The sequence below is a fragment of the Salmo salar genome, chromosome ssa11 (genome assembly GCF_905237065.1).
Source record: "Salmo salar chromosome ssa11, Ssal_v3.1, whole genome shotgun sequence".
Classification (NCBI taxonomy): Eukaryota; Metazoa; Chordata; class Actinopteri; order Salmoniformes; family Salmonidae; genus Salmo; species Salmo salar.
The window spans coordinates 19,887,214-20,120,156 of record NC_059452.1 but is presented as its reverse complement, the minus strand read 5'-3'; the positions used below and the strand labels follow the sequence as shown (position 1 = coordinate 20,120,156).

Here is a 232,943-nt window from a genome sequence, read left to right as displayed (position 1 = left end):
CCTTCTAAATTGAGCAGAAAAAGTTTCATGTTCCTTTGATATTGCCATTCTGTTTATTTTTTATCCTGAAAAACTCCCCATTCTTTAACGATTAAAAGCATACTCATAACATCATGTAGCCACCACTATGCTTGAAAATGTGGAGAGTGGTACAATTGAGGACAAAAAGTTATTTGCTTGGCCAAATTTTTTGCAGTATTACTTTAGAGCCTTGTTGCAAACAGGATGCATGTTTTGGAATATAACAAGCTTCCTTCTTTTCACTCTGTCTATTAGGTTAGTATTGTGAAGTAACTACAATGTTGTTGATCCATCCTCAGTTTTCTCCTATCACAGCCATTAAACTCTGTAACTGTTTTAAAGTCACCATTGGCCTCATGGTGAAATGCCTGAGCGGCTTCCTTTCTCTCCAGCAACTGAGTTATGAAGGACGCTTGTATCTTTGTAGTGACTGTGTGTATTGTTACACCATCCAAAGTGTAATTAATAACTTCACCATGCTCAATGGGATATTCAGTTACTTTTTTTGTACCCATTTACCAATAGGTTCCCTTCTTTGTGATGGAATTGGAAAACCTCCCTGGTCTTTGGTGGTTGAATCTGTGTTTGAAATTCCCTGCATGACTGAGGGACCTTACAGGTAAGAAATGAGGTAGTCATAAAAAAACATGTTAAACACTATTATTGCACACAGAGTGAGTCCATGCAACTTATTGTGTGATTTGTTAAGCACATTTCTACTCCTGAACTTCTTTAGGTTTGCCATAACAAAGGGGTTGAATACTTATTGACTCAAGATTTGTAATTCATTTGTAAAAATGTCAAAAAACATAATTCCACTTTGACATTATGGGGTATTGAGTTTAGGTCAGTGACCAAAAAATCTCAATTTTATCCATTTTAAATCCAGGCAGTAACACGACAAAATGTGGAAAAAGTCAAGGGGTCTGAAGGCACTGTAAGTAACATAACCCAAATAATAATCATGTGAATGAACGTTAGAATGACATTTAATGAGTTTCATGTGACAGATAAAACAACTGTGTGAACACAAATAACTGGAGCAGTGGGATGAAGACAAAGCACACATTTTTCACTGTGTCAAATATAGAAAGAGTTCACCAAATGAATTTATTCCATTGTAAGTATTGAATATAAACCATTATATAGGGTGCGTTTACACAGGCATCTCAATTCTGATATTTTTCCACTAATTGTTCTTTTAACCAATCACATCAGACCTTTTCACATCAGCACCAATTCAGAGCTAATCTCAAAATATCAGAATTGGGCTTCCTGGGTAAATGCAGTCTAACATGGTGGACCTGTTGAGTTGGTGAACATAGCCTTTTGCCTTGTCAGTGCCAGGTGTGGGAGATTAACTGTAATTAAGGGAATGGCCTTCAGTATATAACCTGGCTGTTATCTGTGGCAGATTCCCATTACCATGAGAAGGTTGGAGTGCACAGGGAAGATGGGATTGTCCAAATTCAGAAGGGGTGCTGCTCATTTCGAATCCCACCGTACCTTCTCCACTATGCAATCTGGTTTCTGAGCTGGTCATGTGTGCACCTCAGCCACGCTCAAGGTCCTAAATGACATCATAACTGCCATCGATAAGAGACATTACTGTGCAGCCGTATTCATCGACCTGGCCAAGGCTTTCGACTCTGTCAATCACCGCATTCTTATCGTCAGACTCAATAGCCTTGGTTTCTGAAATGACTGCCTCGCCTGGTTCACCAACTACTTCTCAGACAGAGTTCAGTCTGTCAAATCGGAGGGCCTGTTGTCCGGACCTCTGGCAGTCTCTATGGGGGTGCCACAGGGTTCAATTCTCAGGGCGACTCTTTTCTCTGTATACATCAATGATGTCGCTCTTGCTGCTGGTGATTCTCTGATCCACCTCTATGCAGACGACACCATTCTGTATACATCTGGCACTTCTTTGGACACTGTGTTAAGTAACCTCCAAATGAGCTTCAATGCCATACAACACTCCTTCCGTGGCCTCCAACTGCTCTTAAATGCAAGTAAAACTAAATGCATGCTCTTCAACCGATCGCTGCCCACCCATCTAGCATCACTACTCTGGAGGGTTCTGACTTAGAATATGTGGACAACTACAAATATCTAGGTATCTGGTTAGACTGTAAACACTCCTTCCAGACTCACATTAAGCATCTCCAATCCAAAATTAAATCTAGAATCGACTTCCTATTTCGCAACAAAGCATCCTTCACTCATGCTGCCAAACATACCCTCGTAAAACTGACTATCCTACCGATCCTGGACTTCAGCGATGTCATTTACAAAATAGCCTCCAACACTCTACTCAGCAAATTGGTTGTAGTCTATCACAGTGCCATCCGTTTTGTCACCAAAGCTCCATATACTACCCACCACTGCGACTTCTATGCTCTCGTTGACTGGCCCTCGCTTCATAATCGTCGCCAAACCTACTGGCTCCAGGTCATCTATAAGTCTTTGCTAGGTAAAGCCCCGCCTTATCTCAGCTCAATGGTCACCATAGCAGCACCCACCTGTAGCACGTGCTCCAGAAGGTATATTTCACTGTTCACCCCCAAAGCCAATTCCTCCTTTGGCCGCCTTTCCTTCCAGTTCTCTGCTGCCAATGACTGGAACGAACTGCAAAAATCCCTGAAGCTGGAGACTCATATCTCCCTCGCTAACTTTAAGCATCAGCTGTCAGAGCAGCTTACAGATCATTGCACCTGTACATAGCCCATCTGTAAATCAGCCCACCCAACTACCTCATCCCCATATTGTTATTTCTTTTTTTGCTCCTTTGCACCCCAGTATCTCTACTTACTTGCACATTCATCTTCTGCACATCTATCACTCCAGTGTTTAATTTCTAAATTGTAATTATTTCGCCACTACGGCCAATTTATTGCCTTACCTCCCTAATCTTACTTCATTTGCACACACTGTATATAGACTTCTCTATTGTGTTATTGACTGCATGTTTGTTTATTCCATGTGTAACTCTGTGTTGTTGTTTGTGTCGCACTGCTTTGCTTTGTCTTGGCCAGGTCGCAGTTGTAAATGAGAACTTGTTCTCAACTAGCCTACCTGGTTAATTAAAGGTGAAATAAAATACATAATTAAGTGTGGTTATGGCAAGGTTGCCTGCATGCTAGTTGGACCTGCTCTCCTTCTCCCTGGGCATGCCCCTCTGAGGTGTTATTTTGCCAGGTAAATTGACTGAGAACACATTCTCATTTACAGCAACAACCTGGGGAACAGTTACGGGGAGAGGAGGGGGGGATGAAGGAACCAATTGTAAGCTTGGGATGACTAGGTGACCGGGATGGTATGAGGGCCAGATTGAGAATTTAGCCAGGACACCGGGGTTAACACCACTACTCTTACGATAAGTGCCATGGGATTTTTAGTTACCACAGAATCAGGACACCCGCTTAACCTTTAACGTCCCATCCGAAAGACGGCACCCTACATAGGGCATTGTCCCAAATCACTGCTCTGGGGCATTGGGATATTTATTAATAAAAACATATAGACTAGAGGAAAGGGTGTTTCCTACTGGCCCTCCAACACCACTTCCAGCAGCATCTGGTCTCCCATCCAGGACCAACTCTGTTTAGCAGCAGAAGCAAGCCAGCAGTGGGATGCAGGATGGTATGCTGCTGGCGTAATATTGATCAGATCTGTGGGTGTCATGGTTCAGGCCTTTATTGAATTGTGGATTTAAAATGTTGTCTTGTTTTTCTTGTCCCTGGTCATATGATTGCACACAGTTTCTCACAGCCACATTTCTAATGTAATTTGGTTGATGGATATTTGTAAAGCTTTTGCAAGTCCACTCCGTGTCTGCTCATCTACGGTCAGCAATGTGGGAAGTGAGGTGAGGCGGCAGGTAGCCTAACAATTAAAAGCATCAGATTTGACTCCCTGAGCCGACTGTGAACAATCTGTTGATGGGCCCTTATTGGTCCTGTGAACAATCTGTTGATGTGCCCTTATTGGTCCTGTGAACAATCTGTTGATGGGCCCTTATTGGTCCTGTAAGTCGCTCTGGATAAGGGTGTCTGCTAAATTTCTAAAATGTAAATGAGGGTGCAGGGAGGGGTGTGGTCAGACTGCTCGCTCTGTAACCTGTCCGACAGGCTTAACAATGGAATGCAGGCTGCCCATGACATTAGCTGTTTTTGAGAGGATCAAAACTGCAGTGTATTATGGGTAAATTGTAACTGACTGATATATAAATAAGTAGTTATTTATAATGCACAGTGATTTATAGATCAGGCAGTTGCCTGCAGTCGTTTTGATTCTCTCAAACATGGCCAATCTGTAACAGGTCATACTGCATTTCCAACATCCTTGTCAGACACGTGTGCGTGTCAAAAACCTGTAGAACCTCATTGGTGAAAGACAACAATCGCTGATGAAGAGCAAAGATTATGGATATACTAACAAGAAACATGTCTCTTCGCCCCAACTATGGGAGTCAATGTCCACAAAGCAGCTCGGTGGGCTGTTTAGCTCCCGCCTATCCTTTCTTTGGATTGGTGGATACATCTCATTATGTAATATATTTTTTTTAAATATTCGATGAGTGTTGTTGACGTCAACCACCTGTATTTCAATAGGGACACTGCTGGCCTCATACCACTTCTGTGGGACATCAAAGATATTGTTGTTAAAAACAAGTCTGTTCTTTCCTAAGTGGTTTGAAAGAAACAGTATATTTGTGTTTGATTTATTTGATAAAGAAGGAAATATACTCTCTTATAGAAAGTTCTTAAACATATAACTTTCCAATACATTATAAAGAATGTAATTCTATATGCAAAGCAATACCTTCAGGACTTACTCAATTATTGAAATCTAATTTGTGTTTTGGAGAACGTGTCAAGACAGAGGCACAATTTATGTTAGAAGGTTGCCCCCTGCTGGATAAGAAATGTAATAATACATTAATAAAATAACTTTTTAACTCAAAGAACAATATCTCTCTTAGAGGGAAATTCTTCTGGAATGCATATATTACTGAAATTTAATGGAAGAAAGCTTTGTTGCTCCGTCACAAATTTTGTATATCAAATAAAGTAAAAGAAATTCACTTTAAAATCTTGCACAAAATATACCCTTGCAATAACTTGTCTAAATTCATGGACTTAGAGGTCATTTGCCTTTTCTGTGATAAAGAAGGGGAATCTATAATACACATGTTTTATGAGCGTGACTCTGTGAAGTTATTTTGGAGCGAGTGAGTTAATTATTTACATTTTTCATTTCATCAATAGACCAATGTATTTACAATGAAAGATGTAATATGTTATTATTTAAATGAAAACAAAACTACTGAATTAGTCGCTAATTTCCTCATTCTCTCTGTTAAATTTTATATACACAGAAACAAATATTTTAAATCTGTCCCAAAATGCTAATATTTTTTACTTGAAATCCAATATTTAATAACATTTTATTTTAGGTACTTTTGAAAGTGAATTCTTGTGATTTTAATTTTTTTACTTTTAATGTTATTTTATGTTTAATCAGAGAAAATATACGTGTAGTGATGTCCTATGTTTGTATTATATTGTAATTTAAAATGTAATAATAATAAATATATATATATATATATATATATATATATTATACAACAAAAAAACATACTAGCCTCATACCGACAACTGATATTGTTTTTTCTCAAAGTTGCCGGGATGTTACGTCCTACTCAAAAGTACACTCGTAACAACATTACGAAACTTCCATTCGATCGAAAAAACCGCACGTAGCAAATAAGCCATACATTTTTTGTTGTCAATTCGACACATTGACCTCCACAAAAACGCATTGCTTGGTGGACGAAACAACAAAAAGCGTCACCCGTTGGTGGGAGACTGATTTTCCGTAGTTGGGTCCTTCTGAAGAGCTAGGTGCATGGCAATGACAGGGAAAAAAGGTAAGTAGCGCCATCTGCAGGGGAAAAGTTTGAAGCACAAACTTTGGCCAGAGAAATTTGAGGCTGCAAAATGATCGGGGAACGGAGGATTTAGAGATATCCTTATTGTTACATATTTACTTTGAGAATATTTGGAATCAGGACTGTCGTATCCAAAGACACATGTTTTAGTCTTATCTACAGTACATTGTCTTATCTACAGTACATTGCATGGAATAGTATATATTTACATAATGGGAATTGTCCTATGCTGATCATTAATGGACAGAATGTCGAGACTTACATGATTAACTCTTAACTCTTAAAATAAGATTACATTTTTTTACTAAATGTATAGTACAACTAATCAGCGAAATAGTTTACTTCTTTTAACTATACCAGTCACATGACCTACTCACACCACACACCTCTGGTCATTCTGTCTTCCTGTCACAGGCAGCTCTATTTCCTCATTCTGTAAATCAAGAACTTGTAAGTGCAACAGCCATGGATGTGTTAAGTTGTGTTAAGTATCATCATGCTGATGATTATCTTGGGGAAATGTCAAGATAGGCAATTATTTTCACAAGCTAGTCAAACTTCAATGATTGGGTTTGTGGATACAATCAAGGAGCCTGATTCTACTGTAACTTTGGAAACCTTATTTTCTCAAAGAGAAAACGTATCTAATGTATCAAGAAGACAAAGAAGTAGAGATACCACTGCAATGTGAAGAGGGTCTTGGGCAAATTGAACTGAGTCAAGACAACACAGTCGATTAACTACACTTCTGATGTCAATGAGAAGGAATGTGATGGCTTTAAGGGCAAAACACCAAGTACCAAATCATATATCACATTTAAAAAAGTGCATTATTTGCATGTGTTCGCAATTTTACCTCAACATTTCTATTTCCTTTTAATTTGTGAAGAGATCCTTTATTGTGGGGCATTTTCTAAATCAATGAGTGAGTTCACATGTCCATTTCCACAAATTCACATTTCCTAAATGATCCTGTATGAGGAAACCAACTCATGTAAAAGCTGATAAATATACACATGTATTCAATAAAACTTATTTGCTTGATATTTTATTCAGATCAATAGTTTAATCATTCTCTATTTCTGTTTAGGAAGATATGGTTAATATGAAAATGAATTCTTTCTCCATAGTAGTGAAAGATGTGCCTGATCTGGAAACTCAGGTCACCAAACAGGAACGAGAATCAATCAACCTTACATGCCATTTCACAGCTGCAAAATATTATTCTGACAAGCCATTCTCCGTGTACTGGATCAAGACCATCAGCGAAGAAAGCACTTGTCTTTATTCCTTTTCTCATGAAATCCATGACGCACAAACCTATAACCAACACTGTCTCACTGATAAGGACTTGCTTAAAAGAGTGACACATACTTCATACCCCTCCCAAAATGGACGCAACTATCATCACCTTAAGATGAACAATGTCACACATTCGGACAGTGGACAGTATGTGTGTGCCTTAAACGTACAAGTATAAGGTGAAAAATGGTACTGTGAGGTAATCACTAATATGACAGTCACTGTGAAAGAGAATGACGAATTCAACAACCACACCTCCAAGAATGAAATGGCTCTGTTAAATAGTGAGTTACAGTACATTGTTAACACTAAACAATCTTATGCTCATGAATGAATAATACCTAATTGATATTCATTCTAAATGCTTTGTGTTTTAGATCCTATCATACCACTGTATGTGGTGGGAGCCCTTTTCTTCTGCTTATTTGTTACTAGCATTGTCATTGTCATGAGGAAAAAGACCAACCTCTTATCATTACATGACAATCTAGACCCAAACTGTTACAGACCTATATCCATCCTGCCCTGCTTTTCTAAAGTCTTCAAAAGCCAAGTTAACAAACATATCACCGACCATTTCGAATCCCACCGCACCTTCTCCACTATGCAATCTGGTTTCCGAGCTGGTCATGGGTGCACCTCAGCCACGCTCAAGGTCCTATACGACATCATAACCGCCATAGATAAAAGACAGCACTGTGCAGCCGTTTTCATTGACTTGGCCAAGGCTTTCGACTCTGTCAATCACCGCGTTCTTATTGTCAGACTCAATAGCCTTGGTTTCTCAAATGACTGCCTCGCCTGGTTCACCAACTACTTCTCAGATAGAGTTCAGTATGTCAAATTGGAGGGCCTGTTGTCCGGACCTCTGGCAGTCTCTATGGGGGTGCCACAGGGTTCAGTTCTCGGGCCGACTCTTTTCTCTGTATATATCAATGATGTCGCTTTTGCTGCTGGTGATTCTCTGATCCACCTCTATGCAGACGACACCATTCTGTATACATCTGGCCCGTCCTTGGACACAGTGTTAACAAACCTCCAAACGAGCTTCAATGCCAAAAAACACTCCTTCCGTGGCCTCCAACTGCTCTTAAATGCAAGTAAAACTAAATGCATGCTCTTCAACCGATTGCTGTCCGCATTTGCCTGCCCGTCCAGCATCACTACTCTGGACGGTTCTGACTTAGAATATGTGGACAACTACAAATACCTAGGTGTCTGGTTAGACTGTAAACTCTCCTTCCAGACTCACATTAAGCATCTCCAAGCCAAAATTAAATTGAGAATCGGCTTCCTATTTCACAAAAAAGGCTCCTTTACTCATGCTGCCGAACATGCCCTCGTAAAACTGACTATCCTACCGATCCTTGTGTCATGACGTTGGCCTGTGGGTAAGGTTTATGACCCCCCCCCCATAAATACCTTTCTCTCTTCCTCTCTTACTGACCCTACTGAAGGACTGCTGTCCTGTTAAATATAGAGAGTCTGGGAACATCAAACAAATGTGGAAAGGTACCACATATTTGGTTAATAATACCAGTTGGAAATATGCTTGGGAACGTAATGAGTATGTATGTCAGTTCGGTTGTCATCTGAGACATTATGACTGATAACAGGACGACATAAATTGTATCTGAGAAAGTATACACCCTCTAGTTATCAGAGTCACATGGAATTGTTATGCAATTGAAATGTTTGATATTGAAAATGTTTGTTAGGAGATGAAATGTAATTTTAGCTTCCGAATGAGAGATTTGGGTTTTCATAAGGAAAGTGCCCTGCTCGATCAGTGGCCAACCCTGTGAAGAGACAGGGGTTATAAACGATGAAACACCTCCCTCCCCCTCTCCACTATATAATCCTTTGACGAAAAGATAACCAGGTAGTTCCAGTACGGGAGGGCTGCAGCCTCCACGTTAGAAGGAGACACACATATCAAGGACAGAACTATGCCAACCTCGGCGTGAGCTTTGATGGCGAATGGTATGAACTTTGAGCTTATTCACTACAGAAGTGATACTTCCTAGCCGTTGAGTTAGCAGCTGCCGCTGTCGACGTGGGCTAGGAAAGGACGGACGACGGATCCAGTCTAACAGACGGACGAAGATACCACCACGTATCCAATTTACCACCAGAGACATTGTTCCGAGTACAGGAAGATCTGTTGGCCAACCCGGCCAGCATCTACGACCAATCTACCGAAGCGCAGCTCAGAGTAAATATTTATTCCATTTTCCTTTTCCAAATGGGCGGTAATTTAGAATGCATAAGATAATGTATTTACGATAGCATAGCTGCTGTTTCTTTGTTCCTAAATCTTCCCGCTCTTTCATTCAAGCCCAACCCCCTTTCCTTTGTGTAACCAGCCATGATACAGGTTCCATCCACCAGGACGTTTTCTGTATGACGTCATTGTATTCTGTGTATTTGTAATTCTGTGTGATTAGTTAGGTATTTAGTAGATAAATAATTAAACCCAATTTTGTATTGCTGATTCAACTTGTTAGCCAGGGTTCGTGAAGATAGCCAAGAATTTACAACTTTCATTATGAGACTGAAAATAAGGTGAGGATTGAGATGACGGCTATCGATGTAAAATATTACTAAGTATTTTAAGAGTTTATTCGGAAGATAACAGCTCTATAAACGTTCTTCCGTGGTGCCCCGACTTTCTAGTTAATTACATTTACATGATTAGCTTAATCAGGTAATATTAATTACAGAGAAATCATTTTATAAATTAGCCTGTCATATCACTTAATCCGGCATAGCCAAAGACACGACATAATGGTGCCCCGTGTGAGGCATCTAAAATAGGATGAAGCTTTCATTTTTTTTCAGCCTATATAGAATTGAAAAGCAGATTACATAATATACCAAGTTTATTATATACATTATGGGAAGTGTAGATCGGAATTATTGGTGCGTGTGTGCTCTGGAGAATCGCCTCCGTGTTGTGCTCTGACGTAGTCAGTAGGTAGCATAAGCTATACAGTTCTGTAGGAGGACTGATAAAGCTATCTGATAAATAGCGCGTTTGGCCAACGCTGGGCTATTTCTGCCTCTCGCGTTTCAGACGCGTGTTGGCTAGGACATTATTAATTTCTCGAGCGAGGACAAAGAGCCAGCCGATTGAAATTTAGGAGAGATTAGCTTGACCAGCGATAAGTATCTCTCTGTCTCTCGCGTTTCGATGCGAGTAGACCACGGTGCAGTTCGTTGTTTCCCGCGAGTTCCGGTTAAAACATCGTCAAATATCGCCGAAAAGGGTTTGAACATAATACGTTATAAGTAAAACCTTTCCCTTGCCAAGGGAATCCTATGTTGAGCATTGTTCAGGCATCAAGTAGCATTAGCTTGCTCGAGATGCTAAGCTAACAAAATGGAAAACAGCCATTTTGTTTGTGCCACATTGTAATTCATCCGACTTGAGTTGGATTTCAGCGTGTGCCAGCAGGGACCTTCCTTCAAATAATTAGTCAGGTGACACTCAAGTCGTTACTCGTGATATCCAGACGGATATCGATGTCTTATTCAATTGAACTAATAAGTGAAATTGCCAGATTTAAATTCTCAAGTTTAAATAATATCCAAATTGATGAGTTTTCTAAATGAGACATTGTAATCTTTTTTCCACATTAACCTAGATGATAAACCTCTCAGGTTAATTAAAGTTTAAATCCCATATAGCCTATACAGGTTTGATTTATCATTAAAATGGATCAATCAGTAAAATTTGTTTTTGCAAAACCCATTCAGTAATCCAGTACTGACAGAAGTCCCGCCCCAGCGGGAATCCCATGTGGCTTCGGCCCAAGGAAGAAGTGTACCATAGTGGGGAGTGTTCCCAACATTTGATCTACTGTTTACACTTATGATATCCAATCAATGGAGATTGTATGGATTATCATCTCATTCAATTTAATAAATTAAATTGTTGAACATACCTTAATGTTCTTGCAATCAAATGAGACACTTTTAAACTTCCCATATTAACCAACACCTCAGGTTAATTCAAGTTTAATACCCAGATAGCCTACCCAGGTAGGATTAATCATTGGCATTGATTAATTAATTCAATTTGCTTTTGCAAATTCTTTCACGTCCAACTTCCACATTACTGGTACAGTACTGATGGTTTGTCAACATCTATAAATAGATTAAACTTGTCTTTGCAGCTTCCAATGAATTCCAAACCCAAACATTGAAAAAAAAATAGGAACATTTTTCCTCTAAATTTTTCTAATAATGTGCAAGCTACCAAAGGAGGTGGTCACCGATCCTCCGCTAATTAGTGAACCTCCACCCATAAAAGGATTGATCTCTGACCTCAGCAGTGATACCAACCCTAATTATGCCATTAGAAAAACAACAGCCGAAATTGCGAACGCTCTCCAAAATCAACCATCAAATACAGGCTTTGTGACTGTTCTCTCCACTTTAGCACTTATGTATCGCCATCAAAGGTTGGCATCGGTCCAATACCACAGTGCACAGCTGAAGCACGTGCAAGACATGGCTAACATGAGGGCACAGGTGGAGAGAACTGAGCAACTATTGACAAAAGCAGGAAATGAAAACATTCTGCTAGTCAAGGAACTGCGTTTGAAATCGGAACAATTAAAAGTAATTGCAAATACTTATGACGATGAACGAGCACAAACTCTCCAACAAAATCGTCATCTGCAGGAACAACTCGATTTAGCCAAAACTAAATGCGATGTAGTCCACGCCAAACTAGATAAATCTGTCGAGTTATCTACAAACAGGAACGCGCAATTTGATAACATGCAGGCAGTTTTGTTTAACGTTACTCAAGGTAACAATGTTCTACTCCAAATTCTGCAGACCAAAGACGATCAGTTGATGAACACAATGACAAAGTTGGATGACAAATCAGCAGAACTTATTGAAGTCGCTGACCAAATGAATGATGAGAGAACTCAGGTGATGAGGATGGAAATATTGATTTCTAAGCAAGCAAAGGAAATCTCATCACTGAATCTCTCACTCCGTACTCGAGACCTCTATCTGCAAACCATGACAGATAAGTTTGAGACCGAAAGGAGCAGGTGTGACACTCACGTGTCCAAAATTGGTACTCTACGCGCTCAAGTGGACTCTGCAATGCAGCAGAAGACCACCCTTAGGTACCATCTGGAGGAAGTCCAGAATGGTCACGCTCTACAGCATGACTACCCATCCAAGCAACCGGAGTCCGGTACTCAAAGGAGTGAAGACGATAGGTTTCAGACATTGCCTCCATCATGTGTCCCTCAGTCTTCTCCTCTTGGCCATTCGGCACTGAGTAATATGGAGCCTCTTGGCCAACAAAGCCAAAGCTTGGCTTCTCCTCTTGGCCTGTCGGCCCCAATTTCTCCACAGGATGAAGCCAACCCTCTCCACCCGCTTGGCGCGGAATACCTTGACAAACTCGTCAAGAATTTCCCCACCTTTGACCCCGTTCCAGGTCAGCCAAACGATACTGAGACGTTCCTAGCTGACATAGAGGACGCGTTGGGTGGCTACCCGAATGCTACGGGTTCTGACAGGGTTTACCTGTTGAAGCGAACGTCGAATAGACACGTGACGAGGTTCATTCGCCTACAACAGCAACACGTGCTAAATGACTACGCTAAACTTGCCACAGCTTTGATATTAGAATTCAGTGGTTCTGCGACTCGCAAACACGATAGCTCACTGGCTAACACGGTCAAACAAGCTCGGAACGAACACCCACAAGCTTTCTATCATAGGCTTCGTTCAGCTTACTTTGGCCTACTCACGGAAACAGGAATGGAAGAGCTGTTACCATTCAAACAAATGTTTCTGTCGAACATGTATCCCACCTTCATTACCTACTTGGGCCCTGCAGCCCACGTTGGCTTGCCTATCTTACAACTCAGAGAGCTTGCAAGCACAGCTTTTGAGGCATCAAAAGTTCACAACGCTAAGAGCCCTGACCACTCGGTTTTGAAGTTTAACCAGGAGCACTCACTCCAGTTAGAGGGTGCATTATCAGATATTGGAGCGTCGAGAGATGACGCACAACAACAGTTTCTACCACGAAACCATGATTCCAATAACCTCCGCGGTCGAAATAACTGTAAAGTACGTAGCCATCAACATGACTACCGCTACAAACGACCCGTTCGCTACGTTCCTGCACCCAACCCACAAAAAGTGTCAGAGCACAAGGGTAACAAAGGGTTGAAGGACGATCAAAACGTAGACCAATGTTCTCCAGAAGTCCCACTACGGGAAGAACTTAAGCGAGAACAATTTGAGAAAAGGGTAAAAGATAAGTCACAAGGACTAGACAGGGAATTACCGGACACCAGGTCCGCAGGAATTAACACCCATAGCAAGGACGTTAAAGTTCAAATTTCTCCCGCTCTCATTCAAGACCCTATCCAGGGCCCGCTTGATCAAGAAACAAGCCCCCGGGCTCTGTCTATAGACTCTGATACAAAAGTTGCGAAGAAAAAGGTCAAACGCTTCGTTAAAGCCAAGCTCACTCAAAATCGGAAAAGTCAATCTGCTTCCATCTTGAACAGACATGGCACATCACGTCGTTGCGAACGACCACTCCACTTTGTGGGGAATATGTCCACTAACCACGAATCTAAACGGCCATAACTGGAAACAGTCCTGGAGGACTGCTTAGCTTGTCATGCGCTAATTGATTCGGGTGCGACAATATCACTCATCTCTCAAACATTGTTTGATGATCTAAAAAGGGCTTTGAAGCCAACTAAACGTTGGTTAAAAGTGGAACGATGCGACACTACACTTCGAGGGGTCACTCAGACTACCTCGCCTCTCACATTGAGAGTCATGCTGAAACTACACTTCCAGGACGTATCGCTCGTTCACCCTGTGTATGTTACCAGCCTCGAAACTGTAACCCTGCTACTTGGAGCAGACTTGATGGATCGGTTACTCCCATTGATGGATTGGAAAACCAACCAGGTATGATCACAGGCCACAGTGCCTTCTCCACTGACCACACTGTCTTCCCCTAACGCTAGCTGCAATGCAGTCATTCACGAGGGGTATCTGTCGAAAGCACCCCTTTGGGAAAAGACGTTTAGAAACCTCTTGGTGCAGAATCCGATCCAAGGAGATATTACGATATCTCGACACATTCCATCAGCCAATCTGATTGACCATTCTTTTCATGATTTCGAGCCAGCTGTCTCTGTGAATGAGCAACTTCCCTCCTCCTTGCAGTTGTGCAATACGGTAGTTGAGATGAACTTCTCTTGCTCTTCGGACACTTCCGCAAGCACTGCGGCCGTCTCAGCAAGAAAAACATTGATGCGCAGAGTACACTCTGCTTCCGATGATACACCTTCTGCTTTGTTGGGGACTGTCACCCCTTACAATGACACTAATGGCGTCAGTCCAGCAACTGACCCGATGACTCCCACTGGTGAAACACTTTGCGATATCACAGACCGCTATCCTCGTCTCAGTTTGCAGGTACTGAAGAGGTTGCCACACGCGGACGCGGTGGTGACTGACAGACCTCGACAGCCACTGAGGGTGTTGAAGCACAAACACCAGGAGATTTGGTTGAAAGGTTACAGCCATTCTCATAATAACGCGGCCACGGACAACTCGTACATAGGGTCCGACCTTTTCGTTTGCGCCTCGGACACCAACACCACCCGCTGGTGGGGGGGTCCCGAGACACAAAGGGGGGGAATAGTAGCCCAGACCCATGATGAGCCTCATCGAGGCCGGTGGGGGGGTCGAGACTACGGACAACACCGTACGAGGCCGCCAGAGCATAAATCAAATCTAGTTGTAAACTCCCCTATGAGAACATTGAGGAGCAGACAGGCCCCTAGATGGGGATTATCTTAGAAGACATCTAAGATAGTACTGAGGTGTACCACACTGGTCGTAAAGGAAGTCCAATGGACTTGGCCACCTCCAAAACAAATGGCAACAATAATCATTCCTTGCCATGTGTAGGTTCAACTACAATACAACTAGTAATATGCTCCAATCATGTGTTCCGGTAGATAATATTTCAGAATAAATCGGTAGGACAACTGGACCCCTTGAATACCAGTACCAATACCGCAGTCAGTCCAGCAACACTCAGTAAGAGGATTAGTAACCTCACAAGTTAAATTGCTATTGATAATAGCGACATAGGAGTCACTCAGAGTGCAACACGGGGAAGGGAATCTCCATTGCACTCTTCCAATGGTTAACACATGCCACTAATAAATAGAGCCCTCCGTCCAGGAGAAAATTATTAGAAGTCATGAACCATGATCACACCACGTACGACTGGTCTAATACTTAGAGTACTTCCGTCGTGAGGTTAGCTCCTCCGGGGATAACATAGCTATGAAATTGACTTCATACCTACTGCCACTACAATAGTGGAAGACACAGTGACTTGTAGAAAACTACTACAGACTCCCTTGACACCAATTCTGACTGACCTCCAGGCATTGACCTGAAAATTACCTGACTACGTCAGACTCATTCTGAACAAGTTGTAATCTGCCAGGATACTTGGTTTTCTTCCCTTGACATGCGCGATTGTGTAAGCATAAACGCACATGCACAACGGAACATCCAGTTAGGATTTATGCTAGGATCACTTAAGGGTCCAAGCAAAATACCAGCCTTAGTAAAGTTGAACATTTACTTCTAGGCCTTTGACTCTACAGCACTCACCAGTTTTCTAACCAGAAGTCCATAGGTCATCCTGTAGACTGCCCAAAACTAGTGCCTTACAGCTGTAGACTTATCATATAGTTGTCAACTTAGGATAGTACCCTAAGCGCCACCCCGCAAATTAGGAAAGCCCTAAATATGTCATTAGACAATGCCATGATAGGGTCATTTTGCAAAGACCATGGACGTAGATAGAATACAGTCCAATTAGATGATTAAGGTGGCATAACTATATTTTGTTTTGTTTATGCTTTCATTCATTTTGTTTCATTTTCTTCGGCACATAGAAAGTGATAGAGCCATAAACAACTCCCCCATACAACCATCAGTTAGTGCCACAACGCCGCTCATTTGGGAGGAAATGTAATGATATATTTCATGAGTGTGTGTGTGTTGTTAACATCTGCCTAAGTTACTGCCCAGATATTCTAGTCTGGACGACCAGACGACGGGTCCGGAACGGCGATCCCAATCCGGACATCCGCTGCCGAGTCATGGAACGGACATCTTCATTTGCAGAGACCCTACCCGGGTCGACCACCAGAGGGGGGACTGCAATAGCAACCATCAACTGGACATCTACTGCCCAGCCTTGGAGCAGACTTCTTCATTTGCAGACACCCTACCCAGGTCGACCGCCAGATGGGGACCACAACGATGATCCACAACTAGGACAACCCACGTTCATTTTTATGTTGGGTTATAACATGCAGGTTAATCGCAAGATTGAACCCAACATGGGGGGACTGTCATGACGTTGGCCTGTGGGTAAGGTTTATGACCTCCCCCCCCCCATAAATACCTTTCTCTCTTCCTCTCTTACTGACCCTACTGAAGGACTGCTGTCCTGTTAAATATAGAGAGTCTGGGAACATCAAACAAATGTGGAAAGGTACCACATATTTGGTTAATAAAACCAGTTGGAAATATGCTTGGGAACGTAATGAGTATGTATGTCAGTTCGGTTGTCATCTGAGACATTATGACTGATGACAGGACGACATAAATTGTATCTGAGAAAGTATACACCCTCTAGTTATCAGAGTCACATGGAATTGTTATGCAATTGAAATGTTTGATATTGAAAATGTTTGTTAGGAGATGAAATGTAATTTTAGCTTCCGAATGAGAGATTTGGGTTTTCATAAGGAAAGTGCCCTGCTCGATCAGTGGCCAACCCTGTGAAGAGACAGGGGTTATAAACGATGAAACACCTCCCTCCCCCTCTCCACTATATAATCCTTTGACGAAAAGATAACCAGGTAGTTCCAGTACGGGAGGGCTGCAGCCTCCACGTTAGAAGGAGACACACATATCAAGGACAGAACTATGCCAACCTCGGCGTGAGCTTTGATGGCGAATGGTATGAACTTTGAGCTTATTCACTACAGAAGTGATACTTCCTAGCCGTTGAGTTAGCAGCTGCCGCTGTCGACGTGGGCTAGGAAAGGACGGACGACGGATCCAGTCTAACAGACGGACGAAGATACCACCACGTATCCAATTTACCACCAGAGACATTGTTCCGAGTACAGGAAGATCTGTTGGCCAACCCGGCCAGCATCTACGACCAATCTACCGAAGCGCAGCTCAGAGTAAATATTTATTCCATTTTCCTTTTCCAAATGGGCGGTAATTTAGAATGCATAAGATAATGTATTTACGATAGCATAGCTGCTGTTTCTTTGTTCCTAAATCTTCCCGCTCTTTCATTCAAGCCCAACCCCCTTTCCTTTGTGTAACCAGCCATGATACAGGTTCCATCCACCAGGACGTTTTCTGTATGACGTCATTGTATTCTGTGTATTTGTAATTCTGTGTGATTAGTTAGGTATTTAGTAGATAAATAATTAAACCCAATTTTGTATTGCTGATTCAACTTGTTAGCCAGGGTTCGTGAAGATAGCCAAGAATTTACAACTTTCATTATGAGACTGAAAATAAGGTGAGGATTGAGATGATGGCTATCGATGTAAAATATTACTAAGTATTTTAAGAGTTTATTCGGAAGATAACAGCTCTATAAACGTTCTTCCGTGGTGCCCCGACTTTCTAGTTAATTACATTTACATGATTAGCTTAATCAGGTAATATTAATTACAGAGAAATCATTTTATAAATTAGCCTGTCATATCACTTAATCCGGCATAGCCAAAGACACGACACTTGACTTCGGCGATGTCATTTACAAAATAGCCCCCAACACTCTACTAAGCAAATTGGATGTAGTCTATCACAGTGCCATCCATTTTGTCACCAAAGCCCCATATACTATCCACCACTGTGACCTGTATGCTCTCGTTGGCTGGCCCTCGCTACATATTTGTCGCCAAATCCACTGGCTCCAGGTCATCTACAGTTGAAGTTGGAAGTTTACATACACCTTAGCCAAATACATTTAGTCCGTTTTTCACAATTCCTGACATTTAATCCTAGTAAAAATTCCCTGTTTTAGGTCGGTTAGGATCACCACATTATTTTAAGAACGTGAAATGTCAGAATAATAGTAGAGAGAATGATTTCAGCTTTTATTTCTTTCATCAAATTCCCAGTAGGTCAGAAGTTACATACACTCAATTAGTATTTGGTAGCATTGCCTTTAAATTGTGGGTCAAACGTTTCGGATAGCCTTCCAGAAGCTTCCCACAATAAGTTCGGTGAATTTTGGCCCATTCCTCTTGACAGAGCTGGTGTAACTGAGTCAGGTTTGTAGGCCTCCTTGCTCACACACGCTTTTTCAGTTCTGTCCAGTAATGTTCTATAGGATTGAGGTCAGGGCTTTGTGATGGCCACTCCAATACCTTGACTTTGTTGTCCTTAAGCCATTTTGCCACAACTTTGGAAGTATGCTTGGGGTCATTGTCCATTTGGAAGACCCATTTGCGACCAAGCTTTAACTTCCTGACTGATGTCTTGAGATGTCGCTCTCCAAAAAGTACGATCTTTGTCCCCATGTGCAGTTGCAAACCGTAGTCTGTCTTTTTTATGCCGGTTTTGGGTCAGTGGTTTCTTCTTTGCTGAGTGGCCTTTCAGGTTATGTCGATATCGGACTCGTTTTACTATGGATATAGATACTTTTGTACCTGTTTCCTCCAGCATCTTCACAAGATCCTTTGCTGTTGTTCTGGGATTGATTTGCACTTTTCGCACCAAAGTACATTCATCTCCAGGAGACAGAACGCATCTCCTTCCTGAGCGGTATGATGGCTGTGTGGTCCCATGGCGTTTATATTTGCGTACTATTGTTTGTACAGATGAACGTGGTACCTTCAGGCGTTTGGAAATTGCTCCCAAGTGTAACAGTGTAGGTTCCGTCCCTCTCTTCGCCCCAACCTGGGCTCGAACCAGGGACCCTTGCACACATCAACAACTGACACCCACGAAGCATCGTTACCCATCGCGCCACAAAAGCCTCGGCCCTTGCAACGCAAGGGGAAACCCTACTTCAAGTCTCAGAGCGAGTGACGTCACTGATTGAAACGCTATTAGCACGCACCACCGCTAACTAACTAGCCATTTCACATCGGTTACACAAGGATGACCCAGACTTGTGGAGGTCTACCATTTTTTTCTGAGGTCTTGGCTGATTTCTTTTGATTTTTCCATGATGTCAAGCAAAGAGACACTGAGTTTGAAGGTAGGCCTTGAAATACATCCACAGGTACACCTCCACTTGACTCAAATGATGTCAATTAGAAGCTTCGAAAGCCACGACATTTTCTGGAATTTTCCAAGCTGTTTAAAGGTACAGTCAATTTAGTGTATGTAAACTTCTGACCCACTGGAATTGTGACACAGTGAATTATAAGTGAAATAATCTGTTTGTAAACAATTGATGGAAAAATTACTTGTGTCATGCACAAAGTAGATCCTAACCGACTTGCCAAAACTATAGTTTGTTAACAACAACTTTGTGGAGTGGTTGAAAAACTAGTTTTAATGACTCCAACCTAAGTGTATGTAAACTTCTGACTTCAACTGTAGATGGAAACAGAAAAGTCTGAGACTTCTGGGTAAAACACTGGGGTAAATCCTGTATGGAAATGCACCACTTGTCAGGTCAGGGAGTCTGGAAAAACTCCTGGTCGTCCCCAAAGCCAACACCTCCTTTGACAGCCTTTCCTTCCAGTTCTCTGCTGCCAATGACTGGAACGAATTGCAAATATCACTGAAGCTGGAGACATATCTTCCTCACTAACTTTCAGAATCAGCTGTCAGAGCAGCTTAACGATCACTGTACCTGTACACAGCCCATCTGTAAATAGCACACCCAACTACCTCAACCCCATAATTTTTTTTTTTTTTTGCTCTTTTGCACCCCAGTATCTCTACTTGCACATCATCATCTGCACATCTATCACTCCAGTGTTAATGCTAAATTGTAATTATTTTGCCGCTATGGCCTATTTATTGCCTTACCTCCCTAACCTTACTACATTTGCACCCACTGTACATAGATTTTTTCTATTGTGTTATTGACTGTACATTTGTTTATCCCATGTGTAACTCTGTGTTGTTGTTTTTGTCACACTCCTTTGCTTTATCTTGGCCAGGTTGCAGTTGTAAATGAGAATTTGTTTTCAACTGGCCTACCTGGTTAAATAAAGGTTAAATAAAAAAATAAAAACATGCTGCTAATGATTTAATACAATACATATTTATTCTAGAATGATAATACTTATTATTGATCTATTACAGAGATCAAGATGGAGAGGAGATGCATGACTCAGACTGTGAGTGTGCATTGTGCATGTTTATTCCATAATAGGAATGTGTGAATTTGTTCATAGAAATACAGTGCTGCTGACTGCAGCTCAAACCCATCTAATCCCACTACTTCCTCTTTCTGGGTGTAGGCTCCCATTATGCTGTGAGCAGAAGAGAGGAGGAGGGGCCCTAATCACTTCTGAAGCTGACTGAAGGGAGAGATCCTGTTACTGCACAGAACAGGGCCGAGGAACACTGCACAGAACAGGGCTGAGGAACATGCTGATGTTGCTGCCGAGCCCTATTCTGTGGTCATGCTCAATACTGAATATGAGGCCTTTGACCCCCAGGCCTCACAGACGTCATGCACCTGACCACCTCAGGATTGGAACGAAAGTATGAATTACTAACAACCAATAGTTACTCATATCATGTAGATATTGTGTTTAGACCGGGGTTGGGGTGGGGCCACCAGGGGTTTGTTTGGGATGGGGGTCAAATCAAATCAATGTTATTTGTCACATGCACCGAATACAACAGGTATAGACTTTACAGTGAAATGCTTACTAAAATACCTAAAAAAAATAAAGAAATAAAAGTAACATAATTAAAGAGCAGCAGTAAAATTACAATAGCGAGGCTATATACAGGGGGTACTGGTAAAGAGTCAATATGCGGGGGCACCGGTTAGTCTAAGTAATTGAGGTAATATGTACATTTAGGTAGAGTTATTAAAGTGACTATGCATAGATAATATGCTGCAATTGTTTATGTGTCGGGGGGCTAGGATCAGTCTGCTATATCTGGAGTATTTATCCTGTCTTATCCGGTGTCCTGTGTGAATTTAAGTATGCTCCCTTTAACTCTCTCTCTTTCTCTCTTTTCTCTCGGAGGACTTGAGCCCTAGGACCATGCCTTAGGACTACCTGGCCTGATGACTCCTTGCTGTCCCCAGTCCACCTGGTCGTGCTGCTGCTCCAGTTTCAACTGTTCTGCCTGGAACCCTGACCTGTTCACCGGATGTGCTATCTTGTCCCGGACCTGCTGTTTTCGACTCTCTCTCTCTACTCAAATCAAATCAAAATCAAATTTTATTTTTTATATAGCCCTTCATACATCAGCTGATATTCTCAAAGTGCTGTACAGAAACCCAGCCTAAAACCCCAAACAGCAAGCAAAGCATGTGAAAGAAGCACGGTGGCTAGGAAAAACTCCCTAGGAAAAACTCCCTAGAAAGGCCAAAAACCTAGGAAGAAACCTAGAGAGGAACCAGGCTATGAGGGGTGGCCAGTCCTCTTCTGGCTGTGCAGGGTGGATATTATAACAGAACATGGTCAAGATGTTAAAATGTTAAAATGTTCATAAATGACCAGCATGGTCAAATAATAATAATCATAGTAGTTGTCGAGGGTGCAACAAGCACGTCCGGTGAACAGGTCAGGGTTCCATAGCCGCAGGCAGAACAGTTGAAACTGGAGCAGCAGCACGGCCAGGTGGACTGGGGACAGCAAGGAGTCATCATACCAGGTAGTCCTGAGGCATGGTCCTAGGGCTCAGGTCCTCCGAGAGAAAGACAGAAAGAGAGAAAGAGAGATTTAGAGAGAGCATATTTAAATACACACAGGACACCGGATAAGACAAGAGAAATACTCCAGATGTAACAGACTGACCCTAGCCCCCGACACATAAACTACTGCAGCATAAATACTGTAGGCTGAGACAGGAGGGATCAGAAGACACTGTGGCCCCATCCGATGATACCCCCGGACAGGGCCAAACAGGCAGGATATAACCCCACCCACTTTGCCAAAGCACAGCCCCCACACCACTAGAGGGATGTCTCCAACAACCAACTTACCGTCCTAAGACAAGGCCGAGTATAGCCCACAACGATCTCCGCCATGGCACAACCCAAGGGGGGGGGGCGCCTAACCCAGACAGGAAGACCACGTCAGTGACTCAACCCACTCAAGTGACGCACCCCTCCCATGGACGGCATGGAAGAACACCAGTAGGCCAGTGACTCAGCCCCTGTAAAAGGGTTAGAGGCAGAGAATCCCAGTGGAAAGAGGGGAACCGGCAAGGCAGAGACATCAAGGGCGGTTCGTTGCTCCAGCCTTTCCGTTCACCTTCACACTCCTGGGCCAGACTATACTTAATCATAGGACCTACTGAAGAGATAAGTCTTCAGTAAAGACTTAAAGGTTGAGACTGAGTCTGCGTCTCTCACATTGGTAGGCAGACCATTCCATAAAAATGGAGCTCTATAGGAGAAAGCCCTACCTCCAGCCGTTTGCTTAGAAATTCTAAGGGACAATTAGGAGGCCTGCGTCTTGTGACCGTAGCGTACGTGTAGGTATGTACGGCAGGACCAAATCGGAAAGATAGGTAGGAGCAAGCCCATGTAATGCTTTGTAGGTTAGCAGTAAAACCTTGAAATCAGCCCTTGCCTTAACAGGAAGCCAGTGTAGGGAGGCTAGCACTGGAGTAATATGATCAAATTTTTTGGTTCAAGTCAGGATTCTAGCAGCCGTATTTAGCACTAACTGAAGTTTATTTAGTGCTTTATCCGGGTAGCCGGAAAGTAGAGCATTGCAGTAGTCCAGCCTAGAAGTAACAAAAGCATGGATTAATTTTTCTGCGTCATTTTTGGACAGAAAATTTCTGATTTTTGCAATGTTACGTAGATGGAAAAAAAGCTGTCCTTGAAACAGTCTTGATATGTTCTTCAAAAGAGAGATCAGGGTCCAGAGTAACGCCGAGGTCCTTCACAGTTTTATTTGAGACGACTGTACAACCATCCAGATTAATTGTCAGATTCAACAGAAGATCTCTTTGTTTCTTGGGACCTAGAACAAGCATCTCTGTTTTGTCCGAGTTTAAAAGTAGAAAGTTTGCAGCCATCCACTTCTTTATGTCTGAAACACAGGCTTCTAGCGAGGGCAATTTTGGGGCTTCACCATGTTTCATTGAAATGTACAGCTGTGTGTCGTCCGCATAGCAGTGAAATTTAACATTATGTTTTCGAATGACATCCCCAAGAGGTAAAATATATAGTGAAAACAATAGTGGTCCTAAAACGGAACCTTGAGGAACACCGAAATTTACAATTGATTTGTCAGAGGACAAACCATTCACAGAGACAAACTGATATCTTTCCGATAGATAAGATCTAAACCAGGCCAGAACTTGTCCATTTAGACCAATTTGGGTTTCCAATCTCTCCAAAAGAATGTGGTGATCGATGGTATCAAAAGCGGCACTAAGATCTAGGAGCACGAGGACAGATGAAGAGCCTCGGTCTGACGTCATTAAAAGGTCATTTACCACCTTCACAAGTGCAGTCTCAGTGCTATGATGGGGTCTAAAACCAGACTGAAGCGTTTCGTATACATTGTTTGTCTTCAGGAAGGCAGTGAGTTGCTGTGCAACAGCTTTTTCTAAAATTTTGGAGAGGAATGGAAGATTCGATATAGGCCGATAGTTTTTTATAATTTCTGGATCAAGATTTGGCTTTTTCAAGAGAGGCTTTATTACTGCCACTTTTAGTGAGCTTGGTACACATCCGGTGGATAGAGAGCCGTTTATTATGTTCAACATAGGAGGGCCAAGCACAGGAAGCAGCTCTTTCAGTAGTTTAGTTGGAATAGGGTCCAGTATGCAGCTTGAGGGTTTGGAGGCCATGATTATTTTCATCATTGCGTCAAGAGATATAGTACTAAAACACTTTAGTATCTCCCTTGATCCTAGGTCCTGGCAGAGTTGTCTAGACTCAGGACAATGGAGCTTTGGAGGAATACCCAGATTTAAAGAGGAGTCTGTAATTTGCTTTCTAATGATCATGATCTTTTCCTCAAAGAAGTTTATAAATTTATTACTGCTGAAGTGAAAGCCATCCTCCATTTGCGAAGGCTGCTTTTTAGTTAGCTTTGCGACAGTATCAAAAAGACATTTCGGATTGTTCTTATTTTCCTCAATTAAGTTGGAAAAATAGGATGATCGAGCAGCAGTAAGGGCTCTTCGATACTGCACGGTACTGTCTTTCCAAGCTAGTCGGAAGACTTCCAGTTTGGTGTGGCGCCATTTCCGTTCCAATTTTCTGGAAGCTTTCTTCAGAGCTCGTGTATTTTCTGTTTACCAGGGAGCTAGTTTCTTATGACAGATGTTTTTAGTTTTTAGGGGTGCAACTGCATCTAGGGTATTGCGCAAGGTTAAATTGAGTTCCTCGGTTAGGTGGTTAACTGATTTTTGTCCTCTGACGTCCTTGGGTAGGCAGAGGCAGTCTGGAAGGGCATCAAGGAATCTTTGGGTTGTCTGAGAATTTATAGCACGACTTTTAATGCTCCTTGGTTGGGGTCTGAGCAGATTATTTGTTGCAATTGCAAACGTAATAAAATGGTGGTCCGATAGTCCAGGATTATGAGGAAAAACATTTAGATCCACAACATTTATTCCATGGGACAAAACTAGGTCCAGAGTATGACTGTGGCAGTGAGTAGGTCCAGAGACATGTTGGACAAAACCCACTGAGTCGATAATGGCTCCGAAAGCCTTTTGGAGTGGGTCTGTGGACTTTTCCATGTGAATGTTAAAGTCACCAAAAATTAGAATATTATCTGCTATGACTACAAGATCCGATAGGAATTCAGGGAACTCAGTGAGGAACACTGCATATGGCCCAGGAGGCCTGTAAACAGTAGCTATAAAAAGTGATTGAGTAGGCTGCATAGATTTCATGACTAGAAGCTCAAAAGACAAAAACGTCATTGTTTTTTTTTTTGTAAATTGAAATTTGCTATCGTAAATGTTAGCAACACCTCCGCCTTTGCCGGATGCACGGGGGTATGGTCACTAGTGTAACCAGGGGGTGAGGCCTCATTTAACACAGTAAATTCATCAGGCTTAAGCCATGTTTCAGTCAGGCCAATCACATCAAGATTATTATCAGTGATTAGTTCATTGACTATAACTGCCTTGGAAGTGAGGGATCTAACATTAAGTAACCCAATTTTGAGATGTGAGGTATCACAATCTCTTTCAATAATGGCAGGAATGGAGGAGGTCTTTATACTAGTGAGATTGCTAAAGCGAACACCGCCATTTTTAATTTTGCCCAACCTAGATCGAGGCACAGACACGGTCTCAATGGGGAAAGCTGAGCTGACTACGCTGACTGTGCTAGTGGCAGACTCCACTAAGCTGGCAGGCTGGCTAACAGCCTGCTGCCTGGCCTGCACCCTATTTCATTGTGGAGCTAGAGGAGTTAGAGCCCTGTCTATGTTCGTAGATAAGATGAGAGCACCCCTCCAGCTAGGATGGAGTCCGTCACTCCTCAACAGGCCAGGCTTGGTCCTGTTTGTGGGTGAGTCCCAGAAAGAGGGCCAATTATCTACAAATTCTATCTTTTGGGAGGGGCAGAAAACAGTTTTCAACCAGCGATTGAGTTGTGAGACTCTGCTGTAGAGCTCATCACTCCCCCTAACTGGGAGGGGGCCAGAGACAATTAATCGATGCCGACACATCTTTCTAGCTGATTTTCACGCTGAAGCTATGTTGCGCTTGGTGACCTCTGACTGTTTCATCCTAACATCGTTGGTGCCGACGTGGATAACAATATCTCTATACTCTCTACACTCGCCAGTTTTAGCTTTAGCCAGCACCGTCTTTAGATTAGCCTTAACGTCGGTAGCCCTGCCCCCTGGTAAACAGTGTATGATCGCTGGATGATTAGTTTTAAGTCTAATACTGCGGGTAATGGAGTCGCCAATGACTAGGGTTTTCAATTTGTCAGAGCTAATGGTGGGAGCCGTCGGCGTCTCAGACCCCACAACGGGAGGAGTAGAGACCAGAGAAGTCTCGGCCTCCGACTCCGACTCGCTTAATGGGGAGAACCGGTTGAAAGTTTCTGTCGGCTGAATAAGCGACACCGGTTGAGCATTCCTACAGCGTTTCCCTCCAGAAGCCATGAGAAAGATGTCCGGCTGCGGGGACCGTGCGAGGGGGTTTATACTAACGTTACTACCTGTACTTACTGGTGGCACAGACGCTGTTTCATCCTTTCCTACACTGAAATTACCCTTGCCTAACGATCGCGTCTGAAGCTGGGCTTGCAGCACAGCTATCCTTGCCGTAAGGCGATCGTTCTCCTGTATATTATAAGTACAACGACTGCAATTAGAAGGCATCATGTTAATGTTACTTAGCTTCGGCTGTTTGAAGTCCTGACGAACCATGTCCAGATAAAACCTCCGGGGTGAAAAAGTTGAATGAAAAAAGTTGAGTGAGGGAAAAAGTAAAAATATACGGTAATGAAAAAGTAAAAAACCGTCAGGTAGCAAAGTAAGATAGGCAACAAAACGCACAGCAGCGTAAACAAGTCTGCAAGTTGTGACCGGAAAACTGCACCTGCTGTCTCTAACTCTGAAGGATCGGCTATGAAAACCAACTGACATCTACTCCTGAGGTGCTGACCTGTTGCACCCTCTACAACCACTGTGATTATTATTATTTGACCCTGCTGGTTATATGTGAACGTTTGAACATCTTGGCCATGTACTGTTATAATCTCAACCCGGCACAGCCAGAAGAGGACTGGCCACCCCTCAGAGCCTGGTTCCTCTCTAGGTTTCTTCCTAGGTTCCTGCCTTTCTAGGGAATTTTTCCTAGCCACCGTGCTTCTACATCTACATTGCTTGCTGTTTGGGGTTTTAGGCTGGGTTTCTGTATAGCACTTTGTAACATCGGCTGATGTAAAAAGGGCTTTATAAATACATTTCATTGGGGGGAGGGGGGCAATGCAAATAGTCCGGGTAGCCATTTGATTAGATGTTCTGGAGTCTTATGGCTTGGGGGTAGAATCTGTTTAGAATCCTCTTGGACCTAGACTTGGCACTCCGGTACCGCTTGCCGTGCGGTAGCAGAGAGAACAGTCTATGACTAGGGTGGCTGGAGTCTTTGACAATTTTTAGGTCCTTCCTCTGACACCGCCTTGTATAGAGGTCCTGGATGTCAGGAAGCTTAGCCTGAGTGATGTACTGGGCCGTACGCACTACCCTCTGTAGTGCCTTGTGGTCGGGGGCCGAGCAGTTGCCATACCAGGCAGTGATGCAACCAGTCAGGATGCTCTCGATGGTGCAGCTGTAGAACCATTTGAGGATCTGAGGACCCATTCCAAATCTTTTCAGTCTCCTGAGGGGGAATAGGTTTTGTCATGCCCTCTTCGTGCTCTCTTGTCTTGGTGTGCTTGGACCATGTTAGTTTGTTGGTGATGTGGACACCAAGGAACTTGAAGCTCTCAACCTGCTCCACTACAGCCCCGTCGATGAGAATGGGAGGTGTGATCGGTACTCCTTTTCCTGTAGTCCTTTTCTGTCGTTGTCGGCGTTCAGGCCTACCACTGTTGTGTCATCGGCAAACGTAATGATGGTGTTAGATCCACTCATGCTGGATTTAACATTTTCATTAAATGGTGGTAGTGCTCAGTCCTACAGTTCTGCTTAATGTTTCTCTGATATTGTGTGATACTGTATGTTTGATAGCCTAATTATTATGCAACATTGAATAAACATTGCATAAATAAAATTAATGGGATTTTTTATTTTGATGTGCAATCTTTGCAATATCAATTTGATTGTCAATTGGGAATAGTGTATAATGAGCCCCAAGTCGACATATGAATCGATCAGACGATGCTTGTGGAATCAAGAGCGTGAGAGAAATCACTTTATGGGGCTCTCCCATGCCCTCAGTTGTGGGTCAAAAGGCCCCTACATTTATATTTTCACATTTGTATATAGCCTGGATAGCAGTCAGTTAAAACTGGTCCCAGGTCTGTTCTTGGGGGTTCAACATAGCCCGTCCCGAAACTCCTCCCCTATCTGTCTCTGTCTCCTCCCGAAGGTAAACATGGCCGCTGTGTCTATAAAGCGAAAGGATAGCGAAGCTTTGGATATAATGCTGCTAGCTAGCTAAATTCGAAAGTTATCACTGCTGTATGCCATCAGGGTTTACGTTGTGGAGTTCTACTTCAGCAAGCTAATGAATGGACCAACGTTCTGCGGCAAGGCGTTTGAAAGTTCTGCAAATGGAATGCTTGCTAGATAGCTAGCTCTACCAAGTTGTTTCACGAACTAAAACTTGCTTGCTAGCAGCGAACTGCAATGTTAGCTTACTAGCTCGCTAGGAGGACAACCATAGCTCGCCAGCACAGCGCAACAGCTGTGTGTTGACACGAAAGGGGATAGTCAGCCAGCTGTCTCAGCCTAATCCAAATGGAGAAATCTATCTCGAAAGATGGATTGTATTTGACTACTTGACATATTAAGCAGTTTATTTTTGAGCTGTTGTGCTATCCAGCTTACACGTTAGCTAAGTTTTGACATTATTTTCTCACTGAAGCCTTGGAAGTATCCATTAATCAACTTTAGTTGTTGGACTCAAGCTGTTAATAATGTTTTCTGTGAAGCCCATGAAACCAACCTTTAAATCCTACCTTCCGCCTTTACAGGTGAGTAACCTTACTTTACTAGCTACGTTACTTTGTCCTCAGTAAACTTTAACTTGCTACTACTGAGTAGTTAGCTAGGTAGGATTACTTGTTAATTCACTAGCTACTGTATATGTTGTGCATTTAGTTAGCTTATTATAGACTAACAAACTGTCTCCGTTTTACCTTTCATGCAGACTGATCTGAAAAAAATTCCACAGCCACCTATCAAGAAGTTAGAGGCCAGGTTACTTCCAGGTGAGTTTACAGTTCCCTCTGCCACAGCTAACTTGTTGCCTCAGCCTGTCCTATTTAACTAACAACTATGTTATGAGTATGTAGAGGTTACATAAATTAAACCACCCATCAAAATATCCCACTCCTGAAAAATAACCTGTAAAGGCTGATCTCATCCAGTTAGTTTTTCTTCTCATGCTAATGTAAAGATGACTGATATTTAAATGACCTGCCAGTGCAATCTCCTGTATCTCTTCAGCTAAATGTAATTGGTTGTTTTGAATGTGTACTCAGTCAGTGTACCTCACTTGTGGTTTTGCCCACGGGTCATTTGCATCCCTAATTGTCGCATCATTAGGCTGTGGTAATCTAATCCAACTGAGTCTGTTTTCTCTGGGCTGTCTCAAGTCACCATGGCAATGCAGTGCCTGTCCGGCATCCTTTTCATCACTGCAACTAACGGTGCATAATTTAGCCTTAGTTAACAATGGGCTGGTTCATATATTCCTTCCTGCCTTTGCAGTCAAATCCCAGCTCAGAGAGGATGCGTGTTGGTTAATGACTGTCTTAAGGAGAATACAATAAGAGATTCACAAGGGTATTTCCTGTTCACAGGCCATCAGTCACTAAAAGCTATTTACCACATTTTAGTGTGTTTTTCTCCACCAATGAGTTTTTAATGTGTGGCAGGGCCCCAGGTTTGTTGACTTCTTTTTCCATTAAGTTGGCAGTGTTTGTGTGAGCTAAACTGACACCGAACCTCTCCATATTACATTTTGCTCCAGCATATGAAGATATACAAGGAGACATTAGAAAGAAAATGAAAATTCAGTGTATGTGTCTAACCATCACTCATCAAACTGTGTACAGGGAGGGGCCATGACCCTCCCACTCAATTAATGTTGCCCCCCCCCCCTAAACTATTGTTCCAAAAAATCCAGGATGTGTAACAACATTCGTTGGCATTTCAGTTCATTCATGGCTGTTATGGAGGCAGAAGCTCACTGATATAATGGAACAAGATTGAGAAACACTTGACCATATAACCTTGAAGTATCATTAGGCCTATATCTGAGTCTAAGGACAAGTAATGAACCAGAGGTTGTGCTGTGGGACCAATTTCCCTTTGAGGCGTTCACTCCTTTTAATTAAGCAACAGAGGATAGACCTTCCCTCATTCTAGAAGCAATTAGCATGGTTTTTTTTAAGCTGCTGAAATAAAACCAAAACGTTGTACTTTATTGCTTTTTTCTCTGCTTTGCAGGGCTCTACACTGACCTTTTTTTTTTACAAGGAGCACATGTGCGCCTAAGTTGTAAAATGCTTGCGTACACAAAGAAATTTAGGAGCGCAATGAAAAATATTTGATGTAATAATGCTAGAATCCTTCATTTTTAGGATCGGACAGTAAAATATTTGGCCGCATATGTGAGTAAAACAGGCACACTGTATAGCCCTGCTTTGGTTGTATACTTCTACTCTTCTCTATTTCAGCTGATCATTTTTAAGATGCTGGTATGTTTTATAGAGGGATAGCCTCTGTTCTTTGACTGGAGGTTTAGCTAGTGTTATTGCTGGGTTCTGCCAGTGTCTTTAAATGAATGCTGGCAGTGAAAGTAAACTTGATGCCCTCACGCAGTGCCACCTGGCCTTGCTTTACAAAATAAGGTAGTCACCTCCTCTCCCTCAACTGGACTACAAACAGTTTAGCCTACATTGAATCTCAGGTTTGATTTTACACCATGGTCTATGTTCTGATCTCTCCTTGAATGGAGAGACTTTGGCTTTGTTTATGGGCTTCTCAGCTCCTCGGCAGTGTTGCTATGCAACTTGAATGTGACCCATTCAAAGGGGTCTCTGATTGAATGATCTATTCAAGTCCACACCAAACTGACCAGACAGAGGACCACAGTGGGGCTAACTCATCTCAACAAATCATCTCAACTGTCCTCTCTCTTCTATCTTCCTCTCTCTCTCTCTGTTCATCTGTCCTACCCCTTTAATTTCTGTAGCTCTCTGTTTATCTCTCTGTCCTCCTCAGATTCTCTCTTCATCCCTGGCTGGTCCTTTGCTGGCTTCCTACCTCTAATTAGTGAACTGTCTGGTTGGGATTCTCCCTCTTCTCTCTGAATGTTTTTCTCTCCTCCTCTAGGCCTAGTTCTCTCTCTCTCCTACTCTCTCTCTTTGTATGTGACTTGTGTTTCTGGAGTGTGTGTGTGGGCGTCCAAACATAGACGACCAACATTGACTGTCTTGTTTAGGCTCCTCGCTGACACACTGCCACCTTTATGACACACTGTGACGGCCCTGAATTTTTCTGAACCGTCTCAGTGCTTCTCCTTCCAATAGGGTGCTTTCCCTTTAATTCTCAATGAAATAGTGTTTCTCCTTCCAATAGGGTGCTTCCCCTTTAATTCCCAATTAAATAGTCAGCATCAGCTGCGCAAAAGTATGGTTGTGATGGAAACATGAATGAGGATGTGTTCAACCCTCAGTTCTGAAGCTTCTCTCTTCCGTTTGTTGTGTTGCTTTAAAAGTGTGCTTTGTGTAGCCTAATAGCAAATCTACCCAGGATCGGATCCACTCTTTGCATCCGTGGACTACACCTCTCCGTTGTTCTTCGTGGCCTTTCTCCGCTGGAGATCTATCGGCGGATTGGCTTGTCTGACTGACCAACTGACTACAACCTTTTTTGTATACGGTATTTCATTTGTTTTGGTGTGATATATACCGTGATGATTTCTGTAGTTGTAGTTGAGGATTTATTAAGATGTGATACGCTTTATAGTTGTGTGGTAAAATATTAGTAATTTTGATTGTATGATTGACACTGGGTTTACGCTACACTGTATGAACGGACAAACATTGCGTGACTAAGGTCACTTGAGTTCCCTGAACTTGTTTACCGGGCTGGACTCTTTTTAGGCCGAGGTACAGGACATTTCTGGAGGAACCAGAGCTGTTTAGAGCTCATTATTTGTTATATTGTTGTGTGTGATCATTTATGTTAGTAATACAACCACGCAAAAGAATAGTTGTTTTGTAAGTTCTTTCCAATGTTTTAAGGGTTTATGAAAAGTGTATTTCCATCCTGACTTTTACATGAGTTCTTTGTATTGGTGTAGACTTGACGGACCAGATGGGACTATTCCCTCCCAAACTAAAAGGAGAAACCAATATTTTCTCTGGTAGGCACAACCTACCTGGCACCCCTATAAATGATAACCTCAAGTCAAAACCGTTACAACACGTTCATCTGAACTGTAGGCATCTGTAATGATAGTTAGACAGGTACTGTAATAGATGTCCCACTGTTGTTTTCTCAGGAGAATGTGAGCTGAGGCGGTGGAAAAATGTGCCTGGCAGTGGTGTTTGCATGAGGCAAAGCGCACTCTCTGTACTCCCAAACACATTCTCACCTCTCTGGCCACATACTAATGCTGTCCTCAGTCTCTCTTCACCACTTAGTTTGTCAGCACATGAGTTCTGCTCTGTTAATCACACAACCTAGGCTAATATGGGCACAGTCATGAGTTTTCTCAAAAGGACATGTCTTATCGCAATCCATCAACAATGTGATGGTGTTACTGGTGCACTGTACTCTACTATTGTACAGGTGGAATGCTGATGCATATCTGTCCCTTTAACTGCCGTCTTTGTGTTGTGACTGAGGCATTTCTCCCTAGTCTCGTGTGACTGAGGGGATTGTGATAATCACTGTATACAGAGACCATGTTGGGTCTCTGAGTCTGTGTCCCTCGCCACCAGCTGTCCAAACTGTGATCTGGTCTGCTAGATACTGTACACAAACACAGGCGGCCTGCTTTGAAAGCTACAAAACCCCAGGAAGCAAAGCCAGGTTGTGGTTAGTTGGGTCAGTTGGCAGGTCTGATCATATGAATAGCCCTATTCGATTTAGGGGTTTTGTGGACTTAGTCAAAAAGGAGAACCTCATCCTAGGAAGTGTTTGTTTCCTCCAGTATGGTTACATGATATACATGTTTTTGACATGCCAATCATACACAGGATAGGCCTTGTGATTCTTCTGGATCTGTGTTACCACTGGTCACATGATAGACCACGACCTTGGCCAACTGACATTTATCTGAATAGGCACTAAAAGTAGCCAACTCTGTGATAAACAGAGAGTGCTATGATGTAAGCGGTTGATGACATGACCACAGTACTGTTTGTTAGATGTTGTGGTAACCCAGGTTACTTACTGGCAGAGTTGCTGTCCAGTGGGGGTTAAAGGCTGCAGTCCAGGCTGTTTGTGGCTGTACTGTACTCTTGTGTCAGACCCGTCAGCATTCTGCCTCCACAAAAGAGTTGTTAACTCATCAAGCCTGCAGATTATTAGACCCAGCTTTGGAAGTGAACACGGTAGTGATGGATGGGGGTGATGGTGGGCGCTTGCTGACTTGTCCCACAATTACAAGAGCGGCAACCTATTTCTTCAGTCTCTCTCTCTGTTCCTTGTCTGATCTTAATCCATGCTGAGAAACATGATAGTAGAACTCCACCTTACTATCCCCACTCCATGTCTTCAATATGACTCACAGGCCATAATGTTTTATTGTTACATTCTTGTGCATACATTAAATAACTTGTAATGCAGTGACATGGGTCATATAATGTAGCTTGTAAACAATGTTTTACATGGATTACAGGCAAGAACAAATAAGCCTAGCCTTGGGCGAAATTCATAAGTAACATGTTCACATTTGTTTATTCGTCCTATACAAGGAGTAGCCTACACAGTGCAAGATTCACCAGGAAGTCAGCATTTCATTCCACTCCATCTTTATATCGATGTACGGTCAGGCTCTAATTTGGATGTACGGTCAGGCTCTAATTTGGATGTACGGTCAGGCTCTAATTTGGATGTACGGTCAGGCTCTAATTTGCTCATAGACAATGCAGTGTGTATAACAAATGCATCAAAGAAACCAGCTAAATAGAAAGTGACAGATTACAGTTGGGCTGAATGGGTTAAGCTCACGCTGACTGAGGAAAAACTGTCATTTTGACATGTGAGGATCCTGTTTACAGTTCTGGGCCTGGTTCTCTTTGGCTGTTCCCTGCCTGTCCTACGGTAACCCTCTGCAAAGCAGCTCCAGCTGTTATGGATGGGCTGGCCTATAGTCTAGCGATGCTGCAGTGTCACTCACAACCATACTGCCACAATATAAAACGAGAGGGAATCACAACTGCACTGCATTCATGAACTAGTCTATCATACAGTCTTCTACTTTAGGTCTTCACTTCATACATTGGTCAATTCATGCTTAATCTACACTGCTCCAAAAAATAAAGGGAACACTTAAACAACACAATGTAACTCCAAGTCAATCACACTTCTGTGAAATCAAACTGTCCACTTAGGAAGCAACACTGATTGACAAATTTCACATGCTGTTGTGCAAATGGAATAGACAACAGGTGGAAATTATAGGCAATTAGCAAGACACCCCCAATAAAGGAGTGGTTCTGCAGGTGGGGACCACAGACCACTTCTCAGTTCCTATGCTTCCTGGCTGATGTTTTGGTCACTTTTGAATGCTGGCGGTGCTTTCACTCTAGTGGTAGCATGAGACGGAGTCTACAATCCACACAAGTGGCTCAGGTAGTGCAGCTCATCCAGGATGGCACATCAATGCGAGCTGTGGCGAGAAGGTTTGTTGTCTGTCAGCGTAGTGTCCAGAGCATGGAGGCGCTACCAGGAGACAGGCCAGTACATCAGGAGACGTGGAGGAGGCCGTAGGAGGGCAACAACCCAGCAGCAGGACCGCTACCTCTGCCTTTGTGCAAGGAGGAGCAGGAGGAGCACTGCCAGAGCCCTGCAAAATGGCCTCCAGCAGGCCACAAATGTGCATGTGTCTGCTCAAACGGTCAGAAACAGACTCCATGAGGGCCCGAGGTCCACAGGTGGGGGTTGTGCTTACAGCCCAACACCGTGCAGGACGTTTGGCATTTGCCAGAGAATACCAAGATTGGCAAATTTGCCACTGGCTCCCTGTGCTCTTCACAGATGAAAGCAGGTTCACACTGTGCACGTGACAGACGTGACAGAGAATGGAGACGCCGTGGAGAATGTTCTGCTGCCTGCAACATCCTCCAGCATGACCGGTTTGGCGGTGGGTCAGTCATGGTGTGGGGTGGCATTCCTCCATGTGCTCGCCAGAGGTAGCCTGACTGCCATTAGGTACCGAGATGAGATCCTCAGACCCCTTGTGAGACCATATGCTGGTGCGGTTGGCCCTGGGTTCCTCCTAATGCAAGACAATGCTAGACCTCATGTGGCTGGAGTGTCAGCAGTTCCTGCAAGAGGAAGGCATTGATGCTATGGACTGGCCCGCCGGTTCCCCAGACCTGAATCCAATTGAGCACATCTGGGACATCATGTCTCGCTCCATCCACCAACGCCACGTTGCACCACAGACTGTCCAGGAGTTGGCGGATGCTTTAGTCCAGGTCTGGGAGGAGATCCCTCAGGAGACCATCCACCACCTCATCAGGAGCATGCCCAGGCGTTGTAGGGAGATCATACAGGCACGTGGAGGCCACACACACTACTGAGCCTCATTTTGACTTGTTTTAAGGACATTACATCAAAGTTGGATCAGCCTGTAGTGTGGTTTTCCACTTTAATTTTGAGTGTGACTCCAAATCCAGACCTCCATGGGTTGATAAATTGGATTTCCATTGATTTATTTGTGTGTGTTTGTTGTCAGCACATTCAACTATGTAAAGAAAAAAGTATTTAAGATTATTTCATTCATTCAGATCTAGGATGTGTTATTTTAGTGTTCCCTTTATTTTTTTGAGCAGTATATTATGAAATGCCAAGAATTTTGCACTATGCAAAGGAAGCAGCTGCATTCATTGAACTGGTCATTGTTTAGATTTCAAATGTTTAAGAGGGAGACAACGGTTTGTCATAAACATTCATGTCCATCAAAGTTGCCAGCAAGGTTGTGAGCTCATTACTGTCAGACATCTTCGGTTCAGTGACACAGGAAATGGCAACATCAATAAAAACAACATTCATGGTTTAGTCTAGAAAGTTACGGCCTAGTTTAGGACTGGGAATACCAGTCTTTGAAGAGGGGCTTTGATCTGGATGTAAAACTTGAGAGGACCTCGATCCATCAAGCAGCCTTAATAACCAAAGCGGTCTCTGTCCGTTTGAGGCTGTACTCAATTAAAGGTTTATGGTGGGTTCTCAGCTCTCCTAATGGCAGATCATTTTCCCAGGAGGAGGACAGCTAGGCCCGCCTCATCACCATTCTCTGGCTCATGGGGTTTCCCTGGCAAGCCTGTAGTGCATGGGCTGAGCCTGAAATCCTACTGAATGACCAGAGAGAGAGAGAAGGATCCTGGAGTAGAAACAGTCAGCAGTGTATGTGACTCATCATGAGCTCTTTTTTTTTTTTTTTTTTTATATTGAAAAATAAATACCTCTTGGAGCCGTGTGCATCTGGGCTATGGAGGTAATTAAAAACATCTGTTTGTGAGGAGGAGAGAAGTCCTGTAACTGGAGGGAATCCTCTTTAGTTCAGACACCAGGTTATTGTCAGCTGTGGGTGTTTGTGTTGTGTCCTGAGATGCTACTGGAACCAAAGAGGGGTTAAAGAGTAGAGGTCACAACGGGCTACTAGGCCTATAAGTTAGGTAACAGAGTGCTGTGTTGACCTCCTCTGTCATGAAGCGGTCTAGCTATTCTATGACAGGAATTTCCATCACCCTGACCCAATGCCTCAGACTGGAATGTGAGGATCATTAGAGCCAATTCGAGGGCCTGAGAGGAGAAATGCACAGATCACTCTCCAGCAGCGTAACAGGGTGCCTCTGGCTGGATGGCAGAAGCCTGAATGAGACTAGGAGAGACATTTTAGTACGTGATCATTCCACATCCATAGCACATTTCCCCCAGCTTCATTCGTGTTATATTACTCGGCCATCAGTCCCAGTTTTGTTTCATCGCTATAAGACTGAAAATAACTGTGTGGTTAACACTCACACCTTCTATTTATGTCCCTTTTAGGTCTATGTTTTCTACCTCTTTTCTTTGAAACCTAAATGTCATGGTTCATGTTACTTCCTGTTTGTCATCCTCAGGGGAGATTGTGGTGAACGAAGTGAGCTTTGTGAGGAAGTGCATTGGAGCAGATAGCAGCCATGGTGACCTGTGGGGGAAGCTGATATGCACCAACTTCAAGGTTTCCTTCATCACCCATGATGCCCTCCCCATGCAGGTATGTTTTCAATTGAGTGTGCACTCCAGTGAAGGCTGCTGAGGGGAGGACGGCAAATGATAATAACTGGAACTGCGTGAATGGAATGGCATCAGACACATGGAAACCGTGTTTGAGATGTATTTGATACCATTCCACTGAATCCGCTCCAGCCATTACCACGAGCCCGTCCTCCCTAATTAAGGTGCCACCAACCTCCTGTGGTGCACTCTGTGTGCCTCTCTCCCAAAAATGACCGTAGCTCTATGGGCTGGTTACCCAGACACGGATTAAGCCAAGACAATCTCCATTAAAATGTATTTTTAGTCCACGACTAGTCTTAATCTGTGTCCCGGGAGACTGACCCTACATGATCACACCTATTGGAGAAAGTGTGGTCAAGGTTGTCACACGATAAGCAGCATGTGGGATTGGCCTGTTGTCTGTTGTAAAATACCCATCAACAAAAAGGTTTCTAGGACACTGTTTTTCTTCCAGTGTCAGATGTTTTATGTAACTTCCCACCCTGTGCTTTTAGAGCACCTGTTTTGTGTTAAGATTATTTTGATGCCTTCACCTCTTAAACAACTTAAGTGAGTCATCCCAGATCTGTTTTACTTGAAAAACAAAAGTTTATAGGACTCATGGAAGGATTGCACTACCCTTGGAAATACATTGATTGCAAAGTTGTGGATTTGCCTTTCAGTTGAAATGGGGTAACTTTTAGATTCACACATTTGCTCAAAAGTTGTCAATGATCTCCATTCATCAGCTGATTCCATGTTAATCATTACATTTCACTGAAATACAAAAATGACAGTATCATCATCAGTGTTCCTGGCAGAGCAATTCCAGATGGTTGAAATGTTCTCCTCTCAGCTGTTGATAACATGTGGTGCAGTCCCACTCCGCTCCAGTTAAAACCTCTGGTCCCCCTGGAACTATTGTGTGCTTTTTTTCCCCAGGTACCTCCACTCCTCACCATGTTGATCTCTGTGTTGTGTTCTGTTCTCTCAGAGGTTCCAGGTTGCCAACCGGCTGCTTGGAGAGCACGATGTTCCCCTGGCGTGTGTGGAGCAAGTGGTGACAGGTAAGACCATGTGCCATTATGCTAACCATGGTGACGAGATGGCAAACAAACTCAAACAGCAATCTCCACCAAAATATAACTTGGAGTGGAAAGTAGCTTACTCATATGACACTGGCAGTCCCTTTAGTCCAGAAATAAAGAGCAGTTTAGGTTCCTGACAGGTGATTTTTTTTTTTTATTACCTACGAAACAGATAGCCCCTCACGATTCTGTCTCTGACCAATATAGTGGATTTTGTCAGATACCCCACACTTCGACCGCCGCTACAGCTGTAATGCTTCATCTACACCCAGCTGTTAAATTATGAATGCACAATGGGCAGGTTGTGCTCTCCTCCTTTGAAATCCCTTTGAATGTTTTTTCTGATGGCTGAGGGACCAGTCGGATCTCTCAGATCCAATCACGTCCCATCTGGCTGACCTCAGTCTCTGTGTTTAGGTTTTATTTGACTGTCTTCTACCGGGCTGATTTTAGACACACACCATTGACTTAAACCAGTTTTGGTGACTGCCTGCCTGCTCCGCCTGGTCACCGATCTGTTTTTAGTATCTCCATAGATGAGGTCATAGCCCATACAGAGGGCCCTGGCTGAAAAGCCTATTCCGGATTAACCTTGTTTGTGTAACTCATAGCCTCACTCTCTGCTAACATGGCTGGGAGCGTGGGGCTCTTGTGCTGAGCTGATAGAGCATGAAGCAATGTGTTTTACTCAGTACGCCCTCAACAAAGGTCCTTTATGAGAGCCTTGGCTTGGCAAAAACACTGACCCAACGCTCCACCCACCACAAACCAGAGACGAGGCATAGGTCTTATCCTTGTCTTTTAAGGTTGTGAAAGTGTGTGCAGGTGGTGGTACACAGGCCAAGACTGGATTCCTGGTGTCCCATGGAAACATGCACAGCATCCCCTACTTGTTGTAAGATCATTAAATACTGAACAACAATTACAGTTCATATAAAGAAATCAATGAATTGAAATAAATTCATTGGGCCCAATTGTCATACTTGAAGGAAAAGTAAAGATGCCTTAATAGAAAATTACTCAAGTAAAAGAGAAAGTCACCCAGTAAATTCCTACTTTAGTAAAAGTCTAAAAGTATTTGGTTTTCAACATACTTAAGTATCGAAAGTAAATGTAATTCCTTATATTAAGCAAACCAGATGGCACCACCTTCTTGTTTTTATTTATTTACGGATAGCCAGGGGCAAGCTCCAACTCTTAGACATAATTTACAAACAAAGCATGTGTTTAGTGAGTCCTCCAGCTCAGGGGCAGTAGGGATGACCAGGGATGTTGTCTCGATAAGCGTGTGAATTAGACCATTTTCCTCTACTTTTGTTTAGGAATGTAGTGAAGTAAAAGTTGTCAAAAATGTTTAGTAAAGTACAGATATCCCAAAAAACTACTTAAGTAGTATTTTTACTTACTTTTTAAAACTTTTTTAAACTTATTTCTACTTCCCGCAGGTGAAGAAGCCGGATGTGGAGGGGCTGGTGTGGTTACACGTGGTCTGTTGTATTTAGTCTGGTTGGACATACTGCATTATTCTTTAAATGACATTGGTGGACATTGTCAGAGAATGGTAGAGAAATGAACATTCAATTCTCTGGCAACAACGCTGGTGGACATTGAGTTCCTTCATTTTATGCCAATAACAAATCCACATACTATATCAACACAGAACCCTCAAATTTACACCCTTTAGGGATTGTTTAAATGCGGCGTGATACAAAGTTGGACTATTTGTAAACATAATTCGTGCTCTCGTCCATACATACTGCCAAATTTAATGTTGCCTAATAGCCACAGTTTGTTTTTTATTCTTGCAAGGGTTATCAACCCCAAAATCAGCTTTCGATTCTTCCCGTTACCCCACTAAATATAATACTTTTCTTGTGTAATTTTTGCCAATTTCAAGCTCTATTTCCCCTACACTCGCTTTTCCAATGACCAACGGCCCCACACACTACGCTTCGAGATTTTTCCGCTACCCCCGCAATATCCATTTGGTAACAGGTTTCAAACCGGCCATCAAAATGTGTACACATTTGATCAATATACTCACATATCCAAGCTGTGTTCAAATACTCATAATAATATACTACATACTTGATTTTGATATACTTCATACTATATGCTATTAGTTCATTTTAGTACATTGTAAACAAACCGTAACCTTTCAGTTGAGCTTCGCATGTCTACCGGAAGTTGATGCTGTTGCTATGCAGCCTCTTGTTAGCTTGTTAGCATAACAAATTACTAGTTTGGTGATTTTACGACTTCAGGTGTTTGGATTCAGACTGTTCAGAGCACACGCTACCCGCTCTCGACTAGGAGCAGGGTTGGTCTGAGCGTTTTGACCTCACAACCGTAGCCAAGAACCCAAGCTAACTGGCTAAAGTTGGCTAGCTATTTCCAGACACAAATAAGAGGACACCTCACTCTAACCATTTTACTCACCCTAGCAGAGCTGGTTATCCAAAGTGTTGGTGACTGTAACTGTGCTGCTGGCAACAATAGCCAGAATTAAATGTCCATTGAGAACGCACAATGACTATACCACTTAGCTAAGAATGACGTGAATAATCAAGTTAATAAACGTTGGGTAGTTAGTTAGATTATAGTTAATATACTGCCTGGCAAGTTCGACGTATACGTTGCCAACTAACGTTAGGTAATGTTAACTAGCTAACATACCGGTACATACTGCTGTAATGCTGTGCGGTTCATAAGGATGGCATAACTAACAAATTGTCAGCCAACAGAACGTAACTTATTTGAAAAGTCATTACTTTAACATTGCTCAACATTTTCTTAACATTTGTCATAATTAATGAATTCGTATCTTGAGACCAATAAGCATGCTACATACTCAATTGAATACACAAATAGTATAGTTAGTGCGGTTATGCTGAGTAAATATACTAATCTTGATTAGTGAACTGCTGATGTATTGAGTTTGTGATTTTTCTGGCATGTCATTGTTAGCCAGTTTAGGGGTGGCAGGTAGCCTAGTGGTTAGAGTGTTGGGTCAGTAATCGAAAGGTTGCGAGATCGAATCCCCGAGCTGACAAGGTAAAAATCTGGCATTCTGCCCCTGAGTAACCCAGTTTCTAACATAGCGGTACATACTGCTTTAATGCTAGGCCGTCATTATACATAAGAATTTGTTCTTAACTGACTTGCCTAGTAAAATAAAGGTTAAATAAAAAATTTGTGCCAGTTCACAATAACATCTCTGAATTCTTTATTAGATTGGAATTTTTCCGTCAGCAGGGAAATGCTACCCAGTTTTATGTATGATTTAGATTTTTTTCCCCAGCCGAATTGGTAGAATGCTCTTGCGCTTCTTTTAGTGCCTCTATTGCTTTGCTATAGTTTACCTTTTCTATGATGGTTATTTCTGCGCCTCTCTCAATGGTGTCAAGAGTTTAGATTTTCTCACTCACGGTTTTAATATATGCCAATTAAAAAACAAAATCCAAGGTAGTGATACCCACTTCCCCAGAGAGTAGTTATGGTATTTGTGCCTTTCAGTTGGTCACGGCACTTGATTCCTTTGTATTAGAACTAATACTGAAGCATCTGCCAATGTTCTACTGGAGAATATGGAAGACCTAATGTCTTATACCAGTGTCACGCTTCAAATATAACTGTTGTTGACAACACATATTACCAAAATTAGGGTCCATCATATAAAACTCTCGTCAATACACACACTCAGGAAACATAAACAGTATTTGGTTATGAACGTCTTCCTTTGATATAATTAAAAAAATGTTAATTACTATATGTAATTTTACATTTTGTCGCAACATGGTAGTTTCTCCTATGCAAATTTCAGTGTAAGGTTTAAAGTTATAGCTGGTATGACATTTTATTTATTTATTTAAAAAAAATACCTCCGGTCCCTGTCCTGGAATCACATAGCTCATGCATTTATATCTTAAGATCGTAACCCGTGGCATATTTCTTCAGGACTTTGTCCTGGTATCGCTATAGTACCTCAGGATCTTATTCTGGAATCACGTTCATCGGGACTCTGTCCTGGCATCCAACACGTGACCTATTCAAAGAACAGGATTTTCCAAAAGTTCTTAGAGCAGGTTTTTATAAGTTCCCAGAACTTCCCCCAATTGGAGGTTGCGTTTAAGAAGATCAGTCTCACCCTTCATTTATTTTGTCTGTTTGGAATGGCGAATCCACTCACTGATGCTCCCTGCCGGTCCGAGAGGGTCCCTTTTCTACTCCGCTTAGTCGGAGTGTGGGGCTCCCTGCCACGTCTGACGCAACCTCGGTCTCCTTGGGAGCAATCAGCAAGTGGAGTTAGCCATCCCATCCTTGTCGCCAAATTGTCAGAAATTCTACAGGAAGAGCGACTGCAGATTCTTTCAAACAGCAATTTTATTCTTAGATTTGCAATAATGAAGCAATCAACCATCACTAAGAATAGTCAGAGTTGAAAGCTCTACAAACAGAGTTGGCTCTCAGCTTTTATAGAAAAGTCCAACCTCTTTGTCTATGTGGCAGTTAGCAGATGTGTGCAAACGGGTGAGGAACATAGTGTATAAAAGGCGTTTAGTTTGTCTCTGTAGATTAAGATAGCTGACGTTGCCACTATTGTCTGTTCCTTCCTGCATGTTTCCATACAGAGGAGTTCCTACAGAAAGTACAAACGGGATGTCACATACTGCGGTCGCACCCAGCTGTTATCTGTACGCCCAGACTTATAACTATCCCACAAGACAACAAGCCTGCATCAGGGGAAAAAACACTATCATATAATAATGGACAATTATCTAAGTTAAAAACGGGATAGTATGTCTAATTTAGTAATTTTCCATGACAACATTACTACAATCCGCATGCCAATTGCACACACTGTCAACTTTAAACATCTATGGCATTGTGTTGTGTGACACAACTGCACATTTTAGAGTCGCCTTTTATTGTCCCCAGCACAAGGTGCACCTGTGTATTGATCATGCTGTTTAATCAGCTTCTTGATATGCCACACCTACAAAGTGGATGGATTATCTTGGCAAAGGAGAAATACTCACTAACAGGGATGTAAACAAATTTGTGTACAAAATTTGAGAGAAATAAGCTTTTTGTGTGTATGACAATTTTCTAGGATCTTTTATTTAATCTCATGAAAAATGGGACCAACACTTTACATGTTGCGTTTTTTATAATTTTGTTCAGTATATTTTAGAGGGTGAAATAAACAGTTGAGTCTTGTGGAAGATGTTTTATCATATGTAATACTCGAGGAACCTCTGAAAAAGATTATTCTGTATTCAGAATAACATAAGTATATTTAGAGTATTATCCAATAAAGGGTCATCCGAACATGAAGAATGAAGTTCCTCATTTGTTTTTAGACAGCTGTGGTCTGGTAGATCAATTTCAGTTCCTACTTGGTTGAATTTCTCTGAAGCTCTGTGGTGACATAGATAATCAGTTTTTCTGTGAAATCTTTGGTCACTCAGCTTCCCACTTCCCACATGTACATTACCCCACACTATACTAGCGTTGTCCTAGATCTTTACTGTATGTGCTTTAGCCCAACTCATCTATAAAAAAACATTAGGCCTACAGACCTGGGACCAGACTACTACTGTTACTATTTGACTATCCATTATCCCTAATAAGCACCGTCTTTGTTTTATGTTTGTTCCTCTCAGTGAATGATGCTAAGGGGAAGCAGAAGGTTCTGTGTTCCAACCAGAAGCTGAAGTTTAATCCCACCGAGCTCATCCTTTACTGCAAGGATTTCCGAATCATCAGGTTCCGCTTCGACGAGGCTGGGCCCCAGAGCGCCAAGAAGGTTTGTGATATAAGCTTTCTGAACAACATGGACACTGTTTTGATGTATGAACACTATATAAATTGACATGGTGTTGACCCTTGTATTTAACCTGAGGCGAGATTCTGGCATGGTAATCCTCCAACTCAACTCTGCCTCACCACTACAGTGGATTAGTTTCTAAGAGGATTTCACTGGTAATTCACTGTGGAATGGAATGTCGCTGCTGTCAGTATAGCTGTTCCTAAAAGACTGCCGCTGTTAGATGAGAAATATTTCTTAATCATCTCTTGTTAGTCTACATGATTATCAGAGTTAAATCCCATTATGTGAGTATGAGAGCAAACATGCTGCCAATGACACTAGTTAATCCTTTATTTTGGATGAGTAAAAATGCCATGTGTAGTATGTCCTCTACCAGAAAACCAAAACAGCTGTATGTGTATGGTAACCCCATTGACAAACACACTGAGGAGGCTTTTGGAGAGCATCTCCTTGGAGCCTTCTGGGGCCATGTAGGCTGCCCTGTATCCTCCTCTCTGTCTTCCCTCCCTTCTCCACCCCTCTTCTTCCCTTCTCCACTTCTCGCCTCCCCTCTCCACCCCTCTTCTCTTCTCTCCACCCTGTTGAGCTGCTCTCTGATGAGGGGATTAGTCTGTCTCCCTGGTCGGTGTTTCTTTCATCCTCCCTTCCATCTGGCTGACTGAGAGCCTGAGATTGGCCAGAATTAGCTCAGCCTGACTCAGGAGGAGTCAGGGTGGCATTGTCAGCATGTCGTTATTATCAGCATGTATTGCCTTTTTTATGGTACTTTTCTTATTTTTTCCAAGTAAGAAAACTAAGTCAATGAGATTATGCTTAGATATGTGTACAGGATGACTTGATACGCATGTCTCGGAGTGCTACACAACCGCTGTTGTTGCTAGGCAACCTATGTAGAAACAAGTGTCAAATGAACATTCCACATTGACTCTGACTCATCTCTCTGAGCGAGTGGTGGATTATAGTCACAGATGTATCATGTCTCTAGAGTGGAACCAAAGCATTGCTCAAAGGGCCCCAGGACCCACCTGTGAAGAGTTGTGTTGGTGGTTTGTTTTACTCATTGCTTGTTTTTGTTTGGTGTGAAACAATGACTTCCCTAATTTCTGACAGCAAAGCCAACAAACTAACAGGCCTGGTAAGAGCATTCACCGGGAGTTACTGAGCCCTGTGGGCCTGTTGAGCTCATGCTGGACAATGTGAGGCTGTGTGCAGGGAGGAGGAGGGAGCCGGGTAGGAGGGAGCCGGGTAGGAGGGAGCCGGGCCCCCCTGTGTATAACCTGCAAGCCCCTTGGAACATGTGAAGCCTGGATAGAGGTGTTTTTAAAGTCACCACAAAAACCAACCAGGGAACAAAACATCCATTCAGCCCTCTAGTTTCTGATCACTCTGCCAACACAGATGCTTTTGCCCTCCGGGTTCTGGTCCAAGGTCTCAGAAGCCAGGGGGCTGTAAGTTAATTCTAATGTGTTATGTGGAGGAAGGCCTCCAAGAGCTCTTAGCAGCAGCCCTGAGTCCTCTGCATGGCCATCGCAGGGAGACCGCAGACCTCAGTATATCTTCCTGACAGCCTGCTTCTATGTACACACGTGACCTTAGATCTCCAGCCAGAGCGCATGGTGCATGCCACATGGGAGCAGTTTGTCAGAGGGGGAGCTAGCGCTTGAAGCGCCTCAACACACACCTGAAAGATATTGAACTAAGAAGTAACTATCAACATTACCTGGCTACTACCTTCCAGGGAGGGGAACCCATGACAATTTGATTTGTTGTGTCTTGGGCACTGTTATGACCGCTGTTTTGAAGTCCAATGGTAACTCCTGGTTGTTTCTGATTACACATGGTGTTTTTTATGAATGGGTGTTTCTGCTGTAAGTATTGGAATGGTACAGAGTGGGATTTACTGCACTTCCTGTGCCTATTTCTATATGGGGACACACAGTGTAATTACTGTGGGGAGCTAAACCAGGGCTTGGTCCTTGTTTTTCTTTGTGACATATGGAATGAAGCCATTCTATAATAGCTTATTATACCGAAGGAAGTTAGAGTTGGGAGCAGTCTCTCTCAAATACACACGGAGACGCACACACACACACACACATACATGAACACAAAAGTTCCTTCCTTGCGTCCTGTGTTTTTTGGTTGCAGCTCCTCCAATGAATGGACACCATGCCACTGATGGAAAGCTCCAAAAGCCAGACTCAGCCCTCTATCCCAATAGAAATAGGCGTTCTGCTGAGGTTTGCTTTCCTCGGTTTCACTTAAATGAGATCCTGGCTGCCACGCTTAAGTCTGAATTCTTGGAGCAACTTAGCTACCCAGATGGTCCCAAGGCACACTTACAAATACATGAGTATGGTTCAATGGTTGAAGTCTTTCAAGTGTTTGCCCTTGCTTTTCAACGTTTGCCTTTCATTAGAAATAGTGAGACATAAATTTAATGTCTTCGTCACTCACTTAAAATGAAATGCATCACGTGGTGAAATGACTTGTATTTTTATTAATGTGCAAATTCAAGATTGACAATCTATTTTACTCTTCATAGTATTCCTGTGTGAGTTCAATCTACCCTTCAAGGTGCAGAAAACATGACTTAGTGCCTCAGCTGTTGAGAATGTCTGGGCTAAATAATACGTTCAGCTGTTTAAATGGTGGAATTTTGTAGTAAAGGTAGAGGCCCCTTGTAGCCAAGGCACAGCTTGAAGTGTTATTGAAAGTTCCCAAGCAGGTTCCTGAGTCTTTAGCCAATAAAATCATCACCTCCAAATGAATAACAACAACTCCTGTAAAAGGTGAACAGAAAAACACTCTGGCCGTGGTCAGCAGACTCCGAGGCAGCCAGAACGTGCCTCAAAGTAAGTGCATTTCAAAGACACAACTCATTGAAAAGGGACAGCATATCCTATGGAGTCACTGAAACCTGTCTCCATTCACAGTACAAAATAATCTGGTGTCACATCTCAAAGATTTTAGCAGACCATCTCCCTTAGATTGGATTGTTGGGGCCAGGAGTTTTTCCAGACTCCCTGACAAGTGGTGCATTTCCATACAGGATTTACCAGTGTTTTACCCAGAAGTCTCAGACTTTTCTGTTTCCATCTACAGTTGAAGTCGGAAGTTTACATACACTTAGGTTGGAGTCATTAAAACTAGTTTTTCAACCACTCCACACGTTTCTTGTTAACAAACTATAGTTTTGGCAAGTCGGTTAGGACATGTACTTTGTGCATGACACAAGTAATTTTTCCAACAATTGTTTACAAAACAGATTATTTCACTTATAATTCACTGTCACAATTCCAGTGGGACAGAAGTTTACATACACTAAATTGACTGTACAGCTTGGAAAATTCCAGAAAATGTTGTGGCTTTCGAAGCTTCTGATAGGCTAATTGACATCATTTGAGTCAGTTGGAGGTGTACCTGTGGATGTATTTCAAGGCCTACCATCAAACTCAGTGTCTCTTTGCTTGACATCATGGGAAAATCAAAAGAAATCAGCCAAGACCTCAGAAAAATTGTAGCCCTCCAAGTCTGGTTCATCCTTGGGAGCAATTTCCAAACGCCTGAAGGTACCACGTTCATCTGTACAAACAATAGTACGCAAGTATAAACATCATGGGACCACCCAGCCGTCATACCGCTCAGGAAGGAGATGCGTTCTGTCTCCTAGAGATGAATGTACTTTGGTGCGAAAAGTGCAAATCAATCCCAGAACAACAGCAAAGGATCTTGTGAAGATGCTGGAGGAAACAGGTACAAAAGTATCTATATCCACAGTAAAACGAGTCCGATATCGACATAACCTGAAAGGCCAATCAGCAAAGAAGAAACCACTGCTCCAAAACCGCCATAAAAAAGCCAGACTACGGTTTGCAACTGCACATGGGGACAAAGATCGTACTTTTTGGAGAAATGTCCTCTGGTTTGACGAAACAAAAATAGAACTGTTTGGCCATAATGACCATCGTTATGTTTGGAGGAAAAAGAGGGGGCTTGCAAGCCGAAGAACACCATCCCAACCGTGAAGCACGGGGGTGGCAGCATCATGTTGTGGGGGTGCTTTGCTGGAGGAGGGACTGGTGCACTTCACAAAATAGATGGCATCATGAGGCAGGAAAATGATGTGTATTTATTGAAGCGACATCTCAAGACATTAGTCAGGAAGTTAAAGCTTGGTTGCAAATGGGTCTTCCAAATGGACAATGACCCCAAGCATACTTCCAAAGTTGTGGCAAAATGGCTTAAGGACAACAAAGTCAAGGTATTGGAGTGGCCATCACAAACCCTGACCTCAATCCTATAGAACATTTCTGGGCAGAACTGAAGTGTGTGTGAGCAAGGAGGCCTTACAAACCTGACTCAGTTACACCAGCTCTGTCAAGAGGAATGGGCCAAAATTCACCCAACTTATTGTGGGAAGCTTGTGGAAGGTTACCCAAAACATTTGACCCAAGTTTAACAATTTTAAAGGCGCTGTTGCGCCTTCTTCACCACACTGTCTGTATGGGTAGACCATTTCAGTTTGTCCGTGATGTGTATGCAGAGGACCTTAAAACGTTCCACCTTCTCCACTGCTGTCACTTCGATGTGGATAGGGCGGGTGCTCCCTCTGCTGCTTCCTGAAGTCCACGATCATCTTGTTTATTTTGTTTACGTTGAGTGAGGTTGTTTTCCTGACGCCACACTCCGAGTGCCCTCACCTCCCCTGTAGGCTGTCTCGTCATTGGTATTCAAGCCTACTTCTGTTGTCGTCTGCAAACTTGACGATTGAGTTGGAGGTGTGCATGGCCATGCAGTCATGGGTGAACAGGGAGTACAGGAGGGAGCTGAGCACGTGCGGCCCAAGTGTTGAGGGTCAGCGAAGTGGAGATGTTTCCTACCTTCACCACCTGGTGGCGGCCCGTCAAAGTCATGGACACAATTGCACAGGGCGGGGTTGAGACCCAGGGCCTCTAGCTTGATGAGTTTGGAGGGTATTATGGTGTTGAATGCTGAGCTGTAGGCAATGAACAGCATTCTTATGTAGGTATTCCTTTTGTCCAGGTGGGATAGGGCAGTGTGATGGCGATTGTGTCGTCTGTGGACCTGTTGGTGCGATATGCAAACTGAAGTGGGTCTAGGGTGGCCGGTAAGGTGGATATGATCCTTGACTAGTCTCTCAAAGCACTTCATGATGACAGAAGTGAGTGATACGTGGAGGTAGTCATTTAGTTCAGTTATCTTTGCCGCCTTGGGTAGAGGAACAATGGTAGCCTTCTTAAAGCATGTGGGGACAATAGACTGGGATAGGGGGTGATTGAATATGTCCGTAAACACACCAGCCAGCTGGTCTGCGCATGCTCTGAGGACACGGCTAGGGATGTCGTCTGGGCCAGCAGCCTTGCGAGGGTTACACGTTTTAAATGTTTTACTCACATCGTCCACAGAGAAGGAAGGAAGGAGGGGGGGGGGCAGTCCTTGTTAGCAGGCCACGACGGTGGCACTGTATTATCCTCAAACCGGGCACAGAAGGTGTTTAGTCTGTCTGGAAGTGTGACGTCTGTGATTTCCTGTAGACTCTGCCACATTAATTTGAATCAAATGGCTCATTCATCACAAAGCCCACTGATATTGCCAACTACTTTAATGACTTTTTCATTGGCAAGATAAGCAAACTTGGATGACATGTCAGGAACAAACGCTGACACTACACACCCAAGTATATCAGACCAAATTATGAAAGACAAGATTTGTACTTGTAAAGTCAGTGTGGAAGAGGTGAAAAAATGTGTCTATCAACAATGACAAGCCACCGGGGTCTGACAATCTGGATGGACAATTACTGAGGATAATAGCTGACTATATTGCCACTCCTATTTGCCACATCTTCAAGTTAAGCCTACTAGAAAGTGTGTGCCCTCAGGCCTGGAGGGAAGCTAAAGTCATTCCGCTGCCCAAGAATAGTAAAGCGTCCTTTTTACTGGCTCAAATAGCAGACCAGTCAGCCAGTTACCAACCCTTAGTAAACTTTTGTGTTTGATCAGATACAATGCTATTTCACAGTAAACAAATTGACAACGGAATTTCAGGACGCTTATAGGGAAGGAGCACAGCACTTACACAAATTACTGATGATTGGCTGAGGGAAACTGATGACAAAATCATTGGGGGGGGGCTGTCTTGTTAGACTTAAGTGCAGCTTTTGACATTATCAATCATAGTCTGCTACTGTTATGGCTTTACACCCTTTGCTATAATGTGGATAAAGACTTACTTGTCTAACAGAACACAGAGGGTGTTCTTTAATGGAAGCCTCTCAAACATAATCCAGTTAGAATCAGGAATTCCCCAGGGTAGCTGTTTAGGCCCCTTGCTTTTTTCAATTTTTACTAACGACATGCCACTGACTTTGAGTAAAGCCAGTGTCTATGTATGCGGATGACTCAACACTATACACATCAGCTACTACAGCATCTGAAATGACTGTAACACTTAACAAAGAGCTGCAGTTAGTTTGAGTGGGTGGAAAGGAATAAGTTAGCCTAAAAGCATTGTATTTGGAACAAAACACTCACTAAACCCTAAACCTCAACTAAATCTTGTAATAAATAATGTGGAAATTGAGCAAATTGAGATGACTAAACTGCTTGGAGTAACCCTAGATTGTAAACTATCATGGTCAAAACATATTGATGCAGTAGTAGCTAAGATGGGGAGAAGTCTGTCCAAAATAAAGCGACGCTCTGCCTTCTTAACAACACTATCAACAAGGCAGGTCCTACAGGCCCTAGTTTTGTCGCACCTTGAGTCGTGTGGTCAGGTGCCACAAAAAAGGCCTGAGGAAAATTGCAATTGGCTCAAAACAGGGCAGCACGGCTGGACCTTGGAGACAGAGTGACAGAGAGCTAATATTAATAATTATGCATGTCAATCTCTCCTGGCTCAAAGTGGAGGAGAGATTGACTTCATCACTACTTTTATTTATGAGAGGTGTTGACATGTTGAATGCACTGAGCTGTCTGTCTAAACTACTGGCACACAGCTTGGACACCCATGCATACCCCACAAGACATGCCACAAGAGGTCTCTTTACAGTCCCCAAGTCCAGAACAGACTATGGGACGGTACACAGTACTACATAGTGCCATGACAACATGGAACTCTTCCACATCAAGTAACTGAGGCAAGCAGTAAAATTTGATTTAAAAAAACAGATAAAAAAAAAACACTTATGTAACAGCAGGGACTGTGAAGCAACACAAACATTGGCACAGACGCATGCATACACACTCACGATAACATACTCACTATACATACACATTGATTTAGTACTGTAGATATGTGGTATTGATGGAGTAGGGGCCTGAGGGCACACAGTGTGTTGTGAATGTATTGTAATGTTTTTTTAAATTCCAGAAACTGCCTTAATTTTGCTGGACCCCAGGAAGAGTAGCTGCTGCCGAAGCAGCAGCTAATGGGGATCCATAATTAATACAAATACATACGTATCGTGTCTGAGCCGTTGAATTGCGACTCCAACTTGCCCCTGTACTTGCGTTTCGCTTGTTTGATTGTTTTGATTCTTCAGAGGTTGTTGATTCTGCTCTTCACAAGTCCTCACTGCCAGCCCTAGCTATGGAAACAATTGTTTTAGTATAATATAAAGGCGTATACAATGGTGTTACAGTCAAAAAGCAGCAAAGGAAAACTTCCAGGCTCATATAACTAGGCCCTACAGTGCATTCGGAAAGTGTTCAGACCCCTTGACTTTTTCCACATTTTGTTACATTACAGCCTTATTCTAAAATTGATTAAATTGTTTTTTTTTCTTCTCCTCATTAATCTACACACAATACCCCATAATGACAAAGCAAAAACAGGTTTTTACAAATCTTTACAAATGTATTAAAAATAAATCTTTATGTTTTATTTTTAATTTGCAAAGAAATCGAAACCTGTTTTCGCTTTGTCATTGAGGTTTGTGTGTAGATTGCTGAGGAAAAAATGAATGTTATCCATTTTAGAATAAGGCTGTAGCGTAACAAAATGTGGAAAAAGTCAAGGGGTCTGAAGACTTTCCGAAGACACTGTATGTACTGTACATCTGCCTGGACCTGTTCAGTTTCTTCCTTTTGAAGTCATGTGTTTGCCCCACCCTGTGATTTTAAGGTTTGCCTGGCCATCGCTCACTACTCCCAGCCCGCTGATCCCCAGCTGCTGTTTGGCTTTGAGTACGTAGGGAAGCAATACTACGGCTCCTTGGGTAGGTATACAGTACACTGCTTAATCATCTGGTTCTGAGTGAAAAGGCTTTGACACACCCTTATTCCCTGTTGCCTGCCAAACTGTTCTAGCTATCAATAGCATCCCCACTGTACATGTCTTGACATGTGAGGAATCTAAAGGAAAACATGCTGAATACACTGTTAACAGAACAATGATCAATTTACTTTTGTTGGAACATTCATTGTATCAAATGTGGCTCTTCAATGAAGAACATATATTTACAGTTGTTGCAATGTTTGAGTTGAAGGAAACACCGCAAGCAGGTGTGTGTCTTTAATTAGCAAGCGCTCACTGCTACATGTTCAGGGGAGCGGGTTAATGGCGTCGATCCCGGAGGAGGACTGCAGATGCCCCTGTTTGACCGGCCCTCTGAATGGGACAGGGAGATCAAGAGAACGGGTGCAGCGGAGTGGAGGGTGTGCTCCATCAACGAGGGCTACATCGTCTCATCCAGGTGGGGCCCACATAGTTTAGGGGAGTGGGGAGGGAGGGTTACTGCAGGCCTGAGCTCATTTTCTAAATGACAGCATGGATTATTACCTGATTTGGATTATGATTAACATAGCTCATTAGTGTCATAATCCTCATCAGGCAGAATGGTAATAATTTATGTAACACACTTAGGTAATGGCTTACATTGACACTTTATGTAATAGAATCTTTGTTGAGATGGAAATGTAGTAATTGCTTCACTTGCTGCCACAGATTTTCAGTTATTTCTTTTCATATTGTGGTGAACCATTCAGAATCTGCTGTGGCTAATATGGCGCCTGACTCAGTGGCATCAAATGTTAACCTCTTGCCGTTTGGAGCATCTCTGTAATGCATATTGCCCTCTTATCTTTCTCTTTCCAGTCTCCCAGAGTACTTTGTGGTCCCAGTGTCCCTGGCGGATCAAGACCTGAAGCAGTACTTATGTTTTTTCACTGCTCACCGCATCCCTGTGAGTGGCCAGCCTCTCATCTCAAAAAACAACAGCTTTTGCTTAATAAAAGCCTTTCTCGCTGTTTTAGACAGAATTCCCTAGACTGTTTCTATCAAGCATTAATGACGCTGATTTGTTAAGTGCTTTGAGAGGAGTGACTGTATTTGAGCGCATGTGAGTGTTTGTAAGTGAGAGAACGAGGGAGACTGTTTGTGTGTGACTGCTGAAACATAAGGTGGTGTGTTTTTGTGTGTTTCCCTTAGTTGTGGTGCTGGAATCACCCCAACGGGAGTGCCCTGGTGCGCATGGCCAGCATCAGTGACCCACTGCAGCAGAGGAAGCTGGACCAGAGGTACAATAAGACTGAATAGAATATCAATGAATACATTTTATTTGTTTTTATTTTGTTTACTACAATCATCTGTTTTCAATTTCCTTTCAAATAGTGTGACTATCATGTCAGCACTGTGATTTGTTATTTTGGCATAAATGACAAGTGAGATTGCCAAACTATTCTGTCCAGACTCGCAGTACCAAAGAAATAAATAAACTGCTTGTCAAATAAGCAGTGCTATTAAGACCATTTCCAACAGTCTTTTCCTGCCTTGTGGTAGGATCTGTAGTGCCATAACAAAGAGCCACCCACAGCGCAGTGATGTCCTCAAGTCCGACCTGGACAAGAACCTGCCCAACATCCAGGACATCCAGGCTGCCTTTGTCAAAGTGCGGCAGATCTGTGTCATCGGTAAGTCGGAGGAAATTTAATTGATTTCAATAATGTTGTGATCTATTTGTTTTTTTATGAAGGCACTTTGTTGTTCTTAGGCTTTTATTGCTGCTCTTAGGCATTCTGAAAGCACTTGGGATATTTAACTGTTTGTTTGTGTGCAGAGCCCTTTGAGGAGTCCGAGGAGAAGTGGCTGTCGTCCATGGAAAGCTCTCGATGGCTGGAGTATGTCAGGTATGTTCAAATATTTAGACGCCGCTGGCTCAGCAGGTTGGCTCACCATGCTGTTTGCAGTGGCAGTGCTGCTGTCTTGTCCTGTATGAATTTTCATTTAGAAAAGTACTAGCATTGACAAACGCTCCAGCTGGTTCTCTCTCTACCATCTGGTAGATCTATTAGTCCTTTTGATTTCCACTTTTTAATGGTGTTAATATTTACGGAGCAAGTACAGGATAATTTTGGTTGGACTCAACTTTTGGTCAGAGTTAATGAATGTCGTACTTAAGATTTATGTGTAAATGTTACATATTTGTACCTAGAGTAAAGTAAACTGTATCCTTTCATATTCCTGGCTCCAGGGCCTTCCTGAAACATTCAGCCGAGGTAGTCTACTTGCTGGAGGGAAAACATGTGTCTGTCATTCTGCAAGGTAAAGAAATACATGGTTTTGTCCTTTAGTTGTCTGTCTCTCTGTATGTTTCCTGTGTGTGTGTCTTGTCTTACTACCGGTCTTTCTATCTCTTCTGTCTCTTCTCTCTCCAGAGGAAGAAGACAGGGACCTGAGCTGTGTGGTGTCCTCTCTGGTACAACTGATGCTGGACCCTCACTTCCGTAGCCTCACTGGTTTCCAGAGCCTGGTGCAGAAGGAGTGGGTGATGGCTGGCCATCGCTTCCTCGACCGGTGCAACCATTTGAAGAAGAATGACAAAGAGGAGGTGGGCTCTGTCTATTTGTATACTTGAAATGGAGCTTGACATGGAGATGTACTTTGAAATGTTGTCATTATTTTGTGCCCAGTGATTTTAATCATTTAGCATTTTAGTCATTTAGCAAACACTCTTATCCAGTGCGACTTACAGGAGCAATTAAGGTTAAGTGCCTTGCTCAAGGGCACATCAACAGATTGTTCACCTAGTCGGCTCAGGGAGTCAAACCAGCAACCTTTCGATTACTGGCCGACCGCTTTTAATCGCTAGACTACCTGCCGCCCTTAATCACAATATTCTTTACCTTTCCTGCTCTTCCTCTCCTCCCATCCCCTCAGTCTCCTCTGTTCCAGCTGTTCCTGGACTGTGTGTGGCAGATTATAAATCAGTACCCAGCAGCCTTTGAGTTCACTGAGACCTACCTGACTGTGCTCAGTGACAGCATGTGGATCCCTGTCTTCAGCACCTTCCTCTTCAACTGTCCCCAGCAGCGCACTGAGAACAGCATGGTGAGGAGCTCACTCACACACACACAAAAAGCCACAAACACAGGAAGTTCCCCCCTCAACCCTCAAAACATAGTTGCGGTTGTATTCAACTCTGTCAACACACCTCTGATATGATACAGCTCAGAACTGTGTGCAGCTGTGTGCAGTATTAGTAACCTTACCTGTCCTCCTCTACAGGACTTTGCTAAGAGTAAGTGCATCCCTGTGGGGGAGGAGAAGGCCCTGCGTTTCCCCCCTGTCTGGGACTGGTCACAGCAGTTCACCCCCAAAGACCAGGCCCTCTTCAACAACCCCATGTATGTTGGAAAAGGTGCCACGTGTGTTCAGAACGGAGCAGTGAAGTCCTTCAGACGCACCAAGGTCAGTTTGCTCTCTTTGTTTGAGAATGCAAATGAATACAATGAAAGAGTTCTCAACCACCCCTTAACAGGATAAGTACATTTCAATTCTAGACAGGTAAATTAGGGAGCTTTGCAAGAAAGCTATGCAAGACTATCCAGGGAGTCCTAGATGCCTGGAAATAACCTGAATTCATGAAGATCAAAATGTCATGTTCCTCAAAGTAAAATCAACACCATCTGCATGCATGTACATTCTAAATTAAATAACTTAAATAACTGTGTGTGTTCCTTTCGCTTCCAGAAAAACTACAGTTCTACACTCCGAGGGATGCCCTCTTCCCTGAGGAACATCCTGATGGACGGCCATGACAGCTTCACCCTGACCAGACGGAACTCCCTGGTGTCGCGTCTCAAACCAGACTTCTCCCAGATCAGAGAAGTGGTGGAGAGCCCAACAGAGCGCTTCTTCAGGGACTGGGTCTCCCGGCCCGCAGACCTACAGGGGATGCTCATCCCCCAGCTCCTGCCTTCACACCTGGCCCTGTGGAGGCTCTACTTCCTGCGCTGGGTCCCTGAAGCCAGCATCCCCAAGGGCGGCCCTGTTACCGCATACCACAAGCTCTCCCAGCTGGCTGATGAGGTAGAGAAGCTGCAGAGCCAGCTACGCCAGTACAAGGGGGCCACTCCGGCCAGCACCCCGACCTCCACCCCCAGCGCCCCCCCATCAGACCACAGCAGGATGTACTTTAAGGCCTGTTCCACCCTCGAGCCCTCTTCAACTCCAGAGTACCTCAGCTCCTCCTTCCCCTTCTCTCCCGTGGGGAACATGTGCCGCCGCAGCATCCTGGGCACTCCTCTCAGCAAGTTCCTGAACGGGGCAAAGATATGGCTCTCCACTGAAACTCTGGCCAATGAGGCACTCTGAGGTCCTGTGGCTAAAGTTCTCACTCAAATCAGTGGTTTTAGTCCAGAAGGGATGTCCTATCATGCTAGAGGCTGGAGGCTAGCTCAGTTGAATGTGATGTGGCTGTTTGTTTTTGCTTAAATCACACATTTCTTCAGGGTTTTGCCAGGGTTGCTCTCTGTAGGAAGTCAATTTTGATTTCCATTTTCTAGTTTTAGATTCAGTTGAGTATGTAGAAGAATGTTAGTGGAATATGATTTTGTAGTGACATGGATGTAGCGCTGATGACACTTTGCGAAGGAAAAAAGGAGTTATGAGGAGGAGTTAAATCTGTGGTAGACACTTATCGCTTTATTTGTATCACTTAATATAGTTGAGTTGTATTTCTAGAGACCTTCTGGTAAGGTACTGCATTAATTCTAAAATGAATATTAACCAAATCATGAATAGTGAAATGAGAAGGACACACGGGGATATTTACTATTAGGCCTTCTTGCAGGAAATGATCATCAATCACGTAACACACCAATAAAATGCCAGGGAACTGGCACTGGAAAATGCCTTCACCGTTTGAGATAAGAAAGGTGTTGTCATTCATCAATCAACCTTTCCCTTGATGGCTTTGGCATTGAAATGCATCAGTATCTGGACATGTATGATTTGGCGCTGTGGGCAGAAAAGAACCGCTGGGCATGCTGGATACCTGTCCTATCATTACTGTACACCCACACAGCCTGAACTGATGCTGCTAATGGCTGGATGCTGCCTGAACTGATGCTCAGACAATCGGCGTGTCTATTCACCATAGTCAGGTGATGTTTTTCAGAGTGGGTTTGAAGTGGAGACATGTAAACAGTTGGAATCTGTTTTCTCTAATGAGCACTCATTGCTCTTTCACCTGATATTAACAAGAAAAATCCCAAATAAGAAGTGAAGCTGTATGAAATAAGAAGTGAAGCTGTATGAAATAATTACTGGTGATGGTGGTTTGAATTATGAGAAGGTGAAAATAATATTGACAAATAATATGCTGTTTTTATTGCTTGAAATTACTTATTTTACTATTCTAATTATGGTACTTTCTGTTTTTTAGCCCCTACTTCTAGTTTATATTCCATGAATGCACAGCCCTTGTTTTAGTTTAATTCACACCATTGGTGCACTCAGCACTGTTATTGTATGACAATTGTGCTCTTCATTTGACACAATTTGATATTGATCAACAGTGCACATATTTATTCAGTTATGCAAATGTTCTAAAACAGGGATGTAGGAAATTCTCAGTGCCTTTTTAGATGGAAATTTGGGTTACTTACTGTGTTCAATGTACCGGTTCACTTCTATCACTTATTCTACTATGCATGTTGTTACACCCAGAGTAATGACATTAGGAGAGACTGAGTACTTCAAAAGCTGCACCTGGAAGCCAATTTGAAGTGCTTGATCGGAAGTAACACCATGTTGGGATTAATGTTTTGTTTTACATTTGCTCTGTGGAGTGTCACTGTGTTAGATCAAGTTTGGAGATGCACATTTATGGCATTGCAGAGCACTTGCTGGACAATTGAGTGGTCTGTAGTGCAATGTTGACCCTCTTCCCCCCTTCAAAAGCACTGTCAACACTCTGACCACAGGGGATCACAGCTGTAAAGGAAAATGTCAATGTGTAAGAATTTAGAGCAAATTAAAATGTCAAATGTCTGAAGTTGTTTTTTTGTTATTGGGGGGGTAGATATGTGTGAATATTCTTCTACTCGGTATTTCACAGACACCCAATAAGGTGGCTGCAATGCTTGTGACTGGTCTGGATTGGAAAGCTGTCAGAAATGAGACAATTAGCAATGTCTGCAACACAGATTTATGAGGGAAACTGAATATATTTCACATGATATTCAAATTAATATATTAACCATGCTATATGCAGGTCTGATATTAGTCAAATCAGGTCATACTACAGTCAATGTATGTATAATAAAATGCAAAGCTACTGTACACACTAACTCAAATCATTAAGAATGCCACCAGCACCCCCTGCTGTAATACCGGAGCATCAACCGGGAAAATTGCAAAAACAACACGTCACAATAACATGCCGGTACTGTAAATCTGAGAAAGTACTGCATTCGTAATTCAAGAACCTCCTAAAGTATCCCAAGGAGAGACCCATAATGGGCTAAAATACCACTTGTTTTCATTGCTTGAGGATTGCCATTTAGAGAGGAACAAGGCAATGTGTGTTCCGAAGGGAAATAGATAATTCCCTAATTTGGGCATACAGCCATTCGGGGAAAAATGGCAATTCAAGTATTCCTAGCAGAAGGTAAACGTGTGTTTGTTTTTTATTGGCCATGAAGCTCAAATTTATGAAAATGATCGGATTTATATGCCTCAAAATCATCCAGGAAATTGAATTTACTATGTGTGACGTCATCTAGGAGCGCCACTGGGTTTTCGTCTGCTGGCCTCCGAAATGGGCTCGACTAATCAGCCCTGATTTCTTCCACTTTTCCTTATCATATTAACTGTTCCGAAAGCGTAAGGCAGTCGAGGCATATCCACAATGATATTTGGAGGTAAGTGCACGAGAAGACGGGAAGTAGTAGCGTTTGGAGATACTATATTTGACCGATAATAACAGGTGATAAATGGCTATCCAGCTAACTAGCTAGCCATTACTAGTGTTCGCAGATGTCCAGCCATACATTCTGACGTTGCCTGGCCTTCTCACTTTACTATTATTTTCATCCCACGAAAGTTAACTTTTCTAACTATGCCCACAACAGTAGGCAATTGTCATCCAATGATTTGATTATGTTTTGTAGCCAGTATGAGTATTCTCAATCTTGTTTGAATGACATGAGGAAACACCCAACTAGAGTGCTACTTTTGACTCCCATCCCAACTCAAATTTCAGTTTTTGCCAGAGTACTAGCAAGAGAGCTTAATCAATTTGATATCAGATGTGAAAATGTTTCTAAGATATAGTGCAATTTGTCCAGTGTTCTACGTTGCGAATAACAAAAACATGATCTATGCCTTGAGATCATTGCTCCTATTCAAAGATGAAAACAGCATCCTTCACCAAATAGGCCTACTGTAGCGAATAACGCTAATTTCTTCATGGACATGCCAAAAATAGGCTATATTCAGGGAAATGTTAGGACTAGATTTATGAAAATATGAAGCACCCTCCTGTCTTTCGCTCCTCTGCACGTAGAAAGTGAGGCATGTGATGTGAATGTGGGTCATTTAAGACGTTTATATAAGATTTTATAAAGAATGGGAGGATATGTGTGGGTGGAAGAGGGTTTGTTGTGTAGGTGTTTGTGCATGCCTGGATATTTTAACAGTCTCAAATCTGTCTTCACCCTTAGGTTTCCCTCCCATGGCTTCCCACTAATAATCCAATTGACTGTGGAGAAAATACACAGCAGTGTCATGGGACGAGACAGTATAATTAGGCAAGCTGAAAAAAAGGGTTTTGAATAATCTGAAAGCATTTCTGGTTGCAGCAGCTGAGGTGTAGAGAAGTCTCTCCATTACTCACTCTCCCTATCTCTCGTGTGCTGTGATTCACTATGCCATACAGTTCAGCAAGTAACAACTTGTTGCCATGGGGTGAAAGCAATATGGCACAGACCATAAAATGAGCTGAAGTGTGTGCCTAATCTTTATGGTGCTGTTGGTTTTCTCACCTCCTGTCATCACATGGAGGCCTAATTATTCAAGGAAATAATATCCAGAGTTAAAAGCTGCAATATGTAACTTTTTGGGCGACCTGACCAAATTCACATAGAAGTGTGATTATAGATCTGTCATTCTCATTGAAAGCAAGTCTAAGAAGCGGTAGATGTGTTCTATGTGCGCTATTTCTAGTCAAATCAAATTTTATTGGTCACGTACACATGGTTAGCAGATGTTATTGCGAGTATAGAGAAATGCTTGTAATGCTTATTCGTCCCTAAAGTTTTGTTTTTGCATCTTTTACTTTTGGTTATAGAAACTATACTTCAAAGCGGTTAGAAGATACAGTGATTCTCTAAACTATACTTGCTTGTTATGTCACCAAACTGAAATCAGGCGAACTATTAGAATTTTAGCAACCAGAAAGTGGCGGCGCGATTTCTGCATAGTGCATCTTTAACTGAAATTCTGTTTCTTTGGTTTGTTTGTGCCCATCATTTTGTGGATCTCCTGTGCCTAGGTCTGGAAACACAAGTTTCCTTTCATCTACTATCTCTCTCAAACATCTTGGCACTCTAAGCCTGGCATGTGACGTAGGTCCAGTATGTGTTGATGTAGTATGTTAAGGTGAATCCCTGGGGTCGTCTGACAGCTGGTCACACAGTCTCTCTCTGTGTTTCTAGGTGAGGCGGTGGACGAGGTCAGCTTCAGGTTCTCAGAGCTGGTTCCTGTGGTGCTGATTGCCTGGCTGACAGGCTCCACTCCCCGTGCTGCACAATAAAGAGTCTTTCACGCCCAGACAAGACTACACGGCACCGCTATGAAGCCAGGTCACGAGCGCAATCAGGAGTGCCTGCCTCCCAAGAAGAGGGATCTCAACAACAGCACCAGTAGTAGTAGTGCGGGAGGAGGGGCAGGAAGTGGGGTGGGGGGAGGAGGTGGTGGGGGAGGGGGGGAGGAAGTGGCCTCCACTCAGAGCTCAGGGGTCAGTAGTGACACTCAGGGAGGAGGCACAGCAGAGGAGTGGCTGCGTGCTCAGCCTGGTCTACGCTATGGCGTAGAGAGTGCTGAGGGCCTCCAAGGGCTGCCCGTTGACCAGTACAGCATGCTCTATAGGGTGGCTCTCCCCTCTGTCTCCTACTCCCAGACCAGTCTACACCCAGTGTTAAGCCATATCTCTCCAGCTTACACTGTCCCCTCATCTCTCCTACAGCATCATCCAGGGATCTCCTATCCCCCTCTAGGCTATGCCCAGATCCCCCACTCCTCTTTCCAGTTTGTCTCCCCATACGGTGCAGTCCCTTATGCAGTCCCCCCTGGCTTTGTCCCCAGCTCCCTGATCTCTCCCTCGGGCACCCTCTCCCAGCCCCACCTGGTCCCCTACCAGTCAGTCATCCAGGAGGGTGTGGTCTCCCCTTCTACCCAGACCCATGTATCTGCCCATGCCTTTGCCAAAGTGGGGTCGTCCGGAGGGGTCCCGCTGATGCTGACCTCGGAGCAGACTGTCCAGCACCTGGGCTCGCTGCCCGCCGCAGAGCTCAGTCCTCGGGGAGTGCCAGTCTTTTACCACTCTCAGGGCACCAGGGCTGCGCCTGCCCCCTGGGACCCCTACAGCGGGGAGCAGGAGACAGACAGGGATAGAGAGGTGAATGGAGGGGAGAGGGAGCAGGCAGCCAGGGAGATGCTCCAGGACTCAGTCTACATTGCCAGGAATGCACGGCTGCTGCAGGTAGCATCCGCCTCTGTTGCACTGGAGCAAGCACAGGACAGAAGCCTGAAGAGCCGCAGGCTGGACGAGAGGGCTTCGCCTGGGCAGCGCAGCACCCCAGACACTGACCTGGAGGTAAGACTTGAAGTTTTGGTGTAATTACTTACACGGATGTATTTACTTATTTAAGTTATTTCAAATCTACTCCATAAGTCAAATAAATGTTTTATTTTCGAATAAGGAGAGATTTGATTATGAATTGTCCAAAATTCTGACTTTATTTAGTGCACTTGACTTTTTATAGTGTCTGCTGTGACACAATATCCATGTTCCCTTCCACTTCCTTCCTTTATTACTTTGTTGAGGGTGTGCTGATCATTGGGCAACCAGTCACATCCACACACTGCCTGCTGCTTCTAGGAAAGACTAAAAATGTTCTGGTTTGTGGTCTCGACTAGAGTTGATAGGAAACCACTGCTTTCTGAGGCTTAATAATGGTGGTTGAGAGGAGGTACAGGAGGACAAAACTTCAGTCTTTTTTCCTTTTTCTCAGACACAACAATTTTATTACATTTAAAGATAAAAAGGTTGATTGATTGAAATGTGTTAATAAGATTTATCTTTTGTCATCCTCAAGGTTCAGCAGGTCGTTGGTCGCCTAGCCTCTCCTGTCCAAGGTGTGAGTGGAGGCCGCAAAGAGGTGTCCTTTGGTCCCCTGAACCTATCCCAGGGCTCTCAGAGAGGCAGAGAGGCTCATGGGGAGGCAGGGGAGAGTGCTGGCCGGACAGCATACGCGATCCACCCTGCGGTGTATGGAGACCCCCGAGTGACGGCCCATCAACAGCAGGCAGGGCAGCCAGGCCACGCGGTCATCTTGGCCAATGGACAGACAGTCCTGGTCCCTTTAGACTATCACCACCTCCCCCACCAACATCAACAGCCACCCCAGCACTACCCCAGCCAGACCAATGATGACACCTCTGCTGTCACCATGGCCTCCCCCACCCCTTACTCTAAAGCCTCTGAGTCTCCAGCCAGAGTGTGCCTCCCAGACAGGGCTGTGGTGGAGCTGGCCACCGTGGAGCAGCACCCCCAGCAGCCTTTTTCTGTCCCAGTCACGGCAGCCCTCACGCAGGCCCCGGTGCCCACCCCTGCCCCCTCCAATCCCTCCCATTTCATGAAGGGGGCCATCATCCAGCTGGCCACGGGGGAGCTGAAGCGTGTGGAGGACCTGCAGACTCAGGACTTTGTGCGGAGTGCTGAGGTGAGCGGGGGGCTGAAGATCGACTCCAGCATGGTGGTGGACATCAGGACCAGCCAGCAGAGACCCGGCCTGGTGGCGCTGCACTTCACAGTGGGCGAGCAGCAGAGCAAGGTGACCATCGACGTGCCCCCGGAGCACCCCTTCTTTGTGTTTGGCCAGGGCTGGTCCTCCTGCAGCCCAGAGCGCACGGCCCAGCTCTATGGCCTGGCCTGCCACCACCTGCAGGTAGGAGACGTGTGTGTGTCCATCACTCTGCAGCAGCCGCCCCAGCAACAGAAACAGCCCCTGCAGCAACAACAACAACAACAACAACAACAGCAGCAGACCCAAGCCAGGACTTCCACCAAAGCCAACTCCACATCAGGGGCCATCGGCCAGCCCATGGGGCCCCCTGCCCCCCAGCAGCCCAGGCCACAGCCTCACTTCAGGATGGAACGCGTCCACAGAGAGAGGGAGAGGGGGGATAAAGAGGAGCCCATGCAACTAGGGGGTGTTGGGCAGAGTGAGATGCCTACCAGACCAAATAGGACTTCAGCAGAGCACACTAGGAGCCAGAGCAGTTACTATTTGCACACGGGGGGTTCTGCTCATCCAGGGGCGGGGGTGGGAGTAGTGTCGACAGTGTCGAGCGCGTCTCAGAGGCGCTGGTCCGCCCCCGGCCTTCAGAGATGCATGAAGGTGGAGGAAGGGGCGCACCCTCAGCTGGGCTCCTCTCGACCCTCCTTCATCCCACAGGAGGTCAAACTGTCCATTGAGGGGCGCTCTAACGCTGGGAAGTAGCACCAACCACAGCAGTCCACACCACAGAAGAGACTGTCAGAGGAGCGATAGCATCAGAGAGGGGGAAAGGGGAAAAAGAGTGGGAATGTAGCCTCAGAATGTTTGATATTTTGCACACCTAATAAGATTACAAGCTCTTTGTTTTCAGAGGAACTACCTGGTCTCGTGGCTGGTCAGGTCTGCTCTATTTGACAGTCAGTCTGTCAGTCAGTCAGGACAGCTCCTGGTCCAGTGATCAGGAGATTGGGTCTCTGCTCTCCCAGGCTGACAGGGAGCGGATCCAGAAGCAGGGAGTGTATGTAGCTGGTGAATCACCTACCAAAGGCCTCAGACCACATCTTCCTTCCTCCCTACCAACCCCTCAGAACCATCCTTATCACAGGTGAACCAACCCCTCAGAACCATCCTTATCACAGGTGAACCAACCCCTCAGAACCATCCTTATCACAGGTGAACCAACCCTCAGAACCATCCTTATCACAGGTGAACCAACCCTCAGAACCATCCTTATCACAGGTGAACCAACCCCTCAGAACCATCCTTATCACAGGTGAACCAACCCCTCAGAACCATCCTTATCACAGGTGAACCAACCCCTCAGAACCATCCTTATCACAGGTGAACCAACCCTCAGAACCATCCTTATCACAGGTGAACCAACCCCCAGAACCATCCTTATCACAGGTGAACCAACCCCCAGAACCATCCTTATCACAGGTGAACCAACCCCCAGAACCATCCTTATCACAGGTGAACCAACCCCCAGAACCATCCTTATCACAGGTGAACCAACCCCTCAGAACCATCCTTATCACAGGTGAACCAACCCCCAGAACCATCCTTATCACAGGTGAACCAACCCCCAGAACCATCCTTATCACAGGTGAACCAACCCCCAGAACCATCCTTATCACAGGTGATCGCATTCACTGGACTTTCTCTCTTCTTTGACCAAACCATCTCCTCTGGAAACCCAAGACTGGGGAGAATATATAGCCCATGTCTGGTAGACAGACAGGGTCTGACCGTGACAAGAACATAGCCATCCTATTATGCTCTGTCTCCCCCCACATTTCTATTTTGGTCTGTTACCTTCAAAAGCGTTCTCCCAAAAAGAAACAAAGACTAAAGGCGTACTTGCGGTGCTGAATTGCTGCTTTTCCCTCTGATGATGTTGGTTCTCTTGATGCAGACTTGATGCAGACTCTTGACGTGCTTCTCTAGTAGGAGCAGAGGACTTCTACCAAGGCGCAGACACTCCCTCGCCTCCCTGCCTCTCCTCGTTGGGCCCAGTCTGCTGAGAGAGGGTCTGAGAGGAGGGCAGGCAGCCTTAGAGGTCTTTCAATCAGCTCCTTCAATCAACCAATCAGAACCTAGGAAACCGCTCACTCCTTTCGTAATGCACAAACCACACTTCCCCGTTTTTCATTTTACACCCCAACCCCACTTTGTGCCACGGTTACATGTTAGTTTTCCTTTTGAAAGAAACCAAAAGAGATCATGCATTCCAGTATCATAGTGATTATCAGAGTGACCACAAGACAACACTCATCTTCCCGAATGCAGCCCTCCCTGCCTGCTATACCTCTCAGCATTCCTCTGCCTGGCTGGTGACTGTTCACTGTCATTGTATTAGTAGGCACCACTACTGGAGGCATGGGCTGGTCTCCACCAAAGTCACCTGTGAGAATGAAGCCTGTATGGAGCAGTACTGGCTGCAGCCCCTGGGCCTATGAGGGGGAACCCTGTGTGTGTTGGAGGGGATGGAGTTGGCCCTGCTTCATACCTTTTTCACACTATTGTCCCAACACAAACTGGGGGGATCTTTTGGCCTGCTTTCCAGTGAATATATTTAGTTTAAGGTTAGCCTGCCATTTTCCAGCCTGGTTTAGGTTGTTCATGGCTAGCTAACTATGTGCCTCTGCTCATTTAAAAGCAGGATGGCACTAGATATGTTATCTGGCCAGCTCAGCTTACACGATTGTGTGAAATGGGTATATGAGTCCAGCCAATCCTTGCTCAGTTACCAAAATCAAAGCAATAGTGGGTTTTCTGTGTATTTTATTGTTTTTATATAAATATACAGCTTCCGTATCAGACCTAATACTATCTTTAACCCTGACCTGAAACGTTCCTGCTTTTCAAAGGTGATGCACAATTTGGCTCTGAAATGTTTTGTTCTTTGTATGGTTATTACAGATTCACAATCAAAGCATGCCTTTTGAAAACCAGGCATTTCTTCTGGAGAGAATAGTCTCATTTTTGATGGACTGGCGGTTCGGGCTCTGATCCTCACTGATAGTATTCGTTATGGTTTTATATGGCTACCCTATATGGTTTTATATGGTTACCCTATATAGTTTAAATAGTTACTCTATATGGTTACTCTATATAGTTTAAATAGTTACTCTATATGGTTACCCTATATAGTTTAAATAGTTACTCTATATGGTTACCCTATATAGTTTAAATAGTTACTCTATATGGTTACCCTATATAGTTTAAATAGTTACTCTATATGGTTACTCTATATAGTTTAAATAGTTACTCTATATGCTTACCCTATATAGTTTAAATAGTTACTCTATATGGTTACCCTATATAGTTTAAATAGTTACTCTATATGGTTACTCTATATAGTTTAAATAGTTACTCTATATGGTTACTCTATATAGTTTAAATAGTTACTCTATATGGTTACCCTATATAGTTTAAATAGTTACTCTATATGGTTACCCTATATAGTTTAAATAGTTACTCTATATGGTTACTCTATATAGTTTAAATAGTTACTCTATATGGTTACCCTATATAGTTTAAATAGTTACTCTATATGGTTTTATTCAAGTGCATCTCCCAGAGATGCTTGACTCCAAATCAGTGGTGAGCATCTTAACTGTCCTCTGTTTTGTCCTCTCCTTTGTCTTTTAATCTACTTGTGTACATAGAGAAATGTTTTATTTTGTCCATGGCAATATTATTTCCAGTGGACCTTAAGATTGTCTTGTATTGCACATAGAAAACTTCACCTGTTGATTCACACTGACCTTGTAATGGGAATCACAAATAGTTTCTTTTTTTATGAAGGGAAAATGTTTTTGTAGCTATTACATTTTTTGAAGTGTTCTTAAGGTAGTTTTGGCAATAGAGAAACTGACTTGCATGGTTGACACTGTTTACAAATTAGCCAAGACAAAATGCTGCAGTTTCCTTTTTTGGACACAGATTTTAGTCACAGAAACTTCAAGTGGATGAAATCAAGATGAAGTGCAATTAGAGCAGATGTAAAAATCCTCAGACATTTAGTTTGACATGTCATTCCATAAAGCAGCCAGACATTTAGTTTGACATGTCATTCCATAAAGCAGCCAGACATTTAGTTTGACATGTCATTCCACAAAGCAGCCAGACATTTAGTTTGACATGTCATTCCACAAAGCAGCCAGACATTTAGTTTGACCTGTCATTCCACAAAGCAGCCAGACATTTAGTTTGACATGTCATTCCACAAAGCAGCCAGACATTCCCATTAGCTTATGGTAATTCCAGTTTTCTTTTTTCTTCTAAAATGTCTTGACTGTTAATCCTCTTGTCAGAAAGACATTTCACCTCAGTTTTGTCTAGTTTTAATGTCTCTGGTCACTTCTGAACCGGTAGTCCTTGTCTGTAAATGATGTGTATTTGTTTTGATATCACCTGTGTCATAAGATGTGCTCCAACACAGATCCAAGCATTAATATCCCAGGCTCACCGATACTGTGTGAGATGGTAACTGTGTGTTAGAGCATCTATCTGCTGGCCTGTTTGTACCTGTATCCTGGGCTTTGAGCTCTGAGGTGAAGACTGGCGATTGTGTGTGGTGACATCCATCCAATGCCTTCTAACGGACTTGAGTCCCTCATCCACGCTATTTATAGACAAATCTAGTTCATACACCCCTTCCAACCCCACCACCCTACTGCCTCCAGAACATTTCTGTTGAGTGGAGCCTCCAAGGACTCACGGTTCACTGAGGATAAAACCTCAGACAGTCTTTGACAACAAGCCATGAGAGAATGTTCCTGAAGGAGAGGGGTGGTCCGTTAGGCCTGATCAGGGCAGAGTCACATGCCATTTGACACCGTCATAACAACCAATCTGTAATTCTGTTGAAATATAAATGTTTTTAAATACGGTAGTGGTGAAATGCCATACAGAGATGAGCTGGATGATTTTCCACAGTGGAGCAGTAGACATTTAGCCATAAACCGCTCAATACTTATTAATTTATTTTTTACAGTGATTACATTTGTTACATTTTTTTTATGCTATAAGCAATAGTTACACAGAATACCTGAAAAAATGTCATGCAGTATAAGCATGTGCTATGCAGTAAACTCTGAAGTATTCTGCTCTCCAGTGTCCAAGTGTACCTAGTACGGGGTAGGACAGGTTTGTAATGTATATAAGAAGGTGGCTGATGCAGTCATTGTACACTGATCTCTGAGTACTATTGCTTATCAGTGCCCAACCATGGGTGTCTGAATATAGTGGATTTATTTAGTTTTTGTTCAGACCTTTAGTTGTCACTAACCTAAGTTCAGCACAGTGTTTTGTTCCAGTCAACTCAGCCTATTACCTCCACCGTATGCTGCCAGGCAGTACAGGCCAAATCATGACCAGAGATGGGTATGCATGTGTAACTCCAAATTTTTATGTAAATCTGTTATTGACGTCTATGGATTTGTGCTGAAATTCAAATTATGTGCATGGATATCCAGTTAGATTTTGGCCTTACGATCTCTCTTGGTCACGTGTAGCAATACCTTGTTTAGATATGGTATGAATGTTAAGGTGTGTATTCAGCCCTGTAGGGTCAGAGTCTTCTCTTTGGTGAACTTTTACTCTCCAAAATGTACTGCCTTACCAAGGCCTCTCAGCTGGGCCTGTCTCACATTTTATAGGAGATGGTGTGGAGAGTACAGATGTTCTGAAAAAGGACGCTGTCAACAGCCTGCCTGTGTCTGTGCACTGTTGTCAAATGTTTTGTGAATGGGTTGCATCTCATGTCCCACCTCCCTGGGGGCTCTTCCAGAAAGCAGGATCAATGAGTTAGCCAGCTAACGGTCCCCCCAAAAAACAGGAAGTACTGCATTTTTTCTAGAAATATGAACTTTGAAATTTGTAATGGTATAATTGACTTGACAACCAACAATCCATATTCAGGTTTAGTTTTCTAAATAAAAATCAAGATGTATTTGACTGCTTATCAAAGTTACCTGGCTAAGGTAATGATCCTGCTTGCTGGAACACCCCACTGCACTCATCAACACACTCTTTCCTAGTTATTCCTCCAGATATTCTTACTTCAGTAAAATATCATTAACAGAACTCCTCACATGCACAAACAGCACTTCTGTGGACCCCTGTCTTACCACCACCTCTCCTCTCCTTGCCATGCCACACGTGTATCAAACTCAGTATTCTGGTCTGGGACAACCATTCTAGGTGCAAGCAGTGCCTCCTGTTTCTTTACCTCTTCCTCTCTGTCTTGAACACGGTATGAGGCAGTGGCTGTATGACCACTCTGACTCTCAGCAGACAGTCAAGTGGACAGGCACATTAGCAGCACGCCCTCTGTTACATTCAGACTAGCATTGTTCTCAGACTTCTGCTCAGAGCGTGAAAGTGCTACTTCAGTAGTTTTCTGGGTTCTTCTCTTGACTCTAACCAATGTAAGAAAGGGGAAACATTTGACCTGTACGTTTTTGACCTCACTCTTCTTATTACAATTTTAGTCAAAGAAAATTGCACTAATTTGCCATCCTTTATAGTATTATAAAATTAACGGATAGTTAATTGAAGTTTTTAATTATTAGCGCTAAACACAAAACCCAATGAAACAATCACTTGACAGTTGTGCATGTTTGTAGAGATAATGTTTTGTATGGCTATTATCAAGCTTGTCAATAACGCCTTAAGATCTGCTTTGTACAATGTGTTAATGGAATGATGCTTACAAGTGACCCAGTTTCCCTGTTTTTCTGTAGCTGCAAAGGTGGATTAGTTCACTCTTGTACTGACCCCCTCTTGGCACACTCCTGGTGTTTTATTCATAAGCAGAAAGGCATTTGGAGATGGACTGTATCTCTGGATAGGGATAGGTTACAGTGAGGGATCATGTTAGGGTGAGTCCCTAGCACTGCTTGAAAGCTGGACCACTAACTGACTCACTGTTGTTTTTTTTACACACACACCACCCTCTGTTGTTCATGTGAGTGGACGTTGGGAGTAGGTCCCTGAAGGTGAGAGGTTGTGCTCAATGTATTTTAGTTCTGGTCCCGTCTGATCTACTTGGGAGAGAATGTGAGGCTTTTCAAACCAGTGACAACTTTTCCTTTTGGTAACTGTATGGTCTGTTTTTGTTTTGTGATTATGGAAAAAGGCTTTATGACCCCTGTATAAAGTAGCCCTGTTGGTCTGATCTTGTATGACTGAGGTAAATAGACTGGATGGGATGGTGTTGTTGCCAGGCACTAGAGATGCAGAATTAAATCAGGAAGATGAGATTGGTTAAAAGTTAATGGAGTCGTTGGGTATTTTCAGATTTTACATTTGTATTTTGGCACTAAAGTTACTGCTTTTTATGTGACATTTGACTAGTTTTAAAAGAAAAAGCATCTTTTTTAAAGTATAAAATCTGCAAAATATATGCAATGATGTATGTAATATTCAATCCTCAAATATAATCCAGGTTGTATAAACTTTTGTAGTGAGTTTTAATATCGTATGGCCGTACCAATATGTATTGATTCTTATCAAAAGCCTTAGTTGTCTACCCAAAGTGCTCCCTTAGAATACAGTACCCTACACCTACCTGAACTTTACAAAGCATTAATAACTATATTTTGTTGCGTTTTTTTATTTGTACCCTTTCTGAATAAAATAGATTTGTACTGTATATTTGTACCGCTGTGAACAACTTAAGGCTGTTTGGTTTTTGTTTTGCTGTTTTAATTCTATGTACTTAAGGACACAAAGATATTGTATTTTTATTGTTACAGCTAACTTCTTGGAGACATTGCATTTATCATGTTTGTTAAGTAAACACAATAATATATATATATATATACTTACTATTACCCTATGTCCAGAGTTGTGTTTTATTTGGTCTCTTCTTTGACTGGTCCACATGGAGAGGTGATATGTGGGTCCTGGAGCTAGTTCCAGGGTCATAAACCATCTCATCTGCAGCTTTGGGTTATCAATGATTTAATTACCACAGAGGTCAAACTTGACTTTCAGGATCATGTCTGAATTACCTATAGAGTTGTTTAACTACAGTACAATACACCAGTGATATTTTCATTCCATGTTCCTGCTCTGTTCTCACCCCAGAGTTGGCATTGGACAGCACTACTCTGTCTAGGTGTTATAGAGGTTTATGACACTGTCTGTGTCTGCCATGAATAGAGAGGCCATTGTGGCCTGGAAAGAGCCAGTCCGTTTCAGTGGCATGCTTTATTTGCTAACTGGTGCATAGGGTGAACTGAAAGAGAAGAGATTGACTTTACTACACAGTGCGGGTGTCAATGTTTATTTCCACATTCTATTCCTGCTTTTAATATGATCTGTACGTCTGTTAATCCAGTAGCAGAACGGCTGCCGTAAAAGTACCGTTCTGAGAATTGTGACAAAACTAGCATAGTGTTCTCCTTTTCACTTTTGTTTACCCTCATTGATTTTGGCCTTCTTAAAAGGATTTCCTTTGTAAACATGGACATCAAGAGAATATCCTGATAGACTAGTAAAAAGGCCAAAGTTCAAAGAACAGTCTTGATTAAATTGAACAAAAACAGGCAGGCATAGAATAACAGTAGAATACAAATGCAGTTTCACGACATGGTGCTAATCCAGACTGTCACGCTAGGCAGAGCTTTAGACAGTGCTGTTCAAAAGCACAAACAGAACCTGGGAAACTGTCAGTACCATTTCCTTTGTAGTATTTTAATGTCGAAGAGTGTACTCCACATTTTCCATAGCATTATTCCACTGTATGAGGATGATGACACTGATATCAGCTGCCAGTTCAAATCAGTCAGAATACCCAGTATTCATTATTGAAAAGGTGTCCATACGTTCAGTACTTGGCAGAAATGAGATTTTGTAGCAAAGACACGCCATGTGTGACAACACTGTCTGCAGCATGGCTCTGCTCTCTGGGCATCTTAAATTAGGATAGTGATATGACCCTGCTGAAAATAAGTTAATGGACCAGGGCGCTGAATCTATGGCCAAAGAGGCCTCACTGAGTTGCATTGCCTGAGTTGCACAATTCTATACATTTGAGTCCATTTGTTTTTTCCTGCACTCTGCATAGTTTTAAGAGTCAAATTTCCCTTGGAATAAACAGCACTGTTGCATAGAGGTTTGAACCGCTCCTAGACTGTTAAGGACAATTAGAATATAATAGCTTTTTCCCCTGTTGAGCGGGATACTATTCTGTTGTGGGCTTTAGCCTGGTAGTGGCTCAAACTGAGAACCTGTCTTGAGGAATACTCCAGAAAACTAATCATGTAATGTTGTCAATGTGTCTGCAGAGCTCAGTTGTGAAACATTGTGTATCGGAGGTAACCTTTGAGGAAAGAAATTGAGAACAAATTACCAAAGAAGGAAAAAACAAATACATACAGTACAGAACCAAACATGGCAAAATGTGTACTTTCATCTATTATATACACCAACAAACAAAATATCCCCAAATTTTTTTTTTTTTACAAAATATATATATATATTCACATCATGTTGCATAAATATCAATTGGAATGAGGTCAATGAAACCGAAGACCAGAGATCTCTCCCAACTGGTCGAGGGTCAACAGGTTTAATAACGAGTCTAGAACATGCTCATTGGAGAGTGGAACTCTGCAAAGTGAGATCACTTGAAAAATGCAGAGATTAGTCATTTAAAATATAGCATTTACCCTGACACATGAGCATTTTTAAATACGTTGGCTGGGTGAGGAAGGAAATATGACCATTTGGGGCATTTAGAAAAATGCTAGTAAATTAGCATTCTCAGTTCACATGTTGAGTCCTAAATGTCCTAGAGGTAACTAACATGTACAGAACAGTAACAGCAGCAAAGATTGGGGTTTGATGAGCCAAAAATGTCAATGCAACAGAAGATGCATAAAGTAAAAAGGAAATTATTACCAACTACTTGGCAAAGGTTATGGAGTGTTGCGAAGGTACGAGGGAAAAACACAGATTGAGGAAGGTCAATGTGACTAATAAAAGGCAAAGAGACCAACTGTATACTGCCACTACTGTCGAAGTCGGAAGTTTACATACACCTTAGCCAAATACTTTTAAACTCAGTTTTTCACAATTCCTGACATTTAATCCTAGTAAAAATTCCCTGTCTTATGTCAGTTAGGATCACCACTTTATTTTAAGAATGTGAAATGTCAGAATAATAGAGAATGATTTATTTCAGCTTTTATTTCTTTCATCACATTTCCAGTGGATCAGAAGTTTACATACACTCAATTAGTATTGCCTTTAACTTGGGTCAAATGTTTTGGGTAGCCTTCCACAAGCTTCCCACAATAACTTGGGTGAATTTTGGTCCATTCCTCCTGACAGAGCTGGTGTAACTGAGTCAGGTTTGTAGGCCTCCTTACTCGCACACGCTTTTTCAGTTCTGCCTGCAAATTTTCTATAGGATTGAGGTCAGGGCTTTGATGGCCACTCCAATACCTTGACTTTGTTGTCCTTAAGCCATTTTGCCACAACTTTGGAAATATGCTTGGGGTCATTGTCCATTTGGAAGACCCATTTGCGACCAAGCTTTAACTTCTTGACTGATGTCTTGAGATGCTGCTTCAATATATCCACATAATTTTCCTTCCTCATGATGCCATCTATTTTGTGAAGTGCACCAGTCCCTCCTGCAGCAAAGCACCCTCACAACATGATGCTGCCAGCCCTGTACTTCACGGTTGGGATGGTGTTCTTCGGCGTGCAAGCCTCCCCCTTTTTTCTTCATACATAATGATGGTCATTATGGCCAAACAGTTCCATTTTTGTTTCATCAGACCAGAGGACATTTCTCCAAAAAGTACGATCTTTGTCCCCATGTGCAGTTGCAAACCGTAGTCTGGCTTTTTTTATGGCAGTTTTGGAGCAGTGGCTTCTTCATTGCTGAGCGGCCTTTCAGGTTATGTCGATATAGGACTCGTTTACTGTGGATATAGATACTTTTGTACCCGTTTCCTCCAGCATCTTCACAAGGTCCTTTGCTATTGTTCTGGGATTGATTTGCGCATTTCGCAACAAAGTACGTTCATCTCTAGGAGACAAAGTGTCTCCTTCCTGAGCTGTTTGACGGCTGCGTGGTCCCATGGTGTTTAAACTTGCGTACAATTTTTTTGTACAGATGAACGTGGTACCTTCAGGTGTTTGGAAATTGCTCCCAAGGATGACCCAAACTTGTGGAGGTCTACAATTTTTTTTCTTGTGGAGGTCTTGGCTGATTTCTTTTGATTTTCCCATGATGTCAAGCAAAGAGGCACTGAGTTTGAAGGTAGGCCTTGAAATACATCCACAGGTACACCTCCAATTGACTCAAATGATGTCAATTACCCTATCAGAAGCTTCTAAAGCCATGACATAATTTTCTGGAATTTTCAAAGCTGTTTAAAGACAGTCAACTTAGTGTCTGTAAACTTCTGACCCACTGGAATTGTGATACAGTGAATTATAAGTGAAATAATCTTTCTGTAAACAACTGTTGGAAAAATTACTTGTCATGCACAAAGCAGATGTCCTAACCGACTTGCCAAAACTATAGGTTTGACTCCAACCTAAGTCTATGTAAACTTCCGACTTCAACTGTATATTGAGTTGAAGAGAACATGCTGGAATGAAGGAGAATGTTGCTCAAAACAGGGCTCATTAAATAGTACAGAATATTCTGAGCATAGCGGATAGAATTGTGATGTATAGAACAGGCCCGTTTTCTATCGTTCCCGTTTTATACCGTACATTTCTGACTGTCTTTCTGAACGTTCTGTCCTGTTGAATATTCCCCCAGTGAGCTGTGAATACATCCTAAAGATATAAACAAACCCTCAAACTAAGGAAACATTCTCTTCTGTAGTGTACGTGTAAAGAAGCTTGGAGTCAGAACGTAGACCACAGAGGGCTCAGCCTCGGCCCTTACTGAGGTAGTTGATTGGGTGGATATGAGCTAGCCAGAGCAGAGACCCATGTTGGCAGCGTGAGACAGAGAGAGTTGTAGCTACTGGTAAACTCCAGCGACTGGGCTAGCAGAAGGGACCAGAGGTGAGGGAAAGAGCTATGGGCTACGTGACTCACTTCCACCACTGAAGGTCCATGTGCAAAAGATGGAAGGGTGTAACTGCTCCCGTCACAATGGGCTGCTAAGTCAAAGTCTGCTAGCCCGCAGAACAGAAAATCTCTTGACAACATGCTTTATCAATATCATTAAGTGAAACATTCTTGACCCTGCTCTTATTTCCTGCTAGTCTGTAATAAATTAATGTTATTTGTTGACACAGGAGTTTGGGTATCAAGTCGTTGGACACAGAAGCTGCTGGAATTTCAACCAGCATGGAATGGTTCCATCTGTGACCATGGCAACCCATAGGCGTAGTGGAGTAAGTCATTGTAACTGTTAGTGGTCCAGTGTGCTGCCCCCAGTGACCTGGTCCTGCTAGGGCAGCTTCATGAAGAGGCCGTTGTCTAGAGAGGGGACAGGCATGGGGCAGGGGAACTGGAACAGGCTCATGTCTGCCGTCAGGGCGGCCATAGCAGCTGGGTCATGCTCTATCTGACCTCTCAGGGAGGGGTCGATCTTCTCCAGCCGCCGTTTCAGTCTCTTGGCCTCTCTCTCACGGATCAGCCTGGCCTGCCTCTTATCTGGCGTCTCGTTGGCCCTCTTCATCCGCATGGCCTCCCTGTCGCGCAGAAGCCTCCGTGTCCGTTGCTCCTCTGTCTCCTGCAGCCTCTGCATCCGCTTGGCTTCGCGGTCCCGCAGCCTTCGCAGCTCCCGCTCCTCGGGCGACTCGTGCTCCCGCTTGGTCTTCTTGGCGGAGCGCTCGCGCTCTAGACGGTGCATGCGTGCCTCCACCGGCTCGTTCTTCCTGCGCATGGCCCACTTCCTCATGGGAGACTGGGCGTCCACCAGCTGCTGGTAGGCCACACAGCTGTTGCACACCAGCAGCACTCCGGCCGGGTGCACAGGCATGGGGCTCAGGATGTCTGGCAGCAGGGGTAGGCCTGGTGAGGGGCTGAGGGTGTCAGGGAAGGAGGGGGGCGAAGAGAGGAGGCTGTGGTGCAGCGAGGGGAGTGGGTGGCTTGGGAGGAGTCCGGGACCTTGGCCATGGTTGTGTCCTTGGTTGTGGCCGGGGTTGTATCCCGGGCCGTGGTTGTGTCCCGGGATGTGGCCTGTGCCTTGGTTTGGGCCGTGTCCTTGGTTGTGGCCGGGCCCGTGGCCGTGTCCCAGGCCATGACCAGGGTTGCCCATGGGGCTGCCAGAGAGAGACCGGGACATGGAACAGTTCTCATCGCCGCTGCTGCATTCCATACTGCTGCCTGTGTTCAGGACCTCTCTGAGCTTCTCCCTGTGTAGGGGGGCAGAGACGTGAGTAGTTACAGGACACAGCTGTTACAGGCTAGCTCAGACAGACAGCCTAACTCTCTAAACTCTGTAGATAACCCATGTCATTGTGTCTGTGAAAGGCTGAAGCACTAAACTAGGGTATAGGGCTGAAATGAGGTAGTAGTGGTGCAGGTCCCGTGTGGCTCAGTTGGTAGAGCATGGTGTTTGCAACACCAGGGTTGTGGGTTTGATTCCCACGGGGGACCAGTACGGGGGGGGGAAAAAAATTATGAAATGTATGCACTCACTGTAAGTCGCTCTGGATAAGAGCGTCTGCTAAAATGACAAAAAAAATAAAAAAACTAAAATGAGGAGGCACAGACCTATTGAAGTTGTTGGTGTCGGTGAAGCGTGTCCCACACACAGCACAGTTGGAGAGGCGGTCCTCAGAGTGGATGAGAAGGTGGCGCCCCAGGGAGCCTGGCGAGCTGAGCGCGCGCCCACACACTGGGCACACGTAGTTCTTACTGCTGCCCATCAACGATGTGTGCTGCTCCACAGAGAGACACAGGGGGGGAGAGAGATGGGGATTTATAGTCATTTAATTAGGTAGACCACAATCGTTTTCTTTGTCAGTGTGTTCTATAAGCAACATAAAAAAAGTGAGGGCAAACCCCAACAGTGCATATCTAAAAATACACATATCTACAATTGTGGCATAAACATATGTGGTTAACACTACACCATCATGTGAGAAAGTACACAATTGGAAGGAGAAGGAAGTGGTTGCTGGTAAATGTTTCATTCTAGCTCAGTTACAAGATACTGGCATAACGTAAAACAGGATGAAACATCCAAACCTTAGGTTTGACACATAACCCAGCAACTGATCACATGACTGGATCATAATTATCCTTCCCTCTTTAGTGTAGTGATGACAGTATCTCCTAGGAGGTTTAAATGTGATTATCTACCCCAGCACATTATCCCCCTGATCCAACCTCTGAAGCTAAGGAGGCTTTGGCCCCGTCTGAATACTCGGTGCCATGGTGGGCTGTCTGGTACTGTACTGTCCTCACCTGGTAGACGTGTGTGATGAGCTGCTCGGGGCTGCTGAACTCCAGCGTGCACAGAGGACACACACAGCTGTTCATCAGGTCGGCCCCCTCCTCGCCCTCCTGAGAAACAGAGGCATCAGTACTACTGTACACTCAGATACTGTGGATACTATGTAGAGCAACCATACAGATCTGTTTCATCAGTAATATGTATGCTAATGATTGTGTAATAATACAGTAAGTTATGTAATGGTGGTTCTGCCTACACTGAGAATGTAGGGCAAATATTAGAAGAGGATTTCATGTGTACATCTAAAGGGTGGATATGCTCATCCTCTCTACAGTACCTCTATGGCTGGTCCTGGGAGCAAGAATCCTGAATGGTAGGTCATAAGGTTGTGTGTGTGTGGTTGTGGTGTTGGGTGGGTTGAGGGTGAGAGAGAGAATTACCCTCAGGCCCACGGTGACTCATTGACTGTCACTATGACACACTGTATGACTCTGCCATGGTTGTGAATCACACCACACAACCTGAGATGCTTCGGTTTCTGGGGTCTGAAGGTGTGAGGATATTCTGTAATCGCCAGTTTACAATTGACTAACGCAATTTATTCAGACGTATTCTTGTGCTGCATCTCTCTTTTTGTAGGATTATTGAATAACATAATTCTGGAAATGGACAGTGCGGGGTGGGGCAATAACCTTTCTACATAAGTCTAGAGGGCCAGATGACCCTGAGATCTGTAGAACACTATCAAATCAGGAAGGAAATGCATGTGTGAATCAGCAACCAGGCAGGCCCGCACTCAGTGGACACACATGATAACAGTACTAGGAGGAGAGAACACCCCTCCATGGCTAACCCTGACAGGGACACTCACTTCTTTAACTCCCCTGTGGTGTGTTCTTTTGGTGGAGGTCATGTGGTCATCAGCTGAGGTGTTGGAGGATGAGTCGTGGTTGTCCAGGTCGCTATCACTGTCTTCTATGGAGGCAAACACAGCCCTATCAATATAGACAACAGAACACAGAGCTAGTCATATTCTCTCACGACACCCCCTACAGAGAGTATATCACATTACGGTCAGGGAAATGCCTACCTGAAATGCTGTCCTGTTGGGAATTGTTGCTGTGGCATTCACTGTCCTCAATGAAATCGTCCCTGCCATCCATGTTAATAGTGTGGAGGGAGCCTGCAAAGCCGGTGCTGTGGAAGGGCCCTGTGAACAGTCACAGGGAGATGATAAGACCATCAGAGGGAGGGGTGGCCCAATTTAACTCTAGGCAAATCCATCTGATTTTCAAACACTTAAAACACAGAAGCCAAATGCGGAAACTATGGATACAACTTCCTTATAATTCATATGCTCGCCACTAGAAATCCCTGCATTAGCATGTTTCTTTTCGCTGATAAATCCTGAAAAATACACCATATTACTGGCCTGCTAATGTGCCTGGACCTTGTAGACTAACAGCTGAGAAAAAACCCAGAACTGATCCAAATGGTTGCCCAATCAGGCAGGCTACATGCAGTAATTTCTAAATGAACATTTAAAAACACTAGGCTTTTGAGCGTTATTCAAATGACTTAGGCTACTCACTGTAGTTTACACCCAAGACTAGAGTTTTGTACTCAACTGAAAACAATAACATTCTTCATTACATTGGGTTGTAGCCTAGGTAGGATACATTTCTTGTCCCTAAAAAACTGAAAGAATAGGGTAGGTTTTCCAGCTGGTACCAGGGGACTGGGAGGGAGAGGACTCAGCACAGCCTCAGGAGCACACGGTGTAGGCTACCTATGATTTCCTGATCTGATAAACTTATTTTTCCTTTCGTAAAGTGACTGGATATATTCACTGCCGTATTAAGCCTAACATTGAGCTTATGAATTATGAGCTAATATGCATATGTTTCTAATTTAGGAGATCTACATCCCAAACCTGTCTGTCTGTCGCGCAATTACGCACCTAGGGTCTCTTCCTATTAAATATCGTGGAGTCCCAGAAAAAGCCAGACTACAAAAGCTTGCTGGACACTTATTTTCTTTAGCCTACTAAATGAGCCTATTAGAGGAGAGTTACCTGCTGAATGTAAAATAGGCTACAGCATTAAGAACAGGCAGGGAGTTGGAAAGGAGAAGCCCATATGTTCCTATGGTAGGCCCATCTTAACACTGGGCTACATCCTGACAGAACACATGAGTGGCCTGCTTATGTATCTTTCTGGACCTTCTAAACTGTTGAGAATAGTCCCAAACTGATCCAAATGGCTACAAAAATCAGGCCTAGGCTGTAGGCATATGCAGTTTATTTTTTATTTTTTTACAAAATAGGACGAGGTTATTCAAATTAGCCTACATAACAGGGACAATAATTGTGTACTCAATTGATAACAGTAAAACTTTTCTTGCACTGACTGGTAAATATTGAGCTTCTTACTTCGGCTACACATTACTAGCCTCTCTTCCAGCTGTTCTCATTCACAACAGGCTATAGCAGGGGTAGACAACACTGGTCCTGGAGTGCTGCAGGCACTTCATGTTTATTATTTAATCGACCTGGAGGATTAGGTGTGTTGAATTTAGTCAATCATTGAACTGATCAATTAGCTCAGTTGGTCAGGTGTGGTGCCTAGTTGGAACAGAATCCTGCAGTACCTGCGGATTGTTGAGGAGAGAAAGTGCATTGGTGTGATCACTTTTGGCCGGTTATTATGATAACACTGATGCATTGCAAATAGTTGCACAGGACAGAGAGATGAGCAGTGAAAAATAAGACCCAAAGAAATTGACAACCATTAGAAAAATGGAAATCACTTGCAAACCCCTTGAGCAAAGAGGCAATGACATGCTGTAATAGATGTGCAGGCAATTTGTTGTTGAATTGCTACATTTAAATACAGTAGGAGTTACTATATTGTTTTACATTAGGCCTACATTGACGTATTATTTGCAGTCGTCACTGACAATGAACAGACCCTGAAAGTACCGAATGGTCTGAACCAGTATCTCTGTGTTAGAGAACTCATAGTCACCTCATTAGGCAGCGTGCAGTAGGATGCATTGATCTGTTCACTGACCAGGTGTAGGACTTCAGAACAATAAACGTTCCTCTAGTGTGGATGCTCACCATGTGTTATAGTTATGTAGCCTATAGTTTCTCATTATAGTTATGGGCTTGGTGCCTGGCCCTTAACTCTGACAACACAACTAACGTTATTATCACAACAGAACTAGCCTAGTAGGTCTCGCTAACAGAGAACTTGAATGAAATAAATGTAAACTTACGCTTATATACTCGTTTACTTGACTTTTAAACTGAATCCAAATAATTGACTCTGGCTAATTTGCCACCGGCGAGCTGCAGTAGAGAAGTAAAGTCGAATCCATCACTTCCGTTGTTTGGCTGTGCCCATAGCAACGTTTTAAAAATAAGGCTGGATACGATGGGTAAATGTGACCACTACATGTCGACTTTCTTCGTTTTTTTTATGTTCTTGAAACGCAACACACACAGACGCAAACAGGACGCAAATGAACATCTTAAAAGGCATCGGTAGATGTAAATTAATACACAAATAAGAATAGAATTGTATATCTTAAATGACAGCGTTTGGGAATTTGGTCATATAACCTTGAAGCCCATTCAAAAACCAGAAGATCGAGGAACCAAGGCAAAATGGGTGGTCACTTTCCATCATATTCTTGATTGAGGCTATGCTCAATGACATAGAAAAAAATGATTTTTATTAATTTGATATAGAGTCAGGTGTGTATAATATATTGTGTATGATATATTACAAGACAATGCAGGAAAATACAGCCAGTAGACAAAGCCTTGAGGTAAAACGTGCTAGGCATAGGAATGACAGCCCTGGAACAGAAGATTGACAGGTCAGTAGTGCAAGGATGAGCGTGATCATGAAGTCAGGGGAAGACATTTCTAGAGCACAGACCTGTAATATTTAACATGGAGGGCATACCAAACACCAGAGAGCCTGGTGTGTAGCCTGTACTTCAGTTACCTGGTGTAGGTGCTGACTAGCCACAAAAATCCAAGCAATCACACATTGTCTACTGAAGAAAGTGCTTCAGATTAGAATAGCAAGCCTATCCAGCATTAAAGGAGCCGTAGCTACACACATAAACCCAGCATAGCTGCTATAATACACTAGTACAAGACGGTTATAGAAACACAACAGAATACATTAAAGAATTAAACCTTAAAACAATCATTCACCTAGCCTATATGCAGTTGACAAGGATGCTTTCATATTCACTGACATGCCAATATAATGCTGCATCAACACATCGCAGAAGCGCACGTTGACACATGCACACACACAACCAGACCCCCAATTTTCACAGAAGCAGAACGAACACACACACACGCTTATCCAGGCATGCTGCAGTCCCAGGGGGAAGCAGCCTGCACTCCTTTCCAGTAGCAGCCTGCAAGGCAGTGTTTCTCCCTCTCTCAGTACCACCCACACACTGCACAGCCTGGCTCACCCTCTGTCCTCCCTGCTCATACGCAGCTCTGACTGTTCTATATCCATACCAGCAGCTCTGAGGGGGAGGCCAATGCCTCATACCAACGGAGCCCATATGTGTCTGCTTAAACCCCTCACATGGCGCTCAGCATTTTACAGCATCTCTGCTCATTGCATTCGTATCCCATTTCCCCTCCGATCTACACCCAAGCTTGACACGGTTGGGATGGGAGCACAGGACCTCTCCAGTTGTTAGTGACAGTACACTCATTCCTGAGGACCTCTCCTGTCATCAGTATCAAAACAGGATCAGTATAAATTAATGGGAGATTTCATTTATCATTTTTATATATCTCGAAGGTAAAAATATATATTTAAACTGCAACAGTTTAGGTTCCATAGCCCTCCAGTTATCACCCTCTGCTTCTGAATGCAATGAATTCCCCCCCCCCCTCCCTTCCTGTCCAGTCTTTCCATTCAGTGTGATGGAAGGAAAATCTTTCATCCAGTTACCCGAGGCTGGCAGAGGTAATTACAGTAACACACCACTGAGGATCATGGTCTGTGTGTGAGAGGGTTGAGGAATATTCTTCAAGTATCATTTTTTTTTTTACTCCCCTCTAATCTTCACAGGGTTGTCATTCCTGCATTAACTTTTTAGCGGAGTATATAGGATGTGAAAATAGTTTGGAAACAATCTCCATAGTGATCCAGGCACTCATTAGCATTGGTAGAGTGGGTCTGAGTGTTGAACTATGAACTGCTACAACAGACTGGCTCCACGGCACACAGCCAATGATTGATGTGAGAGCTACCCATCCCCCACTGCTAGGGTCTGTCTGTACATCTGTCTCTCTTCTCCCTCCCTCCCCATGTCTCTGCCACTCTGATGTTATCTCTGAGTGCGTGTCTGTAGGCAGGAGGTGACGCAGTGTCTGACCGAATCCAGACAAAGACAAACTCATCAGCCAACAGACACAGAGGGAGAGAGGAGGAAGGGGGGACAAAACAAAACAGACAAAAGAGAGAATGCCAAAACTCTACTCAAACACTAAGCAATGGGGCTCCTGTTGAATTCAAGCTCCCCTCTTTTTTACCCACCCTCTGCTTCAACACACACAGTCACACAATACTGTCTGAGTCTCCAGGAAGTGCTGGGGCCCCTGCCTTCCATCTGTGTTCAGGCACTGTGGTGTTCAGGACCATGGGAATGGTGAAACACAGACATCAGCTAATCCCAGACTCCCAGATCATTTCTCACTTCACCTAATTGACAGCCTGGTATTTAATTAAGGCAAGGAGGACACCGCCATCACCCCTTTCTCCAGAATCCCTCCCTCTCCACTCTGCTCTCAGACAATTAACACAAAATGACCCATCTGTATGGCTTCCTCAAGTATGTGTGTTGTGAAGATGATACATTATAGATCCACAATGAAGACTATTCTGATACAACCTGAACGCATGCTATCAGAACAGACCTGTTTATAGTCACCAACCCTTTCAGGGCTAATGAGACTTCTAACAGAGCTGCTATGCTTTCCCTCTACCCCAGCCATGATTGGCTCAGACAGGCCATCTGATTAGTTTCCCCATGCTGGTAATGTCTGTGCTCTACAGAGGGACATTTCACATCAGTTCACGACACACACACACACACACACACACACACACACACACACACACACACACACACACACACACCACTTTTAAGGATTATAATATTGTTTAATTCGATGGTGGGTTAAGAAAATGGCCGATTATCATTTTATAAACTATGTGGTATGTGGGTGTGAATTTGTCTTGGACCAACTGTATGTGGTCATAGGAAAGTGCTAAGGTCTGGTTCATTCTGAGGGTAATAAAAAAAACAGTTGTTATTTCATAACTATCAGTCAGAAGTAGTATGTGAAGCTTGTAGACATCACTGTAGAAGCCCCCCAAAAAACACTTTAGGATTGATAATGCGTGTTGTTTTACTATACTGTGTTTGAACAGCAGAGTTCTATGGACCAATAAGTCTAGAAACACACAATGCATCCTTACTGTGTTACTGTTTCCTGTGACAGATGATGTTATTAGCATATAGGGATTATTGAGGCCATTAGAGCAATACGTATTTCAACACCATATTTAAACAAACTACACTCGCCTGCCTACCTACAGCACCCGATGTCACAGGAAGGCCAAAAATATCATCAAGGACAACAACCACCCGAGCCACTGCCTGTTCACCCCACTATCATCCAGAAGGCGAGGTCAGTATAGGTGCATCAAAGCTGGGACCGAGAGAATGAAAAACAGCTTCTATCTCAAGACCATCAGACTGTTAAACAGCCACCACTAACATAGAGGCTGCTGCCAACATACTGACTCAAATCTCTGGCCACTTGAATAAATGGACTTAATAAATGTATCACTAGTCACTTTAAATAACACACCTTGAATAATGTTATCCTACATTACTCATATGTATATACTGTATTCTATACCATCTACTGCATCTTGCCTATGCCGCACGGCCATCGCTCAGCCATATATTTATATGTACATATTCGTATTCATACCTTTACATTTGTGCGTATAAGGTAGTTGTGAATTTGTTAGATTACTTGTTAGATGTTACTGCATTGTCGGAACTAGAAGCACAAGCATTTCACTACACTCGCATTAACATCTGCTTACCATGTGTATGTAACCAATAAAATGTTATTTTATTTTGAAAAGGACCCTAAAGGCTACATGGTCACCTCACTGTATCGTTGGGTTCGATCCCCTTGGGTGGACTTATGCGTCCTCAGGCATCCAGTAGCTTACACTGTGAAGGATCATCAGGCCAATACATCATGCTCTCAGTTTGACCTTTTAGCATGCATAAGAAAAGGACATCATCATCATCACCACCATCAGTAGAAATGTTTGTCAGGCAACTACACAGCTACCAAACCTGTGGTACCTAGCCTATACCAGCTCTGGAGTAGTCTCCCATTGGAATTGGAGGAATGTTGCTTGCAGATAGCCAAAGTAGCTAAAGTAGTCAGTGACACTGAAAAAACACCCTCCCCTAAGCTGGTGACTATGACAGAGACAACAGCACTCATGGAACAGAAACTTAAAAATAGAGAAATAAAACGTGTTTTAGTGCAATGCCAGTAGTATGACCGACATTGCTTTTCTCCACTGGTTCTCTATCTGAATCTGAGACTTCAATGTGGAGAGCTTATCCAGAGAAACAGAAAGTACACTCAAAGCAAAAACATGTTGTACCTAGTTTAAAACTGACATACGAGAGACAACATCTTAAATGGATTCTGAGACCAATAAGGGTGAAATCTGTCCTACTCTCAAGACTAACATTGACATTGGTAGGCTATATCATACTCTCAAAACAAGAATTGAAAACAGGGACCAGCATGCCACAGCAGGTTTTCATGCTGTCTCAAACAAAGAATCTTAAAAACCACCAACATAAGCGCCGGTAAACACATGGAAATAACTATCTGAATAGTTTCCCTCAGAGAAAACGACCTGCGCATGCAATTGTGAGGTTGTCATCTCCATACAAATATCATAGTATTAGTTATTAGTAGCCTAATAATGGTTAATGATAATTTGTTTGGTTCAAAGATAGACAGTCGTCAGTGTCACGCGCGTTGATTCAATGGATCATCAAAATTATTAAAATATTGCCGTCGCTCCACATAGGTTGAACTAAAACATTGTATCAGGCGCTTGTATCAACGATGGTGATTGACACATTGTCTTGCGGTTCACAATTGCAACGGTGGCGAAAACAATCGTCTAGTTAGATGGATGGAAATGATCCTCCTCACTACTTTTCAACAAGTAAAAATGGCATTTACAATATCTGAGATACCTACAATTAACTTTGAAGGGGTTGTTCTGTTTTCGCCTGGACATATTATCCCCCACTCCCGGTTGGAAAAAAATCGAATCTCCTCCTAGCCCAGACAGATTTGAAGATTCCCTATGCAATCCAGCTGTATTCCGTAAAGGGACTCCCTTCCGGGAGTACAACAATAACACTTAAATTATTTTAAATAAATAAAATACCCGATGATCAAAATGGTTTGCCAGGCAGAGACGAACACAGCTTACACCATTGGTGAGAGTCGGGGTCATTTAAATGAATACAAAACAAATAGCCTAAATAAATAAAAAATAAATAAAAGCACAAATGGCTTGGTTACAATCTGATTCACTTAAATTTAAAGCACTCTCCAGTCGATCTAGATCTTTTTTTCAAATGATAGAAACTGCGATAGGGTCCTATCCAACTCGGCCTGAGATGTTATTTGCTCAGCAGCCCTGAGCAGCTCCGTTGCTGTCCCTTTGCCAATGCACTGCAGCGATACATAGGCACAGCTTCTTCTTCTTCATCGGTTATAATGAAGTTCGCACATTTTGTTTGCGCATGCCGCCATCTACTGTGCGGTAGTGCGTGGTCGATCATGTACATTTTTGTAATACAAAAAAAAAAATGAACCACCAACTAACCCTACACCCATCTAATTTTTTTTAATTTTTTTTAATTTTTTTTTAATCACCACCCCATTCCACTACTTTGACCCTAACTGATCCAACACCAGGCCAACGGCCTGGGAGGACAGGACTCTCGTTCAACACACCTTTCATAGTAAAACCTTCCACACCCAAGTACTGCCACCACAACGTCTACTTTCTGTGATTTACATTCCATTTCTGCAGTACAATTTAAAACCATGGCAATGAATGCTAAGAAGCCAACCTTACTGAAGCACAAATTCAAATCACTCTGTCTATCCGTTCACCACGCTCATGCCGCAGTACTGCTTGCAGAACACGCACTGATGGCCTTTTTCCAATACCCATCTTCTGTTCCTTTGCCCAATTTAGTAGTCTGGCTATCTCCGGCCTCTCCATGCTCCCAAAATGTGCCACAATCGTCAGCCAGGTCTCCTCGTCATCCATCTTAGCAAACAATCTCGGACTGCCTCCCTGACCTTGGTATGGTCTTGATTTTCATACCACAGGTACAGCTGATATCTATGTTCACAAAATGTGCACCGCATTATGGGATGTTCAAAACATTTAAGGGTAGATAACCTGTGATGACATAGGAGCAGTGGACTACTGTCAACAATACATACAATAAAACATTGAGCCTACTTCTTTCTCTCCTCATTTTGTATATCATATTTTAATATTACATATTTTTTAAGGATTTTAGGCTGCATGTTAGGTGATTTTAAAACACACTGACGATTTTAATATTGTGAATTTGAAATAGGCCTATATTCACAAAGCCCCCCAAAAGTAACACAATTTACACCAACTGATTCAATGACAGGGTTGCAAAATTCAGTCTGCGCCATCTCCAACATTACGTGGCACGTCGTGCACTTCAGCCTCTACCAAGAGGTCTAGACCTTTATGGTACAGGTGGTACTGCACTCGAGTCACCCCATAACCACAGCATTGCTGGTTCAAAACCTGTTCCAGCTGTTTGCTCCGATTTTGGAGAAGGGAAGTCCCAACTGGCCGGGCTTGCAGCTGGGTGGTTTGCGACTGTCAAACACCTTAGCTGTTACACTAAGAGATCAGAATCTTAAGGTCGCTACACCCTACAACCTTCCTCGAATAGTCTGGCTCGCACTTCTCTAGTTGCCGTGCCTGCACCCTTGGGGCACAGGCGCAAATCGGGGCCATCCCATTTCTGACACCAGTGTAGCGAAGTCGGAGTGGTACCTGGGACCTTGCCATTAGGCCAAGAGATCCTAAACTATTTTGATGAGGTTGCTAGGTGTTGGGTTAGAGCACCTACACTACTGGTACCAGCAGTGGGAAACCCATGGTTTTTCTGGCCTTTGATGGAAGTTTTCCCCTGTTCACATTCTGGTTTGTGCATGGGATACTTTTCTGGAGAATATAGTGCCTCCAAGTATGGGAGTGTACTATTGCTTCTACCAAGATGTCTGGACCTCTATGGCACATGTAGTAAGTAGTGTGCTTGTTGGTCCGAACCTGGTGACGCTGGTTCAAACACCCCTCCAGTTGTTCTTATTCAATCTATGTACAGTATATTTTCAGATGGCAGAAAGAAATGTATACTTCCTTTTTTAAAAAGGAGAAAAAAGAAGCTACGATGAAGCCCATGTCCTGATTGAACTTAGTGCGGAATTGTCTGTAAAGTACACTAGATGGAGCCCACAAACCTCACAAATGTCATAACATTACAAGTTTGACGTCATCACTGACTGCCACGAGGTGAGCCGTGCGGACCGCAGCACGACGTTGATAGAAAATATTACTCATCCGCACATTTCGGACACATCTAAATACAACAAAATAAGATACAACAAATAGCTACCTAGCTAGGTAGAACACCAGCCAAGCAACATAATCATATTGTGGCGTGCTATAATACCAATACTCGAAGCGTGCATTAATATCTCTAAACGTCTCACAAGTGCAGCTAGAACGGCAGGCATATGCTACCTAATGGGTTATTTAGCTAGCTACTAGTAGCTATAGCATTATTGCAGTGGTAAAATAAACATGTTCGTATAACCAAAATGCTTACATACATACCAGCAACCCATGTTACTCACTCAAATATCACATAGCAGTGTCGAGGCTGGTGGATTTGCTAGCTAATTGAGAGTTATGCAAATAATTTGCACGCTCGCCTGTTTGAGGTCTTCGTTCCTTTCTCATTCCACAAACGTTGAAGTTTAGTTTTTTTCGGTGTAACCCTCCGCCTGCGGTAGAAGTGCTGAGGCTAGGAGAGCCACCATTTTGAATGTCTGTTCTGTTCCTCCCTCCGTCGCAAATAGAGAAGATTCCAGCTATTTTCTGGTATAAATACGGCTAGTGAGTATAACTTTATACAAATATGTCAGTTAAACATAGTTGTTTATTTGGATAATAGCTGAAATATCAGCGCGACTGTCTTAAACCGTGGTGACAATAATCCATGTTGGCGCTACATGATCGGAAGTGAGGCTGCGCTAACCAGCCAGTGTACCGGGGTTGTCTGTCAGAGAAGCGTTAGCCTGGTGTCGGCTAGCTGGTATGCTTACCTGATATGTACTTGCGCGATCTTTAACCTTAGGAATCTGTTTTTATACATAACTTGTACTTGCTTACACGCCTTCAATGTATGTCAACATTGCATTTGGTTATTTGCTGTGTAACTGAAACGAGATGTACCGGTAGGTATGTAGGGCAAGGTAGTTATCTAGTTGTTAGGTAGCTAATCCTACTAGCTAACTAACTTGCTAGCTAAGTCAGTGCGATGAAGGCCTCTTCGTGATTGCGTAGCTAGCTATGCTCGGGTATGTCCACTTGCTAAAAGGGTTTACTTTAGGTCTGAGAAATTAGAAGGCTGTAATTGTGCCATGCTCGCCCTGAAATGGCCTCTACTCTGACGTTAGATTGCTACCTTGTTAGTGCCAATGCTAACTAGTGGTAACGTGACAATGAATAATATATTTGACAGGTGTGGTTAAATGTTAGTAAAGTATTGTGTTCAAGAGATGACTAGCAATTTAACTCATTTTCCGTGGGCTTGTGATCTACCGTAGCAAGCTAGCCACCCTACCCAGCTAACGCGTTACTAGCTAGCCAGCCAGCTACTTGGTATGCGGAATGTAACTATATACCGACCGTTGGTAAGGACGTGTAAGTTACCTTGCTAACACCTTTAGCTAGCCAATTATCTTAGCTAAGTAGCTAACTAACGTTAACTTAGCTAGCGCAATACCATGATATGTTCAAGTTGAACTGTAAGGTATACCCACTCTTCAAAAAATGTGTGTGTTATACCTAGCTTGGGTGTAACTGTTGTACAGTTAGCTTATGCTGTTTCTACGTGGTTGCAATGAAGTCAAGGTTACTAACGTTACTTTAGCTAGCTAGCTCGCTACTATGGTATTGTTGCCACTTAACGTTAACTAGCTAACGTTACCTACAATACTCACATACTGGTTGTGTGGGGAAGTTACATTGAATGTTAATATGCTATTATGTCAGATGTTTACACACCTCGACAAGTGTCAATTATTAGGTTCTTGTAGCAAACCTCTTTCATTTCTTCAGTTGTGCCATACCCCAGACTTCATTGACCTATATTAAAAAAGGGTTATTATGCCACCTGCTTCACTTGTGATTATTAGGCTATTTATGTGCCATTACAGCCATTGGGTTGTTTATTTGAGCTTGCTGCAAGTTCTTAAAATATTTTTCTCCTTTGAATTGTGATTTCCTATTTCCCTTTTGTCACCTCTTCTGTCAGTCAATTCTCCTGAAGTCAACATCGGTGTCATATACTCAAATCGACTTGCTTTTTTCATTGCATGTTATTTGTATTTGCATTAAACCAGCTGACAAGTGCCCATGTTTCTACCTGCATTTTCAGCCTATTCAATCAAAGCTTTCTGTCTACAGTACACATATATATTGGTAGGTCAATACTTGGCTAAACCATGTAGGTCCAATGTTTTGTATAAATGTTGTCACACTACTTGCAGAATTGTTTTTTGTTGGAATGGAGGTAGCAGCCTGCTGTATCTCAATCTTTTCATTCAAAGACTCAATCATGGACACACTTACTGACAGTTGTGGCTGCTTTGTGTGATGTATTGTTGTCTCTACCTTCTTGCCCTTTGTGCTGTTGTTTGTGCCCAATGTTTGTACCATGTTTTGTGCTGTTGTGTTGCTCCCTTGCTTTGTTGTTTTCGCAGGTCTCTCTTTATGTAGTGTTGTGATGCGTGTTTTGTCCTTATATTGTATTTATTTTTAATCCAAGGCCCCTGTCCCCGCAGGAAACCTTTTGGTAGGCCGTAATTGTAAATAAGAATTTGTTCTTAACTCACTTGCCTAGTTAAATAAAAACACTACCAATTAAATATCTTGGTGAGAGCTTGGCTGAGCAGTGACAGCAAAATGAGTGGCAAAGAGAACAATATGCTGGGATATTGTGATGAAAGGAGCGGTCCCTCTACAATGGTGGCTTCACAATTGTTTCTGTAGCTTAATGAACGTCACCTGCACAACTTTGGTTAAGGAGGAAGTAAATTGTGGCACATACTCCAGTTGCTGTATTATTGAATATTGTCGGTTCTCAATTGGAAAGAGCCTCATTGATGGTGTGTGTTATCTCTGGATTCTGGACATTGGAAATTTAGTAGCTTATGTCCCCAGTGGACTCTTCCGTGTGAGGTTTTCTCTTGCTACTGGTTGCTAGGCTCTTGTGTATCTTCCAGTCTCAGGAGAGGAATGGGCAATTCCATTCACTCAGGAAATCTGCCACAGTTGGTGTCAGATATGATCCCTTCTGTGGCTATATGAGGGTGTTGATAACATTCAATATATCATTATTATGTCTTCCTTTATGCCCATTTTGTTCCCAAAGCAGTCTTAAATAACATGATCAAATGCATCAGTATGCATGTGGAGGACAATAGCCTAATTCAACTGGGACAGGAATAAGTTCAGGGGAGTTTGAGATCCTCCCCTTCTAATTGATCAGGATAATTCCTCACGTCAGTCATTCCATTTGACAGCAATGTTTTTGGCTTGACCAAATGACACTGTGTTAGCTGTTCAAGCTCCTGTGAAATATAGCGGGGCAAAAATCTGTAGCGTGGCCACACAGCCGAACAGTACTGTTTTTGTCCTGGGAGAGTAAGGCTGAGCAAAACTGATGTTGGTGAGTGTGTCTTTGGTGGTTGCTGCCCAACAGTTCAGCAAGTGCAAACTTTCTCCACTTGTGGTCTTCCTAATCCACCTATTGTGCTCAACCCGTCCTCTGTCGAGACCAAACAAATCTTTTGTGCCGTCTTGTCTTTCATGTTGTAATTTATAAAAGAATGTGTGCCTATAAAAGTGATTGCAATGTTTTAGAACAGACATTTCATAAGTCTTTGTTAGTCTAGCAGAGACTGGATTTTCCAAATGTGTTGTGTGCGCACACTTAGGAGCACATAGGCTGATTGGGGTCTTTAGTTACTTGTCAGATGTTAGTCACAGGAAATATAAGCCTTTGTTTTGCTTGAGTAATTAAGCCTAGGTGACAGGCCTTTTTATGACAGGCCTGAATGTGTGTTATGATTCATACATTCAAACGGATTGCTGGACTACAGGGTGTGATTTACTTGTTGCAGTTAATTGTACTTTCTTGTGTTATCTGGGAGTGACGGAGGTTGCTAATACATTGTGCCTAAGAAGATCACCTCTTAGCCATGTACAATTTACCATGGGTTCTCATCTATGTTGGCCAGTTTCCGTTTGAATGGGAGGGAGTCCGAGTCCCCCTGCTCTTCTGGAATGTACACTGGCCTTCCATTGCACTTTGATCACTGTGAATTCTTACATTATCAACATACTGGCTTGTGCAACTATGCTCCTTTCTCTGCACCTTCCTTGATCCATTTAATTTCCTCCAGACTCCACGGTCGGGCTGGACGATATGGCCTAAAAATCTATTTATTTATTTTTCAAACATATGGAGATTCACAATGTGTACATTATATGACAAAGTATGTGGACACCTGCTCGTCAAACATCTCATTTCAAACTCATGGGCATTAATATGGAGTTGGTCCCCCTTTTGCTGCTGTAACATCCTCCTCTCTTTTGGGAAGGCTTTCCACTAGATGTTGGAACATTGCTGCGGGAACTTGCTTCCATTCAGCCACGAGAATTAGTCAGGTCGGCCACTGATGTTGGGCGATTAGGACCGTCTCGCAGTCGGCGGTCCAATTCATTCCAAAGGTGTTCGATGGGGTTGAGGTTAGGCCTCTCTGCAGGCCAGTCAAGTTCGTCCACATTGATCTAGACAATCCTTTGCTGTATGGACCTTGCTTTGTGCATGGGGGCATTGTCATGCTGAAACAGGAAAGGGGCTTCCCCAAACTGTTGCCACAAAATTTGAAGCACAGAATCGTGAATGTCATTGTATGCTGTAGCGTTATGATTTCCCTTCACTGGAACTAAGGGGCCTAGCCCAAACTATGAAAAACAGCCCGAATTTATACACCTGTCAGCAACGGGTGTGGCTGAAATAGCCGAATCCTCCTAATTTGAAAAAAGAAAATGGTTATCTAAATACACTTTTGTTATACAATTAAAGGTCAAACAGTCAGCAATAATCTAATGGATTGAGGACTTGTGAAGTTCTACCTAGGCTAAATTTAAACCTTCCACAACCATAAGACCCACTATTTTATAACAACAATAGTTTAACCTGCTTTTTTGCTATCACTAAACTGTCTTTCAGGTCTATGAAAATGCCCTTTTTTTAATTGAATGTGAACCATGTATAATGTACAGTTGAAGTTTACATACACTTTTAGGTTGGAGTCGTTTAAAACTTGTTTTTCAACCACTCCACAAATTTCTTGTTAACAAACTATAGTTTCGGCAAGTCGGTTAGGGCATCTACTTTGCATGACACAAGTAACTTTTCCAACAATTGTTTAGACAGATTATTTCACTTATAATTCACTGTATCACAATTCCAGTGGGTCAGAAGTTTACATACACTAAGTTGACTGTGCATTTAAACAGCTTGGGAAATTCCAGAAAAGGATGTCATGGCTTTAGAAGCTTCTGATAGGCTAATTGACATCCTTTGAGTCAATTGGAGGTGTACCTGTGGATGTATTTCAAGGCCTACCTTCAAACTCAGTGCCTCTTTGCTTGACATCATGGGGAAATCAGCCAAGACCTCAAAGAAAATGGTAGACCTCCACAAGTCTGGTTCATCCTTGGGAGCAATTTCCAAACGCCTGAAGGTACCACGCTCATCTGTACAAACAATAGTAGGTAAGTATAAACCCCATGGGACCACGCAGCCGTCATACCGCTCAGGAAGGATACGCGTTCTGTCTCCTAGAGAATAACGTAGTTTGGTGCGAAAAGTGCAAATCAATCCCAGAACAGCAGCAAAAGATCTTGTGAAGATGCTGGAGGAAACAGGTACAAAAGTATCTATATCCACAGTAAAACGAGTCCTATATCAACATAACCTGAAAGGCCGCTCAGCAAGGAAGAAGCCACTGCTCCAAAACCGCCATAAAAAAGCCAGTCTACGGTTTGCAACTGCACATGGGGACAAAGATCGTACTTTTTGGAGAAATGTCCTTTGCTCTGATAAAACAAAAATAGAACTGTTTGGCCATAATGACCATCGTTATGTTTGGAAGAAAAAGGGGGAGGCTTGCACGCCGAAGAACACCATCCCAACCGTGAAGCACAGGGGTGGCAGCATCATGTTGTGAGGGTGCTTTGCTGCAGGAGGGACTGGTGCACTTCACAAAATAGATGGCATCATGAGGCAGGACAATTGTGGATATATTGAAGCAACATCTCAAGACAGTCAGGAAGTTAAAGCTTGGTCGCAAATGGGTCTTCCAAATGGACAATAACCCCAAGCATATTTCCAAAGTTGTGGCAAAATGGCTAAAGGACAACAAAGTCAAGGTATTGGAGTGGCCATCACAAAGCTCTGACCTCAATCCCATAGTAAATTTGTGGGCAGAACAGAAAAAGCATGTGCGAGCAAAGACCTACAAACCTGACTCAGTTACACCAGCTCTGTCAGGAGGAATCGTCTGACCCACTGGGAATGTGATGAAAGAAATAAACGCTGAAATAAATCATTCTCTCTATTATTCTGACATTTTACATTCTTAAAATAAAGTGGTGACCCTGACTGACATAAAACAGGGAATCTTTACTTGGATTAAATGTCAGGAATTGTGAAAAACTGAGTTTAAATGTATTTGACTAAGGTGTATGCAAACTTCTGACTTCAACTGTACATGCAAATGAATTTGATCGCCCAGCCTTATGCCACGGTGCGGCTAACTCGACCTGACATTTTTCTCGGGGGCTGCATGGGTGCGTTCAACTATACACTCACCTGCCAGTTTTTATTAGGTACACCACCCTGTTCCCGAAACTGGATCGATCCTACAGACAGTGAGTCACATGGCCGTGGCTTCCTATTTAAAGGAGGCATTCAGTTGTTTGATTGAATGTTAGAATGGGCAAAACAAGTGACTTAACCTTTCTAGGGTAGGTGGGACGAAATCGTCCCGCACTATTCAACAGCCAGTGACCCATCAGAGCGCCAAATTTAAAACCACAAAATGTCATAATTCAAAGTTCTCAAACAGGACTATTTTACACCATTTTATAGATACACTTCTCCTGAATCGAACCACGTTGTCCGATTTCCAAAAGGCTTTACAGCGAAAACAAAACATTAGATTATGTTAGGAGAGTACATAGACACAAAAAACCACACAGCCATTTCCAAGCAACTAGCATGCATCACAAATACCCAAAACACAGCTAAATGCAGCACTAACCTTTGATCTTCATCAGATGACACTCCTAGGACATTATGTTGTACAATACATGCATGTTTTGTTGAATCAAGTTGATATTTATATAAAAAAAACAGCTTTTTACATTAGCATGTGATGTTCAGAACTAGCAACTAGCATACACACCGCAAACTTCCGGTGAATTTACTTAATTACTCAGCATAAAACCTTCACAAAATACATAACAATTATTTTAAGAAATATAGATACAGAACTCCTTTATGCAATCGCGGTGTCAGTTTTTATAAATAGCTTTTCTGCGAAAGCACATTTTGCAATATTCTGAGTAGATATCACGGCTAGCTAATTTGACACTCACCAAACTCAGATTTACTGTAAGAAAAATTGGATTACCTTTGCTGTTCTTCGTCAGAATGCACTCCCAGGACTTCTATTTCAACAACATTTTATTTTTTATTTGTATTTTTTATATTTTTACAGGGACAGTGCACATTAATCAACGTTTCAGTAAAAGTGCCGGTTTTAGCCAGCCGGCTAATTTTTTTGTTCGAAATAATCAATAGTTATATTGAAATAGCTCCGTTTTGTTCGTGCATTCAGGTCACAATCCGAAGGGTGCATTTCGTGCATTTCGTGACCAAAAATGTGAAAATTTTCCATTACCGTACTTCGAAGCATGTCAAACGCTGTTTAAAATCAATTTTTATGCTATTTTTCTCGTAAAATAGCGATAATATTCCAACCGGGCGACGTTGTATTCATTCAAAGACTGAAAGAACAAAATGGAGAATTCACATGAACGCGCATCTCCAGTGTCACTGTCCCCAGTCAGGCCAGTAACAAACAGAGCTGCTGTACTTAGCCCAGAGATTGCAGAGCTCTCATTCCACTTTCTGGCGGCTTCTGAGAGCCAATGGAAGCCTTAGAAAATGTCACGTTACAGCACAGATGCTGTATTTTCGATAGAGGCTAAAGAAGGACAATAAATTGTCAGACAGGGCACTTCCTGTATGGAATCTTCTCAGGTTTTGGCCTGCCATATGAGTTCTGTTATTCTCACAGACACCATTCAAACAGTTTTATAAACTTTGGAGTGTTTTCTATCCAAATCTAGTAATTATATGCATATTCTCGTTTCTGGGCAAGAGTAGTAACCAGTTTAAAATGGGGTACGTTTTTTATCCGGCCGTGCAAATACTGCCCCCTAGCCCCAACAGGTTAAGCAACATTGAGGATTGTGTGATTTGTCGGTGCCAGGCGGGCCCGATCCAGTATCCAGAAACGGTTGCCCTCCTGGGCTTTTCACACACGGCAGTGTCTAGTCGTGACAAACAAATAAACATCCAGTCAGCGGCAGTCCTGTGGGGGAAAACCTCGTTGATGAGAGAAGTCGAAGGGGAATGACAAGAATCATGCAAGCTAACAGGCTGGCCACAAACGGACAAATAGCAGCGCAGTACAACAGTGGTGTTCAGAACAGCATCTCGGAAAGCACAACTGGTTGAGCGTTGTCACGGATGGGCTATTGCAGCAGACGACCACACCGTTCCACTCCTATACGCTAAAACAAGAAGAAGCGGCTCCAGTGGGCTCACGATCATCAACTTTAACAATTGATGAGTGGAAAAAACATCACCTGGAATATGACAGCGTGTTCAGTTTACTTGAGTGTCCTGCACAGTCCCCAGACCTCAACCCAATAGAGTATCTTTGGGAAGATATAGAACTGGCTGTTCGCAGCATGAACGTACGCCTGTCCAATCTGCAGCATCAGCATGGTCCAACATCCCTGTGGAACGTTTGACACCTTTGTAGAATACCCCAAATAATTCAGTCTGTTCTGGAATAAACTGGCCGGTGAGTGTAAATTAATTATCTAAGATGTGCCAAATTTAGGTTATATCCAGCTCAGGGCTCCAGCTATGCATTTGGTTTTCTAAGCGGCTAGATGTCAAGATCAAGCTTCTTGGTTACAGCAGGGACAAACAATCCCCTCCTGGATTAAGATCCATGTTGCCTAAATTATTTTTTTCTAGAAATAGCACCACTTGTGTGCACTTCCAGTAATACCGTATACCCTGGTATTGGAAAAAGACTTTGATGTGATAACATAACTGGTGTTATTATTGGATTGTCTGTTCTGTTGGACCTTTTTGTGTGTACAACAACAGCCTTTATATTTTCCCTAGTTCTAAGAGGGTCTCTGCTCTGTCCATTTAGCAAGTGCATTATTTTTTCAGCATCAGCTCTGAGGTGGCTTGATGCAGAAAATGGCTTTGTTCAGCAACTAATTACTGTCGTCCCTCTTGCTGTAACTGCTCAATCATGCTATCCATGCTAACAGATAAGAGCCATGCTTCTTTTGAGATGGGAAGTCATAAAGCACCTCTTCTCCGCACGCAAGAGCCAACGGTAATAACTTACTCTCTTTGTTCCTGGCATAGTGCGCATGATGGATCCCCTGTTGTGGCGATGGTGCATTAACACACACCCCTCTCACCAGGCCCTTCACTGCAATAAACAAGGCCTCCTCCAGACCCATTGCTGGTGCCAGGCCCTTGACCTTGTTCTGCCCACTCCAGCCTGCCCAGGGTTTCTCTTACATCCTCTGTCACTCTGCTGTGTCTGGCTGTATGTAGTACTGTAAGTGTACACTTCCAGAATGCACTACAATAGAGGGTAGGCTGCGGTGTTCATTGCTTTAACTCAGGTGTTGAAAGTCAAACGTGTCAGTGCTATAGGGGTTTCTAAAAGCAGGAAGTAGAGTTTGTTTAGCACACCCAATGACATTGTGCCTTTGGAATGCCGAGATCTGTTGGTCTCTTGTCGTACGAGTCACTTCCTATGACTTGGCGTCTGTTTCATGTGCAGTTATTACACATTCATAGTTTCCCCTTCCAAGGGAGACCGCATATCCATGTCTCTCATTGTGACAGTTTGTATTACTACTTTCTCTTTATTGAATCTTTAAGGCTAAAAGCCTATTGAGCAATTTTCTCTCGCTCTCTTAACTGCCAAGAGAGCAATCCTTCCTCTGTTTCCGGATTGCTCTCACACCACCGCTGGGCTCATCCTCACTAGCAGACAGTTCATGAAGGATTGTGATGCAGCTCAGTGCTCATGCACCATTTACCCAACTAATTCCTGCAGGGTTTAAATGCGGAGTTTCTAAACCCAGAGACGCAACATCGTGAGACTTCAGGAACGCTTGCGAAACGGACCAAATGGACCAGGCTGTGGTTTTGAAAATTCAATGAGAGAAGTGAAATTCTTCCTTGGTTGTTACTTTTCTCGAAGTCTAAAAGCAACCTAGATTCTAGTAAATGTCTTAAGTAGTTGAACATGTTATTACTCCAACCTCGTGAAAGTTACAAACTGACACTTTTTAATTTTCGTCAAAGTACTTTTATATCGAAGGGGTGACTTTGATTTGACGGCCTGCACATGCGCAGTTCGGCGCGAGATGACCGTTAGACCCGACGACATGTTTCTGCTCATGAGCTTAGCTAGCCAAATTTTCCATGACATCGCCTCCAAGTGTGATCGGGGATTTCTATAGGCTAAAACTGCTTCTCCAATCTTCATTCTGTACTCTTGACTTAGTCAAGGTCTCATTTACCTGTTTGTATATTTGATCCTCTGAAATGGGCATGAGACCAATTTAGCCAACTAGTGCACAGATCCAACATGCAGGCTGCTTCTTCTTGACCAGAGGCCACTGGATTGTGGTAGTGTGCACATACAGACTAGGTGGTCAAAGCGCAGGACAAGTAACCTGCTGTACCTTGCAGGCCTCTGAGACCACAGGCTTTGGGACGACCAATGTGAACTCGATTGATGGTGAATGTTATACCACACAGGAAGTCTACTTATCAAATAGGAAGTAGTACAGTGTATTTGTAATTATCATCTTGCCGCCTACGAATAAAAACAAATCAAATCCCGCAATCTCTGAGTCAGACAGATATCATTAATGGGGTGAGAGATTATATGCTTGTCTAATCATTTAATTCTGAATGCATCCTCTCATGGAGCAGCCTTATTGTTAGAATGGGAGTACATTAGTAACATCTTAGAGGCACGGTACTGTGAGTTCTCTTGTGTTTGCCAGGTCTGTACCTGGCTGATGTTTTAGAAATGGGGCACTGTGCTCCTATTATTATTCCTCTGTCTGGCTGCATGTAAATACTGGAGAATGTAATCTCACCTCCAAGCATGTGCCACTTCAATATTTAATCACCCTCCACTGGTTTGAAACCTTAGTGTTCTCTTCACTAGCTTCTGAGCAAGGAATTCTCCATTTACTTGTCACATTTGAGGCTGTACTCACAGAACAATGCTAATTTGCTATTCAAATATTTATAATCACATAGGCTGCCAAAAATACCATTACAAGAGTATGCATTAATCTTATAGAATGAGCACCCATGGCCTCCTAATGATAACTATGATGAGCTAGACAGAAGTGGTGGTCAGGTGATTTACTAGCCCCCACCCCAGCTACATGCACTTCAACTCAGAAATGCATACAGACAGACACTCTGTGGACCCACATCGGCCCAGGCATTCATGTTAATGGCTTTGTCCTCTTTATTTACATTTTACGTCTGTAGTAACACCGTAGGCAATACAAATGTTGGAGAAACAAAAAAGTTACTGATATTGTCATTTTTTTTCCATACTTTCGTAATGACATAGGTCTATTTCACCTACCGGTTGTCAGATTAGAATATGACTTTGCAGTATGACCCTTGTTTAAAGAAAGTGCAGCTGTTGGCTCTCGCCCAGCCAGTGCCTTCCCTTCACCAAGGCCACCTGTGCCAACATGTTTAGTTTCTTCGTGTTTTCCAGAGGATGCCAGCGCCGATCAGACTGCGGGAGCTGATCCGGACCATCCGGACGGCTCGGACCCAGGCAGAGGAGCGCGAGATGATCCAGAAAGAGTGTGCTGCCATACGCTCATCCTTCAGAGAGGAAGACAACACTTACCGCTGTAGAAATGTGGCTAAGCTACTCTACATGCACATGCTGGGCTACCCAGCGCACTTTGGGCAGGTATGTTTAAAAATGTGTTCTTAATTTGTTAACCAACATCTGTGAGTGTCTTGTTGTTCCTGGCAGTGAATGTGTCTCCCGCTGAAGAGAGCAGTTTTGTGAACAGATGACTACAGCTCAACGTTCAACACCATAGTGCCCTCAAAGCACATCACTAAGCTAAGGACCCTGGTACTAAACACCTCCCTCTGCAACTGGATCCTGGACTTCCTGACGGGCCGCCCCCAGGTGGCAATGGTAGGGAACAAAACACGGAGGCCCTTCAGGGGTGTGTGCTCAGTCCCCTCCCGGGCTCCCTGTTCACCCATGACTGGCCAGGCACGACTCCAACACCATCATCAAGTTTGCCGGTGACACAAAAGTGGTAGGCCTGATCACCGACAACGATGAGACAGCCTATAGGGAGGAGGTCAGAGACCTGGTCGTGTGGTGCCAGGACAACAACCTCTCCCTTACCCCAGAGAGGTTATGTGGGACGCTAGCGTCCCACCCGCGGGACACACTATTCAACAGCCAGTGAAATAGCAGGGCGGCAAATTCAAAACAACAAAAATCTCATAATCCCATTTTAAAGATAATCTTCTCGTTAATCCAACCATACTGTCCAATTTCAAAAAGGCTTTATGGCGAAAGCATAACATTAGATTATGTTAGGACAGCGCTGAGACAAGAAAAACCACACAGCCATTTTCCAAGCAAGGAGAGGCGTCACAAAAACCAGAAATACAGCTAAAATTAATCACTAACCTTTGACGATCTTCATCAGATGACACTCCCAGGACTCAATGTTACACAATACATGTATGTTTTGTTTGATAAAGTTCATATTTATATCCAAAAACCCCATTTTTACATTGGCGCGCGATGTTCAGAAAGTGTTTTGCCTCAAACTTCCGGTGAATGAGCACATCAATTTACAAAAATACTCATCATAAACGTTGATAAAATTTACAACAGTTATTGAAAGAATTATAGATACACTTCTCCTTAATGCAACCGCTGTGTCAGATTTCAAAATAGCTTTACGGCGAAAGCACATTGTTCAATATTCTGAGTACAGAGCTAAGCCATCAAAGCAAGCTATACAGTTACTCGCCAAGTTCTGGAGTCAACAAAACTCAGAAATAGTATTATAAATCTTCACTTACCTTTGCTGATCTTCATCGGAATGCACTCCCACTTCCACAAGAAATGTTCGTTTTGTTTGATAAACTCCATATTTATGTCCAAATACCTCCGTTTTGTTCGTGTTCAGAGCACTATTCCAAATGCGCGAGCGCAAAACCCTAGACGAAAAGTCAAAAAGTTCCATTACCATTCGTAGAAACATGTCAAACGATGTTTACAATCAATCCTTAGGGTCTTTTTATCATAAATATTAGATAATATTCCAACCGGACAATAGCGTATTCATTACAGAGGAAAAAGAAGGAACGGCGGGCCTGTGTGACCGCGCAGTAAACAACTCATTGGTCTCAGGCAGTCCACTTGTTGAGTCAGCTCTTATTTTCTCCCCAGTAACAGTAGAAGCATGAAACAAGGTTCTAAAGACTGTTGACATCTAGTGGAAGCCTTAGGAAGTGCAAAATTAACCCTAGGTCATTGTATACTGTATAGGCAATCACTTGAAAAACTACAAAAAACTGATTTCCACACCTCCTGGTTGGATTTTTCTCAGGTTTTTGCCTGCCATATGAGTTCTGTTATACTCACAGACATCATTCAAACAGTTTTAGAGACTTCAGAGTGTTTTCTATCCAAATCTACTAATAATATGCATATCCTACCTTCTGAGCCTGAGTAGCAGGCAGTTTACTATGGGCACGCCTTTCATCCGGATGTCAAAATACTGCCCCCTACCCTAGAGAAGTTAACGTGATCAAGACAAATTGTGGACTACAGGAAAAGGAGGACCGAGCACGCCCCCATTCTCATCGACAGGGCTGTAGTGGAACAGGTTGAGAGCTTGAAGTTCCTTGGTGTCCACATCGCCAACAAACTATCATGGTCCAAACACACAAAGCCTATTCCCCCTCAGGAGACTGAAAAGATTTGGCATGGATCCTCAGATCCTCAAAAGGTTATACAGCTACAACATCGAGAGCATCCGGACGAGTTGCATCACGGCCTGGTATGGCAACTGCTCGGCCTCCGACCGCAAGGTACTACAGAGGGTAGTGCGTACGGCCCAGTACATCACTGGGGCCAAGCTTCCTGCCATCCAGGACCTCTATACCAGGCGGTGTCAGAGGAAGGCCCTAGAAATTGTCAAAGACTCCAGCCACCCTTGTCATAGACTGTTCTCTCTGCTACCGCATGGCAAGCGATACTGGAGCGCCAAGTCTAGGTCCAAAAGGCTTCTTAACAGCTTCTACCTCCAAGCCTCTTGAGACTCCTGAACAGCTAATCAAAGGGCTACCCAGACCCCTCTTTTACGCTGCTGCTACTCTCTGTTTATAATCTATGCATAGTCACTTTAACTCTACCTACATGTACATATTACCTCGACTAACCGGTGCCCCCGAACATTGACTCTGTACCGGTACCCCCTGTATATAGGCTCGCTTGTGATTTTACTGCTGCTGTTTAATAATTTGTTACGTTTATTTTCTTTAAGCGTTGTTGAACTTGTAAGTAAGTATTTCACTGTTGTATTCGGCGCATGTGACAAATAAAATTTGATTTGATGAGTTTTGTTTTCCAGCTTGAGTGTCTGAAGTTGATTGCGTCCCAGAAGTTCACTGACAAGCGGATAGGGTACCTGGGAGCCATGCTACTGTTGGACGAGAGGCAGGACGTCCATCTACTAATGACAAACTGCATCAAGAAGTAAGGCAGGCCAGAACCGCATTGGCTCAAACAAACTATCCTGACAGGAACAGCTGCTTATTTGTAGTGTAGGAGTAGAGATAAGAGCTGTGCACCAACGGCAGTGTTCTGTTACTGCCAGAATTGTTACTCATGAGTGGTGCTCTCGCCAGCAGCGTGTGCTTATGATGTTGGATATGGAAACAGCCCCATAACCTGCCAGACAAGCTGTTGCGTCTTTTTCTCAATCTCTTGCTCTCATGCACATTTTTCTTCTTTCCTGTATCCCCTGCTCTATCCTTCATCGTCCCTTTTACCCACCTCTCCCTGTCTATCTTATATTTTGTTCTGTCTTTTCTCTTCTACATCTCAGCGCCATCCTATATCTCTGATCTGTTATCTCCCTATGAATGGGGACACAGCTACATTTCAAAGTCTAGGTTGAAAATGAAAGGAGACCGGGCATTTGCCATTAAGACCCTTAGACTTTGGAATGGTCTGCCAGAGAACAGGCTTGCCGATTCAGTGCCTATTTTTAAATCCCTGTTGAAGACTCACTTTTATAAAGATGCTTTTAATGTATGATTTTTAATTTGTTATATTTTTTCATTCTCCTTCCTCCTGTCTTTATTTCTTTGCTAGTACTTTTATGATGTGAAGCACATACTTTATACACTATATAAAGTTATTATTATCTACTATCCACTCATTCTTCCCCCTGTCCTTCCTCAGTGATCTGAATCACAGTACACAGTATGTCCAGGGCCTGGCCTTGTGCACCCTGGGCTGCATGGGCTCCTCGGAGATGTGTCGAGACCTGGCTGGAGAGGTGGAGAAGCTGCTCAAAACATCCAACTCCTACCTGAGGAAAAAGGTACCTCTCATTCTCACCTAGCCCACATTCACTTCACTTTAAAGTTTGTTAGCAGACCTGCCAACCTGCAGTCGTTTTACTTACCATGCACACAATTTGAGGTCAAAGTATGCTGGTACGAAAAACTACCCTAAAATACGCTTCTATTGGTACAACCGTCTGAAGTTGGAGCTGAGCCAATCAGGACTTTGGCGAGCATAAAACATCTCTAGCTCTCCACTCCGGCACGCCCCTGTAGTCGTAGTAGTCTACTAATGTCCTCCCTCGAGCTGAATGGCAGCTCTCCACTTTGTCCGTTGATACCGCTAATGTGTGACGAAAAAGGGTCGGGAAAATGGATGATGAACTAACTGTGTTAATCAAGCACATGACCACTATTATTTCGTAGTTTGCTCCTTTGTCATTAAGACAAATGTAGTTAGCTTATGTTTAGTCAACAGACATGGCAGAGAGAGCTGTTCTGCTAATACTGTCCTTCACAGAAAGTTATATTAGACTGTTTTTAAGATTAGTAGGCCTATGTTGATTTAATCAGTTGTTGATCTGTCTTCTTGATGCAGCTGTATTTCAACAGTAGGTAATGTTGTGATAATAATCAGTTCACCAATGACAAGGCATGTTGATTGATGGTAGCCTAGTAGTCAGACCTTGATGGATTAGGTCAGGGATGGAGATCTGAAACAAACTGATATAGGCCTAGTTCAGTTGTTTCATATTCCAAATAGCCTACAGTAAGCTAGACCACTGCATTACATCCAGTAATTGAATTATACTAAATGTTCTCCCCAAACAAAATAAAGGATCCAGTTTACGTTTTTACTAGACTATCCACACCTATTAATTTGAATAATCAAAAAACCCAAAATGTAACCTAGAAAAATGTGAGTGTCATTGAGACCACCACAATTTCATACATTTCTCTCTCGCTCAAAAGTTTTAGAACACCTACTCATTCATATTTTTACTATTTTCTACATTGTAGAATAATAGTGAAGACATCAAAACTATGAAATAACATATGGAATCATGTAGTAACCAAAACAGTGTTAAATATATTTGATATTCTTCAAATAGCCTTCCTTTGCCTCGATGACAGCTTTGCACACTCCTGGCATTCTCTCAACCAGCTTCATTAGGTAGTCACCTGGAATGCATTTCAATTAGAGGTGTGCCTTAAGTTAATTTGTGGAATTCCTTTCTTTCCTTGATGTGTTTTGAGCCAATCAGTTGTGTTGTGATAAGGTAGGGGTGGTATACAGAAGATAGCCCTATTTGGTAAAGTGCATTTGCCTATGATTTGAGCAGTGTGGGTGTTGCGTGCGCACCGTCGTGGGAGCCAGGGGTGCCGCCGCGCTAAAGCCGTAGTCATAAAAATGATTGAAGGTTGGCAGGTCTGCGCTAGCATGTCATAGTTGAGGACTTTGAAAACATTAGAATTGTCTCCCCAGGCGGCGTTGTGTGCAGTCCATGTCATCAGGAAGGTCCCAGAGCTGATGGAGATGTTCCTCCCAGCCACAAAGAACCTGCTGAGTGAGAAGAACCATGGTGAGACAACCGGGGGCTGGGGGCAACTGTGTCCTGCACAGAGAGCATTGGGTTTGGTCACTCACAGATAAAAGGGGATGCAGTGTCCTTCAAAGGTATAATTGGGCTGGTGCCCTCTACACAGTTGAAATGCCCTTCAGTGAAGAGAGCTGGATTAATGACTGTGGCCTGATGAGCTGTGGGGCTGCTGCGTCCTTCACAGCAGGCAGGGGTGTCATAGTACAATGGCTGATGTTCTGACAGCTTTATAAAGCGGCGCTCTTGTCAGAACCAATGTTGTCACTTCGAATATGTTTCTAAACGAGTTTGATAGATGAAGTTGCCCCTAGAAATTGTAACATCAGTTTTGTGTTTTACCCTCAATGGTCAAGGTAAGGATTTGGGGAGGTTAAGTTGATGCTAGATATATACCTGTAGTGGTTTTTGTAGTGCTAAAATAGGGCTTAATGACGTTAAACTGGAACTTACTAAGAGTGAGAATCCAGACTATAAACCACCACAACGGAACCAGCAAACAGCTTCCCCCATAGACTTTGTTCCTTATTTTAGTAACAATGCTATGACATTGCTAAAACGTTGACTCACAGGGAATTGGCAAGGAAATTTGTGCAAATTTTGTGAACTACTACGGTTCACCAGGGATGCTGTTTGTAGACCTTTTTTCAAACAACTAGTTTCTCTTTGTCTCCTTAAGGTGTTCTCCACACTTCTGTTGTCCTCCTCACTGAAATGTGTGAAAGAAGTCCTGACATGCTCTTACACTTCAGAAAGGTATGGATAGCCACAATCTAATTAGTGAAATTACTGCTATCAAGAGTTTTTGGGTAACAGCGTTACAGCGCAAGTCTTCAGGGAGTTAATTAAGCATTTGTCCTAAGCTTACTCTACATTTCATTCTCCCTTAGTACTCATTTTCCTTTCACTATGACTGTTTTGGATATACTTCAAACATATCTTGCATTTTGAAACCTTGGATTACATTTTCCCATTGGGTTTGCTCTACATTCAAAGTAGATCTATGTCTCAGTCGTATCTCCTTGCTTCGCTTATTTCCTCGCTGTATCTCTAGTGGTTCTGTACCTCTTTCCCTTAGCCATAACAACCTTGAGCTAGTCTCCCACCCCTCATGTTCCAGATCAGAACATGACTTTGAGCTCTCTCTAAAAGTGAATCTTCCCTAACATCTACCTCATATTTTTTCTGTCATTTGTCTTTGTTACAATTCCTGCATTGTGTTAGAATGAGAAGGTAAGAGTACATTCTGGTTTCATAGCTGGTGCATGCTGTAACTGGTAATCACTTCACACGGTCACCGTAGATGTAATCAAATCTATGTTCCGTGAAGTTCCTTTGTCTTTTTGATTTCTTTGACTTTTACAGCAGCCATATGTTGGTGTTCTTTTTTGATATCATGACAGGATTTTTAAAATGTTTCTTAGACATCTCTCACTATTGTCAATGTGTCATCATTAACCTAATGTGTAACTCATTTGATCACCGTATGTTGAAAACAACATGATGGGTCTGTTTTCAATCGATCGCCTCAGGTGTTTTCACTAGACGCTGGTGGTTTTATGTCTGTTAAAAGGGAGGTATGTGTCTGTATGTGTACAAATATATATATTTCAGAAAATTTGCACCAATACGAATATATTTGTCTATGAATACTCTTGCCTAGCATTCCTGGTAAGAATTATGATGAGGGTTCTATTTCATCCAGATGTGATTGAATGTGACATCACAGTTCGATTAGCTTTTCAAAACTCAACATCCTAACCGAATGTTTTCATACGATCAATGTTGTCTTGATTACCATAACCCAGAAATGTAAGTTACATTGATGATTAAATCAAGAGAATGTAAAGAGTAACTGCACATTCTACAAAATACTATGTCAAGTTATTTCAGTAACAAGGTAGGACACCGATTCCTTAGAAATAAAGACCTTGACCCTTGATGGCACCTCTCCTGTTGTTGGTCTTTTGTAGTTGGTTCCACAGCTGGTGAGAATCCTGAAGAACCTGATCATGTCTGGATACTCTCCTGAGCACGATGTGTCTGGCATCAGTGACCCCTTCCTGCAGGTGAGACCTTTGACCTTGTGTTTCGTGCCAATCATTTGATCTTCTGTAACAAACTTGGCTAGGCCAGTCCGTGATGCCCTTTGACTTCATTGCAGGTGCGGATATTGAGACTATTGCGAATTCTGGGCAAGAGTGATGACGACTCAAGTGAAGCAATGAATGACATTCTTGCACAGGTGAGAGAGGTTAATCAGTAGTACTCGAGGCAAACTGCCCTAGAGATATGGCCTTACAATCAGACTGTTTTCTTCGCCCTTGTAGGTGGCAACCAACACCGAGACCAGTAAAAATGTAGGCAATGCAATCCTCTACGAGACAGTACTGACCATAATGGACATCAAATCAGAAAGTGGATTGAGGGTGTTGGCCATCAACATACTGGGACGCTTCCTTCTCAACAATGACAAAAATATTAGGTAACACGCTTGGGGAACTAATTCATTGAATGATCTGAACATAGGTCATCGAAGTCCCAGGTAATATAACACTTAATGTGACTTTATGGTGTCTTTTTGTCCACCCTCAAGATATGTGGCACTGACGTCCCTACTGAAGACTGTACAGACGGACCACAATGCAGTGCAGAGGCATCGGAGCACCATTGTGGACTGTCTAAAAGACCTGGATGTGTCCATCAAGAGGTGAGACCTACACCTAAATGAGAACATGAGTGACATACAGTATAGACATTAGTACATAACACACTAGTACAACACACTGCTAGTCACTGTACATACATTTCTGTACAAGATATGGGTCAGAAGATGTAGAGATTTCCTTGTCTTATCGTTCTCCCATCTCCTCGCTAGGCGTGCGATGGAGCTGAGCTTCGCCCTGGTGAATGGGAACAACATCCGAGGCATGATGAAGGAGCTGCTCTACTTCCTGGACTCCTGTGACCCAGAATTCAAAGCGGACTGTGCATCCGGAGTCTTCCTGGCTGCAGAGAAGTAAGGCTCATGGGTGTGGTCCAGTTAGGAAGATCCGTAGAGATCAGGCTTTGCCAATCTGAAGGCTCTTGCTAGTTCCATAGCAACATTAAGGAGTTGCACCATGTGAAACCGTTCTCAACATTATCCCGTGGCTTGTAGGTCTTTACCACCTCATTTTGTTTGTATTGGCCGTTGCTCAGCAGTTGTAGTAGTGGTTCGAGAGGTAATAGAAGGATTAGTAGTGATTGCATGAGAGGCCATGGCAGCAGCAGTTTTTGCTTGTGGGCTGCTGACACAGATCCTGACTGAATGCCTCAGTTTCCTTGCATTAGGAATGTAGACTTAGAGAATAGATTACAGCCAGTGGCCTCAAGCACCTCCAATGATTAACTATTGTTTCTGCATCCTCCGGTTAATGTGTGTGGCTTACTTACTAAAATGCTGTGTGATGATAAAATGAGTGATCCATCGTCAGAACATGACATTGTTGATACCATATATTTTCTGACAGCATAAACCTCAGTCCAACTTTTTTCAGTTCGTGGTTATATGATCCTCCGCTCAGTGTAATGCAGAGGTGACTGATGCGTGTTCTGTTTCACAGGTATGCGCCTTCAAAAAGATGGCACATTGACACCATCATGCGAGTCCTGACAACGGTATATGTATAATTTCATCAAATACTTTTCTCTGCACAGACAATGGTGAAATAAATAATTATGCTTGACTGTTGAGTGACGAATCCTTGAGTGATCCATCGACTGAACTACAAATGATGATCTCATCATATCTGACAACAGCTGCTTTTTTTACCATCCTAGACACTTGGTGTCTTGTCTTGAAAGTGTTTTTGTGGCTGACCCTATACAAAAATTATCATCTGCCTCATTGTCCATTTTGAGACGGGTTTCTTTTAAAACCTGTTTGTGTCCAGGCGGGGAGCTATGTCCGAGACGACTCTGTCCCCAACCTCATCCAGCTCATCACCAACAGTGTGGAGATGCATGCCTACACGGTGCAGAGACTCTATAAAGCCCTGCTGGATGACATCTCACAGGTCCGAGAGAAAAACACACATTGAAACAGCCCAGTAACCAGACAAATAAGAGGAACCTGACAATGAATATGTTGATTGAAACGTTATTGGATCACTAAAGATCACATTTGGAAGTAGCAAACAGTGTGCGGATGTTTCCGTCCTCTCTGAGGAGGACTGGTTACAGTGAATCTGATCTATAAGTGTTTGTCTCCCATAGCAACCACTGGTCCAGGTGTCATCCTGGTGTATAGGGGAGTATGGAGACCTGCTGGTATCTGGACAGTGTGAGGAGGAGGAGCCCATCCAGGTAGACCTCCTGAAGCACTCAATCACCTCAACTATTTCATCTAGAACTTTACACACAACATGTCTATGTGCACTGCCGACCTCAAGAAGTTGAGATGTGTATATTTTCTCCCCCTTTGTTTGCAACAGGTGACAGAGGATGAAGTCCTGGATGTTTTGGAAGGTCTTCTTGTGTCCAACTTGTCCACCCCTGTAACCCGGGGTTACTCCCTCACTGCCATCATGAAGCTGTCTACTCGCTTCAGCAGTGTCAAGTAAGTCCATCTGTATTGAGCAGAGAGAATATCCAACAGGTTATGATGATTTATATCCCTTAGCTTTGAAATGAATGGATGGCAGGATGCACACTCGAGGTTAACATTTGTCTTAAAATCTCCAGCCGAATCAAGAAGGTGGTGTCAATATACGGCAGCAGCATCGACGTGGAGCTGCAACAGAGAGCTGTGGAGTACAATGCACTTTTCAAGAAATATGATCACATGAGGTGAGTATGCCTCAAAATGTATTCCCATTCATTCCAAGCACTTTTCTGTAGAAATGATTGGTGCTTCCCCTTGTCAAGGAAATTGACCTATTTCCCCCCCATCTCATTATCTTCCTCTCTGAAGGCCTGCCTTACTAGAGCGAATGCCCATCATGGAGAAAACAGCCTCCAATGGCCCTACAGAGATCGTGCAGACCAATGGGGAGACAGAGCCCTCGGTGCCTGACACAAAACACCCGCCCCTAGTCACCCAGCCAGCCAACCAGGTGAGGGCAAGGTCACATGACAAATCTGTATTTACCATTGATGGGAGGTTTTCTGTCACAGACGATGTTGCTGAATCAGTGGATCAACATTTGATTCAGTTCAGTGTTAGACGCAATTGAAATGTAAAAGTAATTTATGATTGAGCTGACAAATGCAGCAGCTTTTACCGTGAATGCAGTCTTTGCTGATGCGTAATTTTTTATATTTTTTTATTGAGCTATAGCGCATATCTTCAGCGATACGGATTGAATCGAGCCCTTAAGCTCTTTAAAACGCACAAATGCACGTACACTCACACACATTCTTTAAGTTTTGATTTCTATTCATGTGGTGAAAGTCCACAAATCAGTGAGTCTGCTAATGCTTTTACACACTGTTCAAACAAGGACCCCTGCTGGTAGGGAAATTAAACTGTGCTGGGCATATCAATCTACAGATTAATATGAAGCAGTCTACATTTTCCTTTGTAGAGTTCTGAGTTGAGTTAAAAAATATTTTACCATCTGTCATGTTTTAAAACAAAGTGTAAATGAGATGTTATTCAGAGCACTGTTTTGTCCAAATCCTACCTGTATTACAGGTTCAATCTACAAATCCTACCTGTATTACAGGTTCAATCTACATGTACTTTATTATTTGGTTTCTCTTCTGTTCCAGGCTAATGACTTGTTAGACCTGCTGGGAGGTAATGATGTGGTGCCTGTGATCCAAACCACCCTGCCCACCAAGCCTGCCTCGGCTGGAGGAGAGCTGCTCGACCTACTGGGGGACCTCTCACTGTCTGGTAGGACCACAGTCTCTCTCTATCTCTCGCTCTTTTTCTCTCTCTCTCTCGCTCTCTCTCCAGCCCAAAGCACAGGTGGACCAACCTTGGTCAGGGCAACTTGATTGGTTTCTTCTTTTCTCTTTCATTGCAGTGTCTCCCTGTTCACCACCTATTCTCTCTGTCACCCTCCCTGCACCTTCCTTCATAAAGTAACCACATTAGTCACGCCACATCCTGCTTGACTTGGTCAGGATCAACTTGTCTTGTGAACTATCACCAGTGGTATCACTGTTATGTCTGCGTGTTGTTCCCTGTACCCTGTTTGAACCCCCAGTGTTGTTGTCCCCCTCCCTAGGTGGTCCAGCTCCTGCCCCCTCTGTGCCCCTCTCCCAGCCCCCCTTCCTCCTGGATGGCCTCTCCTCACAGCCCCTGTTTAATGATATTTCAGCAGGTGAGAGCTAGCGCTCGTAAGTGAAGCTTTGATCCAAAGCCAACCACTCTCCCATGTTGTTTAGCAAGTGGAGTACTGTGTCCTATGTATCCCTTTTAAAACAATGTGACCTTATACAAGTTCCTACAATGTTTTTGGGGGGTTATAATGTTTGGTATTACTTTTTCACTCTGAATGGTATTGACTTGTGCGTTCTTGTCTTTAGCTATTCCCCCCATGACAGCTTATAGCAAGAATGGCCTGAAAATAGAGTTCACCTTTGAGAGGGCCAATCCGAACCCGAACATAGCAGTCATCACTATCCACGCCACCAACACCACCGAGGCTGACATGACAGAGTTTGTTTTCCAGGCTGCAGTACCAAAGGTGAGCCATGACTGGACAGTCACATTTGTATAACTATGTAATATTACGAAATATATGTGTGGTTCTATGATTGACCCCTGTAGCAATGTACAGCTTAGTGAAAGTTGGGAATATGCAGGCGTATGTCCTACGAAGCAGACTTGGCAGGAGCAGTCTTTTACGCTCTCTGTGTCCCTCTCCTTCAGACATTCCAGCTGCAGCTCTTGTCCCCTAGCAGTAATATTGTCCCAGCACTCAACCAGGGAAGTGTCACACAGGTCATCAGAGTTCTCAACCCACAGAAGGTAAGAGATGTTCCTGTTTGTCCTCATCTTCCTCACATTCTTATTCAGTTTCCTGATCTATTGGTGCGATCAGAGGAACTTAGTGCAGAGGGCTTCTATAGAGTTCAGCTCTACATTGAGTAGTTCATATTGCTTTAATAAACATGTCTTTCTCATGATTGATTTACAGCAACAACTCCGCATGAGGGTCAAGCTGACGTACACCCACAAAGGCTCACCTGTCCAAGACCTGGCCGAGGTCAACAACTTCCCTCCTCAGTCCTGGCAATGATGACCGTGCCCTCTCGCTCTTAAAGACCCCGCCAAGGGAACTATGGGAAAGATTCTCCCCCCTTACCCAGACTGATCCCCTGTGACATCACTGCAGACTGCTGCCCTGGGGTTGCATGGGAAGCAGCGGAATGTCAAACACACACAAAAAAAAGATGGTATGAAGACCATAATGACGACAACCACAACAACGACGGCAATGACGATAGACATCACCAGAAATATGTGAAAATGTATTAATTTACTAACCCTTCTTTTCCTTGATTGGTTTCACCTCAATCTGTCTGCTTTGCAGTTGTCACTATTTCCATCTCCTCGCCCTCTCAATGCACGTACGCCCACATGGCACTCTCTGTGGTACGCCCACCCCTCTAAGCCACCATAGAAAAGAGCTGTTGACTATGAGCACTTGTTTAAGCAGTCTGTTTTTTCTTTTGTTACATGTTTTTAATCTTACAGGAATTTAAGATGGGTATTTTTTTTTTTATACCTATTTTCAAGTCTGAATGAGATGCAACTTAATTAACTCTATGAAATTTGCACACTGTCCATTCACCACTTTCCAAATAGGGTTTGGAAACTTGGAGTACTTTGGCTCTCAGTATTTCATCTAGTTTGGTCTCCAAAGTGACTATAGCACATTCTATTATAAAGATATCCAGCTCTATGCTTCAAATGCAAGGTCTTCGGTTGCAATACAAAGGTTAATCTCTCGTGAACAGATTCTGGGTGTAAACCAAAGAATCTGTCAGGATGGAATGCGTAGAATCAGTTTTCGTCACTGACTATTTGGATGCATCAGGATTGGCCGAAGGCGGTGCTTAAACTTCGACTGCTTCGCTTGTGTGGGGAAATTGGTGGAAGTGGGGGGCTTTGGTTAAGAGTTTCCTTTTGCGAGGGTAGAGACTTCGCAAACTGGAACTCCCAATTTCTAACACGTATGGACTCACAACTACAGCTGACCAAATTACGTGAGATTTTAGTCCTGGGTTAACTGAGATCATACATTCACATTATGATTTTTTTCCAGTTGTACTGGGTCTGCTCTTTTATATCCATTAACTTTGGCATCAGAAACGTTTTAACCCCAAAATGAATGAGTGCTCTGGGTCTTTAACTTCATTTGACCCTCCATCTCATGAGTGATTTAAAAGGCAAAAGATGTGTGGAGTCGTTTTGAATTACATCAGTTTTCTCTGAAGTCAGTTTGAGTTGTTTGAATCCCATTCACCTTGGTTTGCCAGAGAGGCCTCTCAGCAGGGTTGAGATACTGTAAATGGCTAAAGTACATATTTCGAAGGCTAGATTGTGTTTGTCATGGGCTGGTAAACACACAGTATGGTACCATTTTCTTTAGTTTGGTCAGGAGTTTGGTAGCCATAGTACGCCGCTATCTTGAAAAAGTTTATTTTCTGAGGTGGAATCTAGAGGATGGACATTTCTACTTTGTTTGACTGCCCTGTATAGCACCGTTTCCCCCACCTAGATGGGCACTATTTACACTTTATTCAAGCCATCTTGTTAAATTCAACGGTTAATTGCTTAGATCAAGCTGAGGTTATTGAAGCAATATGGATATTGTATATCAGTGCGGGTCTGAGACACATCTTAGTTAAAGGCAAATCCTTAAACATAGTTTCATTGAATACATTTACTCTGGAAGTTCTGGATCTTCCATGCATCTGAACAAACAGCCTGAAATGTAAGATTCACAGCTTTGGGACGTCAAAACGTCTCTCTTTTAAGACTATTAACCTGGCTGGACATAGCCAGCCTAGAGACGACACGTACGTACATGTACATTAAGTCTATTTTGAATGTAGTTATATGCACTGAATGCTTTTTCTTTGCAGTCTTTTTCTGTGGCTGTCCTCTTTGAGGGCGCTGGCCATTTTGTTGGCACTATTTTTGTGGTAGAATGATATATATATATTTTTTTTTGCATTGATTTGACTTAAACATTATTGCCTGATATCAAAATGATGTGCCTTTTGACATAACTAGATAGAAAGTCCCTGAACTGGTCTCATCTGATCTGTGTGAAGAGGGTTTGTGTGTCAGGGAGTGCTTATTGTGGGTAATATCCTGACTAGAGAGCAGGCAAGACAGACAGGCTGGATGGAAGGAAGGAGTCCAAGAAGAATGTGCCCTTTTTTATTTTAGAGACATCTAACACTCTGAGTTTCTAGCATTTAGAGTGGAAATGATGTAGTCGGATATCAGTGTAGCTTGGCGTGTGGTGACTGGTGTGATTCCTTGGCTGTCATACTTCTCCAAATCAGAATCCCGACCAAGCTGTCGGAAACATTAACCTGAATACCTCACAATGTTTTCTCTTCCTGTTTAACTATCAACAGTACAGTACCTGGATAGCTGTATTTAGTCTTATGTATGATCTGCAATCAAGTGGGCACCTGTAGGACATCTCATTACTAACACGCTTAGCTGCCCCATGATGCTGTATGTGTTCAGACCTTCAGATGTTCAATCGCACTATATGCTTATTGATATTCACTATGCTACACTATCAAACTTTTGTGACCAAATCGGAGATGCTATTAGCTTTGGAAATAAGCTTTGGAAATATTTTTGAGCAATGATATGTGTATATGGAGAAAATGATTTCATTCTATTAACTTTCTGTTTTTGACTAAATGCTATATTGGCTTTTTCTGTATATATTGAGGGCTTTTAAGATTTGTCAAATATCCTTTCTTTCATCCCTTTTGTTAGATACCAACCATTTTCTAAGACTTCCTTTTACTCACGGTGTATATTGTCTGAGTAGATCTTAATCAACAATATGGCCTAAAGGAAAGACTTCCCTATTTCATCAGTCATCGCAAAAGATATATAATCGTCTGCCTGTACATTGTATATTATTGTAAAACGAAACAACAAAAGATGATCAAATGAAATAAAAACCCATTTGAACACTTATACAGATTAGCTAAGGACTATAATTATATACATATATGTAAAAAAGAATCCTCTTGAAACGATGCAAATGAGCTGCATTCTCTTCATAAGTTTGGATGCATCTTTTTTCCTGCAGATTTTAGTGGGTGAGTAGGCTGCTATTGGTTTTCTATAGATGTCCTCTTAAGGTTTGGTTGGGCAGAACTGGTGTTGTCTGTGAGTGATGTACTGTACTACTGAGAGGTCTGAGCTGAGCACAGTGCTGCACAGTGACCGAGGTGGCACCTTGTTGGTATTCGTGGTCCTCAGAAAGGCCAAATCTGTTTTCATATGTCCCTTAAAAGGAGTAGGCATCTTGCTAAAACGCTGTAACGCCTCCCTTCGCCTGTAATGTGCTTTATCCTTTTTCTCTCCCCAGCAAAAGTAATTGGAGAAAATTAATGTTGTCAGACATGCACGCTAATTAATGGACGGATGACCTACCTACAGTGCACATGGTCCTTCTAAGAGAGCTATTCTCATTGTTGGCCCCCTTTAAGTCTCATTCTGTATTTTTCTCCGGTCCTATAGATTCTCTCCCCATTCATCTGGCATCTCACCTCCCCACATTAATTGTATTGGATTTCAGAGATGTGAGAATGGGCCCAGAGTTTCTCTGAAGTGTTGAGGGAGGTCTTTTTTTTTTACCCTTGTGATGCTGTTGCACATACCTTTATTGTAAGGTGGGGATTGAATATCCTGAGTATTTTCAGGCTTTGAGAAGTTTAATCTGTGTGGTGGATATGGTTCATTAAGTAGTAAGGCCTTGTCCTCTCATGTGGTTGACAGATACAAGGTGCTCTTGGCTGCCTGTCATCATCCACTCTTACTGGGTCTGTTCATCGCTCCTGATGACTGCATTAAGGAACCCGTCTTATGGACCGGTTTGTACGGCTCAAAGAGAGCAGAGAATAGGCCTGGTTCTGTTACAGGGACCGGGGTAGTTGAAATATGATCCTTTCTATTTATTGAAATCCAATTCAAAAATCAGGACTGAAGTGTGAGGCTGATCTCTCTCTCTCTGCTGTGTGTATGGCCTTTTTGTGTCTGCATTTTTTTCAGGAGACCTGTGATCTTAATGCAGTGCTGCTTAATTTGTCCTTGTGATATGACACAACTATAACACTGAGCTGAAGCTGCATGTTAGCTGTGCTGTGAGCTCATTTCCACAAGGGGGAGCTGGTCAAGATAGAAGGCTGTAGGGAAGGTTAAGACATCTCATACTTGTACCTTGTCTTGAATTTTGTTTTTATCGGTTCGATTCCATCTATCATGTTTAACCAGTTAACGCTTTGAAGGATACAGTGCCCCCATATAGTTTTAAATGAGAAATGCATATGAAGGTGAAATCCCATTGGTTTGGACACTGCATCTTAAAAAGGACATTTGTAAAGGAAAGAACCCTTCAGAGGTCTGAGCAGCTTTTGAAGCGTTTTGTTCGTCTAATCAGCCTGTGTGTGTGGGTAAATATCTCAGAGTGTGTTGGCATGTCTTGCTGCAGTCACCTGGTAGGACATGAAATTGGCTGCAAGGATTTCAATTCACAACTTCTGAGCTGCATCTGAGCTGCATGTGAGAACCAATGTAAATAGTGTCATTTCTACTCTATGTAATCCTCTTTTTGAAATGCAAGAAAAGGTCACATTTTTCAACAAATCCAACACACCACCTTGTTGGGTTGTACATTTGAAAATGTTGATGGTTTTTTTTTTTTGGTGGTGGTGGAAGGGGTTAAAAGTGCACACCACTCATTCGGATGTAATTGTTTTTTACTTCTGTATTTGGCCAGGTGAATTCTCTGTGTGTAAAGGGGTTTGAAGGCGCATCTGACTTTAGCCACTATTGTCCCTTTCCCTGTGAAATCATAAAGCGTCCATTGTACTTTTGAAAGAGAATCTGTATATGTAACCCTCAGATTTATCCCGACTATACGACAACATATCTGATTTGAGAAGGGGAGGAAAAAAACATTTTTTGAAATTCCCGTTTCCAGACAGGTTTAACATTTTGAACTGAATCAGAGTCCCATGTCTTCAAGGTGGGTGTGAATGGACTGAAAATATGAATAATGATGTCGATGATTTAAAGCTGAGAGGCTGTAAACTACATGGGATATTTTAGACTTATGCTGTGTATTGTCTTTGGGTTGGAGGAAATGATGATCAAGAGTATAAATAAAAAGTCAAACAAAATTTTGACTGGACTCATTCATTTATCAACTCTTATACGCTGAACAAAAATATAAACGCAACATGTAAAGTGTTGGTTTCATGAGATGAAATCTCATGTTTTGCTGACTGCAGGAATGCCCACCAGAGCTGTTGCCAGAGAATTGAATGTTCATTTCTCTACCATAAGCCAACGCCGTTTTAGAGAATTTGGCAATATGTCCAACCGGCCTCACAACCGCAGACCACGTGTATGGCGTTGTGTGGTTTGCTGATTTCAACGTTGTGAACAGAATGCCCAATGGTGGTGGTGGTGGGGTTATGGTATGGGCAGGCATAAGCTGCACACAACAAAAACAATTGCATTTTATCGATGACAATTTCAATGGACAGAGATACTGTGACACAATCCTGAGGCCTATTGTCATACCATTAATCCACCGCCATCACCTCATGTTTCAGCATGATAATGCACAGCCCCATGTCACAAGGATCTGTACACAATTCCTGGGAGCTGAAAATATCCCAGTTCTTCCATGGCCTGCATACTCACCAGACATGTCACCCATTGAGCATGTTTGGGATGCTCTGGATCAACGTGTGCAACAGCGTGTTCCAATGTCCAGAAACTACACAGCCATTGAAGAGGAGTGGGACAACATTCCACAGGTCACAAGCCTGATCAAATCTATGCGAAGGAGATGCCGCACTGCATGAGGCAAATGGTGGTTACACCAGATACTGACTGGTTTTCTGATCCACACCCCTACTTTTTTCAAAGGTATCTGTGACCAAAGATACATATCTGTATTCCCAGTCATGTGAAATCCATAGATTATGGCCTAATTAATTTTTCAATTGACATTCCTTTTATGAACTGTAACTCTGTACAATCTTTGAAATTGTTGCATGTTGCATTTATATTTTTGTTGAGTATAGTTACAAATGGGGTTCACTTACATAACTGATCTAGAATAGACCTACAGATATTTTCAGCTTAACATAGCCTGACATGTTTCAGTATACATAGGCTACTTGTCCTACTGAACTAGATTGAGTCACAGTGAGGTTGGAGCAGCGTACAAATGAGGAGAATGCAGATCGAAGTTTAACTGTTCCAGTATCTGTTTCCACGGGAGTAGTTTCTTAGGTCAGTGATTCTTGATTAGCTTTTGAGGAACATTATCAAGTCCAAGCTGTTAAAAGTGCCTTAGTGTGGGCTGGTAGTTGAGTTGATTTTCTGTGAGCCTAACAAACTACTTTAGTGGAAGACGCTAAGTCATGGCAGTCAATCAACAGTGGTCCAGATGGAATAGAAGTGACAGGAATTTCTCATGCACCACTAACACACCTGTTTGCTTTTACAGTTGTGGTATATTGATGTCTGCTGATGAACCCATTGGCTGGACATTGCTATAAGTTCAGTACTCAAGAGGACAAATCAAGGGAGAAGTCATGAAGGAACAGGCAAGTGGGAATGGTGCTTTCTTGAAAGATACAGTTGAAGTCGGCAGTTTTTTTTTGTAGACCTCCACAAGTCTGGTTCATCCTTGGGAGTAATTTCCAAATGCCTGAAGGTACCACGTTCATCTCTACAAACAATAATACGCAAGTATATACACCATGGGACCACTCAACCATCATACCGCTCAGGAAGGAGAAGCGTTCTGTCTCCTAGAGATGAATGTACTTTGATGCGAAAAGTGCAAATCAAATCCAGAACAACAGCAAGGAACCTTGTGAAGATGCGGAGGAAACGGGTACTAAAGTATCTATAGCCACAGTAAAACGAGTCCTATATCGACATAACCTGAAAGGCCACTCAGCAAGGAAGAAGCCACTGCTCCAAAACCGCCATAAAAAAAGCCAGACTACAGTTTGCAACTGCATATGGGGACAAAGGTTGTACATTTTGGAGAAATGTCCTCTGGTCTGATAAAACAAAAAGAGAACTGTTTGGCCTTAATGACCATCGTTATGTTTGGAGGAAAAAGGGGGAGGCTTGCAAGCCGAAGAACACCATCCCAACCCTGAAGCACAGGGGTGGCAGCATCATGTTGTGGGGGTGCTTTGCTGCAGGCGGGACTGGTGCACTTCACAAAATAGATGGCATCATGAGGCAGGAAAATGATGTGGATATATTGAAGCAACATCTCATGACATCAGGCAGGAAGTTAAAGCTTGGTCGCAAATGGGTCTTCCAAATGGACAATGACCCTAAGCATACTTCCAAAGTTGTGGCAAAATGGCTTAAGGACAACAAAGTCAAGGTATTGGAGTGGCCATCACAAAGCCCTGACCTCAATCCCATAGAAAATTTGTGGACAGAACTGAAAAAGCGTGTGTGAGCAAGGAGGCCTGCAAACCTGACTCAGTTACACCAGCTCTGTCAGGAGGAATGGGCCAAAATTCACCCAACTTATTGTGGGAAGCTTGTGGAAGGCTACCCAAAACATTTGACCCAAGTTAAACAATTTAAAGACAATGCTACCAAATACTAATTGAGTGTATGTAAACTTCTGACCCACTGGGAATGTGATTAAAGAAATAAAAGCTGAAATAAATAATTCTCTATTATTCTGACATTTCACATTCTTAAAATAAAGTGGTGATCCTAACTGACCTAAGACAGGGAATTTTTACTTGGATTAAATGTCAGGAATTGTGAAAAACTGAGTTTAAATGTATTTGGCTAAGGTGTATGTAAACTTCCGACTTCAACTGTGCCTGGTTGAATCTGCTCTGTTTCAGACCCACCCCCTATACTGCTTTTCCATGACCCTGAAGAGACATGAGTGCCTTGGTTGCCTCTCATTCGTTCCACTTTTAAAAAAATGTTTCATTTATTTAACATACCCCTAGCCCAGGCCTGCCTTATTGAGAGATCCTGACATGCCTTTTTAACAGGGTATTTTGTCATTAACATACTTGTTCCAATTCAGACCATAATGAAATGGGATATTGGCTACTCTGATTCCCTGTGATGAATAATTTGATGAGTGCTTATATGTGTGTGTGTGTGTGTGTGTGTGTGTGTGTGTGTGTGTGTGTGTGTGTGTGTGTGTATATATATATATCTCATTTTTCAAAATGTAAGTATCATAAGACTCTAGGGCAGCAATAAGGAGCAGCCTACATTGAGTGAAATTAAAATGTCATGCATTAAATCAAAATCGCAAGACAGTTAATGCGGCAAAGCACACGTGTAATAGGTGTTTTGGAAACCTAATGAATAATTCAGTACGCCTCTACTCAGAAATGGGCAGTGCCTTATGAATAATATGTTACCCTGCCTCTCTAATGTTTATTGATAGACCCAATCTGACAGCGGTGAGGTTCAGAGTCGTTATGGCGTCGCACCGAAAGAGAATGGGATTTTTCAGCTGCCGCATGTATTGGAATTTACCAGTCATGTTCCACGTTCTTTTGTAGTTAAATATACACATGCAAATGAAGGAAGAAGATAATATACCGGGAACGGTCAATGGCACCGTTATGGAGCGAAAAAAAGGTGCTGTCGAAGATAGCAGGGGTTGTACGGACACACTGGTCTACGAAGCGGGATCTAATCAAGCTGCAGGTCGTGGCGACGGTACAGGAAACCGTGTCGGAACGGGGATACGCGTTCTAAAGGTAACTATCAAGCAGGTCATATTTGAAGGTTTATCAAAATACTGCAATCGCACAGTTCCCGGTTCAAACAGGGCCGAAGTGCGTGTGAAATTATACTCACGCGTCATCCAGTTTGAGCATCATTGATGTTCTCTTCTATAGTGATAATTATGTTGGTTTTGAAAGTATAGCGTTCAGTGCAACAATGTGTCGAACCACATCGCCAGTATCCTTTCACTGTAGCTCTTTCTAGATTGTAACAGAAACATTTGACTGAACTGTTACAGTAGGCAATCGTTCGAGATGTTGCTACATAATGTCGTGCTAAACTGTTAGTTTATCCTATAGATCAGAACATGTCAATCACATGTTTTAACTTGCTGTTTATTGCTGAAAATGAATAGCATAAGCTATTGTGGATAGTGTAACATTTGTCAACTTTTCAATGTGTTTCGCTATTTAGGCTACATGTTTATGGCACTGGATCAAATCCGCTTTGAAATTCCTAAATAGCCTATGCAAAACCGAGTCAATAGCTAACGGACCACGGATAGGCCCCATCGAAATCTTGGACTGAGATTGTTCTGTAGCTTCGAGCCCTCAGTTAGCACGCACGATTGACAAGACGTGTGATTAACTGTTTCCTTACTCATTCGTGTGCTGTTCTTCCGCCATTATGTCACTCATTAACCCATTAGGCGCCATTTACATAAAACATAATGGCTTGTGCCAATTATCTACATGCATAATCATTTAGAAAATACATTTCATAGGCTGACATGAACCTCAGCCATGCTTCTATGGATAGACTGCTTATCTCACCAATCTCTCATGTGATATTGTCATGGAGAATGACACATTCCAGTTACAATTGCACTAATAATAAATATCCAAAAGACAACTTCAGTGGAAGGACCATTACATATTATGTTCATTGAATCATGAATGGCTGCTGCTGCTGAAACTAACGGTAGCCTTGTATTCAACCAACCAAGATTTAAACCTATGCGTGGTGAGTATATACACACATCAGTGGCGGTTGGTGCCAATTTAAGATGATGGAGGATGATCATTTTTTTAATGAGCTTGGCCTTATTTCTATTACAGCATATTGGATGACTGTCATTGATATTCTATTCACCCAGCTCAATGTAACATCAATAGGTTTAGGCTACTCTGTGATACTTTCCCTGTACCTACCCATCATGAGGTTGTTTAAACTAGCCTATGAATGAAAGTTTACAAGGCAGGTGCACGTGTCAAGATACTTTTTAGTAATCAAGGTGACAGTGACACATTCAAAACCGCCTTACAGAATCTTGCATGCATTTAGTTGATCTAGGGTGTAATCATTTGTCCAACAGTTGCAAATGAGAGTTTCTATTGGACAATTTCAGGTACAGTGCATTCTGAAAGTATTCAGACCCTTTGACTTTTTCCACATTTTGTTGCATTACAGCCTTATTCTAATATGGATTAAATAGTTTATTTCCCTCAATCTACACACAATACCCCATAATGACAAAGCAAAAACATTTTTTTTTTGCAAATGTTTCAAAAATAAAAACGAGGTTATTACGTTTTATATAAGTATTCAGACCCTTTATTCTGGTTTAAGTCCGGCCTCTGGCTGGGCCACTCCAGGACATCCAATCTGATGTCTTGAGTGCTCTGGAGCAGGTTTTCATCAACGATCTCTCTGTACTTTGCTCTGTTCATCTTTCCCTCAATCTTGACTAGTCTCACAGTCCCTGCCGCTGAAAAACATCCCCACAGCATGATGCTGCCAACCACCATGCTTCACCGTAAGGATGGTATTGGCCAGGTGATGAGCGGTGCCTGGTTTCCTCCAAACTTGATGCTTGGCATTCAGGCCAAAGAGTTCAATCTTGGTTTCATCAAACCAAAAAAATCTTGTTTCTCATGGTCAGAGTCCTTCAGGTGCCTTTTTGGTAAATTCCAAGTGGGCTGTCATGTGCCTTTACTGAGGAGTTGCTTCTGTCTGGCCACTCTACTGTAAAGGCCTGATTGGTGGAGTGCTGCAGAGATGGTTGGCCTTCTGGAAGGTTCTCCCATCTCCACAGAGGCACTCTGGAGCTCTGTCAGTGACCATTGGGTTCTTGGTCACCTCCCTGACCAAGGCTCTTCTCCCCCGATTGTTCAGTTTGGCCGGGCAGCCAGCTCTAGGACAAGTCTACTCTAGGGGGTTCCAAACTTCTTCCATTTAAGAATGATGGAGGCCACTGTGTCCTTGCTGACCTTCAATGCAGCAGAATTATTTTTGTACCTTTCTCCAGATCTGTGCCTTGACACAATCCTGTCTCTGAGCTCTAAGGACAATTCCTTGGACCACATGGCTTGGTTTTTGCTCTGACATGCATTGTCAACTGTGGGACCTTATATAGACAGGTGTGTGCCTTTCCAAATCACGTCCAATCAATTTAATTTACCACAAGTGGACTCCAATTAAGATGTAGAAACATCTCAAGGATGATCAATGGAAACAGGATGCACCTGAGCTCAATTTCAAGTCTCATAGCAAAGGGTCTGAATGTTATGTAAATATTGTATTTACATTTTTTATTTTCAATAAAATTACAAAAAATTCTGAACCTGTTGTGATTTGTGGTTGTGTGTGTACATTAGTGTGTGTGTAGATTGAGGCTGTATTTTAGAATAAGGCTGTAACATAACAAAATGTGGAAAGTCAAGGGGTCTGAATACTTAATGAATGCACTGTATGTTTATCCCTCTTTGACATCTCAGAACATTGTTTGTTAATTGATTTTCTGATCACTCTGATTTTATTTTATTTAACTTGGCAAGTCAAGAACAAATTCTTATTTACAATGACTGCCTAGGAACAGTGGGTTAACTGCCTTGTTCAGGGCCAGAACGACAGATTTTTACCTTGTCAGCTCAGGGATTCGATCCACCAACCTTTCGGTTACTGGCCCAACACTCTAACCACTAGGCTACCTGCTGCCCAGTTGTTTGAGCTTCATTTGACAGAATTGATCTTTGCCCTCTCTGGCCTTGGACAGTTGTAGTGGTCATGGAGTGAAATGACGGCAATGACTGTCTGGGCAATGGTCACTGCTCAGGGTCGTGGCAGCCTCTCTGTGAATGAGTTTGCCCATCTTGTTGGTTCATACATAGAGACCTATGGTGTGTGCCTTTTTGTTGCCTGTCGCCATTGACGTGTGTGTGTTGTCATTGCACATTGAGGCCTGTTGTGTGCGTCTTTGGTGCTGTTGTGCTGAATAGATGCGGCGACTCTGTTGCCTGTGTGTGTGCTGCAGTGCAGTGTGGATGCCAGCAGCTGCCTCCCTGTGCCGGGCGGCCGTGGGGATGCACGGCATCGTGGGAGGATGACTTCATCAGTGTCTAACTAATGACCTGATGCCTGGCCACCAGTCTCAAAAACCAGGGTCCAGTTCACACAGCACCGTCCTGGCCGTTCTTGCCCTGTGTAAATATTTGTCCGAGCTTCTCCAGATTTGAAAACAAGGCCAGTGATTCTGACACAGGCCACACACGTCATTCTGGGTTGGGCTCTCAAGGATCCCGTTTTAAGGTCACCAACGCCCATGAGCTGTTTGCAGGTAATCTAATCTGAACTTTCAGTTTTGCCAACCTGACAAATTGACTCAATTGAATTTGTCCTCTGGATGTGTTGGGACATGATGCAGCTTGAGATGGCCTTGATTCAGAGCGAGGCTGCTGCAAGACAAGTTATCATTAACTACCGTAGAAAACAACCAAGTTCTCTTTTACACGCCTAATACATTTACAGTGCATCTGTGGTGGCGGTCTTTCCAGCTAATGTTTCTGTTTCTCCAGCGGAACATGAAGAGGAATGGGAGCAGAGGATGTGTTACCAGGAAGACCCGCTTTGGATCGCGGGAGCGGGACTGGCTGAAGGGGGATGCCCAGCGGGGCTGTGTGTGTCTGTACGGGGGAGCAGTTGACCCCCAGCCCCCAGCCTCGGGCCCACAGGCCTCCTCCACCCTCCAGGCAGACCTGCGGCTGGTGCTATGCTCCACCACTACCACGGTGGAGGAGCTGTGTGCCCAGAGAGAAGTAGAGGGACTATACCTGCAGCTCCATGGAGACCTGCTCAGGTAATACTCACCTCCACAACTCTCCTCTCCCACTCACGTCTAGTACCATGGTGTTTTCACAACTCTCCTCTCCCACTGACACTCACGTCTAGTACCATGGTGTTTTCTCAACTCTCCTCTCCCACTCACGTCTAGTACCATGGTGTTTTCACAACTCTCCTCTCCCACTGACACTCACGTCTAGTACCATGGTGTTTAAACAACTCTCCTCTCCCACTGACACTCACGTCTAGTACCATGGTGTTTAAACAACTCTTGAATATGTTAGAAAGATGTTTGCTCATGGTGTCAATGGTTCTATTTATTGCTAGACAGTGTGTTAAAAAAAAAGAAAAAAAAAGAATAATACATTTTTTTATTATTTTTATCATTTTTATGGAATATCTACATAGGCGTACAGAGGCCCATTATCAGCAACCATCACTCCTGTGTTCCAATGGCACGTTGTGTTAGCTAATCCAAGTTTATCATTTTAAAAGGCTAACTGATCATTAGAAAACCCTTTTGCAATTATGTTTGTATTTTATTATTTTGATCAATTATGTTTATTGTATTTCTGATCAATTTGATGTTATTTTAATGGACAAAAAATGAAATTTCGTAGGCCATTCTCTTCCTCAATAGTGCGCAGCAAATTCTACTCGAGGAAAAGACAAAATGAGAATGACATCCTGGCATTTTAAAGCATACAACATTTACAAAAATGCACGTACTATAAAACTTTATTTTTTCGCATACCCAAAACGCCTAATATTTAGAACGCAAGTACAGGTATTCAGACAGTGACTTGACAGCTGTTTATGACAGCACTTTTCCAGAATAACTCGTCATGTCGATGCCTCTGAGACAGGCTATAATCTGGTTACACCCACTTGCTCTCCTCTTGGCTTTTTTGGTCAGGCAAGGGAATGCTTTTTATTCCCCGTAAGACTATTTTTGGTTGAAAGCTGAGCACTGCAGGATGCACTAAATGGGTCACATGGTTCAGTGTTGTGCAGAAGAAAAATAACGGAAAACATGACTGAGATTTGTAGTGAATTACACACCTTGCTGCAGGATGCTCTTTACCTCCTATGATATTGATTTTTACCAGCTGGAGCCCTCTACCACCTGATTTACATTTCTATAATCTATTAATACAGATGGATATGCACTGACAGTTTAGCACTATGCAGCTAAAGTGCTTTTCTGAAAGACTGGATCAGCACGGGCATGTCTCTTTCTTTTTTGAGCCTGAAACTCTCCCAGGTCTGGTTCTGTAACCACCTAGACTTCTCCTCTCTCCCCTTAAGGGAACTCTGATCAAAGTAATTTCACATACAGGTGATACAATGTCAGATTTATCTCTGTAGTGCCATGTTGTCTCCTCCCCCACCCTGAAGGCTGTTGGATAACTGTGCTGCCTGGTGGAAGTGTCAACACTGGGTAATTGTATGTACCCTCTGATTTTATTAGTGTTTGTTGTATTCTTGTTATTACAATTTCAAGGCCCATAGTTAAAGGGATTTTCCTGTACTTTTGTATACTTCTTAGTCAGTAGTTCTGAAAGTAGCGCTCAGAAGCCAAAAATGGTCCCAGAAAATGTGTAGATATGTGCATCACGTTATTGCTCTCACTCTGCTGTGTGTGCATCTTGCTAGCTGTCACTCAAATGGCGAGGGACTTCGGCTCATTGGCTGGAACTCTAATTGTTAGGGGGCTGGCTATACGTGGGGGAAAATGTATGGAAAATGGGGCTGCACAGCTTCCAGTAAAACCCCTTTCAAACTAGGGATTTTTATAGCTAATTGATGTAAAACAGTAGTTCTACTCATAGATTATGCATGTATGAACTACACATTGACACATCTAGCACAAAGCGCTAGGTTTAAAATATATATTTATACTTCACCAAAGTTCTGGAGAATGTCTTAAGAGACATATCCACAACAAATTAAGGGAATGTATCTAGCCACCCAAATGAAGGAAAGGAGCTTTTTGGTATCTTTTGACAGAGATTAAGTGACTAGATTTAGGAGCCTCCTGTACCCGTGGCCACGAGGAGAGTGGATTTGTGAATAAATGTACATGCTCTGAAAGCATGTGTGAATGGTCTACAGGCAGTCCTGTACAGACAGTCATCCCTCCGAGCCTGCCAGGGTTCTGTCTAAATCCTGGGTGAGGTGCTGGGGCCACGACTGTGTGTGATCAGCAGACATGATCCTGATTGTTAGACCCCGCTGGGCTGGCAGAGGGAGTGTGGCCTTGGGCAGAGAAATGCCACAGCAGCCACCAGACGCTGTGTCACCTCACCATCGCACTGGTGTGACAAGGGCTGTGGCTGGAAACTAGTCACTTCTGGCATAGCATCATGGTAGTCCTGAACTACAGTACATAGAGGACCTGCGCTGGGAGTTTGCTATCACAGGCGTACTGACTAGGGTGGGTCTCTTAATGTATGGAGCGAGGTGGGAAGGAGAGAGCCAATGATGACTTCTTCTAGAGTGGTAATGCGTTAGAATAAGCAACACAATCACACACTGTATGCCGCAAAGAGTTGTAAAATCTGAGGCTTATTGATTTACAGCATATTATGAATTTTATTGGGCAAAGCTGGGGCTTCCATAGACAGTGGGTCATTGTGAAAAATACCCTCACAGATTTTGAGTGCATGGAGTCTTCAGTGGTTCTGTAGCAGATATCCTTGGTGTGTTCACGTGCGGATCAGAGGTGTTGTGTTGAAGGCGTGCCAGAGACAGGCTGGGGTTCACAGATTGCAGGCTCAGCAGACCTCCTGTTTGATAGCAGCATGAGAGGTCCTTAACAGGATTAGCCATGGAATGAGCTGATGATTTCATTAGGGTAATAAGGCAGAGGACTCACACAGGGCATTAAAAGAAAGGTGTTCCATCACCATACCATTCAGACGCATTATTTAGATGGGCTATTGTTATTAGAGTGCATGTTGGTCATCAGCAGGTGCTTCATATGATTAATGATGTTCTTCCTCCATATCTGACTATGAACTTAGGACCTGATACCTGTGCGGAGAGAGTTTCTGTCTCTGCTTGATTGACATCCGGCGCAGAGTCGGACTCTGTAAATGTTTTGATAGAGGAGCCTCGTCAATTCCCCGGTCTGAAAGTGAAACACCTGTGTCCAGCTCTGCTGATTGGCGTGACAGCTGTCCTCTGGACCTTACCTGTCATAACACAGGGAAGGATGGATTTGTGTGTGTGTGTGTGTGTGTGTGTGTGTGTGTGTGTGTGTGTGTGTGTGTGTGTGTGTGTGTGTGTGTGTGTGTGTGTGTGTGTGTGTGTGTGTGTGTGTGTGTGTGTGTGTGCAAGCAAATGTGTTAGAAATGGTTGATGAACTATACCCCTTTGGTTGGATTCCAAGCGTGGAGGCAAGAATGCACAAATGAATTATATGTGTAGAGGAGAATCTGTGTGCCTGTTAAGGGTATTGACTGTGATTGGCATATCCTGATGGTTTCTATTTCTGTCCCTATAGGAGGCTGGACCCCTCTGAGCGCCCTCTGCAGATGGTGTATGACTACCTGGCTGCTATAGGCTACCAGGACCCTCCGCGGGTTCAGAGAGAGGCGGCCAACTCGGACCTCAGCTGCATGATCCGCTTCTACAGTGGTGAGTAGTGACCCAGGGGGCCTGTCTACAGCCATCTGCAGGCCATGATAGGCTCTCCTTCACTGGGTTCTGGCTGGGCTCAGCCCGCTTTGCCGGAACTAGGCCTGGAGCCCTGTCAATGGACCTGGCTCTACAGCTGATGGAGCAGTCTAAACTGTCAGCTTCTGGGATGGGTCCTGTCGTTCTGATCCATAGTGTGTGTGTGTCGGAGTGGTTGTGACGGTGTGTGTGTGTGTGTGTCTTTCCACTACTCTCCCGGCTGCAGGGCTGTTAGCACTACCCTGACTTAATGAAGTAGGCTTCACTCACCTGGGTTGGGGTTTATTTTTGCATAACCTTTTTATGCATATAAGTCTTTGTAACGTTGGGGGGAAATGGTACTCTTTCTAGTATTATCATGCTTTGATAGGTAAGAAAACGATGCATATCTGTGTATATTGTATCTCTGTCTGGGTCTCCATACTGTCTGTCTGTTTGCAGAAGCCAAGCAGCCAGGGCTTGTTGTGATTTAGCTTTCATACCGGCAGCAAGACACACCTCTGATCGCGCTGGCGGATCGGTCTGTCAGAGATTGTGGAGCAGCATTTTGTACTTAGAAGAATTCATGTTTTCCACTTAAAAGATTATGCTTTCTCCTTCTGCGCCTCTCTACACTTGAGTGACGACACTGTCCTAGCTTCAGTACTCAGCTAGTCTCAATCATTCTAGCACATTAAGAGGAATCGGACTGGTTTATCAGGGCCAGAGGGGTAAACTACGAAGCAAGCTCGATCTACTCAGGGTTTTCTGAAGGTAGCCAGCTTCAGTTAGCTTTCCATTCCAGCTCAGGCTTCGTCCGTACTACAACGGTGAATATTGCTTGTCCACCTGCCGCTAACTCTAGCACTTATCTAGTTGAAAACTGAACTCTTCATTGAGACAATGCTGAAACATCAATCCATGGGCAAGTCAGTGCTGCTTTTATTTTTGTCTTTATATATTTTTGGTACTTTTTACCCTTTTTTTTTTTTCTCCCCAGTTTCATGATATCCAATTGGTAGTTAGTCTTATCCCAGCGCTGCAACTCCCGGACGAGAGAGGCGAAGGTCGAGAGCCATGCGTCCTCCGAAACACAACCCAGCCAACCCGCACTGCTTCTTGACACACTGCTCGTTTAACCCGGAAGCCAGCCGCACCAATGTCGGAGGGAACGCGTACAGCTGGCAACCGAAGTCAGCGTGCATGCGCCATGCCCGCCACAAGGACTCGCTAGAGCGCAATGGGACAAGGACATCTGGCCGGCCAAGCCCTCTACTAACCTGGACACTGGGCGCTGCCTCATGGGTCTCCCGGGACCGAACCCGGGGCTGTAGTGACGCCTCTAGCTCTGCGACGCAGTTCCTTACACGGAACCCAAACCGGCTGCAAGCGTGCGCCATCGTGCATAAATTTATTTTGGCCCCCCACACCAAATGCAATCACGACACGCAGGTTAAAATATCAAAACAAACTCTGAACCAATGACATTAATTTGGTGACAGGTCGAAATACATTAAACATTTATGGCAATTTGGCTAGTTAGCTTGCACTTGCTAGCTAATTTGTCCTATTTAGCTAGCTTGCTGTTGCTAGCTAATTTGTCCTGGGATATAAACATTAGGTTGTTATTTTACCTGAAATGCACAAGGTCCTCTACTCCGCCAATTAATCCACACATAAAACGGTCAATCGAATCATTTCTAGTCATCTCTCCTCCTTCCAGGCTTTTTCTTCTTTGAACTTATATGGTCATTGGCATATTAACATTCATATTATTACCACGACAACACAGTTCATCTTTCAATCACCCACGTGGGCATAACCAATGAGGAGATGGCACGTGGGTAACTGCTTCTATAAACCAATGAGGAGATGGGAGAGGCAGGACTTGCAGCGCGATCTGCGTCAGAAATAGAAAGGACACTCAGGATCAATGTAGTTAACCCGTAGTTAGCCTGCCCGGTTATTACAAGTTACTCGAGTTGACCAAAGTTACCTTGCTAAGTCCTCAAACTACATTTGTAGTTTTGGTGCTGAGGTGATGTCTGTTTAATAATGTTTCCATTGTTTGAACCAGGTTGTATTGTGGTTTGGGTTACTACTACAACAGTTCAATCCCACATCCTCAAAATGAGGGCCCATGAGTGGCCGCCTTCTCCTCTGGGAAGGGGTTAAGTGACCGCTGCTGGTTCAGGCCTGTGAGGGATTTGTGTCAGACACAACCCTGGGAGTGGGTAACCTTCATTACTCTGAGACCAGGACGCAGCCCAAACAGCCATACATCATGGCTGTGTGGTCCCTGACTGACCATCCTTCTTCCCTGGGCCTGTTGCAGGTTAGCGTTTTTGTAATGAATCTTGTTCTTTAGGCAACTCTGCAGTGGTCACTTGCTGGCACAACCACAAAGTCATAAAATCTGATTTCAAACCAAACTGTAACCACACTGCTAACCACAGCCCCACCAGTAACTAACTACCCCTGAGTCACTGTGATGTATTGCACCAGATACAGGATGGATGTGGCATGCTGGTTCATTTTAACACACTGGTCCCCTTAGTGGGGCGGGGAGATGTATTTACAATGGTGTGATGTGTCCATATCATTCAGTCAGTCTCTCACTCTCACCTCACACTCCTCCCTCTTTGTGATCATGTGTGGTAGTGGCAGGTCTAATTATCTTCTTATCAGTCCTGATAGGCTTTGCTGTAAGGAGAAGAGGAGTGGGGACCTGATTTTCTGTAATGCCTCTCCTATTAATAACCAAGCTGGTGCTGAGACTGGCTGGGCCTAGCACTGTGCAGCACTGTATTGCTGAGTCAGTGTCACTGGCTGGGGCTGTGGCCGCGCCCATGCTGTGGTGAGAGACAGTGAGAATGACAGAGCGAGAAGGGAAGAAAGTATGGCCACCATCTCTGGCCGGCATAGCCTTCTCACACGGTCACACAAGGTGAAGGAGCCCCTCTCTTCCCATCCACTGACTGCACATGCTCAGGCATTTTAGTTTGTATTTTTTTTAAATGAACCTTTATTTAATTAGGCAAGTCAGTTAAGAACAAATTCTTATTTACAATGACGGCCTAGGAACAGTGGGTTAACTGCCTTGTTCAGGGGCAGAACCACAGATTTTTACCTTGTCAGCTCAGGGATTCGTTATAGCAACTGTTGGGCCAATAACCAAACTCTCTAACCACTAGGCTATCTGCCGTCCCATTCACAATACCTCCCAGAGAAAACATACTCAGGCTGTTTCGGTGCATGTACTGTCACTACGTATGTGCCTTTTTGTATTGAGAATAAAGCATGCCCCTCTTGTCTGTCTGGTTGATATTCTCAGTGCTGTAGCTCTGTCTGTCTTGCTGTCAGCTCTCCAGCACATTGCAGGCCTCATTCTCAGTCACGGTGTGTAGGCTACAGTGGGAACAGAACAGCGCTGGTCTCTCCCCTGCTCGGCCCAGTCCTGTGAGAGCTGGCTGTGCTGTGCCATGGTGTTATTGAGCAGAGCAGGCCTGTGGCCCCGAGGTTGGCCAAGCCCTGGGAGAGAGATCCCTCACCTTTATTAGCTGCTTGTGGGAAAACACAGCAAACACTGGCACCCTGGCATCATAACTAGGCTAGCAGGGTGGCTGGATTGGATTAGATGAGGACTCATACAGAATTACGGTAAAATGCCTCCAACTCTCCACCCATACAGTCATGGGGTAACAAGTCTCTCCACCCACACATCTAAGGGGTTGTTAAAGAGCTCTCCACCCACACAGACCATCTATTTCATCACCACTGTGTTAGTTGGAGAACTCCATAACAACATATGTCTTTCTCAGGTGCCTGGCAGCCGTTGTCAGGGGTAACCTAACCTGATTGAGCTGATGAGGGGATCTCTGCCACAGCTGTAAACAGTACAGCCATCATAGGAAGGGTTTGTCAGTATGTTCACACTTAAGTTTTTGTAAACCCTTTCTAAGGCTGCATAAAGGCTTCACAAATCAGTTATAAGCATGTCATTCTATATAAAGGGTGATCAGTTGACACATGACAAAGCACCTCTTATCACCCTTAAATAGTTAAGCTTTATACGTCATAAAGTGTGTTGCTATTAAAGTGTGACCATGAATCCTGCGTTCACTGGGCTTCGCTTTGCACACCTTTGTAAAATGTGTTGGTATTCACACTGCAGGGGTGTTGAAGGGTTTTTGCTAAGCACAGGTTTATGACTTCCTTCTCTCTTTCCATGTCAGAGAGGTGTTGATAAGGGAACATTGTGTGAGTTATTAAAATACACACGGCTCTATTTGTACAGGAAACTAATCTCCGAACCCCCCCGAACCACAGCCCTGTTGCCCACTCACAACAGCCTGCTGTGGCGCTCCAATGAGATGAAAACAAACATGGAGGGGGGAGTAAACATGAATAAATGCTGACTTAATAAAGCACTCTCTATGAAAACAGCGCTCCAGAGACCTGGGGGGGCGTACAGCTGCAGCTCTGAGAGTGCATGTGAGTCCTGGTGCTGGTCCACTGGGTCTGGCTTCACCTCGGCCAGTCCGGACCTGGTTCTGCTGCGGAGCTCTGGAGCTCACATCCAGCCTGGGAGCCTTAGTGTCTCAGCAGAGGGGAGTTAATCATATGAGGGCTGACCAAGTTTGCCAACGAATGAGTTATTGATCTCCCAGGATCTTATCAGAAAATACTAATGAAGGCCCTAAGCTGCGCTAAGGGGGTCCAGCAGCCAGGCCATAGAGGTTACTGGGCTGCTGCTCACACAGGGGTCTTCTGGGCCCCTATTACAGACTCACCCATCTGTAATGGTCAGTGCCTGGAGGAGCAGAAGGAGCGCGATTACAGTACGCTACTTCCTGGTCTCACTAACTGATGAACTGAATAACAGAGGGAGGGAGAGGAGGAGGGGGTAAGAGAGGGATTGCATGACCAGGAGGAGAGGAAGAGTGCTCCTACTCATGAGAGACATTACACCCCACTGAGCAGCATCTCTGCACTTCTCCACCTTCTCTTCTCAATATTATATGCAGATCCTAGATGTGAGTCAGCAATCAACTGCTAGAGATTTGCCAGTGTCAGACACACTCAAGGCACCTCAGCCTTAAGTCACGCGATATCTGGCTTAAAGAGCTGGGTGTCTTGGAGTTGGAGGGGATCCTGCCAGTTTAGATTGGTCTATTTCATTGCAATCTTTATTGGGAAATCACCCCTCATCCTATTGCTGAACCATAGAGGGATGGGGAAGATGTGCATATTGGAAAGATGCTAGCTGGACTTTCCACCTTCCTATTGTTCAGTATCCAGTTAGCACTGACACTGTCCCATAGTTTTGTACTGTCTGACTTGTCTGCATTATTCTGCTGAAGCAGTTTGACATTTTATTTGATTTCCCTAGTATGGAAGCAAGCTTAAGGACTTTATGAATTGCATTTCTCACAGTAAGAATAGGTCACGGAGGGGGCCTGCACGGCTCTGATTTGATGTTATTGCCAAAAATGACCTGCTGTTCTGATCCTGGGCTGCAGTAAGCCTGTGTCTCTGCCTCCACTGGCCCCCCACTGCAAGCTAACCTAATCTATGCAATATTCTTCTAGTTCTCCCTGTTGGAGACAGAACATCAAGGCAGTTGTTCAGTCTGGATGGACAGGGCTGTCTGGAGTCATGTCTGGCTGACAGCTCAAACGTGGTCTGGTTTGGGGGATTCTCAGGTTCTGATACTCCATAGGGAAAGTTGATGTACAAGTGTTGGGTCTCTAGAATGCATTTGGCCCATTGCCACCTCCTTTGACTCTCTCGCTCACTCTGTCTCTCTGTATGGTAGTTTCAATGCCATAGGGACACAGTTTGACCTGCCTCACTCCCCTTCCCATCTGGTGACTGTTGAGGAAAGACTTGACCACTGTTGCCAAGACTACCGTCAACAGGAGACAGGGACATTCGAGCTGAGGGACAGAGGTGAGGGGGGTTCACCCAGGACATACACTGCGATCGGTCACTTGTCACTGTCCCTGTGGCTTGGCAGTGTGTGAACAGCGGAAGTGGGACTAGGTTTAGTGATTAGACATGCCCTCTCTGCCCCTGCTGCCGAGGACTCCCACCCTGCTGCTATTGGAACTGCTGCTGGAGTCTAGCCTGAGAGAGAGAACAGAGTTAAACAACATCTGCCGCTCTGCCAGACATGTACACATTTTATGACCAATGAGATTGGTCCATATAATAAATCACTGGTGTGGGATTGGCTGACTCCTGCTCGGGGGTGAAGGGTAATTATACACTTCCCTACATATTTATTTGGACAGTGAAACTAAAACTTTTAATTTGGCTCTATACTGAATCTAAACTTTTAATTTGGTTCATGCCCCTCAAAAATGCTAACCTCCCCTGTTAATGGTAATGATGAGAGGTTTAGTATGTCTTGGGGGTATGATCTTTGTGCCTTTAACTTTCTCACTCATCATTATTCACAATTCATTCATGATTATCCGTAATCATAGCATCCACATTAATATAGAAGTGTTTTTAAAAACATATTCTTATTTACAATAAAAGAGACTCCAAAATGACAGATTATTTACCATTCATTTCTATTGGGAACAACATTATCTGAAACGCAATCAATACAAACTGACAATGCATCCAACAAGATGGTAGCGTGTCTAGCGTGATGTAGGAATATGGGACCAAAAACTAAGCTTTTGACTACTTTAATACACACAAGTACATTTTTCCAAATACTTATGACACCTTCAAATGAGGGGACTAGACACATGATTGCTTTCATTTCTAAACAGTAAAACAGATCTGTATGAAAATACGCTCAAATAAAAGCTAACATTCTATACTGTTGCCTCATATGAAAAATGTGATCTCACCCAAAATGCTGGAGTACAGAGCCAAACTAAAAGTTATAGCTTCACTATCCAAATAAATATGCAGGGGAGTGTAGATGGTGCAGATGTACTAGGCTGGAGCAGACTTTGATTCCAAGTTACTCATCGTTTCCCTGGCAACTCTGACATGGTGGGAAAGCATGTGTGTTTGTTTTGGGTGCAGCAGTTTGTCGTGAGTGGCTAAGACTTGTTTTCATTGTGATTGAATGAGAGAGTGATTGTCAGAAAGTGTTATCGTTGTGTTAGGAGAGGAAGTTGGAGTGTCAGTGTTCTTGCGATCCGGGGCACACTGCAAACATTAGTGGGGTTGTCTTTCGTTAAAGAATGAATAAAGAATCTTAAATGATCATTTGTATGTTTTGTGAACGTTACAGGTCTGTTGGCTGGGTGTTTGAGCTGTGCTGACTGCTGTAAATTGTTGTACATTAAAGCCTAATGCAACAGGAAAAAGAGTTGTGCCTTTCTCAGATGTGTGGTAATTGCGTACCATTGGTGATGAGGCCATATCTGAGATACTGCGTATGTCATGAGTCTATATTATCAATTATAAACTGGGTAGTTTGAGCCCTGAATTCTGATTGGCTGACAGCCGCATACCACAGGTATGACAAAACATGTATTTTTAATGCTCTAATTAAGTTGGTAACCAGTTTATAATAGTAATAAGGCACCTCGGGGTTTGTGGTATATGGCCAATATACCACGGCTAAGGGCTGTATCCAGGCACTCTGTGTTGCGTGGCACTTAAAAACAGCCCTTAGCTGTGGTATATTGGCCATATGCCACCCCACAGGCCTTATTGCTGAAGTATGATCTTGTATTCCCCGTCATTCTGATAGCATGAGATGATAAAGTATGTACTTGCCAACACCCTGTAGCAATGCAACAGTATAGGCTGTGGGTATTTACACACAACCATGTTACAGTTAATGGGGGTGACATGTTTCCATGGCCAGAGCAGGGAGAGCAGAGCACAGCTCAGTGTCTCTGTGCGTTCAATTATTTCAGCGTGATGCTGCTCTGTGCAGAGGCCCGCTCCTCAGATTTGGAGTCGAGTCCAGGGGATGTCCAATTTCGAAATGCTTGTTGACATCCTGCGTGATAGTCAGAAGATCTCGAAGTAGAATTGATTTGAAGGGCTTTTTAGGGATACGCTTTGTTTAAAATGGCACTGTATTGTCCTTGAGCTACATTCTGCTGCCGCCTCTCAAAATGCAATCAAACCCCCAAATATCGAGTGACTTTCACTTTCCTCTTATTGCTGTAGAAAACGCTAACTCTAGTTAGAAGCGGTGTTTTCAGTCTGGCCCTCTGGCTCCATTGTTCAGAGAGGGCTTACATCTGTAGTGTTTCTGGGGGTTGTTCCAGCTTGGATCATCGCTGTGCGCTAGCTACAAACACAATATCAACCATTCCCTCTCTCACAACCCACTGCACCAGAGTCAACACTATTTCTAATAATGAGGCAGTTTTTTTCCTGTGTGGGATGGTGGAGGTGAGAATGCTCAGTGGGACTCTGAGCCAGTAGTCTGAGATTGTATTGACGTGCCTTATTGGCGTGCTGTGTTCTTGGATCATTTCACAGAGAGGTGGAAAGAACAGGGAGGTGATTATTAGGTGTTTAATTCAGTTGGATGGTGAGATGTGAGGAAGAGATGGGGGGGGGGCCTGGGAAGCAGCAGTTCATTGGGGGATAGAATGGGATGAGTGTGTGGATGAGGGAGGAATGTGGCTGTTTGTAGTGGATTTGCTGTGGGGCCAGTGGGAGAGAGCGTCCTGTCTGCCCGTGTCTTCCTGGCTGTATGTGGATCCCCTACAGGGCTACAAGGCTCTGTCTTTGACAGGTCAGCCTCCTTCACCCTCACTGACACAGACACATAGAGGACAGGGCAGTGATGCAGCTCTCCCCCTCTTTCCCTCTCCTTCTAAGGCTGGCTGCCCTTGCCCCCTAGGGCCTTTGTGCTGGAGCTGAGGTACTCTGGTCCTCTTCTCGCTGACAGAGGGGAAGCCCGGGGATCAGAAACCACTATTGATCCCCAGCCAGCGCCAGCGGCCCAGTTTGCTGTCAGAGGCCATTGTCTTGTTCATTATGGGTTTTCCAGACAGCACAAAGTCAAGCAGCCTGACTTCATTTTGATCCCTGGCTGCCACTGACGTGAAAGAGAAGGAAGAAAAGGGCAGAGAGAGCGAGGACATGTCTGCCTGCCTCTGGGAGGTGGTATTAAGGATAACGCAGATCTTGTTATTTCAAGGGAAATTGAAAAAGAGAAGCTTTGTGCTCATTTGACCAGCCTTTAACCTGAGTGTACTTGAGGCCTGGCAGAGCAGAGGGAGGGAGGCCTGCTGTTTGTGTCCTTCAGAAGCAGCATACGGTACTCAGGCTGCAACACTAGCCTCACCTCCCTGCTACATAATTCGATTGAACGAGGGTTTAATGTGACAAAAGCCTGACTCATTCATCAACCTGACTGATGCATCTGGGTTAGAGCATCTCTGAGAACAATCACAAAGTCGTGTGTGTGTGTGTGTGTGTGTGTGTGTGTGTGTGTGTGTGTGTGTGTGTGTGTGTGTTAATGAAAAGAGGAGACTGATCAAACGCTAGGGACACCTTGAGTTGAGCCAATGAATGCTCACCTGTATCACCTGGTGTTTTGATCAACCTTGTCAGCAGCCTAGACATGCAGAGCTTAGTGATCTCTGATCAGAGTTTGAGGGAGTGACACTCACACCTTTAATATCTACCATGGATGAAGCAATAGATTATAAAGCCTTCAAACTATCTTTAGATTCCATCCAGCGAATAAATGGGTTTTGATACGTTCTTACAGTGTGTCATATCAAATGTTAAGCATGCTCTAGAGATATCAGCTAAGGTCTATGTGGAGGATAATGAGACTATAGGCTGGGCTGATCTGCGGACATAAGAACACTTCCAGGAAGAGATGTCCTATTCATTGACTAATGCATAGGTGACATCATCGTGACCTGTTGATATCAGTGTGACTTCATGTTCTGGCAGCGTCTAGCCCTCTCCTTGTCTTTGTCTCTTGATAACACTACCCCTTTTGAGAACATATGGTATTAATTAACGTAATGTTTGTACAGGGAGTGGGTGGGATGTATGGGCTCTGTGTACGTACAGTATGTGTGTGTGGTAGTGTATTCGGAAAGTATTCAGACCTCGACTTTTTCCACATTTTGTTACGTTACAGCCTTATTCTAAAATTGATTGCCCCAGAATGACAAAGCAAGAACAAGTTTTTAGAAATTTTTTCAAAAGTATTACAAATAAAAAACCGAAATACCACATTTACATAAGTATTCAGACCCTTGACTCAGTACTTTGTTGAAGCACCTTTGGCAGTGATTACAGCCTTGAGTCTTGTTGGGTATGACGCTACAAGCTTGGCACACCTGTATTTGGGGAGATTCTCCCATTCTTCTCTGCAGATCCTCTCAAGCTCTGTCAGGTTGTATGTGGAGCGTCAAATGTTCGATCGGGTTCAAGTCCGGGTTTTGGCTGGGCCACTCACGGACATTCAGAGACTTGTCCAGAAGCCACTCCTGCCTTTTCTTGGCTGTGTGCTTAGGGTCGTTGTCCTGTTGGAAAGTGAACCTTCGCCCCCCAGTCTGAGGTCCTGAGCTCTCTGGAGTAGGTTTTCATCAAGGATCTCTCTGTACTTTGCTCTGTTCATCTTTCCCTCAATCTTGACTAGTCTCCCAGTCCCTGCTGCTGAAAAACATCCCCACAGCATGATGCTGCCACCAACATGCTTCACCGTAGGGATGGTGCCAGGTTTCCTTCAGACGTGATGCTTGGCATTCAGGCCAAAGAGTTCAATCTTGGTTTCATCAGACAAGAGAATTTGGTTTCTCATGGTCAGAGTCCTTTAGGTGCTTTTTGGAAAACTCCAAGTGGGCTGTCATGTGCTTTTGGCCAGACGGAAGCCACTCCTCAGTAAATCTACCATAAAGGCCTGATTGGTGGAGTGCTGCAGAGATGGTTGTCCTTCTGGATGGTTCTCCCATCTCCACAGAGGAACTCTGGAGCTCTGGAACTCAAGTTCTTGGTCACCTCCCTGACCAAGGCCCTTCTCCTCTGGTAGCTCAGTTTGGCCAGGCAGCCAGCTCTAGGAAGAGTCTTTGTGGTTCCAAACTTCTTTCATTTAAGAATGATGGAGGCCGCTCTGTTCTTGGGGACGTTCAATGCAGCAGAAATGTTTTCATACCCTTCCCCCTCAACACAATCCTGTCTCTGAGCTCTACGGACAATTCCTTTCACCTCACAGCTTGGTTTTTGCTCTGACATGCACTGTTAACTGTGGGACCTTATATAGACAGGTGTGTGCCTTTCCAAATCATGTCCAATCAATTGAAGTTACCACAGGTAGACTCCAATACAGTTGTTGAAACATCTCAAGGATGATCAATGGAAACAGGATGCACCTGAGCCCAATTTCGAGTCTCATAGCAAAGGGTCTGAATACTTATGTAAATAAGGTATTTGTTTTCTTTTGAATAAATTTGAAAAAATGTCTAAACCTGTTTTTGCTTTGTCATGGGGTGTTGTGTGTAGATTGATGAGGAAGACAATTAATTTAATCCATTTTAGAACAAAATGTGAGAAAAGTCAAAGGGTCTGAATACTTTCTGAATGCAGTGTATGTGACCATGTTCTTTAACTAACCCCTCTCCTCCCCAGAGTGTCCAGTGAACGCGGACCAGCAGGAGCGAACCCTGCTGACCGGCGTGTTCAGCGTCAGGAAGGGAAAGACCCAGCTGCACAAGTGGGCAGAGCGCCAGGTCCTCCTGTGTGGAACCTGTCTGATTGTGGCCTCCGTCAAAGACAGCCTGACGGGGAAGATGCACATCCTGCCCCTGGTGGGGGGAAAGGTGAAGGGTTAGAGGTCAGGGGTTGGAGAGATGTTTTCCAAGCCCACACATTCCCCAGGGGTCAAAGAGAGACAGAGACAACAGCAGATCACAGATACAACAACACAGCTGGGACGGACAGACGGACATGGGGATGCACTGTACAGCACAATGAGCAGGGAGCAAATACATACACGCTGTGTTTAGACAGGCAGCTCAATTCTGATCTTTTCCCAATTATTGGTCAAAGAGCTGATCTGATTGGTTAAACAACCAATTCGTTTAAAAAAAGATCAGAATTGGGCTGCCTGTGTAAATGCAGCCATAGACATGCACATTCAGGCACACTTAAGCACATGTGTCTCTGCCTTATGGATGGAGCCAGTAGGCACCATAATGCCTTATAATAGTTTCTTGGGAACATCAGTCTGTCCCCTCAACATCTCTGTTCTGTACGTTCAGGTGGAGGAGGTGAAGAGGAGACAGCACTGTCTGATGTTCAGCTCAGCCGGACCTCAGGCCCAGACATACTTTGTTAACTTCGACACACTGGCAGACTATCAGAGGTGGCATCGGCAGGCTTCAAAAGTAAGTGTGTTTACCTGTCCAGAGTTGTTATGTATGACAATCTGTGTGCCAAAGCTTTGTGTATGTTTTCTCTGATCAATTATGCGAGGTCTCTGTCAGGAAACACAGTGAGGGGTGGTCCTGGTTGGTTCCTCTGGGCTGGGAATCAGAGTGTACAGTATGCTGAGAGGGCAGAGTTACAGTGTGCCCACTACCTGGTCTGTCATCCAATCAGAGTCCTGCTGTGGACCACAGGTGACCTCTGTGATTGGCTCTACAGCGACGACAGAGGACCAGCAGTGTCTGGCTTTGATTAAACAACTGGCAAGGAGGGTGCATGGGTCATTAATTGTGTCTGTGTGCTTGCACATGGGACTCAGTACAACTATATGGGGCGGCAGGTAGCCTAGTGGTTAGAGCGTTGGACTAGTAACCGAAAGGTTGCTAGATCGAATCCCCGAGCTGACAAGGTAAAGATCTGTCATTCTGCCCCTGAACAAGGCAGTTAACCTACCTAACCTAGACCGTCATTGTAAAAAAAAAGGATTTGTTCTTAACTGACTTGCCTAGTTTAATAAAGGTTTTTTTTTTTTTTTAAGTTAGTGTCCTCAGCCCCTCTCTCTGTCCCTCTCTGACTGTTCTGCTCCTCTTGCTGTGCCTCTAATTTGTGAATTAATGGTCATTGTGTCCCAGCCCCTTACTGGGCCCTAACGAGCTCTGTGAATGCCTCCATCCAGGCAGAGCAGGCACACAATGAGCCGTGGAGAAAAAAGGCAACTGAAAAATGAAAATCCAATTAGTGGTAGATCCATGCTAAGTCAAGGAGCTCTCTCTCCCTCTCTCTCCCTCTCTCTCCAGCTCTCTCTCCTCACTACCTACCTACCTATCACTGTGGTGCGGATCACTGAGCTGGAGTGGCCCTGTTACTCCGGGAGCAGTTTAGGAGAGTTAGACATCAGAGGTTCCCATGGCGACATGATTGGCTGGAGATGAAGAGAGAGAGATGGAGAGGGGAGGGCAGGCTGAAGAAGAGAGAGGGAGAAATAGAGAGAGATGTAGGGGGAGTGAGAGAGAAGAGAGAGAGATGTAGGGGGAGTGAGAAGAGAGAGAGATGTAGGGGGAGTGAGAAGAGAGGGAGATGGGGGAGTGAGAGAGAAGAAGAGAGGGAGAAAGTGAGAGATTTGGGGGGAGTTAGAGAGAGGTGGGGCTTTTATTTATTTTACCTTCATTTAACTAGGCAAGTCAGTTAAGAACAAATTCTTATTTTCAATGACAGCCTAGGAACAGTGGGTTAACTGCTTTGTTCAGGGGCAGAACGACAGATTCTTTTTACCTTGTCAGCTCGTGGATTCGATCTAGCAACCTTTCGGTTACGAGTCCAACGCTATAACCACTAGGCTACCTGCCGCCCCAGATTAAGAGATGAAGATGGAGGGGAGGATTGAGATGGAGAGAGGACTGGAGGGGCAGAGAGAGATGAGGGGAGAAGAATTAGAGGAAGGGTGGATGAGATGGTGGATTTGGGGCAATACTCATGCCAGGCTGGACACAATCAAGCCCTTGTTTCAGTCTGCATGTGTGTGTTTCTGAATCAGTGAGGGAGAGATGGGGGGGGGTGTTGTGGTGTTTGCTGTGTGATGGGGGCTGTGCTGGCTGGCTAATGGCTCCTTGCTCTGACAGTGGCCTGTATGTGAGTAGCTGGGCCTGGTGAGTGGCCTTGTGGCGTGCCTCGTTCCTCCCAGACAGAAAGGCTTGGAGGCTGTCTGAATGCACACCGGGAGGAGGGGGTCATCTTCCACAGCCACACACACTGGGCATCAAGAGCTCCCACTGCTGCCTAGCTGGCCTCTACCCTACAGGCTGCTCTCCTCTCTCAGGCCAGTCAACATGCAGGTCACTTCCCCAGCCTTTCTTTCTGTCTATTTCAATTTCTATTCTCCAAATCTCATTTCATTTCTCCAAATCTCTCTCTCATTCTCTCTCAACTCTCTTCATCTGTCTCTCTCTGACCAGCGCTCGATTGCCTTTTAACAGCTAGCTGATGAGTACTCTAAGATTTTGTCTTTGTTTATCCCTAAAAGCAATGATGTGACGACATGCTCTACTGAGCAACCAATCTATTTTCTGTGGTGTTGCGCAGTATGTAGTCCTGTGGTGGATTGAAGCGAGCATGTTTTCACACTGAGAAATGTATTAAGCTACAACCCCCAGAAAGACAGACAGTGTCCTCCCTGTGCTGACAACTACACTGTCTATCTTTTCAGAGCTGAAGGAAATGCTGTTCAGCTGCATTCTGCACATGTAGATAAGTGAGCAATGACTGTGTGAGCATAGCCAATGAAACGCGATGGCGGGACTGGGAGTGCAGAACGATGCAAAAAATCTAGACTGAAATCAGATATAGTCAGGGGTGAAAGTAAGCCAGAGTGGTCCAGTATGGAGTCCTGGCAAAATAAATATTAAGGGTACGCTGTACCGGTAAAACATGAGCCTGTCATAATAATTCAAACAGATTCCAAGGAAACTGTAGGCTATTACACTATTTATCATTAGTCATGTGAAAGATTTGCGTATTGACTTGAAGAGGTGTGGAATAGCCTACGCTCAGTGCCGTTTGGTTCAACGATAGCATTGAAATTTTGCCAAGGCAGAGATGAGTGGCCAAGACCGAGATGCGCACGGACAGAGTGTACACATCAGTTCAGGTTACAAGACTTGTAGTCCTAATGAAGGACAGTCACAGAATGCCATTGATAAGACTTTGCTTGGTGTTTTGTAACTCATGTCTCTTTACATTTATCAAGTGGCGGGTGCACAGTGCAGTTGTATGGATGCCAGAATGATAGTTGGAATAGTGTGTGTGTATGTATGTGTGTGATATATATATATATTATTTATTTATTTATTTGTTCTTAACTGACTTGCCTATATATATATATATATATATATATATATATATATATATATATATATATATATATATATATATATATATATATATATATATATATATATATATGCAAGTCAGTTAAGAACAAATTCTAATATATATATATATATATATATATATATATATATATATATATATATATATATATATATATATATATATATATATATATATATATATATATATATATATATATGCAAGTCAGTTAAGAACAAATTCTAATTTACAATGACGGCCTCGGAACAGTGGGTTAACTGCTTTGTTCAGGGGCAGAACCACAGATTTTTACCTTGTCAGCTCGGGGATTCGATCTAGCAACCTTTCGGTTATTGGCCCAACGCTCTAACCACTAGGCTACCTGCCGCCCCAAAACGGAAGTAACTGAAACGGAAGTCTGGACGGGAGTCTGGACACTGAATGTAGGCTTCATATGTAGCGTATTATAATGTTAACTCCTGCAGAATTGTGTTCCTTGCAGTAAAATGATAGACCAAATGTACATATTTGTCTCGGGAACAGGAGTGGAAAAATATGATTCAAATGTGCGTTTAGGGACCGTGCTGTGTAGCCTAAACGTGCAATTTCTTTCAGTGACATAAAAGCTCAAAGTATTCAATTTTCAACCACATAAAATATCCATCAAAGACTAATTGAAATACTATCAGAACTCCTGTTAAATGAATAGGGATTCTATGTAATTCTATGATTAGGACTATAAACAATTTTAAAAGCACTTGCACACACAGGAGGTCCCGTTCTGGGAAGAAATGAAATCTACTTTCACCCCTGGATAGACACAGCACTCACTGTGAGGATCATGATTAAGTACCACACACCTCAGTGGAGGTCATGTTGCCAACTCTACTAGACCACAACACTAGAGCTGTGTGAACATCCTGTTTTGTTATGGACTCACATGACCTTATCAGTATTCCTTTATTTATAATGCTCCATAAATCATTCTATAATGCTGAAGACAGCGTATGATTCCAACTTCCCTTCTGTGAAATAATCATTATTGAACCGACTCAACCTTTTTTAATTAAAGTTGCCCGTTACTGTGTGTGTGTGTGTGTGTGTGTGTGTGTGTGTGTGTGTGTGTGTGTGTGTGTGAACCTCATTTGCTCCATGCAGGTGGTTTCTGGTCAAAACCTGATTTATGACCATGCTGGTCAAAACCTTGTTCTATTATCACTAAACAATTTGGGAGCAGTAAACAGTAAAGGGACATGTCCTGTGTTTGCAGGTGGTTTCTCAGACCATCAGCCTGGTGGATCTGTCATGCTACAGTCTGGAGGAGGTGCCAGAGTACCTGTTCTACAGCCAGGACCTCACCCACCTCAACCTCCGACACAACTTCATGTCCCTGCAGGGCCCCGGAGGACTGCTCAACCTCCCCAGGTAAATACACTCTCTCACCAGGCAGGGCAGCACCCAACCACTGACACACCTTACTCAGGAAAACCCTACCTAATACTAAGTCCAAACATGCCAAGCAAAACCTGTAGCCCAATACCAATCCTGCCAAATCTCCCAACTAAACCTGCCTGGTAACACACTTACCTCGATACTAAATCTTCATCTGTCCACCGATATACTTGTCCTCCCTGTTACAATGCAATGTGTGCTCGTGTTACAACACAGTCTGACCGTTTTACCCAAATGCATTATGTAAGCATGTCATATGATTTTCTGCAAGTACGTACATTGTTTATCACAGATCTTGTTTTATGGTCTAGTCGGTGCTGATACGTTCTCCTGACTGTATATCTCTTGTTTGTGGTCGATGCTCAGAGACAGTGGTTCAGCCTGCATATCATCTTGTGGGAGGGTGGAGGGGCGCGAAGCTGTGTCCACTCCTATGATCCAACTGGAGCATATTTGAACAAGCTGGCATTCTCAAAAGAGATGATGCTATTAGATGTTAATGATCTACTACCCTCTGTAGTATTTCCTGTTGTATGGCAAGCATTACAGGAAGCATTACAGGAAGCATTACAGGAAGCATTACAGGAAGCATTACAGGAAGCATTACAGGAAGGGCTGAGATGGAATAAGTGGTGTACGTGTGGAATGAACACATTCTAGAGGATCTACTGTGCCGGGTAGCTGAGAGGAATAAAATGTACACATCACTGCATCTCTCTCTGTCTCTCTCTCCCTTTCTCTCTCTGTCTCTCTCTCTCTTTTTCTCTCTCTCTTTTTCTCTCTCTGTGTGTGTTTGTCACTCCCTCTTATCTGTATATTTAGACTCCGAGCAGGGCTAGGAGAGTGAGGGAGGCTGATGGAGCCTGAGGGAGGGAGGGGGGGGGGTCTGTGCTCTAACGTGGTGTGACTCACAGCGGGCACCTCCATCCCCCCTCCGCTCTGCATCACTTCATTCACTAAAATGCTTGTATTGCTACTTTGTGTGTGTGAGATGGGGTTTTGGTTTTGATATGGATATGATACCCATCGGTCTGTGAAGAGGACTAGATGCGAAAATGTAAAATGTCAACAGCCCGTAGTAACGAGGACACAAATTCCAATGGAGCGATTTAAGATGAACGAGACTACCTGAACCAACGCAATGAGCCCACAAAATACATCTATTTTTAGAATCAGACTTGTCGCAACAAGCAAAGCGTTGCGTTTGGTCATTCATTGAACATGTCAGAAAAGCCAGCTCCAGTTTTTCAAACCCTCTCTTTCACCCCAGGTTTTCCCAGCTGAAGAGCCTGAACCTTTCCCATAACCGCCTGGGAGTGTTTCCAGAGTCTGTCTGTGAGATCCTCACCCTGACAGAGCTCAACCTCTCCTGTAACGGCATGAACTCTGTCCCCGCACAGATAGGCAACCTCCAGAGGTAAGACAGTCTCACATTTACACCCTATATCAGTCTGCCAAAAAGATATCATCTTTTCAGTTTGGTGTAGAGTACATTCTAACATTTCCACTCTAGCTGTGTTAGGTAGGGTGTAATTCCATGATGGTCAGTATGAGTATCAGTTCCTCTATGTACTGGATGTTGGGTTGGACATTTTGTGCTGCTCAGTGCTGGGTGCAGTACACTCCACTCGCCCCGCTGCTCGCCTCTCCACATTAGCCCCTTTTTGGCCATATGAGCCCACATTCCTCCTCTTAGCAATGAATAATTATCGAGCATGTTATCTCTGTCTGTGTGTGTGTGTGTGTGTGTGTGTGTGTGTGTGTGTGTGTGTGTGTGTGTGTGTGTGTGTGTGTGTGTGTGTGTTTGAATTGAACCAATGCATTAAGTTCAGCTGTTTGTTGTTATGCAATCAGATTAAATCAAGCTTTAAAATCAGGCCAGTTTTCATGCTCTCAGCTCACTTACTGATGCTTAATATAGAATGATTTCAAATATACAAACAGACGTTTTCACTTCTCATTATGGAATGCCAAACAGTTGTGTATCCTCAGAAAACAGAGATGAAAGAAATGTAAACGTCTGTCTCTGTCCCCCAGTCTGCAGACCCTGTCTCTGGATGGGAATCAGTTGAGCTTCCTTCCTGAAGAGCTTGGCGGCCTAGCTCAGCTCAGCAGCCTGGGGCTTTCCTTCAACAACTTCCCCCACATCCCTGGTGTGCTGGATAGGCTGAGTGGCATGGACAAGTTAGCCATGGCTGGGAACAGGGTGGAGACCCTGGAGCTGGGGATCCTTGCCAGGATGAGCCACCTCAAGAACATCGACCTGCGGTGAGGAACTAGACCAGTCTGTACTCTCTGCCCTCGTACGGGCCCCCCCGTCTGTCTTTCTTTCTATTCCTATTTCTCGCTCACTCTCCCTCTCTCATCCCTCAGTGTATACACTCTACTCATCAGTCACAGTATGCATAATGCAGGATCAATACACAATGGTAATAAGAGCTCCCCTGTCAGTAAATCTCATAGAGAGTTGGCAGCAGCGGTTCAATGTATCCCTCCAAATGCCCCCCACCCCGATGCCTGACCCTGCCTCACCCAGCCATTTTCATATAAAATGCCTTTCTCATCTCTCTATCCAGCTCTGATGCAGCAATTGATAGTGAAGTTGATCCCCTAAAAACCTGCAGTATCACTGTTTTAAAGTTGAGTCGTTATTCATCTCTCTCCTCCTGTCTTTCTCCCCCTCTCTCTCTCCCTCTCTCTCGCTCCCTCTCTCTTGCTCCCTCTCTCTTTCTCTGCCTCACCTTGAGAATGAGTTATTGGGTGGAGGGATGGGCTGGATTTATGGGGGCTGGGTGCCTGCAGGATTAGGAGGCCAGTTGGGCTCATAAAAGGGAGAGGAGAGGTACTGCAGAGTGAGATCAGATCAGCGAGACACACAGGGGCAGTCTGGAACTCATCAGCCAGGCAAAGAGGATGGATGGACTACTGCTCTGCTCCACTCCTCACCTGAACTGGCCTCTGGTTTGGAGGAGGAGCACCAATACTTTTTTCGAGTTGCTGACTATATTCTGTCTAGTGTCTATGTCTGCTGTCAGCATTCTAACCCAGTGTTCTGTTTGTCTGAAGCCAGTGCTTTAACATCATGTTGATGTTAATATCTTCATTCTATGTGTATGAGGCCTGTGTGTTAATTAAGCAATAAGGGAGGGGGTGTGGTATATGACCAATATCCCACAAACCCCTGAGGTGCCTTATTGATATTATAAACTGGTTACCAATGTAATTAGAGCATTAAAAATACATGTTTTGTCATTCCCGTGGTATACCACCGCTGTCAACCAATAAGCATTCAGGGCTCGAACCACCCAGTTTATAATGCTGTTTATACCATGGCATTGTTGAATTCTCATTTCTGATTGGCTTGAAGGGCATTCAAGAGCGTGCATTATTTCCCTATAACGCATGGTATATCAGCAGGGTAGAATCCAATGGCTATGGTTCTTACATGTTCCATGTTTGAGCTGCTTTTGAAAGCAAAGTCAAATTGAAAACATTATTGGCATTGTTAAATGAACACATTTCTAGCGGTAAATGTGTTAAATTATAGTATTATTATGGTATAAAAGGGATAATCAACTTGGGGCTGTATGTGTTCTCTGGAAAATGCAACTCCGTGGAAGGTCAGTTCCACTCCTCTAGCGCGTCGTGTTGGAACACACCTTTCACGTCGTGTACACATAGCCCCTTGTTCATTTTCCCTTACGTACTGTATGAGGTCTGGGTGTTAATGCTGTATACTGTATGAGGCCTGGGTGTTAATGCTGTATACTGTATGAGGTCTGGGTGTTAATGCTATGTACTGTATGAGGTCTGGGTTTTAATGCTGTATACTGTATGAGGTCTGGGTGTTAATGCTGTGTACTGTATGAGGTCTGGGTGTTAATGCTATGTACTGTATGAGGTCTGGGTGTTAATGCTGTATACTGTATGAGGTCTGGGTGTTAATGCTGTGTACTGTATGAGGTCTGGGTGTTAATGCTATGTACTGTATGAGGTCTGGGTTTTAATGCTGCATACTGTATGAGGTCTGGGTGTTAATGCTATGTACTGTCTGAGGTCTGGGTGTTAATGCTGTATGAGGTCTGGGTGTTAATGCTGCATACTGTCTGAGGTCTGGGTGTTAATGCTATGTACTGTATGAGGTCTGGGTTTTAATGCTGTATACTGTATGAGGTCTGGGTGTTAATGCTATGTACTGTATGAGGTCTGGGTGTTAATGCTGTATACTGTCTGAGGCCTGGGTGTTAATGCCGTGTACTGTATGAGGCCTGGGTGTTAATGCCATGTACTGTCTGAGGCCTGGGTGTTAATGCTGTATACTGTCTGAGGCCTGGGTGTTAATGCTGTATACTGTATGAGGTCTGGGTGTTAATGCTGTATGAGGCCTGGGTGTTAATGCTGTATACTGTATGAGGTCTGGGTTTTAATGCTGTATACTGTATGAGGTCTGGGTTTTAATGCTATGTACTGTATGAAGTCTGGGTGTTAATGCTGTATACTGTATGAGGTCTGGGTGTTAATGCTGTATGAGGCCTGGGTGTTAATGCTGTATACTGTCTGAGGCCTGGGTGTTAATGCTATGTACTGTATGAGGCCTGGGTGTTAATGCTGTATACTGTATGAGGTCTGGGTGTTAATGCTATGTACTGTATGAGGCCTGGGTGTTAATGCTATGTACTGTCTGAGGCCTGGGTGTTAATGCTGTATACTGTCTGAGGCCTGGGTGTTAATGCTATGTACTGTATGAGGTCTGGGTGTTAATGCTATGTACTGTATGAGGCCTGGGTGTTAATGCTATGTACTGTATGAGGTCTGGGTGTTAATGCTATGTACTGTATGAGGCCTGGGTGTTAATGCTATGTACTGTATTAGGCCTGGGTGTTAATGCTATGTACTGTATGCAGGCTGAATGGTCTGCGCTGGGTGAAGAGTGAGGCCCTGGAGGCAGTGAAGCAGGTGACCCAGCTAGACCTGAGGGACAATCACTTGGCCACCCTGGACCTGAGCTCCATCTGCAGCCTGGAAACCCTGCACTGTCAGAGAAACCAGCTGAGGGCGCTAACGCTGAGTGGCTTCACCCTGCGCACGCTCCACGCCAGCAGCAACCGTGAGTGGAGCAACTCCCTCCCTGGCCCTGTCTCTCCAGGCCCTCTACCACTGTTACTGTTACATAATGCATATAGCCATCACTAGCTTTGCTGCTGATCACTGCTTTTCCTCTACCCACAGGCCTGACCACAGTCAACATCTACCCAGTACCCAACCAGCTGACACAGATGGACCTATCACGGTGAGTGCTGTGTGGCCAGGGCCTCAGTTTCTCAATCAGTAAGGAGGAGGTGTTATTAGTGTTATTAATCCATCAACATTATTCTTCTCATCATGAACTTGGTATATTGGTACCTTTTTTCATATAGGGTGCTTTTGGAAAGTATCCAGACCTCTTCACTTTTCCACATTTTGTTACATTACAGCCTAATTCTAAAATTGACGAGGAACATTTTTTATTTAAGCAATCTACACACAATACCCCATAATGATGAAGCGAAACGGGTTTTTAGAAATGTTAGCAAATGTATTAAAAATATAAAACAGAAATACCTTATTTACATAAGTATTCAGACGCTTTCCTATGAGACTCGGAATTGAGCTCAGGTGCGTCCTGTTTTCATTGATCATCCTTGAGATGTTTCTACAACTTGATTGGAGTCCACCTGTGGTCAATTCAATTGATTGGACATGATTTGGAAAGGCACACAGCTGTCTATTTCAGGTCCCACAGTTGACAGTGAACGTCAGAGCAAAAACCAAGCCATGAGATCAAAATAATTGTCAATAGAGCTCTGAGACAGGATCGTGTCGAGGGGGAAGGGTACCAAAACATTTCTACTGCATTGAAGGTCCCAAGAACACAATGGCCTCCATCATTCTTAAAAGGAAGACGTTTGTAACCATCAAGACTCTTCCTAGAGCTGGCCGCCGGCCAAACTGAGCAATCGGGGGAGAAGGGCCTTGGTCAGGGAGGTGACCAAGAACCTAATGGTCACTCTGAAAGTGCTCTAGAGTTCTTCTGTGGAGATGGGAGAACCTTCCAGAAAGACAAGCATCACTGCAGAACTCCACCCATTAGTCCTTTATGGTAGAGTGGCCAGATGGAAGCCACTCCTCAGTAAAAGGCACATGACAGCCCGCTTGGAGTTTGCCAAAAGGCACCTAAAGGACTCTCAGCCCATGAGATACAAGATTCTCTGGACTGATGACACCAAGATTGAACTCTTTGGCCTGAATGACAAGCGTCATGTCTGGAGGAAACCTGGCACCATCCCTACGTTGAAGCATGGTGGTGGCAGCATCATGTTGTGAGGGTGTTTTTCAGTGGCAGGGACTGGTAGACTAGTCAGGATCGAGGCAAAGATGAACGATCCAAAGTACAGAGAGATCCTTGATGAAAACCTGCTCCAGAGCGCTCAGGACCTCAGACTGGGGCGAAGGTTCACCTTCCAACAGGACAACGACCCTAAGCACACAGCCAAGAAAAGGCAGGAGTGGCTTCGGGGCAAGTCTCTGAATGTCCTTGAGTGGCCCAGCCAGAGCCCCTACTTGAACCCGATCGAACATCTCTGGAGAGACCTTAAAATAGCTGTGCAGCATCACTCCCCATCCAACCTGACAGAGCTTGAGAGGATCTGCAGAGAAGAATGGGAGAAACTCCCCAAATACAGGTGTACCAAACTTGTAGCGTTGAACCTAAGAAGACTTGAGGCTGTAATTTCTGCCAAAAGTGCTTCAGCAAAGTACTGAGTAAAAGGTCTGAAAACTTGTAAATGTGATATTTCAGTTTTTTGCTTTGTCATTATGGGGTATTGTGTGTTGATTGATGAGGGGGAAAAAGCAATTTAATCTATTTTAGAATAAGGGTGTAACGTAACAAAATGTGGAAAAAGTCAAGGGGTCTGAATACGTCCGAATGCCCTGTATATGTACAGTGGGCGGTAAAAAAGTCTTATATCCCCTCTGACCTCTGTGAAAAGGAACCTGCTGGAGTACCTACCTGACTGGGTGTGTGACAGTAGGAAGGTGGAGGTGCTGGACGTTACACACAACTTCCTGTCTGAACTACCAGCCAGGTTAGTCTCCCTACGAGGACTAGTTCGTCCTTCTCAAACTCCTCACTTCCAACTCATCTAGTTATTCATCTAAAGATGTTCTAAACATGCATATTTGTTAAGGTAGATTAAAGGCCATTTCTTACATTGTCCATCATGTTGTGCTATATGTTTAATATGTCTATCTTGAATCATCCGGATTTGGCTTTTAAACATTCTGCGATTATTATTAGAATGAGCACCATATTAATCTGATTAACATTGGGCATCATTTAGCCAATGTCTGGCCAGAAATAACTGTCCCTAAAACATCAGCAGATGTGTTGACAGTCAGCTGATGAGAGGATTTCATTGGCTGTGTGAAGCCAACGCACAGCTTGTCATCTTTCTGTCAGCAGACTGTGATCTCAGTGTGGTGATGCTGGAGCACTCTACTCAAAGCAACCATCATTTAACGTTACCCTTTTACACAGCTATATTTGCATTTGAATAGACCAAAGCCTTCGCAAACAAGATAATATTCGGCTCGACAGCGTAGCTGCAGATGAGACCTCTGTGTTGTTCTTTCTGGAGTAAATTGTGCTGTGTTGGTAACTTTAGGCTGCCAAGTTGAAAAATACGTTGATGGATTTGTTGGGTGTGGAGTTACCTTACCTCAAGATTTCCCCCAGTTTCACAAGTGATCAAATTCACAGCAGGAGATGTTCTCTCTCTTCTCTCTTTCTTTTTTATCTCCCTCGCCACTAGACTGCTCAGCAGCCTGAGTCTGAGGAAGCTGCTGGCTGGGAACAATAGGCTCCAGAGACTGCCTGACCTACTTGACCACGTCCCCCTGGAAGTACTCGACCTCCAGCACAACAAGCTAGGCGAACTCCCAGAGAGCCTCTTCTACAAGGCCTTAAAGTGGGTCAATCCCCCTTACGCTTTCTCTTCTCTCTCTCTCTTCGCACCCACCCTCTCTCCTACCCTTCTCTTTGGTGCTTGTCCTCTCTCTCCCTCTCTCTGCCTCTCCCTCCATTTCTGACAGGTGTTTTGGAGGCTGCAGCTGATGCTCTGTCTCCCCCAGGGCCTGTGACGCTACTGCTGCTGCTTTAACCCCGGAGCAGCAGTGGCACTGTGCCTCTATTCAACCACAACAACCAATTAAAGGACAAAACAGGATCGGGCATATTAAAATGAAACACTGCCCTACAGTACATCCTCCTTACATCATGCAGTAGAAATACACTATAAATATTTGATGGGGTTGATGTATCTAGCTTAAAGTGGTTGGCAGTCTGTAAGAGATGTCTTACTTCACGTAGACATGTGGTGGCCCTGGTTAGCTGCTCCAGTAGCGGTGGACTGACTGGGTACCCTGGGCTGTGTCTGCCAGGCTCTGGAGGGTGTGGCTCTGTGGACCAGTCAGAGAGTTGGACTGTAACGTGAGCCCCCCCCCAGCAGCCTGACGCTCTACTGTTTCCTGTCTGATAAATCACTGGGCACCCATTAGGCCTGGCCTACTCTACTCTGTCTCCCATGCTGAGACATCGAGCGCCAGTGTGACGGCTGTAAAGTGCCTCATTGGTCAACAACGTTTGTTTCTCAGTATTTTAAAAGAGCCACCACTAGAAGATGTATTCTTATTGATTTTCTCCCTGTCATCCTTTATCTGAATCTGTTTTGTTAAAGGAAATTTATGGCCAGAGTGTTGGTAACAAGAGCATTTAACTCTCCTGTCATAACAGTTTTAAGAGGAAGTCTTACATTTTATACTATGTCTAAATCATCTAATGCTGACTTGATATTACACATTTACATCACTTACAGTTGAAGTCGGAAGTTTACATACACTTGGAGTCATTAAAACTCATTTTTCAACCAGTCCACAAATTTCTTGTTAACAAACTATAGTTTTGCAAGTCGGTTAGGACATCTACTTTGTGCATGACCCAAGTAATTTTTCCAACAATTGTTTACAGACAGATTATTTCACTTATAATTCACTGTATCACAATTCCAGTGGGTCAGAAGTTTACATACATTAAGTTGACTGTCTTTAAACAGCTTGGAAAATTCCAGAAAATGATGTCATGGCTTTAGAAGCTTCTGATAGGGTAATTGACATCATTTGAGTCAATTGGAGGTGTACCTGTGGATGTATTTCAAGGCCTACCTTCAAACTCAGTTCCTCTTTGCTTGACATCATGGGAAAATCAAAATAAATCAGCCAAGACCTCAGAAATAAAATTGTAGACCTCCACAAGTCTGGTTCATCCTCGGGAGCAATTTCCAAACGCCTGAAGGTACCATGTTCATCTGTACAAATAATAGTACGCAAGTATAAACACCATGGGACCACGCAGCCGTCATACCGCTCAGGAAGGAGACTCGTTCTGTCTCCTAGAGATTAACGTACTTTGGTGCGAAAAGTGCAAGAACAACAGCAAAGGACCTTGTCCTCTGGTCTGATGAAACCAAAATAAAACTGTTTGGCCATAATGACCATTGTTATGTTTGGAGGAAAAAGGGGGAGGCTTGCAAGCCGGAGAACACCATCTCAACAAGACACCAGTCAGGAAGTTAATGTCTGGTCGCAAATGGATCTTCCAAATGGACAATGACCCCAAGCATACTTCCAAAATTTTGGCAAAATGGCTCAAGGATAACGAAGTCAATATTATTGGAGTGGCCATCACAAAGCCTTGATCTCAATCAAATAGAAAATTTGTGGGCAGAACTGAAAAAGCGTGTGTGAGCAAGGAGGCCTGCAAACCTGACTCAGTTACACCAGCTCTGTCAGGAGGAATGGGCCAAAATTCACCCAACTTATTGTGGGAAGCTTGTGGAAGGCTACCTGAAATGTTTGACCCAAATTAAACAATTTAAAGGCAATGCTACCAAATACTAATTGAGTGTATGTAACTTCTGACCCACTGGGAATGTGATGAAAGAAATGAGAGCTGAGATAAATCATTCTCTCTAGTATTATTCTGACATTTCACATTCTTTAAATAAAGTGGTGATCCTAACTGACCTAAGACAGGGAATTCTTACAAGGATTAAATGTCAGGAATTGTGAAAAACTGAGTTTAAATGTATTTGGCTAAGGTGTATGTGAACTTCCGACTTCAACTGTATATCACTTGCAATTAATCCTGGGTTCTTTCCTATTTACATACATCGCTCTCTGCTCCTCCTAGCCTAAAGTACCTGAACGTGTCAGCTAATGCCCTGGAGACAATTCCCCCCAGTAGCCAATCAGAGGAGAGCCTCAGCACCCTCCAGGAACTGTACCTGACGGGGAACAAACTGAATGAGAACTGCGCTGCTCTGCTGGTGGGACACCAGAACCTCCGAGTCCTGCACATGGCCTACAATCAGTTGCTCTCTTTCCCTGCCAGGTAACCAACTCCACACCCAGTTATACTGCCTTCATATAGTACCTATGAAGAATGGAAATGTCTTCAATCAGTGGATGTATTCTACACTACTTTAGAGATTGCGTCTTTAGACATAAAATGTTTTCTATTGCTCCTAATATACTGTAGCTATTCTCTAGATCTGATATGAGCCATTGTTCTGTGGTGGAGACGTCTCTATACTGCTCTGTGTGTGCAGTAAACTGAGTAAACTGGAGCTGCTGGAGGAGCTGAATCTGAGTGGCAACAAGCTGAAGACCATCCCCTCCACTGTGTCCAGCTGTAAGAGGCTACACACCCTCATAGCACACTCCAACCACATCAGTGTGTTCCCCGAGATCCTCAACCTGCCAGAGATCAAGGTCACTTTCACTCATATCTGTTTATATTAGGGCTGTCCCCGACTAAAATAAATATTGGTTGACTGAGAGTTGTCCTGTTCTTTCGACCAATCGATTGGTTGAAATATTGAAACTTATTCTTCCATATATAGACATACACACCCTAATAAAATCAACCATATGCACTGAGCTTGTCTGATGCTTTAAGCCACTGTTTGATTAAATAATTAAGATGACTCAAGAAAGAGCCCGATGGCCACACTGTGTTAAAATTAAATGACAGCGAGAGCCTGTGTGACTGGTGCACGTTGTCTCTCTCTCCTTCCTGCTGCAGCGAACAGGCACCACGGCAAGTGTTTATTGCGCTGTCCGTGCTTAAGCAGCAACGTCCTTTCAGCCATTACCTGTTTCTTACTGAAGTTAGATTACTGAAATCCGTAATTTGTTTAAGAAAACATTCCCTATTCCCTCAACCTTTGCTCTCTTTACTTGAAACATGTATTCGTCACATGCAGGTGACCAATAGGGCCTGACCTATAACCTATCATAATCACATCAATAAATTGGTTATAACAAATTTCGAACACAGTAACACATGACAGCAAAATGCATGTGGAAGATGTGAAAAATAAACTCAAAACAGGCTAATGTTTACTGGTTTTGTGCCAAACAGTTGCTGTTAGATTATAATATTATAATTTTTTCTGACATGTTTGAAATAGTGTAAAAAAACACTAAATATGTGTATCAGAGTCTGTTCTAACGAAAATAAATAAATAAATAAATATATAAAGCCTTTATTACAGCAGACTAAAAACAGTTGCATGCATTTGTGAATTGCAGTTTATTGATCGTTTAGGCTAATTATTCAAAGCTCCCTTTGTTATTTCATTTTAAAACAGAAATGCTTGATTGCATTTCAGAGTATGAAAGCACAGCAGTGGATGGTGGTTATACAAGGCTACTATACCAAGACCACTAATGATAACGACATGACTTATTATTATAATGATGATTATAATAATAATTGTAATACTAACAGTAAGGAGATCAAGGAAAAGGAGCGAGAGCTGGGTGCATATTATGTGTGACAAACAAGTTCTGTTAGATTACAATATAATTGTTCTGCCTGTTTGGAACAGTGTAAACAACACTAAATACATTATAAGTAATACCAGTCTGTACAAACACCCCCAAAAATGTAAAGCTTAAATTACAGCATAGCAAAGATTAAAACAGCCAAATCTGTGAAAATACTTTCTGACATTTTGCTGTTGCATGAGGCTTGGTGCTCAGGGAATCATTAGGCTATTAAATAATCACTCAAACAGCCAACAGAAGCAGGATCTGTCTTATTTCTGTAGATATATATGGATGATTTAGAAAGCGAGGCACATTTGACAGTTAAGTTGGCGTTTCCTCTCTCCTCAATTGTTTTTAGACAATTAGGCTAAGGCAAGATCTGTTTCTGCTGGCTCCACCGCATTGCTTTAAATCCCAATATGCAGGTTAACTTTGCTATTATGCAACATAGGGAAAGGCGTCAATTCTACGGCGCACTGAAGGTTATGTTTCAGAACCGCGGACAGTGACCGTATCCAAAGCTGGAGAAAGTGCATTTGTTATAAAATAGTATTAGACTTATTAGTGTTGCATAATTTTTTTACATAATATAACCATATACAATTTCAGTATCACATGTCTTAGAGTGATGGACTGTGCCATCCCCGTGGCCTCCGCAATGGATTAGTCCACTGAGACAGGCACAAATCAGACAGGTGTCTTGTGCACTGCTCGACTAAAGAAATCTCGGTCAACCAACAGGCTATCGACCAAACAATCAACCATTCGTCTAAATGGGGTCAGCTCTAGTTTGTGTTTTGTTTATGCATATGTCTTTTAGATGTGTATGTCTTTATTACAATGTTATAACGTATAAGTGTGTGTGTGTGTGTGTGTGTGTGTGTGTGTGTGTGTGTGTTCTCCCTTCACCCTGTGTGTGTGTGTAGCTGGTGGACTTGAGCTGTAATGAGCTGACTGAGATCCTACTGCCAGACTCTCTAACGTCCACCCTGCATGAACTGGACCTGACTGGCAACAGCAGCCTCTTGCTGGAGCACAAAACACTCAACCTGTTCAGGTGACACACAGAGACCACAGTGTCACGCCGCACAACGAAGTATCAGGCCGCTGGTGTACTTGGATAAGCTATGAGATAAATCATATTCTTGTGCTACGCTGTGAATTATGGTTCGGTCCAGTGCGTGGTGAGGTAATGCCCCCATCTCTTTGTCTCTCTCTCCTCAGTCACATCACCACCCTGAAGCTGGACCAGAAGCCAGCCATGACCACCGGGGACTCCCTGGGCTCCTCCACCCTGTGGAACCATGGCTACTCTGAGATGAGTGGACAGAGGAACAAGTGAGCAGAAGGGAGGGAGGGAGAAGGGTTGAGGGAGAGAGAGTTACTTTGAGACAGTGAGTGAGCGTGTATGTGAGAGAGCATCAAAGTGTATTTTTCCTGAGTGAAGCCCTAATTTATGACAAACTTCTGATGAGAGGGTATAAATGGGATTATGAGATCACGTGTGGTTTTAGAGAGCGCCTTTAAGAAGCATTTCCTCTTTCAGGGAATCACTGTGAGCAGCACTACATTAAATGGTCTGAGAAGAGGATGTGCTTCTCATAGTCCATATCAGCCCGTTTCTTTTCTGCTCTGCCTCTTGGCTGGGATCCTATTTTAAACCCTACCCGGGCTATAATATGCATCTATGGAGGAGTTACTTAGTTATCTAACTGTACAGCCCCAGCACATCTTCCACTGCCTGGGTGAATGTCCGTTGGGGCTGGGATCTAGGCCCCTAGGCAGTGGATCTTGTTTATTGTAGGGAAGGCGGTGAAGCCTAATACTTCCTGTGGATACAACGGGTATAAAGCAGTGTCCCCTGCATCATTGATCATTGATCATTGCATCATCCCAGTTTGCCTGGCTCCTGTCCTAACAGGTCCTCACAGGGTCATGACTACCACAGTGTTACAGGGGGCCGTGTTTGGTGTCACACTCAGCCCCTGCTGCCTCCGTAGGAATAGGGCTCTGTCTCACTGTGTTCAAGTATAGATGAGTTATTCCTGTTTGGCTTGTATTTGAGGAAGATTCTATGCTTATGAGCAAGATTGTATAACGGGATTTACACACAAACAATTTAAACACATTTTGTTTCCACTTTTTGTGTTAATCTTATATCTATACTAACGGTATTTTATCTTCCTTGGGGACAGGTTGTGTGTGTCTGTGTTGGCAGTGGACCGCTTTGGGGATAGTGTTGAGGCGGCCTATGGCGTCTTCGACGGAGATCGCAATGAGGAAGTTCCTCGTCTGCTGCAGTGCACCATGGGAGATGTGCTGTCGGAGGAGCTGCTGCATTCCAGTGTGGACAGTGTGTACATGAGCAACACCTTCCTCACCTCACACAGGTATGAGCATCATGCATACACAGACACACACCCATTCTGCTTGTAATACTGTAATACAAGCAAAATGTAGGCACATTTCAGTATCCTATGAATCAGGGGCGTAACTCTGGTTTTGGAAGTGGGGTGGACATCATCATTATTATAATTTTTTTTTAAATCCAGTCAGATAAACAACCTACCCCACCGATCGGAGATGTCCGCATGGTCCTAAAGCACACCGTTGCCTCGTTTTGTGTCACATTCCAATGCTAAAACTGGGGGGGACAAAAATGCAACTTCAGAATGTGGGTGGGACATGTTCCCCCACGCCCCCCCTGACCCCACTGAAAGTTGCGCCCCTGCTATGAATTACTGTTGCCCCTTAGGGAAGACAAACCTACAATTGTACTATTCCGTGTTCATTTACATTTGATTGACTTCATTCACAACTGAATTAGCTAGGAACTAACATATGCAAATAACAACATAATGAATATTCATAATGGTCTACTTTTAATGTTTATTTAACAAAGAAGCTAGCTAATTGCAGGGCATGTTTTGATAGTTGTATTCTGTGATGTATGATGCAGGAAACTGGGCATGGCTGGTCAGAAGCTGGGTGCATCTGCCCTGCTCTGTTACATCCACCACGAGCCGTTGGAGCTGGGCAGCTACTTCAGCCTGACGGTGGCCAACGTGGGCAGCTGCCAGGCGGTGCTGTGTCGAGACGGCCAGCCCTTGCCCCTCTCCAAGGTCTTCAGCCTGGAGCAGAGCACCGAAGAGATGGACAGGGTCAAACTCAGCAAGGCGATCATCACTGAGGTACTGTGGGTAGTCAGGCGTGTGTGAATGCACGTCTTTGTGAGGGCCTTTGTGTTCATTAACATCTACTTGTTAACGTTTGATGTGATGCCTTATGCTCCGAGGTATTCATTTGTATTCAAAGTGCAGAGCTGAGTCCCCTCCTGTGTTATTGTGTTGCAGGATAACAAGGTGAGTGGAGTGACATGCTGCTCTCGCCTGCTGGGATGCTCTTATCTGTCTCCCTGGGTGCTGCCCAAGCCCTGGGTACGCACCGAGCGCCTGTGTTCCCAAGATGAGTTCTTGATCCTGGGGAACCGGGCGCTGTTTGAGAGGGTGTCCTACCAGGAGGCCGTGTGCACCGTGCAGGCCGTGAGGGACCCCCGCGCTGCTGCCAAGAAGCTCTGCACGCTGGCCCAGAGCTATGGCTGCCGGGACAATGTGGAGGCGGTGGTGGTGTCCCTGCACATCGGGGAGGACAGCTGTACCTGTGAGCCCCCTCACGCCAGTACTGGTACTGAACCCCGGGGACCCCCTCCAACACCCCTCCCCGTCACTGCTCCCCCAGGGGACCCGGCCACGCCCTCCTCCAGCAGTGGCATCGCCTCAGAATTCAACAGCGAGACTTCAGCCTCTGAGGTGGGGAGTGAGGCGGGCTCCACGGCCTCTGACGAGCACCCCTCCACTGGCCCCACGGCCCGACCTGAGAGGCGCTGTAGCCTCCACCCTGCAGCCACGCTCTGTGCCCCTGCGGGACCTGGCTCAGCTGGGGTAGGGGGGCCCCACCCAGTCCTGTTCCAGCGCCAGCCCTCCTGTGCCACCTTCTCCAGTAACCAGTCTGACAACGGGCTGGACAGTGATGACGAGGTTCCCCTAGAGGGGGTCATCTCCAACGGGAGCAAGCTGGAGGTGGAGGTGGACATCCACTGCTGTGCTTTCCAGATTCGCTCTGGGCCCCCCGCGAGCCGCAAGGACCACAACCTAGACAAGACACGCTCGGACTACCCCAACGGAAAGATGCGTCGTCAGAACAGCGTGGTGGTGTCAGCCACTAACGGCTGCCTGCTGGCTGTGTGTGGCAGAGAGATCTCTGACCTGAAGAAGTCCCCCTCCACCTCCAGCCTCTTTGGGAAGAAGCTCTCCAATGGCTCCGTGGTGGCCCCGGAAGATAGCCACAACCTCATCGAGGTAGCCCTGGAGGCCCCTAAGAAGAAGTCGGGTTACTTCACTGCCCCTGCCCAGCAGGACCCCGAGGACCAGCTGGTAGTGCCTCCCAGTCTGGAGCAGGATGTTAGGGAACAGCTGAAGGGCCAGAGCCCTATGGTCCCTGGACCTCCACCTCCTTTCACACCCCCCTCCATCAGAGACCCTGTGTGGGACCACCCCCACCCCCCTGCTCCCATGCTGCCCCAGCGGGACCTCGCCCCCAACCCTATCCCTGCCCTACAACAGGAAGTCTATGATACTGTCCTCTAAAGGGGGCCAGAGCACAGCGCCACCCTGTGGTAGTCCTGTGATAGTGCCATACCAGGGGGGCAGAGGAGGTCTCTCTGGCACAGGTGGGATATTCCAGTTCAAGTTTCCATTCAGCTCTGTCATGAAGACCAGATGGACATGTGGGGCCTTGACTGTTCACACATGAATGTGTTATGTCACATTAGACGTAGAGAGGTGCTTAGCTAACTGTCTGATGAACCTGGTGGAACTGTCTGAGTATCAGAGCTGAACAGGTACTGAAGTCACCAACCATGAAAATAGGTTGTGAAAAGAAGGGGGCCACCGGAGGCCAAAATACCCCAGCCTGAACTAGAATACCTCATGTGTTTTAGACTGCAGAACTTGTTTGCAACATTTCCCTTTACTTGGAAGGAAGGTCAAATAGTGAAATGGTAGAATAATCCATTTGAGTGTGTTATCATTCCATTGCTGGGGGCTCCAGGGGCTCCTAGATCCCAGGGACAAGTCCTGTGACCAAAAGGTGAAAAAGTGCCTACTGTAGATGACTCAGCCCCAGATGTCCCTGCCTCCCTGCCTGTCTGTGTATGGAGGGAGGAGGAGGGGGGGCATCACTATTAACCCTGGAATAGGACATCACTGTGTGACAGCGTCCTCCAGGGGCCACCAATGGTACAGCCACTTCTCGCGCTCGCTCTCTCTCTGTCTGTCTGTATATATATCCTACTTTATCTCCCTCTCTAACCTGTTGACTGCACAATGGCAGCCGACATGGCTGGCAGGACTGGAAACTGGGCTGACTGGCCTTACTCTGTGGTACAAGGATTCAGACTGTATGCTAGAGGCAGGTAGGAACATTACAGCAGGCGATTAAAAGAAAACAACAGAATTTTTATTTACAAAAAAAACTAAGATGTGACCCTTTCTATCTACACCATAATCCTCTATATGGGAAATACAGTTAGTATCTATATACACATTTAGTCTGAGCAGTATAGTGCAGAACCACATAGCGGTGTAATCACATGGCCTGCTTGGCCTAGTCCTAGCATCAGGATGCCTATCCATTTGGAAACCATTGAAGCCTTCCTGGGAGGAATAATACAGAAAATAATGTTCAAAAATAGCATCAAGCGCTCAAGAAAAGGCTAACGCAAAATAACATAGTGCATTGCTCACCTGTACAGAACCAATATGACATACTGCTTCAAAAGCGTTATTCTAACACTGTATCCGTGACAGTGCATGGTCAGCAAATTTTAACAGAAAAAGTTGTTATATTAATTATGTTTTATGAGCAACATGAATGGTGACAATGAAGACGAAACAATTGTTCACGGTGTTCATATCTCAGACGCTACAATGCTGTACAGTAATCATTTACAAATGATGGGTGAAAAAACATGTTCTTCAACATGAGTTCTTCACGTTATTAGAGTGCCATCATTTAAGGAGTCCACTGTGAGGTGTGTAGCCCCTTTTTCTTTAGTTGTTCTAGTTTCACGTTTGTTGTACCCAGGGAATTGTGCAAAATCTCTCCAGTGACCCATCATTCCATTAGCTTCTCAGTCAGCTGAACAGAATATACATGAGTAGTGTACTAAAATGAGGATGTTACATGTATATTATTTTACATGTATATGTAAAGTATGTATGTTGTGAAAGTCTATTTTAGCCATGCAGTTTGCATAATTCCTTTGGAGCCTATAGATATAGCTGGTTGATGCTCTTCATTTTAAGTCAGTGAGGGAAAGAGTAAAAATAATTGAAATAATTAGATATTTCATTCTCATAGATCTACTGACAGATTCAATAGGGGTTTGTGGGACATCTGGTGGTGATAACTATGAATTGCCTCAAATGTTAGTTCTATATCAGTGAATATCATCAGTGTACTGTACCACCGCTACCACCTACTGTATAACAGATTCAGAACAAGCACAGTGTGTTTTTGTTGGCAGAAAAGAAAAGCTCATTGGTGTCTTGGCGACAATAAGGACTGGTTTGAGTAAGAGGGGTGGTGTGAAGCTCACATGAGTGCCAACACCAAACCAATCTAACAGGTGGGTGGATGACTGGATGGGGTATTGTGAAGGAACAAACGTTTCAAGAGATATGTAGGACACCTGACCTAATGCTGAGCAGGACGTTATCTTACACCTCTTTCACGGTGTGGAGACAAGCCTTTGTCTGTTCCATATGTTTCTAAGCTGTCAGAGGACCCTTGGTTAATACCATCCAACCAATGAGGAAAACGGGTTTATCAGATTACGTTATTGTGGAATGTTAGCAAAAATATACAATACTCTTATCTACAAATCAACTCACCAGAGCTAATGATCTCATCCATCTCAAATTTGTGTCCTGGGATGATGACATGATGCAGATGTGGGTTAAAGTATCGACTGTATTTTGACACACAAAACAAAAAACACAGGTATTCTTATGTATAGGGCCAATGAGACATTAACTTAGACATTACATATGCAACTCACTTGATAATGAAGTGATGACATCACAATGAGCAAAGCACTTTTGTGTCCTGAGAAGAGTGAAAAAACTAAAGTATTGAGTGTAAGCCATTCGTTTTGCATCCGAATTTGAGTTCAGACTTTATTTGGGGCATTTGCTAATGGTTTTAGTGTTGCTGACGTATGGAGTGGTCCACAGTATGGTCCTGGCTTTTATCTAGCGCAGACATTGTGAAATATGTCCATCATGGAGATTGCTTTGAATAAAGGCATCCACATAATATGGGTCATTTGACTGTGATTATGACATTTCTATAAAGTTGCACTTGTGCTCCAGCAATGTCAGAGGATAGTATATTGCTAATTGACTCATCATTGGTATAACAAAGCTGCAGACCAAAATCTACCCCCCTTCCCCTTTGTGCCAAACTGCCTAACCCTAACCCATTTTAGAGAGGACAACTTTCTGACTTAGTAAGAGAGGGCTTGTGGTCTGACAAGAGAATGACCGGGACGTGTTCCTAGATGCCACTGTGAAAAGGCTAGTGGCATGGTTGTAATACTTACCATAGCTGCTTAGCTAGCTACAACCCTCTCTATGCTTGCTCATAGCCTTAATGCAGCGCTGCCAGTCCTAATGATGACGGTGACTATCTTTTTCTGTTGGTTTTATTTCCTTTAGCGGAGCTGGTTTTGCCCTTTGACCTTACATGGCAAGGTCAGGAGCATATAACACGCCAATACTTTGCATTCTTTTCTCCAAATTGCAGAGGGAGCAAGGCAACGTTTCAAGCCAGTAGAACAAGGATTGGATTCTAAAGGTTTCATATAATTGGCACTATTTTAGATGCTCAAAAACCTCACAGCGGCTTCGAAATGGCTATTTACTACATCCTTAACGTTCTAGACTGGAATGATTGGTGAATTTGCCTTTCTAAAGCCTGCTTGCTTATAATATGAGATGTATTACATACAATTGAAGTCGGAAGTTTACATACACCTTAGCCAAATGCATTTAAATTCAGTTTTTCACAATTCCTGACATTTAATCCTAGTAAGAATTCCCTGTCTTAGGTCAGTTAGGATCCCCACTTTATTTTAAGAATGTGAAATGTCAGAATAATAGTAGAGAGAATGATTTATTTCAGCTTTTATTTCTTTCATCACATTCCCAGTGGGTCAGAAGTTTGCATACACTCAATTAGTATTTGGTAACATTGCCTTTAAATTGTTTAACTCAAACGTTTCAGGTAGCCTTCCCACAATAAGTTGGGTGAATTTTGGCCCATTCCTCCTGACAGAGCTGGTGTAACTGAGTCAGGTTTGTAGGCCTCCTTGCTCCCACACACTTTTTCAGTTCTGCCCACAAATGTTCTATTTGATTGAGGTCAGGGCTTTGTGATGGCCACTCCAATACCTTGACTTTGTTGTCCTTAAGCCATTTTGCCACAACTTTGGAAGTATGCTTGTGGTCATTGTCCATTTGGAAGACACATTTGCGACCAAGCTTTAACTTCTTGACTGATGTCTTGAGATGTTGCTTCAATATATCCACATAATTTTCCTTCCTCATGCGGCCATCTATTTTGTGAAGTGCACCAGTCCCTCCTGCAGCAAAGCACCCCCACAACATGATGCTGCCACCCCTGTGTTTCACGGTTGGGATGGTGTTCTCCGGCTTGCAAGCCTCCCCATTTTTCCTCCTAACATAACGATGGTCATGATGCCCAAACAGTTAAATTTTTGTTTCATCAGACCAGAGGACATTTCTCCAAAAAGTACGATCTTTGTCCCCATGTGCAGTTGCAAACCGTAGTCTGGCTTTTTTATGGCGGTTTTGGAGCAGTGGCTTCTTCCTTGCTGAGCAGCCTTTCAGGTTATGTCGATATAGGACTCGTTTAACTGTGGATATAGATACTTTTGCACCTGTTTCCTCCAGCATCTTCACAAGGTCCTTTGCTGTTGTTCTGGGATTGATTTGCACTTTTTGCACCAAAGTACGTTCATCTCTAGGAGACAGAACGCGTCTCCTTCCTGAGCGGTATGACGGCTGCGTGGTCCCATGGTGTTTATACTTGCGTACTATTGTTTGTACAGATGAACGTGGTACCTTCAGGCATTTGGAAATTGCTCCCAAGGATGAACCAGACTTGTGAAGGTCTACAATTCTATTCATGATGTCTGGGCTGATTTCTTTTGATTTTCCCATGATGTCAAGCAAAGAGGCAATGAGTTTGAAAGTAGGCCTTGAAATACATCCACAGGTACACCTCCAATAGACTCAAATGATGTCAATTAGCCTATCAGAAGCTTCTAAAGCCATGACATCATTTTCTGGAATTTTCCAAGCTGTTTAAAGGCACAGTCAACTTAGTGTATGTAAACTTCTGACCCACTGAAACTGTGATTAAGTGAAATAATCTGTCTGTAAACAATTTTTGGAATAATTACTTGTGTCATGCACAAAGTAGATGTCCTAACTGACTTTCCAAAGCTATAGTTTGTTAACAAGAAATTTGTGGAGTGGTTGAAAAACTAGTTTTAATGACTTCAACGTAAGTGTATGTAAACTTCCGACTTCAGCTGTAAGTTTTATTCACTTATTTTGTTCCTACTTCGGACAAAATCTGCTCTTCAAAGGATCAAACACTGTTTAAAGCACTTTGTACATAGGGAGATGAATATATTCAAAGATTGATATTTGAGTATTATGTGAGATATTTATCAAAAATGCACATTAACTCATAGGGCTTGAGTTGTCGTTGTTGTGGCTTCTGTCAGCCAAACATATCATGTCTTCTCTAAGAGAAAGTATCCAATAGAAGTGCTAATAATTTGAAGTAAAGTGTGAGAGAATTACAAAACTGCTTTTTCTGGTGGATGCAAGTTTGTCTTTTAGCACAAAGATAGGCATTGTTCTTCCTTGTTCAAGTCTTAAGGCTTTTTTTGTAATGAGTCCTTCTGCTTCCATGAGAGGAACAGCAGCTAGTGTTGTGGGGTGAAAGATCCTGGCTCATTCTATGGATGATAAGTGGCAGAAAGCAGGCCATTTTGAATATTGCTTTGTTTGCTAACGGAAGCCACCTGCTGTGCCTCAGGCGGTAACACAGGTGCATGTACGCACCACAGGTGTGGGTTTGCCCTCCACCCTGGGCACAGAGAGAGTATTTCAGGACAGACTAAAGAAACAGATTTGAGCTTGCACACATCTGACATTTTCATATGGCATTTAAGTTGAGAACATAAGAACGGTATGAAGAGGTGATTGTCTGTGATGTGGTTGGTGGAACAAGAGAATTCAAAGTTCTCATAATCCTCTTAATGAACAGGAAGTTGGACTTCAAATACACTACACAATGTAGATGATTATGAACATGAATTCCCTCACATCAAATATGCAAAGTGTCACCTGTATATATTACTAACAGGTTACACACCTGACCTGGAAATAGGAGGATCCTTTTTTCTTAACTATGGAAATGAGTAATAACTGAGCATTCTTGTCTGTGTGTGCGTATTCATGTGTGTGAGAATCGTGAAGTGCAGTGTTCTGCCATCGTGTGCGTTTTGACCTTTTGTCAACTCTTTCTACGCAGTGGTCCATGTAAAAACGTTGATCAAGAGGCTCCATAATTGGGCCCTAGTTTGCCAAGTGGGGACCAGCAATACACTACTAAGCTCTGTGCGTCCCAAATGCACCCATGCTACGTGCTCTAGCAGCCAAAAATGCATTCCGTATCTCAGAACATGCATTTGCAAATCCTTAGCCAATTATTATTTGCTATTTTGTTTACAGTCAACTCTCCCTTGTTTTTGTAAAGAACCAGAAAGTTGACTCCTACTAACAAGAGCTAGAAACAATATTGATTGAGAAGGTCATTAACCTAGATAGAGGAATAAATGTCCCCGTATATATGCATACCGTACGTATGGCTACAGTAAGATGGGGCACAGAGTAACAGATCAAGGTGACATCACAATGATGGCAAAGTATTCCCTTTAATTATTTAGTAGAGGAGATCAACGACTGTTCATGATCTGAGTGCACCATAATCCTATGTAAATACAGCGGAGTGTGTGTGTGTGTGTGTGTGTGTGTGTGTGTGTGTGTGTGTGTGTGTGTATATTTAAGTAGGTTATGGTGTCAATGCTTTTCTGATTCCGTTTAATCCACTCTCTGTAAACACGTTATAGATTTTATTTCTCTTCTCAGAGGGAGAACATGCTGCCTGTTTGTCATTGCGTAGAATGTTTTATTCGTTAATATTGTAAACACGTTATAGATTTTATTTCTCTTCTCAGAGGGAGAACATGCTGCCTGTTTGTCATTGCGGTCTGAGTGAGAAAGTATGTATGTGTGCATGCATGTGTTGCTGTTATATTTAACAGAATGAATTTCCATTCTGTTAAATGATTATGGTGAACTCTGGAAAGAATCTGATATTGAGGATGTTTCAATTGTTTAATATGTGACCAAAGTAAACATTATTTGATCTCACCTTTCTTTCTGTACATTATTTTCTAGAGATGCTTGAATATTTTCTCTCAATGCCAAGAAGCTGAGGTTTATTTTTGTACATTGTTTCATGCAAATGTATAGGTCCTTCTCCACTACAGAATCTAGAATACAGGGATTCTATAGTATATCGCCGCAGATTATGGTATTTTTATTTAAGATTCTAATTCATGTATTTAATGTCTGAAGCATGCCATATATAAATGCATATAAATATAAAATGTATAGCGTGCATATATGTGATTACTTTCTACAAAATGTTAACATTATGTTTGTAAGCCAAGGCATTGTTTTGAATATCTGGAGCATATCTAATATTTTTGTTTATTTTAGCATGCAGAAAACTGCTACAAATATTTTTATTCTGTTAAATATTTGATGTAATTAGTTTTAGAGGATACCTTGTTTTATCATTTAGGAAAGGACTAACCATGAGCACTTTTGCTGTTTGTCAGCCAGAATTGTACTCCTTAAAATTTTCAGTGGGCGATGGTTTATTATTTCATTTGAGATGCTGCTATGACTAGTTTTGAGCAGAAAAGCTGTATTTTTAATTAACTTTCAGCCAAGTAGCAATAAAGATTTATACTGTGAAAAACCTCGGTCTTGGTGCGTTTCTCTCTAATTTCCCTACCTTCTGTTCCCCTCGATTGTCTTTCTGATGATAGCATTGGCCAGACACTATCCACAGATGCAAATCCATGGTGTTTCTGAGCTGCATTACAGAAACTGTTTCAGAACCAAATGGAAGCAAACATAGCAAAACAAGAGTCTTTGCTCTGCTCAGATGTATGTTTTCAGTCCCACAGAGACCACAAACAATAACTATACTTCAACAAGGTAAGATGGAGATATTCATGAGGAAGAGAAATACATCTGTTTAAGATTTTTATTAGAAAAGAACAATGTTTTTGACAGTGTAGATGTCTCACATCTGTAACATTTAGTAAAACAAGTGTGCGGTTTTTGAAGTCACAAATGGACAAAATTGCTCTTTGTACAGTTAAACTTTTTTTTTTATCAATCACAGCTCATATAAAATCCACTAGCATTTATAGCTGTTTGACCGAATTTGATCTCAACCCTACATTTTTATCCACACTCTTCACGGTGGGGGGTGAGCAAACACCGTTAAGTTATCTTCCATCGCTCTCAGTCTCTTCATCTCCCTCACTGCCCTGAAAGCACGGATGGCCAAGACCATTCCGAAGATGAAAATAATGATTCCAAGCACCCCGAAGAGGCCTCCAGCGATGTCTGCTCCATTGAGCGCACATGCAAAGCCCTGATGCCCTTTGCTCTTGTAGAGCGCTTCCCTCTCCGTACAGATGGGGTTGTTGTAGGTCTCCTGCAGCTTGATAAAGTAGAAGGCCAGGGCAGGGATGTAGCCCAGGCCGATCAGGAGGTTCACCAGGGCCTCACCCAGCAGCACAGGGGGCCAGCGGTAAGGGACTCTCAGGACCCCGAAAGCCAGAATGATGCAGGCATAAACCATCAGAGCCCCTCCACAGGCCATGCTGAAGATGTATGGAGGCAGCTTGAGCTGGTGGAACAGTTTGTCCAGCTCCTTGACCCTGTCTGCGTCAGCTCCAGTGAAAGCCTGTGCTCCTCCATAGTAGTACTGGTAGAGACCCCCGAGGCTGGCCAGGTCCCGGTAACCCCCGGAGTTACTGTAGGTCACTCCTGAGCAGATGACTATCAGCAGGTTTACAAAGATCTCCATTATCTGGCATAGACCTGAACAGATCAAGAAAGAGCTAAATACATGACTTATCACACAGTAAGAGTCTCAGGGAGAAAGCGAGCTGAGTTGAAGGTCAAGTTATACGTTTCACAAGAGGGAGGATTATGCAACAATGCAGCTAAATTGAGGTTGATCCGAGTTCAACCAACATGGTTAATTTCAGTGGGAATTCCACCTCAGAGAGAGAGAACATACAGTATGCCATAGTGTGAATTAAACGTATATCATGGATAAACACACAATTTGGAGAAAGAAACCAAATACAAAAACTCCTAAATGTTGAGTAATACAGATATAACTCAAAACTCCAATCCCCTCATAAAGACCATGTACCCTCAGAGAGGCCTGGTCACGTGGTTGGTTAGGTTTTGCAACGGGAACCGTTTATGCCCAACAAAATCGAGTTTCTATTGGACAAATTCAGGTAGGTCGCTCCCCATTTAGTTCTGTTTGGTCCTGGGATTTATTCACTCGGAACCAATCAAACAGAACAATGCCTACTACACCGTACCAACGAGATTCACCCACAAAAACATTTCAGGTGGAAGTTGTTGCTGTTTGTTCTTTCATTTAAACATGACTTGCCTCTGGCTGTTAAGGCATATCTGAGGTTGTACAGAGCCTGTCTGTGTTGTGGCTCATAGTATTTCCCCACAGAGGGAGATGTGGAGTCTTCTGTATACCTGCAAAGACAAAATCAGAAGTTGACGTCTGTCAAATCTTACATTGGAACTACACCACATAAACCCACCACACCACAACCCTCCTCAATGGCAGAGAGCAGGTTTTGTATTCCAGGGGTGTGTATTTACTTTGGACACCCAAAGAGTCAACGTGCCATTCAAACACTAGCAGACAGACATTACAAGGAGTCAATCCCAAACCAGTGAAACCGGAGACCTCGCACGCTGTAGAGTATATGTGGGCAATAATACGGTAACAGAATGATGCAGACTCGATTTTCACTTTAAAATGTATGCCAAACAAAAACCAATGATTGGAAAGTTAAACCATACAACTATATGCCCAAGGATGACTTTTCCTGTGTTTTATATACAGTGTACTAAACATAAGGAACACCTGCTCTTTCCATGACAGACTGACCAGGTGAAAGCTATGATCCCTTATTGATGTCATCTGTTAAATCTACTTCAGTCTGTGTCGATGAAGGTGAGAAGACCGGTTAAAGATGGATTTTTAAGTCTTGAGACAATTGAGATATGGATTATGCATGTATACCATTCAGAGAGAATGGGCAAAAAAAAAATTTAAGTGACTTTGAATGGAGTATGGTAGTAGGTGCCAGGCGCACCGGATTGAGTGTGTCAAGAACTGCAACGCTGTGGGGTTTCTCACGCTCAAACGTTTCCCATGTGTATCAAGAATGATCCACCACCCAAAGGACATCCAGCCAACTTGACCCAACTGTGGGAAGCATTGCAGTCAACATAGGCCAGCCTCCCGGTGGAATGCTTTAGACACCACCTAGAATCCATGCCCTGACGAATTGAGGCTGTTCTGAGGGCAAAAGGGGGTGAAACTCAATATTAGGAAGGTGTTCCTATTATTTTGTACACTGTGTATATTTCCACACTGAGGTTGGAATTATAATGTGAAATTGTGTAAATTATGATAATGCCCTTTTAATGTTTTGGTGGGATGGAGTTTTGGCCTGCCTGGTGACATCACCAGACGGTAAATTAGTTAATAGACCATTAAGAAAGAGCTCCAAACCTCTCTGCCCATAGGGGGTTAGTTGTTTCGCAACAAAACCAACATGTGCTCAACCATGCCCAAGATGGTAACTGTGGAAGCAACTCTGTGACCGTCAGATGATCTCTTACGCTCTCTGTTGTCCTTCTTGACTACCGCCTCTGTGGTCAGGTGGTGCGTCCTTGTGAGAGTGGGGTGTCATATCCCACTGTCTGTCAGAGTAGTCCTTCCCTCTGTCCCTCCTGTCATCTCCAGAGCCCTTCTCATCCCTGTATCTCTCATCCATTTTGTCTCTCTTCCGCTGGTCTCTCTCTCTTTTCCTCTCCCGGTCTCTCTCTTCATGTGAGGAGCTTCCTCGGTCGTGAGTGCGGTCCCTCTCCCAGCTCTTGTCATACTCATCCCTCTCCTGGTATCTGCTTCTCTCTGGCATTGTCTGGTCTCTTGGCCACTTCTCTGAAAAATTATTCGAATGAACATTGCCGTGATCAATTGAGTATTAGTGTAAAGGTGTCATACCAATATCTCAGGGAGATCAGATGACAATCCCAATCTATTATTTGTGCATGTAGCCCTACTAAACATTGGTGGCAATGCTTGTTGGCACTAGTGACAGTTACCACGTGGCATTCCTCCGATTCAGAAATGACTACTGAGTAAAGATGGGGGCAATCTAACAGCAGTAAGGGGTATCTCTCCTTAAGGAGCCCTGGGGAAGGGATGTAACCTGAATCTTCCGTTATGGTCTGACTGTGACCCGCGTCCTGGGCGGTTCTTACCCTACCAGGCAAAAACTGTCCAGGAGAAACCCGCCAAAAACCCACCCCTTCTTTCAATTGGCTCCTGGATGTTTCTCTTTTTATTGTCTCGTGACTATTTCCTCATTCTACGGCCGTAGTACCGCCCGGCGACACTGTGATACAGCTGCCCAGTGGGAAGCATTTACCCATGACTGTGACCCATAGAATGAGGAAGCAGCCTGGAGCCAATAGAAAGAGACGCATCCAGGAGCCACATGAAAGCGGGGCAGGTTTTGGGCGTGTTTTCCCTGGGTGGTTTCAACCTGGTCAGTTAAGAACCGCACAGGATGGGAGTCACAGTCAGACCCAACTTGAATGATATCGTGATGATTCTGCACACAACTGAATACACATTGAAAAACTTTGACAAAGGTTTAAAACATCAAACCAAATGGTGACACTGACTCGCAACCTGGTCTCCGAGCATTTCGTATTATTCTGTAAGTAAATCTGAGGTGCGCCATTTAGTATGACGTTTGGTATGGTTTCATAAAACAGATGGTTACTTAAGGCAAAACCGAAAGTATAACGCGAGAGTCTAGCAACCCAAATGTCACAACATATCATACGAAATGGGCGATGGACACCCACAAATGAATACATACTATACAACACGTAACATATCATACTAAATGGTGTATTTCGGAGTTACGTACAGAATAATACGAAATACTCTGAAACCAGGTTGTGACTGGAGGGTAGTAGGCACTAGGGAATAACGTTTGTTAGTATATTTGATGAAGATAAAAACATACATGTATTTCCATGTTAACGTTACCTGTGACGAATGATAAGGCTCACGGGTATGCTGTTTGTTGAAGCGAACCAAACATTGAGATGATAACGAATTGATGAATGAAGAAAGAACAATTAACAATACCTCTTAATTCTGGTTCTTATCTGGATTAATTTGTGCGAATGATTGAATTCTTTACGTCTACTTTTCCTGTATCTTGATACTTCTTTCGTCTCCAAGCACCTCCCTCTCACCTGTTCACTCTATAGAACTCCACCCCCTACCACCAAAACAGCATTCCGAGGGCATGGGACAAAGGTGTGAAGTGTCGGTGGAAAAACTTTTGGGTGTCAGAGATTTTAGTGCAGAAGAACTACAGGGGGTTTTAAGAGAAGGGATTCCAGACTCCCAGGCAGGACGACTCGGTTGGTGCCAAAGTAGTGGGAAGGGGTGTTGGGGATAGACATATATTAGTTAGATGGTGGTGCAATTTCCTTTCCCCCCCACATTTCCCTTTTTATTTTTACACATGTGCATGGATGGAATGTTGAATTAGCAATACATTTTCGTTATAACACAATCGGTCTGTCCTAAATAATACATAGCTGACAGCTCTTTTAGCTCCTACTCAAGCTGTCAAACGTTCACTACTATATCCTCCTACCCCGACGTAAACGCACGCGTTCCCAGAGCACACTAGCCATCCGCGGCGCGCGCAGGCCAGAAGCAAGGAGGCGAGACAGAAATGGCGGCGACGGCGGGGGAAGCAGCGTGATATGCTGTAGCAATAAAACAACCTAAAAATACAACTGTCAGTCCATTGTCGAGAAAATGAAAAAGACGTCGAATTAGGCCGTCTTTTGTAATAATTATTACAAAAAACTAACACATTCCCTGGAGAACGTCCATCTTCTGATTGGAAAAGAGAATATCACAGGGAGCATGGCTTTTCAGAGTAACGTTAACCAGGTAACGTTACAACTCTTCACGCTGCTGATACGCCTAGAATTGTAACTGTTTCACAATTGACATACGATTAATGGAATAAGTAGTAAATAATGTTAGATTTCTTTGTGTTTCTTGGCCAAAATATAGTGGTAACTCGTGTCATTGAAAAGTGTGATGATAAATGCTTGCTAATGCTGCCCTAAAAAGCCTATTTCCCCATTGAAACACCAGCATGGTACAGGCCCGAGGAGCCTCCATTCAAATTATCCAACAGTACTCGAAGTAGGGTTAGCTGAACATCTAAAAATTGGCAAAAATTGTGGTCACGTTTTGGGTTGAGAAAATAACACGTTCAAAACACTCCAACAGTTGTAATTTTCCTTGGACAATTTGTAGTTGTTGAAAATTGCTGCGTGTATGTGCATGGCCCACCTGCTCTGGCTGATGCGACAGGCCTGCTTATCACAGTGCAGATTTTAATAACTGGTTGTTAGCTAGCTTAGCATTTAGATATGAGTGATGTTAAAAAGTGCCGACGAGTTATAAGCAAGGAATTCATAAAATGATATATGGTCAAACGTAAACGTTAATTGTTTTGTCTGGCCAGCTAGCTACCTAGCTTCATTTAGCTAGCTGGACAACTAGCCAGAGATCGTGCGGACGCAGGTGGTGTGGCTAATGACATAGCTACTAGCTAAAGTGGGCCTGATCAGAGGCGGTTTAGGTAGATTTCCGAATCTGTACCATTCAGGATTCTGCAAACGGTTCGGAACTTGCGCATTGTGCACTCCGAATTTGATGTCCCCTTTAGAGCACGTAGCTAGTTGTGCTGCTTTCAAGAGAAGCTGACTCATGTGGACAGACCTCCATGATCTGTTTAGCTGTAATGACTTGTCACGGCCTGAAGTCATAACTACTAGCTAGGTAGCTAGCTATCTATCCTACATTGAAAGGTAGCTAGCTATATATTCTGCCCATGTATAACATTAGTCAACTAGCTAGACATGGCTGTATACATCCATGTAGCTAGCTTGCCTGTTGGGGACCAGACGAGTGAATTTCTAAATCCACCAACCTATGGAACATCCTGTTTAATTCAGGAAATGGTAATCTATCAACATGCTGGAATGTTGAATAAAATAAAAATGTAACCTACACTACCAGTTGTCTGCGTGGGCAGGAATGAGACTATAATATATCCACAATAAATGATTATTAAACCAACTTTTTAAAGTGCTGGTAGTTAGATTTCTCACATGAAGCATGAACACAATGCATATACATGCACGCAACGCATGTATACTTGCCAAGCTCGTGCACGTGTTTACATGGTTTTGTGCATGTCAGGTGATAGAAATCTGAACACACTACCAGCACTTTGAAAAGTTGGTTTAATAATACTTTCCTGTGGATATATTGTCTAATTCCTGTCCATATAAGGACGAGCCACGCAGATAACCGGTGGAGTAGGTTTAAATTGTATTCACCATTCTAGCTTGTAGAGGACGTTTCCTGAATTTAACACAGATGTTCCAGACCTTGGTGGATCTAGTAGGCAGTCATTGTAAATATGAATTTGTCCTTAACTGATTTGCCTAGTTAAATAACATTTAAAAAATCTAGAAATTCACCTTTCTGCTCCCCAGGCTAGTTAGTGCTGAGCGATTAAAAGAAATGTCGGTTATTTTTTTATTTTTTAAACAACAAATTGACCAATGACTGTTCAATTATTTTAATTCCAATTTTTGAGCTCTGTACAGTTTCTGTAGAGATAAATGCGGTAAAGTCTGAACTGTGTGACATTGTAGGGAGTTGTAGTTTTCAACAGGCTAATATTCTACATACTTTGGTGCTGAAAACATGGTGATTGAGTACAATGATCATAATCTATTGTGCGCCAGTCTACTTTTCCGTTCTGTTTGGACCACTGAGCTATAATAAGAACGATGTGGAGCAGACACGGAGACTAAGCGAAGAGAGAATGTGTAATCGAGAGGGGTAGAAAGCAGTTTCGAGATATCTCTACCTGAAAATACATGATCTAAGGGATCGATGGTTGGCATTCAGCAGTCAGAAGTATGACTTATTTACTTTGAATAACTACTAAAATAGTGATTTTTGTCAGACGGCATAGGCCGCAGATCTATAGAGATGAGATTGATGACTTGAAATGAAATAGTCGTCAGATATTGTATTAAAGTAATGCGAGTAAATGATGTTTGATAAGTAGTAATGGACAATCACTTCCATTAATTGTTTTTTATTTTCTTGTTTTATTCTGTGTTACAGCTATGTTGTAAATATCATAGCTAGCTAACAGCTTAGCTTTGAGCTATTATTCTACCATAGCTATTACTGTTACAACTTCCCGTTGCTTATGTCTGCTTGATAGCTAGTGTTGACTAGCAGCTTGTTAGTTTGCAACAAGGGTTCTCAAAGTGGGGTCATCTAAGATATTAGCTTTAAAGCTGCAACAACACAAACATCTCTGCCACATGACAAAATGTGTAGATTGCAGGAAATTAGATTAAACTGCAAAATTCTCTTCGATGCCAAGAGACGGGCCTTTAAAATGTTCCTGCCTAGGGCCCAAGACTTAGTTCATCTGACCATGCACTACCAAAGTCAAAATAAAACTCCCTGTAAGCAATTTTTTAAATCAAATTCGAGTTGTTCTGATTATGAGGGGGTCCCACATTAATTTTGGGGTGGCAGGTAGCCTAGTGGTTAGAGCGTTGGGACAGTAACCAAAAGGTTGCTGGATCAAATCCCCGAGCTGACATGGTAAAAATCTGTTCTGCCCTGAACAAGGCAGTTAATTGTTCCCCGGAAGGCCGTCATTGTATAGAAGAATTTGTCCTTAACTGACTTGCCTAGTTTAAATAAAGGTGAAATAAATAAAAATCCACTTTCACAAAAGGGGTCGCCGGGTGAATTTTTTTTAGAACCCCTGGTTTACAATACAAGGAATGGCAGACGTTTCAAATTTGAGGGTATAATCTACAGTGCCTTCAGAAAGTATTTATACACCCCTTGACTTGTTCAGCATTTTGTTACAGCCTGAATTTAAAATGTATTAAATTGAGGTTTGTCACTGGCCTACACACAATACCCCATAATGTCAGTGGAATTATGTTTTTATAAATTCATTAAATGAAAAGCTCAATGTCTTGAGTCAAGTATGGTGTAGTTATTAATTACACTTTGGATGTTGTATCAATACACCCAGTCACTACAAAGATACAGGCATCCTTCCTAACTCTGTTGCCGGAGAGGAAGGAAACCGATCAGGGATTTTGCCATGGTGACTTTAAAACAGAGTTTAATGGCTGTGATAGGAGAGAACTGAGGATGGATCAACAACATTGTAGTTATTTCACAATACTAACCTTATTGATAGACTGAAAACAAGGAAGCCTGTACAGAATAAAAATATTCAAAAACATGCATCCTGTTTGCAACAAGGCACTAAAGTAATACTGCAAAAAAATGTGGCAAAGCAATTCACTTTCTGTCCTCAATACAAAGTGTTATGTTTGGGGTCAATCAAATACAATATATTACTGATTACCACTCTATATTTTCAAGCATAGTGGTGACTGTATCATGTTATGGGTAGGCTTGTAATCATTAAGATTCATAGCTAGCTTACTACCTAGCTAGCATGCTTGCTCATCCACAGACATTTAAATCAATACAGAGTTGGCCTAAAGTAGATGTCAAATTCCCATTGTGCCATAGGGTCCACCCCACCAGGGCTGGTGAATGTAAGATGGCTATCTAGCTGGCTGGCTTGGGGTTTAAGTTTAGGTGCATGTGTGAAACCGTGTATATCTCACTGAAGGGGCAAAATATTATACCATTGATCTAAGGGAGGTAGTTTTGTTCTGAGTCATTCTGAGAGGGCTATTTTTGCACCTGAGGTCATGTCCACTGCCCTACCATTTGTTATTCTTAATATAAGGCTCTGGTATCAGGGATTGAGTGAAGTGGCATTGAATGCACATAATGGGACATTCACTTATGATTCACAATAAAATGACATTTTACACTACAGAATGTCTCGGAGCATAGAAGAAAATTGATTGAATGCCCATTGCAGAGAATTTAATGTACCTGCAATGTATGGGTTGAGCACAAGGAGCAGCAGAAGCCACATCTTTGCTTTATGACTCAGGGATTCTAGATTGAAGCAAAGGGCAGAGGAATGGCAGCTGTTGGACACCATTCCACACCACAGCAGTGGGTTGTCTGGGTGTTGCATACCAAAGTATCATCACAATATTTTCCAAGTTAATAAATTAATGCTAGGAATCTTCAGCTGAGTAAATGCTTCCATGTATTGTGGATGACAAACAAATGATTCATGGGCCTGTATAGTTTCTACCTAAGTATATTGTACTGTGCATTTGCCCATATTTTAGTTTTTGACTGTTTTGTCAGTTGGTGAACAGTGTGGATTTGGCAATGGTGGATTGTCTTAATGTCACATGACAAATGTGGGGGTTAGGAGTGGGTAGCTGTGGGTAAACCTAGACCTAATTACGGGTTTGTAACTGAAAAAGATGGCAACCTCTTGTCACAGAGACGATCTGATGTGTTAATTTACTTTTAACTACGAAAAGGGTTATGGTTAATTTCCAAGCATGATCTGATATGCTGGTGGTGGCCTTCATCTTTTGAATGGTGAGCTCCTGATTCAACGTTATGGAAATGGCACATGAGGCTCAGAGTTGCCTGGCTGGTTAGGTATTTTTCTGAACAGCAGGGTGGAGCAGTGTTTAGAGAGCTGGGCTGCCTTCCCATTTGTCTTACTCTTGAAAGGTCCTGCAACACCATGGCCTCAGAGAATCCCATCAGTTGTTGGTAGTGGTTGAATGACATCGCCCTGTATTAAGGTGTCTCTTACGTGAATAAATTATAGTCTTCTCTGTCATGTCTCTGCTCAATGTTTTTTCAGTTCTTGGGCGTCACTCACTGTGCTAGCTCATCATTCTTCATAAGAATGTAATACGCAAGCCCCGACATGCATCATCGGTTTATTCGAAACGTTTTTGACCTTATTTGTAGTGTTACATATTCATGGAATGCCAAGTTTGCTAATAGTGACTCTTTGCATTCCAATTTGTGAGGCCTTGCAGGGCTGGCTGAGTCCCAGTCCAATAGGGAACACTGAGTAGTTGTGATGAGGTAGCCCCAGTCCTTGTAGGTATATGGGGTTGTGGATTGTTATTCTATGCATCAGGTGGGAGTTGGTAATGTCTGCTAACTTGAAATTCTAGTGAAACAACTTGTTTGACTGGCTCTTATCAGCTTGTCTGCTGTTTGACATATTTTCTCTTAATAAACCCCCACCCCTCTAAGCCATCCACCCCATCCACTTCCTTAAACCTGTCTTGCACATTTTGGATGTCTTTGTTAAACAGAAGCCTCATTGAATGCTGTCTGTAATATATGATTATCATTCTACTCTATTGACGTAAAGTATACTAACATTAGAAATTTGCATGTGTTCAGTTTCTCTGGTTTAGCTCCTTTTATCAGAGACAATGTCATCGTGCTTTATATTTCATATGGATCCCACCTTACACTGTAAGTCCCACCCCTGCTCCCTGATCTGTAACCACATTCATTAAAAGTGTGCGTGTGTGTGTGTGTGCGCACCGTCTCACTGGAGCATGTTGAAGTAATACAGATGGCCATTTTGTGGTAATCCTCAATCCAAACCAACAGCGAGGGAAGCTTAGTGTGGTACGTGTGGCACGCCTGTAGAAAGAGGCAAAGGGACATTCTTTCTGTTGTGATTGTATTAGCTGTCCTGAGGCCGTTGGATTATAGCTGGCTGTTTGTCGCTTGTAGTGCCATTTCAGCAATGTTGGGCCCTCATTTGTGAAGAGTTACATATGCTTGAACTGCACTTTCTTTTCTCTGTGCCTCCCTTTTCATGTCCCACAGTTCAATGCGCTGGGAGGATTCTGTGTGGTTGGCGAGCTTGTTTCAACTGTTCTTTACTGCTCCATATTATTGGACACCTTCCCCTCACCATGCACCACCAACACTTGTTTTGTTTAGAAATCATTTTTTATTTGTTGCCTGGTGAAAGAAGGTTCTCTTTTCAGGCTGTAATGTTATGCAGAGATATTTTTGGATCGACACAAGTGCCCCTGCTATTCTGTAATGTGCCAAACCAAGAAAAGTCAACCTTGCGATTGAAGGACCAGTTCACCCCACTGTGCAGGGCTGTCAGTGTGCAGCAAGAGACCTTCAATTACACAGTGCCACTGGGATTAACTCAATTATAGCCAGCATGGGGAAGGCAGGTTATCTTTACAAAGCAATGTATTGCTGTGGCCAGCACGTGGCTGGCTAGAATACTATCCCACTGTTAGTGTCTGGTCTGGAGGGGGATTGCCTTGTCAGGTTCATGCCGACATTTTAACACCTTCCCTAAAGATTCCCATTTAGATGAACACACATTGGCCTTGGTCCAGTTGAGTTTCAAACTGATTGATAATGGCAGAAGGGTGTGGTTGTGTGTGTGTGTGTGAGATTTGGGGATTCCTATATGAATATTTGAAACATTAGATGTGGGTCATTGAAAATGAATTAAATTGAATTCTCATTACTGCATGGATCCTCAAACAATACGAATGACCACCCCACTTCCAATTATTAATATGGGGAGTTTGGTTGTGTGTAGTGTGAAAAGTGTTGCCAGTACTCAACTCAATTTGTTTAATCACATTACAGTGTGGAGCCTTGTGTAAAAGGTGCAGCTAGAAGGAGTAATCCCTGGACAGGCATTCACTTTTTTTGTCAGTTGTCCGAAAGCACATGTCACTTGTCCAAAAATAGAAAAATGTTACAAGGAACCACTTTACAAAATAAAATGCATTACTGTATTGTTTACCATAGAAAAGAGAATCAGACAAAAATGTTGGCTGCTCTCTCCTTATTGATGACTTTGCATATTCAAGCCTGTCTCTATAACACTGCCCCTTTAAGGCTCTCCTGGAGGATGTTTGGCCACCTATTGGTAGCCTATAAAATATTGCAACATTAAAATGACAACCTGGTACTTTTGTATGTCTACGGTTTAAAACACTCTGGGAGAGTTCTGGGATGACCGATTCAAAATTCATAACCACTACACATTAAAAAAAAAAGTTAAACAATGAGGCTGATGAAACTGATCAGACAGTTTTGTGTAAAATGTTGATACATTTTTCTTCCTTCATATTATAAGCTCAATATTTTAAAAAATGACAGTTTATTATGAAATAGTTTCAAAATGTTGGCCACCTCCACAACAGGCACTGTCCTACACTCTCCGGTCTTGTGACCATTTGATCTGAACTAAGTGCTTTGAGTATGTCGACAGAATTAACCTCTCTAGGGGAGGTGGGACGAAATCGTCCCACACTATTCAACAGCCAGTGACAAATCAGAGCGCCAAATTTAAAACCACAAAATGTCATAATTCAAAGTTCTCAAACATAGGACTATTTTACACCATTTTATAGATACACTTCTCCTGAATCGAACCACTAACCTTTGATGATCTTCATCAGATGACACTCCTAGGACATTATGTTATACAATACATGCATGTTTTGTTGAATCAAATTCATATTTATATCAAAAAACAGCTTTTTACATTAGCATGTGATGTTCAGAACTAGCATACCCACCGAAAACTTCCGGTGAATTTACTAAATTACTCACGATAAACGTTGACAAAATACATAATTATTTTAAGAATTATAGATACAGAACTCCTTTATGCAATCGCTATGTCCGAATTTAAAATAGCTTTTCTGCGAAAGCATATTTTGCAATATTCTGAGTACATAGCTCGGCCATCACGGCTAGCTAATTTGACACCCACCAAGTTTGGGACAACCTAAACTCAGATTTACTATTAGAAAAATTGTATTACCATTGCTGTTCTTTGTCAGAATGCACTCCCAGGACTTCTACTTCAACAACAAATGTTGTTTTGGTTCCAAATAATCCATAGATATATCCAAATACTGCCGTTTTGTTCGTGCGTTCAGGTCACTATCCGAAGGGTAATGCGCGAGCGCATTTCGTGACAAAAAAAATCCAAATATTCCATTACCGTACTTAGAAGCATGTCAAGCGCTGTTTAAAATACATAAAAAAAAAAACATCGTAAAATAGCGATAATATTCCAGCCGGCAACGTTGTATTCATTCAGAGAGAGAAAGAAAAACATGGAGAAGTCTCGTGAACGCGCATCTCAGTCTCACTGTCCCCAGGCTGACCACTTACAAATTCTGCTGCTGTTCTTTGCCCAGAGACAGCAGACACCCCATTCCACTTTCTGGCGGCTTTAGAGAGCCAATGGAAGCCTTAGAAAATGTCACGTTACAGCACAGATGCTGTATTTTCGATAGAGATGCAACAGAATGACAACAAATTGTCAGACAGGGCACTTCCTGTATGGAATCTTCTCAGGTTTTGGCCTGCCATATGAGTTCTGTTATACTCACAGACATCATTCAAACAGTTCTAGAAACTTTAGAGTTTTCTATCCAAATCTACTAATTATATGCATATTCTAGTTTCTGGGCAGGAGTAGTAACTAGATTAAATCGGGTACGTTTTTTTATCCGGCCGTGAAAATACTGCCCCCTATACCACAACAGGTTAAGCCTTCAGAGGTTTAATGTTAATTATCCTAAATTATATTTGTCAAACATGACTGGTGTTTACCCTATGTTTATGTAATTAAAATTCTCATTAAAGTTTGGCTATATATTCTGGCTCCTCCAAGTCCAAACCGATGCTGATATGCATATCACATACACTTTGTCATGTAGGCTTTTTATTTGGCCTCTGTTCCAATTCTGATTGGAGTAATTGTTTGATATTGTGATTTTAAAAAATCTACTTGTCAATTCGGGCAATTTAAATCTGTTATTCTTGTTCTGCAAGCATTAATATCAAGCCCAGCTGGATGAACCCATGGGATTTGAGGGTCACAAGTCCAGACCAGCATACCAAATAATGATACTTCACTGCCATTAACATTTTCCTGCCCCAGAACATTGTGTGAACATTTTTGAAGTTGTTACATTGGGAGACATAAGATTGATAAAATAATGCATTGTAGCCAAACGTCAGCTAAGATTTCAAAAGCATTGTTTGACTCCACTTGTGAAGAAACTACAAAAAATGGATTACAATAGTTATTTGTAGTTCATTCCCTTCTTAGAATGTGTTACATATTGGCTGAAGACAGTGAGTCGGGTCTCTCCATTTGGCTCAGTTCTCTGGGAAGTGGGCTGCCGGGAGCCATTTTGCCATTCTAATGCTGCATGACTCGTCACTTTTCCATGTTGTCCCTTACTTTTACCCAAACCCATGGCGCAATCTGGAAAGACTGATGATAGGCAAGCCCTCTCCCAGGAGGCCTAGTTTTACCTCTCCAACGGGTCTGTCACAACTGTGTCAGTTCATCGGTAAGAGGTGTCCTTGTCTGTAATAATTCTCTGTAGACAAATGGAGGGCTATAGCAGCCTTTTTCTAAGTGTGTTTCTCATGGGGTCTTGGATGTTTGAGCAATATTTCACACTTACGTTTCCTACACATGTTAATGACACCATGTAAAAAATATAGTGATTTAATAAATAATATATTGATTTAAAAGGTTGCATATGATTATCCTCAGTATGTTAAATCATGTGTTTTATGTAAATATATATTTTCTCTCTGCAGTACATCTTCGGGGAGTTCAGCCCTGATGAGATCAATCAGTTCTTCGTGACTCCACGATGTTATGTTGAGGTAAGACAAAGAGTTTTGAATGAGGCTTGAATGAAACATTTATTCACATACGTTTCCTCCAGCTTATAGCTGTTTTGACACCGTATAGTCTACGGTGTTAAGTGCCGGTTTCTCTTAATGTTAACCGGGTCGATCTTAAGAATGGTCTTTTGGAAGCTCATTAACTTCTTGGGGCTATGTGGGACGCTAGCGTGCCACCCGTGGTGCACCCTATCAACAGCAGGTGCATTTCAAGAGCGGCAAATTTGAAACCAAATAAATGTCAAAATTCAAATTTTTCAAACATACAACTATCTTACACCCTTTGAAAGATAAACATCTCCTTAATCTAACCACGTTGTCCAATTTCAAAAAGGTTTTACGGCGAAAGCATAAAGTTAGATTATGTTAGGAGAGTACATTGACAATAGCTGTGTGTAATGTTTTGTCAATTCAAAGACAGGGTCACCAAAACCATAAAACCAGCTAAAATGATGCACTAACCTTTTACAATCTCCATCAGATGACACTCCTAGGACATTATGTTAGACAATGCATGCATTTTTAGTTCTATCAAGTTCATATTTATATCCAAAAACAGCGTTTTACTATGGCATTGATGTTGAGGAAATCGTTTCCCTCCAATAACCGGCAGTCAAGTCAGCACCACAAATTAAATAATTAAAATTAGAAAACATTGGTAAAATATTATATTGTCATTTAAAGAATTATAGATTTACATCTCTTGAACGCAATCAACTTGCCAGATTTAAAAATAACCTTACTGGGAAATCACACTTTGCAATAATCTGAGCACTGCGCCCAGAAAAATATGCTTTGCTATACAGACAAACGGCCATGTTGGAGAGATCTAAAATCGAAAATACTATGTAAATAATCCATTACCTTTGATTCTCTTCATCAGATGTCACTTCCCGAAATCCCAGGTCCATAACGAATGTAGTTTTGTTCAAAAAAGCTCATCATTTATATCCAAAAAGATCCGTGTTGTTAGCACATGATCTAAGCCAGCCGGACTTTCGTCATGAACGAGGGGAAAAAATATATTTACGTTCGTTCAAACATGTCAAACGTTGTATAGCATAAATCATTAGTGCCTTTTTTAACCAGAACATGAATAATATTCAAGGTGGACGAATGCATTCTCTTTTATAACGTATTGGAACGAGGGTACCCAACATGAACTCGCGCGCCAGAGTCTAATCGGCCATCACCGTTCCATGGCTCTTGTTCGGTCAGATCTCACAGTAAAAGACTCAAAACACTTTGTAAAGGCTGGTGACATCTAGTGGAAGCAATAGGAAGTGCCAAAACATTAATCAACCCCTGTGTGTTTCAATGGCATAGGCTTAAAGGTAATTCAACACATCAGGTATCCACTTCCTGTCAGAAAATGTCTCAGGGTTTTGCCTGCCAAATGACTTCTGTTATACTCACAGACACCATTCAAACAGTTTTAGAAACTTTAGGGTGTTTTCTATCCATATATAATAAGTATATGCATATTCTAGTTACTGGGTAGGATTAGTAACCAGATTAAATCGGGTACGTTTTTTTATCCAGCCGTGAAAATACTGCCCCCTAGCCCCAACAGGTTAACACCCAAACCGCTGAGTTTATAGATTTAGTCCAGTGTGTATTCTGTAATTGTCTAAAACACAGAGAAGACAATGGTTTGTTGCGCATGTTCTCAGTTTAGTGAGTGTGAACAATATAAGCCAGCACAAAATAACATGTTTTTATCTCCAATACTGTCATCTGCCCCCTCCAACGTGCACATTACACAGATGTGATTCATTGATAAGCAGGAAGGCCCAGACTGACAACAGTCGTGGTCTATGAGGTTAACGCTATGTTTGATTATTTACTTTAACTAGAAGTGTCTTTTTAATTTGTTATCTAATCTCTCTGCTCTTTGACAGCTTCCCCCCTTCAATGACAAAGTCTCCTGCGTCAGTCAGTCTTCAGGTAAGAACGTCTACTGGATTGCTCTGATTTGTTTCAGTTTGTCTTGTAGACATTCCGAACGTCATCCGCATGAGGCCGGCCAGTGCTCTCTGGGTTGACAACACTCTTGCCCCCACATGATGTAATGGTTATGACCAAAATCAAACATACGCCCGTCTGTGCTAGTTGGATCCAGACCTACCTGACTGAACTGCATGTAAGAGAGTGACAGTTTGTCTGAATTGACATTGTTTTAAGATAAGGTTTAACTTGTAAAAATATGTCCAAACATACCTGCAGAGCAGGGATTTTGGAGCCAACAGGTTACAAAAAGTCTGTCAACCCTCCCCTGCTCATAACACTTAATTTTTTACCCTGATTTGTATGAATTATTCAGGAAGTTACTGCACTCCCGCTGTGCCTTACATTACGGAGTCTATGAGACGGCAGGTTTGCGGTGAGTTTTGGGTCCGACACTCTGTGCTTATTACTTGTTGCTGAAGCACTCAATCCCAGGTCTTAAAAACTGGTGGCTTTCTAAACCTTGCCCCTATTTACTCTCATTCTTGCCTGTCCGTACGATCTGTAAGGCTTTGCATGCTTAGATGCCGTTAAATATCTCCTCTCTATTGCATTAAACACATTGGCACTGCAGCAGTGCTTTAAGTTGACTTGTGATTGATTTGTATACCCCCTCCCTCACTTAACTGGATGGATTGAGAAAACCCTTTTATTGGACTTATAAGGGCATAGTAATGGTCTTATACGGAAGCTAACAATTACAATAGGTATTTTGTTTTGCTAGGGTTTTGTCACTCAATGCATCATTATGACTCTCTGGAATGAAGTCCTTTTGGTAAAAACACTAACAGAGGACACTCTAATCCACAGAGAAGAGCGAATCTCGAACGATCTCTCTAACCATACCTTAATTCCCCCTCAGGGTTTCCGGTGGCTGGGTTGTATGGATGACCACTCATGTCTTATAGCCCTGCCGTACCATTTTCAGTGTTGGGATGATCTGAATTTACTAACGTTTTCCTCATGTTCACCTTCAGCTGTTTCTCTCACTGCCTATCATCTTTCAATTTGCAATGTTAGCAACTTGTTAAATCTAATCAATATTTAAGTTACTGTTCATTGCTTGATACTTTTATTTGTGTAGTGCTCAAGGTCAATGTTTGATATATTCCATTGAGTTTGTGACATTTAATGAAGTTGGAAATTGTGTTGTATATTTCATGATGCCGAAATTTGTTTTGGATTTGTAAGTATGAATAATTGGTCACAACAGTATTTTATTGTGTTGTGTGAACCTTTGTCTTCAGTGCAGAACTGTAGTGCCTTATGTTCCCAAGCTGACTGACATATCCTCCTCTGCAGGTGAAGACTACCAGCACATTGAGTTTGGTGTGGACGAGGTGATGGACTTGGAGCCTGTGGGAGTGAAGGATCCTCTCTTCAAGGTGTCCAGCACTCTGAACCCCCAGGCTCCAGAGTTCATCCTGGGATGCCAGCCGTCTCAGAAGGTCCCGCAGACAGCCGCAGCCCTCTCTCCGGCAGCAGACGTCCCAGACGGAGCACACTACAACTCCCTGGATGGACCGGACGGACCCGATGGCCCAGACTCGGAACCCTCCGCCATGGACAGCAACCAGAACTGCCAGGATGGGGACGGGGGCCCGGGCAGCCTGGGCCAGCGGGAGAGGAAGAAAAAGAAAAAGCGCCCGCCAGGATACTACAACTACTTGGAGGGCTCAGGCCCCAATAGTGGTGGCATGGGTGTGGACGGGCCTCCTGGAAAGGGGTTGGTGAATGGACATGCTCTTAGCGGCCCTCACCTCGGGTCGCAGGACATGGTTGGTAAGACGTTGTCAGGGGGCGGACTTTCCACCTCAGCCCCTGTCACTACGGCAGCAGCGTCGGCTGCTGTGAATCAGAGGACTTGTGATAGCCCTGATGAATCGTCTTTGGACTTCACGAGTGGAGCCGCCTCTTTATCAGATGGTAAAGACGCGGCCTCCTCCTCCTCCTCTTCCTCCTCCTCTCAGAGCAGTGGGGTGGCAGAGGGAGGCAGAACTGCAGAGCAGCAGCCTGAGAACATGGCTCTAGAGAGCCCTGAACTGCTGGGCAGCGGCAGGCACAGCCCCTGCCCCACCTCCCCTCCTCCCCCCTCAGTTGCTGTGGCCAGCCCCCCTGCCACCATTACTACTGCTACTACTGAAGAGGAGGAGGAGACTAGGGACAGTGGGGTGGCTAATGGGCTGGCTGAGCCCCATGCTGGCATCAGTGCAGACGGACACAAGGAGGCCTCTGAGGCATTGGAGCAGCCCCAGCAGCAGGCCCCAGCTCCCTCAGTTGAGCCTGCTTTCTCCCCAGACTCTGAGGCCCAGCCGGCGGTGGCAGAGCAGCCTAAGTCGCCTGCCTCTCCGGCTGCGCCCGCTGCCAACCCCCTCAAATCCTGGGCTAGCCTCTTCCACAACTCCAAGCCTCTGCCTGGAAGCCCTCAGGCCTACGTGGAGGTGAAGAACGTGGTGGAGGTAGTGGCTCCCTCCCTGGCCGCCGTGGAGCAGCATGAGAAGGCTGGGGAGGTGAAGGAGAGCCCTGTCCATGTATCAGAGGATCCCATGGCCCCTAAACTTGCAGGTAGTGTACTCACAGATAACCCCACAGTGTGAGGAAGAAGAGCTCACAGGTTAACCCTTATGTCTTTTGGAGTGTGTTAGGACTGTCCCTGATAAAAAAAAAATAATAATCTTGGTTGACCAAAAGTCATCTGTTCTTTCGACCAATCGATTGGTCTAAATTTTGAAATGTGTATTTTTCCATATATAGACACCCTATGTGTTTTAATTAAATTAACTATATATGCATTGAGCTTGTCTGATGCTTTAAGCTCACTGTTCGATTTAAATAAGATTTGAGGGAGCCAGAGATCAAGATAACCTGAAGACAGAAATCTTAACCTGTCCCGACCATCCTCCTCCCGCTCCTACTGGCTTTCCCAGATTCTGCCATTACTCTCCTGAATTTGCCAGCAACAGGCGACGTAAGGAGTCGGCAACCCTTCTCATGTGGAATGCCAATTTATTTTTACAATTTCTACCAATCTGCGTGCCAGTTATGGTTTTCATATGCACGTTTTCGTGGAAGTTTCATTTAATTTATAATTATCTTCGGATCTCAAAATCATTGTCATGTGGTTAATCAAAAATCTATATGAAAATGATACAAACCTAAAAAGTGGCTATGTAACAATAGCCTATAAAGCCAACCAATGAAAACATTGCATCCAGCAGGTAGAAAATATCCTGATTTTTAAATCACATTGGCTACGCATGGCCTGTCTGTAACGAACTTGAAATGTTGTATTAGCTATTAACTTGGGTCCGGTCTGACGCTCCTTGCAACATTGTATAAAATATTCTGGGCCCTCAGAGTTTCCCGTGCCAGTGAACTCTGGACACACAGCTGTAGGCTATTTGCGCAAGGGATAAGAAGTAATCAGGTAGGCCTATTTTATGACATTTCCACTGGATCAGAGCATTACATTTATCTAAAGGGAGAGAGCTGGAAAGATTTTTCTAATACATTGAGGAATTATTGTAATTCTCAATGGATGTAAAAAACAGACTTTGTTTGAGGTGAAGAAAACATTACTTTGAGAAGTTCCACGACTCATTACTGGTGGTGCGTTAAGACAATCAGAAATACTGTCAGATCCCCAAATGGGCACATTTATATGCTGACATTTGCGCGCAGGCCAGGTAACCTATAGGCCTACTTCTATGCATAATCGGGTGCGCATCCTTACTCAACATTGACAGGAGCGCTCCAAACAAAAGACAATGACTAAATTGACAACTCAATTTAAATGGAATGAAATAAACCAGAACTTGTTTTTCACAAGTGTAGCATAGGTTGTGCACTCTGCAAATAACCTGTCCACTCTGACAGTGAGAACGGTAAAAGACTGGAATAATAATAATATTGAATGCATTAATCTTTTTTTCAATTTTCGCCAAATCTAACTGCCTGTAGCTCAGGCCCTGCAGCAAGGATGTATATTCTTGGTACCATTTGAATTGTGAATTGAATGTAGGAGAATATAACACAATAGATCTGGTAAAAAAAAAAAAAAATACAAAGAAAAAAACAACTGTTTTTTTTCTACCATCTTTGAAATGGAAGAGAAAGGTCCCAGTTCCAGCCATCACTCTGGTTGTAATTCCTATGGTGTCCACAAGATGGCAGCAGTGTATGTGCAAAGTTTCAGACAGATAACTTGAGAGCTACAGGACATTTAGTGTGAAGTCACCCAGGTACATATGGGCAAATCGTGAAAGAGACATTTGCATTCATATTACATTTTTCTGCAAGAATATCGTCAAATCTGTATACTTCGACTTTGATTTAGCTTTTCCAGTATTAGTAGCCATATTATAAGTTCAACATTTGCAAAACAACCAGTTTTCATAACTCTCCATATTCTTATAATTTTTGTCCAAAAGCAAAAGGCATGCTGTCGCAAAAGGTTAGCACCTACATTTTGCGACAGACAGGGTTTCCGGATACTCCCGTAAAGCCCAGCTCATTGGCTATCTAGCTAGCTTTGTTTGACCCCGATTGGTTCTTATTTGACAAAGAAAGAGTCGTTCAAGTGAAGACCGCCCACGTCATCGGTGTGCCATGACGGCGTTGCTCTCTGACCAATATGGTGTCCTATAGGATATACTACACCCCTAATGATATAGTGAAGTCTTGTTATGTTCTAGGATCTCTGAGGAATTCATACGTGATTTGACTGGTTGAAACAACGTTTAGGGTGAGTTTTCTTTGCAAGTTGAACGAATGGAAATACAAAATCGATCGTGCATGCTATGTGGACCTTTTTAGGATATGAACAGGTATGTTATCTAAAAAAAAAAAAATGACACTTCATGTCATCTCTGGGACCCTTTGGATGATAAATCAGAGCAAGATTTCAGAATGTAAGTACACATTTCACCTTCAGAGGTGAATTTATCAAACCTATCGCGGTGAAAAAAGTGTTTTGTTGGGAGCTCTCCTAAAACAATAGCGTGACATTTTTTCGCAGTAATGGCTACTGTAAATTGGACAGTGCAGTTATATTAACAAGAATTTAAGCTTTCAGCCGATATAAGACACTTATATGTACCGACATCTGTTGTTTCTCTAAAATCTGCAATGGTGACAAAGCGCTGCATGATTTACAACTGTCCCGTTGACGGCATGCCGATCCCTAAGAAGTTTTAACGGACTTTACCGTAACCAAACAAACATGGTAGATTAGAAATGATTGGAATTAACCTTGTATGTACTACTGGTGATATATGTAATGGGGAATTGATAGACACTAACAATCAAAAGCAAACAATTCTCACAATTAAGCTATGAAACAATGAATGTGCACAAATTAGCAGGAGGGAGCACATTCTGGGGAGAGATGTGCATTGTGCCGCCACACTCGCCTTCTTGGACTGTGCCATCCCTGCGGCCTCCGCGATGGATTAGTTCACTGAGATGGCCGTGAATAAGACGGGTGTCTCGTGTGCAATATATTTGCCACTGCTCGACTAAAAAAAATCTTGGTCGACCAACAGCCTATCGACCAAACAATCGAGCACTCAGATAATTGTGGTCAGCCCTAGAGTGTTGACAAAACTATTCCCATTGATTATTATAATAGTAATTCATTTGTGCACATTTCATGTTCTGTATACATGTGCTGAAGTTCAGCCTACCGTCCACTTGGTGTCAACATTGGGACATTTAGTTAGACTGATACAGATGAGCACCAGGTGGTGCTAACACTCAATGCTTGGTAAGACCCTGATTGCTATGACACATCTCCATGACATGCTTTACCTCACCACCCTATTTCCCCCAATAATGCCCCAATGAATGGAGCTGGGGAAGTCATTGTATATAGCAGTAATACTAATACATGTTGAAGGCCTCTATTCCGAACTGCATTCATGAGAATACAGGCAGAGGGTGGGCTGGAGCTACTGCTTTACCAATAATGTATGAGCAGCACTAATTAAGTCCATTACCATGACATCAACCTTATGGATTTTCAGATGCAGTAGACTAGAGCAGGATAGATCTCTGACCTCACCCCTTTCTCCTAACACACACACAGAATATAAAAGAAAATTGCAAAGCTACATAATGAGTTGATCTTGTAAGCTGCCAAATTAAAGGGGATATGTAGGATCATATCCTGATTACTCACTTCCCAACAACAGCCTCCAGGTGTTGGGACCACACAGGGTACACTGGGGGTTTTAAACAGCCTGTGACGGGGGATTGCCATGTCTGAGTAATGTGTGGTTTTTGTCTTGACGGGATTATTGCTTGTCTCACTCAGTGCTATGACCCTGGGCTTCCTCAGGCCTCATGGATGTAGTCCTGTGTCTGGAAGAAATATACAGAGAGGCCTTCTCAGTGGGTTACTTGCGCCTGTCATCCTTTTTGTAAACTGGGATTTTTCATCTATGAGGTATTTACGAGAGAGAGCTTCTGGGCAGCCTAAAGTGCTGTCTAGATAAACCTGATGGTTTCCTGTGCTCTACGGCTGTAAATAATTAAACCAGGCTCCATGTGATTGCCTTCACCATTCAGTAGAAAGGCTTATTTTGCACCCACAATACAGTGCTCAGACTGCTCGCTCCTGTCAAGAAATGAACAGGAAGCTATTATAGGACCCTTTACTGGTGTCACCACTACCACGTCTCATTTTGATTTCTAACCCTGTATACGATCGTATCTCTGGACTGGAGTTTATCTGGAGTGTGCCTTTACTGTTTAGCCAAACTATTTTTCTCTTCTCCTGGAATGATCATTTCACTTTTAGCAAACCTGTTATCTATAAAAACCATGTTTCTATAATTTGGAGGTTGTTCATAATATGCTATGTAAGTAGGCGGAACTATCAAAAAACTGCCTGGTATTTTTAACCCATTGTGATTATGTGGTGGTGTTTTATGATACTTTCTATGTTGGAATGTCTGTCCACGTTACCATGGAAGCTGTGTTGCCAGTGACAGTCTCCCTTCCTAGGCGTGGCACAGTATCTCCTTGTTCTGACAAACCAGCCTTGTGTGCCACTGTCATATGATGCAGAGTTGGAAGAAGGGACACAATCTATATAGCACAGTATGGAGGAAATTGATATTATTTTTGCTTGAGGTTTACAAACCAGCTTCTATTTTAACTTTTTGTTTGATTTTAGTAAGGGATGTGTGTTCAAAATCATGTGTACTTGTTTGAATCCCCAGAACTAATTGAGAATGTGAAGTTGATACACAAACCGGTGTCTTTGCAACCAAGAGGACTGATCAACAGGGGAAACTGGTGCTATATCAACGCTGTATCCTTTTCTCAGCTGCATGCGAAATGCTTGAATCACACCATGTCATAAACAAAGTGACATTAAATGTCTGTATTTAGTGTTCCAATGAGGTGATTTTGCCCTTGACTGCCACCCCCAAGACATTGCAGGCCCTGATTGCTTGCCCCCCCATGTATCACCTGTTGAAGTCCATTCCCCTGTTCAATGACACCCAGAGACCCTGTACTTCCACACCCATGATGGACAATTTGTAAGTAGCCTCTCCCTGGGAGCTGACTGGCTGTTTTTAAAAGTCAAATCTCACAATCAATAGAGGTCTTGTTTGTGTGCAAATAAGCAGCGACGACAAATTCCTGCCTGAACTAAATTGGTTGAACTGTGTTAAGAGTATTGAGAGGTGTTAAATGTGTGCTCACTGCATTGGGTTGGGTGTGTACTTCCTTTGCTGATTACAACTCCCTGACCCTTGTTTCTCCCTCCAGTGTAAGGCTTGTCAATGAGTTCAGCAATATGCCTGTGCCATCCAAAGCCAAACAGCAAGGTAAGCTCTGTCAGCATCTTCTAAAAGAGCTACAGTTTCTTTTATTTCCTGTTGATGTTAATTTGATGTGTTCCTTGTTGCTTTTTCCGTAGCTGCTGGCGAAAAGATAATAAAAGACATTCGACCAGGTGCTCCTTTTGAACCCAACTACATCTACAGACTCCTCACCCTCATCAAGTCGAGTCTCTCAGAGAAGGTAAAGCCATTGGGCAGCCAGACCAAGCTTTACCTTCGGCCTGTAAAATGAGTAATGTGTCTTCCGAGGTTGTACTAGCAATTAGGGCTGGGGAGATGTATTTTATTCATTTGAATGTTTTAGCGCGGAATATCGCAAGTCTTTTTTATGTCCGCTTGTTGTCATGTTTTATTTTTAGTCTCCTTTGCTCCCTCTGTGCTGTGTGCACCTTTCCTTTTACACACACACCAAGTCCCTCCCCCTGCCACTCAACAAAGATGAGAGATCACTTCTTCCTCTGACAAACAGGTTTCAACTTCCCATTTGCATTTGTGGTTTGGTCCAACAGAATGGGTCATATGGAGACTGAAACACATTGAGACATTATTTTACTGTAATAGAGGAAGTTAACCTTTCTAAATGATACCATTTTTCTGTCTCAACTCCTCAAGTTGCTCACAGAGCAGACACTACTAAAACAGGAGTATCAATGAACATTGGTTCTGGAAAGTGTGTGTTCAGCATTTTAGCCAAAGACTGTTATACTAGCTGTCTAGTCTGTTTTTATAAATGTGCAAGAAGCATAAAACACAAATATAAGGAATTCTAATTCTGAGAAATAAGGTAGGCTACATGATTTCAACGTCTGAACAAAGTGGACAGGCTAGCATGCTTTTCAAACCGTTGAAGACAGACAGAATGGTGTGTTCATAACAATTCTACCTTGTTAGCCAGCAAATAGCCCCAAGTTGGCTAAACTTGAAATATAAAGATTAGCTGGCTACTCAGTAGCACGTGGGCTTGAGTGATTGTTTGAGACCTGTGTTAATGTTCTATAATGCCTGCTACAAGTTACTCATTATTAGTGAATGTGCATTATACATGGCCAGATCAGTGATTATTGCAAAAAAGCAGGTTAAACTATTTTTGATAAAATAATTAAATTATTAGTGGGTATTATGGTTGTGGAAGGCTTATATTTAACCTAAGTATAACTTCACAAGCCCTGAATTAGATTATTGATGACTGTTTGAAATGCAGTGTATTTGACCTTTTAATTGTACAACAAAGCTTATGTAGAACATATTGTGAATTGCCGATAAGTTAAATAATAATCAAGAGGTGATTTTTAGGCCGTATCACCCGGCCCTACTATCAATAACATCAATAAAAAAACGATTTAGTCTTTACATTTCAGTCGGGTTTTATTTAGAATTTTGAACCATCCAGACATTCCACACTTTCAGGTGTTCAGGGACTTGGAGCAAATAAACTGAAACACTTTGTATCCCCTGTTTCCTGACGCTGGTTTTATGTGAAATTCCACATCCTCATCAGTACACTTGAGGAGTCTATGCACCGGAGACATTCAGTCTGTACCTGTCTGGTGGTACAGTACATGGATACATGGACAAATATCCATCTGTTGGTGCATGACACATGCTGACTCATTACTGATTCATAATCACATGAAGTGTAATTAAAAAAGCTATTCCAAATGGAATGAGAGGGCTCTTGAGGCAGGCATTCCCTAACTATGTGGTTTAGATTGTTTCTCACCTGTGCCATGTGCACACTGATGTCCTGTCCTGAAGCTCAGTAACAGCTGAGTCAGTGGTGTTACATTAGAGCGCAGGCTCTCTTGGCACCGTGGTCTCATTAGTGCTGATGGTTGTGCGTTCTCTGTCAGGGTCGACAGGAGGATGCGGAGGAGTACCTGGGCTTCACCCTCAACGGACTGCATGAGGAGATGCTGGCTTTGAAAAAGCTCTTCTCCCCTCAGGAAGAGAGTAAGTAGTGCCATGGTCTAAATCTGATGCATGAGGTCTTACGATTATCTGTTTACACGTGCTCTCTGTTTATGAACTGAACTGATCTAGTCCCTTTTCATTTCACATCATTTCCTTATGTTCTTTGGCCTCACTGCTGAAGGTGGATCTGCTCTATGATTGCCATTGACTGTGGTTCTAAATCAGTTGTCTCTTCTCCTGTCTTGATCAGAAGCCCCCACACCCAACGGCCCAGAGTCCCAGTCAGGTGTGGATGACGATACTGCTGATAAGGAGGAGGGGAGCGAGGACGAATGGGAGCAAGTGGGCCCCCGAAACAAGACCTCCATTACCCGTCAAGCTGACTTTGTCCGCACCCCTATCACTGACATATTCGGAGGACACATCCGGTAGGGTAACACAGTTTCTTTACATGTGAGGTGTTGCTTATAATGGAAATGTAATATTGTTCATGACGATATAGTCAAGTCAATGTTTTGGTGCACTCAAAGCCTTTACTACTATTTCCTTGGAAGAAAAGCCTGAGGCTTGGAAAGACACCTGGCTTCTCCCACATGAAGCCAGAGTGATGGTCAGCCACTGAGTGTTTCTCCCTGCCCAGAGCTTATTTTTCTTAAAGCCCAGCAGCAGAACTGTGGCACCAGTGGTGTCCTTGCCCTTCTTTTTATTGGCTATGGCGCAGGTGCTTGGTATGACAGGAGAACAGAGTATAGTGCCATCTTTTTCTGGGCCCCCTTGGGCTGGTTGCCCTGGCACCACCTCTGGCCCCCAGCTCCAACCTCAGCTGAGGATGCCATCCCAAACAGGCCTGCCACCAGTTGGCTCTGGGCTTTCTCTGCTCAAGAAGCACTCTTCAGAATAACAGCCATTGTGGCCCGGCCTGTGGTCGGTGGCCTGGACAGCCAGGCGTGGGACACACTCTAGCAAAGAAAGAATAACAAAACAACATTGAAAGTGTAGGACCTGTGAGGGTGTGCCTGGGCCAAATGACATGCTCTCTGAGGTTCTTCTCTCGGAGGTTCTGATCTGGCACATGCCTGGCCTGAAGATCACTTCAGATGATTATTTTTCTCTGAAAAAGAGAAAGTAGTAAATGGAACATAAGGGCAGACCTTCAGGAAGGTCTGGGTTGAACTATGCATACCCACTGAGTTAAGCTACATTCACTTTTTCAGCCACTTGAGTCAGGGTAATTGGTTTGGCCGAGGGGAATCATTGGAGCAAGTTTGAAATGATTTATAGAGATTAGCATGACCGTTTCACTCATATGGCTGTCAGAGGGCTATGAATGTTGGAGTTGTTTTTGCCATTTGAACATTTTGGATCAGTTTTTGCCACTAAGAGGAGAATTTGAGGAAGGAGAGGAGATGTTCATAAAGGTGTAGTTTGGAGAGACGTGTAGAGATTGGTGCTCTGGCACCCCAATGGTGGAACAAGCTCCCTCACGACGCCAGGACAGCGGAGTCAATCACCACCTTCCGGAGACACCTGAAACCCCACCTCTTTAAGGAATACCTAGGATAGGATAAAGTAATCCCCCCCCCCCTTAAAAGATTTAGATGCACTATTGTAAAGTGGTTGTTCCACTGGATATCATAAGGTGAATGCACCATTTTGTAAGTCGCTCTGGATAAGAGCGTCTGCTAAATGACTTAAATGTAATGTAATGTAGAGAGAATCAGTAGTATGACCCATACACTTTCCTTCAAAGCTGTGATGCTGTTTTCTGAGGTCAAGATGTCGTTGAGACACTCAAAACCCATTACTGTATGAAGCTTTGTGTAATGTCTTTGTATGTATTGTATTTCATTGTCTGAAGTGGGATATATTTGTCTTTCTGTCCTATGCAGGTCGGTGGTGTACCAGCAGAACTCTAAGGAGTCAGCCACCCTGCAGCCCTTCTTCACCCTGCAGCTGGACATCCAGTCAGAGAAGATCCGCACCGTTCAGGAGGCCCTGGAAACCCTGGTGGCACGGGAGTCAGTTCAGGGCTACACCACTAAAACCAAGCAGGAGGTAAGGCTCTTACACACAGTACACCTATGCTACTACTAAACCATTACAAGGCTTGGATGTGTTTGCATATTGGTCATTCTGATTTCATGCTCAATCGCCTTGTTTTTCCCCCACATGCAATTAGTTGAAGTATGTTGATCCAAACTTGAATGCTGCCTTGAAAACATCCAATTGATTTCCATTTGTTTTTCTTCTGAAATCCGAAACAAGGATGTGGGCATGTTGGCAGTTAAAAGTAAAATATGTAGTGTTTAGACAATGAGAATATTTGTTACTGTGGTGTTTCGTTTAACGGGAGTATTTGGGATGCTCAGCAGCACACTCCAGTACACACAGCACTCTCCCCTTGATGGGCCCCTTCTAATGGGCTGAAGTGGTTGGACTCTGACAGATTGTCTTCCCATTGGCCTTGTTTCTCTTCAACTGAGGGCTGTGTTGTGACTCTAAATCATTGTTTATGCTTCATGTCCTCTCTGACTGCCCTGGTGAAAACACATTGTTTTAAAGCCACAGTATAAGAAGACAAATGTGCCTTGCCTGCTTCCTCTGTATGGAAACATAACTGGTGAGGGCAACATCTGTTGGACAGCTGTAGTAGGGGCCTCAACATTGTTGTTTACCAACCTCAGCTTTTATTTTACAAGACAGTTGTTACAGTACCTTGATATCGTTTTAGAAGTAGCTGGTAGTTGGGGTCACAGTCTAGTTCTGACAGTGAAGGTGTAAAACACCAGTGATTCACAAGTGACTAGATCAAAGCTCACAGCAGGCTCTTAGTGTAGGCCTGTGTGACGGTGTGTGCTGGTTTTGTTCAGAGTCTAATCCCTGGGTAAATTGGGAGATCCTGTTCTGGTTTATATTAGCTGTTTGATGTGGTGCCACTGTGTCAAATCGTCCCCTGGCTCAGTTTGATAATCTCTCCTGTGTTTGCAGATTGAGATCAGCCGGAGAGTGACCCTAGAGGAGCTCCCTCCAGTGCTGGTGCTCCACCTCAAGAGATTTGTCTTTGAGAAGACAGGAGGCTGTCAGAAACTGATCAAGAACATTGATTACCCTGTAGACCTGGAGATCAGCAAAGGTACGTGAATCACTGAAAAGCCTCCACAAACCATTGGGTGAAGTCCCCACTTAAAACACATGCCCCAATTATTGAATTAACTCTATTGATTGTGTGTTAAGCTCTCTGAACCCTGGGTGAGAAAGGCAATCGTTCCTAACACATTTCAGTCAGCATCTGATCTTATTCCAGTAAAGACTAGTCTTTCCACAGTCTGGGTCCTAGTTGGACAGACACACGGGTGTAGCTCACTTATCTGACATTGCGTATTTAAACGAGGGTGCCGGCAAAATGCTGGGTAGTCGTCATCAGCGGCAGGGGGAGATGATTTACCCTGAACAAGGCAGTGAACCCACTGTTCCTAGGCCGTCATTGCAAATAAGAATTTGTTCTTAACTGACTTGCCTAGTTAAATAAAGGTAAAATAAATTAAACATTTGAGGGTTGACCTCATACCGTTAAAGGCCTCCTCATTCAGCCCCAACACCCAACCTCACACAACTTTACACCTCATCAGTCCTGTGCTGGCCAGCCAGCCTGCCTATGTTTACTGCTCTGCCCGGCCTACCCTACAAGCCCTGAACCCACAGCACACGGGGGAAATATTTATAGAGGACCCCCCCCCACCCCCAAATACCATGTCAGGTCAACATGTCCTTAATATCTGAGGGAGCCTCTGTTTCCATCTCTCCCATGTAGGAGGTTCATGTGGGGTTTCTGTAAGTAATCCTAAAGGCACGTCTACCAAATCCCCACAGACAAAGTCCCAGCAGCTTGAGGATATTAGTACTGTAGATTTACAGAATAAGCATCAGAATGTGGAGAGAATCCCTGGCTCGTTCCAATGTCAACTGGGTCCAGCGTGTTGGGTCTCCTGCGGTGTATAAATTATAAAAAGTAGGCTACATTTTATTTTGGTTTGGCATGAGCGGCAGCCTGCCAGCATTCTGCGTACGATTTACCAAACGCTACACTGGGGTATTTTTATAGCCACCTTTATTTAGACGGGCTGGCTTTCATGGCACACAGACCCAAATAACTATAATTGATGGTGCTCTGAGGGATATCTTATACATTTTGTTTCTCTTTGTGATGTGGCTGTAGTGTATTAATTTGTTTCTCCTTAGATCTCCTCTCTTCAGGGGTGCGGAGTAAAATATTCAAAGGCCAAAGAACCTACAGGCTCTTTGCAGGTATGTACTGTATATACCGATTTATGATCAACTACACACATCTCCTCCTACACCCACAGTATCACACAAACGGTCACGATCATTCAATTATATGCAGTAATAGGGCATTGGCCCTATGCTGTGTGTGTGTGTGTGTGTGTGTGTGTGTGTGTGTGTGTGTGTGTGTGTGTGTGTGTGTGTGTGAAGCATAAGATGTATTCAAACATTAAGTTCAATAGTTCATAGGATTCTCTTTCGATGTGTTTGGACTCGCTCTGAGGTTTCCTTTCATACTCAGTTTACTCCACATGCTATCTCAGTGACTGATAATATTGATCCTCTTGAGTTGAGCTACCTTGGAAGGCTCGCTTCGGCAACTGTGTTTTTGATAAGAAGCAGATTGAACTTCTCGGAGCCATGACTTTGTTCTTGGAAAAATGTTATGTTTTGGACAAAACTCAATTGACCCTTCGCTAAGCCACACCCAATAATTTTCAGCAACCAATGGAAAGCAGTAGTTGTCAAGTCCGACTCCTCAGACAAGCTCACGCTTACAGCAAAAACGGAGTTTTCATTATTTTTTTTGAAATGGCTAATAGAGCAGTGCACCAGTAATACTTGGTACTGTGATTCCTGAAATACAGAGCCTGTTTTTCAAATCTGAAATTATACTTTTGTTACATTGTTTGCTAGCTCAGCTGGTTAGGTAGCTCTGTCTCATTGACCACCAAACGTTGCTAATGCTAGCTAGCTAGCCACTTAATGTATGTTAGTTAGATAAGTTAACAATGTTATGAATCTGCTGTGGACATCAGGATAAGATTTGAAATAACTATTTAGCTCCAATAGTGGTTATAGCTTTGACTGCATGCTGACAGTGAATTCAGAGCCATTTAGTGGCTAGCTACACTACAAACATAATTTTACCAGGTTCCTGTGAAGAAATTGTAATGACTGTCCACCACAACATAGCCTACCCAAGTTTCCTGACTAGCAAGGTATAGTCTGTTTTTTTTAACAGTAACCAAGGGATGCGGGGCTTAGCGAAGGGTCAATTTCAGGAAAGTTTGACTCAAATCATGTTTAGAAACTTTTAGTGGGAGCAAAATGCTGTTTCTGCAAATTTCTCTATGCCCTACCAAATTCTAGAGTGTAAACATACCTGTTTAATGTACTGGACAGTATTATGACTTGTCTATGGAGAAAGGTACAGTGAAGAGTTCAGTTGCTATGATTCCAGAGGGCTCCTTGTGGAATGATGCTTGAGGTAGCTTAGTGCTGATCTCAGCTGTGAAATGACGCAAGAGTTTCATTCTCTGTGGTAACCATGCATCGGTAAAACCACGGTCTCCCACTCCTCTCTTCTTCCTAGATCCAGGAAGTCTTTCTAGACTAGAGCATTACCCCAGACTTTACCACAGCCCTGCCCCCCCACCCCTATAACCTTCTCCCTGGCAGGACCAAAGGGAATAAAAGTGGGCCTTCATTAGGGAGCTCTGCCTGCTCAATGAAAACATCTCCACTGTGCTGCTGTCTGGTGTAGGTGTGAGTGGCCAGTGTTCAGCTAACTGTTATTTCCAGCAGCTCATTCAGCATGTAGTTCTCCTGCCCCCTCCTCCCCTCTCTTCACGCCTTACTGACAAGTTTAAACAGAGACAACCTCCATTGTGGGTATGGGGGTCCTGTTAATCTCCCCGTAGTTTGGAAGTAAATTGTCTTCAGCCGTTTATTTTCCTTTCAGAGCAGAAAAGGGCACTCCTCACTTGTCAAAAAGCTGTTAGTAGAGTAACCCCTGGCAACTGTTGCTATAGCGGTGAAGTTAATCTTTTACTGCAAGATCCTGGAGGTAAAAGTTTTGCCTTCTCTTTGACCATCTGGCCCATGGGATGGAGAAAGTCTTGATGAAAAGGTCTCATGCTACTCAGCGTGTAATGTGATAACATAACAGTATAGTAAATATGTAATGGAAGTGCCTTTGGAAACTTCAATCATGCCATTTTAATGTTCTGGCACCAGTGAAAAGGTGAACCTATGCAATCATGCACTTAGGGGAAAAGTTGTCTCAAGTACACACTGCTATGTCTTGTTTCCCTCCAGTTAAACCAATCATTCAGTTGTGGTTGCACATATCTGTTGTCAGATGAGGGGGGTAATGATGTTACTCCTTGCCTATAGTAGCTTATGGTTTCAGTACAAAGAATGAGTTACCGCCTGAATCTAGTTCTGTGTCCAAATCAAACAGATCTAACAAGATTGCCATGTTTACTCAACTTAATGATTTATTTCTGCCTGGTAATAACTGTCACTGTGGCTTAAATCCGAAGCCCACTTTTAAACGTGGTCTTCATGGTATCGTAGTGTTTCATGTTAAGGGCATTAAGTCCATTTGGAACACGTGTTGCCAGCCCAGCTTGTAAATACGGGCACAGAATGGACAATGTTATTTTCTTTCCACATTCTCCTGCTGTAGTTACTTAGGTTTCCACATTTGGTCATGATTGATGCATTGCCAAGAATTCTTATGACACTTGATCAGATATGTGAAAGAATTATAATAGAAGTTTGCTTACAACATGATATTTAATGCCTACATTAATAACACACTGAAATGGAGGCCTCTCTGTAAGGCTAGCAACCCTGGTCTACATGCCTAAGGTGCTCCAGAAAGTAGCTGATATCAGTAGTTAGTTACTGGCTCTGACCTTGTGTAGCCAGAACCAGATAACAGAATGGCCTTTTTCATTTGGACATTTTAGTCATTTAGCAGACACTCTTATCCAGTTAGTGCATTCCTCTAGAGATAATTAGGTGAGACAAACACATGTCATAGTAAGTGCATTTTTCCTCATTTCAGTTTGATTTCCGCCTCTGAAAAGCTTCCATTTTGTGTGTCCCTGTCGCAGTTGTCTATCACCATGGGAACAGCGCTACAGGCGGCCATTACACCACGGATGTCTTCCACATCGGTCTGAACGGCTGGCTGCGCATTGACGACCAGGCAGTGAAGGTCATCAACCAGTACCAGGTGGTGAAGCAGACTGCTGAGCGCACTGCCTACCTGCTGTACTACCGTCGCGTCGACCTGCTGTAGACACCCCACACACACACACACACACACACACACACACACACACACACACGTTCATGCACACTCAGAGGAACACTCGCTTTACAGTCATTCAACTACACATACACACTACAGACATACACACTCAAGTGCACATACACATGCATACATACAAACTAATGAACAGGAACACTGCCCAACTTCTTGCAAGATTTTCTTCTTCCTCCCCATCGTCCCTGCTTTTCCAGAGAGCCAGCTTTTCCAACAATGCCTTTTTTCCTTTTATCTTTTTTTGAAAGAATTAGAGGGAAAAAGGACACGTTGTAAAATATTTTCCCTGTGATGGCTTCCTCTTCTCTGTGCGCCACTGCTGTTTTTTTAATGCTGAGAGGAGAGACTAGACTGTTGAATGGACTGAGGGCAGGGGACCTTGAGACTCGCCTCTGAACCTACAGCCTCGTTCAGACTGGGAACAATGGGTACTGTACCCACAGGACGAGCTATCTCTACAACACCAGGCTGCAGATGGCCGGTTGGACTGCTGGAGAGAAGTAATCATTTCTTTTGTTAATCTACTCATTTTTTTCTTTCATTTTTTTGTTGTTGTTGAAAATGGCATAAAATAATCAGTGTTTTGCCTTTTAGCAAGGGGAGTTGTCCTAATTAATTTGCAGCAGTTTAAACACCTGTTGAAATTTTGCCAGAGTGCATCGAAAAAGGCCCAGCACCAGCAAACGACAAATCGTTATCGAACGAGTCTCTTTAACGCCAGAGGCAAGATGCTCTTCATGGCCACCATCTCTTCTTACTTCTCCACCTTCCTCACTTTCCTGATGCTTTTAAATCTAGGTAAAACTTGAGCCATCAAAAAAATAGAAAAAATGACAGAAGAAGAGGTGCTGCTACAGTGTGCTGAAACTAAACAGCTTTGTTTGAAAGAACCTTGTGTTTTCTGGGTGTAGAATTAGAATGACTATCTAAAAACAATTTTAATGCGCTTTAGGATTTAAATGATGATAGAAAAAGAAGCTACTGTGCACGTATAATATATCTGATCAATAACAAGATGTGGATGTGCTAATGCACACTTGCAGATATTTTAAGATTTAAAACTGTAAAAAATAAATAAAAAAATGTGACAGCTGAATCTAGGCGAGTGTCACCTTGTTTGGCTCCCTGGGTGGCTGTTAGTTCTAAGGATTTCTGAGTACTCTGGAGCACTGGAGAGATACCAGTGAAGACTGAGATTCCACCACAAGCACCAGCCCTTGTTCATTTTATACCTGTCCTTTCCCCCCCTCATCCTTCATTTATAATTTTTCCCCTGTTCTGGTCTAAAGGTTCCATCTATGTATAGGCGGCCTGCCTCTGTAGAGTTGAAACAGCCACGTGACCCCTTACCCCCCAACTCACCAGAAAAAGGGGGCTGCCTTAGGTTCGCTATGCGAAGCTTTCTAATCCAAATCTCCACTCAGTGTACGAGTCCAACCCAGTGAGTGTGACAACTGTAAGTCAAATGTCTGTAAAGTTTTATGGGAATGTACCTGACCTTTGCATTTCCTCTTGTGGCTGAGTGCAGTTCCTCTCAAGTGAGAGAGACTGTCCATGTTGAGGGGAAGTGGGATCACATCTGCTTGGCTCTAGAAATGAAATCCCCCACATTAAATGCGCACAAAAGGAAATCATGTTTGTTTTTGTTTGAGACCTTGCTTTTTGCTTCATTAATATTCATTGATTGTGTTTTGAGTTTGCTTAAATGTTATTTTTCATTTGTTCAATAATACCATGATCGTTTCCCCAGAATTATACTATATGGCATCTAAATTGATATTGGAGCGAAATTACCCAAGGTAAAGCACAACAATGAGTAAATTGGACAAGTTCTTAGCTTGATCATATTTGTATTTTTTTTCCTTTAAGTTTGATCCATAGTTTAATCTTAAGGGACATTTCAACCAAACCAATGTCAGAATCTGTCTGTATTTAATCCTTTACAAAAAGAACATAACTGGTATATTACTTTGCTGAAGGCTTGGTGCATTGTGGTTTACCCTTGTATACTCTATGTCCTTAATGGGCAAAGCAGACCATTTTCTAAAGATCTTTCACATACTGTATACACTTCCTCACATACACACACTACATGCACACACACTTGGCCATTAGATAAAGCGAGGTACACAACTGGGAATGGGTCTTTTTGTAAGGCGGCTCTCACACGTTCCCATTTCTGACCACTGGAACGTTGGGGCAGTGTGAAATACTTTTTCCCACATCGGAATAGCAGAGCATGCATTTTAGATCTTACAGGAAGAGCTTATTTTATCCCATTTCTCACTTTGTAGTTCTCTCACTGATGGTAGCAGAGACTTATTCAATATACCTGTATCCCCTTTTATTTAAAGTGACTGGAAACTGATTAATGGAAATAGTTATCTTACCATGTGCATTTTCTGTGTTGCATACTTTATTGAGTTTGGAGCGGTGTCATTTAAATTGCCCACACAATTCCCTTCCCATGAATTAGCGTTGTATATTTTGTCCTGAAAAATGTGTATTATGTTAGTGACTGCAATTTTGTAGTCTAAACCATGCAGAATTTGGTTCCCACAAGTCATTTGCTTATTACTTATGGGTATGTAAAGTAAAAAAATAAAAATCTCCAAGTGAAACCAAAGGATACTTCACATTGACCCTGTTGACTTTCATAATTGCGCTAATGCTTCTGTCTAATTTTGGTTTCACCTCTGCATCATAAGTTCTGTTGCCACAGCTCATGATTCATTCAATCAGCATGACTCAGTCATTCCATATGAGGAAATTGAGCTGATCTGTTCAGATCATTATAAAACTCCTTATAAGTGTTAGTGCAATTGTGCTGATGGCTATGTGGTCATATCTGATACTCATTGTGACAATGTTGGTTTGATTTGTTTTTCTTTCCCCCCTGAAGAATGTTTTGAAGAAGATGGTTTGAAACAGACACTAAAGCTGTCAGAAAGCTTTCTGTTGTACACGTTTTATCCCTGAGTCTTTTTTTTATGATTATGGTCAGGATATGTGCTGGCGAATCGCTTCAATGATGTCGTTCTGTTTAGTTTGTGCTTCCTAACACGGTTGTCTGCTGAGGGCTTGTGTTGGGATATCAAGCTGAAAACTATATGCTGTCTTTTAATCCTCCAGCATTCTACTTTTTTTGTTTATTGTTCAAATAAAAGATTGTGGAAAACCGAAGCTGTTTGTTAATGGTGTAGTCAGACTGCTTAGCTTTCTTCTAGTACTAGAAACATTTGTAGTCTCTACACATCTTCAACTGCCCTAGTACAGACAATGTCACAATAACAGCCTGGTCTCATAGACTTGACGTAACATAGTAAATCTGAATCCGGGATACTCAAATTAGTATGGTTTAAAGGTCGATCGATTATGATTTTTCAACGCCGATACCGATTATTGGAGGACCCCCAAAAAAAGGCGATACCGATTAATCGGCCACATTTTTATATATATTTGTAATAATGACAATTACAACACTGAATGAACTTTTTTTAATTTAAACTTAATACATCAATAAAATCAATTTAGTCTCAAATACCTAATGAAACGTTAAATTTGGTTCAAATAATGCAATAACAAAGTGTTGAAAGTAAAAGTGCAATATTTCCCATGTAAAAAAGCTAACGTTTAAGTTCCTTTCTCAGAACATGAGAACATGAAAGCTGGTGGTTCCTTTTAACATGAGTCTTCAATATTCCCAGGTAAGAAGTTTTAGGTTAGGAATTATAGGACATTTTCTCTCTACACCATTTGTATTTCATATACCTTTGACTATTGGATGTTCTTAAAGGCACTATATTATTGCCAGCCTAATCTCAGGAGTTGATAGGCTTGAAGTCATAAACAGCGCAATGCTTGAAGCACAGCGAAGAGCTCCTGGCAAATGCAGGAAAGTGCTGTTTGAATGAATGCTTACGAGCCTGCTGCTACCTACCATCACTCAGACTACTCTATCAAATATCAAATCATAGACTTAATTATAATATAATAACACACAGAAATACAAGCCTTAGGTCATTAATATGGTTAACTCTGGAAAATATTTCAAACTAAACTTTTTCTTTCAGTGAAATATGGAACCGTTCCGTATTTTATCTATCGGGTGGCATCCCTAAGTTTAAATATGACTGTTACATTGCACAACCTTCAATGTTATGTCATAATTATGTACAATTCTGGCAAATTAATTATGCTCTTTGTTAGGAAGAAATGGTCTTCACACAGTTCACAACAAGCCAGGCAGCCCAAACTGCTTGCACAGAACGCAAGAGAAGTGACACAATTTCCCTAGTTAAAAGAAATTCATGTTAGCAGGCAATATTAACTAAATATGCAGGTTTAAAAATATGTACTTGTGTGTTGATTTTAAGAAAGACATTGACGTTTATGGATAGGTACACATTGGTGCAATGACAGCGCTTTTTTTCGCCAATGCACTTGTTAAATCATCACCCGTTTGGCAAAGTAGGCTGTGATTCGATAAATGAACAGGCACCGCATCGATTATATGCAACGCAGGACAACCTAGATAAACTAGTAATATCATCAACCATGTGTAGTTAACTAGTGATTATGTTAAGATTAATTGTTTATAAGATACGTTTAATGCTAGCTACCACCTTACCTTGGCTCCTTGCTGCACTCGCGTAACATGTCGTCAGCCCGCCACGCAGTCTCCTCGTGGAGTGCAATGTAATCGGCCATGATCGGTGTCCAAAAATGCAGATTACCGATTGTTATGAAAACTTGAAATCGGCCCTAATTAATCGGCCATTCCGATTAATCGGTCGACCTCTAGTATGGTTACGTAAGACAGATGGTTACTTAAGGCAAAAACGAAAGTAGGGTGGTTGGTCGGCGTGGATTGATGGGCGTATAACACGTACATCTAGTAACCCAAAGGTTGTGAGTTTGAATCTCATCATGGACAACTTTGGCATTTTAGCTAATTAACAACTTTTCTACTACGTACTACTTAGCATGTTAGCTAACCCTACCCCTTACCTTAACCCTTTTAGCTAACTTTAACCCTTTAACCTAACTTCTCAACTTAACCCCTAGCCTAGCTAATGTTAGCCACCTAGCTAGAATTCGTAACACATCAAATGCGTAGAATATTGTACATTTTGCAAATTCATAACATATATAATACGAATTGTAATTCTTGACATATGATACGAAATGGGTGATGGACATCCATAAATTAATATGTACCATACGAAACTTAATCAATTTAGTTTAATATGTTGTCTCGGATTCACGTACAGAATAATACGAAGTGCTTTGAGACCAGGTTGACAAACATGAAATGAAGTAGAAACTGATCCTCACTGTATATATTGCATGTATTGTAGCCAATATATTAATAATCACCTATATTGTAGTCTACCGGTACCTAGAAATAACCACCCATGGTCTCATTCCTCATTTCGTTTTCACCTACAGTATATGATGTGCAGTATTTACAGTATGCTGTAGCTGTTCTCCCCCTGACCAGGACTGTGGTCAAGCTGGCTGCCTCTGTGTCCTGACTACAGTCTGGTTCAGGGAAGTGAGCTTGCTTCTGTTTGGTTTATACAAGCAGGCCCATCATTTCAGATTTTGCCAGTGAAGGATTTTCCCCCTCTGTTTTTCTTGCTATAATTTGGCTTTTTGCAGGGATGCGGGGTGCAGGTTTTGCTCTCAGACTTGAACATGTAATTAAGTGTGGTATTTTTCTTGTTAATGTCACAGCACAGCTAAAGATCCTCTTTATAGGCCCGTGGCCTGGGGGGGGGGGGATTACAGCCCTGGGCACCCAGTGATGGACCACCTATATACTCAGAGAAGTGTCTCTTTCAGCCACACGGAGAGAATTATAGGTTGTAAGGGAGCTTGTTTTATCTCTTCCATTTTTATGGCATGAGTGGATGTTTATAGCCAGAACACATATTTTTTAAAAGCCAGTCATTTGTAATGGGCATGTTGCAGTGCAAACCCTGGCATGAATGTACACCGAAAACAGGGGCTACTCTTAACATATAGGTAGGGGTTGTAAAGTGACGCTTGAACCTTCTAGGAGATACTTTAACATTACCTGTGACGATTTGAAAACTAGCACCATTGCCTGTGCCACAGAGGTTTGACCCATCAAGGAGAGATGGTCTAGTGAGGAATGGCTGAATCAGAAGTGCTTAGAACATTGAGTGAACATGAAGTTCAGAACTCTCCTATATGGGGGCTGAGTGCAAACTCCCCCATTCTTTATGAAGATGGAGAGATGCAGTGCAGGAGAGAAATCTAATCTACCCCTAGAAAAAATGTGTGTGGTTACATACATCCATATCAACACCATAGCCTCCCCAAACCTGTCCCCTAACCACCACAGTCCTTATTTTCCGAATCATTTTTCTTGGCTCCAGAAAACTATGCAATTTGAGACAACTATTTACTGTCTGTAGTAACCAGTGAACTCGGAGGGGGAATCACATAGTTATAAAGTTTCTTGTTGAAAATGTTTCTGTGGTTTAGCATATACAATTCAGTAATTTGCGTTTGAATGGTAATGAGCAGTAACGGTTACTTTTGCCCCCTCCACTGTGTGTTGGCACAGGACTATCCTGGCCCAGTCAAACAAACTATAGAGCTTGAGACTGGAATCCCAGGCATGCACTCCCTCCTCTGGTGCTGTGATGGTCCCTGTGCCCTCCAGCTACGCAGACCTCTCCCTATAGCCCCCTTGGCTCCTCACTCCAGTGGCTGAGCCCCAAGAGACTTTCCACTTTGCTCTCTGTGATACTCCCACCCTCTTGTTCACCATCAAGTCCCATATGCTGCAGTCCTACATTTCCCAGCCTAAACTATCATGGATGTCTTATTTCCTATCTAGTGTATGTGGAGCATCTTTCATGTTCTATTAGAACAACCCATATTCACCCAGTCTCATTTGGTTCAGTCACACTGTGTACCCCATTACCCCCATTCACCCCTTCCCTCCCTCCCTCCCCCTCTGGCTACATAGCTCCCTCACCATCTCATTGTTTCCCGTTCAGGGATTCCACATAGTGTCCCCCTTAGTCGCTAGGGAAACAAACCGTGGCGACCAGGATTCAAAGGATCTCCCCCCTCCAAATAAACTCCAGAGCAGGGGTATGAGTGGAGCAGGAGGGTGTTCTGAAATACTGCTGAGGTAAATGTGAACCCCCCCCTGTGCTTCTCAGTGTAGCGTGGCACCTGGACAAAGGCCCATTCAGTCAAGGTCATGGTTGGCATCCTGTTACCTGAGTTTTAGGAAACGCTGGAGATTTCCGGGTCCATGTTGGATTGCATGATAATGAAGAGCAGTGCTCGAACTGACACAGATGGGAGGATGTTTGAGTCACCTTTCTCATTTGGCTTTGAACCCCCAGATACAGTCTAGGATGTGAATAGTCCCCCCGTCGAATTAAATCTGTAAGGACTCAATTCTATCTGAAGTTTGATTCTGAAAGAGATCCTCTTCCTCTGTCCACCTCTCTTCCCACAGCTGTCAGGGAACAGTACCCTCTGGTGGACATAAATCACACAACCATCAAGCCTGTAGAGATTGAATGTTCAATGTAAGTTATTCAGTATACCGGTAACAGGTTTAGACTTTACCCTCTTTTCATGCCACCATTCATTGTGTTGAAAAGAACCCTCTGACGTTGAGGGTTTGAGTGTAAATGGCTGTTCTGCCTCTCATAACATGCGAGCCTATTCTCAGGACTAGAAACTATATTAGTTTTCCACAATTGTTTGCACATGTTTGCTGAATCTTTGGGCCATTTTCCCAAATCTCGAAACACAAAACCACAAACACAAAATGCTAAACTCTACAAATCTCTAGCAAAAGCAGACACTGCATTCAAAACTGTTTTATCTCTTTCCAAAATGTTTTTTATTTTTTTTTGCATCAAAATGACACGCGCGTCATGAATAGATCTGTCTACAAACCAACACGCTGATGTGCTCAACACAAAACACCTACTATGAATATCCCATTAGTAGGTTTATACCTTTTGCATTTTCAGTGTTACACTGTAGCCAGTTGTAAAAGATTGTTACATTAATGTATACCTCTGAAATATACATAAATGGACACACACAAATGCCATACAGTAACAAAAACTTTGTCATTTATTTCCAAAATGCAGTATTTTTGAACACTTGTGTTTTATATGTAACACTTTCCAGACCCAACAGGAAAAAAACAGGAAAAACATTCAGTAAGAATGGGTTTTCTGTACAAAAATAAAAAATGATAGTGGCTCATTGTTTCAAAACTCTAAATACAAAAATACAAAAACACATACAAAATGTAGGAAAAAATACATTAGGCTCCATCCTGCCTAATGTTTTGGTCTGTCCACAGCACCTCATCTACATCACAAGCGATGTTCTCCCTGGCTAAACAGAGGGGAAAGAATCTTCTGGAGTGACGGATCCAGCCACCGAAAGCCCCCGTATCAACTTCACCACATGCCTCCTCCATTGCCTGGACAAGAGGCATGCGTGCGAGGGGATGGTGGTCATACACCTTCCATCGCCATGCCGAAAAAAACTATTCAATTGGGTTTAGGAATGGGGAATATGGTGGGAGGTATAGAACAATGAATTGTGGGTGGTCGATGAACCAGTTGTGGACCAGAGCAGCCTGGTGGAAACTCACGTTGTCCCAGATGACAACATACCTAAGCTGCTCTGGTCCAGCCCTCTGCTCGGCTGGAATGAGGATGCCATGTAGTGTGTCCAGGAATGTGATGAGAAGGGCGGTGTTGTAGGGATCAAGGTTGGCATGGTGATGGAGGACGCCTTGCTGGCTAACGGCTGAGCACGTGGGGATATTCCCTCCACGCTGTCCAGAGACAGTCACAATGGCACGGTGGCCAATAATGTTCCGTCCCCTTCTTTTGGCTAGGTTGAAGCCAGCCTCATCAATGTAAATATAAACGCGCTGAATTGCAGCGGCATCCAGCTCCACGACTCTGAAACAGACAAGAGAATATGTGACATAGACCTAGAGCAGTCAATATGGCGAGGTACAATACACTGGATTACAGTACTGTAATGTGTCTATACAGTGCTGATATGATAGTAAATTCACAGTATAGTACTTGCACATATTCATAGCGCTGTTCTTTAACCCTCTCTGAGTTTCGCTCAAATGACACCCCGTAGACCTGTTTCATCCGGATTTGGTTGCGCTGTAATACATGGTCCAATGTAGACAAGCCCACCTGGTGAATGTTATTGAATATTGTGTCTGCAATTATGTGGTTCTGGATTTCTCGTAGTCTAATGGTATTGTTTGCCACCACCATGTTCTCAACATCGTTCTCCTGTTCTGGTGTGAACAGCCAGTGTCTTCCACCATAGCTGTCTCTCAGTTCTGCAGAAGATCCACAAATATGATGATTAGTTACAGTAAGCTAAAATAATGTACTTTCTTAGGCCTACTGATATGTTGGACTGCAGTATACTACAGTATACATACATAAAGAGCATAGTGTAGATGGTAGGTAACTTACCGGTTCTCATTTCTGAATGTATGGATCATAGATGCAAAGTAGCGGCTCAGGTTGGGCTGAACTCTCTGCCCAGCCTCCCTCATACTCAATCCATGGTTGAGCACGTGGTCAATCAATGTGGCCTTGATCTCATCTGAGGCAACTGTCCTTCCTCATCCTCCTCTTCCTCCTCTTCCTCTCACTCCTTCACCTCTTGCTCTTGTTTCACCATTGACTTCCATTTTCCTCCAAAACAGGAGAGCTCATCTGTGGCCTTTTATAGTGCTAAAGCTCTGATTTCTAAGTGAACAATTCAGCAACTAGTGTTTACACCTGTGAGGAGTGGGTGTTGCCAATTGGTGTGTAGAGTTTGGCATTGTTTTCCAAAGGGACTAAAGAGATTTTAATTTTGAATGTTGTGTCTAATGTAGAGAACTGTGTGTAGTGTTTTGCAAAAAGTGGGATATAGAATTGAAAACTGAATGCAAAGCAGGAATTGTGCTTGCAATTTTGCAGACTTGGTTTAGGGATTTGGTTACATGAGTTTCAGGTTTTGGTGATTGTGTTTCAAGTTCCAATTTTAGTGTGTAAACAATTGGGAAAAACTGTAATCCTAACAGTATTTCCTGTAGCATGTTGGTATCTTTACCAAGCACTGGACCCATGCCTCAGAGAAGGGAGGAGGGAGATGTAGAGAGATTTTCTCATCCTCTGTCCTAGCACTCTGTTGACACACTAGCTGTAGTGCTTGGGCACCTGGGCACAGTGTTTAAACTGCTGAATTTCACTGAGGGTTTCTTGGGTGATTTGAGTAAAAAAGAAGAGGCCTTCAGCTGGTTGCACACACTGTGGCCTCTTAAAGGCCAACAGAGGGGTTTCACACAGAAAAAAGTAAATCATCGGATTAAGCGTTCCCCGTCTCTCACTGCTGCTGACGAATAATGTTACTGTGGTTACCTTAATGTTGTTCATTTTGGCCTTATCAGAGTGGTACAGCGAACAAAAATGATAATTGAGGAGTAATGTAAATACAGTTTATGTGCTGGGTTCTTAGCCAGAGGGTGGTGGAGGATGTAGATATTTCCAGCTTCCAGCTTTGCAGCACTGGCACTGCAGGCCAATCATGGGAGGCTAGGGGGTCAAGGCTTCCCTCGGAAGGGTAGGATAAGTAGGACAGGGTACTCTCGGAAGGGTAGGAGAAGTCTGACAGGGTACCCTCAGAAGGGTAGGAGAAGTAAGACAGGGTACCCTCTGAAGGGTGGGAGAAGTAGGACAGGGTACTCTCTGAAGGGTAGGAGGAGTGAACAGGGTACCCTCTGAAGGGTAGGAGTAGTAGGACAGGGTACCCCCTGAAGGGTTGGAGGAGTAGGACAGGGTACTCTCTGAAGGGTAGGAGAGGTATAACAGGGTACCCTCTGAAGGGTAGGAGAAGTAGGACAGGATACCCTCTGAAGGGTAGGAGAAGTAGGACAGGATACCCTCTGAAGGGTAGGAGAAGTAGGACAGGGTACCCTCTTTGGGAAATTCTTTCAGGACATGTTAAGGAATCATTTGTGTTCTTTTGAAAAACCATCAAGAGGAAATGAAAGCAGGTCCATCTCCAGACAGAATATTAGTCCATGGAGCTCCTACATCAACATGGAACACCTGAAACCCATGACTTATTTTAGGCAAGGGTCCCAGAACTACTATAATGATATATTTTAGGCAAGGGTCCCAGAACTACTATAATGATATATTTTAGGCAAGGGTCCCAGAACTACTATAATGATATATTTTAGGCAAGGGTCCCAGAACTACTATAATGATATATTTTAGGCAAGGGTCCCAGAACTACTATAACGATATATTTTAGGCAAGGGTCCCAGAACTACTATAACGATAGGGGAGGAGATTTGTTAATAATATGGGTGTAAGACTTACATTCATGTACACTGAATGTACAAAACATGAAAAACACCTGCTCTTTCCATGACGTAGACTGACCAGGTGAATCCAGGTGAAAGCTATGATGTCACTTCAAATCCACTTCAATCAGTGTAAATGAAGGGGAGGAGACAGGTTAACGGATTTTAAAGGCTTGAGACAATTGAGACATGGATTGTGTATGTGTGCCATTCAGAGGGTGAATGAGCAAGACAAAATATTTAAGTGCCTTTGAAAGGGGTATGGTAGTCGGTGCCAGGCACACTGGTTTGTTGTAAGGGCTGTCGTCGGAAGAAGACCAAGGTGCAGCGGAGTTAGTGTTCATCTTGACATTTAATTCAAAGAGAACACTATACAAAAAAACAGGAAAACCGACAGCCAAACAGTACTGACAGGAAACACAGTGAACAGAAACAATTACCCACAAAACCCAAAGGAAAAACATGCTCCTTATGTGTGACTCCCAATCAGCAACAACGAGCTTCAGCTGTGCCTGATTGGGAGCCACACACGGCCCAAAACAAAGAAATACAAAAACATAGAACGCCCACCCAATGTAACAGCCTGGCCTAACCAAAATAAAGAACAAAAACCCCTCTCTATGGCCAGGGCGTTACATTTGGGTAAAGAACTGCAACGCTGCAGGGTTTTTAACACTCAAAAGTTTCCTGTGTGTATCAAGTATGGTCAAGCACCCAAAGGACATCCAGCCAACTGGACAGCTGTGGTAAACATTGGAGTCAACAACAATATGATGAACCATCTTCTCAGCAGCACATGAAGTCTCGGCATCTCTGTGTTACCGTGCCAACCCTAATCCGTGTCTGGCGGGCCAACACCCCTCGTGTCCCCCTGTGTCAAGTGTCATAAACTTTTGTTTCTCCTATGTAACAAGTTTGTTAGTGCATCTCTATGTGCTGCTGCTGAGTCAAATGAAGGCCAGCTGACATTATCTCTATTTTCCCATGTGGCTGTGTGTTCAGACAACAGTCAAATCATGATGGTCTTTACATCCACAGGTCTGGGTCAGTACAGAAGATGTAGGCATGTATGCTATACTTTACATGTGGAGCGTGATGTAGAGGTTGGTGTGCTAGTGATGCAGTGTGGGAATCAGTGTGTGTAAAGTTCCACCTTGGATTCCCACTCTGATGGGAGTCTTGGTCTCCATACCTGGGGGTAGAAATGTGAATTCCCCATGGGTTAAGTCATCCTCACAGAGACAATGCTGAGCTGTACCAGAGGGAGGGAGATAAAGAAAGAGACTGCTCTGACAAACTAGGTACTTGGTACAGATGTGAATGAAGTGTTTGCACATCTGAGGACAGTGAAGAGAGAAGAGTGTAGTAAGAGCACCCCCTATTCTTCATTCCTGTTTGATTTACAACTGTTCTGTTTTAGAACCAAATTGCCCTCCACTCTGCTATGGAAAGGGGACATTCTGTCATGGCATACCTTGAGTGGCATCAAAGCAAGGCATGAAAATAAAAAGCCAACAAGTGAATAGTTTTTCAACGGAAATTCAATGGAATTCAATGGAAATAAGTCCCAGACTTTGTGTTATCCTCGATGATTTTACTCATGTGCATGTATGGCTTTTTCAAGTTTTATGTGTGCTTGTTTTTTTAAATGGTCGAATTAATAAACTAAACTAAACTAAAGCCATAAACTGATATATCATACCAGCTATCATATCATATGAAGGATATATTATAATACAACTATAGAGATAATTATTAATACTAATAAAGTTATACACAAATTACGTTTTTATCACTATCAAAATAGAGCAAATTATAATATCGTAGGTGGAATTATGAATTATATTTACATGTATCCGACTATAATGATATACAATCATGCAATAATCTGTATGATAGGCTAATGGTAATTATCGATGAGCTGTCTTGAAGAAACTCTGGCAACACTTTTGAATTGGAAAAGAAACAGAAAAGTTATACAAAACTCTTATTACGCTTTTTGATTGCTCTGTTTCGTAGTGAATTACATACTTTGCGTTTTCCTTTCGACATCAGTCGTCAGAGCGCAGGATGCTTGCCAAGAACATAGCCTTCTTGAAGAGGGAGCTGTGGGAGTGACTAAAGAAAGAAGAGTTAAGATTTGTTTCCCTCCTCGCTCGTTCAGCGGGGTCTCTATATAAAGCACTGAGATGCCGCTGTAAAGTTAGTCAAAAGTCACAAAGTTACTCTGCCCCCTAGGACCGCAGCCAACGAGTACAGCTCCACTTCAGCACCAATTTAGCAAACGGGAAATACTCAACCGGTGCTGAAGCTTTTGGATAATTGCCGGATAATTGCCAGTGATTGAGGTTAGTTTTCATTTACATTTAATCCGATTTATTCTGCAACATCTACTCACCATGTAATTCTATGCTTTTGGGTTCCACTGAGTTCAAACATTTTATAATGTTCAGAGTTGATAAGAATATGTGAATGTATTTAAAAAACAAATGTTTTCTTTCATCAATGGTGTTGTAAATGAATTAGCCTGTCATGAAACACTACACATTTCAATATTGTCTTGAACATTGTTATAACACATGCAAGTGCAGTGCTCCAGCCATCATCACTGTCCACATGTCTACTTCTGTGAAATAATGTCAATCCCAGCTGTCAATTCCTAGAGAGCAATTTAATGAAAACTGTGCATACAGTATGTAGCTTATATCAACAATATAGCTATTTTGAGTCAGGTTTACCTAGGAGCATGTGTTGTCAACTTGTCCAAGGGGAGTTGTGTTGATGTGTGACACTCCTGGGTTTGACATTGGGGGCAGTATAGGACAGAAGAGCTACTGCAGAGCCACCAGGTGAGAGCCCACCAGGCTCCTGTATATGTAGGCAAGGTGGTGTGTGTGTGTGCGTGTGCGTGTGTGTGCGTGTGTGTGTGTGCGTGCGTGCATGCGTGCACTGTCTGTCACTCAGGTATAACATTCATGAGAATGATGAGAAAGGCCCAGAAATAAAGACTGGTGGAGGTTTGGTGTGAGAAGGTAGGCAGGGACACAAAGAGAGGGCCAGAGGAGGGGTGTGGTGGGATGGTTGGGCTGCCTCAGGCCAGCCGGCTGGCTCCCATCACTGGCTGGGCTGCTTGGCGCTGTGACAGTGTGTTGACACAGACCGGCCGTCAGACCTCAAGCTGCTGTTCCAGGCTGAGAGAGAGAGGAGGAATTGAAGGATGCAGGGAGCAGTGCTATGACTGCTCTCTCTCTCTTTCCTTCTCTCCCCCTCTCTGCCATGCCTTCTCCTGACGGCTGATTTAGTAGCCCTGCTGTTTGTCTTCTCCTGGCCAATGGGGTTGGGGCTGAGGCTGGTAGCCTGCCTTGTGCCCTGTGAGCCCTGTTTGCTGTGGCAAAGGAGGATGAGAACCACATACTACCTCATATTCATACTAAAATCTTCTGTTTTAGTAAAGAACTCTAAATCTGTCTCTTCCCCCCTCTCTCTTTATTTGGCTTTCTCTCCCTCTATTTTCATCTCTCTATCCATCATTCTCTCTCATTAACTAATAACCCTTTCTGCTGTAGTTCTTCCCTACTCCCTCTCTCCCTCTACTGTTTTAGATTGTGATTTTGCAGGTCAGCCAGAGGAGGATCAGAGAGAGGTCACAGAGATGATGGGCTTCTTGAACGTGACTGATTACTCTCTTTCCACCCAGATTATATGTCACTCTGGAATCCAGGGCCATTAAGGACAATTAATGGCTTTAATGAAATATCTGCAGTTATGTTTACTGATAGATCATAGTTCCAAAGGGGCTGAGTAAAAGTGAATTTCCTTAGTCACTGTGTTGAGCAATCGATGGAAGATTACAATTAGTCATTATTATGGATCTGAAAGGATATCCCCAGCTAATTGCTGTATAATGAAAGAGCTGAAAAGAGCTTTGAAAGGATTTGGTCAAGCAGAAGTTGATCAGGTACAATGTGGAGATTAAACTGATGTGATATTGTCTGACTACTGAAAGCCTTGTAGAGAGAGTGTATCCTTTGATATGGAGTAATACCACTAATTTGGCTACATAGCTGATGCCTGCTGGACTGTTCATTTATCACGGTACTCCATTTTGTTTATTTTTTTTTGTTTATCTGTCGGCCCTAGCCCCGAACTCAGGCCCTGTGTGTAGTTAACCGACCCTCTCTGCCCATTCATCGGCATTTTACCTGTTGTTTTTGTCTTAGCTGATTAGCTGTTATTGTCTTACCCGTTGTTGTCTTAGCTAGCTCTCCCAATCAACACCTGTGATTGCTTTATACCTCGCTTTATGTCTTTCTCAAATGTCAATATGCCTTGTATACTGTTGTTTGGGATAGTTATCATTGTTTTAGTTTACAGTGGAGCCCCTAGTCCCACTCTACATGCCTCAGATTCCTCCTTTGTCCCACCCACTACACATGCGGTGACCTCACCCAGTATAACCAGCACGTCCAGAGTTGCAACCTCTCTTATCATCACTCAGTGCCTGGGCTTACCTCCACTGTACCCGCACCCCACCATACCCCTCTCTGCACATTATGCCCTGAATCTATTCTACCACGCCCAGAAATCTGCTCCTTTTATTCTCTGTCCCCAACGCACTAGATGACCAGTTTTGATAGCCATTATGCGTACCCTCATCCTACTCCTCCTCTGTTCCTGTGGAGGTTAACCCAGGCCCTACGTGTCCCCAGGCACTCTAATTTGTTGACTTCTGTAATCCAAAAAACCTTGGTTTCATGCATGTTAACATCAGAAGATTTCCATACCCAACTACAACATTTTCCATCAAGACAGAACTGCCAAAGGGGGAGGAGTTATAATCTACTGCAGAGATAGCCTGCAAAGTTCTGTCATACTTTCCAGGTCTATGCCCAAACAGTTCGAACTTCTAATTTTAAAAATTAATCTCTCCAGAAATAAGTCTCTCACTGTTGCCGCCTGTTATAGACCCCCCTCAGCTCCCAGCTGTGCCCTGGACACCATATGTGAATTGATTGCCCCTCATCTATCTTCAGAGTTCGTTCTGTTAGGTGACCTAAACTGGGATATGCTTAACACCTCGGCAGTCCTACAATCTAAGCTAGATGCCCTCAATCTCACACAAATCATCAAGGAACCCACCAGGTACAACCCTAAATCCATAAACATGGGCACCCTCATAGATATTATCCTGACCAACTTGCCCTCCAAATACACCTCTGCTGTTTTCAATCAGGATCTCAGCGATCACTGCCTCATTGCCTGCATCCACTATGGGTCCGCGGTCAAACGACCACCACTCATCCCTGTCAAACGCTCCCTAAAACACTTCTGCGAGCAGGCCTTTCTAATCGACCTGGCCCGGGTATCCTGGAAGGATATTGACCTCATCCGTCAGTCAAGGATGCCTGGTCATTCTTTAAAAGTAATTTCCTCACCATCTTAAATAAGCATGCCCCTTTCAAAAAATGTAGAACTAAGAACAGATATTGCCCTTGGTTCACTCCAGACCTGACCGCCCTTGACCAGCACAAAAACATCCTGTGGCGGACTGCAATTGCATCGAATAGTCCCCGCGATATGCAACTGTTCAGGGAAGTCAGGAACCAATACACGCAGTCAGTCAGGAAAGCAAAGGCTAGCTTTTTCAAACAGAAATTTGCATCCTGTAGCTCTAACTCCAAAAAGTTTTGGGACACTGTAAAGTCCATGGAGAACAAGAGCACCTCCTCCCACTTGCCCACTGCTCTGAGGCTAGGTAACACGGTCACCACTGATAAATCCAAGGTAGTCGAAAATTTCAATAAGCATTTCTCTACGGCTGGCCATGCTTTCCTCCTGGCTACCCCAACCCCGGCCAACAGCCCCCCCCCCACCAACTACTTTGCTGACAGAGTTCAGTGTGTCAAATCGGAGGGCCTGTTGTCCGGACCTCTGGCAGTCTCTATGGGGGTACCACAGGGTTCAATTCTTGGGCCAACTCTTTTCTCTGTATATATCAATGATGTCGCTCTTGCTGCGGGTGATTCCCTGATCCACCTCTACGCAGACGACACCATTCTTTATACATCTGGCCCTCCTTTAGACACTGTGTTAAGTAACCTCCAAACGAGCTTCAATGCCATACAACACTCCTTCCGTGGCCTCCAACTGCTCTTAAACGCTAGTAAAACCAAATGCATGCTTTTCAACCGTTCGCTGCCCGCACCCGCCCGCCCGACTAGCATCACTACCCTGGACGGTTCCGACTTAGAATATGTGGACAACTACAAATACCTAGGTGTCTGGCTAGACGGTAAACTCTCCTTCCAGACTCATATTAAACATCTCCAATCCAAAATCAAATCTAGAATCGGCTTTCTATTTCGCAACAAACTTCTTCACTCACGCCGCCAAACTTACCCTAGTAAAACTGACTATCCTACCGATCCTCGACTTTGGCGATGTCATCTACAAAATAGCTTCCAATACTCTACTCAGCAAACTGGATGCAGTCTATCACAGTGCCATCCGTTTTGTTACCAAAGCCCCTTATACCACCCACCACTGCGACCTGTATGCTCTAGTCGGCTGGCCCTCGCTACATATTCGTTGCCAGACCCACTGGCTCCAGGTCATCTATAAGTCTATGCTAGGTAAAGCTTTGCCTTATCTCAGCTCACTGGTCACGATAACAACACCCACCCGTAGCACGCGCTCCAGCAGGTATATCTCACTGGTCATCCCCAAAGCCAACACCTCTTTTGGCCGCCTTTCCTTCCAGTTCTCTGCTCCCAGTGACTGGAACAAATTGCAAAAATCGCTGAAGCTGGAGACTTATATTTCCCTCACTAACTTTAAACATCAGTTATCTGAGCAGCTAACCGATCACTGCAGCTGTACATAGCCCATCTGTAAATAGCCCACCCGATCTACCTACCTCATCCCCATATTGTTTTTATTTACTTTTCTGCTCTTTTGCACACCAGTATCTCTACTTGCACATCATCTGCTCATTTATCACTCCAGTGTTAATCTGCTAAATTGTAATTACTTCTCTACTATGGCCTATTTATTGCCTACCTCCTCACGCCATTTGCACACACTATACATAGACTTTCTTTTTTCCTATTGTGTTATTGACTGTACGCTTGTTTATTCCATGTGTAACTCTGTGTTTGTTTGTGTCGCACTGCTTTGCTTTATCTTGGCCAGGTCGCAGTTGTAAATGAGAACTTGTTCTCAACTAGCTTACCTGGTTAAATAAAGGTAAAATAAAAACATGTAATTGCCTCACCTGTGAATACTACAGTACTGTGGATAATTGTTTCAATATCTCTCTGGACTCCACCTTGTTCTAGTGGTAATAGTTATGCAATTTGTTCTCAATGTGGTGAGATCTGCTGGGATATCATTTCTGAACTGATGTATTGCAACCATTGAAAATGCCTCAATTAAAATGGATCAATAGCTTTAGTACAGTTTCCTATGGCAAAAACCAGGGTTCTCTGGTGTTAGCTCAGTCGTCTGTCTGGCCATGTGCTTTGCTCTGTAGTCTGTTTTGTTGGCTGGCCGGCTCACAGTGTGTTTTCTCCCCACAGCATCGTGTCTGCTGTGCTCAGGACCAGAGCTCACACAAGGCTGCCCACTGTGGTCTGCCCAGCCTGCCCAGAGCCCTAGACACAGACGCCCAGAGACCCATCCCAGAGACCGGAGATGACCGCTGCCATGCCCTGCTGGCTCTCCGCCCTCACCCTCACCCTAAACCTCCTGGTTCTCTCTGCCAGGGAAGGAGCTGCCCTCTTCCTGCCCGACTCCAATGAGCTGCAGCAACTACTGAGCCGGTACCAGGATGACCAGAACAGCACCGATAACACAGCGGGTAGTAGGACCCGACGGGCCATCCAGTGGACAGACCGCGGGGAGATTCTACAACTGCACAACAAACTGAGGGGACAAGTCTACCCCACCGCATCCAACATGGAGTACATGGTGAGAAATGCAATCTTGAAATGTACACTACCGTTCAAATGTTTGGGGTCACTTAGAAATGTCCTTGTTTTTGAAAGAAATGCAATTTTTTTGTCCATTAAAATAACATCAATTTGATCAGAAATACAGTGTAGACATTGTTAATGTTGTAAATGACTATTGTAGCTGGAAACGGCTGATTTTTAATGGAATATCTACATACAGTGGCCCATTATCAACAACCATCACTCCTGTGTTCCAATGGCACGTTGTGTTAGCTAATCCAAGTTTATAATTTTAAAACGCTAATTGATCATTAGAAAATCCTTTTGCAATTATGTTAGCACAGCTGAAAACTGTTGTGCTGATTAAAGAAGCAACAAAACTGGCCTTCTTTAGATTGTTGAGTATCTGGAGCATCAGCATTTGTGGGTTCGATTACAGGCTAAAAATGGTGAGTTGCAAAGAAAAAGCCATATCTGTTTCTCAAACTAGACACTCTAATGTACTTGTCCTCTTGCTCAGTTGTGCACCGAGGCCTCCCACTCGTCTTTCTATTCTGATTAGAGCCAGTTTGCGCTGTTCTGTGAAGGGAGTAGTACACAGCGTTGTCCGAGATCTTCAGTTTCTTGGCAATTTCTCGCATGGAATAGCCTTCATTTCTCAGAAGAAGAATAGACTGATGAGTTTCAGAAGAAAGTTATTTGTTTCTGGCCATTTTGATCCTGTAATCGAATCCACAAATGCTGATGCTCCAGATACTCAACTAGTCTAAAGCAGGCCAGTTTTATTGCTTCTTTAATCAGTTTTCAGCTGTGCTAATATATTTGCAGAAGGGTTTTCTGGGCCTCTGTACACCTATGTAGATATTCCATTAAAAATCAGTTGTTTCCACCTACAATAGTCATTTACAACATTAACAATGTCTACACTGTATTTGTGATCAATTTGAGGTTATTTTAATCAACAAAAAATTAGATTTTTATTTAAAAAAAAAGACATTTCTAAGTGACCCCAAACTTTTGAACGGTAGTGTATCTACTGTAACTTTGGCTATCATCACCCTGACAGATACACTGTCAATGCACTGTAAAGAGGCTCACTATTCACACACTACTGTAGAGCAACTGTCACACCCTGACCTTAGAGAGCCTTTTTTATTCTCTATTTGGTTAGGTCAGGGTGTGACTTGGGTGGGCATATCTATGTTTCTATTTCTTTGTTGGCCTAGTATGGTTCCCAATCAGAGGCAGCTGGTTATCGTTGTCTCTGATTGGGGATCATACTTAGGCAGCCGTTTTCCAACCTGTGTTTGTGGGTAATTATTATTTTCTGTGAGTGTTTGTGCACCACAGTTGCGGCACATTTGATTTCTGTTTACCTGTTTGTTTGTGTAAGGTATAATTTCGATTAAAGGATGCGAATTGCATGCACGCTGCGCCTTGGCTCATTTATGACAGGGAGTTTGAAGACAGTGATCGTGACAGCAACAACCTCTATTACATGTGGAATACATGGTGAAAGTGACGGGTTGGAGGTTGTTTCACTAGCTGGAGGCACAGCAAGCTGATGAATAGCAGGTAGCCTAGCGGTTCATGCAGTGGGCCAGAAAGCGAAAGGTTGCTAGTTCAAATCCCTGAGCCGACAAGGTGAAAAATCCCTAATTTCCCCAGGGTTGCGGTTGGGGTAGGCAAAAAACACATTTCCAGTTCACACATGTGAAATAGGACAAATGTAAGCACCCACCAATGTATTATTATTAGATAGTACAGAGAGATGGAGGTTAATGTCAGCATCAGTCTCTGCTGCTCAGGAAATACCAAGGTGTTTATGAGACAGAGATATAATTTAGGTGAGTGTTTATAGGCTCCAAATTCAATGGGAGTGTTTTGGTTTTACTACTGTTAGGTTCTGAACAAACAATAGAAACTCATGGACATCTAGAAAAAGCTCAAACCAAGTTTATTCACCCACTGGATCATACAGCTGCAAAGACAAAGATAGGATTACACAAGAACAAATATTTATACCTTCCTACTAGGCACCGTCAACCCCTTGCACGTCTAGACAGCCAATGCATGTATTATTTTATTTCACCTTTATTTAACCAGGTAGGCCAGTTAAGAACAAGTTCTCATTTACAACTGCGACCTGGCCAAGATAAAGCAAAGCAGTGTGACACAAACAACAACACAGAGTTACACACGGAATAAACAAGCGTACATCAATAACACAATAGAGAGAAAGAAAAACAAGTCTATATACAGTGTGTGCAAATGGCGTGAGGAGGTAAGTTAATAAATAGGCCATAGTAGTGAAGTAATTACAATTTAGCAACATCTCTGTTGCTAGTCAGGAACTTAATTGGTTCCTCTCACTGGTGTAGCCATGGCCCTGCCTGGTGCTAGAACCTTCATGGGTGTGGAAGTGCAGTATATGTGTGTGTAATAGGACTGTTTCTTCTCACTTCATCTGATCTGACCTCGGGCCGACTTCCTCGCTCCTCCCTAATCCGCAACTGTCATACCTTAACAGTGACTGAAACCAGACTGTTTGCCCTTTGCTTCCCTCCTTAGGCGCCATGATATTTAACAATACCATGTTTTGACAGAATGTAAACTTTCTGCATTCCCCTTGTCTCACTCAGTAACTTTCCCTACACCTAGGTTCTATCCACCCTACATTGACCCCATCATATACATTCATTATACATGTAAAGTGATCAATAAGTTCTACTATGGTAACATGAATAAGTATATTTCAAGCTAGAACCCAACACCACAACAATCTTCTCTCCTGGAAAAGATGAGCTCATGGTAGTCAACTGCTGGCAGCCTGGAGAGGAGCTGGCTTACTGGGAGGATAATTACACTGACTCTACACTACCTGCTGGGAGTCAGACACTGCAGAGAGGGGTGAATGAGGACAGGGTAAGCCAGAGAGAACGAGGGAGGCCAGAGTGGCCAGTGGAGGAGAAACAGAGTGCTACATGCAGGGATGGATTTATGGAGTGGGAAGGGGACTATGGAGAAGAGAGAGCACTGAATGTTATTGAGAGGGATAGTGTTTATGGAATGTGGTGACTGGGTAAGAGGGTGTGCTGAGGTTAAGGTTAATATAGTATAGATGGACAGACTCAGGGGAGGGGGGTTGTGGTTGATGTAGTATAGATGTAGTACTGACAGGGTTGTGTCTTGTGACTGTGATGTGGTCTGGCAAGAGAGGAAGGGCCACGAAGTCTCCCTCTGCCCTGCTCTTCTGTTCTCTGCCAGGCCTGGTTCTGAGGACTGGAATGGGGGTATAGCCGAGCTGGCATAGTCATGGGCATGCATATGTATGTGTGTGTATTTGTATGCGTGGTGGTGGTGGTGGTGACCACCAATGGCCTGGAAATGTACTGAGGAGAGTGAGGCGCCACACTGTACCAGTCCTCTCCTCCCCCTCCTCCCCCATATCCTAGTGGTGAGAATGGTGGCAGAGATGAGGTGCATCCCCTCTTTCCACCCTCTTTTCCACGGGTAGAGAGAGAAACCCGCTCAGGAAATATGCCTAATTCAGATATGATTGCTGGGGATTTGTAGTGGAGCGGGGCCAGGCGCTGCTCCACTCACATTTCCTGGGCTAAAGCTAATGTTTTACTTGTATCCAGATCAATTTCAGCTCCCTGGGAAGGAAGAGGGAGAGCAGAGGCCTACAAAGGTAGCTAGCGGTTAGGTAGGTAGCTATGAGAAGACAGGAGGAGCATTTATTATATGGAGGGGATCTACCTGGTGGCCTGATATTAAAGCAGCTGGGCTAAGTCTAGCTGTGGTGATGGTCATAGATAAAAGTAGTTTTGATGGGTCTGTCTCACTGTTCACTGATCATATGTTGGAGTGTGTCACAGTGTGGACCCCTTTGCTGTCATTAATGTTACTGAAATGTGTGAGTTTTAGTGTTACAACTTTGTTCTAACAGTGTTATTTGTGTGTTTCCAGGTCTGGGATGATGAGCTGGAGAGGTCAGCCACTCACTGGGCAGAGGCATGCCAGTGGGAACATGGACCTAATGACCTGCTCATGTCCATCGGTCAGAACCTCGCTGTTCACTGGGGCAGGTAAGACAATATGACACACACACGCATGCATACACACATGTACACTTCTCACACACACACACACACACACACACACACACACACACACACACACACACACACACACACACACACACACACACACACACACACACACACACACACTTTGTGCTGTCTTCTACTGAGTCCATGTGAGTCTGTAGTGTGGCTGTTGTGTGTGGATGTACACTGAGTGAACAAAACATTATGATGAACACCTGCTCTTTCCATGACATAGACTGACCAGGTGAATCCAGGTGAAAACTATGATCCCTTATTCATGTCACTTGTTAAACACTTCAATCAGTGTAGATGAAGGGGAGAAGACAAGTTAAAGAAGGATTTTTAAGCCTTGAGACAATTAAGAGATTCATTGTGTATGTGTGCCATTCAGAGGGTGAATGGGCAAGACAAAAGATTTAAGAGCCTTTGAACAGGCTATGGTAGTAGGAGCCAGGTATACCGGTTTGTGTCAAGAACTGCATCACTGCTGTTTTTTTCATGCTCAACAGTTTCTCGTGTGTATCAAGAATGGTCCACCACCAAAAGAACATCCAGCCAACTTTTGGATGCATACGGGAGTGTAGCTCCCGCTGATCCCAGTCCAAGCTCTTCTCTGCCTTGGCACCCTAATGGTGGAGCCAGCTTCCCCCTGAAGCTAGGACAGCAGAGTCCCTGCCCATCTTCCGAGAACATCTGAAACCCTACTTCTTCAAACAGTATATATATATATATATTTTAATTTATTTATTGAGGAACACAAAGAAAGTACAAATAAAGTAAAAGAACCACAAAAAAGATCTGGCAGTTACAGTGCACATCATACATTCATCAGATTAGTTACATTGACATCATCTTTCAATTAGACAATTTTCAAGTACGAAACCCATTTTCCCCACTATTCCTGACTTCTCTCCTGTTGAGTTCTTAAAGCAAAGGTCATACGCTCCATATGGTGTATTTCTTTAATACTATCTATCCATTGTGTCACGGTGGGAGGGTCTTTTTGCAGCCATTTCCCAGTGATAGCCTTTTTACTGGCTGCCAGTAGGAACTTCAAGAGGTACTTTTCTCTGTGTAAGTTATCAGGTATTTCACCCAAGTACAAAGAAATGAATGTTTGTTCTATGTCAAATCCCATTTTTTTCCAATGTTAGATCTTATTTCTCCCCAGTAAGTTTTGATTGCGGGGCAGGACCAAAAGATATGAGAGTGATCCTCCCTTGATAGCCCGCATGCTCTCCAACAAAGGTCTAGGAAGCCAGTCTGTTTTGATTTCAGTTTAGGTGTTATGAAGAAACGTATAACATTCTTCCAACAGAATTCACCCTCATGACCTTGAGTTGGTGGAGCTATGTTGAGACTCAAATATGTTCAACCATGTTAAGTTCCTCCTCCCATTTCTGTTTAATATAGTTTGTTGATTTTTTTATTTGAGGATTGAATACCCAAGTAAAGATTGGAAATAGGTGCTTGAGGGTCAATCACTTTTATCTCCCTTAAGAAATAGTGTCGAACTTGTAGGTATCTGTAAAAATATTTTTTATCCAAGCCATGTTTTTTTACTTAGGTCCTGGAAGTTCTCTAGGTCCCCATTCCTTATAATTGTACTGAACGATGTGATGCCTTTCTGCGTCCTCTGTTTAAATCTGCTGTCCTGAATTGCAGGGATGAAGCTGGGGTCGTATGCGGGCCAACTCAGCAGTTTGACCTCTGTCTAAATGATTTTGCTTAACTGCCTTAAACCATGTCTTAAGAGAGAAATTAATCCACTGATTTTGTCTATTGTATATTTCTATTACCATGTCCTTATTTCCTAAAACTGACTGTATGGGTATCTCTGTCAGAGTAGTCTCCATGTCTTTCCATTTGGGTTCGTATTCTGAATTGCACCAACACACCAGAGGTCTGGGCTGACACATAATAATATTTTAGGCTCTTCAAACAGTATCTTAAATAATCCTCCTCCTCACCTTGACCCCCCCCCCAAAAAAATGTGACACCCCCCACACACTCTCCACCCCCCCTTCTAGCTCTGACTCTACTGATAACTATGTTATTGAAGAAGAATATACTTTCTGTCCCTGTGATATGTGGTTGTCCCACCTAACTATCTGAAAATGGGGGGGGCAACTCAATATTAGGAAGGTGTTCATAATGTTTTGTACACTCAGTGTATATATTTGTGCTGTGTGTGTTTGTTAGTGTGTTCAGAGCATTGCAGCCTGACAGTGGGGCTCTTTGTGTATGACAGTGGAGGGCTCCCTCAGCAGGTGCCATTCCAGGAATCTGCTCGCTCGCGCTCTCACAGCCCCCCTCCCCCTCTCCCTTTCTCTCTCTTCTGATGCCAACACTGGCCAGGGCTGTTTTTCTCCCTCTCTGCTGCCAGTTTGTAGTCTCAGCACTTTTCAGTACCGTAAAAAGAGATGTTTACAATAAAGGGCCATAATTGATTCGACAGGCTGTGGAGACATGTTTAGTTTTTGACATTTTTTCTCAGCATGGCTCAAGTTCCCCAGTGTTGGAGGGAAACAGACTGTGAGTGTGTCTGCTGGGTCAGAACCGGACTAATCAGTGGAGGCCAGAGGGGAGCCTGAGGGGAGGTTGGTGCAGTGCGTCTCAAGCCCAGCCAAAGCACCTGGCAGCCCCCTCAGATATTCCTCATATGGCCCTGACAGCTGGAGGTCCTCCTGTATGAGCTCTCTGTGCTGCTGAGGCTGATGCTGCTCCCTCTGTGTCTGCAGGTACCGCTCCCCAGCTTACCACGTCCAGGCCTGGTATGATGAGGTGAAGGACTACACCTACCCCTACCAACATGAGTGCAATCCCTGGTGTCCCGACCGCTGCTCAGGGCCCATGTGCACCCACTACACCCAGGTGAGTCTTGGCTGGGGGAGAAAGGGGGTGGGGGTTCTGAATTTGGACCTTTGAGTTCATGAGTACTTCCCTCAACAGTTCCTCCATGAACAGCATACCACATTTGGATCTAATTCCATATGAAATTGTATTTTTACAGGTTTCCTTTGAACTAATATAGATGATCTGTGTATGAGCCTGTGCAGTGTTCAAGGTCATATGTTTCCTCTCTACCATCAGCTACCAATGGACAGCACGTGACTTTTAAAGGTGATGCTGCTGCAGGTATTCAGGTCCTGTGTAAAAACAACATGATGCCTGCAGCCTCTTCAATGGGTGTCCATTAACTAAAAACAGGGAGAGTGCCTTAAACAGTGTGGTTACCATAGGACCACATGGGGGCACAGTAGTGTAGTGACAGGGGAAGTTATTTGCCACCTCAAGACCATTAAACCACCACAGCAGAAAGGGTGAAACAAAGAGGAAGAAAGACGGATAAACAGAGAGGGGAAGAGAGGGACAAGAGGGGGATGAAGAGGGAGAATTGGCTTCCTCTCCTCATAGACTTTACTTTGTAGCTGGGATGGGTTTGTGAAAACAGCCTGACCCATCCTCCTGCATCTGCATACTTCACACGGAAAACCAGGTCACTAGCATCTGGAAACACTTCCCAGACACACCAATCATCTCTGTGTTTGACCTGGATTCCTTTGAAGATGAAATGCAGAAATGTGGGGAACAATGCCAAGTCTGAACACCCTCTCCTTGTTTCTGCCTTTTATTTTCTAGGAATACTAGCGTAGCGTAGCATAGTTGGGGTCCAATCCCTACCATAACACTGCAAAGCTAGGTTATGCTAGCCCCTCCGGGTCAGTATCCTCACAGTCTGTCTCTGGGATGACACAGAGCTTCACCACAGGCTCCATCCCTCATCATCACATCTCTGTGTATGCTGTACTGGTGAAGCAGTGCGGTGTCTATGCTGAGTCATTGTCTCTAAGTCAATACTGCCTGTGGCCTCTCACTGGCCCAGGAAAGGGAAACACATTCCTGAAAGAGGGGGGGAGGAGTGAGAGTAAGAGAGAGAAGAATTAGGGGTACAGGGGGAAAGAGTGGTATTGGAGTCACGTAACAAGCTCTCAGTAGTAGGACTGCCCTGGTGTCAAATCCATAGGTGCTGCCTGTAGCTTTACATTTAAGTAGTAAAAAAAACGAACTGTATTACTATTTTTCACT

General features: G+C 43.3%; 8 protein-coding genes and 1 long non-coding RNA gene across 23 annotated transcripts in view; 7 read left to right on the top strand and 2 right to left on the bottom strand.

Annotated features, from left to right (window-relative positions):
• The first annotated feature begins 17,040 nt into the window (after positions 1-17,040).
• On the top strand, positions 17,041-21,246 carry LOC123725238 (uncharacterized). The gene is made up of 3 exons (XR_006757752.1): positions 17,041-17,574; positions 20,678-20,712; positions 20,836-21,246. It is a non-coding gene; the product is annotated as an uncharacterized lncRNA (long non-coding RNA).
• A 7,257-nt stretch (positions 21,247-28,503) lies between these two features.
• On the top strand, positions 28,504-58,890 carry LOC106562206 (myotubularin-related protein 10-like). Of its 2 annotated transcripts, XM_014126910.2 has the most exons (16): positions 28,504-29,192; positions 29,369-29,429; positions 37,530-37,666; positions 38,663-38,735; positions 44,423-44,565; positions 52,741-52,834; positions 53,164-53,311; positions 53,713-53,800; positions 54,046-54,134; positions 54,397-54,527; positions 54,674-54,743; positions 55,088-55,158; positions 55,272-55,444; positions 55,774-55,944; positions 56,122-56,304; positions 56,587-58,890. In XM_014126910.2, exons 1-16 carry the CDS (start codon positions 29,136-29,138, stop codon positions 57,208-57,210), a joined length of 2,313 nt encoding a protein of 770 aa, XP_013982385.1. In that variant the 5' UTR covers positions 28,504-29,135; the 3' UTR covers positions 57,211-58,890. The 2 variants fall into 2 exon arrangements, with proteins under 2 accessions (XP_013982385.1, XP_045545116.1); XM_045689160.1 differs by lacking the exons at positions 28,504-29,192; positions 29,369-29,429 and adding an exon at positions 31,848-32,109.
• A 2,669-nt stretch (positions 58,891-61,559) lies between these two features.
• Positions 61,560-69,579, top strand: LOC123723773 (ataxin-1-like). Its single transcript, XM_045689159.1, has 3 exons — positions 61,560-61,769; positions 61,836-62,716; positions 63,219-69,579. Exons 1-3 carry the CDS (start codon positions 61,694-61,696, stop codon positions 64,623-64,625), a joined length of 2,364 nt encoding a protein of 787 aa, XP_045545115.1. The 5' UTR covers positions 61,560-61,693; the 3' UTR covers positions 64,626-69,579.
• A 5,784-nt stretch (positions 69,580-75,363) lies between these two features.
• Positions 75,364-89,528, bottom strand: LOC106587332 (zinc finger protein 821). Of its 9 annotated transcripts, none has more exons than XM_014175630.2 (6): positions 89,396-89,528; positions 79,391-79,510; positions 79,172-79,295; positions 78,312-78,410; positions 77,616-77,782; positions 75,364-77,254 (listed from the first exon to the last, which is right to left on the bottom strand). In XM_014175630.2, exons 2-6 carry the CDS (start codon positions 79,426-79,428, stop codon positions 76,345-76,347), a joined length of 1,338 nt encoding a protein of 445 aa, XP_014031105.1. In that variant the 5' UTR covers positions 79,429-79,510; positions 89,396-89,528; the 3' UTR covers positions 75,364-76,344. The 9 variants fall into 9 exon arrangements, with proteins under 9 accessions (XP_014031105.1, XP_014031102.1, XP_014031103.1 ...); XM_014175627.2 differs by having other exon boundaries at positions 79,172-79,272; XM_014175628.2 differs by having other exon boundaries at positions 89,376-89,524.
• Positions 89,529-89,541: 13 nt separating this feature from the next.
• On the top strand, positions 89,542-118,823 carry ap1g1 (adaptor related protein complex 1 subunit gamma 1). 4 transcript variants are annotated; one of them, XM_014175616.2, is made up of 23 exons: positions 89,542-89,657; positions 100,994-101,197; positions 103,902-104,026; positions 104,738-104,879; positions 106,328-106,424; positions 107,119-107,195; positions 107,664-107,672; positions 108,413-108,508; positions 108,604-108,684; positions 108,770-108,924; positions 109,036-109,149; positions 109,318-109,458; positions 110,045-110,099; positions 110,375-110,497; positions 110,697-110,786; positions 110,915-111,039; positions 111,165-111,269; positions 111,394-111,535; positions 112,194-112,320; positions 112,658-112,753; positions 112,959-113,119; positions 113,305-113,403; positions 113,573-118,823. In XM_014175616.2, the coding sequence occupies exons 2-23, from the start codon at positions 100,997-100,999 to the stop codon at positions 113,672-113,674; spliced, it is 2,463 nt and encodes an 820-aa protein (XP_014031091.1). In that variant the 5' UTR covers positions 89,542-89,657; positions 100,994-100,996; the 3' UTR covers positions 113,675-118,823. The 4 variants fall into 4 exon arrangements, with proteins under 4 accessions (XP_014031091.1, XP_014031094.1, XP_014031092.1 ...); XM_014175617.2 differs by having other exon boundaries at positions 89,568-89,657; positions 100,976-101,197; XM_014175618.2 differs by lacking the exon at positions 89,542-89,657 and adding an exon at positions 89,838-89,856.
• Positions 118,824-122,124: 3,301 nt separating this feature from the next.
• On the top strand, positions 122,125-167,069 carry LOC106587330 (PH domain leucine-rich repeat-containing protein phosphatase 2). Its single transcript, XM_014175614.2, has 19 exons — positions 122,125-122,432; positions 126,255-126,535; positions 130,028-130,161; positions 141,769-141,959; positions 142,401-142,526; positions 146,702-146,856; positions 148,154-148,300; positions 148,921-149,151; positions 151,788-151,990; positions 152,113-152,173; positions 153,915-154,010; positions 154,737-154,892; positions 157,172-157,372; positions 157,590-157,752; positions 159,741-159,871; positions 160,039-160,152; positions 161,010-161,204; positions 161,774-162,005; positions 162,168-167,069. The coding sequence occupies exons 1-19, from the start codon at positions 122,244-122,246 to the stop codon at positions 163,458-163,460; spliced, it is 4,299 nt and encodes a 1,432-aa protein (XP_014031089.2). The 5' UTR covers positions 122,125-122,243; the 3' UTR covers positions 163,461-167,069.
• A 4,232-nt stretch (positions 167,070-171,301) lies between these two features.
• Positions 171,302-175,697, bottom strand: marveld3 (MARVEL domain containing 3). 2 transcript variants are annotated; one of them, XM_014175600.2, is made up of 4 exons: positions 175,561-175,697; positions 174,015-174,336; positions 172,756-172,853; positions 171,302-172,163 (listed from the first exon to the last, which is right to left on the bottom strand). In XM_014175600.2, the coding sequence occupies exons 2-4, from the start codon at positions 174,311-174,313 to the stop codon at positions 171,532-171,534; spliced, it is 1,029 nt and encodes a 342-aa protein (XP_014031075.2). In that variant the 5' UTR covers positions 174,314-174,336; positions 175,561-175,697; the 3' UTR covers positions 171,302-171,531. The 2 variants fall into 2 exon arrangements, with proteins under 2 accessions (XP_014031075.2, NP_001140036.1); NM_001146564.2 differs by having other exon boundaries at positions 171,309-172,163; positions 175,459-175,664.
• Positions 175,698-176,084: 387 nt separating this feature from the next.
• Positions 176,085-208,554, top strand: LOC106587329 (ubiquitin carboxyl-terminal hydrolase 10-like). Of its 2 annotated transcripts, XM_014175612.2 has the most exons (15): positions 176,085-176,385; positions 186,109-186,177; positions 188,100-188,145; positions 188,522-188,581; positions 189,508-190,770; positions 195,429-195,520; positions 195,643-195,752; positions 195,985-196,043; positions 196,136-196,239; positions 197,909-198,008; positions 198,220-198,397; positions 199,859-200,024; positions 200,958-201,102; positions 202,209-202,274; positions 205,157-208,554. In XM_014175612.2, exons 1-15 carry the CDS (start codon positions 176,359-176,361, stop codon positions 205,342-205,344), a joined length of 2,673 nt encoding a protein of 890 aa, XP_014031087.2. In that variant the 5' UTR covers positions 176,085-176,358; the 3' UTR covers positions 205,345-208,554. The 2 variants fall into 2 exon arrangements, with proteins under 2 accessions (XP_014031087.2, XP_014031088.2); XM_014175613.2 differs by lacking the exon at positions 188,522-188,581.
• A 10,368-nt stretch (positions 208,555-218,922) lies between these two features.
• LOC106587327 (cysteine-rich secretory protein LCCL domain-containing 2) overlaps positions 218,923-232,943 on the top strand; it is a 21,657-nt gene continuing 7,636 nt past the window's right edge. The window contains exons 1-4 of the mRNA XM_014175611.2: positions 218,923-219,138; positions 224,368-224,758; positions 228,715-228,833; positions 231,596-231,728. Of these exons, the coding sequence (XP_014031086.2) occupies positions 224,483-224,758; positions 228,715-228,833; positions 231,596-231,728 (528 nt within the window). The 5' untranslated portion in view covers positions 218,923-219,138; positions 224,368-224,482. The remainder of the gene's footprint in view (positions 219,139-224,367; positions 224,759-228,714; positions 228,834-231,595; positions 231,729-232,943) is intronic.

Coding starts and splice junctions, on each gene's coding strand:
- LOC106587332 (XM_014175632.2), bottom strand. CDS start 86,705: ATGTCCAGGCGAAAACAGAACAACCCCTTCAAAGTTAATT. Junction 78,411..79,171: donor ACCACAGGGGAGTTAAAGAA/GTGAGTGTCCCT, acceptor TCTGTTTCTCAG/GAGGGCGAGGAGGGGGCCGA. Junction 77,255..77,615: donor GACACCAACAACTTCAATAG/GTCTGTGCCTCC, acceptor CCCCCTACACAG/GGAGAAGCTCAGAGAGGTCC.
- LOC106562206 (XM_014126910.2), top strand. CDS start 29,136: ATGTTTTCTGTGAAGCCCATGAAACCAACCTTTAAATCCTACCTTCCG. Junction 37,667..38,662: donor ATGATGCCCTCCCCATGCAG/GTATGTTTTCAA, acceptor CTGTTCTCTCAG/AGGTTCCAGGTTGCCAACCG. Junction 53,312..53,712: donor GGCTACATCGTCTCATCCAG/GTGGGGCCCACA, acceptor TTCTCTTTCCAG/TCTCCCAGAGTACTTTGTGG.
- LOC106587330 (XM_014175614.2), top strand. CDS start 122,244: ATGCAAATGAAGGAAGAAGATAATATACCGGGAACGGTCAATGGCACC. Junction 154,011..154,736: donor CTGTCTGAACTACCAGCCAG/GTTAGTCTCCCT, acceptor CCTCGCCACTAG/ACTGCTCAGCAGCCTGAGTC. Junction 161,205..161,773: donor ACCTTCCTCACCTCACACAG/GTATGAGCATCA, acceptor TGTATGATGCAG/GAAACTGGGCATGGCTGGTC.
- LOC123723773 (XM_045689159.1), top strand. CDS start 61,694: ATGAAGCCAGGTCACGAGCGCAATCAGGAGTGCCTGCCTCCCAAGAAG. Junction 61,770..61,835: donor CAACAACAGCACCAGTAGTA/GTAGTGCGGGAG, acceptor GGGGGGAGGAAG/TGGCCTCCACTCAGAGCTCA. Junction 62,717..63,218: donor CCCCAGACACTGACCTGGAG/GTAAGACTTGAA, acceptor GTCATCCTCAAG/GTTCAGCAGGTCGTTGGTCG.
- ap1g1 (XM_014175616.2), top strand. CDS start 100,997: ATGCCAGCGCCGATCAGACTGCGGGAGCTGATCCGGACCATCCGGACG. Junction 110,787..110,914: donor AGGAGGAGGAGCCCATCCAG/GTAGACCTCCTG, acceptor TGTTTGCAACAG/GTGACAGAGGATGAAGTCCT. Junction 111,536..112,193: donor TCACCCAGCCAGCCAACCAG/GTGAGGGCAAGG, acceptor CTTCTGTTCCAG/GCTAATGACTTGTTAGACCT.
- LOC106587329 (XM_014175612.2), top strand. CDS start 176,359: ATGGCTTTTCAGAGTAACGTTAACCAG. Junction 188,582..189,507: donor TATGAGACGGCAGGTTTGCG/GTGAGTTTTGGG, acceptor CCTCCTCTGCAG/GTGAAGACTACCAGCACATT. Junction 195,753..195,984: donor ACACCCATGATGGACAATTT/GTAAGTAGCCTC, acceptor TTCTCCCTCCAG/TGTAAGGCTTGTCAATGAGT.
- marveld3 (XM_014175600.2), bottom strand. CDS start 174,313: ATGCCAGAGAGAAGCAGATACCAGGAGAGGGATGAGTATGACAAGAGC. Junction 172,854..174,014: donor CAAGAAGGACAACAGAGAGC/GTAAGAGATCAT, acceptor TTGTCTTTGCAG/GTATACAGAAGACTCCACAT. Junction 172,164..172,755: donor ATATGCCTTAACAGCCAGAG/GCAAGTCATGTT, acceptor TGATCTGTTCAG/GTCTATGCCAGATAATGGAG.